Genomic DNA, 288,358 nt, shown 5'->3' on the forward strand with positions numbered 1-288,358 from the left:
AAAAACAGCATGGTAAGTATTTTAAAATAGGGCTTAACCCTTGGTCTATGGATCGGCATCAGGCTGTGGCATGCCAGAAACTGGGCTGCGCAAACAAGCAAAGCCCCATCTGCGGGATGCAAGCAGGACATGGAACCACACCCCCCATGGTTCACAGAAAAAACTCTCTATCAACAGGTCAACATATCAACATGCAAGCATGTATATAACTAATATTTACTATATTAGAGCTGTGGTGGCGTAGTGGTTAGAATGCAGTACTGCAGACTATTTGTGTTGTCTCCCAGCTGCCGGCAGGTTGGCAGTTCAATTCTCACCAGGCTCAAGGTTCCATCCTTCCAAGGTGGGTAAAATGACCCAGATTGTTGGGGGCAGCGGGGTGACTCTGTAAATCGCTTGGAGAGGGCTATAAAGCATTGTGAAGCGATATATAAGTCTAAGGGCTATTGCTATTTGCAATTAAATTAAATTTGTGATCTTGCATTTTGATCTTATATACAAGGGTGCAATATTGTATGAATGAATAAGTCCAGCTTTTAAATAAGGTTTGATTTTCTTGCAGTTTCTAAAGTTCTGAAATCTTGATATTTGCATATGCCTTTCTCCTTTATTATATGCCTTTCCGTTTTCAAAAGATTATATAGAGTTAATTGATTATGTGCCATCAAGTTGTATCCGACTGCTAATGACAGCATAGATTTTTTTCTCCATTATGATTATCAGATCTTCCAAATGTCTACTCATTGCTATTGTAATTGAGTCTCTTCACCTTGCTGCTAGTTCTTCTCTTCTTCTCTTTCTTTCTACCTTCCCCAGCATTAGAATTGTCTCTAAGGAACTAGGTCTTTGCATAATGTCTCCAAGGTAGGAATAATTTGAGCCTGGTCATTTATGTCTTGAATGAGAACTATGGGTTGATTTGATAATCCATTTATTTGTTTTCTTGGCTGTCCACTGTATTCTCTGGAGACACGCACACTTTCAGAGAATTGAAATGACTATCAGAAACATATCTGCTGCCTTAAAGATGGCATTGAAAAGAAAGGTCTACTGGCGGCTGCAATCGTCACACCGAGGCCGTGAGTGACTGGGGGAAGCTGGTTTGTACTGCTGGTCGGGTGAGCTGAGCCTCAGGAAGCCCTCAACCCTGAGTCATAGCAGATGGTGTGGAGAGGCCTGATTCCCCTCCATTGTCTCCTGGGGAGGGAACTTCCAGTGGGATCCGGGAAAGGCCCACAGCCTCTGCAAGGCTGCGAAAGACCATGGCTGCTGGGTAGCCTTCCAAGGCTTTACAGAGAGATGAAGAAAGGAGGCACAGGGCCCTGGAAAAGCAGGTGTCCAGGGCTGAACAGAGGGGTAGGCCTAATTCTCCCCTGAGGAGAAGTCGGAGCAAAAGTCTGCATCTTACTTTCAGAAGCAGTCTTATCGTCAGTCAGATCAGGAAGCTCAACAAAGCAGCAGGTATTTTTTGAGATCAGATAGGCAATCGGATAGGCACTACACCAGGGATAAGCCTAGGTTCCAACCCCAGGGGAAGAGGCCCTTTTTTGGGGGGGGGGAGATGGCTCTCCCGACCGCTGGAGCAGATATGTCAATAGCGACCCCATCCATAGGCAGCAGACTGGTCCTGTTTGCCGATGCCTGGGCTGAGCTTACCTCTGATGCCTGGGTTCTGAACATCATCAGATTTGCCCTGCGCCTGGAGTTCCTCTCCATTCCCCTGAATCATTTTCGGACATTTTCGGTCGCTGAAAGAGTAAGGATAAACGCTCTCTCATGAGGTTGGTGATCCGACACCTCTTAGACATTAGAGTGGTGGAACTGATTCCACTGGACCAAGTAGGCTCAGGATTCTATTCTAAACTCTTTGTCGTTCTGAAAAGTTCGTGGGGATGGAGGGCGATACTGGATCTAAAACTTCTAAATTTTCACTTGGTCTATAGGAGATTCAAAATGGCATCCCTTAAATCCATCTTGGTGGAGATCAGGTGCAATGACTTCATGGCCTCCATCGACCTGATGGAGGCTTACCTCCATGTCCCCATCTTCCCTGATCATCCTAAATATCTCAGGTTCTCCTATTTAGGTAGGCATTATCAGTATAGGGCCCTACCATTTGGCCTAGTGTCCGCACCTCAGACCCTCACTAAGGTCCTAGCTGCAGTGGCAGCTTCCCTCAGAGAGTGCGCTGTCAGGATCCAATGTTATCTCGATGACATCTTGATTCAGGCAGCATCGTTTGAGCGTGCGAGGGAGGACATTTTGTTAGTGTTGTCCATGCTCCAACAGTTAGGTTTTTCAGTTAACCTAGATAAGAGTTCCCTGGTCCCCATCACCAGTATTCTTCATCTGGGAGCTATCATAGATTCCAGGTTGGGGAAGGTGTTCTTCTCCCACGACCGTAAGGTTAGTTTGTTAGCTTTAGTTAGACAAGTTAGAAGTCAGTGTTTTATTCCTGTGGTGGTGCTTTCCAGCTTGCTGCACCTTCCGTTGTCACAGGGCATCACAGCACACTCCACCAGGAGTGCGGTTACCTCGGCGGCCTAGGCCACACAGGCACCTATTGCAGAGATTTGAAGGGCTGCTACTTGGGCGTCCCCGTCTCATTTTATCAGGCACTACAGGTTAGACCCTTTTGCATCGGCTGATGCAGCTTTTGGTCGTAGGGTGTTTAGGACTTAGGACTTAATCTTCGTAAATGTCAACGTCCATAAGGCAGTGACCGTTGCATTGTGAAGGCCAGGGGCAGGACGTCACGGATTACAGCACGCCATTGATCCCGATTTAAGGTGGCTTGTTGGGCATCGGTTATCGAAAAATGGAGTGGTTGAAGATCGTGTGCCACTTGGGATATCCATGTTTTCTTTGGGGCATTTCGTGCGATTTTCCATCCATCCGGTCGCAACGAGTTAATCGATCGGTAAGGTAATCGGCTATTGTCCATAAGGCAAACGTGTCCAAACCACCTAAGTCGTTGTCTTCTTAGGTAAAGTTCGATTGTAGTTTGGTTCTACGGTTGGTTTTTTTTTACGTGTTTCCAACCGTAGGGTGTTAACAACTGGTGGTAGCGCATGAGGAGCCCAGGACCAGTAGTGTCCTCCCCGAAGGACATTAACTTGAGTATGTCCCAATCCTGGCTAATCCTGCAAATTCCTCCAGAAAATGACAGTTGGTCTTACCTTATTGCTTACCTCTTATTGCTATTGCTATTGCTATTGCTACTGCTACTTTCTGGGAATCCCCTAGGTGTGCTCTGCTGAGGTGTTCCATTGAAATGTAGTATAAGGACGTGCTTTTAAGAGCCTGGATTTAGCTTTGCAGCTAGTGGTAATAATAACAGGATTTAAATTCCCCTCTGACTAGTATTACAAACATTAGCTACATCCACTCAACAAAGGAGTAGGGAAAAAAAATCATCCTCCTGTAAATAAGATGCTTACCAGCTTTCCCGCATAGAATTGTGTATAATGCCACTTAAGAATTGCCGCTGAACATTTCCTTCTGGCTTCTTCATTGGACGGAAAATCTTAAAACCTGGAAATCCTGGCGGAAGGTTTGATATTAAGTCAGTTCTCCACAAAGCAAGTTTTAAAGTCTGGCTTTGACACATTGTGGTCTATCTGGCCTTTAGGTGAGGATGAACTTTTCAGATAAGATAAAATAACTTGTCAAATAGAAACTGTCAGTTTGTTAAATGTTGGAGAAGCTTATTTTTAATTCTTTGCTGCCTGACTCCCAGCGACTCTGGGCAGCATCTGTCATAGTTGCCAGAGATCAGGTTGAAATACCAGTTGGGTAGAGGGCATTTGAATTTTCGGGGGAAACTCATTCCAGAAGTATAAGGTATGGGGTGGTATGAGTGTTGTGGCCCACCAGCGGCCAGTGGAGCTGGCAGCAGATTCGGACAGTGAGGAGGTTGGGGAGGAACATGGGCCAGTCCTGGAGTCTGGGGAAGGCTCTGATGAGGGCTCTGTGTCGGAGGCAGAGAGGGGGCCAGAGCCGTATGGGGAGAGTTAAAGAACAGGGGTCGACTTAAATGGCCTCTCCCAGAGGAAGTAAAAGAGGAGCGAAAGGGGAATGGAGTTTGCAGGAGACAATTAGTTCACTTAATTGGTTCGTGACTCTCCGAGACTCCTTGCCAAGTTTTGCAGATATCATCCTGGCAGCTCTCCGAGCCAGATAAGGTCTGTGACTGTAAATCCTCCCTTGAAAGACTTTTTTGAATGTGAATGAGCAGAATTCACAGTACATTAATAAAAGAGGTTTTTGTCGGGACAAGGAGTTTGCTTCATGCACTTGGGAAGCCCAGGTCAGAACATTCAAATAACTCTAACAATGAGAGCTGAAGAAGCTTCTTGGCTGAAAAGCGAAACATCTTCAAAGAAAAAATCAGAAAGTCCAGTTGCTTCTTGAAAAAAGCACCTTTGGGACAACCGTGACCTGGATGACTGAGAATCTCCATAGACATTTGGATGAAGGATTAGAAAAAAGAGTTATAACTGGCAAGGTTGAAAGGAGTAAAATAAAGGGAGAACAAGATAGGTGTCAAAAGAAATTAGTAGAACGTCCTTGGAAAAGAGTTGTTATATTATTGAAAATGAAGCTATTTGTTTAGTGACCATTCAAAGGTACAATGGTACCAAAAAAGTATCTTATGACCAGTCACTTACGACTGTTGCAGCATCTCCATAGTCATGTGTTCTAAATTTGGGTGCTTGGTGCCAACTGGCAAGTATTTAAGACAGTTGAAGATGTTGGCGATTTAAAAATCCAAGGTGAGCTGGAAAATGTAGGTGATGCTTGGTGAATGTTTGGGAGAGAAGATGAGCATGATTTAGAGCAGTATCGAGTTTCATATTTTGCAAAAATACAACTGTTTACATTTCCACTGAATTAATTATGCATCTGCCCGAACCTTTGATTTAAATATTTAAATCATAAATTTAACTTGTATGAAAAATTCATGAACTGACATTTTCTGAGTATATTCAACTTCCTTTTCAGTTTTGTAAATGTTAAAACACAGTATTGTTTAAGAGAATAGATCAGTGATCTATTCTATTTGTATTCTATTTTTTTTTAGCCATACAAATAGAATCATTTTTCATTTTACTGAGCTTTCTGTGGTTTTTGTCATTTGTTAATATCTTAGTTTTGCATAGGAAATCCAACAACACATTACTTGGTTCAGACTGTAAAGTGCATGCTAAATACATTAGGAGGATGAGTACCATAACCAGAAAGTGTAGATCTGTTGTAGGAGCCTAGAAATGTGTGTGTTTGTGTGTTAGAGGCGGAATTGCTTCAGGCTTTTCAGGGTTGAACCCAACAAACTGGAAATTTAGCAAATTTTCAGTATCTCTGCAAAGTTGTGTTCATTAGCATGGGCTGAAGGAACTTCTAACAATAAGCAGGGTTTTTTTAAAAAAATAAAAGGGTGAAACACGTCTCTATAACAGTTAAACTTGTACTGGTTTTGCCCTATTCCCTCTTATCATTAAAGATGCGTAAATTGTTTTTGAAGCAAGGGTGTGTTTTGATTTCTGCCTACTGTGAAATTTGAGAACTCCTGGGTATTTAGAGAGTTGACAGGAGGAGCCCAGAGCAGCAGACATAGCTACAACAAGGGAATTAAGGGCCACTTCTTTCACTTCAGGCTTTAATCCTCTGCAAGGGGAAATGCAGGTTCTTGGATTTCTAAATTGTGCAAGTAATGGTAAGTATGCATATTTATTGGATGACTGAGGAGCGATCAAGTAACTTGGGGGGAAAATGACCAGCCGATTGTGGGGAAATTTCTGATGAAAATGAAAGTTCCATTTGTCTTTCAAATGTCTGGTTTCTAAGTTGTAGTGAAAGCTCTTGAATAACGGGGAGATAGTAGCATAAAGAAAACTTCATCTGAAGTTTCTCACATTCCACGTTTTGTCCCAGAATTGTTTCTTTCCTCTACGTTTAATTGATTTTTGTAAAAATTCCAACTGTAAACTTGGAAAAATGTACACTAAATTGTTAGGATTATGGGGCATGAATAACAGATACATGGTATGGATGAACTCTTTATCTGTGTAGGTAGTGGCTGAACATTGCCATATAAAGAAAACTTTATTCCTCCCATTTTTAAAATACTATTTTGGACAAGGTGTGCTTTTCCTGTTCTGTTTAATACTTGTAGAACAGAACTGGGGAGGAAGTAAGGAGCTATTTTTTGTTTTCTTCTTCTTCTTCATAGCCTATATTTGTAACAGCAACTGATGTGTCTATTCCTGTCTACTAATTGTTGGAAGTATACTTTTCAAAATATTGTTTAGACTGTCAACAGCATTTGTCTAACCAGTTCAACTGCAATCCCACCCACCCCCATATCATTGCAGTGTCTTCTTTTCCCTACTTAGTTTTAGCTACTGCCATGCATGTTTTTTCCCCACCCACTCACTGCCCAAATATACTTGTTATAGTCTGGACTAAGCTAGCAACAAAACAGTTGTGAACAGGACAATTTGTAAACCTTTGTGTCTCCGTAAATGCATTTTCTTTGTTTGCAAAATATTTCTCACATCTTAGAATATTGTTTTAATTTTTTTTACAAATTTATCTATTTGGCTAGCGATAATCTATAATTAGGTCATTATGTCCAACCAATACGGTAGCTTAAGGCTGTTTTTTTATTGGGCAGAAGGGGAAGTTTTAATAGAAAATGGTGCCACATCCAGGTGATGCAAGTTGAGCTGAAACCTTTGAAGGACGGATTGTTTACCCTGTACCTGTGCTTAAGAGTGTATATATAATCTTGTTTTGCACTACTGCTACAGTCACTTCTTGGACCAAGACTGTAAAATACTGACATTCGGCGTGACTGATTAGCAGATGTTGAAATGTGTGCAAGCAAGCATGTTTGTGGTCTGATTGTCTCGTGAATGTTTCTGCAAAGAGCTTTTTCCCTTGCTAAAAAGCGATCGCTGGCAACTCAAGGTGATAATTGCTACCTTCTTAATTGTACTGCATTTGGACGGTTGATCTAAACAGAATAAAATTATTGGGATGTTATGAGAAGTTTATCTTCAACATAGCAGTTTCCTTCTAGTTGATGTCTGAATTTATGTCAAAAACACTGAAAAATGATGACTCCTTTGGGAATTAAAACTGCGAAGGAATTTCTACCTACATGTTCTGAATAATATTATTTCTCTAAATGTTTGATGCATTTCGTGTGTGTAGGTATCTTCTTTTGGTGGAAGAAATAGAAATTATATAATTAAGTTACTCATATGTTTGTTCTACCTGTAAGATGTTAACTTCAGTTTGAAGAATCATATCCAAGGCATTGATGCAATAGATGTCCCCAAATAATAAAACCAAAGGGAAAATAGACACATGTTTGGCCAAAACCTGTGGGATAGTTGTACCATTACCCAACTAGTTCAAAAAACATATAAAGAACTACTTAAAAGTTTTCATGAAGGAATGATTCGCTATATAATATTGTGTTATCAAACAAAATGGACTGACTCATTACTAATGCTTACCCATAGTCAGATGTTTTTCAAATCTATTTTAATTCTTTGTTTCCCTTTGCTATTTAATTATTTTCAATGTTTATTACCGAAGACCTTAAGTGTGCATTTAATATCCTAATTCAAAAGCATTATCTATGTTTTATTTATTTTAAAATAGGTACTTTCCCTCCCAATAGCAGAATCTTAAAAACTACAGTTTAATATATAACAGAGGAATATTAATTGTATAACTATTCAGGGAATAGTTAACTTTTGAGATATATTTTTTTAAATTGTAGAGCTATAACTTCCATGTAATACAGAACTATTTATGTAATAAAATGATCCTATTAAAACTGAAACCAAAAACTCAAACTGTATTGTTAACAGATTGAGAGAACTTGTTTGTTTTAGGGTTTAAAGATGTGAGCTCAGAAGATTTTGAGTTATGGTCCTATCTTAGGTTATGAAGTCAACTGATGACTTTGGACTAGCCCTCTCTCTCTCAGTTGTAGGAAGAAGCCTATGGTAAGCCACTTCCAAAAATGTTGCCAAGAAAATTGAAAGGGCATATCCATATAATTCTTAGGGGTGACTGGGGTGGGGGAGAGACAGTGAAAGTCTCGAACAACTATCTAACATTCCCAGTGATTGTCATAGTATGGCCAGGATGCCTACAAACCAGGCATAACAGTGGCCATGTTCGTAGTGGTTCATGAGTGTTGAAGTCCAGCACATCAGGAAATCAACAGGTTAAAAAGGGTAATCCTAAACATGTTTTCATGCTTTCTTTTAAATCAGATTTGAAATGGGACTTCCTTTAGCTTAAATAGGACTGATGATATAAAATCAATATTTATTAAGAAGACTAGATAGCATCAGTGCCTCTGATAGAAGGTCCATACAGAGAGTGGTAAGGATAGCTTAGAAGATTATAGGAAGCTTGCTTCCCATTATGCAGGATGCTGCTTATAAGTTCTATGTGCTTAGAGCTTGAAGCATTGTTAGTGACCCCACACACCCGCTTCATGGCCTGTTTCTGTTGCTTATCTCTGGGATGAAATTTTGAAGTACCTATAGCAGGACTACTATGGTAGATTCTGTAACAGCTTTGTTCCTTATGCCATCCATCTTGTAAAGTTGCACGATCTCCACCTCCCCCTGGGCTATATATATATATTCTAAACAGACTGTGATGTTTCATATAGTGTACATTTATAGTGACAATAAAATTATATTCCAATTCCATTCCATTCTCTTATAATTTAGGGCTACTGTAGGGTCACCAACACAAATACAGCCTCTGTGGGTTTTTGCTAGAACTTGAATGAATTATATTTTAATGTGCTTGTTGGCACCAGTCCAGTTATATGAATGTTAGCCATGTATTGCAAGTGTATGGGTAGATTTGAAAACGTGACTAGATGAAGTGAAGACATTTAAAGACAAATTCTTTATGAATTCCCCATTTTGCATTGTTGAGAAATTGCTGAAAATGATGTCAGATAAGTGCATATTTACTAAGAAATATCTCCAGAGGATGTATTTTACTATACATTAACGATAAAAAGTTCCTGAATCAAAATAGCTTAAGTAAATGGATCTGAATTCATACATGCTAAAATGGCCTTGGAGGGAACAATACATTCACTGTTAAAACTGCTTTCTGGAAAATGCCTCAGAGCTTTCAATTACAAACCTGAGTATATTTCACAAAAAATAAAACAAACACCCCTAAAATTTTGTAATTTTATAGTATCTGCCAAAGGAGTGGGGCAGAAAGACAGAAGTAGTGTCCTACATATTAGACAGTGCAAGCTCTTTTCCCCTTTTCTGTGCACTGTGGTTTTGCACGCAACATGAAAGGACCAAGCTTTTGTCATTTTGATGAAAGTGCCAAGATCCTGCAGACCCCAATGCTGTTACCTCCCACCACGGGAAGGTAGTTTTCTCCCTTTTACTGTTTCTCTGCTCAAAATTACATTCATGCTCACTATTGGGCAGCCAATGCATTTTATAAATAAATTTATACATAAATAAATCCACATTTTTTTTCTCTTTCTTTGGTTGAATGAAACTAGAAGTTTGAACATGTACACTAATATTGTCTTCAACTCTAGTGCTTGTTTCTTCCTTGAAGCCTGTTTTTCCTTTTTAAAATTGTGGGCAGTTGATTTCAATGCTTTTGTTGCAGTTATTGTGGAGTAAAAAAAACATTCTGAATAGTGGATGCATAGAAAAAAGGAATTTTTTACAAAATGGTAGTACCGTTAGGGCAACTTATTTCATTCTCGTTGTATTCAGGAATTTCAACCCAAAATCAATTTTGTTGATGCTAAATCATCTTGCTTTGCATCAATAATTTAAAACCCTAAAATAAACTTGCTTTGAGGGAAGATTTACAGATTCAGACAGATATGGAGAGAACTCTTTACTTGAAGGGGAATTTGTTCGTTATTTGTGTCAGCTGATCGCTCTCTCATCACAATTTGTTAGCCTCAAGTTCACAGCAGAATGGAATAGCAGTTGCTTTATCAAAATCTTCTTTATGAGGAATGTTGCTCTCATATTCAGAAAAAAAGGAGCTAGTTGGTTCTAAAAATGTAGTTGTTCCAGTCTTCTGTTTAAGTTCATTGCTGCATTGTGTCCTAACAGGCATTTGCAGCTTGATAGCATATTCACAGATTATGTCAGAACAAATTATCCAAATATACATAAAATCTGTATAATTGCCCGCTTTGCACCATTTGGGAAGCAATTAAAATGAGTTAAAGAAAATTTCAACCTATGAATAATTCATAATTAATCTAGCATTAATATAACTCATTCTCTTCTCCCAGCTTTCATCAGGAAAGTGGTTTTTTTTTTGTTTTTTTTTTTTGCAGCTTTTCTTCTGGAAATGGATTCATTTTGAGGTTTTGGCGTAAATCCATAGTTTTGGCAGGGTTAACCATTTGACTATATATTTACTTGCTGGTGGCAAGGCTACTCCACGTGATGCAATACAATCATATCAGCAACTGGATTGCACACTTATCTCTCTAGGAAAGAAGCAGGGAGTTTTTTAAGCTGCTTGTTTCCCACAACACCAGACAGATTCTGTGCAGGCGTGAACCTGCTGCCTCCGGGTTGCGTCATGTTATGACTAGATGAGATAGAAGAGTTTACATAACATATATATCTGTGTATGATGGTTCCAGAAAAGTCAGGGACATTGATTATTTTTATACTACAGACTTTCTTTGTTCCCTCCATTTCAGTTCTGTGTTTGTCTAATAGATGAAATTGTATGTGAGGGCTAAATGAAGAATAAAGACTATGCATGATTTTCTATATTTATCAACTCAGCCGAACAGGGTAATTTTTGAAAACTGGTTTATATTCTTTAGGAGTCAATCTCTTGTAGAAGAATTGCTCGATTTCTTCTTTGACTAGCACTATCTCAATATATTTAGATCAAAGAAGGATTTTATATCTTTGGTAGGGATGTATAGTCCCAAGCTGTGGTGGGATTCAGCCAGTTCACACCTATTCAGGAGAACCAGTTGTTAACTTTCTAAGCAGTTCGGAGAACTTTCTAAGCAGTTCGGTTGTTGGAAGAAATCCCCCCCCCCCCACTTTACAGGGCTAATCCTGTAAGGAAAGCAGGAAGGAAATATTCTGGTGTTTCTAGCCTAACCTTTATTGCCCTGCTTACAGAAACTGCCTCTCCAGTTAACCCTTATTACCATTGTAACAACTAAGGCGAAGCGTCCATCGACCTGAGTAACCTTGAGTTGGCCATGCCCATACAGTCACATGACTACTGAGCCACGCCTACCCAGCTGGTCATTAGGGCAGAGAACCGGTTGTTAAATTACTTGAATCCCACCACTGGTCCCAAGTATGCTAGGCCTTTAAATTTCTACTTGATCTGGGAAAACCAATTGGAAACAAGAGGTGATGGATTTTGATTTGGCTTTTATTTATTACTTTAGAGTATTTGCATGCCACTCAGTTTTATAACAGTCTAGAGTGCCTTGTAGAAATAGAATTAAAAAAGAAAATGACAATTTAAATAAAATTTAAAATGTTGCAGAAAAATAAAATATTATGAAATAATAAATATTATATGTTAAAAACTATTTCAAAAATGACTTTATAATACTAAAGGATCTGGGTAGACAAATATATTGAACCTCCTAAACTGTCAAAAAGGGGGAGCTTTCTTCAGTTTCAGGGCAATGTATTTCACAACATGGGCCCTTCTGCAGAAAAAAAATAGAATTAATTTGAATGACAAATGTATTCATGATGGATCATGAACTAAAACTGCAGAGTAAGCAATAGGAAGTAGGAGGTCTTGCAAGTAACTTGGTCCTAACCAAGTAAGATTACATATGGCATTCTGATAGTGTAGATATAAGGCTCAGAAGATAACTAGTGAAGCTGTTTGAACATGGCGGTTCTGAGGACCTTCAGAAGGGACCGCATCCAGCTATGTTGTTGCTTTGTCCTAGTTTCAATTTCTGAACTGTTTTGTGTACGGTGCATTACGATAACCAACCTTGAGTGCATAACTAGTGAGTCACTGAACCCTGTTGTCTGTCTTCTAAATAAGCATGTAATTGGCTTCTCAGTTGCAGCCATTAGAAGGTTTTCCCTGCCATTGAGGTTTGCTTGTTTGTCTATTAAATTTGTTTGCCGCCCATCTTACCACAATCATGTTACACTATTGTCCAGCATCAGTGCTGGATTCAGGAGGACTACAAAGATGCAACCCCGATTCTTCAGCAGGAGTATAATCTCGTTTCAGAGATGGCATTTCTCCATCCATTCTCCAGCTCTGGCATTCAATGACTAACATGCTCTAGAAAAACACAGGAGGAACAGAGATTGCAAAAGAGCTATACTAGCCCAAGGGGAGGGGGAAACATGAGAAGGAGGCCTAGATTAATGCTAATTTAATTACACCGGGGATATGTTGCGCTGAAGCATTCCTTTGGCAGAGACGGATTCAAGGCTACCTTGATGGCAAACCTATGCCATGCTTGCCACAGGGGGCACGCGGAGCCATATTCCCTGGCATGCCAGCAGTCAGCTCCAGCAAGCATGTGCGCACTGACCAGCTGATTTTTTCACTTCTGGAAGGCCGGGGGAGGGCGTTTTTGCCTTCCCCAGGATTCAGGAAAGCCTCCGGAGGCTGGGGAGAACGACCCCCCCCCCAACGAGCCAACAGAAAGTTTGGGAATGAATCTCCAGTTGGCCCATTGGGCCTGTTTTTCGCTCTCCCCAGCCTCTGGAGGAGTTCCTGAAGCCTGGGGGGAGGGAAAAATGGGCCAACAATCTGTTTCCAGCTTCTGGGGGGTGCAGGGGAGGCCATTTTTGCCCTCTCCAGGCCTGGGGAGGGGTCGTGTGCAAATGTGCGGGTGTGTGCACATGTATAGGTGGGCAGGGAGGATTGAATTGGTGTGGGCACATGTACATGCTCACAATTTTGGCAGAAAAAAGTTCACCATCACTGCCCTACTAGCAAAGAAATCAAATGATTTTTCTTTCTTTAATTCGTCAACTTCACAAGTGCGGCCATCAATCTCGAAAGTCTGTCACAACAGTCTTCATGCTCAATTCTTAACCAGTGCGGTGAAGGTAGAATTGCTTTGAGTCATGCTTCTCTCATTTCCTCTTCTACTTTCTCTATTAGACAATCTATCCCAGGTTCATAGGAAAAGGGAAGTATCACTAAATGTCGCTGATATACATAGTTTCAATCCTGAGAATCAGTGGAGGAAGCCAGATTCTTTTAATGACCGCATGAGTGATTTAACAACTGTGGTGAAAAAGGTCATAAAATGAGATAAAAATTCACTTAACAACTCCTAGCAACAAAAATTTAGGGCTTAATTGTGGTCGTAAGTACCTGTATTAAGCAAACACACCCCTGCTTCTGAATGCCCCCTCCAGTCTCCAGGTTAATAAACCCAATTGATACAAGTGGAAGGTATTTACTTACCTTCCCTACCAGTTTGCACATGGGACTGTGCATGCATCTGCACATGCGCTCGGCCTTTGTGCATGTTCTTTGGCTAAAAAAAGTGACTAAATGGGATGGCATAGCGCCGGGGCGGGTGGGCTGAGCCAGCCACAATTGCTGCTACCGGTTTGGGCAAACCAGTCCAAACCAGCAGAATACCACCTCTGAACACACCCACTAACTCTGCAGGGGTGCCTAACTATCAAGCGCCCCCTTTGGTCATCCAGTTAATTACAGTTTCCAATAACTCCCAGCGTTTCCAGAAGGAGCAAAGAAAACAGTATAAAGGTAAAAAACACGTGAGAATTGTAAACTTATAGAAGTTTAGTAGAACATTTAGTAGAATATTTTATAGTTATCTTGCTTTAAATATACTGGTACTTTTTTTTATTGTACCAACAATTCAATTTTTTTAAATCTTCAAATGCTAATCCAGAGGTAGATAACAATTTTGAGACTTATAAGCATCCTGATTGATTGGTGGCATTGATGTCTAAATGTTTAAAATGATGTAAAGTGAGGCAAAATACACATGGTAGAAGCCTGTCTTTTTTTTTAATTAAGTGTGGAGACTGAGTTTAGTTTTCTTCTTGTTTTTGAAATGGTGTCGCATCGAATGTAGAGCTTATACCTCAAAATGGCAGGAAAGCATACCACTGAATTCCAGCAGTTATGACCTGAGGTGATATGACTATGACATATTGGCACATATCTTTTTTTAAATGTAATTTTAACTCAAGCAACTCAAATTATCTCAGATACCCTGGAATGTAATGGTCGTTGACACTTTATAGGAACTTGAAAATATTATTAATAAATAACGCCCTTAGACATAGCCCGGGTGTCAAAACATCACATTAAGCAGTATTGCTTTAATGTAATACTGACACCCAAATTATTAGATCTGTCAGTTGTGGCTTATCATCTAGCAAAATACATAAACCCGACCAAAATGTTAAAACTGAAATGCAACAGCCTTGTCGAATAAATAAAAAGAACGAAGAAGAGTCTTCTGCCACCATTATAGTACCCTAATACAGTGTATGCCTAATATGTTGGTTCCAGATATGACAGCCCTGGAACCAAATTATTTAATCTACGCTTTTAACAGGGCACTCTTAAGTCAGATAAAAATTCCTCTCAACAAAATATTGGGAAATGGGGTAAAAAAATGGTCCCCTAATTAATCCTAGTGCTCTAGTGTTTTGTTGCTTTCTGCAGTGTCACCTTGATGAATATTACTCAAACTTAGTAATTATAGTCTACATTATATGTGGACAATTTTCAAAGAACAAGTGATATACTAATTGTTAACATTAAGCAATCTGATTCTACACTTCCAATAATGCATCAGAAAAGCTGCCGTGCCATCCTCTTATAAATAAGTAGACTTTCTACCATCACACAACAGATTACAGTGCTACCAAACTGCACTTTAATGTACTTTTAATGGTAGATTATAAGAATATGTGGGGATACCTGTAGTAGATGCAATCTCTGGTATCCTGAAATAAAAGTTTACCTGAATGGCTGTTACCTTTGGCCAGTTTCATCCTCTGTGTGTATATAAGGCATTTCCATATCCTGAGAGATTTCTTATGGGTTTGAATTGTGGCTATTTGCTAGTTTCCTAGAGCAGGTGGCTCAGTGGCTAAGACGCTGAGCTTGTCGAGCAAAAGGTCGACAGTTTGGCGGTTCGAATCCCTAGCGCCGCATAATGGAGTGAACTCCCATTACTTGTCCCAGCTTCAGCCAACCTAGCAGTTCGAAAGCACTTACAAATGCAAGTAGAAAAATAGGAACCACATTTGGCGGGAAGGTAACAATTTTCCGTGCGCTGGACAGCGCTGGCTCTTTGGCTTTGGAGATGAACACTGCCCCCTAGAGTCGGGAACGACTAGCACGTCTATGCTAGGGGAACCTTTACCTTTACCTAGAGCAGGGGTCCCGAATAATTGGTCCATGGACTGGCACTGGGCCACAGCATGTCCGAAACCGGACCACACAAAAAAGTGAAGCCCTATCTGTGGGATGCAAGCAGCACACACAACCACATCCCTTGCGGTCTGCGTAACCTGTCCCCGGTGCCTAAAAGGTTGGGGGCAGCTATCCTGGCATTTAGCCAGTTCAGCCCAAGTGTCAGTCAGAAAAGCAGAAGTGGTTCTTTGTTTTGTCATGAGTCATATACATGTTACTTTCTTTCCATGTATGTATCCTTTGAAGCATTCCTCAAAAGTTGTCCCATGTAGCATATGTTGTTGGAATATAAGAGTAAGTGGGCAAAAGAGAAACAACTGATGCATGTTGATGACAACTTGCTAATGGACTTTTGACCACAATGCTAAATCCAGAAGGCTTCCTGATGTCTGAATAGGACATCAGAAGGAATAATATCTTCCTACCTGTTTAATTACAATCCTGTTGTCTTGTCAGAATTGAGTTAAAAGCAAAATGGGAGACTGTCCTCTTCTTGTATTGTTTTTGAAATAAATAAAAAATCACATGGGAACAAGGAGAAAAGCACCCTTCTGATTGGCTCCTCGGTATTTGATTTTTGTTGGCTTTTCCTCTCCTTTTTACATCTACTTGAGACCACTGGGTGAGCTCATCCACCGCTGTAGACTAAAGTATCACCAATATATTGATTAAACAAATTATGCCCAGGGGAGCTGACATCCAGCTCTAGAAATATTACAACTACAAAAAATATTTACTGAAAATTGCAATGTATGTTTGTAATGCTTGATATAGTCATGGATTAAAAAGGCCACGTTGATGTCCTACTGGGAGAACAGGAAATTTGTGAAATTTAATAATTTTCACTTTAGCTCTAAAATGATAGTCTGCAGAAAATTGTATTTAAAATCGTATCATTTCTTGATTCTTGGCGTTATCACGCTTCAGTTTGCATTTTGAGACTTTGAAGCTCAGACTGATGGTCATTTTCTTCTCAGTTCTAGCTAAGTGGGTGAGTGCATGCAAGTTTGTGTATCAAGCTTTAGTGACTGTTTGTTAAGTAGTTTATCGAAGAAACATAAAAGAGTGCCCCTTTTTTGTCAAAGGAAAATTATAGCTTCATTACATCTTACTTGCTTCTCTCTGTGAGAATACATAGGGAAAGTTTCAGAGAGGCTTATTGATGTAGGAATAAAAATAAATGTTAGACCAGGAAGCTTTCAGGTGAACAGGAGGGGCACACAAAATTTTGAACAGGAAGAGATTCAAAAGGGCTGTTGCCCTGTTAGGATTTATTGTGGCTGTAGCCAGAGTTAGCAAAATACGTTTACCCATCTGGCAGGCTGGAATTGTCTCGTCAGCTGAAGCTAATGGACTTAGTGATGGATGCCTTTTGTTTGCTCTGCCGGACTTTGGAGTGAAAGGAGACAAAAGGAGTTTCACCAGCTTCGCTGCAGCTTGTGATAAGCTCAGAAGGAAAGGCTACTGTGTTGTGTGCTGTGTGTGAAATTGGAGGGCGGGAGAAATGATGAGCAACACTTTTAACTGCCTGGATTTAACAATACAATATAAAAGACTGAAGTGGGGTGGGGGAAAATCTTTATATGAGAAAAACCTGCATGGAAAGACTATATTGTGGTAAATTGCTAATAAGCTGGTGCTGCCTTTTGGTATAGTATAGTATAGTAGGATGTAGTTACTACCTTTCACCAATCATCTCCCTCTTCCTCTTCTTCCTCCTCCTCTTCTTTCTCTTCTTCTTCCTCCTCCTCTTTAAATATATTGGACTTTAATTGCGTTTAGAGTAGATACATTTAAATGCATTCTGGTGGATGTATTCTAAGTATGGGTTCAGGCTAGTTTGTGCAGTGCCTTTTCCAAATAGCAACTTGTGCACAAAGCCAATTATGAACTGCTAATTTCAGGAAAATATCCTAATAAATAGAAGTATTACTGTATATATAATAACTCAGTCTAGCTAGAAACATTGAAATACATTTCAACAGTTGCAAACCATATGAAATAATTTATTTAAGTACTTTGTGAAGATCCTTGGAGCATCTCTTCTATTTGTGTGCGTAATATATGATTAAATGGAGCCTATATTCGCTGCGACAGATGGCCACTGACAGACAAGGTGAACAAGCCGTTCTTCAGCCCCTGTGCTTGAGAGTTTGGGGAGAAACAGCTTGATTGAAGAAGAAATAAAAGATTGAGAGGCATTTCAATTCAAACTTTGAGTATGAGCTCTGAGATTAAACTGTCATGATCATTGTTATTTTTAATCTCATCCATACCTTGTCACTACTTTATTCTCCCAGATTACCATGTATTTGATCCCATGTGCCATCTTTGCATTTATAAAACTGCATTCTCATTTGGTTATTGGCTTTATTAAAAATGCTTGGCTTGGATCTTATTCCTTATCAAAATGGAAAGCTTCACGGTGGGGGGGGGAGCTCTGCCCCACAATATAGGGGAAATAGTATTATCAGCAGAGTAATAGTTTGGAGAAAAGACTGAAATGTAGCTGTGATTTCTTAAATGCAAAATTTAATACGATATTCCTAATTTGCTCGAAGAGTCCTTTAAGGCAAGGTACACCGATTAGGTTGGGAAACGTGCTTGCATCTTAACATGAAAATTGAAGCACTGAAGTTCCTGGTTTACCAGCTTTAACCTTCAAGTGTGATAACATTTATAAAATATATTAATTGCCTTTCCATTCACACAAGTGCCCCAAGCAAAATATTTGATGAAGATGTGCACAGCGCTTTAACTGTTGCCCTGCAAGGTATCTGACATGTGCTCTGTTCCTGTAGTACCTGGGAGCAGAAATAAATGCAAACCTTTTGATTAAAGTAGGAAAATTTAATTTGGGTTCTATATTCGTTGTAACAAGTAATATATATATTTTACAGATACACACATTCAAAAGCTACATTTCTTTTCTTGTCAAGAGGTACCCCGTCAAATAAAGAGACTATTAATACTAGTCCTTGAAGTTAAAAATTGTTATGCAATATTGAGAAAGCCCCCAGTGTCGTTATGTTAATGCATGTAAATTGATTAATCTGCCCAGGACATTTAGGAGAAGATACACTTCAACTGTTTAAACATGGACATGCATTAATAGTGCTATGCTGGATAGGTTCATTCATAAGCACACCGTTATATATTAGTTTTGAAAATGTAATTGTTGTCAGTGCTCTTTAGTTTTTGACCTTTGCAAATACTTCACAATTTTCTGAAGATCAGGAACTAAGATTTAGAAATTCCCGCAAGCAGTTAGATTATTGAGACAGTTGACAAATTCAGCCACACCAGGAATGAATTTGGTTTGACAGCAGTCTCTGGAATTTGTAATGAATTGAGAGCACTTCTTTTAAGATGGAAAGGGGAGCATTGCCGCCAGAGGGGTGTGTTTGTGCGTGTTTGTGACAACCACTGGAGAGACTATTTAAAGAAGCAAATTATCTACTGCATTATTTCTCCACGTTTTGAAAAGCAGTTTCTACACCATCTTTTCTTTTTAAAGTCCCATAATATTTTAAATGTACTGTTCCGGTATGGTGCTCCGGAGGGCCCACCCGCCTGCCCAAACTCCTTACCTGTCCTTTAAAACTTTTGGTGTTTCCGCGCATGGTGCATACAGCGCCTGCACGACGCTCCGCAAGCAGCTGGAGCATCACGGAGGCTTGCGGAGGCATCGCTGGAAGATACGATGCATGTGAGACATAAGCGTGCGCTGCGCGCATTCATGTGGAGGACGCCGGGTCCTGTTGTAACCATACCGGTTGCAATGAGATCCGGAACCCACCACTGCCTGTTACCCTTTACTAATTTCAACATTCCAACTATTGCTTTACATTTTTCTGCTTTTTGAACTTTGATATACAATGATGCCATGGATGGTTAGATCACAATGTGATTTTTCCTTTCTTCTTCCAAGAATAAAATTCACGAATTTAAGTTCAAAGATAGATATCTTTCTTTTTTGACTGACATCCCTCCCGTAAAAGAGAAGCGAACAAAATAATGTTGCCATTGGTGATACTGCCCTTCTCTATGTCCAATTAACCAGGACTGTAGGAAGAGCTTTCTGGGCAGTTTTTCTATCTTGAACTCAGATGTAGCATGATAGGCATTAAGAAACACTGAATAATCCCCGTCTCCCTTTTGAATGTTGCTGTTAACTGATTAACAACAGAAATATGAGTAATCTTGCCTAGAGCCCGTCTACCTTTTGGGCCCATTAGCGGTAGATAAGTTCAAAGCAAAGTCATTATTTTCCAGAACACAGTGAAACAGCTCCCAAGTTGTGTTATTTGTTTTATTGTTGCTGCAGAGGGGGAAAAAGATGTTTGAAAGAATGACAAAGCAGATTCATTCTGCACCAGAATGAAATTACTTGGCTGAAACTGTTTACTAAAGCATTAAATTATATTGAATCAGTATTATGCCAGCTTTGTAGGTGTCATAATTAGGACCAGTTTGATTTGAATCAAATTGGTCTTACATCAAAATTAAAACCACTGTACAGGAAGAACTCAGTATTGCTTACAAGTCAGGAAGAACATTTTACTAAGGTGGGTGAGAATTCCCCATCACTCAAAAGAATCAGATTTCCTTTTAAAAGGCTAAGTAGATGGGGTTGTTTTATAGACACAAACACCTCATCCACAGTTCAATATTCCAAAATGGAGTTACATAAAACATTGCTGCCCAATGGCTGAAATATTATTAAATTAATCAGAACTGACAGGGGTCAAAATATGTACGACATGTCAACTAAGACACAGTGGCTACTGTGAAATGTTTGCTTTTCTACAACTTGAAATTGATTATTTCTATTGAGAGGCATTTTTATAGGTCCTGGGTACTTGAAAACATTCCTGCCTTTTATCTCTGAGGCCTTTTCCTATTGGACAGTATATTCCCTTTGGGTTTTAGATTCTAGCCCGTAGCAGAGATATGTTTGGCAAGATCACTAATATATATAGTAGGAGCTCTTTCTTGCAGCCAGTATATGGTGTCCAGAGTCTTTAGCAGCAACTTAATTTACAGATGTTAATTGTTCTCATATTCATGATCTGTATATCGGTTTGCCTTCTTATTTACTCAAATGAGGTTTCTGCGAAGTCACAGGAGCTGTGTGGTTGTTTTATCTGGCTTTTTGGCAAGCCCATGTCTGCAGTAAATTGAGTTCTTTCATACTCAGATGTTCAAAGAAATGTTTGCTTTTGAAAGCAAGATTGTTTGAAAAAACATTGTAAGGTGAATTCAGTTCAGATCACCATCTTGTGTAAATTAGCCATGTGCTTTCCAGTGCCAGTCTTGAAGTTTGAGTAATTGGCATTCTTTCTTGCCAATGCATGGGTTGATGGAGGAATGATGGAAAGACCATAATTTGGATAATTTTCCATTTTTAAAAGATCTTCCGATACTATTGCAGTTTATTTCACAAATTGCTTCAGCGTTTCTTGAGCTCTGTGATACACTGAAACTCGGGGGAGCATTGTCAAAAATATACTTGCAGATTGCTCTGCCTCTCTGCAGTTCAGAGTCTGGGGCCTTTGTACTTTGTCATAAGCATTGTCTTTGATGTATCTGGATGTATGTTAAACCACTGATCCATTTCAAAGATAAACCGAGGATGTCATGTAGTACAAACAAGACTGTGTTCACGGATGATTGGATATTTCGTGTCATAGAAACAGGTCCTTTTATAGCTAGCTAGAAACAGTTGTAGGTCATTGAGGCCACTGTTTGTTCTTTGGCAGCACATTCAGAATCTCAGCAAGCCCTGGAAATATTGTGATACCTTTTCCTATTGGGTCGTAGAACTCATGAATACGCTTCAGTCGATACCTGAGGGGGTTTCTGTTGGCTGTGTAAATACGTTTCCTATTATTTCTTATTTTTAAGTTAGAGTTGATGCATTGCATCATATGCAAAACATGGGAAGTGTTAACTCATACTTCATGCAATGCCTTTCCTCCCCATCTTTAGTTATAATTGTATTTTATTAAAATTTTAATGTGATTCCCCTATCTGTCTGTCTGTGTATCTATCATCTAGTTATCTAGATATTTATCATTTCATTTGAAAGATGTAAGCTGCCCAGAGTCATCTTGCAAGCAAGATGAATTGCAAACAAATTTAATAAAAATGAATACATTCTGAACAAATATTTAGTAAATGTGAACCCCACCAAAATTCATGAAGATGCCTGTTTTTCAGTGAATAAGATATTGATTATAGTTGTATTTACATATGCCTTCTCATCCCCTTCAGATTTAAAGATGTTTTTAAACTAACATTTTAATCTGAATTATTTATTGAATTGTATTACTTGGAGTAATTCAGTTGCTTAATCTTCAAGTAATCAAGCAACAATTACTTCTTTTTTTGTAAATTTTTATTTTATTTTATAACATAAAAATTCAATTTTTAGTTAAACAGTGTTTTGTCTGGGTATAAATGTTTTTAGGAAATAATAAAGTGTTTACAACAATATTCTTTATATTGGTATTAGTTCAATAATAATAATAATAATAATAATCCACAAACTGCATGAAGGCAAAAATTCAACGTTACCACCAACAGCAAATGTCGTATCTGTAATGAGAAAGACGAGACAGTCAACCACTTGATCAGTGGGCAGCAAAATTTCACAAACTGACTACCTGCAGCGCCATGACCGCATTGCTAAGATCATTCACTGGAAATTGTGCCAAAAGTTTGGATTTGAGTACAGCAAAAACCACTGGGAACATTAGGTTCAGAAGGTTTTAGAGAATGAGAAAGTCAAGATCTTGTGGGACTTCAGAAAATGAACAAAAAACGGCTGTTTTTGCATCTTTCCCAGTCCCTAGGAGCACTCTACAAGCCTCCCAAAGCTCTGCATGCCTCCAACCCCCCCCCCTTTTTTTTTTTTTTGCAAAAAATGAGGCATGCAGAGAGTTTTGGAAGCCTGCAGAGTGCAAAAACTTTTTTAAAAAATTTATCTCTTCAAAATCATGGTGCATTTTATACTCCGGTGCATCTTATAGTCCGAAAAATGGTTCCACCACAAAAGCGCGTAGGACAAAATCACGCTCGACAAAAGCGCGCTGTGACGTCATTACAGCGCGACGAAAAAGATCGAAAAATGTAAAAATAAAGCGAAAACCTTACCCTAAGCCCCCCAAACCTAACCCTAAACCTAACCCTAAACCTAACTCTTAACCTAACCCTAAACCTAACCCTAAACCTAACCGTTAAAGTAACGAAAAACCTAACGCTAACCCTTATCCTAACCCTAACGCTAACGCTAACGCTCTAAAGCTAACCCTAACCCTTAACCTAACCCTAACCCTAACCCTAACCCTAACCCTTACCTTTATGTGAATCGGCTTGCTTTAATTTAATTTTTATTAATTTTTATTTGAATTTTTCGATCTTTTTCGTCGCGCTGTGATGACGTCAAAGGCGCGATTTTGTCGATCGCGCTTTTGCCGTCCGCGCTTTTGACGGGTCACGCGAAAAATACAGTATGTGACGATGGGGATGCTGCAATGGCTGTAAGATTGGAAAAATGATCATATCACTTTTTTCAGTGCCATTGTAACTTCGAATGGTCACTAAATGAACTGTTGTAAGTCAAGGACTACCTCTAATATCATTGGTGGTATGTTTTTACATATATTGAAAATCTTTGGGAACTTTCTTTTTTATGTCTATTTTATATCCCTAGTTACCAGTTTGATCTTTTTTGATCATTTTAAATTTCATAATTTTTACCACTTGGAAATGATAGTTAAAATAAAATTAAACACAATATTTGATGTAAAGATCTGAGCTAGTGTGTTGTATAAAAAATAATAATCTGAAATAATCTGGAGGCTATTTTCTTAATAAGCCTACATGCATGTTGTACTTGAAATCTGTTGCCAAAGGCGATTTTAGACCTTTCCTTTTTGAGTTCTGCCTGCCTGCCTGTTTCTTGTTCCCTTACTAGTATTTCTCTCAATCTGTTAGCTTGTCTAGTTAGTAAGCAGATGGCTTACTGAGCCTCTTTTTCCCTTTTTATTCTCAGACTTTCTATTTTGTCTCCAGGAACAAACTGTTGCCTTACCGCGTGGTCTTCTGACATCCTTATATCCAAATTCTTTCCTTTAAGAGTTCATAGAACATAGAGTAGGAAGATAAATTTGTGTGTTTCTGTCATGCTTCTCCTGAGTTACTGACAGTTACATGTTACGGGTGACTCAGAGAGAATTGAACACTGCCTCTTTGTTCATGCCAGGCCAGACCCAACTTTTTTGTTTGATTATTATCTACAGCCTGCAAGCTACATAAAATATGCATTCACACTACAGAGAATATGATTACTGTATTAAATTATAAGAATTGGGTTTATCAATGTATACTGATGACTGGAAGTGTGAGAGTCATGAAGATACTTAAGCAAATGATGAAAAAGAAAGACTGAAAAGATTACACCCGAATGACCATATATGGACAGGCAGGTTCTAAAAATTTAAGTTTTCAAAGGCTTATTTGTGGGCTTAAAATAGAGGTAATAGAAATATATAGATCACTGCCTGATACATTGAAGCAAGGAAACAATTTTATACCACCTCTATTGTATTATGATAATTTTTAGTGTTTATTGTAGACTTTCTACTGTACCAGCTGACTGTTATCGCCACAACCATTCCAACTGCGTGTTCTTCAGATATTTGGGCTCTGCAGCTTCCAGATTTCCCTGACGTGGTCAGAAATTCAGGAAGTTGTAATCTGAGTGCATAGTTTAACTAATCTTTGATATGCTGTAGGACACAGAATACAGTCAAAAGAATGACGATATTAATGAGAGCCCAATAAAACAATAGTGTTTTACTTTTCCAAATGTATTGCTGATTGCCAGAGTTTAACAATTGGCATGAGAATGAATTCAGTTTAAAAAAAAGTAGAAGAAAAATATTTTTAAGAGTGTTTGACTTCTGCCATGTCTCACCTTTCTCAGAAATTCATAACATTATTTTTAATAAATACACCACGATTACATTTTGATAATTAATGCAAAATGGCATTACTTAGCAGTTTTTAATCGTAAGTAAATTTTCATTACGCATATTTCAAATTGAGTTAGAAATATGCTGTAAATTGTTGAGAGTAATTTTTTCTCCATTGGTTAAAATTTTCTCAAGTTTTACTACATGACACATTGATTTATAAGCCTAACACTGAACACATATCTTATAATTTTTTGTTTATGTGAGCTATTTCTGCTGTTTGTTCTTTCTGTACTTTTTTTGGTATACTGAATGTATTTGGAAGTTAGCAATAGGAATCCATGCTGCTCTGGTAAAATCCATATGGTTGTTGGAACTTACAGAAAAGTAAGCTCATTTAAGAAAAAAATATTTTCCTGAAGCCCATCAATAAAGAACCAAAGTCCTGTCTAATTTGGCTACTATCCCTTTTTTATTTTATTTTATTTAGCAACCTAGTATCTTAAGTATGGTGACAACTAAGATAACCCAGTATCTCTGGACCATCAATTCAGATAATTATTAAACAGGGCCTTATAATCAGTTTGCAACCATGATTTATTATTATAACACATTTAACACTTACAAATATATATTGTTTAACTGAATAATAACAATTATGGCATCTGCCTATTCAAGCCTCTGTGAAGGATTTAGTAAATGGATAAAAATGCTAAATCCAGTCTAAATCTGGTTGGGTGTATGACTAACCGTAATAATAATAGCCCATATAGCTATAACTCAAGGCAGCCAATATACCTAATATTCCTCCCTCCTATTTTTCCCACTACAAAAATTCTGTCAGGTGGATTGGATTGATAAATAGTCAATGGCCAGTTTGATTTGGTAATGGAGTTGACAAGTTATTTTTATGCATTTTATACATTTAGACTGCTATGATTTTGATTTATTATCCAATTGTTATATAGATATCTATATGCTATTTTTTATAATAAGCAAAAAATGAAGATGAAAATATTTAAATATTTCAGAGATTAATGTTTATCTACTATATTTATTTTTTAGTATTTTTTCATAATATGTGAAATTAATATGACATATTGATCATGCATCTCATAAGCACAGTTAAATATGAGCATATGGAAGGGATAGAAATTAAGTTGGCATGTATCTTAATTCCTCAATACTGTTTTGAAATATATAATAATCACAACCTTAACTAAATTGATTGTTAACCCAACATCTAAAACTTGATAATTGGGATATGAGAGTGTTCAAGAAAAATTATACTATTTCCAATTTTCAAATTGCATCATAAGGTGAAAAGATACAGTACAATGAATACTGATTAAACTGATTTATTTTATTATTACTATTACAGATCTTTCCAGGCTTTCCTTTTCGGCAGGTAAGTTTTTAAAAAATAATTTGTACTTCCAGTAAACGGCTCTTTGTTATTTGATAGGTATCAAATATAATAGTATATTTATACATATAGAATATTGTAATCCAGGTAGAAAGCTTTTCCTTTTTTTTCTTTTGTTTTAGGCAGGAAGTAAGCAAAGTTGTGGTTGAATCAATATGATTAAAAAATAATTTGCTTTTTGGCAGTGTTAATAATTTCCTAGGAGATAATCTATTTAAGACAGTTTCATATTTTTTTGTCTTTTCTGTCTTTGAAATTATAATAGGAATTATCAAATTGAAATTATAATAGGAATTATCAAATAATCCTGTTTTCTTTTCTTCTGCTTTTTAAATGTCAAGTTACGATGCCAGGAGTGGAATTTATTATGTTTACATTGTGTTTTAGGATTTTGATTTTGCCATTTGTGATACATATCAAACTGAATATACAGTGTTTGTGTCTATATGTGTATCAACTAACATTGTGCAATAAATTATCTGACAAAAATAGTGTCATTTTGATAAATTAAAATTGAGTTCTGCACCTTAAAGCCATCAGGGTATTTTGGATAGCTACATTCTAGATTCGGACAACATAACTGCATTTGTATTATGTAGCCAGATTAAAAGTAGTTTCAACAAGCTCTTTTAGTGACTTTTTGCACTATCTAATCCAGTTTATACTTGATAAGTATCTCTTAATAGATTCATGAAAATTCAAAATATTCTCAGAAAGTAATTTCAAGGATAGTCTAAAATTCAGATTTTACTTAGATTATTTGTCCTAACTACACACCCTGAAGAGCCAGGCAGTAACTACTCGATGCTCTCTTTTAATTCTCCTGTGCATATTTATCTAGCTTTTACTGAACATTTCTTTTCTTTCTGTTCTATGTGGTTAAAAAGGATTTTATCTGTGCTCCTTGGTCATAGAAGGGAGTTGACAATTGGATTAAGTATAGATACCCTTTTCTTGCAGTTGCTGTCTGACAGTGGTAATCCTGAACTTCTCCTCTCGCCTTTGATTTCATAGTTGAACCTTTTTGTAGGAATGATGGAGTGTGTGCCATCAAACACATTATGTGATTAGGTAGTTTGTTAAAACCATCACATAAGGGAGCTGGCCTACATTTCTCTAATCTCTGTCACAGCTTTGATGTTTTTGCCGCTTACTTTGCTCTTACTTTTTAATTGAGGCCATGAATATGTGACTTGACGATTTGAGAGTGCAAATCATTGGGGCTTGTCAAGCCAAGTTGCTCAAATTCTATTCCTCTAGAGGTAAATTTGAAGTATCTCGTCATTGTATAAATGCCCCCCCCCCAATTAGGCCAGTTTAGCATGTAGTCCTCCAGCGAGGGAGTGGAGAGATTTTTTTTAATTGGATGTACAGCTCAGTTTCAGCGTATGAGCTGAATGCTCAAGAATGGATTAATCAGAGTAATGTCACAGGTGATTTTATTTCTGTCATCACTATAGAAGACAGATTTTTAAGGTGTTGCACCTTTTCATTTCTCAACTTGCTTTCCATAATTATGGAATGTATAGCAGAATGATTGAAAAATTATTTTTATACACCACTCTGATACACACACACACACACACACACACACACACACACACACACACACACGTATGTCTTCGAAAAACTCACCAAAAGTGATTTTCACCACTCTGTGAAATGAGTCAGAGCATGAGAAATGGTTTTTGCTGCTATTATAAAGGTTGCATGGTGTCATTAGATTTGATTCACTTTTGTGCCCTGTCACAGTTATGAATTTTGCATGGGGAAGTGTTACAGAAAGGGTGAATATATGTTAGGAGATCCCACTATTTCTGTCACAGTTGCTTTAGCCACAGGAGTGATAATACTCCAACTTTGAACCTGACCAGAAAAAAAAATATTTACAACAGAGCATTTAACTGTTGTCTTAATTAATGTGAGGAAAAGAAATTTAAGGGTGTAAATATTTAAACCTAGATGATATTTTTCTGTTCTCAGAAATAAAGATTACATAATAAGAGGTAGTGATGGGTGCTGTCCAAAACAGCTGTTTATCCATGGTAAAATGTCTACCATAGGAAAATGTAATTGTGCCCTAAGTATTGATTTAAAAAGCATTTTGAAAGCATGCAAACGCAAGTAGATAAATAGATACCACTTCAATGGGAAGGTAACAGCCTTTCATGCATCTTGGCAATCGTCATGCTGGCCACACGACCATGGAAAATCTTCAGATACCGCTGGCACCCTCGGCTAGGCAACAGTGATGAGCACTGACTTCTAGAGCCAGACATGACTGGACAGGGGAAACTGTACCTTTACCTTTATACAGATGTGGTGGAAGGAAACTGGTTTTATAAGGATAAAAAAATGTAGAGAGGCATAGCAAATGGAAGTGAAGTAACTACATTTTACTTTATTTCCTTTTTGTTCCCTAATCTCATGGATTTAATTCCCTTTCCTTTCTATTCCTTCCCTTGTTTCTGAATTCTACATAACAATATTTACCACAAAAGGGAATAAAGGTAGTCCTTGTTGAATGACGACTTGTTCAGGGTCCTTTTGAAATCATGAGACTGCTGAACGAGGGGTGCTTAGGATGGGTACTTGTACTTATGGCTCTAGTGGCATCCCTTTAGTCACATGTTTGCAGTTTGGGTGCTTGGCAATCATCTTTCAGTTACGATGTTGCAGTGCCCCATGGTCACATGATCACCAAAACTTCACTGCTGGCTTCCAACAAACAAGTCAGTGGGGAAATGTTGCCGATGGTAATCACGTGACCATGGAACATTGCAGCTCCATGGGATTCATCTAACAATGGCAATTGGGACTGCTGCTAATGCATGTAAGTCAATGTGATCATGTGATGTCAGTCTTTACGATGGCATTGCTTAGTGATGTAGGTTTTGGTCCCAGTTACCACCGTTAATGAGGACTGCCTACGGTATACCCACCACCCACTTTTGTATCTCTGTTAGTAGTAAATTTTTCTAACCGCCCACCGATTCCACAGTAATGGTGATTTATAAAGTAGAGAAGACAATTAGATTAAAAAAAGGAAAGCTGGAACGCCCACAAGTGGGCGGTAGGGACCAGGTTGACTACCACTGGCCCTACGGTATGATAGGTGTGCATGAATGTGTATGCATAAAGATAATGCTGTAAGTCAGTGGTTTTTCTAAGCTACATATCTGCAAGCATATTAAAAACACCAGGCTTCAGTATAGGAAGTTATTTTTATTACTTCCAAGAATGCTCTTTCTTTTGGTTTCTCAAGTTGTGGAGCGTTTGCGATGTTTCCACAAATTATTAAAAACTGAAAAACCTCGGGTGTTTGTATAAATGATCTCTAATACTAGATTCAAGGGACAGCCTTTTAGTTGTTTCCTTTTTATCGAAAGATTAATTAATGAATGAGAGGTAGGATTTTTGTATCTCTCCAAATGGTTGAGAGGAATTGAAGCATAGTATATCTACAGTAGATGCATGTTTGAGAAGGCTGCTATATTAAAACCAGGAAGCTCTTAAGTGCTCCTTTTGGTCCAGCCAATATTAATTATTCACACAAAACAGATTCTTTTTTCTTTATTACCACAAAACCAGAGTGTTGTTTTTGGAACAGTCAAATACACACATTGGCATTTTATCTGTTGCTTTTTTTCAATTTAAAGAGATATCCTTTATTTAAAGAAAAGCAGACTTCTCAATTCTTTGTGCTTCAGTTTTTGATTCATCACAAACATGTATGCAGGAGTTTTCATTGGAACATACAGTTTGGTCAAAACGATGCCACAAATGGATCTCAAAATTGTTTTGTGTGTGCCTGCAGACCTCTGCTTTATTCATAGATTGCGAAGATGATTTCATTCATTAATACATTTTAATGTTTTATATACTTTTCCAGCAAGTTCTGTATTAAAGCTTAATTTATGAAGGCTTAAATATAAACAGCCTTCCTTCCCTCTGGCTATTTTCTTGCATTCTTTGGTAAAGAAACACAAGATGAGAGACTATATGAGCTACTGTAAGGATGACGGTATGCTCTCTTCTCCTTTTCAAGGGCTTTGAAACTCCTCAAAAGGAGCTTGACACAAAATAATCTCATTCACTCCTCTTAATTCCGGGGGCCAGAGACTAATAAAGCAGAACAGATGTCATCCATCTGTGGCACATCTGTCTTCTGTTTTATGCCAATGTGTAAATTATAATTCCATGGTAGTCTGTGATTGACTAAAGTTAAATGCTATAATAATAAATATTACAATATAATGTTTCCAGTAGGAGGACATGGAAATTTAAGGTTCATCACACAGAAAACTGTGTCCTGGCTGCTTTATTCACAGATGGGTTAGGGGAAACTGTTGATTTTATTCATTTATTTTTTAAAGTCAAACATATTTGCCTTTACTGTGGCATGAAAGAATAGAATTTCACTGATACAAAATCCATTAAAAGTAATATACGACATCTAGGGTAGAGCAGTAAAAAAAAATATTGTAAGCAAACCAAAGTCTAACCCTTTGAATTAGTTGAAGTGATAGGAAACAATGAAAATAATATTGTCAAGTAATATGTAGATTAGTGAAATACCACAGAAGTTCAACACAATTGTGTTTGTTTTCTAAAAGGGATTTTTTTGAAATGTTGTAAAAATGTAGCTGAAAGAGAAATAAAGGTACAAATTACCTAAAACCTACCTACCTACCTACCTACCTACCTACCTTCCTTCCTTCCTTCCTTCCTTCCTTCCTTCCTTCCTTCCTTCCTTCCTTCCTTCCATCCATCCATCCATCCATCCATCCATCCATCCATCCACCTTTGCTACAAAGGTGCCAACTGTTTTTAAAGAATGCCATATGATTCAATTAGTACTTGATTGGTCCATTGGATTCAAGGTTGTCCAACTCTAAGAAGACTAGGTGGCTTAGAGGATTTAATTTAAAAAAAACTTTATAATTTTCTTTATAAAAATGAGATTAGATATTACCTTACTAATATCTAGAAATAAGAACTACAAAGGGAAACTCAATCTATGGGAAAAGAAGGGCAACCCAATTGTAAGGGATGTAATCAGTGGAAATATTGTTAAAATCAAAGAGCAGTAAGACAATTAAATTTTAAATAATCAGAAGAAAAAAGCTAGAAAGGTATTTGGAACAGGAGGACAGGAAAAATGTGAAAGAAAGCTTTTTTGATTATGCAGAATATTTTAATATTGGTTCTATTTTTATAGTATAAATCTTAGAAAGATTTTGAAATACTCTTAAGACTAGAAGATAGCAAATGGATGCAAATTCTTATGAATAGGTTTTAGCCTTCATACTGGTACCATATTGGACTTCATACTTCTGCTGTTTCATTTGAATTTAATATGGCCATAAAATGTATTAAGCTTCCCAGATATAAAATAAAAAACAGGACATCGGATTAAACTAAAACCATACATTCATAAACCTCTCTGTGTTACTATTAGCTATTACGCTAATGGTTATTTGAAGTACTTTGAACATGGAAATTGCAGGAAAAATTAGCATCTAATTTCTACAATAACATGAGTGACATTGTAGTATCTCTGTTTCTAATAATGTTTATCCTGCTGGCTTTTTAAATTACTCTAAGAAGTTTAAATGGAAGCTGGTTCATGAATAGGAATGAATGAAATAGTAAAATCACACTTTATTTTGCCAAAAAGCCTGCCACACAGAAAGTATTTCAGCAGAAAGCCTTTAACAGTTTTTTTTTTTAAACCACCAGAAAGAAACTCCCAGAGACAGTTGCATAAAGTATTATCCGGCTGATAGCTTTGCTACTCCTGTGTAAAAATTCTTTAGGCAACAGTAATCTTTTGAAAGCAGATAAGATGTTAAAGCACGTCGGTATTCTTAGGAGATGTGGTTGTTCCTATTTCTCCCTCTTTCTGATGCTGCTTGTGTTGGCTAGTGGATTCGGAGCAAACATGGCTGGAGAATAAGATAGTCCTTGACTTACAACAGTTCATTTAGGGACTGTTCAAGGTTACAAAGGCATTGAAAAAAGTGACTTATGACCATTTTTCACTCTTACGACTATTGTAGCATCCCCATGGCCATGTGATCAAAGTTCAGATGCTTGACAACTGACTCACATTTATGACAGCTGCAGGGTCCTAGGGTCAAGAGATCAACTTTTGCAACCTTCTGGCAAGCAAATCATATTCACTTAACAACCGTGTTACTAATTTAACAACTGCGGTGATTTACTTAACAAATTTCTCACTTAACATAAATTTTGGGCTCAATTGTGGTCGTAACTTGAGGATTACCTGTACATCACGTGACTTTGGTTCTGGCTGATCAGAGATAGCTGTCATTTTGTTGTGTATAACCTCTGTCACAATATTTTTAATCTCTGTATCTTACTGTTAGCTGTTTAGGCTCAGACAGTTGGTAAATAAATAGGTAAATAAATAAGATCTTGGTTGAGAAATAGCACCCTAGATGAACTGTATGGTTGAACCAGATAATGGTCTTTGTGGTGAATGAGCATTGAATTTGGATTAAAAGCAATCTTTTTTTTAATTGTTTAAAGTTTGCCAGTTACGATGGATTAAATTTGTTCTAAAATGACTGTTTAAACTGGTATGATATAACATGCCTGAACTGAATTTGTAACTTCCAATAATAAATTGTGATTTTTTTTCTTTCAGCTTTAGTAGTACTGATTTATTTAGCTTGGCATACTTAACCACAGACAGATCAAATTTAGCAATAAACATGCATTGGATTCATGGATTCAATAAACATCCATTGTTCCATAATGGAAAAAAATGGGGAAAAAAACCACCCAAATTGCTAAGCGTATTATAATAAATATTAAAGCTAAGCATACAAGGGTGTTTCCTGCAGGTTAACAAACTAATGTTGGTATGTTCATTTTTAATGAAACATATTAAGTAATAATACATCTTCTATATCTCAGAAATCAAATACTTTTCCAACATTTAATTTACAACTGACGTCTTTTTCCTCTTCATTGTTAGCCAGTTTCACACAGCAGCTGGGGAAGAAAATTCCACTGGGAGGCCATGATATTTATGTTTATTATACCATAAACACTGGGCTTCTGCCAAGATGCACCTGCTGTAGCTCTTAATTGTGTTGAATGTAAAACAAATAAAAATGTCTATGACCCATTTTTAAATATTCACTGCTGAATATATATATATATATTATATATATATAGTCATCTGAGTCCATTGCAGCCCTGAGTTTTTCAAGTTCTGATTTTTGTGTGTGTGCTATAAGTAGTTGGTTGCTGCCGCACCATCTGTTAATGATTCTGCTTGGTGAAGATACTTCACCTCAGGGGCTAGTTGCTGAGAAGAATTCGGAATCCAGAATGATTCGGAAAAGTAATTGGGCGTCTACCTCAATTCAGCCCGGTATAGTTGGTAATTCTGAGGTAGCAGCTGTTCCCCTGAGCATGTGAAACATTCACAAACATTCCTTTCAGAAGCTGATGAGATTTTTAAAAGCCCCCAAATAAGAGATTATAGGAATTTCATGATCTAACACTGCTAATAAATAGAAGTGGGATGATGTTTCAGTGCTTTGCTTCATTCAACTGTATATTGTATGCAGGGCATGATTAAATTTTGGAATTGTTCAGACGTTTCCTGATTGGATTATCAGGCGTTCTGTTACAGGTATAACCAGAGTTACATGTAAAATATTGGAATTGCAAGTATATTTTAAAATGAGATTATGGCCTAATTCAGACTGCTGTCAGGTCATCCCTAGTCCCATCTTTTCTCTAGACTAGCCATACCCAGTTCCTGCAACTATTGTTCTACTTACAGTTAATTTAGAATAATATTTCATGGAGATGGATGGAATTTAATATCATAAATTTACCAGTTCAAATTAAAATTAGCTCTTGTTTCTTTGGGCTTTTTTGTGCCCCGTGAACTAAGATATTTCGGACTTGAGGCAGACTAAGGTTTAAGGAATCGTCATGTGTTTTATACCTGGAGAGTACATTCTTAAATGTTTTAGATATTAGATTTTAGATATAGAAAAAAAATGATTTCCTCAGACTGTTGTGCAGTTTGGTTACCTTGAATATGTTCAGGGATCTCACTTGCCCCCAACCTTTTGGGCACCAGGGACCGGTTCCGTGGAGAAAGGCTTTTCTGTGGACCATAGGGAACATGGTTTTGTGTGCTGCCAGCATCCTGCGGATGGTGCTTCACTTGTTTGCGGTGGCTCGGTTTCTGGCATGCTGTGGCCTGGTGCCAGTTCATGAACGGGGGTTGGGGACCCCTGTTCTAGGGCTTCGTTTGTAAGTGTGCCAGCCAGTGCTGGAAACCTAACAAAAGTAAGCGAACAAGGGTATTGTGAGTCATGTCACCATCATTCTGGCAAATTGATGTTTTATAGCTGGCCTCCCATTGCTTGCTTCTTTCTTTCTTTCTTTCTTTCTTTCTTTCTTTCTTTCTTTCTTTCTTTCTTTCTTTCTTTCTTTCTTTCTTTCTTTCTTTCTTTCTTTTTTTCCCCTTCCTTCCCTCCCCTCCCTCAACTGTGATTCTGGGTGACTAACGCCTTCGGTGTTGTGTCATGCGTGCCATATGACCACGGAGACATCTTCAGACAGCACTGGCTCTTTGGCTTTGAAACGGAGATGATGAGCACCGCCCCATAGAATCGGGAACGACTAGCACATATGTGCAAGGGGAACCTTTACTTACCTTTAACAAGGCATAAAAATAGCATTAGCAAAAATACAGGGAACAGGCAGCTCCCCCCTCCCCTTGTATGGGAGTCATTTTGTGAGAGTGCCCACAATCTTCAATATTAAAAACTTTGGCATGCTATTTCTGGAAACTCCTTGCGAGTGTAATTATTTGTTAGAAATAAACACTGTTCCTAGAGAGAAGGGAAGAAGGCAAAGCTAGTCTAATTGAAACACAAACAAAATAAAAAGAGCTTTGCTTCTGAAAAACGTAGGGAACCTAGCCCTTTACGGTACTGGTAAATTAATAATACGGAAGTGTTATTGAGCGAGTCTTAGTTTGCAAACAGTAAGTGATCTCAAGATTTGACCTGCAGCTGATTTTTGTTTTTGTTACTTCTACCTTGCCTACATCTTTCTCGTCTAATTCAGTTGTCCTGCATATGGTTATTTATATTCTGACTTTCCCTCAACTGAAAGATAGCAGCAGCCATTGAATGCTTCCTGGAGAAATATTGAGGACAAACTGAATGTATACATAGATATTAAATAGAAGCTGTTATTGGCTGCTTCTGGTTTGAAACCACATGGTTGATTGAAGCTAAATAAATGATCGTTAATTAAATAAAACAATCTGTTGTGCATTACCAACAATTTTAACTTACCTGGAAAGCAGTGCTAACTTATTTTGAGCAAGAAACAGAATGGTTAACTGTTATATCTCTGTAATAAACATATTGTAGAGAAAATGCTTTGGGTGCCTAGAAAAGAAAGCTGTTTGAATCCCTCCATTATTAGAATACTTTTTAATAAGAATAAACTTGATTTTGTGAATCAAGTTCCGATTTGTGTATTCATAGATAATTTAGATAACCCTGAGGGAACGGGGTGGCTGAGGGGATGCGGTGGCTCAGTGGCTAAAACGCTGAGCTTATCAATCAGAAGGTTGGCAGTTTGGCGGTTCGAATACCTAACTCTGCGTAATGGAGTGAGCTCCCGTTACTTGTCCCAGCTTCTGCCAACCTAGAAGTTCGAAAGCACATAGAAATTGCAAGTAGAAAAATAGGAACCACCTTGGTGGGAAGGTAACAGTGTTCTGTGCACCTTAGCCATTTAGTCATGCCAGCCACATGACCACGGAGATGTCTTTGGACAGCGCTGGCTCTTCGGCTTTGAAACGGAGACGATCACCACCCCCTAGAGTCGGGAACGACTAGCACATAAGCGTGAGGGAAACCTTTACCTTACCTTTACCTAGATAATTTAGCCTTAGTATTCTGCAATCCTATGGTTATCCTAAAGAAAATGAAATAATCTTTATTCTACACGCAAATAACATGTATGTTTTGACTTCAATAGGTTTTAAACAAAGGTTGCACTTAAAGAAAAGAAAAGATGGGATATTTAAACAAAAATGTCATCCCATCTTCCATGCACTTACTTTCTTATTGCATATATTTTGTCAAATTAAAAAAACCACACCACCACTTTCTTATATTTCTGTAAATCTAAAAATATTTTGAAATAACTACATAGTCTAATACAACTCCCAGAACTCCTGGGAGAGGATGACTGTCTGGAGAATTCTGGGAGTTGAAGTCCGCAGGTCTTAAAGTTGCCCAGGTTGGACACACCTGGTCTAATGCTTAGAAAGGAATGCGGCTTGTAATTTAATCATTTTTAAACGAACTCCAGTTAGAGAGTCTTCCCGTGTTTATTGTAGACTTCTCTCCACATTCCTATCAGCAAATCGTTTTTTCTTTCTTTCTTGCCAGTCTTTTTCTTTCTTTCTTTCTCTTCTTTTTTGACTTACCGTCTGTCCTCCGGTAAGTTGGTCAGGAGCCAGAGGCACTGATTTAAAAGTGAGTGGTTCCGGGGGCAGCTCCGGCAGCTCCAGGAAACCCGGGTCAGTTTTAGAATCTGCTGTCAGTTTTGTAAACAGGAGGCTGCTGAGTGAATTGAACAGAAGGGTGAGATTAGCATATTAATAAGGCTGTTGCTAATCGCCTACCCTCCCCCTTTCCTCCTCCCTTCAGCCCCCCTCCCCTCCCTCCAATGAATCTAGGAATAGAGACACTGGCAGTCACATTGCGGCTGGTTGGTCGCCTTCTTTCTGCCTGCTTGTCTAGGGAAAAAGGTGGCCTCGCCTCGAAACAATCGAAGCAGGAGAAGACCCTTGAAACGGAAAGACTATAAGCGCCTTGCTGCCCGATCGCCAAGGGAGGGGCTCGCTGCTGGAGAGGGGGAGTGAGGGTCTTTTCAGCTTTGGCTTACACCTCTGCACCAAAGTGAAGAAAAGGGACTAACCGGGATTCCTCCTGCTGCCGCAGCCACCGCCACCGCCACCGCCACCGAGCCCTTTCAAGTGGCAGACTTCCCAGCCCTCCCCCAGGAGTCAATACTACTGGAGAGAGCTGAATTGGATCATTGTAACGCCGGAGCCTGGCACGACCCCTGCACAATTGTGTGTATGTGGCTCTTGGATTTGTCAGGGCAGCAGGCCCGGAAACAAGCAGGTGTTACGTATATGGAGAGGAGCGGCTGTAGCCCATTTCCAATATGCTGGGCTAAAGGTACCCGAACTTCAAGATTTTGTACATGTTTTCTGATTCTGCGTTCATTTCCCCATTGTTTTTGTGCATGTGTGATCCGAAGTTGGTGCTCTTGAGAGGAGAATGGGCATGAAATTGCAAACAAAGGGGCTATATACTCTGGCCATGTCATATATATATTTCCCCCCCACTCACCTTATGATTAGAAACAATTTTTCTGTCTTCAGCGTAGAGAGCCAATGAATGGGAATTATTGTTCACTTCATGACTTCATTAAGAAAACAACCCTGATTCACCTAATGGATTTTCCATATATTTCAATATCCTTTAATAAAGACTTTTTAAATTATATTTGGGGGCAGGCTATGCAAACTACTTGACTCGAAAGTTGGCGAGTAGGTTGTAGTTGGTGCAGAATGAACTGCATGGCTGCCTCTGAAGAGGAATAAACCTGAGACTTGCTTTTCACCGAGGAGAGGATGATTCAAAGCTGACTTGAAACTGAAGTGGTGCAAAAACTTGGCTGCATGCTGTTGCCCAGATATTTCTTACTGAACTTAAGATAACTAAACACTCCGTTCTATAAAAGTACATTCATGTCCTAGTTAATAGTGAAGTATCAATGTCTTGTTTCTTTTTGGGTAAAATCTAAGGCAAAGATGATGGTAGCGTTAATTTTAGGCTGAAAAATAGCCGGAAGACTTCTCTGGGATGACGATCAGGTGAAGTGGGAACAGTTTGTAGTCTCCCCTCCCCCCCCCCGGACAGTTGTCCAAGCATTATCTTTTCCCATGCCAACAGACAGCAAGAATATGGCAGTGCTTACTTTGCAACATAATTGGAGGTTAATGATGAGGAAGCCCACTGAAGACCTATTTAACTCCCCAGTGTGTAATTATTCATCAAGTGTGCCCCAATGTGGTGGCGTATAAATTTAACGTATTCCAATTTTAGGTCCTGGTAGGACGTTTTATAGTGGGCATCTCTCCTCCTCACTTTCTCCAAGAGCAGAGCTATAGGAAAGCGGTGATATCACTGCCCCTTTGCAAGAGAGAGACCCTTCTTGGTTCCAGCCCTGACTTCCTTCAGAGGCCAGTGAGTGCCCATCAAGGCTTCCCAAGGGTTCCCGCAACCTTTTCTCCTCTGAAAGTGGGAAACTTCCCCCCCGAAGGAAGCAATGTTAGAACTTTTCCTTGCCTTACCTTCGGGGCAAGTAGAAATAGACACAGTGGAGTATCCGGTCTCTGCTACAGGAATTAGGATTTGGACACTAAGTTCAACAGCATCATACTTGGGCAGGGATCTTGGATAGCAGTCCGAGGGACAGAACAGTCTGAGATCTGTCAGAGTTGTTTCATTTTTATCCTCTGCTTCCTCTAGGGAACTAGATCCTTGCTCCTCATCCTCTACTACTGTTTTCATAACTCTTTCTCAAAGTAGTTTAAGGTGAGAGATAATTATTTTTCCAAGGTGACTTGATGACCTAGTTCTCCCTGCTTCAAATCGCTATGCCACACTTTTTCCTCAGTATTATATCATGCATTTACTGAATACTATAAGCTCATTCTCTTTCTGTGCTGGAAGAATTAGCATTTTCAGATAATCTGTTAATGCATTTTTTTCCTGGATGTTTGCTGTACTTTAGAATTATCCCAATATGTACTGAGATCGTGCAGCAATCTAAAATGATGCCCAGCCTAAATATGTACTCTCAACCTCAGTAAAGTGAGACAGATTTGTTACAGGTTATGCTCAAGAAGAGCAAGCACTTAGGTGTGCTCCACGCTCAGTGCATGTCACATCTCTGTCCCATGAGCTGCACTGACTGCCAGTATGCTTCTGGGTTCAGTTCAAGGTGCTGATTCTGACCTATAAAGACCTTCATGACATGGGGTCAGGTAATTTGAGAGACTGTCTCTCCCCAATTATATCTACCTGTCCCCCAGGTAGTTCTGGCAGAAGAGGCATGCTCTCTTGGTCTCATCTTTGGAGAAAGGCCCAGCAAACTCATCTTTTCTCTCATGGTTTTTGCTATTCAGAATATCATTCCGCCCTCAAGGAAAAAATTATCCTCAACCCTGTCACCATTTTGTAAGGTCACTGGGCCTGGGGATGAGGAGATATGATGAGTTTGCTTTTACCTTGGTTGCAATTTATATGTTTGTTGTTGTTGCTTGTTTTTTTTAAAATGCTGTTCTTAATTATTGTCCCAAAGGTGCTTTTTCAAAAGGCAAATGGACTTTGTTTGTCCTTGAAGATGCTTCATTTCTCATCCAACAAGCTACTTCAGTTCTGGCTGAAATGTGGAGGATGGAGGGATTTATATTTCTTGTAGTCATCTGGTTGTTACAGAGGGGGAGGAATATGACACCGTCTATCTCCTATTTATGACAGTCCTTTCAGCAGTTCCAAGAAGGTTCCATACACATTTGCGCTGTTTGGGTGACTCTGAGGGCACAGATAAACCTCCAAGTCAGTGATGGCAAACCTATGGCATGCGTGCCACAGGTGGCACATGGAGCCCTCTCTGCCGGCACGTAAACCATCGCCCCAGCTCAGCTACACCACGCATGCCCGTGCACCACCCCGTGGACAGCTGATTTCCGGGTCTCTGCCGTGCATGTGTGGTGTGGGGGGGCGGGATGCATGTGGTGGTCGTGTGTGCATGCACAGGGGGGGGGTGCCCCTCCTGTGCCTCATTTTTGGTCCCAGAAGGCTGCAGGGAGACACAAAAGTTAGCCATCATTGCTCTAAGTGGCCTCATTGAGTCTCAGAGTGCTAATGACCAGATGGTTTCAAGGAATATAAATCCTTCCATCCTCTACCATTCAGGCAGAACGGAAGAAATTTCTTGGATAAGAAGTGAATCTTCAAGGAAAAAATAAAATCCAGTTGTCTTTTGAAAAAGCACCTTCAGAGCAACCATGACCTGGGTGACTGAGAATCTTGATGGATGTTCTTAATAATTGTTAGCTGCTCATGAATCTAAATGAAGAAAGAAAGAAAAAACAAAATTTTCGAGATTTCTGCAATCAGCAATGTCATTTCTCAGAAATGTGAAAGTTGAAGTTCACCTTTCTGCATCATGTTCCAGTTGGGAAACCCTGAACTATTATAATTAGAAATCAAACAGTTTTTTGAAAAGATCTTTATTTTAACATGAGTAATAAATCTTTATTTGGTTAAGGATATTTTGTTATTTTACACAGTAAAAAGTGCCCTTAAAAAGTAATTTACTAGCCTGTCCAGATAAAAATCTGGATATGCATTGCTTATTCCACTGTTGTGATTAGCTTTAGTCTTTTAAAAAACTATTACATTGATAACAGCTTGATTGATTGAATGGCTAAATGAACAAACTCCTCGTGATTTGTTTGTTCTCTGCCTGAATTGAACAAGAAACCATGGCAAAAAATTAATGATTGCATTTTGGTTTTCTCAAATGCTAGTTTAAAATACTACAAATTACTCTGTTATTTTTCAACTAGAAAGATGTAAAGTTGAATAAATGCAAAACTGGTAAGTCTGAGCACTCAGGTACTGTTTCTGTTTGCTCATCTGTAGGATGACAGTCTCCACCTGCATTTGTGGATTTAGAAACTCCTTCCTTCCTTCCTTCCTGCGCATTTTTAATTTAAGAAGCACATTAGTGTGCTGTACATATACCAGACATTCATTGGGAAGTTATGAGAGGTAACTGGAACTAACATATAAGTGAAGTCTTGCAAAATATTAGGGAGAAGTGCACTAGAGGGGACACATTTAGCAATAGCACTTAGGTTTATGCACCATTTCATAGTGCTTTACAGCCCTCTCTAAACAGTTTACAGAGTTAGGCTATTGCCACCAACAATCTGGGTCCTCATTTTACTGACCTCAGTAGGATGGAAGGCTGAGTCAACCTTGACCTGGTCAGGACTGAACTCCTGGCAGTGGGCAGAGTCAGTCTGCAATACTGCACTCTAACCACTGCATCACTACGGCTCCTAGGTATTACAGAGGCTTCAGTTTTAGCCAGAACGGCTTGTTTTCTCACTTCTATTTGTAAGAAGTGTATACTTTGGGTACCACTAGTATAGTAATGAGACCCAACTCCAAACTGGTGAATAAGCTCAGCAAATATGTGTTTCTCTTGAGAGAGAGTTGAGCCTTGTGCAATGGTGGGTTTCAAAAAAATTTTTTGAACCTACTCTGTGGGTGTGGCCTCCTTTGTGGGAGTGGGTTGCCGGCCATGTGACCTGGTGTGAGTGGGTTGCCGGCCATGTGTTTCTTTCTTTCTTTCTTTCTTTCTTTCTTTCTTTCTTTCTTTCTTCTTCTCTCTCTCTCTCTCTCTCTCTCTCTCTCTCTCTCTCTCTCTCTCTCTCTTTCCTTTTGTCTCTCTGCCCTTTTTCCTTTTTTTTCTTTCATCTCTCACTTTTTCTTTCTTTTTTCTTTTTTTCTTTATTTTTTCTTCCTTTCTTTCTCTTTCTCTCTCTGTGTGAGTCTGTGTGTGTATGTGTGTGTGTGTGTGTGTGTCAGTGATGGGTTTCAAAAAATTTTGGAACCTCTTCTGTAGGTATGGTCTGCTTTCTGGTGGAACCTCTTCTAACCGGTTCGGTAGATTTGACGAACCGGTTCTACCGAACTGGTGCGAACTGGTAGGAACCCACCTCTGGCCTTGTGGCACCCAACAAAGAAGCAAGCTAGGGAGTAACTCTCCTCTTCTGACCAATAGTATCTGAAACTGGCTTAAGAGGGAGAAAGTAAACCGCTGTAAAATTGCGTCCCTGATCCCCAATGCCAGCCCAGGAAAATTCCATGATTGACACCATTGAAAGCCACTGAGAGATCAAGCAGCACAAGACTGTATGTAACACTTCCACCCTGGCTCTACCACGGGCCAGCCACAGGTGTGTCCAAGGTGGTTTCTGTACTAAATCCTGGTTAGAAACCTAACTGAAATGGGTCTAGATAACCCAGAGTTCTCATCAACTGCAGACTGGCCAGCTTTTCTTTTTTTAAAAAAAATATATTTTTATTGTTTACATATAAATATATTGAATACAGTGTAATTGTCCTGGCATTCTACTTGCCATGAAAAAAAGGTAAAAATAACACACACACAAACACACACACACACACACACACACACACACACGTACACACATTATAGAGCCGAGGTGGCGCAGTGGTTAAATGCAGCACTGCAGGCTACCACAGCTGACTGCAGTTCTGCAGTTCGGCTGTTCAAATCTCACTGACTCAGGGTTGACTCAGCCTTCCATCCTTCCGAGGTGGATAAAATGAGGACCCGGATTGTTGTTGGGGGCAATATGCTGACTCTGTAAACCGCTTAGAGAGGGCTGAAAGCCCTATGAAGCGGTATATAAGTCTAATAGCTATTGCTATTGCTATTTTAAACAGTGCTAGTGTTGTACAGTTATTTTTGACTACCTTTTCAACAACCATCCCTAAAAAGGAAAGGTTGTAGACAGGACATTAGTTGCAGTGGTGGGCTGCTACCGGTTCGGACCGGTTCGCCCGAACTGGTAGCTCCGAGCACTGGTTGGCCCCCCACCCACCCGCAACCATTTATATACTTCTGTGGAGATTTCTTGACAACAATATGGTGGCCTGCCATTTCCTTTTTTCAGGATGTATTTTTTGACTTTTCCTAGAGGTCTTTTGCTCAAATACTAACCTCTCCATTAGCTAGTAATTATTAGGACTATATAACCATTCGGATTTGAAGGGAAAAATAGGATTTGGAGTTATGGTTACTACTGTCTTTTAATCCTGCCTTTTAAAATACCTTTTGGTCAAATCAAGGGGGCGAACATAGCCAGTGCTTCTGTCTCCTATTTAGTATGTTTGAGCACACATGTTGTAACTGTCAGCACCTCCTTGAATCAAACACTTCTGTAAGGAATTGCTGACAGGTGTGATGTATGTGTTGCCCACAAGTGTTCTGAATCACTTTCCCCCTTGGAATCTGAATTGTTGTGCAGCCCCTTTGAAAAGGTTTGTATAAAAACCAATTCTGTCGAATTGTTGACTTGGTTCTTATTAATTGTTCTTTAGCAGGGAGCTAACCAAGACAGGAAGCCTAGAATACAGCCATTAAATGAAAATTTTAGAAGTTTGGTTTCTAAAACTATATTCATCCATGATTTAACCCGTAGGTCTGTGTAAACTGTACATAAGGTCTGTTCACAACCTAGGCTTTTTATGTATCTTCCTACCCTACCGTGTGAATTGGGGTCAGTTTCATGTTGATGTGCAGAGCGATAGTGAGTAGTGTAAAATTGATGTGGTGTGTGGTCTTTTTGTGTTCTTCTCTCATGCTTCTTCATCTGGTTTGAATGTTTCGTATTCAGTAGAACTTGATAGGTTTGGTTTGGGGAAATGAAATCAAATGCTTCATGTTCCAAGGCTTTTGAAATAGCAACAGCACTTATACAGGTAATCCTCGACTTATGATCACAATTGAGCCCAAATTTTCTGTTGTTAAGCGCATCATTTGTTAAATGAGTTTTGTCCCATTTTATGACCCTTATTGCCACAGTTGTTAAGTCAGTCACTGCAGTTGATAAGTTAGTAACCAGTTGTTAAGTGAATCTGGCTTTTCCATTGACTGTGCTTGAAAGGAGGCTGTAAAAGGGGATCACATGACCCCAGGACACTGCAACGGTCATAAATATGAGTCAATGGTGAAGCGTCTGAATTTTGATAATGTGATTATGGGGGATGCTACAATGTCGTTAGTATGAAAAATGAACATAAGTCACTTTTTTCAGTGCCGTTGTAATTTTGGACAGTCACTAAACAAACTACCTGTATACTGCCCCATAGGGCTTTACAGCACTCTATGGGCAGTTTACCAAATGTCAGCATATGGTCCCCAACAATCTGGATCCTCATTTTATTGACCTCGGAAGTTCTAAGTTGCTTCTCTCCTTGATTAGTTTCTCTCCTTGATTAGTGTGGCCTTACCAAGGCCTTATAACAAATGGTAATAACATTTCACGTGATCTTGATTCTATCCCTCTGTTTATGTAGCCTAGAACTGTGTAGGATTTTTTGGCAGCTGCTGCACACTTCTGACTGATATTTAAATGGTTGTCCACTAGGACCAAGATCCCTCTCACAGTTACTACTGTTGAGCAAGCTACCAACTATACTGTACCTGTGCATTTCGTTTTTGTTGCCTAAATGTAGAACCTTACTCTTTTCACCATTGAATTTCATTTCATTAGATAGTGCCCAATGTTCAAGTTCATCAAGATCCTTCTGTATCTTTAGCCTGTCTTCTGGAGTGTTGGCTATTCCTGCCAGCTTGGTGTCAACTGCAAATTTGATGAGTTCCCCATTTATTCCCTCATCCAAATCATTGATGACGATGTTGAAGAGTACTGGGCCTAAAACAGAGCCTTGGGGTACTCCACTGCATATTCCTTCCATGTAGATGCAGTTCCATTGAGGACTACACGTTGAGTCCGTGAGTGCGTGAGTTGAGTGAGGACTACACGCTGAGTTCAGTGAGGATGGTACTGAGAAAAGTGACATGCGACTGTTTTGCATAGTTACGAGCTTTTCAGCACCCCCATAATCATGTGATCAAAATTCAGAGGCTTGGCAACTGGTTCATATTTATGACCGCTGCTGTGTCCCAAGGTCATTTGATTCACTTTTGTGACCTCCTCAGAAGGGGGAAGCCGGATTCACTAAATGACAGGTGAATGTTACTAATTTAACAATTGCAGCGATTCCCTTAACATCTGAGGCAAGGAAGGTTATAAAATGGGGCAAAAGATACTTAACAAATGTCTCACTTAACAGCCAAAATTTTGGCCTCCATTGTGGTCTTAAGTTGACTATTACCTGTAGTTGCCTGTAGGATTTTTTCTGGTGTAGACAAGCTGAGGCTAGAAACTGAGCAAAACAAAGGTCAATATAGGGAGGATCTTTGGCATGAAATAGTATCCCTAAAACTCTCTTGTCAGCCTTTTTGAAAGAGAAAGTTGTTTTAGAATTGTGAAGAACACAGCAACCTTTAAAAATAATATTATATTCAATTATATTAAAAGAGATGGAATTTATTTGTATTCCATGTAGAAACAATGCTTTCTCTGCAAATTTGTTGTCTCTATAATTTGTTTAACATATATTTATGATTACAAGCATTGCTACTTTTTGGGTCTCTCCTATTTGGGGGCATCAGCTTCTGTTTTTATGCGGTAAAACGTTATAACTTATCAAAGCAAGGTCACATTTGTTAATGTCCTCTTTTATCAATCAAGCCATCAAGCCGTCTGCAATGCATATAGCATGTATTGGTCGAATTAACGCAATCAAAATAAATACTATTTCCAGGGTTTTTTATCTCTTGCAGTTTGGTCTACCAGAACTCAATTTGTTTATCTTTAGCTTCATAGTATCATTTGGTTAAAAAGGAATGTTTCAAGGGTAATCAAAATGACACTTTCTTCTGGAGAATTGTAAATCAAGTTATATTTTGCCTATTCTGCATTTGCTGACTCTGTAAACCGCTTAGAGAGAGCTGTAAAGCACTATGAAGCGGTATATAAATCCAAGTGCTATTGCTATTCATGTAGGATGAAAGAGGTGGGAGGAAATGACAGGAGCTTTTAGAGATTTGTATAGGAATTGTACTGATATGTTGAGAGGTGTGCACAAATGTTCGTGCCAAGAAAAATGACTGAAAAAGGAAGTAATAAACTTGGAGAAGGTTGAAAAATGACAAGCCTGCTCTTGTACAGGACTTAAGTAGACAAATGCTAAAATATGGATTTGATTTGCTTATGTGGTGATTGTTACTGTGTGGATAGAGGTTTAGCGAGGTTTTTTTGATGATAAAAGTGTGTGATTGGAGATGTGAAGGCTTGTATAGCTTTCAATGCAGATGATGTTGTGGCGGAAAATTCAATTTGCAGCAAATGTTGGATAGATGGTGTGATTCAGGGACGAATATGGATTGAAATTTAATCTAGCACAGACCAAATTGGTGCCATGTCATGAAAAATGAAAGATGAAAGGAATGATTGGAAGGTTATGGATGCTATAAATGGTGGAAAAGTATTGTCTGGAATGAGTTTGTGCACCTTGGCAAAGTGTTTACTACGAATGAAAAAGGGAATGGAGAATTTTTACATGTTATTGTTCTAGTTGTGGTAGTGACCACTGCACACTCTATTTCAGAAAACGAATATTGAAAGAAGTACAGGTAGTCTTTGACTTGCGACCATAATTGAACTTAATATTTATGTTTCTAAGTGTGAGTTTGGTCCCACATTACTACTTTTCTGGCCATGTTGGTTAAGGGAATCACTGCAGTTGTTAAGTTAATAACATTGTCGTTAAGTGAATCTGGCTTCCCCATTGACTTTGCTTGTCAGAAGGTCCCAAAAGGGGATTGCATGACCGCAGGATACTGCAACCGTCATAAATATGAAACAGTTGTCAAGAATGTAAATCACATGACTGTGGAGATACTGCAATGGTCATAAGTGTGAAAATACTTTTTTTCCTGTGCCGTTGTAACGTCGAACGGTCATTAAATGAACTGTTATAAGTTGAGGACTAAGATACGTTGTTGCCCAATGTGTTCCATGAAAGTTGGGTAAAACATAACACTCAGCTGAATGGAAATGAAAGTTTATTTTATGTGTGTGATAAAAGAATATTAAGCAAGGTCAAGAATGGCTAAGTGCTGAACGAATGTGGGTTGTATGTAAATGTGGAGATCGCTACAATGTACAAATAAGTACATTGATCCTAGAGACAAGATGAGCATCTAATTGTAAAATAAATTATTAAAGAGGATTTAAACGAAAAGAATTGAGTTTCAGGAGGAAGGGTAAGACTGCATTTTTCACACTTAAAACTGTTGCAGCATCCCCATGGCCACCTGATCAAAATTCAGATGCTTCACAACTGACTCCTATTTATGACCGTTGCATGTCCCAGGGGTCATGCGATCCCCTTTTGCGACCTCCTTTCAACCAAAGTCAATGGGGAAGCCAGATTCACTAAACAACTGCGCTACTAACTTAACAACTGTTGTGAGTCACTTTACAACTATGGCAAGACAGGTCGTAAAATGGGGCAAAATTAACTTTACAACTGTTTTCACTTTGCAACAGAAATTTTGGATTCAGTTGTGGTCATAAGTTGAGGAAACCTATATTCGTTTAACGATGGTTCAAATTTATGATGTTCTTGGGAAAAAAGGATTTCTGACCTGTATTTCTGACCACATCCATGGTCATGTAATTGCAGTTCAGGTGCTGGGTATCTGGCTCGCATTTATGACGGGTGCATCTTCCTGCAGTCCGTGATTGTAATTGCCGATTACTGGCAAAAGATGCCGATGGGAGAAGCTGAATTAGCTTAATGAATGCTTGATATGCTTGATTTGCTTAACAGCTATGGTGATCCGCTTAACAACTGCCATAAAGATTGTCATAAAATCGGGTCTGACTTGATTTATGACTGCAGTGGCTTCTAACAGACATTCTGGCTCCAGTTGTGTCCTAAATCAAACCTAAACCTGTACTGAGAAATTGTTATTTTTCCCCCCATTCTTTGCTTGTGTGCTATCATCCTTCGAAGGCCTCTGTGCTGATACATAACTCTATTATGCTGTTTTTATTAGTAGCAGTAATTGCATTTCAATTATTTGATCTTTAAACCTGAAATGAAAGCTAACGATGATTAACGTGCTCCTGGCTTGGTTTTAGTTACAATGCCTTTGGCTTGCTTTTAGGAATACACAGTATTTAACTAGGCCGTTTGGCATATGCATGACATAGTAACAAAGTGACTAACAGATGTAAACAGAAACCTAGAAACCTAGAAAATTGACTGCAGAGAAAAATCTAGTGGTCCATCTAGTCTGCCTTTTGAATTTTTTTTTTTTAAATTGTGAGATGATGGACATGTGCTTATCCCATGTTTAAACTCAGTTTACTGATGACTGATCCACTACCTCCACTGGAAGTAGGGTCCAAGCTTCCACTCTTCTTTCTATTCTTGATTTTTGCTTAATAGTATAGTATTATAATCATGATGAAGTATTAGTTAAGAAGCCTAAACGAAGCCTAACCTTTTACAGCGCAGAGTAAAAGGAGAACCGAAGATTCATGGTTTTGGATTTGCATCATTCAAACTTTTCTGATTGTAATTATGGTTAATTTAAGGTTATAGCTGCATTTGATCGTGAATTCTCTAAAATAAATGGACTTCCTGGGTAGGTTTTAAAGTTTTTCTCTGGAGCTTGGGCACTTTTTCTTACTGCTTTAGTAATCGTTTTCTGGTAAAATTGTGTTCAATAGTGGCAATGTTAACCTTATACATAGCAAATTCATATCAGGAATATTTACTTTCTTGGTCCTAGAATACCGGACACCAAGTTATTACTTTGTTGGATTAATATTTACGAAATTTATTCTACTACCATCTAGAAACTCCAGTAACACTTAGAGAGTTTTTAATGTTTATTTCCAGTTGCAAAATTGCTTTGAAGTTATAATGCAAGTTAATTTGACCTGAGAACCTGGTCACTTCAATATGGTCGTACAGTAAGAAAACTTTAATAATAAAGGAAAAGGAGAAAGGTGACATATTTCTTCAAATTGCTGATTACATTATCAAGATTTATGGTGGCAATACTTAAATGTAATGATCTAGTTTATTGCTTATAAGAAACATGCTTTTAAATGCTGTCCTAATATCAATGAAATCAGCTAAACTAACTTAGAAGATGAGGAAGCAGAGTTTCTGGTTTTTTTTAAATTCTGACCCAGTTAGGACTGATAGATTGGAAAAGGCAGAACATTTTCAAATCCTGGCTTCATAGTCTGATTAGGTAAGGAAGCAATTTATCAGACGTTCAGCTCTGGCTATAATAAGAATTACTGTTTAGAATTTAGAATTTTTTATTGGCCAAGTGTGTTTTGCTAATGTTGTTAGTAGGAATAATTAGAGCAGTATTTAATTAGCTTATTTTCATTTTTATATCATTTGCTTATAAATAAAAAATCTGCATTAAGATGATATAGTAGTGGTTGTAAGATCTCATTAAGGTTAGATGATATTTAAATTGAATATACATTGACAAAAACAAGGGGCACACACATAAATATAGTGAAAGAAAAAAAAAATCCTGGGTTTAATAAAAAACATTCATGCAAGTGCTTCCCTAGAACAGGTTGGTTGATTATCTCTGAAGTCTCTGAAAAAGTTTCTGATCCTAATTAATAGTGAGCATTAGTAAACCCAAATGAACCTAAATTGATGTAGGAGATTCTGGTATCAACATGGTTATATCCCTTTTTAGTCCCACACACAGGAGCATGCCCTGTGCTGCTTCCAACTCTGTTATTATGTTCTAATTATGCCCTGGACTCAGAATTTTAAATCAAGGTACAGCATCATATAGAAGAAAACAAGGATAATCTACTATTTGTTTTATTTTGCTTAATGTTTATTTTATTTATCTGTGTTTTCCCAAAAATAAGATCGGGTCTTATTTTCTTTTGGGCTACGAAATAAGTACTAGGGCTTATTTTTGGGGATGTCTTATTCCCCCCCGCCATGTACGGGAGGCTCACTGTCTTCTGTTGCTCGCGGTGAGGCAGGAGGCCACGTGGCATGCCAGTGTTGAGGATGGAGTTGCCCCACACAGACTTAAAACCTAGGGCCCCCACAGCCAGGCTGCCCAGGCTCTGACACCTGTCTCACCTTGTGGCCACAGCACCTGCCTAGTTGCTATCACGAGCAAGTAGAAGTGGGCCAGTGTCCACATGGGTTCCTGCTGGACATGGTTACTGGTGCTGCCGCTGCAAGGCAGTCGTTGGGGCATGGATGGCCTGGTTGTGGGGGCCCTGAGATAAGCCGGTGCAGGGCGTGTGGGGCAGCTCCACCCCCTCGCCTTGTCTCACTTTGTGTCGATAACACCATGAGCAACCAGATGGAGTGGGCAGGCGCTGGCTGCACAGGTGCGTAAGTAGGGCTTATTTTGGGGGGTAAGGCTTATATTAGTTGTATGTGAAAAACACGCTAGGTCTTATTTTTGGGATAGGTCTTATTTTCAGGGAAACAGTATTTTATTAAATTTGTTTGCCACCCATCTCACCCTATTGTAATGCTGTAATTTGCTTTCATATTGGAGGAAATACGTATATTCGATACAAATCAAAATAATTAAAAATATTGATTTTTACATATTGATATGTAATATAAAAAACAATTGGATTGTTGGCATAACTCTTGAATGAATTCAGGAACATTCATCCTAGGGTTTTTGTTTTTTGTTTTGCAAGTGCCGGGTCTGCTTTTTTCAGATTAACTGAAAAAATTGGTCTATTGGTTGCGACAGGACTAATTGGTTTGCAGGCAAGACTAGAACTCACAGTCTCCTGGTTTTTAGCTTGGTGCCTTAACCACTAGACCAAACTTGTCTCTCGGTATTAATTTTGAGAAAAAAATTAAATAGAATTACCATGATTCTAAATTGCTCCTAGGAGGGAAGGATATTCTTATTCAGCCTGGCACTTGGAATACAGATTCAGTTTTTGCTGCTGGTGTACATATATATCTTATTACTTTTAATTTTACTGTATTGTTGTTTGGACTTCAGTTAATTGACAGAACAATGGAGTATATACTTTTTAAAAGGCTTTGCTCTTCCCATTCTCTAGTTGAGATAAGCTTTGTAGGATTCGTGCAATCTTCCAATATCAGGCAGAGTGGCAAAAACAGCCATCCTACCACTTCAGGTGTGATTTGGTCTTAGCATGCAATTGGTTACAGCCGCCAGTCAACATTTGATTTATTTTAATACAGTAAGCAATATGCATTCCAGCTTGTACAAAATGCTTAATTTGTTATGGAGGTTAAGTGTGAAATTGAGATTCTTGGTTGTGGAAAATACCAAATGTCAACTAATAGGTAACAGAATGTGTGTGCCAAACATAGAATAGTGTGCAATATCTGCTTAAAAATCAAGAGATACCAGCCCAGGGTATTTGTCACTCCCAAAACCTGGGTTAGACATCTGGCCTATTATGCCTTGGGCTAATCTGTGCTCAGCTTCTCTTACCAACTGCAGTTTCCTCTTTCAGTTTTTTGTACACACCGCTGCAATGAAACATGATCCAGTAAAAGACTGTCAAGATTCCATTATTGGCTAATTATTTAAGCAGGGGTGTGGAGAATGTAAACATGCCATGATTACTAACAGGAGATATATGAATGTAAGGCAAGCGTTTTTTGTGGCAGAGGAGAAAATGCTGGAAGAGAGAGTAGGGAGGCTGGGTGATTTAGGAGAAGACAGGAGTTCTAAATCACCGAGTTTTGCTGTGTTATCATCTTTGAATTACAGTGAAGATTTCATTTATAGCTGGGAAACTTTCACTTAGTACAGTGTTGGTGAACCTTTTCGGCACCGAGTGGCAAAATGGGAGTGTCGGCGTGCTGGTCAGCTGATCTTCACACACACGTGTGTGCCGGAAACCGGAAGAGCAGCTATCCTGTGTGCATGCGTGCAAGGGAAGATCTTCCGGTTTCTGGTGTATACATGCACATCGGGAATCTGGTCTTCTGGTTTCTGGAGCATATGTGCATGCAAAGACTAGCTGACTGGTGCTTTTGCGCATGCCAGAAAGCAGAAGATAATCTTCCCAGAGTGCACATCTGCACAAGGCGGCTGCTCTTCCGGTTCCCGGTGCTCCTGTGCGTGTAAAGACCAACTGGCCAGCATGCTGGAACCAGGAATAGCAATGGGCAATGGCTCGCATGCCTGGAGAGATGGCTCTGCGTGCCACTTCTGGCACGCGTGCCATAGGTTCGCCATCACAGACTTAGTACATGCTTGCCTTATGCGCACCTGTACATGTGTACACAGACGCGCACACACATGCACTGTGAACAGGAACATCTGCCCAGTCCATGGGCTAGACTTGCTCAAGTCCTGATCGGAGAGTCTATAGAACCTGGGTGTCAAACTCACGCTGTCACGTTGCCATCACGAGACGTATCGTGACAGTTTTTTGCCCTTCGTGGAGCTGGAATGGGCGTGGCCTGCATGTGATGCATCCAATCCATGGGCTGCCAGTTTGACACCCCTGCTATAGAAGAATGAGAGGGCAAAGATCTCATGGGACTTTCCGATCCAGATGATGCATAGGCAGGTACAGGTAGTCCTCGACTTACGACCACAATTCAGCTCAAAATTTATGTTGCTGTGAAATATTTGTAAAATGAGTTATGCCCCATTTTACGACCTTTCCTGCAACACTTGTTAAGGGAATCATTGCAGTTGATAAGTTCGTAACCCAGTTGTTAAGTGAATCTGGCCTCCCCATTGACTTCGCTTGTCAAGAGGTTGCAAAAGGGGATCGTGTGACCTCGAGACCCTGTAACTGTCATAAGTACGAATCAGTTGCCAAGCACCTGAATTTTGATCACAGGATCATGAAGATGCAGCTGTGAAAAATGTCCCTTTTGTTGTAACTGTTGAACAGTCACAAATGAACGGTTGTAAGTCGAGGACTACCTGTAACCCAGTTGTTAAGTGAATCTGGCTTCCCCATTGACTTTGCTTGTTTGAAGGTGGCAAAAGCTGATCATGTGACCCATGAGACACTGTAACCATCATAAATATGAGTCGGTTGCAAAACAGCCAAATTTTGATCCCATGACCAAGGGGATGCTGCAACATAAATTTGTCGCAAGAGTGAAAAATAGTTGTAATTTTTCAGTGCTGTTGGATTTTTGAACTGTCACTAAATGGATTGTTGTAAGTTGAGGACTACCTGCACTGGGCAGCCAACCAGACATTGTGTGAGCGGACAAAGACCAGAAGACAGTGGTGATAGATGCAGTGGTGCCAGATGATACAAACATCAGGAAGGACTATGAGGAGCTGGGGAAGTACCAGGGCCTGAAGGAAGACCTAGAATGAATACGGAAATTGAAAGCCAAAGCGGTAGTAGAACCGCTCAGTTGCTAGTAGAACCGCTTAGGGCTGCACCTCTTAAGTTGGTGCAGTGGCTCCAACAGATCCCAGGAGCAACTTCAGAGCTCTCTTGATAGTCCAGAAGAATGCAGGGCTAGGAATACACATACAGATTAACAGAGGTGGAAGGGACCTTGCAAGTCATCTAGTCCAACCCCCCGTCCAAGCAGGAGACCCTACACCATTTCTGGCAGTCCAGTTCTCTTCTTGAAAGCCTCCCGTGGTGAAGCTCCCACAACTTCCGAAGGCAACTTCTGTTCCATCGGCTGATTGCTCTCACTGTCAGGAAATTCCTCCTTATTTCCAGGTTGAATCCCTCCTTGTTCTGTTTCCATCCATTATTCCTTGTCTGGCCTTGAGGTGCTTTGGAAAATACCTTGACCCCTTCCACTCTGTGGCAGCCCCTCAAATATTGGTAAGACGCTGCGCAAAACCCTCAAACTCCCTGGCCTCTGAAGACTGAGGAAGGAGACAACCCATAGAGATGAGAGAAGGGAATTTGTGTACAACACAACGCGCATGCACACATACACAATGTTGCGAATTTAGAACTTTCAAGCCGGGCCAGGATATCATGGGCTTTTTTTTTGTCAGCAATGATTCCTTGGCACAATTGTTGCCTCAAACGGGTGTCTTCTTCTGTGACTTACTGTCCCGTCTTGCATTTGTATTTACAGTGAAGATCCAAGATTAGAAATAAGGTAAACTGAAGCACAAGCCTCTATTTAAAGCGTCTGATGCGTTTTGATTTTTAAAAAGGGGCATAGTTGCTATCCTGCATTAACAGTCTCTTTGGTATGGTGTGGAGCTTCTGATGCGATAGAGCTACTTATGTCCCTGCTTTTTTGTTTTTTCTCTTCTCCTCCCAGCAATCCAAGGTTTGCATCCTGCAAACCCACTCTGGAAAATGACAGTTGGTCTTACCTGAACTGTTATTTTAAGAGGTGTTTGCAGGATGGGCCAGTTCCCACTCTAGGTTAGATAGACAGTATTGGGGGGGTGGAGGTGTCTCCTTTGTGACTTGTTTTCGGGATCTCGGGGAGCGCATACTGCATTGAAACTGGAGTCAGAGGAGAGGAGCCCAGGGGCGTGGCTTCAGCTTCAACCCAGTCTCGAGGCCAATTGGCTGTGATAATACCACCTCTGGCCCATCCTGCAAACATCTCTTAAAATAACAGTTCAGGTAAGACCAACTGTCATTCTCAACCTTGGCAACTTGAAGATGTCCGGACTTCAACTCCCAGAATTGGGGAATTCTGGGAGTTGAAGTCCGGACATCTTCAAGTTGCCAAGGTTGAGAAACACTGCTTTAAATGGTGGAATCTGCCATAACAGTCTCTACTTATAGGACCCTTAAGGGCTATGATGCTTTCATTGAATATGCAAGGATGCCCTTTTTAATAGAGGCCTGAATATTTATTTCTGCAGCTCATTGAGTAACTCGGAAATAAATTGAATCAGTACAGTAGGCACCAGATGGCAATTTCCGCAGTTGTGGAATTATTCTATTATTTCCATCTGTATGCTGTCTAAATGCAGCCACTTACCGCCTTGCAAATTGTGAAAATTATGCTGTTATTAGCATTACCATGCCTACATGAGAAGATAGGAAAAGGTAGTAGATGTGTAGATGACCAGGATATGAAATAGGACAGAAAACATTGTTTCTGAAGAGGATGTACCAAGTGCTTTTTGTGTTTTGTGTGCGTGGGTGTGGAGGAGTGGGTTGGCCATTTCATAAATGTTTCAATTAATTTGGTGGGATTTGGATTTAAAATCTATCCATACCTGGAAGAAACTCACTGAAACAATTAAGCTGTACAGTAGTCATCCCTACATTTTTATCAGCTTGTTGATAGATTGATCTAAAAACAAATTTTCTTTGTAGCAGAGGGTGAGTGTAGATATATGATGATGTTATCTGTTCAGTCCAACTCTTGCTAATTCTATGGGCCAGGTCTCCACATTTGAATAAACCAACAATTGAAAGCTCAAGTGGGACGTACACAATGATTTTTCCTTGTGTTTAAGCTTCTTCAAGAGCTTGTCTAATGGATTGCCAAATTCTAGCTTTAAACATTTTCATTTTGGATGTTAGAAGAGAATTTTCTTTTTAAAAAAGATGCATTTACATTCACAGGACATTGCTCTTAATTGTAGTTGCTGGTTACAAATAGGATATGAGTGGTGTTTGTTTTGGGACCTTCCCTCCCTAAATTGAAATAGCCTTTTGGGTGTGGGAGGGGGGGGGGAAGTGGCATCTCCATAAAATTTTCCTTGATGTGAATTGCATGTTGAACTTCAAAGAATTCTAGACAAAATAAATTGTGAAGTAAATCTAATATAAAGGTATATAAAGGGATGGCAAAGAAACAGTTAATGATATTAGAAATAAATAAGGGGGTGTGAACAGCCTGAAAATAGAAATTGATGACAATTCCTCAGGGAACAATTTGAGTTGCCCTGAAGAAAATAAACGAAATTAGGTTAATGTAGTTGACTACTAGAGCTATCATTGTTCAACCTATATTAATTCTCTGTTTTTGGGAGTCCTGCTTAGTCCCTGCCTACTTTTTTCTCCTATTGGGGGTTGAGTTTAACTCAGTCCGTTTCACTCGAGATGAAAACTCTCTCAGTAGAAAGATAAAACAAATCCTGTCGAGGTTGTAGGTCAGTGGTCACCAAATGGTGGTCTGTGGACCACTGGTGGTCCATGAGGAAATTTTGGTGGTCCACAGAAAAATTATTTGCATTTTTTATATTGCACTAAATATTACTTATCTTTTAAAAAAAATCATATTAGTGGTCCGCAGGATTTAAAATTATGAATTTAGTGGTCCTAAGGTCCAAAACGTTGGTGACCCCTGGTGTAGGTAACTCTCCCAGTAGAGAAGTGATGGCAAACTTTGGGCTCATCCTATCAAAAATTAAGAAAATACCTAGCTTGACTCTGCTGGCATATCATATCACCACCACCCCGGAACTAAGGTGAAACAATTCTTTATCTCTCCTCCAACGATATAAAAAAGATCTTGAGATTCTGGAAAGAATGCAGAGAAGAGCAACTAGAATGATGAGGGGGTTGGAGACTATAGCAATAGTTAGACTTATATACCGCTTCATAGGGCTTTCAGCCCTCTCTAAGCGGTTTACAGAGTCAGCATATTGCCCCCAACAACAATCTGGGTGCTCATTTTACCCACCTTGGAAGGATGGAAGGCTGAGCCAACCTTGAGCCTGGTGGGATTTGAACAGCCGAACTGCTGAACCGCAGTCAGCTGAAGTAGCCTGCAGTGCTGCATTTAACCACTGCGCCACCTCGGCTCCTTCTAAGCATACTAAACATACAAAGACTAAACATACAAAGAACGGCTACAGGAATTGGATATGTTTGGTCTAATGAAAAAGAAGGACTAGGGGAGACATGATAGGATTGTTTCAATATTTGAGGGGCTCCTACAAAGATGAGGGGTTCAAAATATTTCCCAAAGTACCAAAAGACAAGGCAAGAAACAATGATTGGAAACTAATTAAGGACAGAAACAACCCAGAACTAAGAGATTTCTAACGGTGAGAGCAATCAACCAATGGAACAGCTTGCCTTCAGAGGTTTGGGGTGCTCCATTACTGGAGGCTTTCAAAAAGTGACTGGACAGCCATTTGCCTGAAATGGTATATGGCAAGGGTCTCCTTGGCAACTTTAAGACTTGTGGACTTCATCTCCCAGAGTTCCTCAACCAGCTTGCTGGCTGAGGAATTCTGGGAGTTGAACTCCACAAGTCTTACAGTTGCCAAGGTTGAAGACTCCCAGTTGGACACCCCCGGCATTCACGTGTGACCCCCCCCTCGCATGTGCACGTGATCCCCTTGTACGTCCCATGCCCCCATGCATTCATGTGTGATCTCACACATGCGACCCACCCTTGCGCATGCACGCACGACCCCCCCCCACATGCCTTGCGCATGCCCAACAGAGACCCAAAGGCCCGCTGGCCCGCTGGAGGCACGTGCACATACAGGTCAGAGCTGAATTAAGGCGACAGCTTGCATGCCATCAGAGAGGATGCTGGCACACCTGCCATAGGTTCACCATCTTGGCTATATACCATCTGGATAGGTTTATCTCTTGGAGCAGGGATGTCCAACCTCGGCAATTTTAACACTAATGAACTTCAAGTCTCAGAATTCTGGCTGGAGAATTCTGGGACTTGAAGTCTATTAGTATTAAAGTTGCCAATGTTGGACACACATCTTGATGTTTCTTAGTAAAGCAGTACTTCCATGCTCTTTCCCTCTCCCCCAGATTAGCCGTCAGTGCACTCCAGTCATGGGGCTTGGGTCCCCCAGATTTGGGCTTACAGTTTTCTGATTATCTATTATGACAGTAAACGAAACAAGGAAGCAAAGGCAGGCTTCAAATGTTGTTAAGTTTAAGACTGAAGCAAATAAAGGCAGTTCATTATATTTTGGCAAATGCATTTAACTCCAGATACGATTTATGGAAACCATTTATAAGAGTCAAAGCTACATTTCAGTAAGATCAGATTTTTTAATTATATCTTGTGTTAAGCATTTTGAAATTAGTGCAAATGAGAACAGTTAAGATTTGGTCAAATTATTCTTTTCATTCCTTTCATTCAGTCGCCTTTCATTCTTCAGGATATTCTTTTGTTTTGTTTTGTTTCTTATTATATCAAATTTCCTGAAAGCTGCAATATGTGATCTTGGACAATCCTATGTAGGCTGTTAAACTGCTAAATTACATTTTAGTTTTTTGGCAGGGTTATTACAACATAGCTAGCTAGCTTAACTGCAGTAGAGGTGACTGTGGGAACAGTGACAGAAATAATAAGGATCTTGAATCTTTACTATCTTGGAGGCATTTTTCCTTTGCTTGATCTTAATTTTAACAGAAATGCTCATGAGAAGTGGACCGGGGGGGGAGGGGAGGAGGACCTAGTACCAGTATAGCTTCCAACATAATTTTATTAGTCGCCAAGGAAAAAAAATGTGTTATTTCTAAGGTTTATTTCTATACTCGACTGCAGCCTCTCTTTATAAAATCATTTTTAAAAATCAAGATAATTTTTGCAGGACCACCTTCATTTTGTAGGAGAGAAGACTGGAGGTCTTGAGCTTCTTCAAAAATCTTCAAAGACCCCTGACCCACAAGTTACTTCCTGATGCTACCTATTCCTCCCTGAATTTTCACATTTTATAAAGTTTTTTTTTTAAAAAAATCCAGCAACTATCATCCAGCCTATCCATTTTCTTCTTAACCTTCAGTCAGATGAAGCTACTTTCCTGAAATTTCCTCAAGGAAAAAGAATTGCAATGCCTCTCTTGAACAGTGCTTAAGGCATTATGTAAAGTCGATGAAGGTTGCGTCAATATACTGACAGTTAAAGCAGTATTAATTAGGCTCCTGCAACCTTGCAGTTCTCCCACTCCTTGTGCCTTTTCTTCAAGGTTTTCATTTATATTCTGCACTGTTGCATTTGGAAATTACTTTGGAAACGACTAGCAGGGAACCTCAGCGGTCAATATGCTGTTATTATCTCATGAAACTCTTATCTCAACCCCTGCTAGCTTTAAGTTCCATGTAGAACCAGAGATGTACTATAGGGATGATCAGACTACATGGATCCTTTAAAGCAGTGTTTCTCAACCTTGGCAACTTGAAGATGTCCGGACTTCAAATCCCAGAATTCCCCAGCCAGTGAATGCTGGCTGGGGAATTCTGGGAGTTGAAGTCCGGACATCTTCAAGTTGCCAAGGTTGAGAAACACTGCTTTAAACTACTTTTGTGCCACTAAATTTTCTATAGAGTTAACTCCTTTCCTTCCTTCCTCCCTCCCTCTCCTTCATTTCCTTTTTTTTTTTTTTAAGTAAAGGATAATCTCATCTCCCCAATTGCAAGAATTAAAGTGGCATGCCATCTGCTAGCCATTATATCCTGGTCTCTGACCACTGGAGCTTTTAACTGCTGACTTTGATTTTAGAAGTGGGAACTGTGCAGTGGCTGCTGGCATTAGATGTATTTTTGGATTGTTTTGAATGGCTTTTAAAATTAAGAAAGTGTGTTTACTCATTTGGTTTGACTTAGTGTTAAAAACTAGATATACATCTTTGATGTGTGCTTGTTTTGAAGCAGACCCAGACTGTGTTCAATAAAACCGACATTTCATAAATATATAAGTAACCTAAGCAAGGTTAGATTAACCTAGCAAGATGCATTTGAGTAGTAATTTCTATTTTGATTTTTTCCCTCCCCTCAACATTCTTGTTAAGGCGAGATACCCTGATCACCGGAATGCTTTGTCTTTGACAACCGTGCCATTAAAATGTGTGCATCACAGTCCTAATAAAGTCTGACTTTGGAAATTGTAGCGCAATAACGAAGTATAAATTTCAGTGTGGAGCATGATGAGATTTACCGTTTAATTTTAAAAAGTCATTATTCATGAGGAATAGAAACTAATCTTTGCAGATATTGATTTATTATAGAATATAAACGGTATGTTTCAATTAAGATGGCTCTGGAGATTTGTGAGACTGAGGAGCGTGCTTTGTTTTCTTCCCATTTCAGAATATGACAGATACCTAGCATCTAGCAAAACGATGGCAGCAGCTTATCTAGACCCAAACTTGAATCACACGCCAAGCTCAAGCACAAAAACACACCTCAGTTCTGGGGTGGAACGTTCTCCAGGGACAATGGAACGGGTCCTGAAGGTTTTCCATTATTTTGAAAGCAACAGTGAGCCAACAACGTGGGCCAGTATTATCCGACATGGAGATGCCACAGATGTTTGGGTGAGTTGATTTCATGTTTTCAAACATTTTAGATATTCTGATGTGGAAGCCATTCTCATAAGGTAAGCCGAGTAACTTTTGTTGGCTGTGTAACACAAATGTTGAGTGCTCTAGTTGTTTCTCTTTCTTCATGGACTCTTAGACTTGAAGGATATGAGAGTTGAAGTCCTAAAGTTGCTCCTTGAAAAACATGGGATTACACTTAATTATGCTATGGTTTTCCCAGTTGCAATCCATGGCTGTAAAAGTTGAAAGGCTGAACGCCAAAGAATGGAGGCCTTTGAACTCTGGTGCTGGAGAAGATTCCTGCGAGTCCCTTGGACTGCAAGGCCATCCAACCGGTCAGTCCTAGAGGACATCAACCCTGGCTGCTCTTTAGAAGGCCAGATCCTAAAGAGGAAACTCCAATACTTTGACCACCTAATGAGAAGGAAGGACTCCCTGGAGAAGAGCCTAATACTGGGAAAGATTGAGGGCAAAAGAAGAAGGGGATGACAGAGAATGAGGTGGCTGGATGGAGTCACCGAAGCGAGTCTGCGTGAGCTTAAATGGACTCCGGGGGATGGTAGAGGACAGGAAGGCCTTGAGGAAAGTTGCCCATAGGGTCGTGATGGGTTGGACAGGACTTTGCAAGTAGCAACAACACTTGATTATATATAAAAATTCAAACTTAGAACACCATACCGATTTGCCTTAGGGTTGACAGTGAAGATGTGGAGATGATGAATAGCTTCTGCTTTTTAGGAATAGTGAAACAGTACCTGATAGTAGTATTTTATATATTTTTAAATTTAAAAGCAACATCTTTTTTTAAAAAAAACTCCCTCTGATTAATATTGGCATCTTCTAGGCTAGAAAACAAGCACCACATAGAAATGATATTGAAACACCATTTATTTCAACTCATTTCTTCTTTTCTCATAGTTCAACATTTTGAACAGAACTGCCCTGTCGGAGAGATAGGCAGCATATAAATTTAATAAGAAAAATATGTGAATAAACATTTTATTATCCTTCTTTTTTTGGCGACCACCAGTAGGAAAAGCATTGCAGAATATCAGTTACAGGACAATTCTTTCTAAGGAAAAGGTCAAGGTTGTGCTATTGTTTTATGGTATTGCAGAATTTTGAAAAATTGTATGTTCAGCTTCTCAGATCATTGGGAAAAAGCTACAATTTGCAAAGCTGCATTGTTTCCAAAAGAGCTATCACATTGTCCTGAAATCCAGCCTTATACAGTAGTAGTATGGTGTCCTTAACTTGATGATTCTTTCTGAACACCCATGGAATGGTTTGGGGTTTCCTGTCTGAGCAGTGGATTGGACTAGAACAGGAGTGTCAAACTCAAGGCGTGGGGACCGGATGCGGCCTATGGGGCTGACTCATATGTGGTCCTCCCAAGTTCCGTTTTCACTGGCAGAGGATTGCAGGAGGCCATTGCAGCCTCGGAAAGGCTGTTTTCGCTGATAGAGCGCTTGGGCTGCCACCAGCGCCCCCAACACGAATCATATCGAGCTGGACACACCCACCCTGGCCACGTCCACCCCAGCCCCCCGAGGTCAAACACAACCCTGATGCAGCCCTCAATCTCAAAGTGAATTGAATTTGACACCCCTGCATGTTCTGACAAAGGCTTCCCAAGAGCATGAAGCAAACTGACCAAAACCCATTTTATTAATTTCCTGTGAATTCTGCTCATTCACATCCAGCAAAGTCTTTCAAGGGAGGATTTACAGTCACAGACCTTATCTGGCTTGGAGAGCTGCCAGGCCGATATCTGCAAAACTTGGCAAGGAGACTTAGAGAGTCACGAACCAATTAAGTGAACTAATTGTCTCCTGCAAACTCCACTCCCCTGTCGCTTCTCTTTTATTTCCTCTGGGAGGGGCCATTCATCATCCACCTGTGGCCTTACTCCCACGCCAACCCCTGTTCTTTAGCTATTCCCTTCGTCTGTCCACTCTGCGCATGCGCACACTGGGAACAGGCTCCAGCTGTTCATGTGCCTCACTGATGTCTGACTCTGAATGCAGCTGATAACTAGCATAAGGCTCTGCCCCCCTCTCTGCCTCCGATGCAGAGCACTTGTCAGAGTCTTCCCTAGACTTCAGGACTGGCCCAGGTTCCTCTCCAACTTCCTCACTGTCCAAATCTGCTGCCAGATCCGTTGGCGGACCACAACACTGGACTAGAAGACCTCTAAGGTTCCTTCCAACTCTTTTATTATGAGCCATCATACTTGGCAAGCAAGTATTAATTTGAACATCTGTATATCACCCCAAACCACCCAGAATCGCTTGGTAGTGAGTGGCACATAAATTCAATAAATAAAAAAATTACTAAAACTACTGACTGCAAGCTGAGTAAAAGCTACCATTTTTCTGCATGAAGCTGCAGTAGAAATTCCTTACCTTTTCCTCTGTCTCATGGCTTCTAGTCATTCTAGTCATTGTGAAGAATACCTATACTTTCTTAATACTTTTTATTCACTTCACTTGCCAGAGGTAGAATATTTAATATTGGACAACGAACTAAAATTTCAGGCATCTTCCAGTGTAAACATGTGATATCGTTTGGTTTTTGCAAGATCATGTATGACTGTTTACGGCTAATGTTTCATTATTAAACCATCTTATTCAGACACAATTTATGCAAAGCATTTATTATGTTATATCATTCTCTTTTATATCAAAATATGCATTTGAGAGGTGCTCAGAAAAACTATAAAACATGTTTTCTGTCAAACTAAGTACTTTATTCTTTTCCCTCTCCCACCTTTAGGGCATAATTCAAAAGATAGTGGACTGTCACAAAGTAAAAAATGTAGCCTGCTTTGGTTTACGACTTAGTCACCTACAGTCCGAGGAAGTTCATTGGCTGCATCCGGATATGGGGGTCTCCAACGTGAGAGAGAAATTTGAACTAGGACATGCACCAGAGGAATGGAAGTAAGGTTCATTTCCATCTTATAAATGCAAAACATTGGATTTAATTGCCTGAGTGTATAAATTGCATCGTAGCCTGTTCATGGGTTGAAATAACCACGATGAAGTTTACGAGGAGATGGCTTTCTTCCTGCTGCTTCGGAATAGAGACGGTGTGATACTGGTTGTTTTGGCAAAACTACAGAAAGGGAGATCTGTTTTTAGGGTGATGTAGGAGTTGACCTGGCTGAGCCCGAGGATGGGGTCAAACACATCATCAGTTTGAAGTCACTGCGCCTCGTAAGAAACCTTAGTCCAGCCTCCCCACCACCTCCTTTCGAAGCCTGTTGACGTCAAGCGGCCAATTTGCCTTGACCATTAGTAGATCAGATTCTTGAGTAGTGCGGTGGCCCAGAGGTGGCGCTCTCACCTTACAATAGGAGACTGAGTTTGATCTTAGGTAGAGGTAGATATTTCTCTCTCTGGGGACAATGAGAATATATCTGCTGAACAAAGCTTTGCATTGGCGACAGGAAGGGCATTCGGCCAGTAAACACTCAACTCCATTCAGTTGCCCTGACTTCACCCCGCAAGAGATTATGGGGTCATTTTAAAAGAAGATAATGATTAGTAGACCAGATTCTTGTTTGTAAGTTGCATGGAATAAAGCCATAGTGCTTTTGAACTCTACCCTGATTCCTGGTTTCTTGCATCTTAACAGATTAGGGTAAAAAATAGAACAAAATAGGAAGGTGATAAATGCAAACCGCAAAAGGATAGGAGAGTGGCTGGCAGCCTCACCAAATACAAAGTTGTGTCCCAAATGGCTTATCTGCTGTTCCAGCGGTTGACAGCAGGAAAAATGGGCCTCCTTATCTGCTCTGCATTAATCCTGCCAACAAGGCAACGAGGAAAGACTCCTAATATGTGGAAGTCCATGAGTGGAATGAAGAGCAGTGGATGGAATAAGACAAAGGCAGAAACCAGGAAGTGTAAAGCAAGGAGGGGATGTAATTGTCTTCTCTAAGCCCATCCAAATACCCAGACACTCTGTCTATCTTAAGCTGTTGTAAGGTGTTTCTAACTACTACTTCTTTTAATGTGAACGTGTGTGCCATCTTGTGGATCGTCTTCTGGAATAGACAGAGCATGCACGTACTTTAAGATTAATATGGTGATTTATTTATTCGGAGATTATGTATTTTACAAGCGGTACATGACCACATGTTCTGGCTTTGCCTGCTTTGGGTGCAAGGGTCATCGATTGAGAATAAAACCCCTCTGAAATAATTCTCTCCACACTTATCTGGAGTGTTAAGTTCTGGAGGAAAAAATGCCACTAACTCCTTTGAATACTGAGCATCTTGAATGTATTAAATATATCAATATATCTTTTTTTGGGGGGGGGGTTGTGTTTTTTGGTAAAAAATATAGCTATGAAACCTAAAAATATACAGTTTCATCTAAGTATTCAGTGGGCCTTCCGGATCTTAATGCATTATGGAATGAAGGCATTTATTTAACAATCCTGTTACATCTGATGTTCAGGTGATCAGGTCCTACACAATCCCTTAGGAACGCACTGACAGCGGTGTTGGCGGAGTTAAATTATTCAAAATATTTCCAGTGTGTCACTTCATGCTTTATCAAAACTGTACAGCCTGCCTTGCTGTCTTAAAGTGGGGGGATAATGTAGAAGTTGCTGTCAGGTTTTTCTTAATACCATAAAGCAAGCGTTTGGGATCAGATGACAGCACATGCAAAAGTTTAAATTAGCATTTTTTTTTTAAAAAAAAAGGAATCCTGGAAGACTGTTTCAATTTAATGCTTTGCTGCATTCTAATCATATATTAACTGGAATTCTTGTCTAAACGGCTTTAACGTTCTTTAAAGGAAGAAATCTTACAAACATATAAAAAGAGGCTTAGTAATGCCAGCAAGAATCAGGAAATGTGATGGCTTATTTCTGGCATTTATGAATACTTTTTCAGTTTCTTTTCCTCAGTTAACTAGAAGACTCTGATTTGTAATATGTTGGAATGAACACCAGACTTAGGTACACACACAAGAAATGGGCTAATAATAGCTGCTTTCTGGCCATATCTCGTTAACATTTCCCTTTTTACATTATAGACTTTTCTTTGGAAAAATATATAGGTGCACCATCTTCACCTCTGTTATTTTTCACAATCATATTTAAGATCTCTAATGGTGTTAGCAGAATGTTAGTGTGCAAACTTTAGGAAGTACAGTATGCAAAAGAGCTTTACAGAGTGACATAGTGGTTACCGGTATGTTTCTGGAAACCAGGAGACTGAATTCTAGTCCAGCCCCAGGCATGAAAGCCGGCTGGGTGTCTTTGAGTCAATCACTAGGAGACTGTGAATTATAGTCCTGCCTTAGGCATGAAAGCCAGCTGGGAGTCTTTGAGTCAATCACTAGGAGACTGTGAGTTCTAGTCTAGTCCTGCCTTAGGCATGAAAGCTGGCTGGGTGGCTTTGGACAATCACCAGGAGACTGTGAATTATAGTCCTGCCTTAGGCTTGAAAGCCAGCTGGGTGTCTTTGAGTAAATCACAAGGAGGCTGTGAGTTCTAGTCCTGCCTCAGGCATGAAAGCTGGCTGAGTGGCTTTAGGCCAGTCACCAGGAGACTGAATTCTAATCCTGCCTTAGGCATTAAAAACTGGCTGGGTGGCTTTGGGCCAATCACCAGGAGACTGAGAGTTCTAGTTCCACCTGAAGTGCAAAGCCAGCTGAGTGATTTTGAGCCAGCCCTAGGAAGCAGGCAATTGCAGGCATCTTTTGAAACCTTGCCCCCCAAAAATTCAGGGGAGTTGCCAAGAATCAAGATGGACTCATAAGCTCACACAAGTATGCCACGTTTCTCATACGAACATCTTTGTGGCATTGTTAGCAGGTGTTCCACAAAGGCGTATTCTTTGTCCTAACTTGGTTTGAAGTAATAAATCGTCGTTCTGGCATTTAGGGTGTCCCAACAGTTATTTTAAAAGTGAAATTGGCAATTGATAGACATACCCATCCTGACTTAAGGGAAGGACAGTTCTGAAGGATAACAAATCATAAATAATGAATAACATGGATACAGAAAATTGCTACGATGGTGCAGAATACAAATATAGGAACATCAGAGTTGCCCGCTGAAGCTCCTGAGCCGCAGCTTAATAGAAAGAAAAGCTGTAAGTGTCTTGTGATCAAAGTTATTCCTCTCTGGAGGCTTCTGGAGGCCATTGACTAGGTTGCAAAGAAAAGCTTTCTCAGTGACTGATCATTGGAAAAACCGAATGCCTGAATTCCTTCCTTTTACAACTAAACCAGAAGGGAAAGCTACTTGCTTTCACTAGCTCCATTTTACTGCAATATTTTAATGCCTTGCTATTATTTCAAAAAACCCTTTAACTCATAGTAGTAAGATGTTTCCGATGTGTACAACAAGTGGTGTGATACTTTTTCCCTGGACCCAACATTCCTCTTCCTCCCTATTACACAACCATATGTGTCTTCCTTTGACTCCTACTTTGCCAGACCTATTCATATAATTAATTTATATACCATTTTTAGAAACACTCAAGGTGCTGAACATATCGAATACTCCTTCCTGCTCCTATTTTCCCCACAACTACAACCTTGTAGGGTGAGATGGATTGAAAGAGTGTGAGTGGCTCAAAGTCACCCAGCTTGCTTTCATAGTTAAGGTGGTGCTAGAACCCACTTTCTAGCTCGGTGTCTTAAGCACTAGACCAAGCTCTCACCACTAGACCCAATGCACAACTGCCTTGCAATAATGAGCACCTTAGAATGACAGCACCCTACATAGCCCAAGATACACAATACACACGCACATGCCTCTGTTGTTTGTACAGGTGTGCGACCTCCACAACCCCAGACGAGTGAGCTGGGAGGACAAATAAGGATCAGCAATCCATGATCATCAGAATTGCACGTGCAAAGCCAAACCTTGAAAAGATTTCTAACCTTCCAGGACCAGTCAGTTGTTGGTCCATCTAGGCTTACTACTAATTTTGGGGCTTCAGTGGCCAAGTCCTCTCGAATTTGCAATTCCTTTTAAATAAACTCCTGACGCTCAAAAGGGCTTAACGACTGGAGGACTTGTGGACTTCATTTCCCAGAATTCCTCAGTTGGCCGTACTGGCTGGGGAATTCTGAGAGTTGAAAGTCCACAAGACTTCAGGTTGCCAAGATTGGGCACCCTTGCTCTAGACCAGGAGTCGGCAACCTTGAACACTCAAAGAGCCACAAAGGTCCTAACGGGAAGCCCCTTGTTCAATTCTGGAGCTTACTGGAAGTCCGGTTCTCCCATCATAGAGTCTCCTCCTAGAGCAGCATCCTTTTTCCTCTATCTTTCCTAACTAAAATCCCTATCAATTATGAAGCTGACGGGCAACAGGGAGCCGCAGCAGAGGGATGAAAGAGCCACATGTGGCTCCAGAACAGCAGGTTACTGACCCTGGTTTAGACGGCTCCGGTAGGAGAGAACATAAGTAGCTGGAGGTTGCTGGTTTCTTCTGAATGTGATTGTCTCCCTCCAGCTGTTTCATTACCAGGCTAGGTAACCTCTGTGTGAAGGGGACTGAAGTCTGCTTATATGTGGTGGCTTGCCTTACCTGTCTTCGGTGGGATGGCTTTGTAGCTTTGATAATGCTTCTTCGTTGGTGTTGTTCTGGTGATGTTTCCCACTGATCTGGATGGTGGCTGCTCTTGAGAGTTGGAGAAACTCTGTTGTAAGGATCTGAAGTACAGTTGGTTCTCAATTTACAACCACAGTTAAGCTCCAAATTTCAGGTATTAAGTGAAACATTTCTTACGTGAGTTTTGCCCTATTTTACCACCTTTCCTGCCACAGTTGCCAAAGCGAATCACTGCATTTGATCAGTTAGTGACCCGGTGGTTAAGTGAATCTAGCAATAGCAGTTAGACTTATATACCGCTTCATAGGGCTTTCAGCCCTCTCTAAGCGGTTTACAGAGTCAGCATATTGCCCCCAACAACAATCCGGGTCCTCATTTCACCCACCTCGGAAGGATGGAAGGCTGAGTCAACCTTGAGCCGGTGAGATTTGAACCGCCGAACTGCAGGTAACAGTCAGCTGAAGTGGCCTGCAGTACTGCACTCTAACCACTGCGCCACCTCGGCTCTTCCTACTGACTTTGCTTGCCAAAAAGGTGATCCCATGACCTTGGGGCACAGCAATTGTCATAAGTATGAACCAATTGCCAAGCGTCTACATTTTGATCGCATTATCATGGGGATGCTACCAAAGCTTGTAACTGTGAAAAATGGTCGGCCGTTGCTTTTTTCAGTGCCGTTGTAACTTTGAACAGTCACTAAATGAATGGTTGTAAGTTGAGGACTCCCAGTAGTAGAAAGAACAGATGTGGATAGAAAGAAAAACCTTCTTTCTCCCCATGACTGGCATTTCGGAGATGCACCAATGGGAGTTTTTATCCTAATGCTATTAGTGGTGATGGGCTAATCATGGGAAATTTAATGGCTTCCGTCACTCCGTCCCACAGTCACATGCCCCAATTTACTGACTGTTCCTTGTGAGTCCTTTATACTAGCAGGACTGTCCTAATGATGCTCTGGTTTCATCAACATATTGCTCTCAAAATACCTGTATTGATTTTTTTAAAGCACTTTGGGGGGGGGAAATCCGGTCTTCTATTATTGAGTTACATAAGCAGCTTTGGCCACTGTACCAGATTGGTTGGCTTTTGCATAGAGGAAAAAAATAACAATAGAATACCTCCCGAGGCTCTCTCTCTCTCACAAGTATTAAATGTTGTTCCACAATCTCTTAATCTTCAGAAACGATTTAGTACTAAAGGAGCATTAAGCGATGAAGTAAAGGCTCAAAAAGCCTTCAAAATAATGGAAGCCTTTGAAAGCCACTCGTGATGGAACTGGAAGCAATTCGTGTAGTTATAGTCCATTTTAGGACTCTGCCATGATTTTCTCCTCCCTTGTTCATTATTGCATGTAGAAGTTGTCCTTAACTTACAAGCATTTGTATAATGACCGTCCAAAGCTACAGCAGCACCAAAAAAAGGGACTTATGACCACTGTTCACATTTACAACTGTTGCGGCATCCCCATGATCACCTTTTCAAGATTCGGACACTTGGCAACTGACTCATATTTATGACAGATGCAATGTCCCGGGGTCATGTGATCCCCTTTTGCGACTTTCTGGCAAGCAAAGTCAGTGGGAGCAGCCAGATTGGCTTAACCACCAAATAACTGTAGTGATTCACTTTAACAATTGTGTGCCAGAAAGGTCATAAAATGGAACAAAACTCATTTAACAACTTTGTCTTGCTTAGCAACAAATATTTGGGCTCAATTGTGGTTGCAAGTTGAGGACTATCTGTACTGTAAATACGGTGACAAATACCAGGTGTGAAAATCAGTTGAAATATTAATATCTTGTTTTTATTGACAAGGTATTTTTCTGTTTTTTTTAATATTGCATAATTGCTGTAATATTTAAAAGGCAGTGGTACTAAATTCTCTTTTCCTTTGCTCTAGATATGAATTGCGAATTCGATACTTACCGAAAGGATTTCTGAGCCAGTTTACTGAAGATAAGCCAACGTTAAATTTTTTATACCAGCAGGTAAAAGCCAACAGAAAAAAATGTAATAGATTTTGAAAATATTTTTCAAGAATGGAAAATATATTTTATTTATGTAAGGAATGGTACCAACAGATACCGGATTTTTTGGAGTATAAGACGCACTTTTTCCACCCTAAAAGAGCGTGGAAATGTTGGTGAGTCTTATACACCCAATATAGCCATTTTTAGCCTCCTGAAATCCCACCCCCACACCCCATTTTTGTGAAAAACAGGCCGTTTTTTGCAAAAACTGAGGCATTTTTTGCCTTCCCTCAGCTTCCAGCAGCCCCCTGCAGGTTTCAGCAGGGCTGGAGCAAGGCAAAAAAGGGGGGGGTGTTTTTGCCTTCCCCCAGCCCTGCTGAAGCCTGCAGAGTGCTTCTGGAGGCTGAGGGAAGGCAAAAACTTTTTTTCCTTACTTACCTCTTTGAAATCTTGGTGCGTCTTATACGCAGTGCGTCTTATAGTCCGAAGAATACAATAATACTTTTAGTAAAAACATTTTATTTGAAAGAATAATTTTTAGGAGAAAAGGGGTTTTATATTTCAGTGCATCAACTCATTGATTATTTTAGACTCTTCCAGAATTCAAGTTTGATACTTTGGGTGAATTCTTCAGATTTTCCAGACATTTATTGTGTAATGTTATTCATTTTTTTCAGATGTTGCAATGTTGTTAATTTTAAATCTGTGAGAACTTCAGTAATAATTCAAGGAAAAAAATAATTGTATTGCGGTCATTAACCAGCACAAGAGAATTGGTATTCAAATATTCAACACATCCCAAACTAAATTGACAATGCCAGGATAATTAAGAAAAGTACATACCGTACAAATAAAATATGGAGTAAATTCTGATTAAAAAAGATTTTTCTGCAATTTTGAGGGGGAAAAAAGATACCACTGCTTTCTGTGATCCAGTTCTTCAAGCATTAACACCTCTTTCTGAGTCTTGTGTGGAAACCTGGAAAAAATGCCTAATTTAATGGATAGCAAAGATAATACAGTATTACATTTGGGCAAAATCCAAAACTCTCATTTTCAAATCATGAACAGCTGTACAAAGTTCTAAAATATTTTTTGCGTGCCACTTTATTACTAGTTTGAGGAATACTTTATTTTTTTAATTTAATTTAATTTTTTGTATAGATGAATGATACATAGCCATTTTTTGATTATTCTAGCATTCTGTTTATTGTGATTTTTAGACACTTCTTTTACTTGTTCTAGTATTTAAACATAGATAATCTTGTGATCTTTAGACCATGGTCTCCAACCTTGGCAACTTTAAGACTTGTAGACTTCAACTCCCAGAATTCCTCAGCCAGCAAATCAAAGCTGGCTGAGGAATTCTGGAAGTTGAAGTCCACAAGTTTTAAGGTTGCCAATGTTGGAGACCTCTGCTTTAGACTGCTGCTCAGCTATGGATTTCAGCCCCTTTCTATCTGGGCCTCAGTTTGCTTCAATTAACCAGCACAACAGAGTAAAAGAAAACTGTCATGCAGCTCTCAGTTTAGGTCCTTTTTTGTCTAAGGCCGTATTCTTTCTCTTGTTTTTGGAGAGGAGAACAAGAAGAAAGAAGCAGGTTTAATCACACGTATCCTGTAAATTAGAAAAAACAATTCAAATGTTTTAAGATCGGCTTGGTAGGTATTTTTTATAAGGGGATGAGTTTTAAGAGCCGAGGTGGCACAGTGGTTAGGGTGCAGTACTGCAGGCCACTTTAGCTGACTGTGATCTGCAGTTCAGTGGTTCAAATCTCACCGGCTCAAGGTCGACTCAGCCTTCCATCCTTCCGAGGTGGGTGAAATGAGGACCCGGATTGTGAGGGCAAGTTGCTGACTCAATTTGCTAAAAAAAAATTGTAAACCGCTTAGAGAGGGCTGAAAGCCCTATGAAGCGGTATATAAGTCTAATAAATAAATAAATAAATAATCACTATCGGAAAAATATGTTGTCTTTAAGAAACATTAAGGGTAAGTCATGGTTGTTAAATAAGCTGGTTTACATGTTTATACAGTGGTGAGATAAACTTTATGAACTATCAATCCATACTTCTGCAGCATTATAACAAAATATGAATTCATTAAGCAGCTGAGAAGAATATTTGCGTTACAATCCTATATTGCGTTTATACAACTCTTACTGATTGTAAAATTCCTATGGAATCCTGTGAATTGTAGTTTGGGGTGAGCAGTGAAAGGCTGTGAGTCCCCTAATTGATTTATAGATAATCGGTTTTGAGGATTGCTTGAGAAATCAATTTTCAAGCACCTTTTTGTACAGTTGTAGATATTATGCTTACTTTTTAATGATTCATTTAGTGATGGTTGGAAGTTACAGTGACACTAACAATCAAGTGACTTACGGTGGGCCCTTGTATAGGGGGGTGTCAAACTCACAGCATCACATTTTCACATGATGTATTGTGACTGTTTTTCCCTTCGCTAAACCAGGGATGGGCGTGGCCAACACCTGACATGTCTGGCCTGCGGGGTGCGAGTTTGACACCCCTGTTGTACAGCATCCCCGCTGTTGCATGATCAAAATTTGGATGCTTGACAACTGGCTTGCATTTACCACGGTCACGAGATCACCATTGGTGACTTTCCCAGCCAGCTTCTGACGAGCAAAGTCAATGGAGCAGGTTGGATTGATTTAACATCTGCACAGTTCACTTAACAATTGCAGTGTTCGCTTAACAACTGTGGCAAGATAGGGGGTAAAATTGGGTGCAACTCACACTGCCTTGCTTAGCAATGGAAATTTTGGGCTCAAATGTAGGTGTAAGTTGAGGACTATCTGCATGGCCAAGGGCCCTCAGAAGATTGCTTTAAAGTGAGGCATACAAAACCGTAATATAAATAAAACATCATTTTATAAATGTATTAGCGTCATCTCTTAGATCCGCAAAACTTACACCAGTAGTCCTCGACATACAACCACAACTGAGCTCAAAATTTCTGTGGCTAAATTAGATGGCTGTTAAGTGAGTTTTGCCCCATTTTATGACTTTTCTTGCCACTGTTGTTAGGAGAAGCGATGCAGTTGTTAAGTTGTAACTTGGCTTCCTCATTGACGTTGCTGGTCAAAAGTTGATCACATGACCCCGGGACACTGCAACTGTCATAAATATGAGCCAATTGCCAAGTGTCTGAATTTTGATGACCCCAGGGAAGCTGCAGTCATCATAAGTGTGAAAAGTGGTCATAAGTCACTTTTTCAGTGCCGTTGTAATGTTGAACAATCACTAAATAAATTTAAATCAGGAATTAGCTATATGTGATTTTCTTTCTTGAGCTAAAAATACAGGAAAATGTGAGAAAATGGTAAGGATCATATTGGTGGCTCGTTCATGCTGGAGCCCATCCTCAGGGAACTGCTCTCTAGTGAAATAAGTGGGCTATTCTATGAATTGTATTTATATGGTGCCTTCCTATTGGATGATTGGTGTGTTGAGGCTGGTGATTGGCTGTCATTTCCTTGTGCTGCCAAGCCCTCGGCTCCTAAGTATTTAAATCAGCACAAGGTGCCCGTTTCCCAGCCTTCAATCATTTCCCTGGCTGTTTTTGTACCTGCACGGCCAACAATCTTAGTTGTTGCTGCATAATGAAAGATGGGTTTCAGCATGAGTCAGAAACCTCGGAAGAGTAAAACTCTGGTCCCAGCGACTGACTCAAATTCCCTTTATTCTCCTGGGACAACATGTATATTTGCCTTCATTCGTGTTTCTGGGAATGATACAGATCTGAAGATTCTGAACGTGTCTCTTATCTGCTCCTCCCACGTGGCACTCTGAGTTTGACAACAACTTGAGGAGTGGGAGAAGAGAGACAGCTGGGGTTTCTCTGAGCGGGGAAAGGATAATTTTAAAGTCATTTTGCATTGCACAGTGCCTGTCAGCAATCGATTCTGTCCCTAGTCATTAAAATCCTTACTATTGTGTGACGCCTGTAATTAGGGAAAAATGTCAAAGATCAGCTTGTCTTAATGTGAAAACTGTGACCTTGTTGATGAAGCAGCTGAAGGCAGATGGCTGATTGTTACCACTGTAAGACAAATAATATTTTGAAAGTACCATGAAGAAAAAACAGCATTGTTTGGTTTTATCGGAGGCACACAATATTTTGTTCAATTATTCATCTCATCACGAAGCGGGGAGGGGAAGGGGGGAAAGGCCGAGGGAGAAACGTGGTGAATAACTTTCTACATGTCCGTGTCTCAGAATTTATGGTGATTTCATAGAACAATAAATTCGCAGCCATTCAGGAGAAGGTATGAAATTGGATGAGCTTTCTTTTTGAATGATTGAACTCTACAAATTTTACTCAATCATCAATCCAATGCAAGGGGTGCGATATTTAAGGAAATGGCTACTTAAATTATTACGAGGACTCTTCGTTGATGAAAAAAGGTTAAAAGTATAAAAGCATCACAATTTGTAGATATTAGGTTTTGCAGCTACAGCCCTTTCAGAATTTTCAAGGGGCGCTTCTCATAACGAATATTTAGAGGTGGGTGCAGATTTGCATGACTTTTAGACATTAGATGTGGCTCAATAAGAATATTTCTGAATGTTATTTGTTTGGAATCGAATAATACCATCTATGTTTTTAAACATCCCATATCCAGTTCTTGAAACAGGGTTCGATATACCTGGTCAGTCTTGCATGAAGCTCAGCCAAAATGTAGAACATAGAACGTATAATAATAGAAGGGATGTTGGAGGAATACTAATCCAATGGTTTTTAACCTGTGGTCCATGGGCCCCTGCGGGGGCTGCAATGTTGTCAGAGGGAGCATCCGAAGGCTTGAAGAAATGTTGAGTTAATTCTTGGTGGTCTGTGGTCATGCTTCATGGCCACAAAAGCTCTTTGAAGGGCATCCAAGATGAAGAAAAGGTTGAGAACTAATGTTGTAGTCCAAGACTCTGCTCAAGCAGGAGATCCTATACCGTTCTGGACAAATGACTGCTTGACCTCTTCTTGAAAATTCGATTTTCAAAACCTAATTGTGGATGAGAACCCTGAGTCCTGGCATGTGTTGCTTAGACCTGGCTGGGCACATGATGGGTGGGTGCCCAGAAAGTTTCAGATTGGGTGCCAGCCACCACTCTAGTAGTGGAGTGCCATTGTTCTGGAGACTGAGGATTGTTAGGGAGCTGCCCCACAGGTATGACTGAATGTGAGATTTGGGTCTCAGAGATCAATTGGGATTCTTGCTACTGTACAAACCTCACTTTTGTGCAGTAGCTTCCTTAGTGTCCCTGTCACATCTGTTTAATGCCATATTTGGGTTGATAGGCTTACAGTTCTGGGGGCTTCACTCTGCTTTCGCTGGGTATGGATTTGAAGGCAAGGTAGAAAATCATGGCTGCCATGATGACTCAGCTTATTGTGGGCTGGATAGGAGGATTGCACATACCTAGGTTTCAGGGCAATGATAATATGATCCAGAACCGGAGGATATTATGGTAAACCATTGTCTAGTAGTACCCCCTAATACTTCCTGTTGACCTCTGGAGCTTACTACTGCATCCTCACATTCCACAGGGGGGGAGCTAGACCTACTCATGTTGTCTTCCATGGGTGTTTAATGGATCCGGTTGGGTTTCAAAGGAGCTTGTGGTTGTTCTTGTGGTTGCTGTGGCTTGCCAGTGGCCAGCAGAGCTGGAAGCAGATTCAGACAGTGATTGGGGAGGAACATGGGCCAGTCCTGGAGTCTGGGGAAGGCTCGGATGAGGGCTCTGTGTCAGAGGCAGAGACGGGGCCAGAGCCGTATGCCAGTTATCAACTGCCTTCAGAGTCAGACACCAGTGAGGCAGAGGAACAGCTGGAGCCTGTTCCCAGTGTGCGCATGCGCAGAGTGGACAGACGAAGGGAACAGCTAAAGAACAGGGGTGGACTTGGGAGTGAGGCCACAGGTGGACAATGAATGGCCCCTCCCAGAGGAAATAAAAGGGGAGCAAAAGGGGAGTGGAGTTTGCAGGAGACAATTAGTTCGCTTCATTGGTTCGTGACTCTCCGAGACCCTTTGCCAAGTTTTGCAGATATCGGCCTGGCAGCTCTCCAAGCCAGATAAGGTCTGTGACTGTAGATCCTCCCTTGAAAGATTTTTCTGGATGTGAATGAGCAGAATCCACAGTAAATTAATAGAAGTTTTTTTTCTTGGGATAAGGAGTTTGCTTCAGGCTCTTGGGAAGCCTCGGTCAGAACAGTGGTTTGGTTCACGGCTGTCCATGAGATCTTGGATGTTTGGAACCAAGCAGCAGCGACTTTAGATCTGAGATCTAAATTGGGATCCGATCTAAATCCTAATGTGGATTCTCACTGTCTGTAGACCCTGGAGTTCTCCCTGATTTACAGACGATGGAGGATGAAGCAACAGAAAAGTCAGCTACATTGCCGCTGGAGCAAACATAACTGGATAGAAGACGCTTTATTAGGGTTTACCTTATAGCAATCCCTGCCCCCCAGCAAATTCGGATTATTTCACGCCCTTATTTGCTCATTGTACTCTCTGAGTTCAGGGAAGCCTAATCTTTACGAGGCCAGGAAGGGCTAGGGGAGTATCTTTTAGGTGGCTGTGAAGATTGCTTTTGGCGTCCATTGGATAAAATTGCTCTGAGTTAGACTCCAGCTGAGTTGAATTTTAAGAATCTGGAGTTTTCACAGAAGGAGTTGCTTGAACACGATCTGAATCCTGCACACATTGTAATCTACTTGGAAACATGTTGGATGATTGCGTCTGACCTTTGAATGTATTTGAAATAATTCTTGTGGTTGACTTGTATTTATGACCCATCTCTGCTTGCTTTGCTCCAGGTGAAAAATGACTATATGCTAGAGATAGCAGATCAGGTGGACCAGGAAATTGCCTTGAAGCTAGGTTGCCTTGAAATCCGGTAAGATCATCTTTTAAATATTTATTACTAAATAGAACAACTTCACTTTAATCTTAATGTCCTCATCAGTATGTTCAAGCAGAAACTTCAAAATTTATTGTGGCATAAACAGTAGAATTTTAAAATTTGAATTTTCTTAATGTAACGTTATGCTATATCTGTTCCATTCAAACCTACAATTACAGTTAAATTAAAAATTTTTAAAAAAAGTATTTAGTCAGCCACCAATTGTGTAAGTTCTCCCACTTAAAAAGATGAGAGAGGCCTGTAATTGACATCATAGGTAGACCTCAACTATGAGAGACAAAATGGGAAAACAAATCCAGACAATCACATTGTCTGATTTGGAAAGAATTTTTTTGAAAATTATGGTGGAAAATAAGTATTTGGTCAATATCAAAAGTTCATTTCAATACTTTGTTATATATCCTTTGTTGGCAATGACAGAGGTCAAACGTTGTCTGTAAGTCTTCACAAGGTTGGCACACACTGTTGCTGGTATGTTGGCCCATTCCTCCATGCAGATCTCCTCTAGAGCAGTGATGTTTTGGGGCTGTCGCTGGGCAACACGGACTTTCAACTCCCTCCAAAAGTTTGACTTTCAGAAATCTGCATAAAGTTTTTAAAACTTTATAATGATTGATTTCCTGTCTGTTTAGTCCAGCAACAGGGGGCTCTTATTAGGCATGTTTCTGAATGTTCCCACTCATCTATGATTTAGTTTGGAATTTCCTAGGTAAGGTAAGTAAATAAATTTTACCCCACCTTTCTGATTATATAAGCATTCAAGGCAGGTTTCAGAAATAACAGATAAAAGCCGAAGTATAATTAACATGAGATTTGAAATCAAGCATTTGGCTTGATTTCGGCTTATCATTTAAGAGCACTGCCCTTTTTTTTATAATTTCAGGAGATCATACTGCGAAATGAGAGGCAACGCATTGGATAAGAAGTCAAACTATGAAGTCTTAGAGTAAGTATGTGGTTGCATTTTTGTCAGGAATTTTTTCCATTGGAAGGAACACAATTGTTGCTCTTGGAAGTAAAAATGCAAAGATTGCCATCATTATTCTAATTAAGGTGAGAATTTGTAAAAACCTAGTAAAATTTTGACCTTTGAGCTTATTGAGGAAATAAGAGCTCATTGATTCTGGCCTGACCAAGACAAATTGGGTGATTCATAGGCTGACTGGAAATACATAGGATCCTCCTTTTTGGGGGGAAGGGGGGGGGGTCATCTTCATTCTGTTAATACTTGTGGGATCAGCTGGTTAGAAGCCCTTTTTACAAAATGGTTTCTAGGTATGTGATTAATCAGTCATGGGACTAAATTATGCCGAGAGTTTAATTATTGATTAGCTCCTGGAAATTTACAGGCTCTGGCTTTGTCTCTCTAATCCTGCTCTCCCTGTCCTAACCTAGAATGCAGTTAGCAGAAAAAACTGCCCAGCGTGGGCTTAAGAAGCCATTGGCATGGGCTGCAGAATACAGTTCTAACCACTTTTCACCAAAGGGCTTGAGGGCTTTGCATCCAGTCCCACGAAAAGGACCTGCTTTGCTATGGCCATTAAAGAGTGGTTTTCTTTTCATTGGCTTTCATGAATTGGTACCATCACAAGGGTGCCTGGAATTTAAAAGGGTTCGTTGCTAAAGCTTTTCTGATGAGCAGGAAATCATTATACATCATGACGGCATTTTTAACTTCAAGGGGTCCTTTGTGGGTCTAGTACGGTGACGGTGAACCTATGGCACGCAGGTGGCACAGGTGGCATGCAGAGCTCTCTCTGCGGGTACTCTAGCCATTGCCCCAGCCCAGCTCCACCGTGCATGCGTGCGCACCTTCTGTTGGCCAGCGGGTCTTTGGGTCTCTGCCGTGCATGTGCGGGGTTCATGTGGGGGATGCATGCATGTGCTAGGGGATGGGGTGCATGCACAGGGGGGCACCCACGTTGCATTTTGGGGTCTCATGCAGCACCACGTGACACGTTTTGGCTTTCAGGTTGGTGCAGGAGGACTTCCAGGCCCAAAACGGGGCGTCATCTGCACCTGCATAATGTGGGGGGGGGGCAGGGTGCACATGGGGAGTGTGTGTAATGTACACATTGCAGTATGGGTGCAGGTGCACACGTGTGCCATTGCAAGCACGTGTGTGTGCTTTTGGCATGCAACAATACAAAGGTTAGCCATCTCTGCTCTAGTGCAACAAATCACCACTAACCAGAACATTAAATTGGGACAGGAGAGAATAAGGACATATATTTTATATCTTATATTACTTGTAAGAGATGTAAGGATGGAATGACTTGGTCCTGATTGACTGGTTTAGAGAAGGGCTGGTTGAAGGTTTGAGAGATGAGCTGGGAAGGTAGGGCACACTCAAAGTTTAGTGGGAATAACAATGTTTTTTTAAAAAAATGAATTTGATTGAATATTGGCATCTGCATTTATATCCTAACACAACAATTCTTCTAAAATATAGTGTATTATTATTTCACATAGTTAAAATCACAACGTTTTTCATGCATCACTTATTTTTGCTTTGCTTATTTCAGGAAAGATGTCGGTTTGAGAAGATTTTTTCCAAAGAGTTTACTGGATTCAGTAAAGGTAATATTGCATTCTGCTCATACATTAGAAATTATTAGACCTTGAGTTTTGATCATTCCATTTTTGGCTATCACCCAAGTATGTTATTGTGATTCATCCATGTATATGACATTTCTTAAAAATGAGATGTTCTTTTTCTAAGGACTTAAAATCACAAAAATGGAACTAAAGATACGTGGTATTGTATCCAGTGCTTTCTATTAGTTCCTAGGCTAGGTGGAACCATGTTGGTACTATGTGGCTTGGATGTGGTGCATACTAACATCTGACTATTTCATTATAAAGGCCAAAAATCTTCGAAAAATGATTCAGCAAACATTTCGACAATTTGCCAATCTCAATAGAGAAGAAAGTATTTTGAAATTCTTTGAGATTCTCTCACCAGTATACCGATTCGATAAGGAATGCTTCAAGTGTGCCCTTGGAGTGAGTATGTTGCTTTCAACTACTGGGACATGGTATAGAATAATTCTAATTGTTAATGTTAAGTTTAGCCCTTTATTCTTAGCTTATCTGGACAGAAGACAGATGGGCTGGATCTTGGGCTACGAAATTTTCTTTATTTGCATATGATGTTGTGTACTATATATTTTTAAATTGTTTAATTATTTTACATTTCTGATAGATCGGGAGTTTAGGAACTGCTAAGTAGGTTAAAGGGGTTATAGAGATGTGGAATTATTTTAGAATGGCCATAGTGAGTTTAAATGCAATTTAAAGGCTAGCTAGAGCAATAGTAGTGGAAAATAGGTAACTATGTCTCATCTGTTGTGTTTCTGCTCCCTATTAGAGGGATTGGGGAAATGATTTCATTTTGAAAAAAAATGTGCAATGGTCAAGCCCATGTGTGGCACATTGCAATGACCATTGAAGCATTTGTGCCTTCTGTTTTTAAAATGAGGCAGCCTCTCAAGATGTTGGGAGTTATTGCTCAGGGATATTTATTTTATTTAAATTATTTATATTGCTGCCCATCTTACAATAGTGGATCTGGATTAAAATCAAGATTAAAATACAAACCGCAACATACAACCCATTTTGCCCAAGATTGAAGCAAGAATCCTAGTGACTGAAAAACACATCATCATCAGAGCTTCTGGCCCTAATGTATGGGAGACCAGGTCTTCACTTGCTTGTGAAAGGCTAATATAAGTGTACTCTATTAAGGTTTATCCAGTGTTTGAAATGTAATGTATTAGTCTAGTATCAATTTGTTCCATTGAGTGATAATAAAGATCTTTATTCAGTGTTCAAACATTTTCTTTCCAAATATTTATTGCTTCTTTTCTATATTAACTATAAAAGTCTAGCTGGATTATTTCAGTGGAATTGGCCATCGGTCCAGAAGAAGGAATCAGCTATCTTACAGACAAAGGCTCTAATGTAAGTTTAATTATTGGGATATGATGACTTCATATCTAAGCAGACTTTTACATTTGCCATTACTTTGTGTGGGAACCGGTCCAGTGTTTTTAAGGAAGTTTTTTTTTTAAAATCAGGATACAAAAAATCATGTACCATGCAGTTTGAAAACATGAAAAAGCGGGTAAATAAATAGGTACCACGTAGCTCGAGAGCATAAAAATGCAAGTAGATAAATAGGTACCACGCAGCTGGAAAGCATTAAAATGCAAGTAGATAAATAGGTACCACGCAGCTCAAAAGCATAAAAATTCAAGTAGATAAATAGGTACCATGCAGTTCAAAGCATGAAAATGCAAGTAGATAAATAGGTCACACTTCAGTGGGAAGGTACAGCATTCTGTGTTATATTAGGAATATATATATATTCCTTTGGCATATAACCATGCTCACCGCATGACCATGAAAAATGTTTTTGGACAACGCTGACTCCCTCAGCCAAGAAACAGTGATGAGCACCGCCACTTAGAATTGACACGACTGGACAGGGGAAGCCTTTACCTTTACCATTAAGATACTTTATGTATTGGAAGCTGATCAAATCCCCAAAATGCATTATTTATATTCCTGTGTAGGTTTATGGTCAGTTTTCATGTGGACTCCTGGCCAATATTACTGTCACTAAACAGCATTCCGATCAAGCAAACTATTGCCAACTATTAATTGTCCCCCCCACCCCCACTTCAGTGGTACATAAGATGGACATAGGGTGCGGATAACAATGAGAAGTAATAAAGTACCGGAATGCCCAGAAAAATAGAAATGTATTTGCGCATCCTGTATTTTGTATCTGATAGAATTTGCATCAGGGGTGGGTTCCTGCCAGTTCTAACCTCTTCTATAGAAGAGGTTCCACAAATCTACAGTGCTGTTTAGAACCGGTTCCAGCTCCCTCCCCCCGCCCATCCACCCATCATCAAGATGAAGAGCGAGAGGAGGAATTCTGGGAGTTGAAGTCCACAAGTCTTAAAGCTGTCAAGTTTGAACACCCCTGGGGTTTTTTCCTAAAGGGTTAGGGGTGCAAGGGTGTTGTAACTTGTTGACAGCTTTAAGACTTGCACACTTCAATGCCAGAGTTCCTGAGCCAACATGACTGGAGTAGGAATTCTGGGAGTTGAAGTCCACAAATCTTAAAGCTGTCAAGTTTGAACGCCCCTGGGGTTTTTTTCCCCTAAAGGGTTAGGGGTGCAAGGGTGTTGTAACTTGACAGCTTTAAGACTTGCGTGCTTCAAATGCCAGAGTTTCTGAGGCAACATTTTGGTTGCTTAACAAGAGCGTTGTTAAGTGAGTTTCACCACATTTTACAAGTTGGCCATGCCCATCCAGTCACATGATTACCAAGCCACGCCCACCCAGTCACATGGCCGGCAAGCCACTCTCACAAAGCAGGCCACACCTACAGAAAAAGTTCTAAAAATTTTTTGAAACCCATCACTGATTTGCATCTACACCGATTCTTCTCTCCTTATATTTTCCTTCTATCTTTTTCTAGCCTACCCATTTGGCAGATTTCCATCAAGTACAGACCATTCAGTATTCAACTAATGAAGACAAGGACAGAAAAGGAATGCTGCAGATGAAAATTGCTGGAGCACCAGAGGTAAGTCGGTTGATCTTTCTTCCAAGCAGGTAGGAAGAGCAAGCAAATTCTTGCTGCATCTTTTATGAATAAAGGTAGGTGTAGCTATTCCCATTTCATATTATAAAAACATAGGATATAAATAAATTAACTTCTTGTATAAGAAAATAATCTCAGAGACTTTTTTTTTATCCAGAGACAAAAATGTTTCTGGTCTTTAACTATGAAAGATGCTATGTAGTAATTTCCTGATAAGGTTTTACATTTACTGGAGAATAAATAGGAGGAAGAACCATAGAAGTTACAACTTTCCTGTCAGGATTAACGGATTGCATATTTCTACTGACCATCGGTGCTATCAATATTTACAATCGTTCATGATGACGTATGGAATTTAAAACAGGACCGTCCCTTTTGGGTACTTGTCAGTACATTATTTTCCACAGACACCGCTTGGAAGTGTGTGGTTAACAAAGACCAATTTGGTAACTCTAATGAAAATGTCTTTGGAGATTCTCAGTCCTCTGGGTCATGGTTGTCCCAAAGGTGTTTTTTTTTTTCCAAGAGGCAATGTGACTTTTTTTGTGGGTTCTTTTGAAGATATTTTGCTTCTCATCCAAGGAGCTTCTTCAGCTCTGACTGGACGGTGGGGAATGGAAGGATTTATACTCCTTGCAGACAACTGGTCATTTGCATTCTTTTAGAGCAGGAGTGTCAAACTCAAGGCCCGCGGGGTGCTCAAATCTGGCCTGTGGGGCCGGCCTGGAAATAGCAAATGACCGGCCCCTGTTTTGGCTGGCAGGGTGCTGCAAGAAGCATCCGTCCTGTCCCCCCCCCTCCCCCCCGACCCGTGGAGAAGTACAATGCTGATCCGGCTCTCGAGGAAATCCAGTTTGACAACCCTGTTTTAGAGAGTTGTTGATGCCATCTGGAGGTTTATCTGTGTTCTCAGTGTCACCTGAGTGGTGCAAGAGGGTGTGTGGAGCTTTCTTGGAACTTTCTGTGTTGTAGACTGGAGATAGATGATGTCGTATCCCTCTCTCTCTGTTGAGAGAGGGCTGTTCAATTTTGACATAGATGGCCCCTTTGATCCCTCTTTCAAACCAGCGAGCCTCTCTGTCCAAAATGTGGACTTTGCTGTCTTCAAAAGAGTGGCCTACATCTTTTAAATCCAGATGGACTGCTGAATCTAGTCGTGATGGGCTTGCTCTCCTATGTTGTGCCATGCGTTTATGTAGCAGTATAATGAAACCAGTGGGATTTGGAGGTTCATTTGCCTAATGTAGCTTTATGCCTGATATAATCATTAAGTGAATAAAAATGGCAGGGAAAAGGTAGAAAAGAATGATATATGGGAACTAGGCTGTGACCTAGACTATATCTGGTTCTAGGCCTGTGAGATGTGCGGCTGGGCAGGCAGTGCGTTTGAGTTGCAACCTCCATATTGTTGGGCAGCCCTTTTCTGGATTAGATAAAACAGGATTTCTGGCCCTAGTAAGCTACTGAAAATTGAATGCCCCAGAAGGCAATGGAATTTGTTACTTTTCATTTGTTTGATTTTCTTATTTTTAGGCTGATTTTAAATTTTGAGGTCAACCACTTTGGGGTGATTGTTGAAATCTGGAAGAACAAAAAGTAGAATTGGTAACTTGTGGGATACATTAAGATCAATTTTGAAATGTGTAGGGTCTTATGGATGCATCCACGCATAGAAGCCCTCTCCTCACATATATCCGGAACGGTTGTTCTGTTCTCTGAACAAAATGATTATGCTTCTGATAGAATTGGCACCAATCTCGATGGCCACACTTTTCACACGTTATGTGCTCTTGGGGAGTTCCTCCAGATGGAGGATTTGAAGGCATAAGAACTGGTCATTTTTTTCAGCCATCCAAATCCTTTTTTTTTTCTCTCTTTACTGCTTCTCATTTGCATGCTCTTCTCTGATGTAATAGTTCAGCAGCTGTACTAAATGTTTGTGCCTGCAATAAGGCCTCTTTGTTCAGTGTGCTATTTTTTCCCTCTTGTAGCCTCTGACAGTGACGGCACCAACCTTAACCATTGCAGAGAACATGGCTGACTTGATAGATGGCTATTGCCGACTGGTCACGGGGGCGACACAGTCTTTTATCATCCGACCCCAGAAAGGTAAGAGGAAACGTTTTTTGTTAAGTGTCTCTGTCGTGGCTGTTTGCTGGGATGTCCTATAATTGTGAATAAATCAGTGGCAGCATCTCTGTACGTGATCAGACATATTAGAAGGAAGTCAGAAGGATTCTGGTAATGTGTTTTCAGATTGTCAAATGTTATTAAAAGGTATGCACTTTGCTGAAGTACAGCTTGCTTCCTCAGATGCTTATGGGTTTTTTAAAATAAAATTTGATAGTGAAAAAGTGTGACAGTCCTGATTGTTGACTAACACAGCTCTCCTCTTACAATATTACTAGATAAAAATACATACAATTTCCGCAAGAGACTATATAAAGACAAACTAAAACAGCTATTCTAGTAGTTACGGTAATACCGTAATTCTGTAAGTGTAAAACACTTACTTACGGGTCACTCATTAATTGAATAACAATTGGTGCCCTCAATTCTCTTTTTTTTTCTGCCTATAATATAACTTGCCTACCTCTGTTTAGTTCATAGTTTTGTATGGATATGTAATTCACTAGGAAATTCTCCTCTTGACATTGACATTAACTGCTCAGATATAATTTTGTTTATGTTTATATTTTAATCTCCTCCTCCAAAGAGTTAGTGAAGCATACCTGATTCTTCTGTCCCTCATCCCTTCACAGAAACCATGGGGAAGGAATTAGGATGATTCTTTCAAATTGCCCAGTAATTAAAAAAAGATTGGCATTTTAGTCCTGTCATTAGAAATCCAGTCTTAAAAATTATGGCTGTAAAAATAAAAACTAATACAAACCAATAAAATAAAGACATTAAAAGGAAAAAAAATAAAAAATGCAGGAAAAATAGGAAAGGAAAAGAATAAAGAAAAAAGATATAAAAAAATGACTCATCACAATAACTATAAACGATTTTAGTAATTTATCAGCTTCTCTTAAAATATAAGAAATTATCTCTTTTTCCCATATTCCATCTCTTATCTATAACGAAATCCTTAAAGCCTTGCCATTTTAGTCCTGATCAGCACAAGTCCATTAAAGGTAACCAGAGATAGTAACATATTTATTTTAACCTTGTTCAAATAAACCAGGTTTATATTCCTTTGATTTTTATCAATCTTCATTTAAGTCCCTTCAAATAATGTGCTAGAACTTGATTTCTTTTCACTTTTTTTCTTTGCGCCTTCCACAAAATTCTCCAAAGCTTTAAATAAATCTCTTTTGTAAATCTCTCTATATAAAAATGGCTGTGTCTGTGTGTGTGTGTGTGTTCCAGCATAACTAGAGTGCCTTGAGCAATTTCAACCAAACTTGATACACAGATGACTTACTCTCTGGAGAAAAATACTGTGGGCGTAAGAACCCCTAACATCCTTTGTGGTGTGTATTCTGTTAAGATACAGCCTGTTGTGCCATACTGTTGTACTGGCGTCTACTGCGCTCCTGTACAGTGCATTGGAGTTGCCATGGTAACTGCTTCACAGTACTCCACAAGGGGGCTCCCTCTGATAAGGGGGAAAATCCAACATTAGAAATTACATTTTTCCTATAAATAAATACCCGGACAACACCGGGTTATCATCTAGTCTAATATAAGAAGAAACACAAAGATGACTGTTCTCTTATCTCTCCCAGCCTGTGCCTTGCCGTCTTCTTGTGAAGAGTAGTTGGCTGGAGCACTTGTGGGTGATCTCAGGTCTTCTCCTTACCCAGAGAGGAATTATGAAGAACTTGTCTACTGACAGCTCTTCATTCTGCCACTGTCATTGGCCCTGCTTTTAACGGAGTCATCTTTAGTTCCCCATTTCTTCCCCAAAAGTGAGAAATCTTGCACTCTTTACTAACTATTATACCAGAGTGGATAGTGACTTCCACCAGGATACCATTTACCTCATATAAAACATACTTTGGCTAATAACTTTGATTTGATTTTAAATTTGACAAAATAATGTTAGATTGCTTATTGACAATTTTACATTGAATTTTTAAAAAAATAAGTATGCAGCAGAACAATAATCTCCCAAATATGCTCCTTTACATGGGGGGGCGGGGGAGGGATTAGTGCCATCATACATGTTTTGTCATTTCTGAAAATTTATTTTGGCTTCACTGAGACCAAAGAGGTGGCTGTAACTCAAGGAGCCACGATTTGTACTGAATGCTTGTTACTAGCTCCCCCCCTGCCCCCCAATATTTTATTTGCATTTCCCTGTCTTCCGATGTATTGGTTCTACATGTTTTGTGAGAAATAGCATGGCAATGAGAAAAAGAAATAGTCTGTTTCTACAGAACATAAATTTAGGTTCTTTAGAATGCCCAATACTTCCTCTATAGTTTTAATTTTCTGAAAATATTACACATTTTGCTCGTTTTCAGTTTTAAGCCATGGTGGTGTTTTAATAATATATCATTCTTCATAAGAGGTTTTGTATAAATGATCACAAAACCATTGTAAGGAGGTATCAAATACAATTAGCTTAAGTTAGTGGGTTCTACTTTTAAGCAAAATACGTGTGTATATATTTATTGATATGTTGCAATAAACTTGTTTTTTCTCTTCATTTAGAAGGCGAAAGAGCTTTACCATCCATACCAAAGTAAGTTTTGAATGTTTTTGTTGGAAGCTTAAAACATTAAAACTGACTACATTATAATTTTGATTTATACTCTCAAGTCTCCAAATGTAACCAATTGCAAATGTTGACCATAAGGGAAGACCCATACATAGTTCAGGGTGAGAATGAAGACTTTGTACACAGAGAACTTTGCATACAGACCTCAGTTTCTAATTGCTAAAAGGATTTTGGCAGCATGACTTGATAATTCCTTTTGCTTCAGAACCCAAGAGAACCAATTCTATAGAGGAGGTAATACTATATTTACTTTTTAAAATCCAAATGGCTCTGCAGAGTATATGAGAAGTCCATACAATGAATACGTTAAAATATGATCAATGCTCATACCTGTGATCTATCTTATAGATGTCCATCCATCCATCCATCCATCCATCCATCCATCCATCCATCCATCCATCCATCCATCCATCATCGTTTCAGCTAAATGTTGTGCTTTTCTGCAGTCTGATTACAGATGTATAGCGTGATTTTTGCATATTACATTTTTGTCAAATTAATAGTGGCCTACTTACAATACATATATTACCAATACATATATTACAATATATCCATAATCTATTAAAATATGAATATTTTTGCTTGTAACACCCAATGTCTACAAACAAGAATTTTTAAACAATGAAATTGCCTTAAAAGTTTGCTAAATTGTTCTTTCCAGTACTAAAACCATCTTTAAAATGGATAACTTCTCTTCATTTAGTTCAGAATATAAAGCTTCCAGATAACATGCTTAAATTAAAGACAGTTGTTTTATTCCTTTTTAACGTAAGTGATGGATGCAATTCAAATTGTTGTTGCTAGATAGTAGATAATTAGAAGAAATTGAAAACTACAAAGTTGTTTGTTCATTCAGCTTTTAACATTGTCATTTTGAACATCTGGTGGAGTTTAAAATGGAATTTTCAGATGAATACTTGTACTTTTGGTTCTGAGCTGAATTTAAGGAAGTAGAATCATTTTCTTCACTGCAAAATCTAGTTCTGTAGAAGAGACAATGAATCTGGTAACGGAACCCTACGAAGTTTTGAACTGTACAGAACAGTTTTTTTCCTCAATCTTGGCAACCTGAAGATATGAGGACTCCAGTTCCCAGAATTCCCCAATGAGCCATGCTGGGTGGGGAATCCTGGGAGGTGAAGTCCTCATGTCTTCAAGTTATCAAAGTTGAGAAACACTGGTATAAAACATAGAGCATTCATAGATTTGAACTATTGTGTTACAGGCTGGCCAACAACGAAAAGCAAGGAATACGATCACATACCGTCTCTGTATCAGGTAGGATATCTAATGATGATGGTGATTATTATTATTATTATTTTTAAAAAGGGTTTTACTGACTTCATGCCAGTGAACCCTCAAAGAGAGAAAAAAGACTGAGTGAGCTTTTGTGAGAAATGAATTGCAAGCAAGTATTATCAAGGAGAGAAGCAACTTAGAACTAAGGAGAGATTTCCTAACAGTTAGAACAATTAATCAATGGAGCACCTTGCCTCCAGAAGTTGTGTATGTTCCAACTGGAGGTTTTTAAGAAGATGTTGGATAATCATTTGTCTGAAGTGGTATAGGGTTTCCTGCCTGAGCAAGGGATTGGACTAGAAGACCTCCAAGGTCACTTCCAACTCTTATTCTATTCTATTATTGAAAATAGTTTAACTGAATTTTGGTATTAAAAGCCAGTACGGATATCACATGCTGATTGTTTTCATGTGGATTAATTTCACAATCGAGGTCTGGGAGCTATCATATAGGAGAAATAGCTGTAAGAAAAATCCAGCTTTAATGTTGTTATGGGGGAAAAAAACATTGTCTATCTAGTTATGTAGGTCTATTGATTGTTGACTGAAAACGATAGTGTGAAGTTAAGAGTTTAATGCTTCATTTTCTGCTGATCAATTTTCTTGTTGCTTTGAGTCACAGGATTTAGGATTGTTTCAGTATACTGTAAATAGTACATTAGATCTTCATGAAGTGGGAAGCTGCCTAACATCGATAAATTAATGGCCTGGAAATAAATTAATAGCTGTTCTTCTATATTGCAGTTCTGCAGAGAGTGTGTCAGGTGCAGGAAGTCAGGAAACAGAATAGACTTATTGCAAGTTTATTTCATGCTACCTGTCCACAAGAATCTGAACTACCCTGTTTCCCTGAAAGTAAGACCTCCCCGGATAATAAGCCCAGGGCTTTTGAGCGCATGCGCTAAAATAAGCTGTCCCCTGAAAATAAGCGCTCCCCGAAAATATTTAAACACAGCAGCAGCCATGAAGTGACCACGCTCGCTGCCTCCTGCACCTAAAAAATAATAAGACCTCCCCAAAAATAAGGCCAAGCGCTTATTTTGGGGTTCAAAAAAAATAAGACCCTGTCTTATTTTTGAGGAAACATGATACTAACAGTCAAGGCAAATTGGTGTCAGATAAGAGTCAAGAAACTTCGGGGGGGGGGGGAGGCTGGACTCTCTTAAGGGGTTGTAGGGACTCCAGACTGATGATGTATTTGACCCCTCCCTCAGGCTCGGCCTGATTGTCTCCTACATTACAAGATACTAGACCAGTGCTTAGAATCCTAAGTTAACCACTAACTAGTAATTATAGGTAGCCCTTGACTTATGACTAGAATCTCTGTTGCTAAGCAAGGCAGTTGTTAAGTGAGTCACAGCTGATTTTATGACTTTGTTTGCCACAGTTGTTATGCAGACCACTGAAATTAAGCAAATCCGGATACCCTCATTAATGTAGCTTAATCACGTGGGGATGCTGCCCTGGTTATAAGTGTGAGGGCCGGTCTTAAGTCCTCTTTTTTTCAGTACCATTGTAACTTCCAATCACTAAATGAATGATTATTAGTTGAGGGTGATCTGTACTTTTTTTGACATCCTGTGAGTGTGTGATAATGATCATACAAGACTTAACTCTACAGAATCCTTCTGAAATTAGGACTTCAGATGTTACACATGTCAGGAGACTCTTTTGAGCACTGTAATTAAATTTTAGGTTGCTGATCACAACTGAGTCACTATTCAACTTAAGGTGTTATCATATAAAAGCAAAGCGAAAAAGGAAGAAAGGAAGTGGCCATCTTAGGGCTTCTGTCTAACTCTGCAGTTAATTTTTCTGTCTTTTCTTTTTTCTTTTTGCCCATCTTCCTCTTTCATTAGTTTCTCTGGCTTAATTCAGGAAAAAGAGAAGAGAAAAATAGAATAGAGCTGGAAGGGACCTTGGGGGGTCTTCTAGTCCAGCCCCCCTGCTCAAGCAGAATAACTTCTAGTATTTCACATACAAAGTGGCTGTCTAGTTTTTTCTTAAAAACATCAAGTGTTGGAATGCCCATGATTTCTGGTGTCAAGCTGTTCCACTGGTTAATTGTCCTCACTCTTAGGAAGTTTCTTTTTAATTCCAGGTTGCTTCTCTCTGATTAATTTCAAGCCATCATTTTTTGTCCTGCCTTCAGGTGCTTTGGAGAATGAGTTGATCCCCTCCTCTTTGTGGCAACCTCTCAAATACTGGAATGGTGCTATCGTGTTGCCCGTAATTCTTCTTTTCTTTAGACTAGCCAGACCCAAAACCTGCAGCCATTCTTCATACGTCTAGTTTCCAGGCCTTTGATCATCTTAGTTGCTCTTCTCTGAACTTTTTCCAAAGTCTCCACATCTTTTTTGATTGCAGTATTCCAGGTGTGGCCTTACTAAGGTTTTATAGAGCGGCACTAATGCTGCCACATGATCTTGATTCTATGCTTCTGTTTATACAACCCAGGATTGTATTAGTTTAAACTGAGAACCGGGAATGTGAATAGCCAATCTGGAAAACTGATGATCCTGCTTCTCTTTACAGAGTTAAAAAATATACAGTTTGTATTTGTATTTGTATTTATTAATGCTTATAGGCCGCCCTTTTCCCTGAGGGGACTCAGGGCGGCTTACATAAAATGAGGGGGGGGGGGTATACAGACAATAGACACAAACAATACATAGAAGTAAAATAGTAAGCAACATTCATTCAACATTCGGGTGGGGACAGTTATCTTTGTCCCCAGGCCTGACGGGCTAGCCAGGTCTTAAGGGCTGTGCGGAAGATCTGGACGGTGGTGAGGGTACGAATCTCCACGGGGAGATTCAAAACCAAGAAGGTGTCAGAGTTTGTTGCATAAATTCAAATCCAGAAGCACAGACAGATAACTGATGTAGCAGAATTCATTAACTTCTTTATATAGATAAGAATAGATGAACAATGTACAAGACCAACAGGTGGTTCTTCCAAGTAAAGTACATGGCAGGAGAGTTACAGGCAAACACAAGCAGTTAGTTTCATATCAGCAGACAAGCCCAGGCAGACTGGTAGTTTACTTCTCAGAGCAGCAGACTGCTTAAGTTTCTGTTTCGATTCTCTGCACAGACTGTTTAAGCTCCCATTGGCTGACTTAGTTGCTATGCCTATTCATTGTCTGACCTTGTACCCATGTCTCTCCCAGTCATGAATATTTTAACAGAAGGGAGCATAACGAGTTAACATTTTGGGGTGTTTTGGGATGTAGCAAACATTTGGGGGTGTTTTTCGATGTAGCAAAAACATTTATAGGTTTCCATATGCTAGCCATGCAGAAATGTCAGTTGGAGCCTCTTGTTTTCCCCATCATAACAACCCACCCTATGAGGTAGCTTGAAAAGAGAGAATGACTGGCTCAAAGTGACCAGTGAGGTTGGACTGTCAAATGAATGCAGCAATGTAGTGATGGAGGATGCACTAGGATGGAGTTGTCCTCTTCCTACTGCAACATCATTACTTATTGAACCACCCCAGTTTTCTCCCTTTCTATCTAATGACACCCCCCCCCCCCGCCGAAGACCAATGAAAAGGAAGGGAAAAATGATTTTCCATCCTCTTATATTAAAGTTTATCTCTGTTATGGATAAAGCTGTAGTGCAAACAGCAGCTCATCCTCCGATGGTTAGAAACCTTTGAGAGGCTGATAAAAAAAATGGAAATGTCCTGCTGTGTTCATTGCTTCTCTATGAACAGTTATTGTTTGAAGCTGCTAAAAAAAAGTTATTGTTTTAAGATAGATTAATTGCACTACATCTGAGCGATTTTAGCTGTGACTTACAGTTGACAAGCAATATTCTGTTTTCTTTCATAAATGATTTATATTTCATTTATGGCTGGCTGCCTCTTGATCTGCCTATCTTTTTCCATAATTAGAATCAAAGAATCAGAAGGGACCTTAGAGATCATTAGCCCCAATGCCATGCTAATGCAATGATCTTTTAAACCATCCTTGGTAGGTAGCCAACAGCTTCTTGCCCTCTAATTCATTGGGTGAATATTATAGACCAAGAAATGTCTGATTTCAAATATTTAATTGTGGACGTGATGAATTTAAAACAAATAGAAGGGCTTGATTCTAAACCACAGTTTCTCGGACTTTGGCAACCTTAAGATATATGGACTTCAGCTCCCAGAATCCCGCAGTCAGTTTTATGTCCTGTTATAAGTGAAGGTTGCAAGCATATAAGTTTGGGCATCAGTTATTGTTTTTTTTGACAGAACCTGATTGAAATATCATGGGACAATGTCCTAGTAGTTTGCTAATTAATAAATTGAACCAAGCTCCAATGAAAGATGTTGATAAAACTTTACCATGATGTTATTTTGATCAGTCCAGATAATGAACATTTATCAATCAGATAGAGAGAAGTTGAACTCTGATGCTATCTTGCCCCTCATCAACAGAGTTTATAGCTTTTTTACTGACTCTTTTGTTCAAATGATATTGGTCATTTAGTAGAACGGTTGGCATAGTTTCCCAGTGTACTTTCTGTGTTCCTGCCCTTCCTTTTCATGCTTCTTGCCTTATTTCTCTAGATAAAATAATGTATTTATTATCCTGTTCTATTAGTATGATCTAGCATCAGTTTGGTCAGGTTTGTGCAAGAGAAGGATGGGATAATTTGGAAGTGAATGAGCCAAGTAATGTCAGTTGTCCAGTCTTTGAATTGAGACAGCCTTACTATACTAAGGAGCCTTCTGAGATACCATTTCCCTAAAATACTATTAAAGTAGTTTAGAGTGAACAACCTTCCTTCCTTCCTTCCTTCCTTCCTTCCTTCCTTCCTTCCTTCCTTCCTTCCTTCCTTCCTCCCTCCCTCCCTCCCTCCCTCCCTCCCTCCCTTCCCTTATTCTTTCCTTACTTCCCCCCTCCCTCCTTCCTATTCCATCCCCTCCCTCCCTTTTTTTAATCAAATCTGGGCAGTTCCCAATCAATTAAATATCCTTTATTAAGATTATTGAGCCTAACTGGACATATCAAGGCTGGTTTCCAGCGAGGCTTAAAAACCACAGCTGTGTTCATCAATCTTACTGTAGCATACAATATCGCGTGGAAGAAGGGCCTGCCAGGTTTTGATCTTCTGAACAGGATCCGTACCCAACATGATGTCTGCCAGGACTTGTTGTTTAAGTGGGGTCTTATCTCTACCCTCCAGTGTGATTGTGGTTCTCCTCGACAAAATATCCACCACATTGTGTCTGAATGTCCATCAAGAGCTCATACCGACCCAAGGTCTGATTTTTTTCAACATAGACCACCTTGTCCTTGAATGGCTGGGTGGACGGGGCATTAACATTTGAACTACTATAAGTCCATGTATGTGCCATATGCTAAATAAACAAATAAACAAAATCCTTTATTAAAACTCAAGATACTGTATTTCCTCGAAAATAAGACCAGGTCTTTTATTATTTTTTGCTCCAAAAGATGCATTAGGGCTGATTTTCCAGTTAAGTCTTATTTTCGGGGAAATACGGTACTAATTGCGTCTGTCTGATGATCTTAACTGGGGCTTATTTTTGGGGTAGGGCTTATATCACGAGCAACCTGAAAAATCATGCTAGGGGTTATTTTCTGGTTGGGTCTTATTTTTGGAGAAATGGTAAACAATCTTGTTTAATGCATACACCTATAATGAAATTCCAGAGTTGGATGAGCTGTTATAGTTTATATCTGAAAATGTCTTAATCTGGTTGCACTTCAGAAAGGGATGACAGACTTTTACATTTTTAACACCTCTTCTTGGCTCCACTCTTTTCAGAAGACCAAGCCTTAGTCAAAGCTACACTCCTGTAACAACTGATAAATACAGATATTATTTAGATAAATGTTCATTACAACTAACGACTGCCCTATTAATCTTGTTCTTGCTTGTGTTCCCTGCTTGCAGGTGTTCTGACAACTTTTGTTCTTTCTTTCCTTTTTGTTTTCTGCTTCTTGATAAAGGAGTCAGTCACTGTCAACATAAAGTAAAGCGAGCCAGACACTTTCTCCCTTTTGTCTTGTGTTCACATGAATCACCAGCTAAGGGTATTTAGCCTTGCGCTTCCTTTAGGTTGCCTGATTCGTTCAACAGCTATGCTTTGCTAACCATGTCAAAATTTGGTTCCCTTCAGGCTACAGTAAAATTGTAAAGTTCCAAGAAGCTAAAACGTAACATTGCTAAAATTTTTGAATCTGTGTGCCACCTTGCTCAGTTTGCTCCCCCCCCCTCCCATATTGTTTGGTGAGTCCTAGGAAATATTTCTAATTGTGCAAAGCTGGAACTTTGGTGGTGCTGAAAACCTGTGGAATAATTACTGTGAAAGAAACACACTCCACATTTTTTTTTACTTAGTAGCCTGCTTGGGCCAATGCATGAACCCCTGGCATGACAGGCAATTGTGCTTCTTAGAGCAGCAGCTATACGATATTATCAAACTCCTGATTGTTGTATATTGGTCTGAAGAATGTATAGACGTTAAGTTGAATAAGGGGTATCCAACGTGGACAAACTTAAGATCTGTGGACTTCAGCATGGCTGGCTGGGGAATTCTGGGAATTGAAGTCCACAAGTCTTAACAGTTGCTCTGATCTAGTCCATTGGAAAACTCAGTCCCATCTGTTTGTACCAATGAAATAAATTCAAGGAAGAAAGCCACGTACAGCACAGGGAGTCCTCAACTTACAACGACAGTTGAGCCCAACATTTGCGTTGCTAAGCGAGACATTGGTTAAGTGACTTTTGCCCCCAATTAATGAGCTTTCTTGCCACAGTTGTGAAGTGAAGAATCACTGCAGTTGATAAGTTCGTAACACAGTTGTTAAGTGAATTTGGCTTCCACGTTGACTTCGCTTGTCAGAAGGACGCAAAAGAGGGAATCACATGACACCCCCCCCCCCGGGGATACTCCAACTGTCATAAATATGAGTTAGTTGCCAAACGTCTGACTTTTGGTTATGTGACTGGGGTGCGGCAGTGAAAACGGTGATAACTCACTTTTTCAGTGCTGTAGTAACTTTGAACGTTCTCTAAATGAACTGTTGTAAATCGAGGACTGCCTATATTTGATTGTGCCCCACTTGGACACTCTTTCGAAAGGCTCTGAAGTTGTGCTTCGGTTAATGCTCCCCGTGGACTCCAGTGTGAGACAGAGCCCATCAAGTGGTCAGACTGATGGTTGTTACGAAATGGGTGGAAGTTTCTTGATTTCTGTCTTTTGGTTTTATCTTTGTAAGCTGCCCGGAGTCATCACGGATGAGTTGGGTGGCCGTATAAAAGTTCTTAACGAACTTAAGATAAAATAAATAATCATTTGTTGAAGTGCAACCTTGGGCTGATCCAGAAAAGCCTCAGAAATAAAACGGACAAGTCACATGTCCCCAAATACTCATGATTTTTACGTATACTGCAATATCGATTTTCAATTCAATTGCATAGAATGTGAAGGATGTGTGTTTGTGTTTCATTTTTATAATTACAATGTACACTGAAGATGGCATTTAATTTCATTGTACGAGGTGCAATGACAATAAAGTAAAGTAAACTAAACTTTACCAGAAACTGAGTTAGGGAGGAATATTTTTTTCTTGTGTGTGTGTAATGGGGGTGGTGGTGGTGGTGGTTAATTTTCAGTAAAGTGTCTCGTTTAACAACCTTCAAAATTAATTTAATGCTTTCTACCTTTAATGACAACTTTTATTTCATTGACGTTTAAAATAATATCTAAATCGTAGAATAGGACGCCCCAGTCAAGGTTTATCCAACAAAGTCATACTGTTGGATGGGAGGGAAGGGGCTATAATGGAGAGAGAAAAAACAATGGCCTAGTTTCCCCCCACAGATTGTATTAAAATGAGTGTGTTGTTGTCTGCCTGCACGTTGTGATGGCTGTATAGAAATAAACTATTGGATCCCAATAAACACCTTAATTACCACAGCTTTGACACATTTCCTTGGAACTGGGCATGTATATGACTGTAACAATATGTTTTTTATTCTCTTTGGCTTACTTGTGATTTTAATACTGTATTTTCTGATTTCTCCCCCCCTTTTTCCCCTCTGTCCCTTCCCGTCCCGCTCTTTTCCTTCTGCTTTCTTTCTCTCTTTTTTGCATGCTACCCGGATCGACAGATGAAATTAGTGGGGACGGTAATATGTGGTTACATTTTTTTAAATAAACAATTGGTGTGTGATGAAAGTACTGCTTGCAACCTCAATAACTCATTTGCCACTTTTGTTGTTTGTAATGAAGGCACGCGGCTCAGCCTGATGTTTATTCATATTAGACATACTCAGCTATGCCACAGTCATACAATTCGACAAACATGGTGCCTGCTTTCTTGGAAAAAAAAAAGGGACACGAAGGAAGAGAGGTGAAAGGAAGGCAGTTGAAAATGTATAACTGTATATCCTAGAGCAGTGATGGTTAACCTTTTTGGCACTGAGTGCCGAAACTGGAGTGCATGCACAAGAGCGCTGGAACCTGGAAGAGAACAGCTGGCCAGTGCGTATGCATGCGGCGGCCATCTCTTCTGGATTCCATCATGCGCATTTGGTGCATATGCGCACCGGAACCCACGCCCACCAAGCCATGCCCACAGAACCGGTAGTAAAAAAATTTAAATCCCACCACTGGTTCTGACCCTGATTGGCCTTCACTCTGCAATTTATAGGTTTTTAAAGCTTTGCCAATAAAGGTCAAACATGACCTTTTGTCTCAAATTTAACAGCATCTTTAGGGCACTTCCTTGATATAAAGCAGATGGGAAACATTAAAGAGAGGAAATCAAGAGGGGGGGGGGGTATATAAATCAGTAGTGCCTCTTTCTCTCCCACTTGAAGCATTTGGATTTTCTTTAGAGGCTGTGAGCCTCTTTTTCATCCCTCAAGTGCTCAACATTGGAACATTTGCAACTTTTGAAGCGTTGATGCCTTAAGCAAAAAACAAAAAGATCTTATGAGCTCTCTCCCCCCCCCCTTCTCCAAAAGGGCTCAGGATGTCTGGCTTTAAGAACATCTCTTAATCTGTTGAAAATGCCTGCAATAATGAGTTACACAATTTTTTTTGTGGTTAAAATTGATTCTGCTTTTCCCATGTGTGCTTGTTTTCTCAAAAGTGAAAGAGGAAAAAGTGAATAATAAACTCAATTAGACCGAGGGGGAGGCTATAAAAAAATAAAATGAGCCAAATAAATAATCATGCAACTAAGTAACGTTAATTGTAAACTGCCTAGAAAGTTCTTCTTTATAGCAAGTACTGTATAGAGATGTTTAATTAAATTAAGTAAAATTTAAATAATTCAAAACTATTATAGAGATGGAGACAGAAAGAGATCAAATTTATTTTTCCAGGAAAAGAATCTATCATTTAATGATATGATGTTCTTACCTGGGAAACCTACTGTATTTTTCGGAGTATAAGAAGCACCGGAGAATAAGATGCATGAAGATTTTAAAAAGGGAAAAAAATTTTAAAAAGTTTTTGCACTCTACAGACGTCCCAAACCCTCTGCATGCCTCATTTTTTTGTGAAAAATGGGACATGCAGAGAGTTTGAGAGGCCTGCAAAATTCTCCTGGGGGCTGGAGCAGGGGGCAAAAACGAGCAAAAGACGGTCTGTTTTTGTGAAAATGGGCCTGTTTTTTTGCAAAAAAAAACGGGGACATGCATAGCTTTTAGGAGGCTTGTAGAGTGCTCCTGGGGGGGGGGGGGGCAAAAATGAGCAAAAGCCAGCCCATTTTCCGCTTATTTTTGCCCTCTCCAGCTGCCAGGAGCACTTTGCAGGTCTCCCAAACCCTCTGCACATCCATTTTTGCGAAGGGGGCAGGGTTTTGGGAGGCCAAAAATGCTGTATTCAGTGCATAAGATGCACCCAGATTTTCACCCTCTTTTTTTGAGGGAAAAAGGTACGCCTTATAGTCCAAAAAATACGGTATGTGCTTTGTATTGTGAAGCATTTATTGTGCAAACCATTTGAGGATTCTCTTGTCAAATACTAAATACAGATAGTCCACAACTTATGACCACAGTTGAACCCAAAATTGCTGTTGCTAAGTGAGCCATTTGTTAAGTGAGTTATGCCCCATTTTACAACTTTTCTGGCCCCATTTTTTAAGTTCATCAGTGGAGTTCTTATGTTAGAAATAGGGGGTTCCTAATTGACTTAACTTGTCAGAAGGTACCAAATCACATGACCATTATAAACATTCAGTTGCTAAGCGACTGAATTTTGATCATGTGACTTCAGAAATGCTGCAGTGAGAGTGGAAAAACGGCCGTAAGTCCCCTTTTTTTCAGTGCGAATAGTCACTAAACAAGCTGTTGTAAGTTGAGAACTAGCAGTTTAGCCTTGAGTGCCTGGGCCATTACATTCTTTATCCAGTCCTGAATCCTCTTAAAGGACAATGACACATGGATCACATTACAACAGTCTGTATGGGAGGTGACTAGGGCATGAGTAACAGGTTGCAACTATAAGGTGGAATTGCAGGAGTCGTCCTCTAAATCAGAAGTCTCCAAACTTGGCAACTTTTAAGATTAGTGGACTTCAACTCCAAGAATTCTGGGGGGTCCGCACGTTTTAAAGTTACCAAGTTTGGAATCTCCTGCTCTAAATCCAACTTTATTATAAAAACAAACAAACCCTCAAAGATATCCAGACTCACTCCTGCCCCCCTCCCCTCTGCCCCATTGGACTTCCAAAGAATTGTGAAGACTTTTTAAAATATGGTTTGGGGAAATAAGGGATTAGTTTATGTTCATCTGATGTCACAACCCATCAAATGTCTGTTATGGGCTTTGGATGTAGGTTTTTAACTTAATATACAGAATGCAGAATAACAGAGTTGGAAGAGACCTTGGAGGTCTTCTAGTCCAACCCCCTGCTCAGGCAAGAATCCCCATACCATTTCAGACAAATGATTGCCCAATCTCTTCTTCAAAACATCCAGTGTTGGAGGAGCCACAACTTTTGGAAACAAGTTGTTCCACTAGTTAATTTTTCTCGCTGTCAGGAAATTTCTCCTTCGCTCCAGGTTGCTTCTCTCCTTGATTAGTTTCCATCCATTGTTCCATGTCCTGCCTTCAGTTGCTTTGGACAATAGGTTGACTCCCTGTTCTTTGTGGCAGCCCCTGAGATATTGAATGGAGTGGCATCAAAGGCAAAAGAATGTATGAAACCCAATTGATAAAGCTTGTATGAGAAGCCAAACGTCTTCAAAGAAAAACAAAGAAAGTCCAGTTGCCTCTTGAAAAAAAGCATCTTTGAGACAACCATGACCTGGGTGACTGAGAATCCCCAAAGACGCTGATCTGAAAACTGCATACCAGGTTCATTGCAGAGCACTCTAATTCGTGAGCCTCAGCAGAACTTCTGTTTCGAAATAAGATTTTCACTCGCAAGAAGCGAATGAAGAAAATGCAATCTTTTGGGAAATAGCATGAAGTTATACAAAGGCCCTCTTTATGCAGAATAATAGAAACGAGAGACAATAGAGTTTAACCATCACACAAACTGAAGAAGTTAACAAATGAATGTTAGAAAAGATGTGGAGACTCTAGAAAAAGTGCAGAGAAGAGCAACAAAGATGATTAGGGGACTGGAAACTAAAACATATGAAGAACAGTTGCAGGAACTGGGATGTCTAGTTTAATGAAAAGAAGGACCAGGGGAGACATGATAGCAGTCTTCCAATATCTCAGGGGTTGCCACAAAGAAGAGGGAGTCAAACTATTCTCCAAGGCACCTGAGGGTAGAACAAGAAGCAATGAGTGGAAACTAATCAAGGAGAGAAGCAACTTAGAACTGAGGAGAAATTTCCTGACAGTGAAAACAATTAATCAGTGGAACAGAAGTTGCCTCCAGAAGTTGTAAATGCTCCAACACTGGAAGTCTTTAGGAAGATGTTGGATAGCCATTTATCTGAAACGGCATAGGGTTTCCTGCCTAGGCAAGGGGTTAGACTAGAAGACCTCTAAGATCCCTTCTAACTCTGCTATTGCATTGTATTAATGAATGCAAATTTTTTTGAGGAAGGAGGGAAATTACCTAAATTCTAAAGTCAGCCTTCTGCCTTTTTTCTTTTTCTTTTCTGGACTCTTCTATACACTTCTTGAGTTAATGCCAATAATTTAGCAAGGCTTTTGAAAAAAGTACTTTCCGCTATAGTTTTTAGAATAGAATTCTTTATTGGCCAAGTGTGATTGGGCACACTTGGAATTTGTCTGTGGTGCGTAAGCTCTCAGTGTACATAAGGAAAAATAAAACAGAATACATTCATCAAGAATCATAAGATACAACACCTAGTGATCGTCATAGGTTATAGTACTTGAAGTAGGTTTCCCAGTTCAAGTATAGCAGTTTCTTGGAATTCTGCCCTTTATTTTTTTAAGCTTTTTAAACTATCTAGGTGGGGATGGCTTGAGGAAATCTTACAAGTGTACAAAATTCTGTTCCTGAGAGGAAGGGATTATTTAAACTCGAGTGCTATCAGGGCTTAAATGTCAGTGAAGATAGAGATTTTGGGTTTGAGCTAGCAATTCAGAGCAAAAGCGAAACTGCAGTTTTGGGTGTTTATGAATTTTTAGCATATACTTCAAAGATTTCTAGCCGGAATGACAGTTATACTCATAAAGCTAATCTCTGCATAATAAAAGCTAAATCTTATATTGGGGATGGAGTGAGGATAAAATGGACAATACTTTTGAAATAATTAGAATTCGTTAAGAACAGACTTGTAATACATAGATTTACAGATTAACAGAGCTGGAAGGGACCTTGTAGGTCATCTACTCCAACCCCCAGCCCAAGCAGGAAACCCTACACCATTTCTGACAGATGGCAGGCCAGTCTCTTCTTGAAAGCATCCAGTGATGAAGCCCCCACAACCTCTGAATGCAACTTCTGTTCCATGGGTTGATTGTTCTCACTGTCAGGAAATTTCTCCTTATTTCTAGATTGAATATCTCCTTGATCAGTTTCCATCCATTATTCCTTGTCTGGTCTTCAAAGATGATTCTTTAAATAACTTGATTAATTAAATTTACATAGCTGCTCATGACTCTCAGTGGCCAACAGTACTTAAGAAAGGAATGAAGCAATGTAACACTATTTTAAATAGCATAAAAAGCAGCCGAGAAACACAACCAACAGCAGCCATTAATAATGCTTCACAACAGTTAATGGAATCAAGAAATGCACTCGCCTGCACCATCAGGATCCCATACTTCCAACACAAACCTAAGTCTCTAAGACCTTAAGAAATATCACCAGTGTCTCATCTCTTTTGTATAAAGAAGTCATAGAGGGACCAAAAAAAGAATATCATAGACATTGCTATTTTGGGCGCAAATGTTCACATTGCAGCTGTGTATTGAGTTCTGTCTTGTTTGGCTACGCTCTGCCGCTCTGCCCCTGTAAACTCTCTCATCCATTGGCTTTATTGTGAATTTTCTTAACGGGGAATTTGCGTTGATGATTCAGACAGGATTACTCATGTTTTGACTGCTGGGTCTAAATAGAGGGACTGTCTGTCTGATGATAAAGATGCGTTCAGTTTCTCTCTCTAGTCCCTGAAAAACAAACTTGGTTATGTAATGTAGGTGGTAATGAGGTCATCTTTGTGTCCCTGAATTAACCTTGTCTGGAGAGAAGATTTTAATCATGGTGGCAGATGGAGATTTACATGGGTGAAAAGGTTGCAGGTTTTTGGATTTGGACACAAAAACAGTCTAGTGTGTATGTACAGACACACACACACACATACACACACAGAGTCTTTTTGCTTTGCTATGTAATGCAGTCATTTCCTTCAGGTCCTCCAATTCTTTTCATTTCAGAAACTGATGACTATGCAGAGATCATAGATGAAGAAGATACGTACACCATGCCTTCAAGTAAGTCATCCTTTTCACTCTGGACACCTGATAGAGTCAATAAACGTAGTTGCAGATCTATTTAATCAAGGATATTTGAGATGCATCCTTTTTGACCTAGAAATTGAAAATAAAAGGTTTAAGTGACGTTGAAGAATCGACATACCTCCACTAGAATTATTATTATTTTTGACATAGTAGGCACAGACTCATATAAGCAACTGAGAGAAAGCAATTGATTGATGGCCAGATGACAAACTTCTAGTACGTTCAGGCACTCTGCTGGGTCTTACTCAGAAGAATAAATCCCTTATAGTTTTAGGATTATATATGCTTCCCTTCGGGTTCTTATATTTTGGTGCAATAAGGAAAGGAAGGAGGCAGGAAACTCCTGCCTACATCTAAACTAGTTCACAAACCTGTGGTTAGTGTTGATGATTGAAAATGAGAACCATTTTGGTCTAGTAGTTAAGTCACCAGCCTAGAAAGCGGGAGACCGTGAGTTCAAGTCCCGCTTTAGCCATGAAAGTCATCTGAGTGACTTTGGTGCCGACCCACCTCGCGAAAAAGATTGTGGGGAAAATAGGAGGAGGAAGATGTGTTGGATATGTTTGCTGCCTTGGGTTGTTGGTCAAAATAATAAAGGTGGGATACGTATAAATAAATAAATGGCAATGAGAACAAAATCCAATTTCCAAAATGCAGGTATAATGGAAAATCTCAGCTTGCTCTAAAGCAGATGTGTCAAACACAAGGCCCGTGGGCCGGATGCGGCCCGCAATGTGGTCGGATCCAGCTTGCAGGGCTGTCCTGGAAAATGTAGGGGCTGGCCTGCGTGGCTTTGGCCCGGTGTACCCAGTGTGGAGAGGAAACATGCCAGTAGTTTGGGGAGTGGCGTCAGGCTGGCCACGCCCAGCCAATTGGCCACACCCAGCCAGTTGGCCATGCCCACCCGGCCCCCTGAGGTCAACCAAAGCCCTGATGTGGGCCTCAGTGAAATTGAGTTTGACGCCCCTGCTCTAAAGGATGGAAGCACACATTGGAAAAAGCCAAGATGGTGCAGTGGTTAGAGTGCAGTACTGCAGGCTACTTCTGCTGATTGCTAGCTGCAGTTCAGCAGTTCAAGTCTCACCGGCTCAAGATTGACTCAGCCTTCCATCCTTCCGAGGTGGGCAAAATGAGGACCCAGATTGTTTGGGGTGGGGGGAGGTATGCTGACTCTGTAAACCGCTTAGAGAGAGTTGTAAAAGCACTATGAAGCAGTATATAAGTCTAAGTGCTAGTGCTATTAAGAGGAGAGATTTTGCTTTGCACCAGCATTCTCTCTGCCACCTTAGCCAAACCTTTTAAAACGTAATTATGAGAATTAAAACTATCCTGGAACCAAGCACAGCTCCTAGTGGTTATGCAGACACATCCGTTTGGTTTTCTTGGCAACAATATGGATGTGTTTTGTTATGGCCCTTTTCTTGGATATGTTTGGACAGCCTGGTCTTGCCCACAGCCTCAGTGTCAGTTCCTACCGGTTCGAACCGGTTCAGCCAAACTGGTAATAGTTTGGCGGCCTGGGTCGCTGGAACCGGCAGCGACCCAGGCCTGCCACGCCCCCGTGCTGGTTTTCCTGGCAGCACCTACGGCACCACCATCTTGTTTTTGGCTTCTGTGCATGTGCAGAGCAATTTTAGTTGTACTGTGCATAAGCACATCATGAGCAAACCAGGAATAGTCTCTGCCGGAACCTACTCCTATTCAGTGTCCCTTTGAGGTCTCCTTCCAAGGACTAATCAGACTGGCCTGTGCTTAGCCCTTGAGATTAACCAGAAATAATATATTTTTTAAAAATGAGTATTCTTTCAGGGTAAGAGTGAATGAATGCCTTTTTTTGTTTAATTGTTAGTCACAGTTAATGAAAAACGTAGCTCATAATAGTCGGTATGTAATGGATTAAATGTAACCACCTCATACTAAAATGTTTTATAATATGCAAAGTAAAGTTGGATGGCATCTGTGCCTCTACAGTGTTATGAAGGTGATGTCATAAACGTAGATCATGTATTTTGGGGTATTTGCAGAAATTTCAAATACAATGTCTGTGTGTGGGATTTTGAATACTGGAATTTTTTTCCCCCAAATGTAATTTGCATTTTTAAGAAGCATTTTCTAAGCCGGTGTTTGATTTTTCTCTTAATTGCACTGCAGAAAGCTATGGAATAGATGAAGGTAACAGGAGATCCTTTAATTATCTATCTATTTACAATTTTGGAGATACCTTAAAAAAAAAGGAATTGTTGACTTTCTATTAATAAAGTGCTGGCTCAATTGTGTATTTTTAAGCCAACACATTTGATAGTTATGGGATTATAAAGAAAAAACTGCTTTGTTCAAATAAAAATGGATATATAGACTACAGAAGATTTTATTCCTATTTCTACCTTTTAAAAAAAAACCTCATCATAATAAATCATTTCCACTTGTCTCTTTGGAAACAAGAAAACATGTTTCCCACTATTTTATTTGAAATACGGAAATAAAAATAGACAATTCAGTTGGCAATGAATAATGCCTAATGATTTTAGGAATAAGCAATTTACTAAATAAAAAAAACCCATATAATAAAATATGTATGAAGTGCCAGCAGAATACATTGCATAGGTATTTAGGGTAGGTCTTTTTCAGGCTTATTAAAAGTATTCTTGGCCGATTTCCTGATTAACAATTCAATATTTTGTATTTTTACTTGGCAGTAAATTTCACTCTTCAGTGGGATTTATTTCCAGGAATGTATGCATAGGATTAAAACCACAAGCCCCTAAAATACCATGTAATGGAGACCTCTTAAAGATGCCATTAGCAGGAGCTAATCAAAATAACCTACCCTTTTTGCATTTCTTTCCATGTGAACCATTGGTCATAATTCAGTTAAGATGCTTTAATTACATTGCTTGCATTAATGTAACTAAACACACTGGAACTAATTCAGAACTAGACGCCTCATGTCCTTTCCAGGATTTCCAGTTGAATGGGTGTTTAAGAGGATTCCACTATAGAAATGGTACTTATGTGGATTGCTTGTGGGCAAATATTGGTATATTTTTTCAAACCGGTAATCATTTTAAGCGACCTTGGATGGTGCTTTGTCATTTGTGGGGGTATTTTATGGGGAAGCTATTTCATCATTGGATTTAAATTTAAATGGATTGTATTTTAATAGCCAGGGATTATGAGATTCAAAGAGAGCGGATTGAACTGGGACGCTGCATCGGTGAAGGGCAGTTTGGCGATGTCCACCAAGGAGTTTATGTCACTCCAGTAGGTATTCGTAACATTTTCATGCTTTTTTTCAGAAGTAGAATTCACTTCCTTCCAATTGTGTGTTATTATCCACTGTACATTCTTACGTTCTAGTGAAAATGCAAATACGCTGAGTTTTGAACTTCATTATCTTACGTGGTAATGGAAAATCTCTGAACCCAATGCATAGTGTTTCCACTAATCATTTATCTTTATTGATTAAAATTCCTTAAACTACACACATCATCACACATTCATGTTTACCAAACTCTAATACTGGCTAGGTGATGTAAGTATTGTTTGAGAAGACAAGAGTTTTTTATACCACAGTTGTGTGCCTGAATGGTGTCCTTTGTCTAGCCCAGGGGTAGTCAATCTTTTTATACCTACCGCTCACTTTTGTATCTCTGTTAGTAGTAACATTTTCTAACCGCCCACCGGTTCCACAGTAATGAGGATTTATAAAGTAGGGAAATAACTTTGCTTTATAAAATTTATAAAGCAGAGTTACAGCAAACCCCCTACCGCCCGCCATGAAAGCTGGAGCACCCACCTGTGGGCGGTAGGGACCAGGTTGACTACCACTGGTCTAGCCCTTCATTTTGTTTCGTTCTAGCAAACCATACATACGTTGACTTATTTTCTTCATGTGGGGCCTTTGATGCTCTCTGAGATTGGTTGCCAGCGTTTCATTACCAAACCCCATTCCCTTCCAGCACTGATGACATTACCCATTTGGGTCATGAAACGTCTGCAAGAACACCACCTAGCTCAGAGAGCATCAAGGATCCCACAGTTCAGCCCTGAACTACTAATATTCTCTTTTGATGTTTTGATGTTTTTTCACGTTCACTGGCTGTTTACTGTGACTGAGTTATGTAAGACTGGTTGCTTCATGTCTATGGAAAAAAATGTATTTTTTGAAAAAGCACCTTTTGGACGATTGGTTGCTTAAAACGGGGATTGGCAACCTTAAACACTCAAAGAACAACAAAAGTCCTAACCAGAAGCCCCCAGTTCAATTCTGGAGCTGACTGGAAGTCTGATTCCCCCACCATAGAGTCTCCTCCTAGTGCGGTATCCTTTCTCCTCTACCTGTCCTAACTGAAAGCCCTATCAATTGTGGAGCTGACTGCGACAGGGAGCTGCAGCAGAGGGATAAAAGAGCCACATGCGGCTCCAGAGCCACAGGTTGCTGATCCCTGGCTTAGAAACTATTTTCATTCCTTGCTGACTGCCATCTCATCTTGCTTGGTGTCAACTAATTTCAGCTGGATGCTCGCGTGCAAATACGGCTCTTCTTCTGTCGTTCCCCCCTTCTTAACACTGTCATGCTGCTTTGTGTAGCAAATGCTGCTAACCGTGACTACGATCACGATGACTAAAATGTCAGATTAAGGCTAAACCCTTTCCTCACTTGACCCTAAAGCTCATTGTGCCATCCTAAGCTTTTCACGGAAGAAAAAAACAGGACTATGCAAAGAAGGAGCGGCGTGTAAGCGAACTCCACTTCCTGGACGTTAGATACACATTGGTGTTAAAGATATTTGGGAGGTGGGGAAAATCTTTTTGGTTTTAGTTTTGCCAAAAAAAATGTACGTATTAGAAGAAACATGTACCAAGTCTTTGGTGGAGACTTGGTAAGGCAACGTCACAAACCATTGGCTCAAGTGGAATAATAAGAACTTAAGCTGAGAGATTAACTCATCATCTCGCTGATAATATCAAAGCCTAAATGCTCCGATAAACATGCCCAGCTGTTACATGCAGTTGTTAAATCGTGGGGGTGTGTGTAGCGGAGATGGTGTCCAAAGAGTAGGGAAGTCTCATTTGGCCTGAGGGTCTAATTAGCTATTGGTAATGGGTGAACGTTTTTAATGCAGAGAAGGCTGTCTACCAGCAGCTTCTGATTTGAGCCTGCTGTGGGAGACATTTGAACTTTTCAGCAGGAGCTGCAGCTTCCAGTCCCTTTGCAGAGACACATGAATGCGCTGAGAGAAATGTGTTTGTCTTCCCATATATAGCAATTAGGTTTTAATTAGCTTCCTTGGATAGACATTGAAACCTTGGAGGTTTCAATCAAAAAAAGTAATTTATGAAACTCTTGACGCTCGAAACTGGGGTCTTCAAAGAAACATGAATACTGTACATTTTAGTGTAGCACTCTCAAAATATTTGGCTTAGAGGACAAACAGTAAGATTTGACTCAGAATAACTTTATTGTCACTTTGAACATACACTCATTGTTGCATACAGCTCTCAAAAGAAGCTCATTTAACTTTAAATTTGCTAATGGTTTCTGCAATTTTAGAAGCGACAACAGCTATTTGTGTTTCATTAAATCCTGCAAATACCTTAGTGTCACAGGCAATCTACTTTTCTCTTTTAAAAGAATGGTATGATATGATGCTGGGTATGCAGCTCAACTAAACAAGTTGCCCGTGGGCAGATTGAAATGACCAGAAAAAATAGTTGGGTGTGGAATGCACAATTGATCACTTTTTGGTATGTTTTCTGTGTAGCCTGAGACAAATCTGGCTAATTTAAGCTGAGGTTGAACACAGTGTTTGTGGAATAATAATGAGAACTCTATTCCTTCTTATATAACAAAAAGACAAAGTTAAATTCTAATGAAACTCGAGCTTACGCTTAGAAACTTGAAATTGGCCAATACCATTTTAGTATTAAATGTCTTTTTATACTTTTGAAGAAATTAGTGTTAGCATTATGCGAATAGTCTTTGAAAAACATTTAGATATATCGAATATAAAACAGAAAATAAATGTTCTTAAAAACTCCTTCCACAATTATTAAATTAAAGTTAAACATTAATAGTTTGGTCAGTTTGTAGGGATGCTGTGGCTCAGGGGCTAAGACACTGAGCTTGCCGATCACAAAAGTCGGCAGTTTGGTGGTTTGAATCCCTAGCGCCGCGTAACGGAGTGAGCTCCTGTTACTTGTCCCAGCTTCTGCCAACCTAGCAGTTCGAAAGCACGTAAAAGTGCATGTGCCACATGACCACAGAGACGTCTTCGGACAGCTCTTCAGCTTTGAAACGGAGATCCCCCTAGAGTTGGGAACGACTAGCACATATGTGCGAGGGGAACCTTTACCTTTAATATACAGCAGAAAAGAAATTTTCTTAAAACTCTTTCACAATATTAAACTAAAGTTAAACATTAATAGTTTGCTCAGGTTTCTTTATTTTAGTATTTACAGGATTTCAGATTACTTTGTTGTAAGCATTAATTAAGGGAAGAAACCTTTCCCAACCCCACTCCTACCGTTCATATATAAACTGGCCGCCCTTTTTCATATTCAGTTGCATAGTTCATGAGGAAATGCTAATTTTAGAAAACTGCCACCTTTTCTCTGCAAAGTCTATGAAACAGTCTTTTTTTAATCCTTCATAATCAATGTCTTTATCTGAATGATTCCTTTCATTTGTACAACGTGGGCGTTTCTGTCTTGTAGGAAAACCCGGCCATGGCAGTTGCAATCAAAACGTGCAAAAACTGTACCTCGGACAGCATAAGAGAGAAATTCTTGCAAGAAGCCTGTAAGTTATTAAAACTTGTTCTTTTTCTTTGTCAGCTTTGGTAGGTTTAGGGCCGTGATGGCGAAGCTATGGCACACGTGCCACAGGTGGCACACAGAGCCCTCTTTGTGGGCACGAGAGCCATAGCCCCAGCTCAGCTCCACCGCACATGTGCATGCGCCTCCCATCAACCAGCTGATTTTCGGGTCTCTGCCTTGAATGCGGGAGACGTGTGCGCATGCGCAGTGGATGGGGGAGTCAAGGGGACGGAGGCCTGTTTTTGGTTTTGGGAGGCTCAGGGAAGCCTGCTAGGCCCAAAACAGGGTGTGGAGGGGGAGGGCTATACGTCCCATTTTTGGTCCCAGGAGGCTTCAGGGAAGCCTACTAGGCCCACAACGGGATGGGGTACGGGGTTGCATGCATGCGCAGGGCGAGCGCTAGGGATCATACACATGCACAGGGGCGGGAGGAGCACGGGTATGTGTGTGCATGCGTGCACAGGGGGTGGGGCACATTGCATTATGGGTGTGGGCACGCGCGTGCGGGCTGTCATGCGTGCACACGATTTTGGCACACGAGGACAAAAAGGTTAGCCATCATTGGTTTAGGGTGAGCGCGTGAGGGGTTCTTTGTGCAAAGACCCGAAACAAACACCACGACTTGGCTGAAAACTGTACACTGCATCGCAGCACCCACCATCCCCAACCATTGGCTCTTGCCCCGTTAAGCAAAGTTCTCAGAGTGGCATCTTGTCCTCGTTCCCCCTCCAGAAGTGCTTGTACTTAGCGGGGATTATGTGCTGCCTCAGTGGGGTTTCTCCTTTTATAAACACAGCTGCAAAATAAAGCTGCTGCAAAGCCCCTAGCTCTTTTTCACAAGCACTGTGACTACTCAGTTGCAAAGCCAAGCTGGCAAGGGACGGGACCCAGGTGGGCTCTTGCCTGGGGCTTATGGTCTTGGCAGTTGACCGTTGGCTCGCTTGCCTGCTGTTTGTCCTGGCTCGGACCTTGCTCCCTACTTCCACGGCTGCTTGTATCACTTCCTCTTCTCCAACTCACCCACACGCACTCTGGCTTGACCTTCCTTTTTCCAGGCATGGGTGGAGCAAGGTATGCAAACCTGGCTGCCTATGGATGTTTGGCAGGATGTGGCTCACCTGGCCACTGGGGGCGCTGTTACACCAGTCCAATAGCTGGGAAATTCTGGGAGTTGAAGTCCAATCATCATAGAGTTACAGAGTTTGGGAAACAGTGCACTAGAGCAGGGGTCTCCAACCTTGGCAACTTTAAGCCTGGCGGACTCCAACTTCAACTTTGCTGGCTGGGGGATTCTGGGACTTAAAGTTGCCAATGTTGGAGACCCCTGCACTAGAGATTATTCTGTTTCATCGAGCTTTGGGAAATTGTGTGGATGTGCAGGTCTGCCCTCATTAGATTTTATAGATTTTCATTATAAATAAGAGTTTATAATAAAATATACCATATTTTTCAGAGTATAAGACACACCTTTTTCCCTCAAAAAAGAGGGTGACAATTTGGGTGTGTCTTATACACTGAATACAGCATTTTTTGCCTCCGCAAACCCCGCCACCTTCACCAAAATGACCATGCATAGCCTTTAGGAGGCTTCCAGAGTGCTTCTGGGGGCTGGGGAGGGCAAAAATGAGTGAAGAACGGGCTGTTTTTTGCTCGTTTTTGCCCCCCAGACCCCAGAAGCGCACTATAAGCCTCCTAAAGGCTATGCATGCCCCCCCTTTTTTTTAACCAAAAACGGGCCTGTTTTCGCGAAAAATGGGCCGTTTTGGGGAGGTCTGCAGAGTGCAAAAACTTTTTTTTTAATTTGCTACTTAAAAATCTTGGTGCATTTTATACTCCGAAAAATATGGTACATATTTTTTGTGGATTTATTCGGATGGCTTTTGCTGAGATACTTTTGTTAGGGTTTCGCATTTATTCTTCTTTTCTTTTTGCTAGTGTAATCTCCCCAGAGAATGGGAAGATAAACACATGACTGCCTCAAAGTAAGGAAACAGTCAGATGGGTTGCATTCCTGTCCTTGGATAGAAAGTCTCGCAGTTGAAAAATACAGGCTGAGATTTGATTCATAAATCCAGATTTGCAATCCTCCCGTTCAAACTGAAGAACGACACATGCGTCGTTTAGAAGGGCAATCCCATCAGGAGCAGCCAAGATAAATCTGCTACTCTAATAATGTATGTTTTTTTAGACTTTTCCTGTATATGTCATGAGATAAAAGGTGAACAGCGTTCCAGGTTTGGCTACGGAGTGCTATCTCTCCCACAGCACAAACAAACCAATTTCCATTTCATTCCACGGGAGCTTTAACTTTTGAGACAGATAACAAAGCAATTATACTCCTCGTCAATAGTCCTCAGCCAACGGAGTAAATGAGATTTTCTTGTGGACATCATATTCATGTCGGGGTTGTCCTCCATCACAACTCAGTGCATCTGTCTGAAGAGTGTTCCATTTGTCTTCTTTCTGCTCTTAATGAAGAAATGCCCAAATGAAGCGTAGACATTGTGAATCAATAAGATTTTTTTTTATAAGGCAGGCTGGAAGCTTTGAAGCATGGATAGTGATAATTGTCGCCAATTTATATTTTGCAAGCCATCTGTTCTTGAACTGAATCCATTTAGGCTGATCGAAAGATATTAAATTGTTGTCACACCTTAGTGGCTCACTCAGAAAGAAAATTCCCGGCCTTTTCAGCATGGTTCAATCTCAAATTGTCTACCGTGGACCTCATCTCATTCTTAAGAGGTCTGTAAAGGGGGCGTGCATAAACGCACCAGCCTGCCTACCATCCCCATTTATCTGTATTTACTTCCTTTGTTTATGTTCATACCTCTACTTGACAATCAAATAAATAAATGGTTGTGAAATCCAAGATGCATGCAATGCTTCTGCACCTCTCTTCCAGTGTCCAGCTCGAACCCATTTGGGGGTTTCAGCTGTGCTTTGGATACGGAAATCGGGGCTAAATATGCTTTCGTTTCAAGAGCTGGTTTAAAAGTAATCAAGATTAGCATGAATATATCTGCAAATATAGCACTCATCACAGTAGATATTAAAAATGGAAGAGAAATTAAAATAGAGAGCTGAGCTTCAAAATAGTGAGCCCATGGAACGGTGAGAAGGTGCAACCACGTAGCCCTTTTCTCAGAAAGAATGGTAGTTTACTCTGAAAACAAAATGATTTCCTGGGTGAACTGTTTACAGAGAGTCCTCAGTTTATGTCCAGTCACTTTGAAACTATTTGAAGTTATGACAAATATATACAATCCAAAATTAAGTGTTGACAGTTTCCCTAGACACATTTGCAGCTGCTTGTACCTTCCTGTGCTCCTTTGATCGAATTTTGCATTAGTTTTACTGAAAATTGACATTTCTGCCCATAGTAAGCCGTTGGTTCACTTTATGACCACCACAAAAAAAAATCAGGTTCTTCATGTGACCGACCCACTTCACGCCAGTCACAAAACCATAGAGCTGGAAGGGATCTCAGAGGTCTTCTAGTCCAAACCCCTGCTCAAGCAGGGGACCCTATACTATCCCGGTTAAATGGTTTTCCAGTCACGACTTAACAGTGGGATGGGAGACTCCATTATGCTCGTAAATCGAGGACTGTCTGTAAGTGGGAAATGTGTTTGATGAAGCGTTTCTAGCTAACCTAAGTTGGAGCCCTGGGGGCACAGTGTTTAGAATACAATATTGCCGGTTGATTCAACCCACAGCAAGGAGTTTGGTCATGACTGATTCAGCCTTCCATCCTTGCGAGGTTGATAAAATTGGGATCCAGATTGTTGGGGGAGATTTACTAACTCTAAACTGCTCTGAGAGGGCTGTAAAGCACGGTGAAGCGGTATATACTCTTAAGTCTAAGCCGGGGTGGGTTCTGGCGGTCACTATTAACGGTTCGCTCATGGGTGCACCCAGAGAACCAGTTCAGGGGCGTGGCAGGCCTGAGTCGCTGCTGATTCCAGCAGCTCAGGCCACCAAACCACTACTGGTTCAGCTGGACCAGTCCAAACCAGTAGGAACCCACCACTGGTCTAAGTGCTAGGGCCGGTGCTATAGATGATGAGAGCTCGACTCCCTCAGCCCTGGACAGTCTCTCTATGATCTAAGAAAAAGTGTGTCATTTGATCAAGCCATCACTGCTTTCTGTGAAGTGGTATGTACAGTAGTGGCCAAAATTGTGGAAACCTTTTGGGAAAAGTGTATTTTTTAAGGTTTGATGGCTAATAACATCACTTTTTTGGAGTAGTACCATAACATTATATATCGACGAAAAGATAATTTAATCAAGAAAGATATGCAACAAAGTTTGTTCAATTATCTGTACTCTATGAAGAGTTATAGCCAAACATAGCCAGCAATAAAACCCAGTTAATAGAAGCAATCATTCAATCTTGGTTTCACATTATAACAGCTGCAGAACTAAAAGACTTGGTTCACTCCATGGGAAGACGTTGTAAGGCCGTAATTCTCCTGTGCGCTGCTTGGAGACTCCATGCATGGGTTTATAACTTCTGCCTATTAGCCCAGAGACTGAGTTTGAATTGTTTGGACGCGCCTTCTTGGCTTGACTGGAGTCAGTTTCTTAACTCAGTCTAGCCCAAAGAGATGCATCCTTACTTCTCTCTAGGTTACTAGGCAGAGTATTTTTTAAAAAATCCATGCTTGACGTCTTCAACAGGCAAGGAGAACACTTGGAATTAGGGCCTTCTCAGTAGTAGCCCCGACCCTTTGGAACGAGCTCCCCGTGGAGATTCGTACCCTCACCACCGTCCAGGCCTTCCGCACAGCCCTTAAGAACTGGCTAGCCCGTCAGGCCTGGGGACAAAGATAGCTGCCCCTCCCGAATGATGAATGAATGTTGCTTATTATTTTTTACTATATGTGTCTACGTCATTGTTTGTATTTCCCCTTCCTGATTTTTATGTGAGCCGCCCTGAGTCCCCTCAGGGAAAAGGGCGGCCTATAAATGTTAATAAACATCTAAACATCTAAACAAACCAACACTCAATTCAACGAGAATCAAGCAGTAATACAAGCAGAGCTTCGTATAGTAACAATAAAACCCAGTTAATAGTTAATAGAAGCAATCATTCAATCTTGATTTCACATTATAACAGCTGCAGAACTAAAAGACTTCGTTTACTCCATGGGAAGATGTTGTAAGGCTGTAATTCATGCTAAACGTTACCCATTAACTGACATGGTGATAATTTTTGTATATCTCGATTTTTCTATGGTGATAATTTTTGTATATCTCATTTTTTCTATGGTGATAATTTTTGTATATCTCATTTTTTCTACATGTTTCACTTTTCTTCTTTATAACTGCTATTCTAATAGCAAATCCTTCATAAAAGTTATTGCATTACATTCTTGATTACATTATCTTTCCATTGATATATAATTTTATGGTACTACTCCTCCCCCCAAAAAAGTGGAGTTATTAGCCATCAAACCTCAAAAATACTGTACACTTTCCCCAAAAGGTTTTCACAATTTTGGCCACTACTGGAAGCCTTAAGTGCTAGTGCTAGTAAGCCCAGAATATATTTCAAACCCTTGCTACAAAAAGAACCCCTTTCCCCTCCTGTTTTCGGATCGCCCGTCACACAGCATGCCTCTGTTTAACGAGAACTTTTCCTTTCTCTGTTGCAGTAACGATGCGTCAGTTTGATCACCCTCACATTGTGAAGTTGATTGGCGTCATTACGGAAAACCCCGTCTGGATCATTATGGAGCTCTGTACCCAGGGAGAGGTGAGAAGAATCCATCAAGACACATCTGTCCTGGGGGTGGGGGGAGTGTTGAGGGGTTGATAAAGCCTTGGGGGGATGTGAAAGTATTGTGTGGACGTCTTTCTCGATAGGAAGAAAGAATCATCAGGATTTATTTCGCAATGGCAGAATTGTAGTTTTGAATTGAGTCCAGGGGGAATTGTGGAATTGGAGGAGGAGACCTAAACCTGTTCTTCTCAGTGTGGAGTTGAGCGACAGCTCTCTGCTTTTCCCCTGGGAAGAAGAGAGCGGAAAAGGATTGTAAATAAAAAACTTGGGACAATGTACATGTAGTACATGAATATAGGTGAATTTAAAATATGCGATTTGATATGAAAAGCAGGTGGTAACTAAGGAAGAGATGCATGGAAATACTGTAACCCAGTGGTCCCCAACCCCCGGTCCGCGGACCGGTGCCGGGCCGTGGAGTACCTGGCACCGGGCCGCACAGCGGCCGGGGGCCATGATCGCTGCACAAAGGCTCCTGGGCCGTGCGCAAAAGCTCCTGGGCCGTGCGCAAAGGCTCCAGGGAAGAGAGCCCCGCGCTGGTACGCACGTGATATATAAACAATCAATGTGTTGTCGCAAACAACGCCCCCCCACCCCTGCGCGCACTCAGCGGGCCACGGTAAAATTATCAAAGGCTGACTGGTCCGCGGCGATAAAAAGGTTGGGGACCACTGCTGTAACCAACTGACACACTTTCTACAATTTGTAATGGAAGATGGGTTTTTTTATTTTTATGTTTGTTTGTCCTTGTTTAAAAACAAATAAAAATTGTTTTTAAAAAAAGAACTGGCTGCTGAACGTGTTGAATCGAGATCCTTTGCGCTGCAACAGTCTGCTGCTGGATTTATTTTCGCTTAGTCTGAATTTCCCCCCCCCCCCCTCTCTCTCCTTCATCCTGTAGCTGAGATCGTTTCTGCAAGTCAGAAAATACAGCTTGGATCTGGCATCCTTGATACTTTATGCTTACCAACTTAGCACAGCACTGGCCTACTTAGAGAGCAAACGGTTTGTACATAGGTAAGACCATCACCTCCCTGCAAAATATTATCCCCTTAGAAATTGTATACATCGCTGCCTGGTTTAACAGCCAGGTTGGGTTCAGTGGTAATGGGTTTTCTGATCCAGAACTCCATTTTCCATTATTCCATCCGTTGATAAAATTTGCGTAGCTGCCCATCTCACCCAAAGCGATTCCCTTTATGTTGATTTAATGAACAACGGTGAGTAGTATTTTAACATGTTAGAATCCACTTATTTTCGTCCTTGATTTGTTGGTCTCTTTGTGAGTATTAACTGTTCCGAATCCAGCAGCATGCAAGAGACTCGGCAAAGGGTGACATCTGCTGGGCAGCCTCTTCCAGTGTTGGCTAAAATAGTAGCAGCAATTTCCAATTTCCATTTTGAAATAGCCTGCAACCTCCAAAGCATGAGATAGGAATAAGGGTTTTCCTGAAAACCGTTTAACCAGTGAATGGACTGCTTCCATTTTCGTGGTCGTTAAAACTTTATTAATTGACTTTTACTTAAAAGATACTATAAAGGTGTAATGTTATTGGAGGATTTTTTGAAATACCCAATGAATGCCATTATGCGGTTGTGTCTTTAAGTATGAATGATTTGAGGTAAAAGCATGTTCAAATAATTGTAGTCAAATGAGAATTGTGGTAGATTGATAGTAAGATATACAAAGATTTTTGACTTAAAGTGTATAATCTAATGTGAACTATAAATAATGACTGTGGAGGAAAGCCACGAAGGTTATCTGTAACCAATCGACACGCTTTCTACAAGATATAATGAAGGATGATTCTTTTTTTGTGTTTTTGTTTAATTAAAATAAAATAAAAAATCCCCCCCCCCCCAAAATGTAAAGCAATCGGAGGAATACTTGATATCTTTAAGAGGAAGGAAAATGCTCTGTTAAACATGGAGATCAGACACACACTTTAAAACTTTGAGTTCGCACATTCTCGTAAAAGTTTCAAGGTGGTTTTGGATGTAGTATCTTCTAATCCTTGCCCCACTTTTGCACAGTAGATTATTTTTTAATAAGAACCTCATGTAATCCTAAGGCAAAGATTCAAGCAAGATTCAGACTAGGTTCTGCCTGATTTTTAACTAAGGGGTCAAGGAACCATAAATTGTTGTTGTTAGTCACGAAGTCGTATCCGACCCATTGCGACCCCATGGACAATGTTCCTCCAGGCCTTCCTCTCCTCTACCATCCTCTGGAGTCCATTTAAGTTTACGCCGACTGCTTCAGTGACTCCATCCAGCCACCTCATTCTCTGTCGTCCCTTTCTTCTTTTGTCCTCCATCGTTCCCAGCATTAGGCTCTTCTCCAGGGAGTCCTTCTTCCTTCTCATTAGGTAGCCAAAGTATTTGAGTTTCCTCTTCAGGATTTAGGACCTTCTAAAGAGCAGTCAGGGTTGATCTCCTCTAGGACTGGATTTTTATAATTTTTCTGCTTTGATGTGCATATGCTTGTGCATTTCATTGTAAGGAGACTGGAAAGGCTTAAGCAGTATTAATGGGAATTAATGGGAATCCAGCCCCCAGCAGGAGCAGTGTACAACTTTCTTACTACAGGAAGCTGTCATTTCAGGAAAGGAAAAATAAAGTTAGCTTCCAAAGACCTGGAGTGACTGATGACATTCTGACATTACTGGAGAGGATAGAGATTTGTTTTAGGCTGTTTTTTGCACTTGGGGACTTAAATAGTTTCCCTTAAAAACTTAGCTCCAGTGCAAAAATTTACAATGCGTGTGAAATTCTTTTGAAAGTCAGAATTTGGAAACATTAGCATGGAGCGTTGCATGCCTGTGTTTTACGACAATTCAAAAAGATTCTACTACTTGAAGCATTCTGTTAAAAAATTAGTAGAAAGTTGAGTTGGAGATGTCTTAGTAAGCACCATACTAAGCTGTGCAAACATTGCTTGACCTTATATTCAGGTATAATTGTCTTAATCTAGCTAGAATTTTCATGCAGTATGTAATGTGATATATTGTGCCTTTGATTTTGGAAGAGAGCAGGAGTGTGATAGATTTTTGATATGGAAATAATCCGATTGAACGTGCTCCAGATGCTCTCGGGTGCTGATGCCTTAAACGGAAGGATTAACGTTTATGTCTTCCACCAGGGATATTGCTGCTAGAAACGTGCTAGTGTCCTCTACAGATTGTGTGAAACTAGGTGATTTTGGTTTGTCTCGGTATATGGAAGATAGCACATATTATAAAGGTAAGTAAGGGGTGTGTTCACACAATCACTGTCTATACAGTCTCTGTTGAATAAAAAGAGTGTCTTGTCTTAGACTTATCATAGGACATAGGGGTCATTCCATGTCAAGTGGTCTGCTCAACCATCACGGATTTTCCCATGAACATTGGGAAAGTGTTACATGTGCCGATGCAATACTTGCGGAGATATAGTCCTTTGTTTGACCCCCATACTGCAACCTTCTACAGAATGACTCTGAGGTTCCAGCAATTTTGAGACATAATATCTCCGGCAATATTTTGTTGAGAGAAACAAAACTTGGCCATCTTGTACAACTTTCTGTGCTCTATTAAACAAAATAATAAAAACATTCTCATGAACGATCTCCATGTAGATAATTTGGAGCAAAGTTGGCTAAAAAAATTGTGGCTCAAAAAATGGTTAAAGTTTGGCTTTTTATATCTCTGGAAGGAAAGGTACGTTAAACGTGAAATTTTGTGTGGATTAACTTAGCAACACAAGGTTTTCAAATATAAAATTTCATTCTTCTAGTGCTTTTCAATAGTTCGCAATTTGAGTGTAAAGTTGACATTTTTTGTAAAAATGCCCCAAATAGGGTATTTTCAGTCCACTTGGGAAGTGGGAAGGGAGGCGGGGTGCATCCGCACACACATACACTGTGGCAGGGTACATGGATGGGGTGCATGCACAGGGGGCATTTGCACTGCATTTTGGGGTTGCGTGCACATTTTGAGCACTCAGCACCAAAAAGGCTAGCCCCTCACGGCTCTATGATATATGCAACAATAGTAACCCAATGGCCCAAGTTGGCGAAAAATTCAGCCAGCCCATTCAGACTGGGATACATGCATGCATATATACTCAAAGGTTTAGCCTGCAGCCCAGTATAAAATATAAAGATTGGAGCAGATTAATGATGTTTAAGATGTCCTGAGTAGGTTTCATTTGTGCACTTTAGCTTCAAAAGGAAAATTGCCCATCAAGTGGATGGCCCCAGAATCCATCAACTTCCGACGTTTTACCTCAGCCAGTGATGTCTGGATGTTTGGTAAGAGGAGATCAGCAAGTTTCCTATATCTCTGCCTCCCTTATAAACTGTTTCTTGAATGTGTGCAGGTAGTCCTCGACTTACGACCACCATTGAGCCCAAAATTTATGTTGCTAAGTGAAATTATAGTAATAGAGATTATGCTTGTTAATCGAGTTTCGCCCCATTTTATGAATTCCTTGCCGCCGTTGTTAAGTGAATCATTGCAGCTGTTGAGTTAGTAGCACATTTGTTCAGTGAATCTGGTTTCCCCCTTGACTCTGCTTGTCAGAAGGTCACAAAAGGGGATCACGTGACCCTAGGACCCTGCAACGGTCATAAACATGAACCAATCACCAAGCATCTGAATTTGGATCACGGGACCATGGGGATTCCACAACGGGGGTAATTGTGAGAAATGGCACTCACTTATTGTTTTCATTGCCGATGTAATTTTGAATGGTCACTAAACGAATTTTTGTTGGTTCAAAAGTTTTATTTTTTTTAAAACAAACATTTCATCATTGCTCAATCAGTAAAACATCAGAGTACAATTTTTTGTGTGTCAAAATAGTTCTAGTTTACCACCAAATTCTTGTCTAGCCTAATGTATACTCATCCCTCCCTCCACCCTTCCCCCCAATCCCCCTCCTCCTCCCCCCCCCCGACCTCCCAGAACCCGTACACAGTATGGATTTTTAACAAACACAGTCTAAAATCTATTGAGAAAAAAGAAATAAAGAAATTAATGACATGTCTACATTGATCTTAGCTTCTTCTTGCTGAATTAACTTTAAACAATTTAAATCATTTCTGATCTTAAGCATAGGCTAACTGGAATTTCTTGGTCCCGTATTTATTTTGTATATAGTCAATCCATTTTTTCCAGTCTCGTTTATATCTCTCATTTGAGTGATCTTTAAGATATGCACTAAACGAATTTTTGTAAGTCAAGAACTACCTGTATCACCCTTGCCTGGTATTACATGGCACTCAACCCAGTGTACAACATGTAGATTTGCCCAGGTGTAATATTGAATTTGAGCTACTCCACCTTTCATTTTCCATTGACATCGTAGTTGTCCCCTCTTGCTATAGATTGCATTTAGAAGGTTTTATTCATGAAATAGATTGTTCTAGTGTGATGCAGTCTTGGATTTTTTTTCCCATCCAGCAATGGTAGTCCTATTTGTGTATCTCCAGAATTGCAAGGGCATTTAGTGCGTTGACATTCACCAGGGAAAATGAGGCGGTTTCTCAGTCTACTTATATAGGTAATCCTCGACTTATGACCACAATTGAGGCCAAAATTTATGTTGCTAAGAAAGACAGTTATTGAGCTTTGGCCCACTTTACGACCTTTCTTGCCACAGTTGTTAAGCGAATCATTGCAGTTGTTAAATCAGTAACATCTTTTCCCTGTTAGTTGATACCGTAGTAAATTGTATAATTTATATTTAAAAAGGGAGGCATGTTCAGGGTTCGTTTCTGAGAAGCTTGTAGCTAATGTTTGCTTGCCAGCTCGTGTCATTTCTAATAAATCATTGCTTACCCATTCTCAGACAGATAGTCATCGGCTACCTGCAGACGTGAGTAAGAATTCCAGTTTTATGATCTCAGGACATAAGCTGGGCGATGCCTTTTCTGAAGGCAGTGTTCGGTTTCACTTCCACTGGTGGCTTTCGGAAGAGTTTGCTGTTCTTTTGTTCTGTTTCCCAGGTGTATGCATGTGGGAAATCTTAATGCACGGCATCAAGCCTTTTCAAGGAGTGAAGAACAATGACGTGATTGGCCGGATCGAAAACGGCGAGCGGTTGCCGATGCCGCCCAACTGCCCGCCTACTCTCTACAGCCTCATGACCAAATGTTGGGCTTACGATCCCAGCAGGCGACCACGATTTACAGAACTGAAGGCTCAGCTGAAGTAAGAATTCCTTTTCTGCTCGCTCCTATGTAATGTGCTCATTTTTCTGTGTGAAAATAATAGTCTTTATAGAGGTGGGAAGCGCACAGTGATGGAGATTTGTTTGGAGCAAGGCGTTTCCTTGCCAACCAGGTTTTCATTAGTCTTGATTGCAATTTGGAACGCCCTTGTTTTAAATGAACGCAATGTATGTACCCCAAGAATAACAGAATAATTGTAATTGAATCATGTCGTGGTCACATAATTGTTCTGTTTTATATTTTTCCGACAACATGTGAATGGCGCCTATTAAATGACTGCCAAACACTTTTCTCTGGCACAAGCATCCATCGTGAAATCCTGGTTTCCTTTTCATAGTTTCTTGTTCTCATATCGACCATGTTGTACTATTGCGTTTTTTTATTGGTTGCAAGCAGAGATGGTCCCATGGTAGCATTTGGGCTATGGAGACGCTGCTTTTCTTATTGCTTCAATAAAATTTTGTTTACAACTTTTAACTTCCTTTGTAGAAGCTTAGATCGAGGTACCTTCTAAATCAGCTCTGAAGCCAAATCTTCAGATTTTGTTGATTCTGTTTTTCTGTGACTTAGATGTCCGATCATATGGTACAATTATTAATAATAGGGGTTAAGCAGGATAAGAATATGAGAAAAGTAATAAAAGCCAAAGCAAGCCCCAAATTCCACCCTCCAAATACCAAAGCAGAATTGTACTATAATTTATATTCAGCTTGTCCTTGACTTTACGTTCACAATTGGGACCAGAATTTCCATCGCTAAGCAAGGCGGTTGTTAAGTGAATCGCACATGATTTTAAGGATATTTTTTGCCACGGTTGTTTAAGGATATTGCTGCAGTTCTTAAGTGAATCACGCAGTTGTTAAGCAAATCCAGCTCCCCCCCCCATTGACTGCTTGTTGAAAGCCAGCTGTGAACATTGTTGCCAGCTGTGGTGGTCACATGACCCTGGGATGGGATACAGTGAATACATGCTTGCTGTGAAGCGCTCAGATTTGGATGACTGCAGATGCTGTCTCCACTGTTTTGTAGGTGGAAGAACCAGGAGTAAGTCACTTTTTTTCAGTACCGTTACAACTTTAAACACTGGTTAAATGAATAGTTGTAAATCAAGGCCAGTGGCCAACAAAGCTGGCAGCAGATTTGGACAGAGAGGAGGTTGGGGAGGAACATGGGCCAGTCCTGGAGTCTGGGGAAGGCTCTGAGGCAGAGAGGGGCCAGGGCCGTCCGACAGTTATCGTCTGCCTTCAGAGTCGGAGATCAGTGGGGCAGAAGAACAGCTGGACCCTGTTCCCAGTGTGCGCATGCGCAGAGCTGCCAGACGAAGGGAACAGCTAAAGGACAGGGGTCGACTTGGGAATAAGGCCACAGGGCCTTCCCAGAGGAAATAAAAGAGGAGCGACAGGGGAGTGGAGTTTGCAGGAGACAATTAGTTCGCTTAATTGGTTTCTTGACTCTCTGAGACTCCTTGCCAAGTTTTGCAGAGATCGGCCTGGCAGCTCTCCAAGCCAGATAAGGTCTGTGACTATAAATCCTCCCTTGAAAGACTTTGCTGGATTTGAATGAGCAGAATTCACAGTCAATTAACAAAAGAGTTTTTTGGTCGGGACAAGGAGTTTGCTTCACGCTCTTGGGAAGCCTCGGTCAGAACAGGATGATCTAGATATACCTAAATGTATTGGTGTCTTCTCAAAGGTACCTTAGAATAATTTGTTTTCCATAACTTGCCAGAAAGGGAGAAGCGATAGGGATTGGCAATTTCCTTCCCCCTGTCCCAACACACACACACACACACACACACACACACACACACACACACACTCTTTACACATAGTCATTGATTTACAACTATTCCTTCAGTGAGCTTTTGCAGCTGCAATGGCACTGATAAAAGTGACTTAGGGCCATTTTTCACACTGATGACCATTGCAGCATCTCCATGGTCACGTGATCAAAACCTAGGCGCTTTGCATCTGGGTCATATGTTTGACAGTTGCTGTGTCCCGGGGTCACATGATCCCCTTTTGCGACCTTCTGACAAGCAAAGTACATGGGGAAGCTAGATTCACTTAACAATCGCGTGACTGACTTAACAACTGCAGCCATTCGCTTAACAACTGTGGAGAGAAAAATCTCAAAATGGGGCAAAACTCTCTTAACGGCCATCTTACTTACCACTGGAAATTTTGGCCTCATATATGTGGTCGTAAGCTGAGGACTACCTGCATTCCATAGCTGTGAAGCTGAAACTAAAACGTTTCTGTGCCTGAGGTCACCACACTCGGGACGGCAACAGAGTTGTCATCCTTGAGGGGATACTTGGGAAGAAATTGTCTGCAAGAGGAGGTGGAATACTGTTCGTTTCCAGTTGAGCAGAATAAAATAAAATACTGTTGGTTTTGAGATTTTTTTTTTTTCACGAGAGGCCCAGAAATGAGTCACATCTCCAATTTCAGCCAGTCTGACTTTAAATAACTTCTATTAACTTTTATTTTTTCCTTCTTCTTTTCTGTGAACAAAGAGAAATGCCTTTGGCTTCACCATCCCTCCATAAAGGCTAAGTCATCCCTTTTTGCCTGAAGCGTTGGGAATTCCCTTCCAGTGAGGCAACTGTTGAAACACACTTCAGATTTTTACGTTATGATGTGCCCGGAAAAGCAACACTGCGTCCCACTTCAGAGTTCACATTATTTTGTGTTTTTTTCTATTGTCGTCACTTTTTGGGTGTGATCTCTATGAGAAAGAAGTCCTCTTTTGTGTTGGGTCCAAAGCCGATGAGTTCAAGATAGGGAACGAAAAAAGGAGGAGGGAGCCGTGATGATCTCAGGCAAGGAGCTACTTCTCTGGGTTTGTTTGACAAGCTGGAATTCTTGATCCTAGAAGGCCAGTGTGATGAACCACCATTTTATACATTTCAGTTCTTTTCCTGGGTTGTGGTCACACTTTAGTGGGAGGAAGCTTCATGCTTCAACCAGTATTTCCTTCAACAGCGCAATACTAGGCCTTTTTTTTTTTTAATATACTGTGTTCCATTTCTGTCAAAATAAAATTGTGCAGAAATGTCTATGGGGATTCTCAATTGTCCAGGTCCTTTTTGTCCCAAAGGTGCTTGTTCAAAAGGCAACTGGACTTTGGTTTTCCTTGAAGAGGTTTCGCTTCTCATCCAAGAAGCTGCTTCAGTTCTGACTTCAGTTCTTAAGTCAGAACTGAAGAAGCTTCTTGGAAGAGAAGCGAAACCTCTTCAAGGAAAACCAAAGTCCAGTTGCCTTTTGAACAAGCACCTTTGGGATGTTGTGCAGAAATTTGGATTTTAAAGGTCTATAAAATCTAACTAAGTTTTCAAAGTGTGTTTCTAGTTGCTGTACTACAGCCCAACTTACTGTAAATTGGCTTAAGTACAATTTCCACTGGAAAGGATTTCCTTTAGCTTTTATTTATTGATCATCATCTATGTTCCACTTTGAAATCTACAAGGCCATTTATAAAAATATAGAGGCAGGGGCAGGGGTGGGTTTCAAAAATTGTATCAATGGGTTCTCTGCCCGATTGCTGGCCGGGTGTGGCCATGGTGGGCGTGGTCTAGTTGGCCTCCTGCACCACGGGGGGGGGGGGGATTTTTGCGTTCTCCGGGCTCTGGAGGCTTTTGTCGAGGCAAAAATGGGTTCCGGAGGTCCTCCAGAGGCTGGAAACAGGCCCATTTCTGGCCTTCCGTAACTTCTGGGAGGCTCGTTTTTCGCTCTCCCTGAGTCTTCGCACGGGCCCTGTGCTTACCTGGCATCCCAAAAGGGTCGCGGGGAGACTCCTGGGAGGGGTGGGGCCAGCCAGGGGTGTGATTTCTGCGTCTGCCGAACTGGGCAGATCCTTAGCTAGAGGATCACCCGAACCTGTGCAAACCCGCAGAAACCCAGCCCTGGGCAGGGGGCAGGCACAAAAGATTTCTGAAGCTTTTTAACTCTTTCTAGTGGTGAATTAGTAGTTTTATGTCCTTTAGTGATGAAATATGGGTAGCAGCTTTCCACTGTCCTTTCTACTTAGTAAGTTGGAAATTATTTAGTTATGGCGATGGTGGAGCCGTCTGCCATCTCTGGAGGTCTTTAAAGAAGGGACCGAAGAGCTACTTCTCATAGCTGGTTTAATTCATTTTCATGCACATTGTTGGGGGTTAGATTCTATTTTTCTTCCAGAGATGAGTAAACTTCATGTAAGAGTAGCTTTGGAGCTTTCTTCCATCCATTCTGAACTCCATAATCGCTATAATTCCATCTTCATCGCAAGGGTGAAAATGATTGAAAAGTTTTTGTTGAAACAGAAGGATTTGCTTAAGGTAACAGTGAAAAAGAACGGAGGTTGCCCAGCATAGGGACATTTCTGTACAAAAATATGATTTTCGTATTTTCCAATCTCTAAACTTCAAGGGAATATTTTGAAGTTGCTTTAAAATCCCTGGCAGGCTTGCAAGCTGCATGACACGACATGCCCTTCAGCTTGCCTGCTTTATTGTCCTACAAATAACATTCCGTTTGGGAAAATATGATTCAGTTTGACTTTCTTAACCTCCTGCGAGTTCTCATTAAAAAACAACAACAACGCTAAGTGCTTTTTTAAAAAAAAGAATCCTAGAGCAGGGGTCTCCAATTTGTGGACTTCAACTCCCAGAGTTCCTCAGCCAGCAAAGCAAAGCTGGCTGAGGAATTCTGGGAGTTGAAGTCCACAAGTCTTAAAGTTGCCATCGTTGGAGACTCCTGCTCTGGATGATGAGGTGTTCCCAGCTGATGCTTCAAGCGCTCAGACAAAGACCCAGCTTTGATTATTTTTCGTCCTTGGTTTGGAACAATCCACAGTGTCTCACAGTTGCTTCCATTCCATGCTTTCTTCTTTGTCGGAGCAGACACAAAACGCATCTGAGGGTTGGCTCCATTTCAGCTGGTTTGGATTTGGAAGTGGGCTTGCCTTAACACAGTAACTGAACAACAGAGTTGGAAAGGACCTTGGAAGTCTTCTACTCCAACCTCCTACTGAAGCAGGAAACCCTATACCCGGGATAGCGAACCTATGGCACAGGTGGCACACGGGGCCCTCTCTACTGGCATGCAAGCCGTCACCCAGCTCAGTTTTACCGTGCATGCGTGCGCGCCTTCCACCAGCCAGCTGGTTTTCGGGTCATGTGGGAGACGTGTGTGCATGTGTGTGGGGGAGTCACATGCCCAGGGACCATGGGGGTCCCCCCACACCCCGTTTTTTGTTTTGATTTCAGGAGGCTTCAAAATGGGCCATGGGGAGGTCATGTTCATGAACGGGGGGAGCGGGGGGTCACGCGCATGCACAGGGGGGGCACATTTCACCAAAATGGGGGACATTTTTCCCTTTCTCCAGCCATGCTGAAGCCTGCAGAGTGCTTCTGTGGGGTGGGGGGAAGGCAAAAACACCCCCGTTTTGGTGAAAAACGGCCCTTTTTCCACCCTTTTTTCACAAAAATGGGATGTGGGGCTTTTGGAGGCCAAAAATGGCTGTATTCGGTGCATAAGACGCACCAACATTTCCATGCTCTTTGGGGGGGGAAGGTGCGTCTTATACTCCCAAAAAATGCGGTACATTTTGAGGACTATCTGTGGTAAAGACTTAGTATTTGAACAAGCAGTGGAGCAAAAGATGGCGTCCAGGCCTGACAGACAGTTTATCTTGTTCCTTTTGTGCCTTAGAGACGAAAATGATGTAAATCCTAAATAGCTTGTAGAAAGTCTTGACCGGCATCCAAAGCGTAGTAGTTGTTCTTGTGCCAGGCTGATTAGCTTGCAGCTCTGGAGAGAGACTAGTGTGCAAATGATCGGAGCAGCTTCAAACTCCTGTGATTACGCAGAGCAGGGTTCTGTAATGCTTGGTAAATGTTGAAAGCTGCAACTCAAGGTTTTCACGATGGATAAGCCAGTTGGCTAATTTGCACGGCAGGAAGAGAGTTGGTAAGTCTTTGAGAACTGAAGTTTTAAAATATGGTATTTAAGTAGGATTCCCCATCCCTCCCGTCCCGCCCGCCCCCGGCAAAGAAATTATTGCATTTCTGCTTCTTTAAGGAGAATGTTTCAAAAATGAGGTTATTTGCTGGCAGATTTGTGAGAGTCTTCTTAAACTGTAAGAGAGTCAGAAGATATTTTTTTTTCAGTAATACAGTAGCCTTATTTTCTGTGTTCATTTTTTTCCCCAAGCAAATATCTTTTTCCCTTGCTCTTTTGGAGCTTTCTTTAAAAAATCTTTTTATTCATAGATACTTTTTTGAAAAAAACAGTGCATTGTCAGGGTATACCATTTACAAATAAGAAAGACCCCCCCCCCCAAAAAAGAAGAATGGTGTTAAACATCGACATACAAGCCAATAATAACAATGATAGAAATCAAAAGGAATGAGATATACATTCATTCATCCCTACAGATTTTCTTTCTTTCTTTCTTTCTTTCTTTCTTTCTTTCTTTCTTTCTTTCTTTCTTTCTTTCTTTCTTTCTTTCTTTCTTTCTTTCTTTCGGAATCGCTCATAGCTTTCTAAAAATACCTTTCGTTGGTATGTGTGTTAGTGTTTAAAAGTCTTACGTTTCAATGCCGAGTTGCTAATTTTGCAAAGGCATGCAATTCCCTCCCTCCCACCCCCCCCCCACTCCTCCAGAATAGCCTTATAAAAGTCGAACCATTTCTGTTGCTGTCTGAAAAAAAAGAAGACATATTTGTCTACTGCATTCCTTCCTTGTCTGCAGTCTGGAACCCCCGATTTGGGGGAATGCCCTTGGAGGAGACCACATTTATTATATTCCGAGACATAATGCCATTTATCTTCAGCTCCCTGCTTATTTCCCCTTTAGTACGATCCTGGAGGAGGAGAAGCTGCAGCAGGAAGAACGAATAAGGATGGAATCCAGGCGACAAGTCACCGTGTCCTGGGATTCTGGAGGGTCGGATGAAGCTCCTCCCAAGGTAGTATGGAGTGAAGATCCGTTCTTATCTCATGTCCTTTCTCCTCCCAAGAAGTGTTAAGCGCGCTCTTCTGCTGGGTTGTAAATCCACGGGCTCAGCAGTGCTGGGTCCACATACAGACCGAGGTTTTCTTTTGTTAAAATTCAAGCCAACGGTCTTGTTTCTTCTTTTTTGTAAACTCAGTAACTACTAACAGAAGAGAATATTTGTAACTCAGGGTTGATCTTAGCGCTCTCTTAAGCGTGGCTGTTTTTATGAAATGAAAACTGCAAGAAAACCACCAAGCTCAGCTCGAGCACCAAGGACCCCCTCAATAATTATTGCCCAGCTAACTTTAATAAATTAGAAACAAATAACAAATGATGGTCAGTATCTATAATGGTTTATTAACTTGGGGGGGGGGGAGTCTTTCTGGCATGGTTTTTATTTCTTGTTGCAAGGAGATATAGTTGAAAAAAATAACAATACTGTGATTATTTCTGACAGCAGTGTAGTTTTTGTGATGTTGAGCCAGGTTGCGAATTATTCTTCTCTACATTCACAATTTCTTCTTCGGACTCTCTCCTACCAATCTCTAGATTATTTTGCCTCAGGTAAAACATTTGCTTTTGGGTCTTATTTGTCATCTCACAAATGACCGATTAGAGAGAATTCTTGACATCCACAAACTTATATTGATGGCACCCCAGAGAAACATTTCAAAATTAGTTCCATCCATTCTACTCTATGCTGGGAGAAATCCTTACTCTGTGAAGAATGAGATTGTTTGCTGAAGTTTTGTTTGCATCTGTTTTTGTTAGCTTGTCTTTTGACAAGCCTTCGGCGTCGTTACTCATGGCTAATTTGGATTGAGTTTCTTATCGTGACGTGTGTTTGTGTAGCCACTTTTAACTTGGGTCTTAAGAAATGGTGTGTCATAAGTTTGCCAGGCAAATAGAAGTCCGAGTGGAATCACAGAAATTCATTTCTCGATCTATACATAATAGAGAATGCGAGATAAAATGCAGAGGTGGAACAGGATAGAATAAGATGGGGTAAGAACTGGGAGGAGAGAATGCAAGACTGATAGCATGGGAATGGGTGTAGAAGCAAGTAAAAAATAGCCTGCATTCTGACAGAAAAATTTTCAGTTGGAATGTCAGATTTCCCTGAGTCTGCTTGACACTTGGAGAAGATTTTTCCTTCTTGGAATACCATGAAATTTGTATTCCTTTCTGTACCTAAGAAATTTGAAATACTTATACCCCCCCCCCCCATTCAACATATGTATGTTAATTATATTTTTTACAGTTTTTACAATATATTTACAGTGATAGTTTTACTTCATATAACTTGTCAGATGCATGACGAGGAGGGTCTCGTATCTGCAAGGCCCAGTAAAAATAATCAGACAAAAACCATGGATGGGATACTGAGTTCCACCATCTTTCCATTCTTAACTAGGTCCCTGATTTCCACAAGGGTTAACTTGAGAAATCAAGGGTTGTTTTGGATGAAGAAGTGGCTTTGGTTGAGAGTCATTGAAAAATTGCTAAGTTTAGGAGATGTGTGATAAGTATTGTACTGACCACCTTCTGTAAAGGCTATTTTTCAATGCTTCTGTTTGATCTCCGCAGAAGTATTCCACATTATCATCATCATCCTGAATGTTTCATGTACAATCGTGCTTGGACCAGAATACAGAATAATGGAATGGGATGGGACTTTGTCCATAGGCTTCCCAAACAGGAGACCCTATACCAGTGATGGCAAACTTTTTGAGCACTGAGTGCCCAAACCGGAACATGTGTTTGCATGCGCATGCCAGAGCCCTGGCAGTGTGCGAATGTGCACCAGCCAGCTGGTCTCCTAGGGCTTCGGCTGGCGCAAAGATCAGTCCGCTGGTGTGCATGTGTGCACCAAAAACGAGAAGAGCAACTGGTGACGGCGCACATGCCCACAGAGAGGGCTCTGTACGCCATCTCTGACACGTGTGCTATAGGTCCGCCATCACAGCCCTTTACCATTCTGGACAAATGTATCTTTTGAAAAACCTCCAGTGATAGAAGCATCCACAAATTCTGGAGATAAACCGTTCCACTGATTGACTATTCTCATAGTCAAGAAATTTCTCCTTAATTCTTATCTCTTTGATAAGCTTCCATCCATTACTTCTTGCCCTGCTCTCAGGTGCTTCGGAAGATAAATTGAACCCATCTTCTCTGTGGCAAATATTGTAACTCTGTTTACATGTCTCCCCTAGTCCTTCTTTTCATTAAATTTGACATATGCAATTCCTGCTACCGATCTTCATATGTTTTAGCCTCCGGTCCCCTAATCCTCTTTGTTGCTCTTCTCTGCACTCTTTCCAAAGTCTCCACATCTTTTTTTGTATTGTGGTGACCAAAACAGGATGCAGTATTCCAAGTGTGGGTCTTACCAGTGCAGTATAAAATGATAGCCTTCATGTGATCTTGATCCCTGTGTTGATGCAACCCAGGCCTGCCTTGGCTTTTTTGACAGCTTCAGCACAATTCTGACTCACACTTACATGGTTGTCCACTAGGACTCCTGGATCCCTCTCACAGTTAGTGCTGTTGAACCAGGTGCCCGCCTATTCCATACCTGTGCATTTGGAGGTGAGCAAAAGGCAATCATGTGAAAACAGGGACATTGGCTAGGACCATAAATATGAGATTTGGTTGTAAAATTGGTTTTTCAGCACTGCCATAACTTCAGATGGTTGCTAAGCAGGGCAGTTGTTGAGCAAATATTCGGCATGCTTACATGGTCTTCGGTTCAGCCATTGCCAACTTTCCTCAGAAGGGTTTAAAAACGTCTGAGAAAAATGTTGTGTGAACTCCTGTGTAGCTGATGGTCAGAATAGACTGCCTTTATACTGTAGTTAAGATAGGATAATTTGACTTCCCTAAAGATAAAGGTAAAGGTTCCCCTCGCACATATGTGCTAGTCATTCCCGATTCTAGGGAGCTGTGCTCATCTCTGTTTCAAAGCCAAAGAGCCAGCCCTGTCCGAAGACATCTCCGTGGTCATGTGGCCAGCATGACTCATTGCCGAAGGCACACGGAATGCTGTTAACTTCCCACTAAAAGTGGTTCCTATTTTTCTACTTGCATTTTTTACGTGCTTTCAAACTGCTAGGTTGGCAGAGGCTGGGACAAGTAACAGGAGCTCACTCCGTTATGCGGTGCTAGGGATTCGAACCACTGAACTGCTGGCCTTCTGATCGACAAGCTCAGTGTCTTAGCCTCTGAGCCACTGCCACTGCATCTCTTTATAATTTCCATATGAATTAAAATTGGAGCTTTGTCCTGGAGGGCAGGGATTTGGGACAACCCCTCTCCCTCCTCAAAGGGTTCTTGAATTATTTCAAAAGAATTGGATCAACATTGAGGAAGCTGTGACTAAGTTCTTTTTTTTTTTTAGTCTAATCTGATTTTAATAAAATGCCATCTTCTAGGATGAAAGTAAGCTATGCGTTGAAAGGAATGAAATCTTATTACTGGCTATCTTTGCTATCAATATCAATTTTCTCTGGGTGCTTTGAAAGAAAAAGAAGTGGCTTGCATTCTTAATTTACAAAAGCAAATAAATGGTGCAAATTATCACAGCAGGTTGCCGTGTCTATCAGCCGGCATTGTTACTTGTTACGTGCTAAATTCTTAGAAATAATCAGAGAGCAGATTTAGTAGTTTTCTTTAGCATAATTACAGCTTCTCAGAAAAGAACATTACCAAATCCTTTGAAAGCTCTGATTAACGAGCAGTGAGACCTAATTAGCACATAGCAGCTTGCGGGTCTTTTTTTGTTTTTGTTTTTTTGTTTCTCCTTGAGATTAAGATGAAAAGGAAAGTCTTCCAAAAGATAATTCCTCCCTTCTGCTTTGGATTCTTGGATGACAATTTCAGCTGCCCTGAAACTTCCCAGTAAAGTTTAGGACGAGACAATGGAAAAGTAGACGCTGAATTCAAAGAAGAAATGTTCCTTATCCATTGCTTCCGTGATTATTCCCGGCCCATTTGCCAAGGGGAATGGTTGTGTAAGACACGTGCAGAACCCCCAGTAGGGAGGGAGAAGGCTGCGCTGGAATCTCTGGAGCCCATCCAGTCGTCTCCATCTGTGACGGCGTTCCAGCTGTGCCAAAAGCCACATCGTGTTTTGACAACCTGAGCTTAACAAAAGACAGGTGTTCCTCGGCCTTCAGTGTTCAATCCTGGTGGGGCTCCAAAAATCTGGAGTAAGGCAGCCCTCATTTAATGACCTTTCTCTTAGTGGCTGTTCAAAGTTACCATACAACACCCCCCCACCCCCCCGCAACACCCAAAAGATTATGAAGTTCCGATGGCTGCGCACCTTCCCATCCACATCCACCCTGTATTCACATGACCACATTTTGGGTGTTTGACAAACTGGCTTACCTTTAATGGCAGTTTGTTACACAGTCTTGTGACCGTGATGTGTGACTTTTTTTTTGCTGGTTTCCAGCCTTTGCTTCCAGTTTCCAGCAAAACCACCCATTAAGTACAGTGGATTTGCCTAACGACCACAGTGTTCACTTAACGGCTGTTGTTTTCATTTAACGGCTGCCTCAAAAATATCATAGAAATATGGTCCCATGGCTTACCTTTATGGCAGTTTGTTGTGTTGCCTAGTCTTGTGACTGTGATTTGTGATTTTGTTCTTTGCTGGTTTCCAGCTTTTGCTCCCAGTTTCCATCAGAACCACCATTAAGTACAATGGGTTTGCTTAACGATCACAGTGTTCACTTAACGGCCATTGCGTTCACTTAACTACTTAACTTAGCCTCAAAAATATCATTAAAAATATATATAAAAAAATAGTAACCTACTCAATGATTTCAATGACTTACAACTATAATTCCAGGTTCAAATTATAATTCCGTGTCATAAATCAAGAAATACTTGTGAATAAAGGCCAGTTCCGCTATAATACTGTTATTGATGAACATTCATCCATAGATTTTTGGTGGTTGCAGAATCATTTGGATTTAATGACCACATTTATCCAGATTAATCACCAAATTATCTTTTTTGAACAGGTCTTTATTTATTTCAGTGGTAGGCAGCATAGCAAGGTGTGGATTCTTTTCACCCCAAAATTTTATTCCAGTGGACCGAATGTCAGATTCTTACGTAGCTCTTCTTTGTTACATAGAACTGTCCTTTTTAAAAAATAAAATAAAAAAAATGGTATTTGTAGCATGTGGTTTTTCCAAAGTATAGTCAAGCCTTCTACGTGTAGTGAAACTTCATACATATCAGTTTGGTTAGATGTTCTATCTACCAAATTATAGGGAGTGAATTGGCCCACAAATCCATAATAGGTTTAAAATATCAGTATGAGACAGCCACTCCAAACCCAAGTTTTGACTCTATTTGGGTAGCATCACTCATCATAAATGAAGACCTGCTGTTCTCCCACTTCTCTTAATTTTGGTATACAGAATTGCTTAACAACAATTTGCTGAACCAATGGGACTTACTCCTAGACCCCAAACGTATGGATGGCCACGTGATCAAAATTGGAACACTTGGTAGCCCTCCCACATTTATGAACATGGCATATGAGCCGAGGTGGCGCAATGGTTAGGGTGCAGTACTGCAGGCCACTTCAGCTGACTGTTATCTGCAGTTCAGCGGTTCTAATCTCACCGGCTCAAGGTTGACTCAGCCTTCCATCCTTCCGAGGTGGGTGAAATGAGGACAAGGATTGTTGTTGGGGGCAATATGCTGACTCTGTAAAACCGCTTAGAGAGGGCTGAAAGCCCTATGAAGCAGTATATAAGTCGAACTGCTATGGCTTCTTCTCCCCTTATCGGTTCTGACCGAGGCTTCCCAAGAGCATGAAGCAAACTCCTTGTCCCCACAAAAAACCCTTTCATTTATTTATTATGAATTCTGCTCATTCAAATCCAGCAAAGTCTTTCAAGGGAGGATTTACAGTCACAGACCTTATGTGGCCTGGAGAGCTGACAGGCCGATATCTGCAAAATGTAGCAAGGAGCCTCTGAGAGTCACAAACCAATTAAGCGAACTAATTGTCTCCTGCAAACTCCCCTCCCCTTTCGCTCCTCTTTTATTTTCCCTGGGAGAGGCCATTCATCGTCCACCTGTGGCCTCACTCCCAAGTTGACCCATGTCCTTAGCTGTTCCCTTTGTCTGGCAACTCTGTGCATGCGCACACTGGGAACAGGCTCCAGCTGTTCGTCTGCCTCACTGATGTCTGATTCTGAAGGCAGCTGATAACTGGCATATGGCTCTGTCCCCCTCTCTGCCTCCGACGCAGAGCCCTCATCAGACCCTTCCCCAGACTCCAGGACTGGCCCACATTCCTCCCCAATCTCCTCACTGTCCAAATCTGCTGCCAGCTCCACTGACCACAGTGGGCCACAACAGGGCCAGGCTGGGTGGACTTGGTCACTAGGAGGAGGAAGACAGTAAAGATCAGCTGAGTGCAGCAGAGCCTGCACTGCGGTGTTGAGATGGCTAGCCTGAAGGTGCACTTCTTGGCAATGATGCTGGGGCTTAAGTAGAGACCGGGAAAAGGGGGGGGGGCAATGGCAGCTGATTGCTGAAGGTCCCAGGCCTCTACTTCAGCTGCCACTGTTACCGAGGAATGCCATTGTGCAGGGTAGCCACTGGATGTAGATGGGGGAGGAACTCCAGTGGAAGTAGTCCCTTACCTTACCAAGACTTGGAGCTGAGAAGAACCAAGTCAGGAGTGGTTTGGATTGAGGTAGTCCTCACTTAATGACCAGTGGGATTCTCTTAACAACAGCATTGGGGAACTTCTAAGGTTGCCATTGTTAAGTGATGTAGTCCTGGGCTTGTCCAGAGAGAAACTTCCTAACAGAACAATTAATCAACGGAAGAGCTTGTAGGTGCTCTATCACTGGAAGTTTAGAAGAAGAACCTGGACAGCCACTCATCTGAAATGGTATATAGGGTCTCCTGCTTGAGCAGGAGGTTGGGCTAGAAGACCTCGAAGGTCCCTTCCAACTCTGTCTGTCAGGCCTGCAGCCATGTTTTCTTTTGGATCTTTGGCCTGCCACACTTTTCTATTATTCTACTATGCATTTTCTATTGTGGGGAAATGGGAGGAGGGATTGTACATTTTCTATTGTGGGGAAATGGGAGGAGGGATTGTTATGCAGCCATAACAAAATTCTTTCCAGAAAGCCAACGTCATCCTTTGTATTTGCACCTCTGCACATGACCGGAACTGGATGGGTGGAAGCTGCCAGCATAGCAGTGGGAGATTGGACCGTGGGATGGACTTGTGGGTGTGGGGGCAGGATCTTGAACTTTCAACTAGGTGGGGAAAACCGGGAAGCTTTCAGATTCGGGTTTTCCCAGATGTGCCAACATGGCTCTCTTAATAAATTGGAACTTTGAGCAATACTTTGACTTGGACTCTAATTTACTTTTGGATGCTATTTGGAACCCTGACATTGTCATTCTATGTTCTATTTTCTAGTTCCAGCTTCTGTAAAAAAAGAGGATTTGTGCCTTCTGTAAGTTGTAACATCCAGAAGATTCTTGCCTTGTACAAATTAAGATGAGAAACGTAAACTAAACATGCTAATGTCATTCTTCTTTTTTTAAACGTCCTGCTTGTGTGTTGTGTATTACTAATTTGTTCATTTCGTTCTTTTTCTAGCCCAGCAGACCCGGTTATCCTAGTCCAAGATCAAGTGAAGGATTTTATCCCAGTCCACAGCACATGATACAGCCCAATCACTACCAGGTAAAAGAATATAACCCCTCTTCCATGGCTTTAATACTTCACAATCCTAATTGTTTGTAGGAAGAAAGAGTCATTTTATGTATATTGGTTTTTTTTTGGGTTTATTAATTAGGTTTATAGATATATGATTCATATGACTAAGGGAGAAGTCAACACGAGTGTGAACTATGAGTAATTGTGAAGTATTTTGAAGAGAATTAAAAAAATCACATTTAATTAATATTAAATTCAATTAATAGGATTTTTTTCCATTACGTGTTTTAAAATTTTGCTATTCTTTCACACTAAAAGTCATAATTTTGGCCAAAGCTCGTAGAGATCTCTGAGAGCTGAGCCAAGGCTACTGAGGGCAATTTATAATCCTAGGTCCTTTAAGAATCATTTGAGAATAATCAGAGAATTAAAAATGAAGCACTGAGAAGGGACGTGGAAGGAGCATGCATAGCCTTGTAAAAGGCAATCAAGAGGAATAGGATAGTTGTTACATGCAATCCTCAACTTATGACCACAAGTGGGACCAGAATTTCTCTTGCAAAGCAAGGCGATTATTAAAGGAGTCACGCATGATTTTTCAACCTTTTTTTTTGCCATGGCCGTTAAGCAAATTGCATCAGTTATTAAGTGAAACAGGGCAGTCGTTAAGGGAATCCACCTTCCCCCAAACACCTTGCTTGTCAGAAGCCAGCTGGGAAAGTCGCAAATGGTGATCACAGGACCCTGGGATTCCATTTAATGGCTAGAACACGCTAGTTGCCAAATGCTCAAATGATTGTGGGGATGCTGCGACAGTTATAAGTGTGAGAACCAGCCCTAAGTCCCTTTTCCTAGTTCTGTTGCAACTTTGAACAGTCGCTAAATGAATGGTGGTAAGTTGAGAACTCCCTGGACATCAGTAGAGGTCCAGACCTTTCCCCTTAAATCCAGGTGGAGGGACATGAAATAAGGGATTTAAATCCCCCTGTTTTATCCAGAGAATCTGCCATTCCACCTCTTTGATCAGACGCTAAGTTGCAAATGTCACACAGACTTGAAAGTGATAAAGATTGTGTCTCCTTGTGCACCTTTCAGAGACTTTTAGGGGAAAAAATCATTTTCCTTTTTTTAGGGGGCATTATCTGAGGATTTCTTACTATTGTTGCACACCAGCACGCAAGTCTTGTAACACGTTGAAAACGTGCCTGTACTTTTTAAAGCCAGCCTTTTGTTTAAAAACACTCTTGATTCCTATTAGAAGAACGTTCCCCAGCTAGTTGGAATTGGCTATTTAGTAGCTTCCTGTTCTACATTTGGAAAGTTTTCAGATTATATTCTGGGAGTTGGAAGTCCACAGGTCTTAAAGTTGCCAAGGTTGGACACTACCGACTTAGATCAATTAACATTAATCGATCTAAGTCAGTGGGTGTCCAACCTTGGCAACTTCAACTCGCAGAATTCCCCAGCAGGGCTGGCTGGTTGGCTGAGGAATTCTGGAAGTTGAAGTCCACAAGTCTTAAAGTTGCCAAAATTGGACACCCCTGATCTATGTGAACACCATGTGTGTTTTTGCACTCTGCAAATCTCCCAAAAACGGCCCGTTTTTTGCAAAAATGGCCCTGTCTCCCCCCCCCTCCCAAAGGATATGAATAGCCCTTAGGAGGCTTGTAGAGTGTTCCTGGGGGGTGGGGGCCAAAAACAAACAAAAAACGGACCATTTTCTCTTCATTTCTTCTCTCCCCAGCCCCCATGAGCTCTCTGAAAGCCTCCTAAAGGCTATGCATGGCCATTTTGGTGAAGGGGGCGGGGTTTGGGGAGGCAAAAAATGCTGTATTCAGTGTATAAGACGCACCCAGATTTTCAGCCTCTCTTTTGAGGGAAAAAGGTGCGTCTTATACTCTGAAAAAATATGGTATGTGGAAAGTTGCAGATGGGGTCTCAGTTGAAGTTGACTTGTGCCAACTTTACAAGTTGGTTGTGCCAACCTCTGTAGGGAGAATGCACCTATTTAGTCAACCTAAGGCACTTGATGGTTCTGAGGGGGCCTGGGGAAGTCCCCAAGATTTTGGTGAGCAGTTGTATTGAGACTTTGCCTCTTACAACATAGCGGCTGCCTTAGATACGACAGGGTGAAGTGACAGAGAAGACACCCCAAACTTCACTAAGACAAAGAACTAATCCAACTGAAGTTGAGTAAAAGTTCATGTTCAAGGCAGTGGTGGGTTCCGAATCCCGTCACAATCGGTAGGCTGTGCACGGGGCCAGGCGTCCTAGTTGGGCACGGGCGCTGGGCACACATGCGCAAGCCACCACCCTGCGATACCCAGCTGCTCGGCGGAGGTTGTGCAGGCGCTGTGTGCGCGTGCGCAGTTGGCCAGTCGCATTATAAACAGCTATGGAACGCAGGCGGGCCAAACGAGCCCCCGTATCGGTCCGGTGGCCGCTGCTCCTGGCTACTACCGGTACGGCAGTACTGGGCCATACCGCCCAGAACCCACCACTAGTTCAAGACTATCTCATAGGAACCCAGGTAGTTTTCACTAAGTAATTGCCCTGTTATTAACCATTTGAAGTTATGATATGCTGAAAAAATAGCCTTTACGACTTCAGGAGCTTCTTGTATGAAAAGGGAAACGTTTTTGAAGCAAAAAACAAGAAAGCCCAGTTGCCTTTTGGAAAAGGCACTTTTGGTACAACCATGGCCTGGATGACGGAGAAACTCCATAGACATCTTTACGACTGGCTCTCAAATTTGCTACTATTGTAGTATCTCCTCAGTAATTTGATTTCCATTCACAACTGGCTTTCAACAAGCAAACTCAATGAAAATGTCTCATTTAACAACTATAGTGATTCTCATAATGGCTGCTGGTCATTAAGTGATGTCATAAGTCTGGCACAATCACATTTCACTTAACGACCACATCTCTTGGCAACAGGAGTTGCCTTTCTCGGTTGTGGTTGTTGGGGGAGGACTACCTATAAGAAGAAGCAACCTATGAATATTTCACCACTCTTATTGCAACTACTTTTTTTTAAAAAAAAAAGTGACTCAAACCCTTTTAGGCTAGGATGGGCTAAAATAGCATTTGTTGATGATCTATGAATAATATTTGGGGTATCCGGTGGAAAAAGTCCCTAAGATCTTATCCGAGTTGGAAGCCAGCTGGTCTGTTTCTATGGAATTGACTGAGATTACTTCATGTGGGGTTATTTAGGATGAGTTTCAGCTTGTTCACATGAAGAGGGCTGGGTTTTCGATGACGCTAGGTTTGTGGAAGCTTCTAAGGCAGAGGAAGATGGATCACGCAATGGAAAATAGCTTTCTTTTATATTAAATGTTTTTTATATTTAGTTATTAAGTACCATGTTTCCCTGAAAATAAGACAGGTCTTCTTTTGACCCCCGAAATAAGCACTTGGCCTTATTTCCGGGGAGGTCTTATTATTTTTGAGGTGCAGGAGGCAGCGAGCGGGGTCACCTCATGGCTGCTGCTGTGTTGCAATATTTTGGGGGAGGGCTTATTTGCAGGGGAGGGATTATTTTAGTGCATGTGCGCAAAAGTCCAATTGGGCATATTATCCAGGTAGGTCTTATTTTCAGAGATTATTTACAAAAGTAAATAAAAGAACAAGGAAAGGGGAAAGAGACGTGAGGGAAGGTAGGGAAAAGAAAAGAAACAAGTCCCTTCCAATTCTGTTATTATTTTATATTATAAGTCTTAAACTTGCCAAGAATTATGGGAATTGACATCCACAAGTCTTAAACTTGCCAGGGTTGGGGAACCCTAGTCTACACTGGCTCATACTTTGGAGGGACTCACAAGTCCTGCTGTGGCCAGGAGGATCTTCTCAGAACTTCATCTATTGTTCTAATTACGATCTTTTGGGGAGCAAGAGGCTCTTTTTACTCATCTCCCATTTGGACTGTTGCAATATACCACATCCGGGAATATTCTTGAAAACCCCTGTGAAAACCATAGTAACCGTCTGAGAGGGACCTTGGAGTCCTTGGGTACGGTCAGTTAAACATTAGCCAGCAATGTGTGACAGCAGCCAAAAAAGCTAATACAATCCTTGTATAAACAATCCTTAGTAAAGCCACACCTGGAATACTGCATTCAGCTTTGGTCACCAAAAAAAGATGTGGTGACTTTGGAAAAAGTACAGAGAACAACTAAGGTGATTTAAGGCCTGGAGACTAAAACATATGAAGAACGGTTGAGTATGGCTAGTTTAGAGAAAAGGAGGACTAGGGGTAACATGATAGCAGTATTCCAGTATTTGAGGGGCTGCCACACCCCTGAACCAGGTTTATCAGTGGCGTTGTAGGCGCTGCCTTCTTGTTTTTTGCTTCTGTGCAAGCGCAGAAGCAATTTTTTTACTATTGCACATATGCACGGAGTGTGAAGTGCGTCCCTGAGTGAACAGGCAGTAACTGAAACTGGGACCCACTCCCTGGGTCAAATTATTTTCCAAAGAACTGGAAGGCAGGAGAGGAAACAATGGGTGGAAACTAATCAAGGACAGAAGCAACCTGGAATTAAGAAGAAACTTCCTAAAAGTGAGGACAATTAACTAGTGGAAGAGCTTGCCTCCAGAAGTTGTGGGTGCTTCATCACTGGAGGCTTTTAAGAAGAGACTGGACAGCCACGAATGGTATAGGTTCTCCTGCTTCAGCCGCGGCTTGGACTAAAAGACTTCCAAGGTTCCTTCCTGCTCTTCTGATTCTATTCTTAGAAGCTATAGCTAGTGTATGATACTACAGTTAGGGATTAGCACACCTCAAGATGTTGATTGTCCCCTTTAAAACCCTTTATTTCTCAGGACTTAGATAACTACAGAATTCTGGCTCCCAAGAGTTTCTGCCTTCCAATTAAATCAGGGAAGAAATGGGCTGCCTCCGGATTCCCTCTCTTGAGAATGCCATGGAAGATAAGCCTTCCTGATCTTTGTCCCCTTTCTCTGGAACAATATCCTCAGGGAAAATGGATACATCCCAACACATTTGGGGTTCAGGAAGCCAGGCTATTTTTTTTTGCTTTTTTAATCTTTGTCTATGTATGGTAGGATTGTAAGCCATTAGAGATGGTTGGAATTTGGAGTAGCAGCTAAGCTTAACCAAATAAATTAAAAATAAATCCAGTCATTTATTTCTTTCAGGAAATTAATGATGGGTTAACACCAGGCTAAATATTGGATGCATGATTAAATACCCAGGTAAAGGTGAAGGTTCCCCTTACACATATGTGCTGGTCGTTCCCGACTCTGGGCTGGTGGTGCTCATCTCGGTTTCAAAGCCAAAATTGTCTCCATGGTCATTTGGTTGGCAGGACTCAACACCAAAGGCACATGGAATGCTGTTCCCTTCTCACCAAAGGTGGTTCCTATTTTTCTAATTGCATTTTTTACATGCTTTCGATCTGCTAGGTTGGCAGAAGCTGAGACAAGTAACGGGAGCTCACTCCGTTACATGGCTCTAGGGATTCAAACCGCCAAACTGCCAACCTTTCTGATCGACAAGCTCGGTGTCTTATCCACTGAACCACCATGTCCATATGTCACATTTTGATTGCAAGCAACAATGCCCATTATGGCCCCACCATTATTCTTCCATATCTCTCCTGCCACTGCCTTTATTTATAAATTGCTACAGCATGGGAAGTTCTGATGTAAGACTTCATGGCGTCTTGAAGCATTTGTCTGTATCTTTTGGTAGGTTTCAGGCTATCCCGGTTCCCATGGAATTCCAACCCTGGCAGGTAGCATTTATCCAGGACAAGCCTCTCTTTTGGATCAGACAGATTCCTGGAACCATCGGTCTCAAGAAATATCCATGTGGCAACCCAACATGGAGGTAATTTTTCCACCCAGTTATTTCACAGACCATTTCCCCCCTCCCTCTTTTTGATGTGTCTCTGTGTTGATGCATATATTATATTCCTTGAATTATTACGGGGGAATTGAAGGGCCCCCTAGACTTCTCAGTTAATCTTTCTGATAAAGTTTAGAGTGGTCTGCTCATGGGTATTTCCTGTGAACTCACATGGACTGTCAAGTTAGCCCGTACCAAAGAGCTATTTGGGAATAATTTAACAGCCAAGGGACCAGCGTGCCCTCAGACATTGTGGGTGCATCATCACTGGTGGCTTTCAAGAAGAGACTGGATGGCCACTTGTCAGAAATGGTATGGGGTCTCCTGCTTGAGCAGGAGGGTGGACGAGAAGATCTCCAAGGTCCCTTCCAACTCTGTTATTCTATTAGACATCTACTCAGAATTTTGAGACAGTGTTGAGATTTCATGACTTCCAGGGCAAATGTGAATAAGTCATTACTGATATTTGTGGCCTCGTTTGGCAGGATATAGTTTTAGTTTATTGCTGTTTGGTAGATTATTCTAATCTAGATAGGAGGATTTTTTTACAGTTCTGCTAGAATTGGCATGGCTTACATCTTATGCAAAGATTCAAGACCAGTGAAGTTGCCCAACTCCTAAACATTTGATTGTCTGAATGCCTTTCTATTGGCACTCGTGATTGACACGTGTAGTTGACATTCAAAGACTGGATCACTCCACTGCGCTGAACCCAAAACATTTTGAAGTTAAAATGAGGTTGGCGGCAGTGAAATGGGTAGAATCATGTTGATGGCGAATACGGAATTAGTGTGATTGAACAGAAGCTAGAATTCACTAGAAACTTTACTGTAACAGTGATGTAAGTATACAAGTTGGCTGAGGGGGTCAACCACAGAGACAACACTTGGACAGGTGAGATTCATCACAAGTGTATCAGGCCTTTGTGTGGATTATGGAAGCAGGTGATGGATGGCTGATGGGGTAACCAGCAGCTTTGATTCCACCATGTAAGAGGCGATGATGAGACCTTTGTTTCACTATCCTGCCTCTTGAATTGTTTCTACATACTTTCTAATGTAGTTTGAAGCTTCAGTTGTTCTGGATATGTATTATTGACTTGGGGATCAGTGTATGACACTTTTGTCATAATGATTTCTTCAGTTAATGGACCATTCCTGGATGCTGTTGGTTATGCTTTGTATAAAGCATTGCAGAAATTGGGGTGAGGCTGTCAAGATTCCAAGTAATAGAACTACAGCAAGCAAAACTCGGGGGCAGGTAGATCCCTCAAGGAACAGCTTTATTGGAGATATTATATTGGCACAGATCGGGTAAAAACCGACTCTGAAGGTTCCCGCAGTTTCCACCTAATTAAAAGTAAAAGTTTTCCCTCAAACCCCAAACAATTAGTCACATGGTCCAATCAAAGCACTGTGTGGTTGCCTGGTGACATCACTCCTCCTTCCTCGGGCCAGGTGTGAGTACGTCCTTGGTTCCCAAGAGGAAGTATTTTATTTTGGCTCCAAAACTCCAGCTATCTCTAGTCCTCCCCTCCCTATCCCTCAACTCCAGTGCGGCAAAACTGAAGCTCCAAGATGGCTCCGGTCAGGTCAGCTTTAGGGTAGACCACTTCAAACAACATTGTCTCAAGCAGTTTGGTGTGGTTCAAGGGTGAAATCTACCAGTTCGGACCGGTTCACCCGAACCGTTAGTAAAAAATGCTACCTAATCTAAATCGCGTGGCACAGCAGATCTTGCCTCCCTCGCTGTTCTACTTACCTTTGCTAACTTGGAAGGTTTCAAAATGTTCCTTTTTTAGCGCTGCGCAGGCGCATCTCAGCTGCACATGCTTGCAAAGCGCACTTGGTAGCAGACTCACCGAGCCGGTAGCAGACTTCAGGGGATGACACCACTGATGTGGTTGTTCAGATCCTTCCTATTTGTCTGTCACTGTTGCTGCCGCCAAAGAAAATAAGTATCTCCATTTGTATTGTGTTTCCAGTAGGGTAGAACCCGATTCAGGCACCGATTAGCTTTTAAACATACTTCTTGGGGATGGAAAGTTTTAATCAGGTGGCTGTTGTTATTTCTTTTCTTGTGCTTTTTGCAAGTGTCAAAGTAGAAAGAAAAAAAGAAAACATAACCCTGCATTTCAGTTGGCTGACCCATTCACAGGTCTTAAAATATAATTAAAACCAGATAGAAAACTGCATTTTATTGTTTGCTTCCTCGAATGCCATTTTTAGCCGAGAGATACAATAAGGAAAATATTTGAAAGAAAACTATTACAGATGTTTCTCAAAGTGTGAGTAAAATAGACATCCATCTTAGCATCCAGTTTGTGTGCCTTTCTGGCGGGGGGGGGGGGTGTCTTCTTTTTTGCAGGGTAAAGACTCATGTGGAGCTTTGCGTGTGCAAACATACACACACACTCACACTCACAGAGGCAAGTGAGAGAGAAAGAGAAAAATTACTTCTTATATCTCTAAATTCAGACTCGCTCCTTGTTTTTCATAATTTGTCATAGCACATAAGAAACACGTATCACCACGAAGAGGCATTCCGGGATACTTACATGCATGCATGCTTCATACATGAATGATGATCAGGAGAAAGCATGGGAAACATTTGCTGATCATCCACGATTGCTGAGAGAGAAGAGTTGTTCATTAAAGTAGATAAATGTGTGTGTTGGTAGGAATTGTGTAGAGCAAACTTCACAACTTCGTGACCTTGAGATATATCAGTGTTGGAGCTCTCAATAATCAGTCATGCCGTCTGGCAATTTTGGAAACTTGTCAAAATATCAAGGGGTGCCAGCCCTGAGAATACCGGATCATAATGCCAGGCATTGACTTAATTGCTACTTGAGTCATCTGTGGTTTTCCTAATACAAAGACGTCCACTGTTAGGAGAAATCTCCAACCATTCTTCACCTTAAAAGCCTCTGTTTTTAACTTGTGCCTCTTTGTAAAGCATATTTTCTGTGTGATAAACCTTTCTCTGTTACCCAAACCTGCTTTTCAATCCTTGCATTAACTACTGAAGTGAGTACTGAATTAGGTTAGATAGGTTTTGGTTTTGTGGTGGAGTTTGGTTGTAATCTGTATGTCTAGTCTAACGAAGAGATTGAGGAGGGGGTTTCATGATTGTAGTTTCCCAATATTTGAAAGACTTACAGAGAAAGAGGGCAGGTCAACCAGTGGTGGGTTCCTACCGGTTTGGACTGGTTTGGCCAAACCGGTACTAGTTTGGTGGCCTGGGTCACTGGAACTGGCAGCGACCCAGGCCTGCCACGCCCCCGAATTGGTTTTCATACGGCAGCACCATCTTGTTTTTCGATTCTGCGCATGTGCAGAACAACTTGAGCCGAGGTAGCGCAGTGGTTAAATGCAGCACTGCAGGCCACTTCAGCTGACTGTAGTTCTGCAGTTCGGCTGTTCAAATCTCACCGGCTCAGGGTTGACTCAGCCTTCCATCCTTCCGAGGTGGGTAAAATGAGGACCCGGATTGTTGTTGGGGGCGATATGCTGACTCTGTAAACCGCTTAGAGAGGGCTGAAAGCCCTCTGAAGCGGTATATAAGTCTAACTGCTATTGCTAACTGCTAACTTTCATTGCACAAATTTATTTTTTCCTCATTTTTTAATGTTTTCCGCGTGCGAAAGCCTATTTATGTGTAAATGCACATGCATGTGTAGCGCACGTCTGGCATGGGCGTGCACAATTTTTGCGCGTGCACGAAACGGTAGCAACGCCGGCAGCAACCCACCCTGGGGTCAACCTATTCTCCAAAGCACCAGAGGGCAGGACAGGAAACATTGGATGGAAACTAATCAAAGAGAGAAGCAACCTGGAATTAAGGAGAAACTTCCTAACAGTGGGGACCAGCAGAAGAGTTTGCCACCAGAAGTTGTGGGTGATCCATCACTGGAGGTTTTTATGAAGAGACTGGACAGCCACTGATTTGGAATAGCATAGAGCAGGGGTGTCAAACTCGCGACGACATGTTGTCACATGATGTATCGCAACTTCTCCCCCCTTTGTTAAAACGGGGGTGGGCATAACCAGTGCATAACACATATGGCCGGTGGGTTGCAAGTTTGACCCCCCTGGTATCAAGTTTCTTCCTTGAGCAAAGAGTTGGACTAGAAGACCTCCAAGGTCTCCTCCAACTCTTATTCTAGATTCTCTTATAGTCAAAGCTAAAATGTATTAGACCATTAGTACTCAGTGGTGGGTTCCAGATTCCATTGCAACCGGTATGGTGCAATGGGTCCCAGCGTCCTCCACATGAACGTGTGCAGTGCGCGCATGCGTCCTTACCTCCTGCAATGCTCCAGCTTCTCGGCGGAGCATTGTGCAGGCGTTGTACGCTACATGCATGTAAGCCCCGAAGAGCTCAAATACAGGTAAAGACAGCAGGCGGGTGGGCCCTCCAGAGCACCGTATCAGAATGGTATCTGGTGTTCCCAGCAGGCACCAGTAGACCCGTACCGGCACGTACCGGTCGTAACCCACCACTATTAGTACTGTATTGCTTTCTGTCGTTTTTCCTTTACCCCAGAAAACCAGGATACAGCAAATTCTCACTTGAAAAAGAAAAGCAGGGTCTCTATTGATGACAGTCACATTAAAATAAAAATGATTGACAGTTAACATTTCAGCTTGTCTCTTTTCTGCTCACCCGCCCTGCTTTGTAGGATACTGGCAGTTTGGATATGCGCGGGATGGGACAGGTCCTACCAGCACATCTAATGGAAGAGAGATTGATACGACAGCAACAAGAAATGGAGGAAGACCAAAGATGGTTGGAAAAGGAGGAGAGATTTCTGGTAATGGAATTATTATTTTTTTGGTTTCCTTGTTGCAATTATGACAAGCTCTTTGCCTCTCAATGCAGATTTATGCTCTTTTCCAAAGTATAAGTGAGTCACGTTTCTCTTTCTTTATATCTGATAATAATCATAAGAAAACAGGGTTCCCGTTTCCATTAATCGCTGGCTAACTTTCCCACAAGCACACCCTTTTAAGTATTCCCTTCAGATATTTGTTTTTCTTCCATGTATTTTTCCCATTTCTGAACTGTCCATTTCCCTCCAAGAGGGGTGGTTACTATTAGAAATCCCACCTCTATCTTTGTTGATCATGTGGCTGATGGTGAGACGGCTATAACTTTAAGGATGGGTCGTAAGGCACTTTGAGCAGTGCTGTCACAACTTCAGATCGTCGTTTAAAATGGTTGTAAGTTGAGGAGTAGTAATAGCATTTTATGTACTGCTTCACAATGCTTTACAGCACACTCTGAGCGGTTACAACATCGGCATATTGCCCCAGAAAATCTGGGTCCTCATTTTACCCATTTCGGAAGGATGTGTGTGTGTGTGTGTGTGTGTATCTTTGTGTGTATAAATGGCTCTCTGTGTGTGTATGTGTTTGTGTGTGTGTAAATGGCCTTCCCTCCCTCCCTCCTGTGGTGATAAGACACCCCTCATTGTGTGTGTTTTGTTACGATACAGCCTGTTGTGCCTTCAAATGGTTTCTACTGTACTGCCGTAAAATGGCTTCTACTGTACAGCACAGTGGAATTGCCATGGTAACGGCTTCACCGTACTCCACAAGGGGCCTCCCTCTGGTAAAGGGCAAGAAGATGCCATCTTTAAGTCAAGAGGCTTATTTTGTGGCTTCCTCCAAACATGGTCGCGCTTAGAGCTTGGGTGTCTCAAATGTCTTGTTGGGTTGAGTGTCAGGCTGGGATTAGCATTATCCAAACCAACAAATTCTCCATAGATTGAATAATAAATACATCTGCAACATTATGATTTTCTTTCTTTTTTTTAAATTAAATTGTAAGTTATACTGTAAAATTTCAGCTGTGATCTCTTTATCTCCCCCTGTAGCTAATGCCTCAGAATAATTAATCTTTTCCCAAGTAAAGCTTTGCTATCTAGTCTATGAAACAGCTGGACATGCAGATTTTGTTTTTCATGAAGTCTCTGCTTGCCCACTTCCTTAAAGGCTACCAAATAAGGAAAAAACAACGTTGTTCCCAAGGGGGAAAATAAGCAGCTGCAACTATTCTGGATGAAATTATTCAGAGCTATCTATTGACTGTCTCTTCCCTTTTTGATGAAAATGGAACAGGCTTCCCACTCTCAACTGGTCTGTGAGCTTTTGACATAACTGCTCTATTTTAAAAAAATTGCTCTAAAAGGGAAATAAAGAGAATTGTTTGTTCAGTACTTAATGTACATGTACGTACACACACACACACACACACACAATTTTTATAGCCAGAAAGTTCATTCCAGATGTTCCAATCTGCTTTTGTGCCATTGGGGTACAAACTGTGCAAAAATAGACCCAGATTGTTGGGGGCAAGAGGCTGACTCTGTAAACTGCTTAGAGAGGGCTCTGAAGTACTGTGAAATAGTATATAAGTCTTAAGTGCTATTGCTATTGTGCAGCCAGGGCTCTCAGCACACTGGGCTATGCTGTTTGGAAGATATTTTTTCCCCCCAAGGGGAGAAAAAAACCCGTTAATATCAGTGGCGCTTCAAGCAAAGTCATTTGGGGCTCGTGCTACCTCATCGGGTTGGTTTCTGGCCAATGCTGGGGTTGACTTCCCTCTTAAAACTGTAGAAGCAAGAAATGTTTCCCAGCAGCAGCCAAAACCAGAAAGGAACATTTTCAAAGCCTAAAGATGCTTCACGTATTTCCTTAAACCTTAATTTCCATTCTCTCCTTATGGAGAGGAGGGGGAGGCATTGACTTCAGTCAGCACATCAATAAAAATATTGCGTTTGGTTCAGGCCTCAAAGGAAGTTAGAGACAATTTGGGGCAGGGTGTATTTTCTCCTATGGGTTGCCTGCTTTTTTAAAAACCTGCCACAGATCAATCTTCATTGGAATATATCTTATTGCCAAAATATTTATTTTTTATTTTTTATTATATAAAATACAAAGAAGAGAAGAAAAAGATAGGAAATTAAGGGAAGGGAAGGGAGAGAGGAAAAGGGGGCGTGAGATACAAGGGGAAAGAGAAAAAAGAAAGAAAAAGTGGGCATGGACTTCCAACTCTCTTTAGCACAGTACAAGATAAATACACTCCAACCTCCTTGCTTTTACACATTAGTATATTAGTAGCCATTCCTATGGGACGCAATGGCTCAGTGGTTAAGACGCTGAGCTTGTCGATCAGAAAGGTCGGCAGTTCGAACCCCTAGCACTGCGTAACAGAGTAAGCTCCCGTTACTTGTCCCAGCTTCTGCCAACCTAGCAGTTCAAAAGCACATTAAAAAATGCAAGTCGAAAAATAGGAACTACTTTGGTGGGAAGGTAACAGTGCTCCATGCTCCTTTGGCGTTTAGTCATGCTGGCCACATGACCACGGAGACGTCTTTGGACAGCGCTGGCTCTTCGGCTTTGAAATGGAGATGAGCACCACCCCCTAGAGTGGGAACAACTAGCACATATGTTTCCTTTACTTTAGCCATTCCTATAACATCAAATCTTTCTAATCAACAAAACATTGGTACTAATCACCATTGCAAAGATCATAGTTATATCAGGGTCTGAAAAGCTTCCTTTGATTCTCTCTATTAGTGTTTCTCAACTTTAAGCACGGATAGTCCTCAACTTACGATGACAATTGAGTCCAGAGTTTTTGTTGTAAACCGCAATATTTCTTAAGTGAGTTTTGCCCCAATTTACTACCTTTCTTGCCTTGGTTGTTAAGTGAATCATTGCAGTTGATAAGTTAGTAAGCCAGTTCTTCAGCGAATCTGGCCTCCCCCGTGAATTTGCTTGTCAAAAAGTCGCAAAAGGTGATCACGTGACTCCGGAGACATTGCAACCGTCATAAATATGAATCGGTTGTCAAGCATCTGAATTTGGATCACGTGATCATGGGGGATGCTACAAAGGTCGTAACTGTAAAAAACGGTCATAAGTCACTTTTTTCAGTGCCGTTGTGACTTTGAACCAGGGGTGAGTTCCTGCCAGTTCTAACCTCTTCTCTAGAAGAGGTTCCACAAATGTACAGTGCCGTTTAGAACCGGTTCCAGCTCCCTCCCCCCGCCCGCCGGCACACCATCAAGATGAAGAGCGAGAGGAGGAATTCTGGGAGTTGAAGTCCACAAGTCTTAAAGTTGTTAAGTTTGAACACCCCTGGGGTTTCTTTTTCTAAAGGGTGAGGGGTGCAAAAGGGTCTTGTAACTTGACAGCTTTAAGACTTGCATGCTTCAAATGCCAGAGTTTCTGAGCCAACATTTTGGTTGCTAAGCAGGAGCGTTGTTAAGTGAGTTTCACCACATTTTACGAGTTGGCCATGACCACCCAGTCACATGACTGCCAAGCCACTTCCACTTGTCACATGGCCGGCAAGCCACTCCCACAAAGGCCACACCTACGGAAGAGGTTCTAAAAATTTTTGAAACCCACCACTGCTTTGAACAGTCCCTAAACAAACTTCTGTAAATCGAGAACCACCTATATGTGGATTTCAACTCCCAGGGAATTGAAGTTCAGGCACCTTAAGAGTTGCCAAGGTTGAGAAACATTGCTTTGTATTAGGTAAAGGTAAAGGTTCCTCTCACACATATGTGCTAGTCGTTCCTGACTCTAGGGGGCGGTGCTCATCTCCATTGCAAAGCCGAAGTGCCAGTGCTGTCCAAAGTCATCTCCATGGTCATGTGGCCGGCATGACTCAATGCCGAAGGCGCCCGGAACGCTGTTACCTTCCCACCAAAGTGGTCCCTATTTTTCTACTTTTTACATGCTTAAGCTGGCAGAAGCTGGGACAAGTAACGGGAGCTCACTCCGTTATGCGGCGCTAGGGATTCGAACCGCCGAACTGCCGGCCTTTTTGATCGACAAGCTCAGCGTCTTAGCATTGAGCCACCACGTCCCTTGCACCAGTACACCATGATTTGTGGGTTGTTGATAGTGGAGCATCACAGTGCATTGCTAGGGATAGAAAAAGGTTTGTAAAATTGACCACGAGCAAGGAACATGTATTTTTGGCAAATGGATGGAAGGTGGGGGCGTCTGGTGAAGGTAATGCATGTTGTTCATTTCTAACTGAGCAGTTACCAAAAGTAAAAAGTAGAAAGTAAAAGCCTATTTAAACTGCAGTGTCTCTGTATGCTGGTTTGTGTGTTCTCCAACACAACTTTCACAACGCTTCTCTGAACACACTCGCTCTCCCAGCGGGGAGCTTCCCTAACACTTTCTATTAAAGAAATGAATTGCTTGTCATCTTATCAGTGTGTGTGTGTGTGTGGGAGGGGGGACTGTTTGTTTGTAAATCTCACCATTTCTTTTCAGGGTTTTCTTTTCAAACATTTCCACCCACATACGCTTCAGTGCCCATCCCAGATTTACTAAGGAAGCATCATCAACAACAACAACATGGATGGAATTTTTTTGATGCTAAAGCTGGGTTTTATGATTATTTTTTTTTGCTTTTGAATAAAAGAAGAAGAAGCAGGGCTTGGTTTTCCCTCCGTTGTGCATTTTTTCCCACTATGTGAAGGGAAAGCGGCATGGAATGCAGTAGAACTGTCCAGTTTTTCTTTGCGGAAAGGGGCGGTTACTGCTAATTATATCTTGGGCATCCCAAGAGAATTCAGCTAAATGAGGGCCTGTGAATAGTTTGGTTTTGCACCGTTTGCATGGAAGTCACTGCTGTTGGAGGCTGTGCTAGTGTGCAGTTGCAGTTTGTGTAACAGAGCCTTCTTACCCAGCTGGATGTATCTGGGTTTGTTGCACCTGGAGGCTGTTCAATTGATATGCTGTGCCTTCAAGTTGTGCACTGGTTCTATAGTGTCACGTAAAGCAAAAAACGATGACACAACTCCAAAACTTTTGAGGAAATGGTGTGGTTGTTCATTTTAGTGGGGGGGACACTAACTTCTAGTGCTTCTGTCCATGGTCAGTGTCCTGCTTGGAAAACACACACAAACACACCTATAATGACACAGTGGCTCAGACACTGGGCTTGTTGGCTAGAAAGCCAGCAGTCTTTTAAGTTCAAGACCCGAGTGCCATCCAATGGGGTGAGCTCCCGTGGTCGCCTCAGCTCATGCCAGTCTAGCAGTTTGAAAACATACAAATGTGAGTAGATAAATAGGTATCACTTTGGTGCAAAAGCAATAGCGCTCTGTGACATTAGTGCTGGTTACTTGACCATGGAAATGTCTTTGGACAGCGTTGAAGCGTTCAGTGGCCTTGAAACGGAAATGGACACCATCCCCCAGAGTCAGCAAGGACTAGCAGAGTAAAATCCACAGGGACTCCTTATACTGTGCATATGCATATACTGTATATGTTTGTGTGTGTGTATTTATATAATTAGTGTTGTATATCAGTGATTGTAAATGCAATACATACTTAAGCTTTATCATGGGACGCTAACACGTTAATGTACATTATTTCCAGAGGGAATGACTCCTCACACACCTACGGACTTCCCAAATCTTCCTTTGCTGGGAACTTTGTATGGGACCGTACTTTATAAAAGAATCATTTATTTTATTCCAATATTTTCTTCTGTAAACCTTTGCATTCTTTTTTTTTTCTTATGTACTTTGCAACTTTGTTGCTCACAGAGCCCTAAGATTTTCTGTGATTTCACTAAAAATAGAGGCACATGCCGTTCCTTGTGCTAAAAGCTTCACATTTACAAGAGCGCAGAAACAATCCTGCAAGATAACACACACAAATAACAAGGGGAGCCGGCAGCCGAGGAAGCCTACGCTAAAAGATTATATTTTAAAAGTTAACCGATCGATGGTAGTGCCAGGGCTGCCATGCAGAGAAATTAGTTCATTTCATTGGAAAGCTAAATACAGTGTCACCTTGGGGTAGCAGCAGTACTTTGACTTACATCCCGCTTTCTTAGTGCTTTTTCAGCCCTCTCTAAGCGGTTTACAGAGTCATCCTCTTGCCCCCCAACAATCTGGGTCCTCATTTTACCCATCTCGGAAGGATGGAAGGATGAGTCAACCTTGAACCGGTGAGATTTGAACTGCCGAACCGCAGCTAGCAGTCAGCTGAAGTACCCTGCAGTACTGCACTCTAACCACTGCACCACCATGGCTCTGCAAATGGCGGTCCCTTTCATCTAATTTCTGTAGCGATTCTCAGTCATCCAGGTCATGGTTGTTGCAAAGGTGCTTTTCCAGGAGGCAACTGGACTGTCTTGTTTTTTTCTTTTCCATGAGAAGCAAAACATCTTCAAAAGAAAGAAAACAAGAAAGTCCAGTTGCCTCCTGAAAAAGCACCTTTGGGACTTCGTCTAATTTGTTTAGGACATCTTGTACAGGGCTGTCAAACTCGCGGGCCGTGGGCTGGATGCGTCGTGCATGCCCAGTTCAGCGAAGGGAAAATAAGTTGCGACCCGTCACACGACGACGCCTTGATGACGCGAATATAAACCCTTGATCTTGTAGAAGTCTGCCCATATGGTCCAATCTTCAACAAGTTGCCATCACACTCAAATTTATGGACAAGGTTCAGCAAACATCTGTACATCCAATTATCCGTTCTATCTTTTCTGCTAAATGATGCGAGTGGTCTACTTTGGCTCAAACTCATGATGCCCCATCAATTCACGATCCTGCACTTCAGATATCTGCAATGTGTAATATATCTTTCTGAATTCTGAGTTATCCCTTCCACATCGGATATATGGAAGAGGAAAAAGAAGTGGAGTAATTCGTTGGCATTCTCAGATCGAAAGGCTGTTTCCTGTCCTTAATAACGTGGTTTCTGGATCTCGTTCTATTGAGCCATTTGAATGTTGCCAGATGTCTCCATCTTGGTCTTGACAGCAACAGAATGAAGAGTTTTGTGATGACTTAACAAATCAATTTTATTATCCCAGAAGTCTTTTTTAAAGCTATCTGCATTCATCTGATGAACTGGGTGCAATCCTATAGTTGTAGAGAGGTAAGAAAAGGGCTGGTGAACATGTGAAAGATTGCTTTGTTAACTAGGAGATATGGAAACATTTTTTTAAAAAATTGCAGTAAATGCTTAAAAAAAGAACCAGGAAGGATATGCAAAAGAAGAAGAAGTGCACGCTGTAAAAAATTGAAATGCCAAAGTAGCATTAAGATTGGAACTGCATTTTAAAGTATTTTGAATAATTTATGACTTCAGAACCCTTGTCACAATCAAGTTAGTATCAGGGAGTAAATTAGTACAATATGAATTGTAAATCAGAATGAGAGCTAATCAAGGTTCCTATGTCACCTAAAAATTACATCTGTATTTAAGAATCAAACAAAAAGCTAACCTTGTGAAGAAAAACCCAAACTTTGAATGTATTACAAGTCTATATGTAGAATTATAGTCCATAGATGGCTTCCCAGTTGAATTAAATTCCGTTTCAGGGTTTTTCTTTTTCAAATTTTATTTTTGACAGTGACACATAATCCTACAACTTCTTTTGGCATTCTATTAAAGAGGGAATTATGTGTGATTTCCAGTAAAAGACTTAAAGCATCCTAGCAACTGTCACCATCAACAAAGCCAATTTGGTATACTTTGTAGTGATATATGGTTTTGGTGCAGTTTAACTGAAAGACATCTGCTAAGAAAGCAAATTCAGCCTTAAAATTTATTTCATTCTAAAATAGACTGTCTTCCAGAATGGTTGAGCTTTACATCATTGTCCCCAGATATTTAAAAAAAAAAAAAAGACTTTTGCGACCTACTTGGGTCATTGAGGATTAGATGGCGTAAATGTTTTTTTGCTGTTATATTACATTTCCAAAAGGTTCTAGAAATGGATTTTAATTTTGTTAATCATCAGGGTAATGGTCCAGTGTAAAATATCTTGGTAAATTTAATATTTATTTTCCAGTGATATTGTTACATTAATTATTCTGTTTCACTGGTGCACCCATTTAAAAACCACATTAGCAGCAGATCATAACTCTTCCATCACTATTTCTTGAAGTTGAAAAACTTGGGAAGATTTAAACCTGCCTCTAAATCTATTCTGAGCCATGCAAGCTGAGAGTGGGTGACTTTGGGCCCATCACTCTCAACCCACTGAGTAGATGTTGGAAATGATCCCAACAATATGAAGGGAAATGCCACGGAAACCATGTTCAGCTCCTGGAGCAAAGACCCCAACAAATAAGGTTGAGCCACGGGCTGCATACATTGAGTGCCACGTGGCAAGCCCAACAATTACGGCTGGTCCCGCTCCTAAAGGAGGAGGCTTGCTGATGGGCTTTCAAACTTCTTTGTAAAGAAGGGATTCCCAATTTTACGACTTGTGGACTTCGACTCCCAGAACTCCTCAGACAACACGTCGCAAAATTGTCATGGTTGGAGGCTCCTGCTGCAAAGGGCTGGGTATCCATTTGAATGTCTTACAAATCAGTCATTTATGAACGGAGGAACAAGAGACAAAGTTATCCCAAAGGTGCTTTTTCAGGAGGCAACTGGACTTTCTTGTGTTTTCTTTTGAAGACTTTTCGCTTCTCATCCCAGAAGCTTCTTCAGCTCTGGCAGGATAGTGGGGAAATGGAAAGATTTATATTCCTGGCAGGTAGCTGCAATTTGCATCCTTTTAGAGTAGGGCTGTCAAACTCCCAGCCCACGGGCCGGATGCCTCAAGTGCTGGCCATACCCATGCCCCATGTCACGAAGGGAAAAGTCCCAATACGCCACGTGGCACTGCTGTGAGTTTGACACCCTGTTTTATTGGAGGTTTCTCTCTGTCCTCAGGGTCACCTAAGTAGTGCAAATGCTTTCTGTAGTCTGCAGTTTTTTTTCCTCCGGAAATCCATTCCTACTCCCACACTATTGAAAAGTTGTTCATCCCAAATTGTATAACTAAAAGTCTGTAGAGATTCTCAGGCATCCAAAGAAAAAGCACCTTTGGGACAACCATGGCTTGGATGACTGAGAATCTCTACAGACTTTAAGAAATAGAGTCAATTCTCTGCATGGGTGCTGAACAGGGGATAGTTCCTGTTTCCCCCTCCCTGCATAAGCAGGAAAAAAACGGTAAGCAGAGTATTTGATTAAACACCAAATGGAGCTGTGTGGTTGAATGAGGAATTAGGTTGGGCCCTTGTGGTTCCAAATCCAGAAAAATACAATTTAATACCAAGAAATAATGTAGACATGCTCAACCTGTTCTTCTTGATACTTTTAATTTTCACTTAAATTAGGCTAATCTTCTTCAACAAAGACTTCTTACAATATGAAACCTATTTCTATTGCCACATACGTTTTGATGCACTTTGGCTAAGTGTTGCCTCAAAGTAAGCACCCATCCACCTCTGATCATTTGAGACTCAAGTCTGCAAACAGAATAGCCAGCAGGGAAAGGAAATACAAGTGGTGACAGCGGCTGGGATAACTGTCTATGGTAATTTGTAACACAGGTAGTTAGGTGTGGTACAGATATTCTTCGGATGGTAAGGTGATTTTTAAAGTGATGACCCAGATGTTTAAAGATTTGCAAATTAGGTAGGTAGGTAGATAGATAGGTAAATTTGTATATATAGATGGATAGATTTGGATAGATAGATTGATAAATAGATAATACAATACAATAGCAGAGTTGGAAGGGACCTTGGAGATCTTCTAGTCCAACCTCCTGCCTAGGCAGGAAACCTTATACCATTCCAGACAAATGGCTATCCAGCATCTTCTTAAAGACTTCCAGTGTTGGGGCATTCACAACTTCTGGAGGCAAAGCTGTTCCACTGATTAATTGTTGTAACTGTCAGGAAATTTCTCCTCAGTTCTCAGTTGCTTCTCTGCTTGATTAGTTTCCACCCATTGCTTGTTGTTCTACCCTCAGGTGCCTTGGAGAATAGTTTGACTCCCTCTTCTTTGTGGCAACCACTGAGATATTGGAAGACTGCTATCATGTCACCTCTAGTCCTTCTTATCATTAAACTAGACATAGCCTGTTCCTGCAACCGTTCTTCATAGGTTTTAGCCTCCAGTCCCCTCATCCTCTTTGTTGCTCTTCTCTGCACTCTTTCCAGAGTCTCCACATCTTTTCTACATCGTGGCGACCAAAACTGAATGCAGTATTCCAAGTGTGGCCTTACGAAGGCATTATAAAGTGTATTAACACCTCACGTGATCTTGATTCTATCCCTCTGATATAGATTGATAGATTTGTATAGATGGATGGATAAATTTATGTAGACAGATTTAGATTTGTGTAGATAGATTTGTATAAGGTGGGTGGATAGATAGAAAGAGAAAGAAAGAAGGAAAGAATAAATCAACTATCACAACTCTTATTTTTCTTGGTTTGGAAAGGGTTTTTTTTTTAGTTTTGCATATTACCCTATTCAGTATCAGATGATGGGTATGATCCCTAGGACTTTAGGGTGTACTCATGAACACAGCCCTTCTTTTTTAATTTTGAAATTCCAAGAAGACCGTCCCTTTCTGGCTTCTCCAAAGAGTTAATAACAGCCAGATTCCCTCCCTCCCTTCCTTCCTCCTCTCCTAAGCCAGGGCAGTGCTGGGCGCAGACGGTCTTCCTCCTAACCTTCTCGGTCTCGGTGCTTTTAGAGAGCCTGAGCAATTGGCCCCGTTCGGGAAGCTTGGCGAGGGAGCCAAGTACATTTAAGCCTTCCTCAAGCAGGAAACGGGAATTAATGCGCAGCATTTCTCATCCTGTGGTTGAAACTTTTTGCAGCTAGGAAGAAGCGGCAGCTGTGCGGAGCTGCTCCTTGCTGCTGCCTGCTGCTCTTCCTCCTCCTCCTCCCGAGAGAATTAAAATGCAGGTTTTCCAATGTTGTCTTGGGGAAATGGTACTCTCAATATTTATCTCAAAGCCTTTATTATGTGCAAGCAAACAGTGGGTAGATGGAAAGGGTTGTTGTTGTTGTTTTTGCTGGGGTGGAAGTCTTGAGAAGGTTCGGTGTCTTAAGTTTTGCAAAAGCCAGTTGTGGCGGGGGGGGGAGCAACATTGGGATAGAAAGAAGAGGAATGTAATAACATCTCCCTTACTCGAAGCCTACTTCTTCCCCGCCCTTCCTCCCCCCCCCTTAGCAACATTTCCTTTGCTTCTGCTAATCATTCTAATTCCTCGGCTCTCTGACCCGCTGCGCTCTTGAAACCTCCGATCCAAACCCACGTGTGTTTTCTCTTCCTAGAAACCCGATGTGAGGCTGTCGAGAGGGAGCATTGATCGAGAGGACGGAGGTCTCCAGGGTCCGGTAAGCACACCTTCTCACCCGTCAAGCAAAATCTGCTGCTTTTGATTCCCCCCCCCTCACTTTTATCGTTTTATTAATTTATAATATGGCATACCAAAAGGATACGAAAGCAAAAATATTAGGGAAATTAGGAAAGGGAAAAAGGGGAAGTGGATATTGGGGGGGGGGGGAAAGGAAAAAGACGGGAAAAAAAGGCACTGACCTCTGATTCCTTTGGGGCAGTAAAAGCTCTACCCTCAACTTTTTACTTTTTCACAATAATAGAAACCAGCCATTTTCATAACAAAAAATCCATCTGATCAGTGAAACCCAAAATCAAAGTTTCCTTTCCCCCCCCACCTGAAGCACAAAGTCCAGAAGTGATTTCCAAGTAGAAATGAAAGTATTTGCATTTTTTTTCTTTGATCAAAGCAATTAATTTGGCCATCTCTGCTAATTTCATCAGTTTTTGTAGCCCTTCATCCCTTGTGAGGTTTGAGGTGACCTTCCATTTCTTGCTGCTTTTGATTTTTCTCTGTGGGGAATGAGGTTCCCCTCCCCATCTGCTTTCAGGAGATGAATTCCGATTCGCTTCAGGTTGCACCCAAGGATTATATTTCCGTGAAACACTTCAGGATGCTCGGCTGTTCCCCACAACTCTCTGGGAGTAACTTGTTCCCCTGCTGACTCTGGAACAGATGCATTCTTTCCTTGCGCAGGATTTTTTCGTTATTTTTCATAAAATAAAATTACTTTTTGGTTTCATCGATGGATTAGGAAGATCGTGGATTGCTGATGTACTACTCCCAAGTGGGCTATTGGAAAAACCAAAATAGAATCGCTTTCCGATGTTGGGAATCCAATTCACACATTTTGTGGCTTGCTCAATTTTCAGGGATTGGAAGGGAAGGTAAAGAAAACGTCCTCGCTTTGGCTCTACGCAGGTAGCTTGTTTTATCAGACAAGCCATGGTTTGTTAGTAGATAATTATGCTGGTAATGTGATGGTAATGAACATTTGTTTTGTTAGGACAGTTCGTCCTCATCTTAGGACCACAATTGAATCTGAAATTTTTGTTGAAATGTTTAGGTGAAACATTAGTTAAGTTATTTTTGCCCCATTTTATGACCTTTTGTGCCACAGTTGTTAAGCGAATCACAGCAGTTGTTACCGTGTTTCCCCGAAAATAAGACAGAGTCTTATTTTCTTTTGACCCCCGAAATTGTGCTTGGCCTTATTTTTGGGGAGGTCTTTCTATTTTCGAGGTGCAGAAGGAGGCGAGCGTGGTCACCTCATGGCTGCTGCTGTGTTGCAATATTTTCAGGGAGGGCTTATTTTCGGGGAGGGCTTATTTTCAGGGAGGGCTTATTTTCAGGGGAGGGCTTATTTTCATGGAAACAGGATAGTAACATGGTTGTTAAGTGAATCTGGCTTCCACATTGACTTCGTTTGTTAGAAGGTCTCAAAAGGGGATCCCATGATCCTCGGGGACACGGCAACCGTCATAAACACGAGTCGGTTGCCAAGCATCTGAATTTTGATCATGTGACTATGGGGATGCTGCAATGGTCACAAGTGTGAAAAACGATCATAAGCCACTTTTGTCAGTGCTGTTGTAACTTTGGTCCCTAAATGAACTGTTGCAAGTCGAGGACTGCCTGTAGATAATGCTAAGTAGATCTCTGGCATTTGCTAGGAAAGCTCTTGAGAAGAAACGTTTCTAGGTAGCAGGATCTTAATGTTTACTGTGTGTTCTAGTGCAGCAGGGGTGGGTTTCTGCCAGCATTAATTGCCAATTCGGTGTGTACGCAATTTTGCAGTGAGTGCGCATGCCTGACGCGCGCTCTGTGCACTTATCAAAATGCCTATAAATAGGTCTGCGCATGCGCAGAACATTTTAAAAAGTTAAAAAAAGATGTTGCGGCGACTGGGACACCAGTTCAGGGGCGTGGTGAGCATGCTGTCCCTATTGGTTCGGAGACCCAGTTGCCATTTCTACTACCAGTTCTACTGAACTGGTGCGAACCATTGGAACCCACCTCTATAGTGCAGGGGTCTCTAACCTTGGCAACTTTAAGCCTGGCAGGCTTCAACTCTGGGAGTTGAAGCCTGCCAGGCTTAAAGTTGCCAATATAGGGGGGTACCTGGCTCTATAGTAGTAACTGTGAGAGGGATCTTGGAGTCCTAGTGGACAACCATTTAAATAGGAGCCAGCCGTGTGCAGCAGCTGCCAAAAAAGCCAACACAGTTCTAGGCTGCATCAACAGAGGGATAGAATCAAGATCACGTGAAGTAATGCCACTTTATAAGGCCTTGGTAAGGCCACGCTTGGAATACGGCATTCAGTTTTGGTTACCACGATGTAGAAAAGATGTGGAGACTCTAGAAAGTGTGTAGAGAAGAGCAACAAAGATGATTAGGGGACTGGAGACTAAAACATATGAAGAACGGTTGCAGGAACTGGGTATGTCTAGTTTGATGAAAAGAAGGACTAGGGGAGACATGATAGCAGTCTTCCAATATCTATGGGGTTGCCACAAAGAAGAGGGAGTCAAACTATTCTCCAAGGCACCTGAGTGTAGAATAAGAAGCAGTGGGTGGAAACTAATCACTAATCAGGAAAGCATTTCTGTGAACCTGTATGGAAAATGCACCTGCAAGTTTATTTTTCCCCTACCTTTCTCGGTTCAAAATGCTGAGAGAGCTGACCCAGGATGTGTGACTTGAAATCCGCCGTGATTCAATAGTGAAATACAGGTGAAACTCGAAAAACTAGAATATCGTGAAAAAGTTCATTTATTTCAGTAATGCAACTTAAAAGGTGAAACTAATATATGAGACAGATTCATTACATGCAAAGCAAGATAGTTCAAGCCGTGATTTGTCATAATTGTGATGATTATTGCTTACAGCTCATGAAAATCCCAATTCCACAATCTCAGAAAATTAGAATATTGTGAAAAGGTGCCATATTCTAGGCTCAAAGTGTCCCACTCTAAGCAGCTAATTAAGCCATAACACCTGCAAAGGGTTCCTGAGCCTTTAAATGGTCTCTCAGTCTGGTTCAGTAGGAATCACAATCATGGGAAAGACTGCTGACCTGACAGTTGGGCAGAAAACCATCATTGACACCCTCCATAAGGAGGGAAAGTCTCAAAAGGTAATTGCAAAAGATGTTGGATGTTCCCAAAGTGCTGTATCAAAGCACATTAATAGAAAGTTATGTGGATGGGAAAAGTGTGGAAGAAAAAGGTGCACAAGCAGCAGGGATGACCGCAGCCTGGAGAGGATTGTCAGGAAAAGGCCATTCAAAAGTGTTGGGGGCTTTCACAAGGAGTGGACTGAGGCTGGAGTCAGTGCATCAAGAGCCACCACCCACAGACGGATCCTGGACATGGGCTTCAAATGTCATATTCCTCTTGTCAAGCAGCTCCTGAATATCAAACAACGCCAGAAGCGTCTTACCTGGGCTAAAGAAAAACAGACCTGGTCTGTTGCTCAGTGGTCCAAAGTCCTCTTTTCTGATGAGAGCAACTTTTGCATCTCATTTGGAAACCAAGGACCCAGAGTATGGAGGAAGAATGGAGAGGCACACACTGCAAGATGCTTAAAGTCCAGGGTGAAGTTTCCACAGTCTGTGTTGATTTGGGGAGCCATGTCATCTGCTGGTGTTGGTTCCCTGTGGTCCATTGTCCTTCATTAAGTCCAGGGTCAACGCAGCCATCTACCAGGAGATTTTGGAGCCCTTCATGCTTCCTTCCGCAGACGAGCTTTTTGGGGATGCTGACTTCATTTTCCAGCAGGACTTGGCACCTGCCCACACTGCCAAAAGCACCAAAACCTGGTTCAATGACCGTGGGATTACTGTGCTTGATTGGCCAGCAAACTCGCCTGACCTGAACCCCATAGGGAATCTATGGGGCATTGCCAAGAGAAAGATGAGAGACATGAGACCGAACAATGCAGAAGAGCTAAAGGCCGCTATTGAAGCATCCTGGTCTTCTATAACACCTCAGCAGTGCCATAGGCTGATAGTTTCCATGCCACACCCCATTGAGGCAGTAATTGCTGCAAAAGGGGCCCAAACCAAGTACTGAGTACATATGTATGCTTATACTTTTCAGAGGTCCAATATTGTTCTACGTACAATCCTTGTTTTATTGATTGCATGTAATATTCTAATTTTCTGAGATGGTGGATTTGGGGTTTTCATGAGCTGTAAGCCATAATCATCACAATTATGACAAATCATGGCTTGAACTATCTTGCTTTGCATGTAATGAGTCTATCTCCTATATTAGTTTCACCTTTTAAGTTGCATTACTGAAAATAAATGAACTTTTGCACAATATTCTAATTTTTCAAGTTTATACTTATAATTTAAGTATAAAAACTTGTTTTTCTCTGAAACTGAAGAGCAATGGGAGGAGCAAATATGTGGAAAAAGCTGGATATTTGTTGTGGGGGATGAGCTGGAAGGGGCTCTGGTTGTTCATAAAACTTTTGCATGGTTAATTCGATTCATTTTAATTTGTTGCAGGCTTCCAACCAGCACATTTATCAGCCTGTGGGCAAACCAGGTATGTAAGTCACAATGTACATTTTTAGTCTCCCCTTCCTACATTTCCTGTCCTTTTAGGGAAAAAAGAGTTTGAAGTTGTGGTTAAGAGGTAGGCACCATTTTAAGAAGCAGAACAGTTAAATGGCGCAAGTTCAATTAATGCCGGTCAAGAGTAACAGATGAGTTTTCGAGTCCTCCATCTCCAGTCAATGCTGATTAGAGGATTCTTCTTTCTTTTTTCTTTCTTTCCTCTCTTCCCTTACTTCCCTTCTTTTCTTTTCTCTTTTCTTCTTCCTTCCTTCCTTCCTTCCTTCCCTCCCCCCTCCCCTCCTCTCGCTGTCCATTTCACTAACCACAATTCTTCAAAGGGGCATATTAATAAAATATTAAGTCTCTACATGGCTTTAGCTTTGGAGGTGTTAAAAAATCTGAAAGAAAGGCTTAGGGGCAAGATACCTATGCTTGGTTGCAGTAGGAGAGATTCCTTCCTTCCTTGATGATTCCATGGGCCTTGATGGTTCCATGTGGAAATGGACATCAATGAAGGTTGACTCTCTTCTTCCACTCTTGCTTGAGGATTCAGGGAATCTGATGCCCAAAGTCTCTGTGAATCAAAGGAAATCAGGAAATCCAGGTAGCATATATGTTTATTGTATACTAAAGCTCTCTACAAGAATCTGAACCACTAACAGTAAAAGCAAATTGGTGGTAGATAAGAGTCAAAGGAATTCAAGGTGGGATGGACTTAGATCTCTTGTGGGTGCGAAGGAGACTCAAGATTGATAACACGTTTGACCCCACCCTCAACCTAGTCATCTCCTGCAGACTCAACCTTATCAGGCCCAATGTCTTTTCTTCCTAGATCATGCTGCCCCACCCAAAAAGCCACCACGCCCCGGAGCTCCCAGCCACTTGGGCAGCCTTGCCAGCCTCAACAGCCCCGTGGACAGCTACAACGAAGGGGTTAAGGTACAACACTGCTCGGAAGACTTGTTCGTTAGTCCCCCAGGCACCCGTCAAGTTGGATGGATCTGTTACTCGTGTCAGAGAGGGTTTCTCCACCTCAACTTTAAGATGTGTGGCCTCTCAACTCCCAAATCCCCCCAAAACTAAAATCTATTACGTTAGGGACAATCAGATACTTAAAAACATTTGGAGCCATAAAATGGGGGTGAGGTTGGCATCACCCTTAGGAAAACCCAAGCCCCCTATGTGTGCTGCATTGTCTCATCCCATCACCCCAGGAAGCTTTCCTGCTCATCCAGCAGTAGCAACCTTTTAGTCGTGTCTTCCCCAAGCTTACCTTGGAGGGTTGAAGGACGTCTTCTACAGGCTGCCCCAGTCCCAAGCTGAGAGGCCTGAAAGCCAGGGTTTCTTGCTTTTCCAGTCATAGTTTGGAAATGGTTGGGACTCAAACTCCCCCAAACTTCTTCCTCACCCAGGCCCAACTAGGAACTCTCTGCCAGTGGCCCCATGATGTTTGCCTGGCTCTTGGCACTGGCCACAAACGTCCCCCCCAAGTCTGATATCCTGCTTCTTACCTCTGCCTGGTTATGACTAAAATGACCACTGCAGATTACATCTTCTAACTTACCATATTTTTCGGAGTATAAGATGCTCCGAAGTAGAAGACGCACCTAGCTTTTGGGAAGGAAACAAGGGGAAAAAAAGGCTGCCTCTGCCTCCCAGCAATTTGCCTCCTTGCAGCAAACAGTCTGTTTCAGTTTTAGCACAGCCTGATTAGCACAAGCAGCTGATTGTCCGGCCTCCCAACAGCAGCTGTTTCAGGCTGCAGGGATTGCCATCCCGTTTTCTGCCTCCCCACGCCCTGTTTTTGGCCTCTGCACGCCACATTCTCCTGTGTGCTGCTCCGGGAATCCAATCATGGGTTAACTTAGCCTTCTAGCCTTGAGACTGAGTATGCAAATATCAAAGTTACGCCTCCTCTGACTGGACTTCCGTTTCCTCTTCAGTTCTTATTACTCAGTCAAGCCTACGAGACTTATTTTCAACGCTCTCTTGATTAATTGCTAATATTTCAAGATTAAGGATGAATTTGCTTGGTTTTCACTGTGGATTTCTTGCTGGATTGGAGGTAAAGCGGCAGATTGCTGCCAGCCGATTCCTCCCTCGCTGTTTCCCTTAAAGGGATATCGGATCGCTACAGCTGGAGTGGGGCGTTCTCCGCCTGCCCTCCCTTAACATCAGCGCGCAAGGAAGCTGAGTCTCCCAGCGCTGCTCTCCACGCCGGATAGCACCCGCCCGCGAGCGCGGTCAGATCCGAGGCTTTGGCTTGTCGGAGCGGGTCTCCCCCCCTCCCCGCCTCCCTCCTTTGTGCCCTCGCTGGAGCGGCTGCCGGAGGATTACATGAATCGGCTGTTTGGGAATTTCCCCTGCGGTTCCTTTGAATTTCGCGCCTTTGATGCCGGTGACCTTATTTGGAAGCGCTTTTCACACATGCGCAGTAATGCCTGGGATGAGAAGGCAGATTTTGCCCGCGCGCTTGAGTTTGCGCACTCCTTCCGCCCCTCCCCTTTCCCTCACTCGAGTTTGCTGACTCAGGGAGGAGGTCGCTTCTCTTGGTCTCTGCTTCCACGTGGCGTTCTTGGCGAGTGCTTTCAATTGCATTCCTTTGTTTCGCTGATTGAGCTCTTTCAAATTCATATCATGGCTGATCAATCGGTATTGCAAGGTACTGTCCGGCCAGTTTCTGAGCCCCGCTCCCCTGGCGAGGGAGGGGCCAGCCCTGGGCCTAGTAGGGCCGCGACCAGGGCCTCTACTAGCAGGCCTCGAGCCTCATCTACTGTTCGGGATAAGTCGCACAAGCGCAAAGACAAGGCCAAGGTTCCCCCCAAGGCATCTGGGGCTCCTATTTCTTCCCCTCCGGTTCTGATTCAGCAACCTGGGTCTCCGGTGAGGGTCGTTGAGCAGGGTTGGTCTCCTGATATTCAGCTTCCCCGGGGCCCTATTCCTGAGGTAGGGGCTTTCGGGCCTCGTTCCCCCCCAATTATTTCGGAGGCTAGTGGGGCTTCTCTTCGTTCACCTCCACGCGCTGGGCCCTCTGCCACGTTCACCCCCACAGCTGCAGGCCTCAGGCCTCTGGAGGGCCAGGATTTGGGCCTTTCTGCTGAATTCTACAGCATGATCTCAGAGGCTATTTCCAGAGGGGTGGATGCGGAATTAGCGCGTAGATCCCAGGTCTCCAGGCCTACTCTGGCCTACTCAGGCCTGGCTCCCCAAGCAGTACAAGGGGATTCTTCCATTCTGCAAACTGATCCTCCTTCCCCTTTACACTCTGTGTTTAGCGCACAATCTCCCTTAGTGGAGGAAGGTGAAATCCAGGATAGGGAACTCTCTGGTGACGAGGGCCTTCCTGTGGACCAGCCTCCGCCCCCTGGGCTTTTCAGGCACACTCTTTTTAAATCCCTGCTATATAAGGCCAAGACTACCACCCACATGGGGGAGGCAATTTCTGCAGAAAGTGCTGCTGTGGGCCTGGATGCCACCGAGCGGCTCTTTGCTGAGCAGGTGGCTCTGCAAGATTTTATTCCATCTCCCAAGCTTTTTCTTGATTTAATCCAAAAGCAGTGGGATGAGCCGACCGCAGTTAAGCCCCCTGGGTCTGGTGATAGGAAGCTTTTCACATCTTCTCCAGAGTTGGAGGCCCTCCTGCAGTTTCCCACAGTGGATGCTCCCATCGCTGCTCTTGCTTCACCGGCGTTAATTCCTTCTGAAATTTCGGAAGGATTGAAGGCCGAGGACCGCAAGGCCGAATCGGTCCTTCGCAAGACTCATCAGGCAGCAGCATGGGCCTTGCGATCAGCCACTGCAGCTTCCTTCTTTAATAGGACTTCTTTAGTTTGGCTGAGACAACTACAGGAAAGGCTGGATCCGGAGGAACTGCGCCTCCATCAGGATGTCACCAAACTGATAGCGGCCCTAGAGTTTTCTGCCGATGCCACCCTTAGCGCGGCAAAGTTTGCATCCCGAGCCGTGGTTTCCAATGTGGCTTCTCGCCGTTTGCTCTGGCTCCGCCACTGGCAAGCTGATATCAAATCCAAGTGGCGTCTAGCATCCACGCCCTTTAAGGGCGGGGCCTTGTTTGGTTCAGTGCTGGATCCCATTCTCATTGAGACTCGGGACAGACGTAGGGTGCTTCCCTCCACAAGTGCCCGTGTGGCCAGAAGGCCACAGCCTTATGGTAGACGGCAGCCCTTTCGGTCTGGGGACTCAGGGTTTACCTCTGCCCCCTATGTCCCCAACTATACCAGGGGGTTCTCCCAGGCACAGGACCGTGGCCAGGACCGAGCCGGGGCCAGAGATAGGGGGCGCCAGCAGAGTCAGGCGCAGAGTAGACGGTCATTCCGAGGAGCGGGCAACCGTTCCTTTCGCAGATACCGCTGACTCGCAGGAGGCAGGGCCCATAGGAGGACGTCTCTTGGCCTTCGCCCACCGGTGGGCGGAGCTCACGTCAGACGCCTGGGCCCTTCAAGTAGTGAGTTTGGGTCTCACGCTAGAATTTCTATCCATCCCCCCGAGAAGGTTCATCAGGTGCCCTGTGCCCAGGTGCCCGTCGAAGCGGCGCCTTATGGACACCGAGATATCTCATCTTCTCACCATCAGGGCCATAGAGCAAGTTCCCAAAGGGCAGGGAGGCCTAGGGTTTTATTCCATCTTGTTCCTAGTACCAAAGAACTCCGGGGGATGGAGGGCAATCCTAGATTTGAAACAGCTCAATCAGTATATCAAATACCAAAAATTCAAAATGCACTCTCTAAAGAGCATATTGGCTTCCATCCGCCAAGGCGACATGATGACTTCCATAGACATCAAAGAAGCGTACCTCCATGTGCCCATTCATCCGGCACATCGGAAGTTCCTGCGGTTTCACTTCAACGGCCGTCATTATCAATACCGGGCCTTGCCATTCGGCCTCTCTTCGGCCCCGCGCACGTTCACCAAACTTCTGGCAGTATTGGCAGCCTCCCTTCGTTCAATTCCAATACGCATCAATTGTTATTTGGACGACGTGTTGGTGCTGTCGTCCTCTCGAGATCAGGCCCTCCGAGACCTACGGGTCACGATGGACGCATTGCGGGACCATGGATTTGTCCTCAATCTGCCCAAGAGCCACCTGCGCCCAACCACGTCCCTCCTTCATCTGGGAACCACCATCAACTCGATGTCGTGCGAGGTTTTCCTGTCCCCGGAAAGAAGGCAGAGCATATACCACCTGGCGTATCATGCGCTATCCCATCGGCGTGTACCGCTGCTGTCGCTGTCCAAACTGCTAGGGAAGATGATCTCCTGCATCAGCGTGGTGCCCTGGGCCAGGTTCCATGCGCGTCCTCTCCAGTGGTTCCTGCTGCCCTTCCAAAGAGCGCATACCAGTCATTCCCACATCAAGGTGCAGCTCCCGGGCAAGGCCAGGCGGTCCCTGCATTGGTGGATGTCGTCCAGGCTCCTCAGGGGATGTCCATTCAAGGAGCCGGACCGCGTTCAAGTTACAACGGACGCCAGCTTATTCGGATGGGGGGCCCATGCCCTGGACAAGGTGGCCCAAGGTCGATGGTCGGATCAGGAGCTGGCGAACAGCATAAACTGGCTGGAGTTGCGGGCCATCCGTCTGGCTCTCCTGGAGTTTCGGGACATTGTATCTCATCACCATGTGTTAATCTTGACCGACAATGTGGCCTCCAAGGCTCACATCAACCGCCAAGGGGGAACGCAGTCCAGAGCTCTGATGCTGGAAGCGGAAAGGTTGTTCCATTGGGCGGAGCCCAGACTCTCATCGATTCGGGCGGAGCACATCTCGGGCGAAGCCAACACTCAGGCGGACTGGCTGAGCAGAGCGACTGTGGATCAGGGGGAGTGGCAGCTCCACCCCATTCTCTTCCAGGAGCTCTCTCGCCGCTTCGGCCTGCCCGAGGTGGATCTGTTCGCTCACCCGCACAACGCACAACTTCCCCGGTTTTACTCCCGATACCAGACTCCGGGGGCGGAGGGAGTAGACGCTCTACGCAGCCGTTGGCCGGCCGGCCTTCTCTATGCCTTTCCTCCTCTCCCGATCCTTCCGTCGGTCATTCAGAAGATCTTGACAGAACAGGCGGAAGTGCTGCTGGTCGCTCCAATGTGGCCCAGACGTCCCTGGTACGCAGACCTCGTCCATCTGTCCGTTTCGCGTCCTTGGAGGATCCCGGACGACAAGATTCAGCTCCACCAAGGGGCTCTCCGGCACCCGGGCCCTCAGCTGTTGCAGTTAGCCGTGTGGCACGTGAGCGGGAGATGCTAGCGGCCCTCCACTATTCGGACGAAGTCATTTCTACAATTCAAGCGGCCCGTCGCCCGTCGACTACCCGTATTTACGAGGCTACCTGGCAGGCCTTCTGCCGCTGGTGCCGACGCACCGGGGTCGATCCCATCAAAGCCTCGGTGCCCCAGGTTCTGGATTTCTTGCAGTCCGGCCTCAACAAGGGGTTGGCACCAAACACGCTTCGCCGTCAGGTCACAGCCTTGTCGACGGTGGTCGGGGGTGGCCAAGGCCGCTCCTTATCCCAGCACTCGCGAGTTCGAACCTTCCTTAAGGGTGCTTCCAACTTACGACCGCCGACGGTACATCGTTATCCCACGTGGGATTTGACCTTGGTTCTCAGGGCCCTTACAGCTGCCCCCTTTGAGCCTCTACATTCCATCAGCCTCCGCTTGCTGACACTCAAGACGGCCTTCCTGGTGGCCATAACATCGGCCAGGAGGGTGTCGGAGCTAGCAGCCCTTTCGGTTCGTGCGGATCTTTGCATCTTCCACCCGAACAAGGTAGTGCTTCGTTTGGATCCGACCTTTCTTCCTAAGATAAACTCGTTGTTTCACAGAACTCAAGAACTTGTCCTGCCGGACTTTTGTCCTCACCCGTCTCATCCGCGGGAGCGTCAGTGGCACCATCTGGATGTTCGCAGGGCTCTTCGTCGCTATGTGAAGCGCACGGCGTCGTTCCGAAGATCGGAGGCCCTGTTCGTCTCCTTCCAGCCATCTTCAATGGGACAGAAGGTGTCCTCCCACACCATCGGCCGATGGTTGAAAGCTTGCATTGCGTTGGCGTATGACTCCCACTCCAGACCGGTTCCAAGGCGAATCACTCCTCATTCCACCAGGAGTGCGGCCACCACAGCGGCCTGGGCGACGCAAGCGTCTGTAGAAGAGATTTGCAGGGCGGCCACTTGGGCATCCCCCTCGCCTTTTATTCGCCACTACAAGGTTGATGTCTTCGCCTCGGCCGAGGCGTCCTTTGGGCGGAGAGTGTTGCAAAGGGTCCTTCCGTCTGCGGAGGAGCCTGACCAGCCTAGCTCCCGCCCTGGGAGTTCATTGCTTTGATATATCCCATGATTGGATTCCCGGAGCAGCACACAGGAGAATGACCGTTGTCTTACCTGAACGGTCCTTCTATGGGTGCTGCGAAGGGAATCCAAACCCGCCCGCAGCTTCGGCTGGTCAGGGCTCCGTTTTGATGTGACTCTCTGACTTGTTACTGACTGGACTTGACTCTGTAGTGCCGGATGACTTGCGGCTTGTTTGAGGATTGACATAATGATCCTTCGGTGGACTTCGTAAAAGAACTGAAGAGGAAACGGAAGTCCAGTCAGAGGAGGCGTAACTTTGATATTTGCATACTCAGTCTCAAGGCTAGAAGGCTAAGTTAACCCATGATTGGATTCCCTTCGCAGCACCCATAGAAGGACCGTTCAGGTAAGACAACGGTCATTTTCCGCCCGTTCTGGGCAGCGGGGATGAGAATGGGCAGAAAATGGGCGTGTGCGGAGGCCAAAAATGACGCGCGTGGAGGCGGCAATGGCAATCCTTGCAGCCTGAAACAGCTGATCGTAGGGAGGCCCCAACAATCAGCTGCTTGTGCTAATCAGGCTTTGCCGAAACTGAAACTGGCTGTTTGCTGCAAGGAGGTAAATTGCTAGGAGGCAGAGGCCATAGGGTGGGGGTGGGCGGGGCTACATTTGATGTCTAAGATGCACCCAAATTTTCACCCTCTTTTCGGGGCGAAAAAGTGTGTCTTATAGTCTGAAAAATACAATAGCTACAATTAACCGTTTTTTTTTTAATAGCCAGCCTTTGAAACTGTTCTGGAAATGATTCCTTAGAGCAGGGGTCCCCAACTTCTTTGACACCAGGGACTGTTTTTTGTGGAAGACCATTTTTCCATGGACCAGGGAAGGCGGAAGAGCATGAATTTCGGGAACTTCTTTCTATAGAGATAAACATAGTACAGCATTTAGGCTGGGGCCCTGCCGCAGGATGGCTTCCTAAGACTTCAGGGTCAAATGGAATTTTTTTAAAAAGTTTATTTTCTCAACGAAAAGAAGCTTCTGACTCCAGCACCCTAGCCTTTCCCAAGAGTTCTGTTCTCATTGAGGGCTGAAAATAGACATTCTCATTAAGTGAAATCTTATTTTAGAGTTTCCAGGGGTGGGAAGGAGGGGGGGCCTTTCAGGGATGGCCCAGTTTACTCCCATCTGTGGAATTCAGTGAAGCCATTGATAAGAACACATTGGTAAAGGAAAACAGGGCTGTGCCATTTTCTCTCTCTCTGAATCAGGGATGTCCAACCTTGGCAACTGTTAAGATCTGTGGACCTCAACTCCCAGAATCCCCTAGCCGGCATGGCTGGCTGGGGAATTCTGGGAGTTGAAGTCCACAAGTATGGACATCCTTAACTCTGAATGTTCTGAAGCTTTCTTGGTGCTCAGAAACTGCTGAGGGAAATGAACCCTGCTGGCTTCTCTGCGGAAAGACCGATACTACAAAGTTTGAGCTGAAATCTAAAGTTCCTCTAGGAGGGGCTTTAAAATAAGGGAGGAAAGAGGATAAAAGTCACTGCTGTAGAATACCAGCCCTCCAGGGTTGGGATTCAAAAATTTTAGTAACCGGTTCTCTGCTGGGTGGGCGTGGCCTACTCGGCCTCCTGCACCACGGCGGTGTGTTTTTGCCCTTCCCAGGCTCCAGAGGTGTTCCTTGAGCCTCTGGGAGGGCGAAAACGGCCTCTCCCAGGCTCCGGATGCAGGAAATGGGCCCATTTCTGGACTTCCGGGAGGCCCGTTTTTCACCCTCCCCGAGCCTCCATGTGGGCCCTGCACTTACTTGGCATCCAAAATGGGCTGCGTGGAGACTCTTGGGAGGGGTGGAATGGGGTGGGCGGGGCCAGCCAGTCCTCCTTTCGACTACTTGTTGGGCGAACCAGATGTAAAATTAGCATCCGATTCGTCTGAACTGGTCCGAACCGCCTGAATCCCACCCCTGAATCCCTCCCTAGGGCTCCAGACCATCTCTTCTGATTTGTGATTGTGATGCTTTAAAAATGACTCCTTTTAAGAGAAGCCGTGAAATCGTGTGGCTTTTTCCTTCTAGTTTTTTTTTTTTAATTCCGGATTTTTCCAAGTCCTCCTCCTTGGGAATGCCTAAAACCATCTGTTTTAACAAAAAAAAAATTCAAAATCTGCCAAGCTAAACGGAAACATTTTTTTCCCCTTCTGGAATGTTTAGTTCATCGAAAACTGTGGCTGCTAAACCGAAGGCCCAACCCCCCCCCCCTGCTTTGCATTCTTCCACAGCAAGCAAAGAGCTTCAAATCTTGTCAATGTTATACAGCTTTTTGAGTTGAATGAATGTGGAGCTGGGTGCACACGCAAACATGGAGAATGAAGCAGCTGCAGGCATCTTAACACCACAGTTTTAAGCCAATAGTCGGAAGGAATCTGGGCCTGCCTTTTCAGGCAGGTTTTACAGATCGTCCTCGACTTACGACCGTAATTGAGCCCAACATTTCTGTGGTTGTGAGACATTTGTTAAGTGAGTTTGGCCTCGTTTTTCTTGCCACAGTTGTTAAGTGAATCACCGCAGTGGATAAGTTAGTACCCGGTTGTTAAGTTAGTCTGGCTTCCCCATTGACTTGGCTTGTCAAAAGATTGCAAAAGAGGATCACATGACTTGGGACAGGGCAAAGGTCATCCGTATGAGTTGGTTGTCAAGCCTCTGAGTTTTGATCATATGGTCATGGGGATGCTGGAAAAGCCGTAAGTGTGAAAAACAGTCATAAGTCGTCAGTTCCGTTGTAACTTTGAACGGTCACTAAATGAATGATCGTAAGTCGAGGGCGACCTGTATTCAAAATCATCACCTCATTTGTCAGTTTCAAAAAAAGCTCCTGATGTTTTGGCTGGTCAAAGGGTCTTTCCCCCTGTTGGCAACCCGTGGCTCTGGAGCCACATGTGGCTCTTTCATCCCTCTGCTGCGGCTCCCAGTTGCCATTCGGCTCCACAGTTGATTGGACTTTCGGTTAGGACAGGTAAATGAAAAAGGGATACTGTGCTAGGAGGAGACTCTATGGTGGGGGAACTGGACTTCCGGTCAGCAGAGGAAAAAGGACGCCGAGCTAGGAGGAGACTCTATGTAGGGGAACCGGAATTGAACAGGAGGCTTCCGGTTAGGACCTTTGTGGTTCTTTGGGTGTTTAAGGTTGTCGACCCCTGCCCTGCAACCTTTGCCAAGAGAACAACCATCCCACCACAACCCAAATAACACTGGGTTTGTGGTGCAATTGTGTTGAGAGCTGAGGTGGCGCAGTGGTTAGGGTGCAGTACTGCAGGCCACTTCAGCTGACTGTTATCTGCAGTTCAGCGGTTCTAATCTCACCGGCTCAGGGTTAACTCAGCCTTCCATCCTTCCGAGGTGGGTAAAATGAGGACCCGGATTGTTGTTGGGGGCAATATGCTGACTCTGTAAACCGCTTAGAGAGGGCTGAAAGCCCTATGAAGCGGTATATAAGTCTAACTGCTATTGCTTTTTCAGAAACGGAGTTGTTTTTTAAAAGAAAAAAAAAGTGCATTGAGCTGAGCAGATGAAGTCTGGTGCCAACACTGGGAAACCCGAGCATTTGGACGGTCAGCGGCCTCCAAACCATCCCTCACGCTCGAATTTAGACCAAAGATCTAAAGAAACAGAAGCATAGTAATTAGATGACTAAAAGTTTCCTTCCATTGAGCAATCTCTCCCCCCCTCCCACCAAAAAATAAACAAAGCCATTTTCTGCACAGATTTTTGGGGTCCGGCAGATGCCCAGAACTTCCCTGTTTTCAAAAAAGGCTGCTTGTCCCTCTGCTTCTTTGCGGGATGTGCTTGCCATGACTGCTCTCTGCATGTGTCTGAGCTGTGCGGACGGGTGGGTGCATGGCACAGAACCTCTTCTTTAAAAGGGGGGCAGGGGGTGGGTGGGGGCTAAATGCACAGGGCCTGGCTGGATGCATTTGGGGTGGGGCCGGGGAGGGGTGGGGTTTAACAACAGACCTCTTTTGCTGTCGCTTGTATTTTTGTTTTTTTCCCTGTTGTTTTGTTTTGCTGCAGTTCATTAACATTGTCTTTTGTCTTTTCCTCCCTTTTTCCTGGTAAATGTCTTTAATTCCTCCTCAATCTCTGCTCAACCACTAGCCATGGCGGGTAAGAAATCTTTCTCTCTCCTTCCCTCTCTGCGGTGGGGGCGAGGGACACAGTGCATGAATGCCGACGGAGTTTGGGGGGGGGATATTTGTGGCGTGGCACAAAAATCTTGGCAGGTGCCCTTCAGCCTTTTTGGCTGAGACCATCCAGACCCGGAGCAGTCGGCAGCCGTCAGGGTCTCTGCGGGAGACTTGGGAGTTCAAGTGTTTCCCTTTAGAGCAGTGTTTTTCAACCTTGGCAACTTGAAGATGTCCGGACTTCAACTCCCAGAATTCCCCAGCCAGCGAATGCTGGCTGGGGAATTCTGGGAGTTGAAGTCCGGACATCTTCAAGTTGCCAAGGTTGAAAAACACTGCTTTAGAGGATTCCAAAGACTGACACGTCTCAAGCCCCAAAGGTGATTCTTCGGGAGGCAACTGGGCTTTCTTGTTTTTCCTCTGAAGACGTTTCGCTTCTCACCCAAGAAGCTTCTTCAGCTCTGATTGGACGGTGGGGAATGGAAGGATTGATGCTCCTTGCAGACAAAGCTGGTCATTTGCATCCTTTTAGAGGGTCGTTGAGGCCACTTGGAGGTTTATCTGCGTCCTCAGGGTCACCTGAGTGGTGCAAATGGTTCCTGCAGTCTGCAGTGTTTCCTCTGGAAATCCGTTCATACTCCCACACCTTAGCTAAAAGTCTACAGAGAGTCTCGGTCATCTTTCAAAGAAAAACAAGAAAATCCAGTTGCCTCATTAAAAAGCACTCTTGGGACAACCATGGGCTGATGACTGAGAATCTCCACAGACTTTGAGCTATGTAATTTGGGATGAGCACCCTTTCAAAGGTCTGGGAACGGATTTCCAGAAAAATTGCAGCCTGCAGGAACCATTTGCACCACTCAGGTGACCCTGAGGACGCAGAGAAACCTCCAAGTGGCCTCAACGACCCTCTAAAAGGATGCAAATGACCAGCTTTGTCTGCAAGGAGTATCAAATCCTTCCATCCCCCACCATCCAGTCAGAGCTGAAGAAGCCTCTTGGGTGAGAAGTGAAACGTCTTCAAAGAAAAAAAAGAAGAAATTCCTGAAAAAAAGCACCTTTGAGACAACCCTGACCTGGATGACTGAAAATCTCCATAGACAAATCTCTTGGTATATTCTACCGTTAACGTCCCTGCTCTCGCTGGCAGGGAATTGCAGGTAGTCCTCGACTTGCGACTGTTCCAAAGTTATGACAAATGCTAAAAAGGCTACTTATACCCTGAATTAGAAGTTGTTACATCTGCTTCCCTCCCCCTTTGCAATCATGTGACTGCAGGTGGCCCAATAGGTACCAAGTACCATTTGCACCACCCTGCAGTCATATGGCCATGATTTACGAGACCTTCAGAACTCCATGGTGTGACACCTGTCTATCTTGCCTTGTCCTGTGTATTAAAGTGAGGACCATCCTTCAGCATTCACTTTAAATCTGGCCAGTCTTTCTCCAAATCCTTCCAAATGGGATGAACCCCATTTCCGTCCCATCATTGGTCTGGCACAGGCTGTTACTCTGAAGGTGAGACAAGGAATGGAGTGCCTGGATTTGGGGTGGGAACATTCTCTCTGCGCACAACGAACGCTGCCACCAAAGTGTGGCTGTCCACACTTGCTCCAGCTTCTCTCCTCAAGGTGACACTGATTCATAAAACCCCAGGCCTGGGAGGGGGTCCACCCTTGGTCCCTTTAAGACTTGTGGACTTCAACTCCCAGAATTCCCCGGCCAACTATGCTGGTCATCTATGGCAGGACAGGGGTTGCAGTCTGTTATTGGGGGCGGCCAAATCTTTTACTCTAAAGGAGGAAGCACAGAGCGTGTGAGAAAGATGTCTGTGTTTTGACCTAGGCTTTCCCAAACCATGAAGCAGACTCCTAGTCCTGATTAAAAAAAACCCTTTTTATTAAGTTACTGTGAATTCCGCTCATTCACATCCAGCAAAGTCTTTCAAGGGAGGATTTACAGTCACAGACCTTATCTGGCTTGGAGAGCTGCCAGGCCGAGATCTGCAAAACGTGGCAAGGAGTCTCAGAGAATCACGAACCAATTAAGAGAAGTAATTGTCTCCTGCAAACTCCACTCCCCTTTTGCTCCTCTTTTATTTCCTCTGGGAGGGGCCATTCATCATCTGGCCTTACTCCCAAGTCGACCCATGTTCTTTAGCTGTTCCTTTCATCTGGCAACTCTGTGCAGGCGCACACTGGGAACAGGCTCCAGCTGTTCTTCTGCCCCAGTGATGTCTGACTCCGAAGGCAGCTGATAACTGTCAGACGGCTCTGGCCCCCTCTCTGCCTCCGACACAGAGCCCTCATCAGAGCCTTCCCCAGACTCCAGGACTGGCCTGTGTTTCTCCCCAACCTCCTCACTGTCCGACTCTGCTGCCAGCCTCCACTGGCCACTGGCGGGCCACCAGTCTGTCCTTTAGGCATGTGTATGAATGAACGCATGCACGCACACACACACACACACACACACACACACACACACCATTTATTCACAGTACCATCACTTCCTCTCGTCTCTCATAACCATGTCCAACTTTTGGGTAGCTCTGGCTTTGTATGAAGGAGAAAACAAATTTCATACTATTTAAGTAGTAGTAGTTTTGCGATAGTGGCAAATATCTGTATTTTGGGGTTAACTTGAGGGTGGAGATTTGTTCTCTGGGCTTGTGGGTAGGTTTCCCAATGTTTTGTTAGTCAGGCTAGGTGACATCTTCAGTAGGGTTTAGGGGATTGTCCATGTTCTTTGGTTTATAAGGGTTTATAAGGGTTTATAAGGGGATGGCTTCCCCATCACAAGACCTATCGATCACACAAAGTCCTTATAAACAGAAGAACACAGGCATAGACATCCCTCTAAGCTCCACTGAAGACGTTACCTAGCCTGGTAACGAAATGTTCGGAAACCAACTCGCAAGCTTGGAGAACGAACCCTCCCCCCCCCTCATTATCAGGTTTTACCCAGATTCCAAATTTGACACCTAAAAGTTCTGGTGGAAATCTAGTGGAACAAAATTTAACCGCGATGAAATAGTTCTAAAAGGAGTGGATTTATTGCTCTTACCCAAGAAGGCTCCCCTAGTTCCAAAACAGGCGAAGTTGGAGCAATTCTAACTCCATCCCCTTAGGTGCCCATCGCAGCAACGACAGATCCAAAAATACGAAAGTCCAATCAAATCTTATTTCCAGTGGTTTGGAAACCATAAATAACCGAGGCTAAATCATCATCCTGCCCGTGTTGAAGTCCCAGCGTGTGATAAAACCACTGGACGTGGGCTCTCTTTTTGTCCTGGCTCCCCATGTGGAGTCTCGGTGATGATGGTGGACCTGGGGCTTCATGGATGGTGAACTCTAGAAGGAAAAAGATCTTCAGAAGTAGTCTAGCGCCATCTGGTGGGGAATCCATGCTCTTCTTTTCTTCCAGATTCAGCCTCAGGAGATCAGCCCTCCTCCAACTGCCAACTTGGACCGCTCAAACGATAAAGTGTACGAGAACGTCACCGGCCTGGTAAAGGCGGTTATAGAAATGTCTAGCAAAATCCAGCCAGCGCCACCTGAGGAGTATGTCCCCATGGTGAAGGTAAGATGCACACCGCCAAGATTAGGGGACTGGAGGCTAAAAGATACGAAGAACAGTTGCTGGAATTGGGTATGTCTAGTCTAATGAAAAGGAGGATTAAGGGTGACATGATAGCAGCGTTCCAATATCTCAGGATATTGGAACACAAAGAAAAGGGAGTCAAACTATTCTCCAAAGCACCTGAGAGTAGAACAAGAAGCAATGGGTGGAAACTAATCAAGGAGAGAAGCAACCTAGAAATGAGGAGAAATTTCCTGACAGTTAGAACAATTAATCAGTGGAACAACTTGCCTCCGGAAGTTGTGAAGGCTCCATCACTGGAAGTTTTAAAGAAGATGTTGGATAACCATTTGTCTGAAGTGGTTTAGGGCTTCCTGCCTAAGCAGGGGGTTGGACTAGAAGACCTCCAAGGTCCCTTCCAACTCTGTTATTCTATTCTATTCTATTCTATTCTAACAGATACTAATGGGTTTGAAGAAGCATTTCAGATGCGCATCCTGCTGTGAGCCTTTCAATAACCCACCCTTGATTTAAGATTGATTGCTATTCATAGCAATGGTATATTAAGATGGGTTGGGTCACATTGTGGATGGAGAAGGGAGCAGGCAGCATCCCTCATTGCTGGCTGAGGCGCCTTCCCCAAATATAGAGAGCCCTAGTTTCTCCCACCAGGACTTGAAAAGTCCAGCCATTTCCTGCTGGGGGCTTCAAATCTCTTTTCACCAATGTCTTCAGAATTATACTTATATTTATTTGCAGCAAAACAAGCTGCTCGATTCCATCTACCCAAATATAGTTATCCCACTACTAAAGCCGAGTCGGACTTCTTCTAGGAGTGGGTGGGGAAAACCTGGAAGCTTTCAGATTCGGGTTAATGTCAGGGTTCCAAATAGCATCCTCAATTAAATAAGAATCCGAGGCTAAAGTTTCCTCAAAGTTCCAATTTGTTAAAGAAGCCATGTTGGCACGTCTGGGAAAACCTGAAACTGAGCATTTCCAGGTTTTCCCCACCTAGTGCTGACCCGTCAAAACCGCGGTCGACAAAAGCGCGCTCGACGAAAGCGCGTACCTGACGTCATCAGCAGCGCGACGAAAAAAATTAAAAATAAATTAAATTGAAATTAAAATAAAATTAAAGCAAGCCGATTCACATAAAGGTAACGGTTAGGTTTAGGGTTAGGGTTAGGTTAAGGGTTAGGGTTAGGGTTACGTTAAGCGTTAGGGTTAGGTTTAGCGTTAGGTTAAGGTTTAGCGTTAGGGTTACGTTAAGCGTTAGGGTTAGGTTTAGCGTTAGGTTAAGGTTTAGCGTTAGGTTTAGCGTTAGGTTAAGGGTTAGGGTTAGGTTAAGGGTTAGGTTTAGGGTTAGGTTTGGGGGGGTTAGGGTAAGGTTTTCGCTTTAATTTTAAATTTACCGCTCACAGCGCGATGTTTTCGTTGCGCTGTGATGACGTCACGTACGCGCTTTCGTTGAGCGCGCTTTTGTCTACCGCGGTTTTGTGGTGGAACCGAATAAAAAGGATTTGTTTAGTTGCTTCAGATGAACTGAGAGGATGACACATGTTTTCAGCTTTAAAAGAAATAGATCTGGGGTTTTGATGATGTTTATGATACAGTGATGTTATTTCCGTGTAGGACTTAAGCAAGTTCCTCTTTGCTCTAATCTCCAGGAACATGGGGGTTTTCAAGGTTTAGAGCTTTGTATGCTGATACTTTTACCTGGAAAAAGCTGTATATATCCTCCCAGTTGCCCCAGGTGAAAATGGTGGGATTGTAGTCCATAATATCTCAGGGTCGCTGTGTTGGGGGAATCTGCCGTAGGTTAGAGGTAGCGGAGCATTTGAAATATACCGATTTATATTTGCTTTATGCCCTTTGCCTATTTGTGTCTTGTGTTTTTTGTCAGAATACTGCTGCTCAATCTCATTTAATTCTGTTTCCTTGTCTTGCGGTAGGAAGTGGGTTTGGCCTTGCGAACTTTATTGGCAACAGTTGATGAAACCATTCTGGTCCTCCCAGCAAGCACTCACAGAGAGGTAGAAGCACTTTTTCCTTTTTTTTTTTTTTTTCACCTTGCTTCTTGGATTGTGGCCTGCCATGGTTTTATCTGAATGCCAGAAGCCTGACTTTGGCTTTATTTTCTACTAACATGTCAGCCAGTTCTCTAGATTTTAGGTTGGAATAAAGGCGTAAAGAACTTAGGACAAAAGAAAATGGTGCCAGGTTTGTGGTTGTGTAAATCGGTAAAAACAAGTGGCTTCATTTGATGGCAGTTCAAATATTCTGCAGCTACAAAGATAAGAGGATTTGCAAGTGGACCCTGAAGGAGAGAGGGTGACTGATGCGAGAGAAAGCCCAATTTATTCACTGTATGTGTGCAAAAAAATTATACTCTCACACACAACACAACCGTCTACTCTGCTCACTTCAAAGGCAAACAGTGAATCATTAAATCATATCAACTAAGTTGAATCTGCCACTTGAATTCTTATCAAAAGCCAAAGGATTTTTTTTTTTAAAAAAAAAGCAAATTCCAGAGACATTCAACAGGAAAAAAAAAAATTCAGTACTGGTGTTAATTAATATTTTAAAGAACTAGCAGAGTGTTTCTCAATCTCAGCAATTTTAAGATGCAGGTACTGCCGGGGGAATTCTGGGAGTTGAAGTCCACGCATTCTAAAGTTGCTGAGTTTGACAACCATTGCAGAGGCGCTACATACAAGATTTAGGTTCATGAGGCTGCTTGGTTTGGCAAGCTTTGACTATCTCAGCCCGCTGAGCCTCCAGGTGCCAGTACCTGGCCTTGCACTCCCACAGGTCTTCCCTCTGCTTGGAAAACCTATGCTCCTAGTCCTCAGTGAGGTGCTTCTGCTGAGCCTTCTCCTCGGTCAGATCCAATTTGAACTGAGCTGTTTTGCCAACTCTTTCTCCTGGTGGCTGCTTAGCTCCAGCAACAGCTTCCTAATGGGGCCCTAAAGAGCCCGGGCGGGCAAGCGAGGAGTGACAAAGAGGCTGGCAAGGCGCCCCTCAACATGACATCGAGTTGGCCATGCCCACTTAGCCACGCCCGTCCAGCTGGTCATTAGGCTTATATTAGTGATCCACAGGATTTAAAATTTCGTGGTCTCTGAGGTTCGAATGGTTGTTGTCCCCCGTTTTCGATGTCTTTTGATCCCAATTTTTACTCTGCTTCCCTCTTTCAGATCGAGATGGCTCAGAAACTCTTGAATTCTGACCTGGCGGAGTTGATTAACAAGATGAAGCTGGCTCAGCAGTACGTGATGACTAGTTTGCAGCAAGAATACAAGAAGCAGATGCTGACCGCAGCTCACGCCCTCGCAGTAGATGCCAAAAACTTATTGGATGTTATCGACCAAGCCAGGCTAAAATCTCTCGGCCAGTCTAGGCCTCACTAGAAGCCAAGATCAAGGGATTTTGCATTTGCAGAAGTTTTGAGAAAGGATCCTTGCCGAATAAGCAAAGGGGCAGCAACTCCTTCGGCAGGAATGAGAGTGGACGGCTCAGCTCAGGAGTAACAACTCGTCGGTTCTCTCAAGTATTTTTTTTTTTTTACATCAACGCCAAGAAAAATCCAAAAACTGAAACGAGGCAACAAAATCTTAGCAACCCTTTCAGGTTTTTTTTTGTTTTTCCTTCACGTCATTCAGAATGTGAAATGTTTTTGAGACAAATTGCTTTTTCTTTCTTCCAAACAACAAAAAAACTGACAAAAGGAACTCCTTTTTTTTTTTAAACTGCAAATCCGAAATCGTGTGAAGAATTCTGGGACACCCGAGGGCTGAGAATTCTTTCCAATGTTATGAACTGCTGTTGACTGGAACCCTTTTTCTATTGGAACACTTAATAATGCCACACATACACACACACACACAAAATGCTAATCACAATTTACAGAGATTAAAAAAAAGCTATATTTTCAAAGTATGTCATTTCAAGGCAAATTTAAAAAAGAAAATCATGTTTTCCTACTTCCATGTGGATGTAGGCGAACCATTATTGGGACAGAACGTAGCTGTAGAGAACACAAGAACTTTCGTCTTTTGTCACCAGAATAACATGCCCTGCCCCTTTTTTTGTAGGTGTTTTTCCTTCCAAGTAAGAAATGGAGCTGCATTTAGAAGTTCTGTAACCATACATGTCCCCCTCCCACCCCCCCATTTTTATATAATTTATAAAGAAAGATTAAAGCCATGATAAATATTTTAAAACTGCTTGAATTCAACTCATCAAGTGCCTGACTGTGGAACTGTTTTTAAGAATGCATGTATATCCTTTTGCGGGAGAGAACGAGGCATTGTTGAAGTCTGCAAAATTGCAAATCTTCAATAAAAGGAGAAAGGAGGTGCCAAACAGCCCGGCTTCTCTTAAAAGAGAGTAAAAAATGTCTACGTAAATATAATTTCTACTTTTTAAGTTTGTATAGAACTAACAATAGAAACACAAGTCCCTTCAAGGGTAAAAGGGAGGTCCAGTACTTTTGAGTGGTCCTAATGAATTAATGTCTCCTTGCTATGACTGGAAACTTTTCTATAAGAAAATTCTAGACCAGTGTTTCTCAACCTTGACTTTAAGTCCTGTGAACTTAAACTCCCAGAATCCCCCAGCCAGCTATGCTGGCTGGGGGATTCTGCGAGTTGAAGTCCACAGGACTTAAAGTTGCCAAGGTTGAGGAACACTGGTCTAGACCTACAGGTAGTCCCCATATCTTACAACCCACATCATATTTGTTGCCAAATGGGACAGCTGAGCTTTGCCCCTTTTTTATGACCTCCCTTGCCACAGCTCAGTGAATCACTGCCATTGCTAAGTTAGCTAATATGGTTGTTAAATGAATCAGGCTTTCCCACGTCAGAAGGTTGCAAAAGATGGACCACATGACCTCAGGACACTGCAATATTTGTAAATATGAGCCAGTTGCAGTGCCGTTGTAGCTTTGCATGGTCATTGAGTGGTTGTAAGTCGAGGACCTGTAGTAGCTTTAAAAATTGCAGCTTGCAGCTGGCAAGCATTTGGTCAGCCACCTCCCCAGAATGCAGAACAGCATTGCAGGTAAGTAAATTTATACGTAAGAACTGATGCACTAATCTGTGGCAGAGGAAAACCACGAACATGGCGTTCACCTGCAGCATTCATCAACAAAGACCAAATTTAATTGAAGTGTTTTTCTCTTTATTATAAAGAGTAGAAAAAAAAAATCACAGGTTAGTCAAAAAGACCGAAGCCCATGTCGTCGTCGGATTCTTCCGACTCTTCTTTCTTTTCTTCCTCTTTCTTCTCTTCAGCTACAAAACAAGGAAGGAGTGTAGATTAAGCCAAGTGGTGAAATTTTTACCCCACCCCTGGATCATTGAAAAGAAGGGACAAAGCCAAGGGGGACTCAAAGACATTTGGAAGAAGCCATTCCACTCACCAGGAGCAGCACCGCTGGCAGGGGCCCCTCCTCCTGCAGGGGCCGATGCAGCCGGAGCACCACCACCGACTCCCACGTTGCAGATGAGGCTTCCGATGTCAATGTTGATTAGCGCCTGGGAACAAGTTAGAAAGTGCCAACACTTTAGCATCAGTCTCAAAGAGGGGCCGATGTTCACAGCAGCATCTTTACGGAACACCATTTTTCAAGTCTTGGCTACTTTTAAGACTTGTGGACTTCAAGTCCCAGGTTTCCCCAGCTAGCTAGGGGAATTCTGGGACTTTTAAGTCCACGTCTTAAAAGTTATGGTTGACAAGCACTACAGGAAGTGTAACAAGCTCTAGAACACGGGTGTCAAACTCACAGCCCAGATGCATCACCTGCTGGCCAAGCTCATGCCTGGTTTAGTCAAAGGGGGGAGGGGAGTGACGACAACATAGGTTTGATACTCCCCTCCTGCTCTAGACGCCCATATGAAGCACTTGTATCACAAAACTTATTTTATCAAATTGTTATGCCACCCATCTTCTTTACAAGGTGGCTCAGGGCGGCTTATAAAGTTCTAAAATAAAAAATTGAAAAACCTAAGATTATTCAAAATTGCTATCACAAGTCATCTTGAACAGGTTTTGGGCACATGACTCTCTAGCCTTTTTGTTGACCCCTGGTAAGGGCAGCCCATGGGCGGGTTTTTCTTCACCACAGCTTTACACCAGGAAATTCCTAATGTGTATAGTTCCCTCCCTTTTCTGATTTTAGTCCGAAGCAAGGATGATGCTTCAACTATGACTCACCCTATGAATTCTGCCAATTCCCAGGATTTGCACTGGCAAAAAGCAGCTAAGAAGTGCTGGTAGTCCTCGACTTACAACTCTTTGTTTAGTGACCATTCGAAGTTACAACCGTCCTGAATAAAGTGACTTATGATCATTTTTCACTGTGACTCTTGCATCCCCCGCCATGGACATGTGATAAAAATTCAGATGCTTGGCAACTGGCATGTACTGATTACTGTTTCGGTGTCACGTGACAACCGTGGCAAGGAAGGTCATAAAAAATGGATAAAACTTGCTTTGCAAGCTGTCTTGCTTAGCAAGGGAAACTTTAGGCTCAACTATGGTCATAAGTTGAGGACTACTGGAATCTTCCAGCTGCCTTGTTTTACCTTCGCAAAGAGACCTGGCCAGAAAGGCTCCACGTTCACTCCCGCCGCTTTGATGAGGGCGTTGATTTTATCCTCCTGGAAACAAGACAAAACATTGTTTAGAATATACTTTAAAATACTAAAATACTAGCTGGATAACCGTGCTTTGTGATGAAATAATGTGATCGGGCAACCCAGGAGAAATCCAGTTCACTCTGTTGTCTCAGTGGTGGTTGGTGATTGAAACACGTAAGGAAGAATCGCTCCCATTCCCATTGAGCCTGGAAGCAGTTCTATAGGTGGAAGGCGTGAACATTTTGATGAGGCACTGAAGTTTAGTACCATAAGGAACCCCAGACTGCTCCTGAGTGGAGTGGAACCTGCCAGTTTGAACTGAGGTAATAGAATGTGAGGTAACAGGCAGTTGGAACAGAGTTCTTTTCAGGTGGGGAGGGGGAGTAGAACTCCTTAGATCAGAGCGTGTATAAGAAATGCTAATGATCTGATGGCCATTTCGAAAAATCCTTTCTTAGCGAGCAGCTAGAAGCCAAGAGGAACATACGTGCCGAATTTCAATTTGTAGGGTTTACGGTTCTGGAGATTCCGTAATGAGTGAGTGGTATTTGGCATATTGAACCTCAAGGCTTCGCTGCGGGAAAGGCGGCCTACACTCGAAGCCGGGCGGCCGAAGCCACGAGGATCGCTGGTGATCTCCCCGCTCCCACCAGGCCCGGAATGGAGGGAAACAAGCTCTCATCCTGGGCAAGATCGCTGCCAGGAGATCCGAGCTCGACTCGCGAGAAGCGGCAAGCCAGGCGGGCCCGATCCACCGACCACGAGGCCTTCCCGCCGCGCCCCTCTCCTCACCGTGACGGTGACTTCGTCGTCGTGCAGGATGAGGGCGGAGTAGATGCAGGCGAGCTCGGAGACGGAGGCCATGGCTGGGAATCGGGGACGTGCGGTGCCAGTCGCCGGGGAAAACGCGGCCTTAGCTTCAGCTGAAGAACGCAGCACCTTTCACGCCACGAGAGCAGGACTGAGAAGGGGGTGCCGGCCTGGCCCGGCGCTTATAAGTAACTACGCAGCCAATCGTGAGCCGTTTGGGCCTGAACGCAGCCAATAGTAGAGGAGGCGGAAGGCACTGGCCAATCCGGCTCGGTCGCGGGGCGGGACTCCGTTTTGGGCTAGCCTCCCGCGACAACTTGGAAAGCGAATCACAGCTACTTGTGCTCCCTAGTGAAATTCCGACCAATCGGTGAGAGTGATATTGATCTCGGCCGCTGAGGCCTTCTGAAGCTTGTCCCATAGTGCTTTGTCTATTTTTATACACACATATATATATATAATATAATTAATAATTAATATTATATAATTATAATTATATAATATAATACATAACGCTCGCTTCCCATATCCCAAATCAAACTAACAAGGGATTATAGAAAACGAAGAAGCCGATGGAACCGTATTTCTCAATCGGAGTCCTCCAAGAGGAAGGGCTGGACTTGAACTCGGTAGCACTCCTCTGTTCCAGAAGAAACGGCTTCTTGGCCGGAAATCAGAGAGAACGCATGAAGAGGCCTCATGGTGAAGAAAAACTTCCGCCACTCCCGCTTCCTCTTTCCGGCTGATGCCATCGAGGCGCCGGAAATAAACTGATGGGCGGGAGGAAGGCGGCTCGGGCGTCCCTCTGCGTCACGGCTAGGGACGACGGGAGTTGCAGTCCGAAGAGCTCCCGCCGCTCAGGATAGGCCCTCTAGAGTCGTTCGTAGACTGCGAATATCCGGACTAAACTGAAGTGGATCTGGGCTAGGAAAACCGGAGTGGCCGCTAGAGGGCGGCACGTGAAATTAGTCCAGCAAAGCTGGCTGGGGAATTCTGGAAGTTGACGTCCACCAGGCTTATAGTTGCCACTGTTGGAGACCCCCTAGATTAGTCCATGGGCTGCTGCTGCCACCTGTTGGGCATCCGCATCTATGCAGCCAGACCCTGCTTTATTAACACTGAGGTTGTGTTTGCTGGTCTTCAGCAGAATGATTGCCAGTCCTGTCGCTGAAAAACAGCACTTCTGGGCTTTGGCTCCTTTGCCCTCTCAAAAGTTTGGGATCACCAGTTGCTAGCCCACCCGCAAGATATTCAAGGAGCTACCAGATGGATCTATATGGTGTCTGGGGTGGACCATCTGAATGGGGCTGTGCCTGAAGAGGAGATATGTGGCACTCAATAGCCTAGTGGCAACTTCTTAAATAGTATGAGCCAGCAGGGTGTTGCAGCTGCCAAAAACAGGGACAGAATCAAGATCACACTAAGTGTTGTACAGCTTTATAAAACTTGACTACAAGACCACACTTGGAATAGTGCATCCACGATATAAAAAAATGTTAAGACTCTAGAAAGTGTGCAAAGAAGAGCAACAGAGAGAATTAGGCAACTAGAGGCTAAAACATATGAAGAACAATTGCAGGACTTGGATATCTTTAGTCTAATGAAAATCAGGTCTACGGGGTGACATGATAGTCTTCCAAAAATAAGGTGCTGTCACAAAGAAGAGGAAGTCAATCTATTCTCCCAACATACCTAAGGCAGGACAAGGAGCAACAGAATGAGAGATCCAACCTAGACCTAAGGAGAAATTTCCTGACAGAACAATCAGTGAAAGGGTTTGCTTCCAGAAGTTGTGGACGCTCCATCACTGGGTGTTTTTAAAATGAGATTGGAGAACCAATTGCCTGAAATTCTATAGGGTCTCCTGCTTAAGCAGAGGTTGGACTAGAAGACATCCAATTCTGTTACTCTGTTATGTTATCTGGATCAGGAAGTGATCTGTTCACCTTGAATGGCAGATTTCACACCCAGATCATCAAGCAACTATTTGGAGGCAAAGGTTAGATCTAACCCTATGTGAGTCAGAATCAAGATAACCTGGGACCAGGTGATAGTCATTATGTAAACCATGAATTTCTGATTTGTACTAGACCTAGCTCTGTAGCTGTGTCTACCTGAAAGTTGAACTCCCCATACCACTTTTTTATTATATATATATTTATTTTTAGACAGACATAGACAAATAAAACATAAAACCATCTTCAATTACATAGTGTCAATTGGTTACAAGGTTTTTGTGCATCCTTTCCGTAGTCCTCACAATTTATGTGAAATCACATATTATCAAATCAAATATATATATGTATACATTATTATCATTGTACATCATTTATTTGACTTTTACTATTGTTCCTTCATTTTAAAAGAGATATTTTAAGGTATCAAATTCTAGGTATTGGATTCCTCACAATTTATGTGAAATCACATATTATCAAATCAAATATATATATGTATACATTATTATCATTGTACATCATTTATTTGACTTTTACTATTGTTCCTTCATTTTAAAAGAGATATTTTAAGGTATCAAATTCTAGGTATTGGATTCCTCACAATTTATGTGAAATCACATATTATCAAATCAAATATATATATGTATACATTATTATCATTGTACATCATTTAGTTGACCATTACTATTGTTCCTTCATTTTAAAAGAGGTATTTTAAGGTATCAAATTCTAGGTATTGGGTTCATTTATATTATAACAATTCATTACATCATCTTAAATCTATTCAATAATAATATATCTTTATGTTGTATTCTGTATCATTCTATTATTCTTATATTATAAAATTCTCTAGTGACTTTCATTTCCATGTTTTTTCATCTAACCATTGATAAAATAAATCCCATATCTTATAAAATTATTTATGTTCTTGTTCTCTAATTTCAAATGTCAATTTACTCATTTCGGCACATTCCAGTGGTGGGATTTGAATAATTTAACAACCGGTTCTTTGACCTAATGGTTTCTTCCAACAACCAGTTCACCAAACTGCTCTGAAAGTTAACAACTGGTTCTCCCGAAGTGGTGCGAACCGGCTGAATCCCACCAGTGGCACATTCCATTATTTTGTGAATAACTTCCTCCTGTGTTGGTGTTTTCTCATTTTTCCAATTTTTAGCAAATACAATTCTAGCCGCTGTTCATTTACAATAATTTTATTTAATTCAGTCATTTTATCATAGAAACCTTCCATTTATCATATCTAGAATGTATTTGCAGATATGAAAACCAGTTCATCTTTATACCTTGTTCTTCCAGTTCTTGCATAATTTAAGTTCATCATTTGCATTCAATATTTCACCATATCTGTTTGTTCCTTTTTGTATGTTATTGGATACCCATACCACTTTTGAATGCTCAACTTCAACAAGTTGCCATTCAGGTCTACATATTATTATTTTGATTATGTTGTTCGCTTGGAAGTTTAATTGGCTACCTCTATTGTTACATTGCTGCCTTTTTGATTGAGTGTTATATAAAGACAGGTTGGGGGGGGTGGTTTGATGGGATTGAAAGATCCCCACTGCCATGTAGCCCATTCTCTTGGTTTTTAGCTTTCTGTTTAATCTTATTTTTATAGTTTTTTTATTTTTTTCCTTTTCATTATATTGCAAGTGGCCCAGTCGCTTTTTCAATGAGATGGGCAGCTTAAAAATTGAATTAATAAATGAATAGGATTAATGAATTTATGTACAAAAGAAGTGGTGCAAGGATTTGAGCAAATTACGGAGTCACTAAAGAAACTACTCAGAAGGGAAGTTTTGCCCAAGAACCTAGAGCTTAGACTAGAGGTATATTTGGCAAGGGAAACACCAAACAAAGGAACTTGAGTTCAGATGATTGAAATAAGATGAATTGGGAGGAAGAGCAATAGAATGAACAAAGGGGATTTTACTTAGCGTTGTGGACTATGGGAAGAGTTTTGAGGTTATAGTACATGCCAACATGTGGGACAATAAAAGGCTAATGAATGTGCCAGAATAAATTGGTTACTTTCTTTTGAGAAAACTGTACAATGGACACTAGCTGAAGAAACTTCTTGGATGAGAAGTGAAAGGTCTTCAAAGAAAAACCAGAAAGCCTAGTTGCCTCTTGCAAAAGCACCTTTGAGACAACCATGGTCTCGATGCCTGAGAATCTCCATAGACAATGTACACTATTGAAGAACCAAATCTGGAGAAACTGAATGGTTCAGAATAGGGAAATAAAGACCAGAGTGCATAATATCACCGTATTTAACTTTTATGGCAGATATATTGTAAAAACTATAGAATTGTAACAAATGGCACCTAGAATTAAATTTAGATGCTGAAACTGTCCAGATGAAATGATTTTGTTAGCTAAAAATAATGATGAAAGTCATTAGGAAAGTGAAAATGAGAAGTGAAAAATGTGGTTTAGTATTAACACTTAAAAATTTTCATGTTTGGAGAATTCCCAATTGACGGTAAATAAGTGAAGATAGTCCCCAAGGCGCTTTTTTTTCCAAGAGGCAACTGGACTTTCTGGTTTTTCTTTGAAGACATTTTGCTTCTCATCCCAGAAGCTTCTTCAGAGCTGAAAAAGTTTAAATTTACTTTATTGTCATTGCACCTCATACAACGAAATCAAATGCCATCTTCAGTGTATATCATACATATGAAAACTATAAAAAACCACACACGCATCCTTCACATTCTATACAATTGAATTCAAGCTTCTTGGATGAAATGTCTTCAAAGAAAAATCAGAACGTCCAGTTGCCTGTTGGGGAAAAAAAGCACTTTTGGGACAACCATGACCTGGATGACTGAGAATCTCCACAGACAAGTGAAGATAGGTAGTAATTTTGTTTTTGGGACTGAAAGTGAGCATGACGTTAGAGATGTGAAGATTAATTCTAGGAAGCAAATGACAAACTGAGGCAGGATCATTCCTGTTAAGAGTATTTCAATAATTATTAAGAACTGAGCAGTAAAAAGCTCCCTTTCCCCAATAATAATATACTCTGAAAGATGGACATTGAGAAAGGGGGAGAAGACCCTTTCAGATGATGGATTTGGAGATAACCCATGGATTGCAAAAATTGGTTGATCAATCATCCCTGGACTTAAAAGCTCAATTGTGGCTCTAATTATCAAACAGAATCAGACTTATTCTTTGGGCATATAATGCAACTGGAGTAGGAAAAAAAAGTTTGCTTAGCATGATTAAAGTAGAAGGGAAATTTGTTCTTCAGTCCCTATGCCCAACTTTTCATGACTCCACAGATCATCACATGCCAGTGCCCCCTATCCTCCAATGTCACCCCATGTTTGCCCAAAGTCGTGTTCATAGGGTCAGCGACACCATCTGACCATCTCATCCTCTGCCGTCCCCTTCTCCTCTTGCTTTATATTTTCCCCATCATCAGGGCCTTTTCCAAGGAGTCCTCTCTTCTCATTTGGTGGTCAAAGTGTTTGAGCTTCAGCTTCAAAATAACAAGAGTTGGAAGGGACCTTGGAGGTCTTCTAGTCCAACCCCCTGCTCAAGCAGGAGACCCTGTACCATTTCAGACAAGTGGCTGCCCAGTTTCTTCTTTAAAAGCCTCCAGTCAGGGTTGATTTCCTTTACGATGGAAAGGGATGGAGGAACTCAAAAAGGCTGTTTGGAAGAGGTACAAGGGAGTACTGCAGGCTATTTTTGCTGGCTGTCAGAAGTTTGGCAGTTCAATCCTGACTGGCTCAAGGTTGACTCAGCCCTCCATCCTTTTGAGGTTGGTAAAATGTGGAGCCAGATTATTGGCCGTAAGAGGCTGATTCTAAACCACTCAGAGAGGGCTGTAAAGCACTTTGAAGCGGTATGTAATTCTAAAGTTGTATTACTATTACTATTAATCAAAATATGCTGGGATAACAATCCGATAACAATATGGGATGCAATGGCTCAGTGGCTAAGACCCTGAGCTTGTCGATCAGAAAGGTCGGCAGTTTGAATCCCAAGTGTCGCGTAATGGAGTGAGCTCCTGTTACTTGTCCCAGCTTCTGCCAACCAAGCAATTTGAAAGCATGTGAAAAATGCAAGTAGAAAAATAGGAACCACCTTTGGTGGGAAGGGAACAGCATTCCGTGCGCCTTTAGCGTGAGCCTTCGGCAGCCACATGACCATGGATACGTCTTTGGACTGCGCTGGCTCTTCAGCTTAGAAACGGAGATGAGCACCGCCCCCTAGAGTCAGGAACGACTAGCACACATGGGCAAAGAGAACCTTTAGCTTTACCTAACAATCAGTTGTTTGAGTTTTTGTCTCCGAGAGTCTTTCTGGGCTACACATTTTCTCTCTCTGTATATATTTAAAAGAACATCAATAGATGAAAACGTTTAAGGACCAAAACCAGAAGGGTAAATTAGGACGTGGATGGGACAACTTGTGACTCATTTTCCTTCTCATCAGACATCAACAGCCAGCAGGAAACCACCAGGCAGTCTTAAAAACAGTATTTCTCAACTTTCGCAACCTTGAAGATCCAAGGACCTAAAGGGGTGCCTTCATCCCCTGCTTTCCCATGAAGCTCAGGGTTCAATCAGCAGAAGCATTGTGTGTTTGTTTGTGTGTGTGTGTGAGAGAGAGAGAGGGAGGGAGGGAGGGAGGGAGGGAGGGAGAGAGAGAGAGAGAAAGAGAGAGAGAGAGAGAGAGAGAGTGAGAATGAGAATGAGAATGAATGGCTATTTGGGCATTAGGCAGAACAGCCATGGAAGCCGCTGTTATGTATAATACGTTAAGCCATGGTATGCAATGAATATTAACTAGTTGCATGATGCCTTCTCCAGGATGGATTTAAAAATTAACCTACCCAAGACAAGAATGGCACATGCTCTGAATAATAACAGTCCGAAGGGACCTTAGAGGTCTTCTAGTCCAACCCCCTGGTCAAGGCAGGAAGCTCTATACCGTTTCAGACCAACGGAACGATGGCTAGCTCCTTTATAAAAGGCACACATTACATTCTTTCAATTGCTAAACCAGTGTTTCCCAACCTTGGCCACTTGAAGATGTCCGGACTTCAACTCCCAGAATTCCCCAGCCAGCATTCGCTGGCCCAACCTTGGCAACTTGAAGATGTCCGGACTTCAACTCCCAGAATTCCCCAGCCAGCATTCGCTGGCCCAACCTTGGCAACTTGAAGATGTCCGGACTTCAACTCCCAGAATTCCCCAGCCAGCATTCGCTGGCCCAACCTTGGCAACTTGAAGATGTCCGGACTTCAACTCCCAGAATTCCCCAGCCAGCATTCGCTGGCCCAACCTTGGCAACTTGAAGATGTCCGGACTTCAACTCCCAGAATTCCCCAGCCAGCATTCGCTGGCTGGGGAATTCTGGGAGTTGAAGTCCGGACATCTTCAAGTTGCCAAGGTTGGGAAACACTGTGCTAAACAACGTGAAGGTTTAAAATAAGCGAGACGGGTTAAAAAACTCTGCTTTGCAGGAGACTCTTCCAACCTCTCCCTCGTCGGCCTCCATTCCTTTGGTTTCAAAGTTACAACCCCGCTTCGCAACCGGCTCTCGTGGCTGGCAAGCCGTTCACCGGGCATCCCCCCAACTCCTTTAACCCGGAGAAAAGGCTCCCGCGAAAGCTTCGAGGCGGCGGGGCGGGCGACACGCGAGCGCCGCGTTCACACGAGATGCGGATCTCGGGTCAGCCCAAACGCCGAGGCCCAATCCTGCAACGGCCACCTCAGAAAACCGGCATCTGCCCGGCTCGGTCCCGGCGCCACCGGGGCAGAACCGACGCCGGCCGGCACGTGGGAACCGGGCGCTCCGGCGCCAGCCTGGTTCCCGGAAGGCCGGCTGAGAGATGTCCGGTCGGGGCTCTCCCCGCCGGGCCGGGGAAGCTGAAACGGGGCCGGCCGGCGACAGCGGCGAGAAGCGCGGGGCGGCCGCAGGGAGGGCGGCCCCATTGCCAGCCTCTCGGGGCGGAGGCGCGGGCGGAGGCGGGTTTCCTTTCTTTCGGCCGCCCTTGCCGCCGCCGTTGCTCCTGCCCTCGCCGCCGCCGCCGCCTGGACTCCCGCGCCGCTCGCCTCCCACGCAGCCCGGCGCTCGGCCGCCATGTACCCGGCCGGGGGAGCCGCCCCCGGGGCCGCCACGGGGCCCGGTGAGTCCCGGAGGGGGTGAGGAGAAGGGAGGGAAGGAAGGAAGGAAGGAAGGGAAGGCGGCGCGTCCAGGGCCAGAAGTGCCGGCGGGCCTGAGGGGAGCCGGCGCTGGGGCGCTGGGCCTCGGCCACTGCTCGGGGCTCCTCCGGCTCTCGAGTCTGAGTGGGCTCCGGGCGCTGGTGGCGCGCGGGAAGGAGGCCCCCAAGGCCCCCCTCAGATGCTGGGCCTGAGGCGGGGGAGGGAAGCCATCTCTGAGGAGACTTTTGTGGCCGGGCGGGAAGGGGGGGGGGATAAGTTACCTCACGGGGAGAGTGGGGGGAAAGAAACCCGCGTGTAACACGCTGAACGTGAGGAGCCTCCTTTGAGTACGCGTGTACGTGAGAAGAGGCGGCCGTGGGAAAGGCGCCTTTCCCTGAGGGGGAGCCGGCCCCCAACTCTCCCTCACGACGAGCCTGAGGCGGCCGTTGCGGGGAGCGTTTGTCTCTTCCTGAGGAATCCCGCCAAGAAGGAGGGGAAATAAAAAAAAAGGGGCTGCAGTTCATCTGGGGCAGCAGCCTCCCTCCTTTGTGGGGAGGATGGTGGTGGTGGTGGTGGTGATGGGGGGCAAAAATACCTCAGGTCGATCCGGGCAGACATTTATTTGGGTGATCTTCCCAATCCCCCCCCCCCAACCGACATTTTGCCTAAAACCGGGGTGCTTCATGTATTAACAGCCCCCTCTCCCAAACCACACGCCATTTGATATTTGTTTGCAACCGTGTCTCGTTTTATTTGATGAGATGAAATAACAACAAAACAACAACAACAACAATAATAGGTTCATACCTAGGACTCCGGCAGCAACCCTTATCAACCATTAGCACCAGTCAATGGTATTTGTGACACATTTCTAAATGTTCAGTTGACTCAGTTTCATGTTTAAAAAATAACAACAACCACCTACAAAAATCTACAAAAAACCACCCTACTTGGAACAGCTTATATCCTCCGACGTTACCTTAACAGTTCCTAGGTCCTTGGTTAGGACTCCAGCTGTTGAGTTATCAACCAGCCCCAAAGGCTGTGAATCTCATCAAAAATTATCCACATAATAATAATAATAATAGGAACAGCATATATTTTAAGAAGATACCTGGTTGATACCTAGGATGCTGGCAGCAACCCGTATCAACCGTTAGCACCAGTCAATGAAATTTGTGACACATCTTTAAACATTCACTTGACTGAGCTTCGTGCTTAATGAATAAAAGAAATTAATAATAATAACAACAACTTGACAATAATAATTTGATCATAATTATAATAACTTGATCATAATAATAACTAGCACCAGTCAATGGTATTTGTGACAAAACTTTAATGTTCACGACTGAGTTTCATGTTTAATGAATAATAATAATAATAATAATAATAATAATAATAATAATTATTACTTGGTTGATACCTAGGATGCTGGCAGCAACCCGTATCAACCATTAGCACCAGTCAATGGTATTTGTGGTGCATTTTTGAATGTTCAGTTGACTTGAGTTTCATGTTTAATGAATAATAATAACTTGATATTGATTGATCTAAGCAATCCCAGTTTAGAAGTTCCCGCTTTGGGGTCTTCTTACCCCCCCCCCCCCCTCCACTCATGTTCCCAGGCCAGCCCAGTTCTCCGCTTTACATGACATGGATGCCAAAAGTCTCATCCTGGGAAGAAAGACCCTCGGACTTTGGCCTCTTGGAAAGCCAGCTTGTTGCTTAAGACAGCCTGGGTGGGTTTTTTTTATTTTCCCCCACCCCCATTTGCAAAAAAACAGCCCTGGTTAGGAAGCTAAGGGCTGGCTTATGGGTTTCCAAGGGAGCGGAGGGGTTGTGGCTTATGGAAGGATGGGTGCTGGGAAGTGTAGTTCTCCCCGAGCATCAGTGTCTCTTGAGAGCTTTCGCCTTGATTTGTCCATCCTCTTGCAAGGATTTGAGTGTCAGTCCTGGCCGCCCTTCATCATTCAGGGATGAAAAGTATTTATTTGGTTTTTTTCCAGAAAATGAAAGAAAAACTGCTCTCGGAAAGTTGGGGGTTGGAATGATTAGTGGAGTTGTTTCAACAGTGAGATGGGCAGGATGTAAGTTTAATAAATATTAGTTTTTGTTGTTGTGGGAGTTTAATTCGGTAATGAAACGTCTGCAAGAAAACCACCAAGCTCAAAAGAGCCGCAGTCCAACCCTGAGCTGCAAATATTCTATCAACACATCGTTTTATCTATTTTTTATTTTAGTCTTGCTTATTTTTAGGTGTTTTATTTCGGCTACATTGTGCTTTCAGTTTATTCTCTTCAGTTAGTTTCAGTTATTTTCTGTCTCCTACCCCCCCTCCCTCTCTATAGACCTACTGCTTTTAAAAAGTGCTGATAATGGTGGTCTTCCAATTACCGCTGCATAATGATTGTGCGATGACAAATATTCTCTCTTAGGAATTATATTGGGATTGTTGTAATTATGTTAAAGAGGAATATTATTTCCTGTAGAGGTTGCTTATGGCAACCTTATGGCAACCTCTACAAGAAGGTGGTTGATCTAACCTTAAATGCCCAATTGGTTTTATTCAACAGCTGGCTGATGTTGCCCAAGACAAATGCCTGAAATTAAAACTGAGGTGGGAGCAGGGAAGAACAATCAAAGGAGATCAAGGGATACGAGATCAAGGGATCTGATTTCCTAGGGCTGGGTTGTCCCAACAACGATGGCTAACTTTGGACATGTTAACTAGTCGAACATGCTAGTGAAGTCAAAACAGGTCCAAAAGGGTCAAGTACAAGGCCAAGTCAACGGAGGAAGGTTATAGGAAGAAAGTTTGCCAATGGAAATCGCAGACCATGGATGGGAAAGAAGCAGCAGCAATGGAGCTGATGGGCAGAATATGGGTCATCCCTATGGTGAAAGAAGAGGATGGGGTTGAAATCCAGAATGGTGACCGGGAGGTTTTTAGGAAATAATTATTTGCAGAATTAACTTGTGTTAGATTCAAAGAAGTGAGAGAGTATTACAAAGGAATTCTGCGCAGCTCCTTCCTACTTCTCTGACTCCTAGGGTATAAGAGGGAGGGAAGAGAAGACATGGGCAAACTTGCAAGATTGTCTCGTAATAAAGGATACTTCTAGTCCTTCAAATCAGGTTAGTGTCCTAATCTGCTCTACCTTGAAAGATGAATACTTGGGTTTCAACTTAAGGATGCATGGTGGAAAAGTTCTTTCTTAATAAAAGTATGAGGAGCCATGACTTCCCAGATGTCTCACACTCCAACTCTCATCTTTCCTTACCATTGCCCATGCTAACTGAGACAAGTGGGAATCGTGGTTGAGCAGCATCTTGAGTTGATGGGCTTCCATTTAAAGTTAACAAAGTGGTTTTTAAGATAGAATTTCACAGATCATGGGAGTGGTGCTTCCTTGGACCAGATACTGCCTAGAGAAATTGATTGGCAGAAGACTTAGAAAAAAGTATTTCTTGCAATATGATCCATGAAATTGATTATCTTAAAATGTAGTGACGCTGCTGGATAGATGCCGAACCGTTGGTTACATGATGGCTACATGAATGCTGTTGGCTCGAACACCATAAGTATTAGCTAAATTAGGTTGTTCAAAAGAGGTTGCTGGACCAGAGAATCTTATACGTAGGGAATTCTTACATCAAGCAAGTTGTTAAACTCACCTTTTGTTGTTGCAACCTTCTCCCATTACAATAACTTTAATTCTCGCTGTGATCAGGAGCCCTAAATTTCCTTCTGTTGGTGGTTGTAATGAAAATCACTGCCTGAGTTAGGACAGGGCTGCTTCTTGATTACAAAAACAAGATTTGACTGCTATATATGGTATCTTCTCTTTTACATTGTGTCTGAAATTCTCCCTTTAGTATGGCCTCCCAAAAATAGTTTCTTTAAATTTTCCATGCTGCAAAAATATAGGTTGTAAGCTGCACTTAATTGTCACCGTTTTGGAATTTGAAACTATTGATTACTGATACTCTCCTGTATAGTCTTATTTTATACTTGAGATTTCATATGTATTATTATAAGCTTGGATTAATCTGCCACAGGATAAAGTCCTCTTCCTGAAGGGCCTATGGACGTAATCTGCCATGCTGCCCCAATATGTGTTGGTAGATTAATGTTTTTTGACTTCCCAGCATAAGGTTGACAGGGAGAGACTGGCCCGAAGTTCTCCCATGGCTGAGAAGGTACTAGAAGATGGGAGACCACTAAGTGGAGCAACAGGCTAGCCTTCACCAACGGACCACTTGGTACCTTGGGGTGTGACAGTAACTGACCCAAAGTCATGCCAGTCAAACTTCTATGGGAAACTTCCATCTCCCTTCTCCTAGTCCAGCAGCTTCACAACCAAAGGTAGTCCTTGTTTAACGACCACTTGTTGTGACTGAACTTTGTACTTATGGCTGTTGCAGTGTCCCCACATTCACCTGAACACAATTTGCAACCTTTCCTACCAGCTTCTCATAGGCAAAGTCAATGGGGAAGCCAGCAGGAACTCTTCGGTTACAGTCACATAAGCAATGGGGGATTGCTAGAAGTGCTGTCAGGAGTGTGGTCATATGAGCACACTGCTTAAAGATAGAATTTCTAGTCCTAGTTGTGTAATTAAACAAGGACTACTGGTATGCCACTCTGGCTGTTGGGCTGAGAGGGAAGGAGAGAGACACTAGAGGTGTCTAATATGCGTCTGCCCACCCAGAAAGATAGTTGTGCCAATGCATGTGATCTTGTAGGACATAACAAAACAACACTGCTAAAAAAATCTAGTCTTATTCTGAGCTGGGTCTGCGTGATCATCTAGGCTGCATTTTTCTTTTCGTGGACTTTTGCCATGAGTTAAAAAAGCTTTCAGCCCAACCATAAATTTGACACAGGGTTTGCTTTCTTAGCAGCTGCTTTTCAGATCCCAGTGTGGTTGTGGCTTGTTTGATTCTCTGCTGTGGCATTTTTGTGTGAGGAAACGCTCCAGTAAAGCTTAACAAAAACCTCAAATAGGATTTGTAGTTGAAGAATTCCAGAAGTCAGCACTTTTAGCCTGCAACTGGACGTCTCAAAAGTTGGAGCCATCCGGTTTCCCCAAAACATATGTGATAAATGTTTTTGAAATGCATTGGCTTGGAGCAGAAGATTTTGAGTTGCACAGCATTGCGATCTGAAGTGCTTAGTGTTAGCCTACTTAGGGTTGGAGGTGAAAGATGACATTTCTAGAGGACTTCATCCATTGAGGGTGGAGGAACTGTCCATCCCTTCCCAAGTCAGAGAGGCGAAATCTTTAGAAATTTTGAAAACGGAAAAAATCCCCACCTTTTCCTGCTTTTTTGAAGAAAAAAAAAACCTGAGGGAAGAAATGGGTGTATATGTGGCACTTGTGCCTCGTACCATTATAAGTATTATATCCAGTAGCATAAAAAATATACATTATAAAATATAGGATCATTTTTAATAATGTGTTCGGTGCATGGGTGAGTGGTGTACTTATTCAGGAAATAATTATACATTGATTGAATTCTCTTTAAAGTGTGTGTATCTGTATAAAAATGGAACTGTAATCTATTGAAAGGATCAAGAAGTCTAACCATTATCATTAAAACACTGCTTCATAGTTTTTCTCTGTTGAGGCCAAGGTAGCTACTGACCTGTGAGAACTCAGGCAGAGAGGCTGATGAATGAAGACTTTGGGAACGGAACTCCTTAGGTACCTCTCTGCCATTTATGTCAATCCAGAAACCTCAAATAGAGGTTGTTTCCATGGTCTCCTCCACTTAATTGTTGTGGATGATAATACAGACCCTCAGAAATAATTTAGAATCCATCTCATGCTTTGTTCATCAGAACAAAATGTTCCATGCGCTTTTGAAGTGGAAACTGAAGTCACAGAATCATTTATAATAATGGGTAGTTTGCTCTGGAGAAACATAGAATCATTGGGCTGGAAGGGACCTTGGAGGTCTTCTAGTTCAACTCCCTGCCCAAGGCAGAAGACCTTACGCCATCATTCATCCAGGACGGGGCAAAATCCCAGAGGTGCTTCCCAAAAGGAGACTGGATTTTCCCCCCTGCCCCGTTGAAAACGTTTTGCTTCTAATCCAAGAAGCTTCTTCAGTTCAAAATATTTCCCCACCATTCAGTCAGAACTGAAGAAGCTTAAATGTAACAGAATAACAGAGTTGGAAGAGACCTTGGAGGTCTCCTAGTCTGACCCCCTGCTCAAGCAGGAATCCTATACAATTTGAGATGAGTGGCTGTCTTTTCTTAAAAGCCTCCAGTGATGGTGCACCCACAACCTCTGAAGGCAAGTTGTTCTACCCCTGCCCAAAAAAGACTACAATTTTGTATCCTGACTGTACTTTAAACTTCTAGTTGACAGGTTGTGAACAATAGTATATTGGCCTTCAAAATAGTTATAGAATACAATAGGTATTATGTGAATATCTTAGGTGAGATCAATCGTGTGTCATACTATTCCTGAACTAACCATACTGTCCTTAACTTTTAGCAGGAAATGTATGACAGGGAACAATCAAAATTGGTGTGCTAGAGTACATATCTATCTTACTAAAAATGTGACATTAAAGCCAAAGGTACGATTCACAACAAAAATCAATATCTAAGATCCTATTTAGTGATTGCCATTCCATGCATTATAAAGTGGCATTAACATTTCACGTTATCTTAATTCTAGTGGGCTAATTTTGTGCCACCAAATTGAGACAACAAAACACTCTAAAAAAAATCTTCCAAATTAGAATGGGAAATACACAATTTAATGGCAAATGAGATCAAATAAAAGTTGATGGATTCAGTGTTTACCTTTGAAAGATGACTTTTTAAGAATGAGGGCATTTGAGTTGCTGAAGTTGATGTTGTTGGTGGATTAATGAAAATGTTGACTTAATATGCAGCCTCTGAAGAAATTCCTGCTCTCTGTTGACACACACATTAGAAGTAACACTTGTGGTTTTGTTCACTGCAGCTCAGAATATTTTAGAGGTTAAGGGCTGAGAATTAAACTAAATCCAGGAACATGATTTAATTGTCTAAAATTGAGCATGGGCTAAAAAAGTGAATACTGGAAAATTGTCTCTTCTTCCACAATTAATAAAAATACTAGTAGGCCATTTTGTGAAAAATGGTTTAAAGAAACGAGATGAAATAATATAAAATATCAACTTGGATAGTTTTGGAAAAGCATTAGATGGAGGATAAATGGAGAAGTGGTTGGTAGTAACTGTAGTTCATGTTAATTGATATTACATAATAAGCATGTATGAGAACTCATTGAAGTGACAATTTCTTTCTGTGATACAGTAATCCTTATCAAAACTCAACCCCACATCAATAACGGCAGAAGCAACAGCAACATTTCATTATCAGAACAGAATTTGAGTTAAATTATAATTGCCAGCAGTTTAATAAATATTCTGAATTCATTAGGTACATCTAATTTTTGTTCATGTATATTTATATGTATATATACAATCTAGTGCCAAATGTAGGAGGTAAACCCCATACGGGTCTTAGGCCATTTTATGTCAATTGCAATTTGGGTGTTCTTTACCTGGCCTTGTCTGTCAGTGATGTCTCTTCCATGTTTACATAAAGCCTCTGGCTTGCCTGAGAACTGGTGGTTGCATCTATTACAGCTTGTAAGCTTCTCGTTGGCATCTGCTTGGCAGTAGGAAATCAAATATGTTTCGGAATTGTGAGCCGCCTAGAGTCATTTGTTGAGACAAGCAGCTAGAGAAACCAGGTAGGTAGGTAGCATATGGCGTAAAGTGTCAGGGAAATCTGCACATGCTAAACACACAATGCAGTCCTGATAGCCTAGAATGCTAGTTCATTCTGTTCCGCCCTTACACACCTGTCCTTGGTGCACTGCAGTGGGAGAACTAATTTTACCCCAGCTAGCGGTCTTTCCTCTCCTTGCTTCATGTCCCAATGCTTCGTGTCCAGCTACGTCCAGTAGTGGCTTTCACTCTCTGAACACAGAGTGCAGCTAGCTTTTTTCCCACTGAAGTGGTACCCATTGATCTAACTCAAAATATTGCATGCTTTGAAATTGATGGGTGGACAGGAGCTAGGGATCGAGCGACGGGAGTCCACTCCGTCTCATGAGCTGGACTCGAACCGCCAAAGTGCAGATCACTTCTGACTGGTACTTCCAGCATTTGCGCTACCACATCCCGCAACCAAAAGTGAAGCAACCTTTTTCCGCGTCCACCATTGCTTTTATGTTGTAATTAAAAAAAAAAAGTATTTGGAAAAGATGGGAAGAAAAAAGTCTACTTTACTCACCCGCTTTGAAGCGATTTGCCAAAAGGCAAGCTGTTTCATGATGATAATTACTCTGAAGATATTCTTTCTCTTAAATGTAGTCTTATAATTTTATGACCATTCAGGCACCAATTTTTTTTTTAGCAGCCTGTTCTTGTCTTTGGAGTAGGTTGGATTACTACTTCCAAGGCAATCAACGGCTATTGTGGTCAAATGTTCATAATTGCCAACCGATTGGCAAAAAAGAAAGATTGTCTTGCTGACAATCAGATATTGTTGGACTGCGGTGGTCCTTTATAGAGTGAAATAAATCTCACCTATTTATTTGGTTTCTTCTTTACGGTAATTGTGAGGCTTGTTGAAGTGCCATGTCAGGCAAGAAAGTTCAGGTGAAGAACCAGTGAAGCTGATTTATTACAATTCATGCTTATGCACAGGAATCTTCTCAACTAGCAGCATCAGCTAGGAGTTGCATGACAGTCAATGGAATTTGAAGGGGGCTGGACTTAGTTTGCTTGTGGCTATGTAGAGATTCTAGACTGATGCCTCTTTTAACTCTACCCCAGGTTCTGCCACTCCTTCCCCTACATTTCAGTAATTTCTGATATTTAGCCCTGCTTACTACAAACAAGAAATGAGGTGCTAACATTTTCTCCACACATAAATATTTTCTCCACACATACTAAATATTTTAGGTTGCAGCAGTATGTTGTGGAAGGAATACTGTGCAATTTCTCTTGGGAAGGAAATCTGTCATTGAGTTGGAAATTCATGTGAGGGGGATATGGCCCAGGCCTTTCTCCCTGATACGTTAAGAGTTTCTTGGGTAAATGGTTTCTTCAATTTGGTTTTCACTAAAGCTTTTGAGTATTGTATATAATATTGATAGAGTTTACGTTTATTTCACTGAAAATATTATTCAATTCAGGACAGGTGGACAGGAGGGACAAGGAGAGCTTTCCCAACAAGAGACACCAACACTTTTTCTGAATAGGCTCACCTGTTGGTCCCCTTTCTTCTCTGATGCCTTCTCTCTATATGTATAACCTGGAGAAATTGCCGAAGCAAAAATAGAAAAGGCTGGTTCAGGATGAGGGAAATTGGAGTTCCCGCTACCTGATGATCATTGGGTTGGTGGCCAAACAGCGGAGCGTTGGGTGTTGGTTAGCCATCTGTTGAGCAGGCATTCATTGAATACTCAAATACTAATAGCCGTTGGTAGCCCTAATGTGCTAAGGACAGAGAATGTACTAAAAGATAGTCGCTTTTGATAAGTTCCTTCAATGCCACATCAAAATCCCTGGGATTGGAGATTAATCTGAATAGAGCCAGAAGAAAACTTGGAGGTCTTCTAGTCCAACCCCCTGCTCAAGCAGGAGACCCTATACCAGGGGTGTCAAACTCAATTTCATTGAGGGCTGCATCAGGGTTGTGTTTGACTTCAGGGGGATGCGGTGGACATGGCCAGGTGGGCATGGCCAGCATGACATCACTCATGTCTATGGTCACCCAAGCGCTCTGCCAGCGAAAATGGACTCCCAAGCTCTGTTTTTGCTGGCAGAGGCGCCGCGGGCCGGACCTTAGCTGTTTCCATGGTGGCTCCGTGGGCCAGATCTAAGCACTCCGCGGGCTGGATCTGGCCCCTGGGCCTTGAGTTTGACACCCTATGCCATTCCAGACAAGTGGCTCTCCAGTCTCTTTTCAAAAACCTCCAGCTGATGAAGCACCCACAACTTCTAGAGACAAGCTTTTTTCCACTGGTTAATTGTCCTTACTGTTAGGAAGTTTCTAACGGGACAATGAACCCGTGTTAATTAACGACTACGGTAACAATTAACTCAGAGATGACGGGCAAAGGCCTTGTGCCATTGTCAATCCGAAAACAACCTTCTCTTGGGAGCTGAAAAAAGTATATTGACTTCTTGAAAAATGAGGACATTTTGGGGTGGCTTCAAACAGTCTTGGGGCCAGCCTGTTTCACCTCTGGCCAGTTTAGCTCTGAATTGCTTTTTTTTCCAAAGAAGGCAGTCTGCATTTTTCTGAAGTGGAGATATTGACCATGGATTAGGGTTTTGTCTGATCAATACCAGCCAACCTCACTGGCACTCTTAAGTGGTGGTCGGATTTTTGTTTGGGGGGTGGGGGTGGGTGGGAGACCACAGGCAAATGTTAGCTGTCTATTTGCTAGCGACTAGTCTTTATTTAAGGGAAACGAAAACCCAGTGTTTTTAAGAATAAACTGGAAGTAATTTGTACTTCCCACTCAAGTTAATTATCTTTGGCTGAAGAGCTCCCCTCAGATCTTACCAGTAGACTAATTATAATGTTTAGATGCATAAAAACCTGGGGAGGTAGCTGTATCTGTAACCAATTTTTTTTCCTTCCAAATTTAAGTCTTAATTTTCTAAGTTGCTCTGCTCAGCGTGTGTGGCTTCTGCTGGTTTGGTATGGCACATTAAAGGAAGACCTTATTAAAAAGGGATTCGTTGAAGGGAAGCGTCTGATACACACAATCTCCTAAATACTCTAACGCAATATTCATAAGATTTCTTAGATAGTATAAAAATTATTGAAAAGAGCAGGTATTTTTTTTCAAAAGTTCCACCAGTCTGAGAATGCTTCAGAATAGCCTTATGCCTTCTTTTAAACCCGTTTCTGCTGGCAGCTGATAGACAAATATGGAGAAAGAGCATCTAATGTTCCCTTTGAGATAAGGAATCCTGCTGGTGCATTGGGAATGGCAAACTCCTCTTAAAGACACACAATGTGCATTAAAATTGGATAGTCTGCGTAGCCTGGCAAAATACGGGCAGTTGGGAAGTTATTCAGGAACGGGATATGCCTAGGATTGCCCCCCCCCCCCCGCCTCAAATGTTGTGCAGAAAGTTGAACAAATTGTGATTCTATCTAGTCTCTTTCTCATCACTTGAGAAATTATGCTGAAGAAGAGACGGCAAGGTGGGGAGAAAACATTTGGGTTGGGTCGGCAAAAGATCGGAGTTGCCCTTCCTCCATTTCAGCACACACACAAAAGAGAACTAGACCCAACAGGAGATCTTAAATATTCCCCACCTGAGTAGTATCTTAAGAATATATTATTTTCCTCTTTAAAAATCTCCTTCCAGCTTGTCTCTTGGGGTCTACATCGGGAGTTTTCAACCTTGGCAACTTTAAGGCCGGGGGGCTTCAACTTCCAGAATTCCCCAGCCAGGGAGTTGAAGCCCCCAGGCCTTAAAGCTGCCAAGGTTGGAGAATTCTGGTGTACATGGACACATACATTCATGTAGTTTTCTTGGCATGTATTCGGAAGTGGTTCGCCATTGATATCTTCCATGAATTCCCTAGACCAGTGATGGTCACGTGGAGACGTTGCATTCATACACGCACACGCTCATTGGGGCTATGCTCCGGAAAAGCCAAACTTCCAGGTTCTAGCACGCATACGTTCCCCGACGATCAGCTGGCCTGGTGCACAAGTGCAGGCTGATTTTTGGCACTGTTGTGTGTGTGAAAGGATCACGCTCCAGAAAAGCTGAGCTCCCAGGTTGTAGCACGTATGTGCGCATGACAATCAGCTGGCCAGCATGTATGTGCACACTGGTTTTCAGCACTGCTGCGTGTGTGGACAGTTGATCGTCACGTGTGCATACGTGCCAGAAACCCAGAAGACAAACAGGCAAGGCTGCGTGTGCCGGGAGACATGGGTTCGTGTGCCACTTTGGGCAAATGGGCCATAGGTTCACCATCACGCCCGTAGACTTTCTACTCTTAACACCCAGCTTTGGGATTTCTTACAGATTGCTAGTTCAAGTCCTAAAACGACTTGCATTAAATCTACGGGTGATCCTTAACTTCTGGCCACAGTTTGCATCAGAATTCCCATTGCTAAGCTAAGCAAGGGGGTTATGAGAGTCACCCCAGTTCGATGACCCCCCTTTTTGGCCACTGTTAAGTGAATCGCTGCTGTTCTTAAGTAAATCGTGAAGTTATTCTGAGAATTTGCTCTACTTATTGGTTAGCCAGCTGGAAAAGTGGCAAATTGCAATCCCATTTGCGAGCTGGGATGGATGCATGCAGCAACCATCATAAATATATGCCGGTTGCTCAGTGCCCAAATTTTGATCCCATAACTTTGGAGGTGCTGTTAAAATCGTAAGTGCGAGGACTGGTCACAAGTCACTTTTTTTCAGTTGTAACTCCGAATGGTTGTTAAACGAATGATTATAAGTCGAGTATTTTTGTTGTTGGTTGCAAAGTCCTGTCCAACCCATCATGACCCCATGGATAACGTTCCTCCACGCCTTCCTGTCCTCTACCATCCTCTGGAGTTAACTAACCGTAATCCATCTTTTAAAGTAATATCATTTTTTTATTAGTGCTTGCTCTAAAACTTGAAAAAAAACTGTTCTAGCAGGAAGGAAATGTATTTGCATGAGGCTCTTCTTCCTAGTCTTTTTTTTTCACAATTCTGGCTTGACTGCTGAACTTTGCAGCCAGTCAAAGGCCATGCAGATGGCTAAGGATTTTGGATGCATGCTCGGGGGCGGGCCGGATACAGCCCCCCCCAACCCCCCCCCCCGATTCATATATGGCACATTATGATTCTGCAGTATGTCAACCATGCAAAACTTCCAGTTATGTTTCTTTGATTCTGTTGATTCTCAGTCCCTTGACTGAGTTGAACCAAAACACTGTGACGAGGACAGAATAGAAAGTGAGCACGTTAGAACTTTAGGTGTGATTGTTCTAAGACGGAACTTTTCAAATGTACTGAATTTATTTCTAAGTTCCAAATATAGCTGGTTGATGCAACTATTAGTAATTCTCTCTGAATGAGTCATTAATAAAGGCATCGTTTGGCTGTCTGAGAATGGGAAATAAGACTCATCATGTAAAGGCGGTATCACTTGAGTTTTCTGGAATTTCTGAATGCAAAAATTTCCCAGGGCCTAACCCAAAGTCTGATTTGACATGCTTGCTTAACTTATTCCTCTAGTAAACAAAAAACTAATATATTCAACAATACAGCAGCATCCCCTTGGTCACTTGATCAAAATTTGGACTCTTGGCAACTGGCTCATATTTATGACTGGGTCATGTGATCACCTTTTGCGACCTTCTGACAAGCAAAGTGAATGGAGAAGCCAGATTCACTTAACAACCGTGTTACTAACTTAACAACTGCAGCGATTCACTTAAGAACTGTGGCAAGGAAGGTCATAACATGGAGCAAAACTCACTTAACAACCGTCTTGCTTAGCAATGGAAGTTTTTGGGCTCAATTGTGGTCGTACGTTGAGGATTGCCTGTAACTATATTCTCTTTTGACCCCTAGTTTAGTTTATTGGCATTGTTCGATCATTAGTCTGACAAAAGATGATGGATGACAATTTTAAGGACACAAGCGATACTTTCTTTAAAGATGGAGGAAGATTTGGAGAGAAAGATACAACTTGCATCACTTATTGTGGTTTTCTTTTCTTTCAGTTCTTACAACACCTCCATCACTGCCACCTCCAATGCAGGCATATGCATTTAAACCTCCCCCTCGACCTGATTTTGGTACTTCGGGAAGAACAATCAAACTGCAAGCCAATTTCTTTGAAATGGACATCCCCAAAATGGACATCTATCATTATGAATTGGATATAAAGCCTGAGAAATGTCCTAGAAGAGTTAACAGGTACGTCCCATCCTTTTTATTTCCCATTCCCCATAGTTTCGTACATCTCTTTTTTTTTTCATTTAAAATAAGTGCATTTCAAAGCACATAGTTTGGTGCTGAGCTATTTCTCCTGGGAATATTGATGGCTGTGGTGTTTTAATTTGAAACCCGAAACAATAATTTGCATGTAAAAGTATCTTCTATAAATAAGATCAGTTTCTCCAAATCTTACACCATGTTAAATGTTTTCTCCCCCCCACTTTCCCTCCCCTATGGTTAGAGATATTGTATTTTATATACAACTTTCAGACTTAATCAGTTTTGCAGATATGGCAATTCACATCTCACAAATTTCATCTCCTTCGGTCACTCCCAGTCTTGCTAGTGAGTTGGTACCGTAGTTTGCTAGCAAGCGTCTTAAACAGGCAGGTGGTGATACCGACTGCTTATTTTCCTGTCTTCACCTGCTGGCAGGAGGAAGCAGACATATTTGGTTGTATAAAAGGACTTTGGAGAAACTATATATAAGAACAGGTAAGGTTTATCTGCCTTCCCCCAGGTAGTTCTTAGGAATGAAAAATTGATAGATGAAGATAGGGGTAGGTTGTTAGGTTTCATTCTAAGAGATCTTTGCGATGAAAAAGACGGTGATGGAATTGATAACGAACTGCTGTGAATTCTATTTAAATGAGCCCAACGTTGGTATGCATCTGATTATAATGGGCTGTGAGAATAACCTTGAGAGTCAGGAGGAAGAGCTGCAGCTTAGATTACGGTCTGATAAGAGAAATCCAAGTCCTGGGCAGAAATGTAATTTGATTAAGCTGTTGTGGCCTGCCAGCGGCAGCAGATTCGGACAGTGAGAAGGTTGGGGAGGAACTTGGGCCAGTCCTGGAGTCTGGGGAAGACTCTAGGAGGGCTCTGCGTCGGAGGCAGAGAGGGGGCCAGAGCCATATGCCAGTTATCAGCTGCCTTCAGGGTCAGACATCAGTGAGGCAGAAGAACAGCTGGAGACTGTTCCCAGTGTGCACATGCGCAGAGTTGCTGCCAGACGAAGGAAACAGCTGTTCTTTAGCTGTTTAGGAGTAAGGTGGATGATGAATGGCCCTCCCAGAGGAAATAAAAGGCGAGTGGGTGCAGGAGACAATTAGTTTGCTTAATTGGTTCGTGACTCTCAGAGGCTCCTAGCCAAGTTCTGCAGATATCGGCCTGTCAGCTCTCCAAGCCAGATAAGGTCTGTGACTATAAATCCTCCCTTGAAAGACTTTGCTGGATGTAAATGAGCAGAATTCACTGTAAATTAATAAAAGGGTTTTTTGTCGGGACCAGGCATTTGTTTCATCCTCTTGGGAAGCCTGCTGTTCTAAGCCTCTCAGGAGGGACCCTCCCTAGTTTTCTGGAAAGTAAAGGCAGGAGGGGGAGAAGTGCTTTAGACATTCAAGCTTTTGTTACAGGCAGTCTTTGATTTCCAACAAATCTGTTAGAGACTGTTCGAGGTTACAACGGCGCTAGAAAAAAATGACTTATGACCGTTTTGAGTACTTACAACTGCTGCAGGATCCCTGTGGTCATGTGATCAGAATTCAGATGTTCAGATGTTTCCAGAGAAAGAGAGTAGTTTATAATATTGATCCCTTTATGTGCTGCTTTCTCAGCTGTGATCTTGCTAGCAATGATCCCGCACCCTAAATGGGGAATGGTTGAACCATTTAAAAGGATGAAGCTGGAAATGTTTGCAGGAGAATAATTTTTGGTTCTTTTTATTGTTCCTTCAGGAGAATATATTAACCTGTATCCGTACGGCCTTTTTGAATCAAGGTTTCTAGAATTAATATGGGGTAAATTCTATAGGTGTGATGGCGAACCTATGACACGCGTGCCACCTCCGTGCCACAGGTGGCATGCAGAGCCCTCTCTGCGGGCAAGTGAGCCATTGTCCCAACTCAACTCCACCGCACATGCATGCATGCCTCCCGCTGGCTAGCTGATTTTGGGGTCTCTGCCACCCATGCACGGTGGGTGGGGTGCATGCGGGAGACGTGTGCGCATGTGTGGGGGGTGGGCATGGGGGGGGCGAGCGTGCATGCATGGGGGGAGTGCAGGAGGAGTCATGTGTGCATGTGCTGAGGGCGAGGGAGCATGGATGGATCGTGCATGCATGCACAGGGCGCACAGGGTGGTGGTGTTGCACACACATTGTATTTGGCGCATGATGACAAAAAGGTTAGCCATCAGTGCTCTATTGTCTTTGGGCCATTGATTAAAAAAGGAGATGAGACATTCTGGGTCAGGGGTCTCTGACCTTGGCAACTTTAAGCAAAGGTGGCTGGGGAATTCTGGGAGTTGAAGTCCATGAGATTTAAAGTTGCCAAGGTTGGAGACCCCCCACTCTGGGTGATCTCTTCACTGGATGTGAAAGGAACAGGGCAATGAGACAGAATCCTTAGGGAGTCCTTAAGCTACTTTCCCCCCCCTCACCGTTTATATATCCAATGCTTTGTAATTATTACAATCAGTGTTGTCAAGGGCTGTTGTGAGTTCAACAATCAGCAGGGATGGTCAGTCATATCACATTCCCGCAAAGGTCGGCAAGACGAATCTTGAGCTGAGGAATAGATTCAAATAAATAACCTTTATCCAAGAAAGCCCGAAATTTAATTGCCACTCCTTTCAGGGGCTTCGCTTTCCAAAAGAAGGTAGGAGACAGGACAGGCCTGCGAGGTTTGCTTTAGCAAAAGTCGCACAACGTTGTCTTTTAGAGGTGATGGAGCGCAACCCTCTGTTAAAAGAAGCATTTACAACTCAAATTGGCCCGGGTGTTTGTGATTGCTCATTTTAGCAGAAATCTCCAGATGCCCCTGGGTGTAACAAGCTAGCATTTGGCTTTTCAGCTTGAAGCAAGTGTTCAGTGCCTGGAATGCTCTACCTGACTCCGTTGTTACATCCTCTAACTTCTGGATGAGCATAACAAAGCTCGTCCTTCACAGCTGGATAAGGGATTTGTCCCCATAACATAAAATCCAATCTGGAGGAATATGAGCCATTTTTATTTATTTGTTTGTTTCTTCGTTTATCAAACATGTACAAAATAGCAGATAGAAGTATGAACATGGACATGAACAAAGGAAATGAATACAAATAAATGGGGACAGTAGGACAGGGACAATAGGCATGCTGATGCGCTTATGCACGCCCCCTTTACGGACCTCTTAGGAATGGGGTGAGGTCCACGCTAGACAGTTTGAGGTTAGAGGATGTAACAACGGAGTCAGGTAGAGCATTCCAGGCATTGAACACTCTGTTGCTGAAGTCGTATTTTCTGCAATCAAGTTTGAAGCAGTTTACCTTCATTTTATCATGTGAATGTTAGTGTCAGACAATTTTCTTAATCTTCTCTTGGCTTCTTTGTTTTTTTAAAATTTTATGCAATAATCAAATCGCTAAGAGAACACGCAGTTACTCACCATACTTTTACTCTGTAGAGGTGACTTCTATCACTCAGAATTGTTCTGGCCTTTTGTAAAGCAAAGGGACAGGGATTCTCTTCATTGTGGCGAATCATCTGAGGATACAGGTTCATATTGCATACCTGTTCCTTAAGTTGATCCAGGGGTCTTCACCTGTGTTTTTAAGTGACTCCCAGCTTCCAGTCCTTTCTGCCGTATTCTGTTTTCCAATATAACAACAAGAGCCGTTCAGAGTCACCTTAACGGGGAGATAGATGGATGAGGATGGATGGATGAGGATGGATGGATGGGAGAGTGGATGGATGGATGGATGGATGTGGATGGATGGATGTGGATGGATGGGTGGATAGATCGATGGGATGTTGGGGGGATGGATGGATGGGACGGTAGGTGAATGGATGGATGGATGGATGGATGGATGGATGGATGGATGGATGGGACAGTGGGTGGATGGATGGGATGGTGGGTGGGTGGATGGATGTGGATGGATGGATGGATGAATGGGAGGATAGATGGGTGGGTGGGTGGATGGGATGGTGAGTGGCTGGCTGGCTGACTGGCTGGCTGGGACAGTGGGTGGGTGGATGGATCTAGATGGATGGATGAATGGGGGGATGAATGGATGGGAAGATGGGTGGGTGGGTGGATGGATAGATGGATGGGACAGTGAGTGGATGGATGAATGGATGGAAGGGTGGATGGATGAGAGTGTGGGTGGATGGATGGATGGATGGATGGATGTTTCTTTCTCAACCTCAGCAACTTTTAGATGCCTGAACTTCAACTAGAATTCTCTAGATACCATGCTAGCTGGTGAAGTCTGGGAGTTGTAGTTCACACTTCTTAAAATTGCTGAGGTTGAGAAACACAGAGTTAGATAATAAATAAATCTTATGTACAGAACGCCGAGGGAATCCATGGAAAGTGCTCTAAATTGAGGAGATTTCAACCAGCCCTTTAAACGCTGTTTTGGTTTATAACGTTGATCACCTATTATTATATTTCAATACTTTGTCTGAATAGCAGAAGATCCTTTGTTCATACGGTTCTCTGTTTCCAGAGAAATAGTTGAGCACATGGTGCAGCACTTTAAAGCCCAGATCTTTGGAGATCGCAAGCCAGTATTTGATGGGAGAAAAAATCTCTACACCGCGATGCCGCTTCCAATAGGGAGAGATAAAGTAAGTATATAATGCTAAGTTTGGCTCTTAATTTCTGTTTGTGCAAATACAATTTTATGGTTGGGCGAAACGTATATTTGTCCCATATTATTTACTTGTTAAGCTGAATATTAGTGTGTATATGTGTGGAGGAATTAGTATGTGTGGCAAATTCCCGAGGAAGGATCTATGGCAAATCTCTGTGGCCAACTGGCCGCAGTCAACTTGCTGCGGGACAACTCTCTGCAGGAGAAGAGTTACACTGATATCAAAGAAATGGTGGAATCGAATAGCACTTAGACTTATATTACAGTGCTTCACAGCTCTCGCTAAGCGGTTTACAGAGTCAGCCTCTTGCCCCCAACAATCTGGGTCCTCATTTTACCCACCTCAGAAGGATGGAAGGCTGAGTCAACCTTGAGCCTGGTGAGATTCGAACTGCCGAATTGCAGGCAGCCGGCAGTCAGCAGATGTAGCCTGCAGTACTGCACTCTAACCTCTACGCCACCTTGCCTCGTCAAATCATTAAAGAAAGGATGAAAAAGCAGGAACAAAATGAAATGTCAATGACAAAAATTAATTGTTTTTAAAATTTATTTTAAATAATTGAATTGAATTATTAATTTGTCCTGCGGTGAGTTGGCTGTGGCAAGTTGTCCCATTCCGCCTGAGGAGTAACGTACAATGAATTCGCCAGGAGACGATGAGAGTGCAAATCAGAGGTGGGTTTCTGCCTGGATCGGGTGAACCAGTAGTGGCGCAAGCGGGAGGCTCCGCCCACCCGTCCGGACCCTTCTGCACATGTGCAGAAGCATCACTCGAGCAAGTGCGCATGGATGAGCAAACCGGTAGTAAAATTAATTGAAACCCACCACTGGTGCAAATGGTATACTCTGGTGAGGGAGAGTTGGTGAGTCCTTTAGAACAACCAGTAATTTTGCACAGCCGAGTAACCTACCATGTAATCAAAGCTTGATCTAAGCCCTATTAATAGATAAAGAGGGCTTGGTTAAACCACCCCCTTGCCAACCAGTATGCTGAATCGTATCTTTCTTGTATGCACTGAGCGAAAATTCGCTGCCTGTCGGGGAAAAAAATATGCGAAGCCTTCGGACAATCCCCCTTCTCAAGCAGGATAAATCACGTGATCTAATGAACAAAATGGCAATCTGCTTTGAATCGGATGGTCCTCCGTTATTAAAAATAATAACGCATATATTAGATGCCACTTTTGGAGTTCGCTCTTTGTGATGGGGTTTATGGAAATGAATCTTGCCCCTAGCAAACATGTTCTTCTGCTTAGAAGAAACCCCGTGTATCTTTCTTGGTGTTTGGGTCTCACATCAGTTTGGTCACCGATGGAACAAATATCATATTTTTCAGAGTATAAGACGCACCAAGATTTTGAAGAGGCAAATTACAAAAAAAGTTCTGCAGATCTCCTGGGGGCTGGGGTTTTGTCAAAAAAATGGCATGCGTAGCCTTTAGGAAGCTTATAGAGTGCTCCTGGGGGCTGGCGGGAGCAAAAACAAGCAAAAAACAGCCAATTTTTCACTCATTTCTGCCCTCCCCAGCCCCAGGAGCACTCTGGAAGCCTCCTAAAAGCTATGCACAGCCATTTTTGCAAAGGGGGTGGGGTTTCAGGAGGTCAAAAATGCTGCATTCAATGCATAAGATGCACCCAGATTGTCACCCTCTTTTTTGAGGGAAAAAGGTGTGTCTTATACTCTGAAAAATACAGTAACTTTGGATTCTACCAGCAAATTCTACAAGAGAAAATCAAGGCTTTCTGTCCATTAGCTGATGCTTAAAGGAATGCAGTCAGGTAGCACAACAACGTTAAACAGACAAGTAAATCTATAACAGATGGTTAAACAGGAGGGAGTCTGTATTTTGAAATGGCGGAATAAAAGCCTTCACCATAATCCAATTGAAATGTTGGGGCATGACCTGATATGAAGTGTTTAGGCAGCACACCCCCAACAAATCAAGCACAATAATTCCATAAAGAGAAATGGACCCATATTCCAGTTCACTTGATCAATAGGTTCAGGAAGTCTTCGGCTGAAGACTTCTTTAGCCACTGCGAAAGAAGCTGCCACCTGTTTCTAAATCTAAAGTTTCATATAACTTTTTCCAACAGAGAAAGTCAGGTCAGAGCTCAGGGTGCTCCTTAAAGACATGACTAAAAAGCAGGGACATCACCCTGCCAACAAAAGTGTATAGTCAAGGCTATGGTCTCCCCAGTCGCAATGGATGGCTTTTTCCTTTTCAAAACCTTGCTGTGTCTTATACTCCAGTGCGTCTTATCCTCCGAAAAATATGGTAGCTTTTTCATACTTTCTAAAAAAAAACAAACGTTTCCAGTTCTTTGCAGGAGAATTCACTTCTCTTCTTCCCTCCTCCCTCATTCTTTGGGCGTGGATATTTTAAGCGGAAAGAATCATCTTGTACTGCTTTCCAAATGTTGCAGGTGGAATTGGAGGTCACGTTGCCAGGAGAGGGGAAGGACCGAATATTCAAGGTAGCCATCAAGTGGATGTCGGTTGTGAGCCTTCAGGCATTGCACGATGCTCTCTCCGGTCGTCTTCCAAGTGTTCCTTTCGAAACCATTCAAGCTCTGGATGTGGTGATGAGGCACCTGCCCTCAATGAGGTGAGAACTGGGCTCCCACACGGAGGTTCAGAGACAATCACGAACTGAGAAGGGGCTCCTTGTTGGCCGCTGGGCTCCCTGCCTTCCTCCTTCCCTGTTTTTCTTCTTTGGCAGCCTTTGAATTATTAAAAGAAGAGAATACAGGTAATCCTCGGCTTACAACAGTTCATTTAGTGACCGTTTAGTGTTACTACAGCACTGAAAATAGTGACTTACGAATGTTTTTCACACTTACGACCAGGGGTGGGGTTAATTTTTTTTAGCAAGGGGTTCTCTGCCCGGTTGCTGGGTGGGCGTGGCCATGATGGACGTGGCCTAGTTGGCCTCCTGCACCACAGTGGAGGGGGAGTGGTTTTGCCCTTCCCAGGCTCCGGAGGCTTTTACCAAACAGCCTCCCCAGGCTCCTTCCCCGAGCCTCCATGTACGCCCTGCACTTACCTGCATCCAAAACGGGCCACGTGGGGATTCCTGGGAGGGGTGGGGTGGAAGGTGCCATCCAGGAGTGGAGTTTGGGGGTTCTCCAAACTGCACAGAATCTTAGCTAGAGGTTCTCCTGAACCCCTGCGAACCCCCTGAAGCCCACCCCTGCTTACGACCGTTGCAGTAGCCCCATGGTCACATGATTTACATTCGGATGCTTGGCAACTGTATTTCATTTATCAACACACATTTGGGGCTCAAATTTGTGGTCCTAACTCAAGGACAACTTGTATTTGTAGCTCAGGGTTGAAAGGAGGGTTCCTTGATGCTCTCTGCGCTTGGTTTCCTTGCAGACGTTTCATTACCAGACTAGGTAATATCATCAGTGCTAGAAGGATGCTGGGTTTGGTCTTTATATGAAGTAAGGAAAAAGAGATATTCATATTCTAATTTGGGAAATACTAATTGTGTCACACAAACTGGTATTGGAAATTGTGCGTGGGCGACACCCACCCACCCGGCTCTTTGCTGTCCTATTTAGCCACATCATGGCCTTTTTTTTTGCAACGGTTGCTAAGCAAATCACTACATAGTTAATGAATCACGAATTTAAGCAAATTCGGTTCCCCCCATTGGCTCTGCCAGTCGGAAGCCAGCTGGGAAGTTTGCCAATTGCAGTCAAGTGACCCTGGGAGGCCGCCCCCCCTCATAAAAACATGCCGGTTGTGAAGAACCCAACGTTTGATCACGTAACCATGAGGCTGCTGTATCAGTCTAAAGTGTGAGAACTGATCCTAAGTTACTTTTTCTGTGCTGTTGTACCTTTGTCATTAAAACAAACGGTTGTAAGCCAAGGACTATATGCACTGGCCAATATGGCTGTTCTGACCTAGGCTTCTTAAGAGCCTGAAGCAAACTCCTTATCCCAACAAAAAACCCTTTTATTAATTGACTGTGAATTCTGCTCATTCACATCCAGCAAAGTCTTTCAAGGGAGGATTTACAGTCACAGACCTTATCTGGCTTAGAGAGCTGACAGGCCGATCTCTGCAAAACTTGGTGAGGAGCCTCGGAGAGTCACAAACCAATTAAGTGGACTAATTGTCTCCTGCAAACTCCACTCCCCTGTCGCTCCTCTTTTATTTCCTCTGGGAGGGGCCATTCATCATCCACCCATGGCCTTACTCCCAAGTCAACCCCTGTTATTTAGCTGTTCCCTTTGTCTGGCAACTCTGCGCATGCGCACACTGGGAACAGGCTCCAGCTGTTCGTCTGCCTCACTGATGTCTGAGTCCGAAGGCAGCTGATAACTATCAGATGGCCCTGGCCCCTTCTCTGCCTCCGACACAGAGCCCTCATCAAAGTCTTCCCCAGACTCCAGGACTGGCCCATGTTCCTCCCCAACTTCCTCACTGTCCGAATCTGCTGCCAGTTCTGCTGGCCACTGGCGGGCCACAACGATGGCTCTGAACTGTGTTATAATATTGTTAAGAATCAAGACAGAAAAAGTGTTTCCTAATTTTTTTTTCCCAACGGCAGATATACTCCAGTGGGCCGATCTTTTTTTACTGCATCCGAAGGATGTTCGAATCCTCTGGGAGGTGGCAGAGAAGTCTGGTTTGGATTCCATCAGTCAGTCAGGCCTTCCCTGTGGAAAATGATGCTGAACATCGATGGTAGGTTATTTCTTTTATCTGCCTTTGGCTGATCTTGTTTTAGTCACCTGGAAGGGCTGCAGCGGAATAAGACCTGAAGGGTATCCGAGAGTCGAACAAAAAAGCCACTTTGGTATTATTGATTTTTTTGTGTTTCCCCTTTTATTTTTAGTCTCTGCGACAGCATTTTATAAGGCCCAGCCAGTGATTGAATTTGTATGTGAAGTTCTTGATTTCAAAAGTATTGAAGAACAACAGAAACCTCTGACAGATTCCCAAAGGGTTAAGTTTACCAAAGAAATTAAAGGTAAGACAGGAGAAAAAGAGTTTGAAATACAACTTACACAACCTTTTCTTCTCTTGGGTGATGACTGCACAATTTGTCAAACGTGGTGCTGCCCCATTTTTTAAAAAAAGATCTTCTAATAAGCATTTTACCAATGACACCCCTTAACTCTGCAGAAAGGAGTTTTTGAGATGCTTTATTTCAGTGCATGGATTTCCAGGTTTTCTTAAAAACTGTACACAACAGATTGACTTCAAAGTTCAATGTGACCTTAGGGGTTAAATGTTGAAAGGACTGACTGTGGAGTTGTGATGTTGTACAAAATGGCTGTCCAGAGGTGGTCCTTGACTTACAACTACAATCAATGCCAGAATTTCTGTTGGTTAGAGAGATGCTAGTTAAGTGAATTGCACCCAATTTTACGGCCTGTTTTGTCAGGGTTATTTAGAACATTACAGTGGAGTTGTTAAGTGGATCACATTGTCATTAAGAGGAAATAGCTCCCCCCCCCCCGAGTTTGCTTGTTGGAAACTGGCGAGGTCGCAAATGGCAATCCCACCACCTGAATACGTTAACAACTGTTGCAAAAGTTTGATCATGTGACTGTGTGGATGCTGCAATGGGTAGGATTCAGTCGGTTTGCAATGATTTTGCATCTTGTTTGCCGAACCAGTTGTTGCAAGGACAGGCTGGCCCCGCCCACCCCTCCCCTCCCAGGAGTCTCCACTTCATTTGTAAATGTGAATGCCTGGTTATAAGTTCCTTCCTCCCCTCCCCCTTCCCATAAAAAGGCCATTGTAACCTTGAACAGTTGTTAAACGAATGGTTGTAAGTTGGGGACTACCTGTACTGTTCTCCCAAAGGTATTTTTTTTTCAGGAGAAAACTGGAGCTTCTTGAAAAAGCCCAGCTGCCTCCTGAAAAAGCACCTTTGGCATAACCCTGAGCCTTGGATGACTGAGAATCGCTACAGACTTTTTTCACTGCCCTGTTGTGACTTCTCACAATCTACCGGAGGGAGAATAATGGTTCAATTGCTGTGTTACCAGGTCTTAAGGTGGAAATCACTCACTGCGGACAAATGAAGAGAAAATACCGAGTATGCAACGTTACGAGAAGACCAGCAAGTCACCAAACGTAATATTGACGTTTCGTTTTGCCTTTTGCGGTTATCTAAAAATAACCATTACACGTATTGTGTTTCATATTCACTGCCTGGGATCTTACATCTCCTCAGTAGACAAATGATCAGGCAAATAATAATGATGATGATGATGATGATAATAGTAATAATAATATAATAGGAACCACCTTTGGTGGGAGGTAACAGCGTTCCGTGTGCCTTTAGTGTCTAGTCATGCCAGCCACATGACCACGGAGACGTCATCGGACAGCGCTGGCTCTTCGGCTTTGAAATGGAGATGAGCACCGCCCCCTGGAGTCAGGAATGACTAGCACATATGTGCGAGGGAAACCTTTACCTTCTGCGAACTATTATGCCATCATTAATAGTCAGTAAGCATTGAATTGGCTTTTTCAAGGCAGAGAAGGGCAACCTGTAAACCAGGGCTCCCCAGTTCTTTGGGCTGTAGACCGGTACTGGTCCGTGCCCTGTTAGGAACCGGGCTGCACCGCTGGAGGTGAGCAGCTGGTGAGTGAAACTGATGTGTGAGATTTAGATTGCACACTTCCCCCCCCCCTCACCCCCAGTCTGTGTAACCATTGTCTTCCATGAAACTGTTTATTCTCTGGTGCTCTAAACCAGTGTTTCTCAACCTTGGCAACTTGAAGATGTCTGGACTTCAACTCCCAGAATTCCCCAGCCAGCGAATGCTGGCTGGGGAATTCTGGGAGTTGAAGTCCAGACATCTTCAAGTTGCCAAGGTTGAGAAACACTGCTCTAAACTATACTATGAGGTGACTTCCAGAAATACTAAATTGTGCTTTTTCCCCCTCTCCTTCAACTTGTTATTCTGCAGATTTCCTCTTCAGCAGGAGAGTGGCCAGACTGTTGAATGCACTGTAGCTCAATATTTTAAGGACAGGCACAAATTGGTATTACGCTATCCTCACCTTCCATGTTTACAAGTTGGACAGGAGCAGAAACATACGTACCTTCCCTTAGAGGTAACCTTGTTCCTATTGAAGCATTTTCTCTCCCACCCACCCACCCCCTGTCTATTTTTCCTTATTCTGATTGTAAGACATGTTATTTCACTATCAGGCTGCCATATTTCTTCATCTTAAAGGGGAATAACAGAGACGTAAACGTGTTTATAAAACATGGACTTTCCAATATGTATTCAAGGTGTATGTTATGTATATATATATGTATGTATGTGTGTGTGTGTGCGCTCTCTCTCTCTCTCTCTCTCTCTCTCTCTCTCTCTCTCTCTCTCTCTCTCTCTCTCTCTCTCTCTCTCGAGCAGGCAACAGAAGTTCATTTTTAATGTGTGCCAATGTGCCCGTAGTAAAAAATGACAATAAAGGTGTCTGTCAGTCAAAAGAAACCTTTTGTTTCTGACCTTGCTTCAAAAATGAAGCAAGATCAGAAGATGTGATTGTCCATCACTGCTCTTTTGTGTGTGTGTGTGTGTGTGTGTGTGTTACTTGAAAAGTGCATAGTTTGGATAGTATGAGAAAAAAATGTTTTTGTGAGGCCTCAGAGAATGACAGTTGGTCTTACCTGAACTATATAACTATTTTAAGAGGTGTTTGCAGGATGGTCCAGAGATGGTATTATCACAGCCAATTGGCCTCGAGACTGGGTTGAAGCTGAAGCCACGCCCCTGGGCTCCTCTCCTCTGACTCCAGTTTCAATGCAGTATGCGCTCCCCGAGATCCCGAAAACAAGTCACAAAGGAGACACCTCCACCCACCCAACCCCAATACTGTCTATCTAACCTAGGGTGGGAACTGGCCCATCCTGCAAACACCTCTTAAAATAACAGTTCAGGTAAGACCAACTGTCATTTTCCAGAGTGGACCATCCTGCAAACCCACTCTGGAAAAATACTCAATTGACATATGGCTAGCCTTGTTGAAGCTTCGTAGTATTTGATCAACCCTTTCGATGAGATTGCAGGTCGTCCTTGACTGATGACTTGTCACTTAGCAACCATTCGAAGTTACGACAGTTTTCAAAAAAACACAGTTCTTATGACCAGGAGTCAATGTTTTGATGTCAACCCCCCCCCCACACCTCCTGTGGTCATGTGATCACATTTTAGATATTCAGCAACCAACCCGCATCCTGTGGTCATGTGACCACAATTTATAACCTTTTTTTTTTTTGCTTGAAACTGGCATTGTTTCCAGTTCCCAGCTAAAAATACATGTCGGGGAGAATGGATTTGAAGTCTACCTGTATAGCCAAAGAAGCAGCATGCTATATATGATTTTTTCCCCACATACTTTGACAGTAACCTTTTGGCTGTGTTGTTTTAGGTATGCAATATAGTTGCAGGACAGAGATGTATTAAGAAGCTGACAGACAATCAAACTTCTACTATGATTAGAGCCACGGCAAGATCAGCCCCAGATCGTCAGGAAGAGATCAGCAAATTGGTGAGCATCAACCCTATAAGGTAGACCGGACTTGGAAACAGATACCAGGCTTAATAGCAGTAACTATGAGAGGGGTCTTGGAGTCGTAGTGGTCATTTGGCTAAATATGAGGCAGCAGTGTGCGGCAGCAGCTAAAAAAAGCCAATGCAATCCTAAGTTGCATTAACCGAGGGATACAATCAAGATCAAGGGAAGTACTAAAACTACTTGATAAAGCCCTAGTAAGACCACACCTAGAGTACTGCATCCAGTTTTGGTCAACACACTATAAAAAAGATGTTCAGACTCTAGAAAGGGTGCAGAGAAGAGCAAGCAAGAGGATTAGGGAACTGGAGGCTAAAACATACGATGAACATTTGCAGGAACTGGGCCTGGCTAGTCTAGTGAAGAGAAGGACCAAGGGAAACATGATAGCAGTCTTCTGGTATTTGAAGGACTGTCACAGAGAGGAGGGGGTCAAGTTATTTTCCAAAGCACCTGAAGGCCAGACAAGGAATAACAGGTGAAACTGACCAAGGAGAGATTCAACCTGGAAATAAGGAGAAATTTCCCGACAGTGAGGACAATCAACCAATGGAACAGAAGTTGCCTTCGGAAAATGTGGGAGCTTCATCACTGGAGGCTGGAGATTGGACTGCCATTTGTCAGAAATGGTGTAGGGTCTCCTACCTGGGTGGGGGGTTTGGATATATGACCTACAAGGTCCCTTCCAACTCTGTTAATCTGTAATTAACCCATTTTCTTCTGGGTTTATGGATTATTACGATGAACTATGTAGAGCTGAAGCTACTTTTATCAGAAGAGCCACAGGGACAGAGCTGGTCCGAATGTTCTTCCCTTCTTCCTTCTTTTCTCCTCAGGAGGATTAAGGGGTGGGGATTGTCTGAGATGTTTTTGTAAACTACTTTCTTGGCCTGGGTTCAAATGTTGTTTATCTGCTCGTTGCCTTGGTACTGGAGCTTTCCTCTGTCCCTCAAGGCCATCCTCTGTGCTCCCTGCAGTGGCTCCTTTCTGTCCCTTATTGGAACAGTAGGAAGGAGACCGATTGGCACAGGTGTATGTTCCATGTCTGAAGGAACACCACAAATGTCTTCCCATAGTTCCATTCCCAGTGGTCAGTTTTTTAAAGACAACATTTCAGCCAGGAGCAGGAGAGAAAATTATGGTATTGGGAGGCTGAAGATTAGAGAGAAAGAATAGAGAAAAACCAAGACTGTTGTTGCAGACATAGAACAGAGAATAACAAAATTGGAAGGACCTTCTTGGAGGTCTTCTAGTCCAACCTCCTGGTCGAGCAGGAGACCCTATACCTTTTCAGACAAATAGTTGTCTAATCTCTTCTGAAAAATTTCCAGTGCTGAACCTCCTACAACTTTTGAAGTCAAGCTGTTCCACTGGTTAATCGTTTCTCCTTAGTTCTAGATTTCTTCTCCTTGATTACCATATTATTCGGAGCATAAGACACACCATTTTTCCCCCATAAAAGAGAGTGAAAATTTGGGTGCGTCTTATACAATGAATGTAGACCCACCCACCGGCCCCCACCTTTTGGCCTCTGCCTCCCAGCAATTTACCATATTTTTCAGAGTATAAGATGTACCAGAGTATAAGACGCACCAAGATTTTGAAGAGGCAATTAAAAAAAAAAGTTTTTGCAATCTGTAGACGTCCCATAAATGGCCCATTTTTCATGAAAACGGTCCCGTTTTTTGCCCCCAAAAGGGCATGCATAGCCTTTAGGCGGTTTATAGTGCTGCTGGGGGCTGGGGGGGGGGGCAAAAGCGAGCAAAAAATGGCCCGTTTTTCGTTAAAAAAAAGGCATGTGTAGCCTTTAGGAGGCTTATAGAGTGCTCCTGGGGGCTGGGGAGGGCAAAGGCTATGCACGGCCATTTTGGTGAACAGGGCGGGGTTTTGGAAGGGCCAAAATGCTGTATTCAGCTTTTGTATAAGATGCACCCAGATTTTCACCCTCTTTTGAGGGGAAAATACGGTACCTCTTGCAGCAAATGGGAAAATGGGGCTTGCAAAGCTGCAATAGGCTACAGCAATCCCTGCAGCCTGTAACAGCTGATGATTTGGAGGCTCAAGCTGAAATTGAAAGTGAAACTCGCTGTTTGCTCCTTGAGGCAAATTGCTGGGAGGCAGGGACAGATTTTGTTTTTTCTTGTGCTAATCAGGCGGTTTGCTACAAGGAGATAAATCAATAACTATAAATGCCTATAGAATGTTCAAATTATTAGTTGTATTTTTTAAAGACTGCTTTATTATTGTTCTAAACAACAACAAAATGAAGAAGCTTTTTAAAATAAATGCTGAAGAGCCCCAGTGCTATTGTACCTTTTTTTAAATAGCAAAGAATAACTATACTTCCAGAAAGCACATCAATTTTAACAGCATCTGTACAAGTGTAATCTGAAATGTAACACTACAAACAATGTATATTGTCTGTACTGTTTGCTGTTTGTTGCAAAGAGGCAAATTGCTGGGAGGCAGATTTCCCCCCCTTGTTTTCCTCCCCAAAAGCTAGGTGTGTCTTATACTTCGGAGCGTCTTATACTCCAAAAAATACGGTACTTTCCATCCATTGCTTCTTGTCTTGCCTTCAGTTGCTTTGGAAAATAGGATGACCCCCCCCCCCTATATCTAGGAGCCCCTCAAATATTGGAAGACTGCTATCATGTCTCCCCCAGTCCTTGTTTTCATTAGACTTAGATGTACCCAATTCCTGCAACCGTTCTTTGTATGTTTCATCCTCCATCCACCCTAATCATCCTTGTTGCTCTTCTCTGCACTCTTTCCAGAATCTCAACATCTTTTTTTTTATTGTGATGAGCAGAACTGGATGAAGACTTAAGTTTAAAAACTTAAAAAGAGTTCAGAATTGATTTTCCATTGCAACTAAAGCAACCCTAAATCAATTTACTTTAGATGTGTGTTTGTATGAAATATTTTTTTCCCCTCCTCCTAGATGCGAAGTGCAAGTTTTAATACCGACCCTTTCGTTCGGGAGTTTGGAATCATGGTGAAAGATGAAATGACGGATGTCACGGGGAGAGTGTTACAGCCACCTTCGATTCTCTACGGAGGCCGGGTACGTCTGTCATCAGGGCTTCCAGTTCCCATTTTGCCTGTTGGTTGTGGCCCAGAGTAAGAGTTGGCATGACGGTTTCCCATGATTTCAGATGGGCTATGTAGTGTGACTCAGTAGGGGACGCGGTGGCTCAGTGGCTAAGGCGCTTGTCGATCAGAAAGTTCGGCAGTTCGATTCCCTAATAGAGTGAGCTCCCGAGACTTGTCCCAGCTTCTGCCATCCGAGCAATTCGAAAGCATGTAAAAAATGCAAGTAGAAAAATAGGAACCACTTTGTGGGGAAGGTAACAGCGTTCCATGCGCCTTTGGCGTTTAGTCATGCCAGCCACATGACCACGGAGACGTCTTCAGACAGCCCTGGATCTTCGGCTTTGAAACAGAGATGAGCACCGCCCCCTAGAGTCGGGACCGACTAGCACATCTGTGCGAGGGGAACCTTTACCTTTAGGTAGTGTCAAGGTCGGTGGCTTGCAGATGTTCTGGGGTTTAATGCTCTGTATAAAATGCGCAGTTTCCACAGCCAGGAATTACTTCCCAGTGGCAAAGCCCTTAATAAGGGGAACCTGTCTGTCCACTGGGAATGTCCTGAGGGGACCAGAACAACTGAAATGAAGGTGCCCTTGAGACGCCTGTTCTACCTTTCCACTGTGCACTTTTTGCACCAAGGTGTTCTTTGGTCTGCAATCCATTCCACAGGTAGTCCTTGACTTACGGCCGCAATTGAGCCCCAAAGTTCCGTTACTAAATGAAATAGTTGCTAAGTGAGTTCTGCCCCATTTTATGACCTTTCTTGCCATAGTTGTTAAGTTAATAGCAGGGTTGTTAAGTAAATCCGGCTTCCTTATTGACTTTGCTTGCCAGAAGGTTGCAAAAGGGGATCACAGGCTCCGGGGGATGCTGCAACCGTCATAAATATAAACCAGTCGCCAAGCGTCCGAATTTTGATGATCACATGACCATGAGGATGCTGCGATGGTCATAAGTGTGAAAAACAACCCTAAGTGCTGTTGTAACTTTCAATGGTCACTAAGTGAACAGTTGTAAGTCGAAGACCACCAGAGGGTCTGACCAAGGAGAGCTTTGACACCATGAGCCGTGATGTGAGCTGGTCTATGAACACTCCGGTGTGTTTTCCACCTTAGCATCCAGGGGATTTGACATCAAAAGACAGACGTGTTTTGAAATTGCTGCACTGTAGAGTTTTGTCTTGGGGGTTTTTTTTGTTTTTTTTTTGGCTCTGGGAAATCATTCAACTTATTTTTTTCCCCCATCTCTCTCTAGAACAAAGCAATTGCGACCCCAGTGCAGGGGGTCTGGGATATGAGGAACAAACAGTTTCATACTGGAATTGAAATCAAGGTCTGGGCCATTGCGTGTTTCGCTCCCCAACGCCAGTGCACTGAAGTCCATCTTAAGTGAGTCTGTAGTTGAGTGGCTTCTTGTTCACGTCTTTTTCCCTTGTCCTGCTGTGGTCACCCGGTGTTTTCTCTGCATCCCTTTGCAATAAATACAATATTTAGAGTAGAATTGGACCTTGGAGGTCTTCTTGTTCAACCCCCAGCTTAGGTAGAAAACCCTACACTACTTCAGACAAAGGGTTATCCAACCTCTTCTTAAAAACTTCCAGTGTTGGAGCATTCACAACTTCTGGAGGCAAGTCATTCCACTGATTAATTGATCTAACTGTCAGGAAATTTCTCCTTAGTTCTAAATTGCTTCTCTCCTTGGTTAGATTCCACCCATTGCTTCTTGTCCTGCCCTCAGGTGCTTTTGGAGAATTTGCCCCAAAAGTGCTGCTTTTTTCAAGAGGCAACTGGACCTTCTGCTTTTCTTGAAGATGTTTTTCGCTTCTCATCCAAGAAGCTTCTTCAGCTCTGAATCCCAAAGTACACAGCTAAATATCTATGGAGATACTCAATCCACCAGGTCATGGTTGTCCCCAAAGTGCTTTTTTCCCCCAAGAGGCAACTGGACTTTGTGGTTTTTCTTTGAAGATGTTTTGCTTTTCATTCAAGAAGCTTCTTCAGCTCTTTGTGTTAAGTACCTTTGGGACAACCATGACCTGCATGACTGAGAATCTCCATAGACCAGTGTTTCTCAACCTTGGCAACTTGAAGATGTCCGGACTTCAACTCCCAGAATTCCCCAGCCAGCGAATGCTGGCTGGGGAATTCTGGGAGTTGAAGTCCGGACATCTTCAAGTTGCCAAGGTTGAGAAACACTGCCATAGACAACCACAGCATTTCTTTTCAAATTACAGGTAATCCTTGATTTATGGTTGTAATTGTATTGGCCATTAAGCGGGTCATCACAGACTTGACTCTACGACCTGTTTTGTAGCAATAGTTAAATGAATGTAGCAGTCGTAAAATGAATGGAGTTGTTGTTAAGTGAACACATTATGTGCAATGGGTGTTTTTTCTCCTGGGAACAGGAAGTGATCACTAGTTTCTGGAAGAAACATAAAATCGCAATCATATGACCACAGGACATTTGAAACAGCTATAAATTCTGGCTGATTGCCAAGCATCCCAATCGGGTGACCACATGACAGGGCTCCAGTTATTAGAACTTCAAATCCGGGTCATAAGGACCTTTTGGAGAGAATCTCTCAAATTTATTAATAATCTTTAACAAGTACTTACAAATTATGGCAGGATTAGTTTTGGGATAGTGATTATACTCTGGGAGAATTACGTCATGAGTGTGACATTAGAATTTTAGACATGGTTTTATGCATTTAAAGGGATGCGGTGGCTCAGTAGCTAAGATGCTGAGCTTATCGATCAGAAAGGTCAGCAGTTTGGCGGTTGGAATCCCTAGTGCTGCGTAACGGAGTGAGCTCCCATCACTTGTCCCAGCTTCTGCCAGCCTAGCATTTTGAAAGCATGTAAAAGTGCAAGTAGAAAAATAGGAACCACCTTTGGTGGGAAGGTAACAGCATTCTGTGTGCCTTTGGTGTTTAGTCACATGACCACAGAGACGTCTTCACACAGCGCTGGCTCTTCAGCTTTGAAACGGAGATGAGCACTGCCCCCTAGAGTCAGGGACGACTACCATATATATGCAACTTTTACCTTTACCTTATGCATTCAGTTTAATGCGCTACATTTTTGTTCTGTGATGTTGAATTTTCCATGTTGTTCTGATCATTATTGAAGAAATCATTTTTCCTTTTAAAGTCTTAAGTAGGCAAGTAGACTTGCAAAGTTTGAAGGGGCTGTTTCAAGTTTCCTGGCCTAATATAATTTTGGAAGGAAAGGATTAAAGGGAGAATCTTATAGTTATGGATGCAACGGGTTCTACTCTCGCTTAGAAGGATCGGCATAAATGGGTTCTGGAATCGGGCATCCACAATGGTAGAGCGTAGAATGTGATGTCTTGTTACATGGCTACGTAAAACTTTGGTTCCTGCCCTTAAAATGTGTTGTTGCTTCTTTCTAATGTACCAGAACCTTCACTGAACAATTGAGGAAAATTTCCAGAGATGCAGGAATGCCCATCCAAGGTCAACCTTGCTTCTGTAAATACGCCCAGGGAGCAGACAGCGTGGAGCCAATGTTCCGTCACCTGAAGAACACCTATTCTGGATTGCAGCTTGTGGTTGTCATTCTACCTGGGAAAACTCCTGTTTATGGTCAGTTTAAGAGACCTACATGCCTCTGTCACCTTTTGCCTTACTATAAATCAACCTTGACCACTGGGAGATGTGTGGACTTCAACTCCCAGAATTCCACAGCTGGCTATGCCAGCTGTGGAATTCTGGGAGTTGAAGTCCACACATCTTCCAGTAGTCAAGGTTGAAAAACACTGCTGTGAATATGTGATTTTTCACTGTGATCCTCAAGGCACTTTCTTGAGATGGTTCTCTTTGTTTGCTGCCTCTGTATTTCAGTTATGAATTACTTTTCTACATTAACCTTGGAAACGTCTGATCTACAACGCTCATCAACTATAACTCAATGCAGGTTTGATAGCTTAGTGTGATAGTTTCTTCTAAAATATCACAAGAAGAAAAATTTATACATGGAGTATCGAAACGTATCTTCCTGTACAGTCTTTTCCTCAAAAACAGAAGGCTGCATGTGAGAATGCCAGAATTCTGTCTGTTTTAGAAGATAGTTGGATTGTAAAGAAGTGATTGAAGGGTGTCATTATGATATATATCTTGATCGGCAGCTGTTATATCATAAATTCTTAGTGGTGGAAGATTAAATTTTACCCTTAATTTAGAACGTATCTGCCTCCCATCGACAACAGACAGCGAGATATTTTTTTTAAAGTTATATAGAAAAGCATTTATTGTATTGCAGATATACTGTGCTTCAGTTAATTTTCAAAGTAATTCATACAAAAGAGGATATAGATCAAGATGTACAAACAAAATACTAATTACAAGATTTATAAAATGGCAAGAACCCAAAGTCTTAAAACTGCCTTAGAAATGTCAATCACATGACAATAATAATTATTTTTTACACTGATTGTATTTGTTTTATATGGCTTTCCATTTCAAACAAATAACTCTGAGTGAGTGGCTAATTAAGAACATGTCTTGTTAAAAAAGAAGTTTTTTTTGGGGGGGGTGGGACTTGGCAAAAAAATACCCCAATCAAGGAACTACCAACTCAGACAGACAAACTAACAGTAAGCAACAGGCCAATAAAGCGACCACCAAGTCCACTTCTACCCACCCTGACACTGCAAGCCACTAGTAAATAAAAAGAGCCCTAAATGCTGATGATGTAACCTAGATTGGTAATAAAATATCTGCAAGAAAACAGTCACACTCAGTGACTACCAATGACCCTTCATTTCAACCCCGAGCCACAAATATTCTCTTCTATAGAAAGATACGTAGGTGTCATATGGCCCATGGCCTTCTCCTTGATCGTCCCCTGCTTTATCTCAGAGGGGCATTATGAGAAGATGCTCTGACAAAGAGATTATAGTTGGGGTTGAGCAGTCTTAAGTCGTTATCAGAGCCATCACCTTGATCTGTTTAACAGCATCTCTTTTCATTTCTCTGACTCGGCAGCCGAAGTGAAGCGGGTCGGTGATACGGTGTTGGGAATGGCCACGCAGTGTGTACAGATGAAAAATGTGCAAAGGACTACCCCACAGACACTTTCTAACTTGTGCTTAAAGATCAATGTCAAACTAGGAGGAGTTAATAACATTTTATTGCCACAAGGAAGGTAAGGATTTTCAGGGTATGAGTAAGTACCCCACTGGTCTTGTGCTGGTGACGTTGGTTGAACAATTGGTCTAGGTACCCCATTTGCAGTTAATGTGAGATATTTTTTTTATTAAAAAAATCCAAACAAATCATTCTTTTCAACATGGGGTAATTTTATCTTGCAGCATTTCTTTTTAAAAAAAAATAGCTTGGTTTTTGTGGTTAGATCTTAATTAATGCCTTATTACAAGGCAGAATCCCAAACTTTTGAATTGTGTTTTGAAGGATCAAGCTGGAAGTTGTGAAGGCCTCTTGTTTATGTTGCAACCTTCCAGTTGTGACTAGTTTTGTGGCTGAAGGAGGGGGAAGGCAAAATAATGGCTTCCAGGCCGGACAACCAGCTGTTGAGAACCACAGGAAGGCTACCCATTTCTGCTCCTGTTTATAAGCTCTTTCAGTCCATGCGGTTGGCCATTTGAATTCTGGAATTTCTGAGTCCAGTCTGATCCTGCTGGGCACATCTGGCCTTCTTCTATTGAGAAGATACATTATCTGATCACTTTGCACAGAAGGGCCGAGCAGGAAGTGCCACAGCTGCCTCTAAGCCTTTGAAACTCAAGTCCAAGGTAGAGAGATGGTGCCCAAGGCCCTTTGACTGTCATCAGATGGAAACATGTGCTGGCAAACACAAGTTGTATTACGGGTGTTGCGTAGTTTGCTAGAGAACATGCAAAGGTAAGCTTGCCTCCTTGATTGCGTTGCGTAAATATTTGCTATGTTCTCTCTTCTATTAGGCCTCCGGTATTTCAGCAGCCTGTCATTTTCCTTGGTGCAGACGTCACTCACCCACCAGCTGGAGATGGGAAGAAGCCATCTATTGCTGCTGTGAGTAAACCAGGCATCCTTCACATTCTATATAATTAAAATTGAAAATCCGATATGGCATTAATATTGCACTATACAGTAGAATTCAATATTGTTACTGCCCTGGGATAGAAGCTGTTTTTCAGCCTATTTGTCCATGTTTTTATTGTCCTGTACCGTCTGCCAGATGGTAATAGTTCAAAAAAAGGATGCCCAGGATGAGATTCAGTTTCAGTTTTGGTTTATTTGTATGCCGCCCTTCTCCAGGAGGGACTCAGGGCGGCGAACAACTCAAAGGGGAAAGGGAACATAAACAACAGTACACATAATTAAAATACACGAAAATCACACAGCCATACCAGTCGAGAGGGGAGGGGAACTCATCAACCCCAGGCATGCCGGCACAGCCAGGTTTTGACGGCTTTCCGGAAGGCCTGGAGAGAGGTGAGGGTCCGGATCTCAGCGGGGAGTTCATTCCAAAGGGCCGGAGCTGCTACAGAGAAGGCCCTCCCCCGGGTAGTAGCCAGATGGCATTGGCTGGTGGACGGAACCCGGAGGAGGCCGACCCCGTGAGATCTAACGGGTCTATGGGAGGTAATTGGCAGCAGGCGGTCTCTCAAGTACCCAGGTCCAATACCATGAAGGGCTTTATAAGTTACGACTAGCACTTTGAAGCGTATCCGGAGACCGATCGGTAGCCATGCAGCTCGCGGAGGATAGGTGTAACGTGGGTGTACCGAGGTGCACCCACAATCGCTCGCGCGGCTGCATTCTGGACGAGTTGAAGTCTCCGAATACTCTTCAAAGGCTGCCCCATGTAGAGCGCATTGCAGTAGTGAGATGGATCTTTAAGAATGTTTTGAACTTTCTTAACGTATCAGGAGCTATAAAGCTCTTCCAAAGAGGGGAGAGGGCAACCCATGATCCTCTGGGCAATGACGTTGACCCTCTGGAGTGCTGTCCTATCTGCCACTGTGCATTTGGCAAATCATACACAGGGGCAGTGAGTTAAAATACTCTCTATGGTGCAGCGGTAGAAGGTCACCAGCAGTTTCTCATTCGATTTCCTGAGAAGTCTCAGGTACTATAATCTCACCTGCTTTCTCTTTTTTCTTTGTTAACTTTTATTTAAAACATTAACATACAAACTCCAGAAAGGAAAAGAAAAAACAAAACAAAAATTCAAACATTAAAAAAAATGGATGTTATAAACACCCAAAGGACAAAAACATGTATATTATCCTCCCCTAGTCGAATACTGCTGGATATATTGCAACGTTAGTTTTGCCTGCATTTTCATTAAGATATTTGTGTTTTATCTGACATTATTTTTCCTACTTATCCATCATTTGTTCCCCCATCCCTTGTCCAAAATATTTCTGAAGAAGTCTTCTCTTGAAATTGCCTTAAAAGCACTTCTTAATTCTTTAGAATTGCCACTTCCCAAGCAATAGGCTGTTGTGGCCTGCCAACAGCCAGCAGAGCTGGCAGCAGATTCGGAGAGTGAGGAGGTTGGGGAGGAACATGGGCCAGTCCTGGAGTCTGGGGAAGGCTCTGATGAGGGCTCTGCATCGGAGGCAGAGATGAGCTGTCTGACAGTTATCAGCTGCCTTTGGAGTCAAACATCTGTGGGGCAGAAGAACAGCTGGAGCCTGTTCCCAGTGTGTGCAGGCACAGAGTTGCCAGACAAAAGGACAGCTGAGCAAGGGCCGACTTGGGAGTAAGGCCACAGGTGGATGATGAATGGCCCCTCCCAGAGGAAATAAAAGAGGAGCGAAAGGGGAGTTTGCAGAAGTTTGCACAATTAGTTCGCTTCATTGGTTCTTGACTTTCTGAGACTCCTTGTCAAGTTTTCAAGATATCAGCCTGGCAGCTCTCCAAGCCAGATAAGGTCTGTGACTGTAAATTGAAAGACTTTGCTAGATGTGAATGAGTAGAATTCACATTAAATTAATAAAAGGGGTATTTGTCGGGACCAGGAGTTTGCTTCATGCTCTTGGGAAGCCTAGGCCAGACACAGGCTGGCTGGGAATTCTGAACTTATAAGCCACTTCACCTGTTGAACTACTACAGGCTTTATTTCGGTTGCAAAAAAGGAGGAACATTACTTAAAGTTGCTGAATGCTAAATTCCATGGTCCGCTTCTTTTTTTAACGAAAAAACATCCTTGCTTTCTTCCCCAGGTTGTAGGCAGCATGGATGCCCATCCGAACCGCTACTGTGCCACTGTGAGGGTCCAGCAGCACCGCCAAGAAATAATTCAAGACTTGGCTGCCATGGTTAGGGAGCTGCTGATCCAGTTTTACAAATCAACTCGATTCAAGCCAACGCGGATAATTTTCTATAGAGACGGTGTTTCCGAGGGGCAGTTTCAACAGGTTCTGTTCTTGCTTTCCTTTTCTTGGACTTAGACTAACTTTATTGTCCCTTTGAATGTACACTAATCAGCATACATTAAAATGAAATTTTGTTGCATACAGCACCACCTCCAATCAGTGATGGGATTAAGCCCGTTCGCACCTCTTCGGGAGAACCGGTCGTTAAGTTTATGAGCGGTTTGGTGAACTGGTTGTTGGAAGAAATCATTAGGGCAGAGAACCGGTTGTTAAATTATTTGAATCCCACTACATAAACATGACAAAATACTGTAAATAAATAAATGCAGAATTATGTATATACCCATATATATTATATGACACAGAGAAACAACACAGTCTAGTTCGGATGTATACATGTACATGGCGAGAAAAATGAATCTTGCGAGTTTATCAGATGGATGGCATAGGGAACAAAGCTGTTACAGAATCTGGTAGCAATAGCAATAGCAGTTAGACTTATCTACCGCTTCATAGGGTTTTCAGCCCTCTCTAAGCAGTTTACAGAGTCAGCATATCGCCCCCACAGTCTGGGTCCTCATTTCACCCACCTCGGAAGGATGGAAGGCTGAATCAACCTTGAGCCGGTGAGATTTGAACCGCCGAACTGCAGATTGCAGTCAGCTGAAGTGGCCTGCAGTACTGCACTCTAAACACTGTGCCACCTCGGCTCCTTTAGGACTGTTAGGACTACCATAAAGTGGGTGTGTGGGGTCTCTAACAGTGCTTTGAGCTCTAAGCACACAGTGCTTATAAGCAGCATCCTGAATAACGGGAAGGGAGCTTCCTATAATCTCTGCTGTCCTCACTGCTCTCTGTATGGGCTTTCTATCTGAGGCACTGCTGCCACCAAACCAAACAGGGATGCAGTTTGTGCCTCGTGCCTCTGTAAAAAGTGGCCAGGATATCAGGAGAAAGATGTGCTCTCCTCATCTGACGCAGGAAATGCAGACGCTGGTTTGCCCACTTCACTCATAACGGGCCAAGACTCACTTAACAAATGTTTCACTTAGCCACAGACATTTTGGGCTCCAATGTTGTCGTAAGTCGAGTACTACCTGTGCCTTAAAAAAAAGTTGGCTCCTTGTAAATGCAGGAGCATTTCTGGTTTGAGTTTGACCTAGAGCCTCCCTCCTCTAAACTATCTGAATTCAGTGCTGTCTAAACCAGATCTTCACAATGAATGACTGCAGGGTTGTGATAATAAGATTGTGTTTTGCTCAGCAGAGTAGCATGTCTGGACGCATATACACTTTTATTATTGCAGTGTCTTTTTAATCCCAGATCTTGCCAGTTTAATCTCATTAAGTCAAGAATGTGGCTCTGGCTCTGGTATTTTTGCGTTGCTTGAGATCACCTGTTTTGCTGCAGGTGATGAAGAATACCTGAAGGAAAATCCAAATAAATAAACAAGGTGGGAGGAGTTTTCTGATTGGTAAGGTTTCAAACGATCTTTTCCCTCTCCCTCCTGTTTTTCTTGGCGCAGGTTCTTCATCATGAATTGCTGGCTATCCGAGAAGCCTGCATTAAGCTAGAAAAAGATTACCAGCCAGGGATTACCTTCATTGTGGTGCAGAAGAGGCATCACACCAGACTGTTTTGCACCGACAAAAATGAAAGAGTAAGTATTGCATATTTTGGGGGGAGGGAAGAGAAATTGACAAGTGATGAAATTAGAAATCTCTAAGTTGCCAACATGCCCTATACAAGGGGTCCTCAACCTTTTGGACCTGAGGGACCACTAGATTCATAATTTTACATCCCGCGGACCACTAATATGATCTGCCTAATGACTGTCTGAGTGGGCGTAGCTAGGTGATCATGTGACTGGGTGTGTGTGGCCAACTTGATGTCACTCACGTCAAGGGCCTCGCCAGCCTCTACTCACCCCTCCCTTCCCAGCCACTACTCGCCTGCCCACCCATACTCCTTAGGGCCCCAACAGGAAGCAGTTGTTGGAACCAAGCAGTCACCACGAGAAAGAGTTGGCAAAACAGCTCAGTGCAAATTGGATCTGACTGAGGAGGAGGTTCAGCAGAAGCACCTCACTGAGGACTAGGAGCATAGGCTTTCCAAGCAGAGGGAAGACCTGCGGGAATGCAATGCCAGGTACCGGCACCTGGGGGCTCAGTGGGCTGAGATGGTCAGCCAGTTCCAGGCCATATTGCAGTCCCACTGAAACAAGGCCCTCCGGCTCTTCGCCATCAGCGGCATTTCCCTGTAGCCTTTGCCCAAAGCCTCTCACCAGGAGGCTGAAGCAGACCCCAAGTTGGAATTTCTACCTCCTCCTGACCCACATAAAAAGACCCCGAAGGGGGAGACTCTCTGCAGCAACACAAGCATTCATTGCACGTATCCGTCCTAGGGGTCGTAGTTTGAGGACCCCTGATTTAGTGCAATATAAAAAATGCAAATAATTTTTCTCCAGACCACCAACATTTTGTTGCGGACCCCCAGTGGTGACCATGGACCCCCAGTTGGTGACCGCTGCTCTATACTACTGTGACCTCAAAATTTGGCAAATGAAACAACTTTTTGACTTCATTCTTTTTTTTAGTGTCAGAATGTCAATTCTTGCATCCTTTGGTTATATTTCCACAGGTTGGGAAAAGTGGAAACATTCCGGCAGGCACCACTGTGGACACAAAAATCACCCACCCTTCGGAGTTTGACTTCTACCTGTGTAGTCATGCTGGTATTCAGGTATCTTCTGGATGCACACAACATGCATACACACACACAGGGGTGTCATCAGATCTCTGGGTCAGGTCCTTTTCAGCTGCATGTGCGTGTAGTTGAACGTGTTCCACTTCTCTAGCTTTTAGTGTAAATGACACTTATTTTCAGTCCCTTCTGTGTAGCATGAAAGGAGAGAAAGGGTTCCCTTAGACAAGAGAACAGGAAATAATTTCCTCCCCACTCAACAAGTTTTCAGGAATTTGAGATAACAATAAATAAAGAGACAGAGAAGTAGAAAGTTTTATATTGCAAATACTTTGATCATACTATATATACATTCCGAAAGAGTACATGCCCTTTGCTCTGTTTGCAGCTCTGTCTTTCTTTCTTTCTTTCTTTCTTTCTTTCTTTCTTTCTTTCTTTCTTTCTTTCTTTCTTTCTTTCCTTCTCTTTCTTTCCCTTCCTTTCCCTTCCCTTCCCTCCTTTCCTTTCCTTTCCTTTCCTGCTACCTACCTACCTACCCACCCACCCACCCACCCACCCACCCACCCACCTACCTACCTACCTACCTACCTACCTACCTATGATCTTGCCATAAACAACTCAAAGCAGTGAACCTATCTTAATGCTCCTTCCTCCTCCTATTTCTCCCACAACAACCCTGTGAGGTTGGCTGGATTGAAAGAGAATGTTTGGCTCAAAGTCACCCATTCGGCTTTCATGCCTAAGGCGGGACTAGAACTCACCTTCTCCTGCTTTCTAACTTGGTGGCTTAACCATTAGACCAAAGTAGAATGCATTTCATTGATAAATGTATACCAAAGTATCAACTTCAGTCTGAGCAAACAAGTTATTATTGTCTTTGCAGTCGCTACTTTTCAGATCCTATGAATTTACCCTCCACCTTCCATGTTGATGCTATCCCATGCTTACCTCTGACGTCAATAATAAATGAGGCAGAAAGTTATATTGTGATTCTCATGTACAGCTGCTCCACACGGGGTGATTTCAAATATAGCCATAGCACTTAGACTTATATGCTGCTCCATGGTGCTTTCCAGCCCTCTCTAAGCTGTTTAGAGTCAGCGCCTTGCCCCAAACAATCTGGGTCCTCATTTTACCCACCTATTTATAGACTGGATCTATAGAGAGTCTCGGTCCTCCAGGTCATGGTTGTCCGAAAGGTGCTTTTTCAGGGGGCAACTGGACTTTCTTGTTTTTTGCTTTTGAAGACGTTTTGCTTCTCATCCAAGAAGCTTCTTCCGCTCTGGGAGGATGGTGGGGAATGGAAGGATTGATGTTCCTTGCAGACAGCTGGTCATTTGCATCCTTTTAGACGGTCGTTGAGACACTTGGAGGTTCATCTACCTTTAAAGCCCTACATGGTATCAGACCTGGGTACTTGAGAGACCGCCTCCTGCCAATTACCTCCCAAAGACCTATCAGATTCCACAGACTAGGCCTCCTCTGAATTCCATTTGCTGGCCAGTGTCGACTGGCAACTCCCCGGGGGAGGACCTTCTCTGTGGCTGCTTCGGCCCTCTGGAACGATCTCCCCATTGATATCCGGACCCTCACCACCGTTCCGGCTTTCCGCAAAGCACTTAAGACCTGGCTGTTCCGGCAGGCCTGGGGCTGTTGAATTTTCCACCCCATCCGAGGTTATGACTGTTGTGGTTTTTTAAATGTGTTTGTCTTTTTATTTTTATTCTGTACCCCCCTCCCTTTTTGATTGTTAGCCGCCCTGAGTCTCTCGGGAATAGGGTGGCATACAAACTGAATCAATCAATCAATCAATCAATCAATCAATCAATCAATCAATCTATGTTTCTAGGGTCACCTGAATAGTGCTCCTGGTTCCTGTAGTCTGAAATCCCCCCCACCCCCTACCCCCAGTATCTTGCCAGAGCTGAAGAAGCTTCTTGGATGAGAAGCAAAATGTCTTCAAAGAAAAAACAGGAAAGCCCAGTTGCACCTTTGGGTATAGACTGGATCCTTTGATTTTCCAGGACGTCACAGCACTTGTTGGTTACTTTGTCATTTCTTCAAAATAGAAATGCTTCTTCTGGGCAATTTTGGGAAGTCCGGAGTGCCAAAAGGCAGGTGACCGATGGAGAGATGGAGACCTTTCCTTAACCTTGTTTGTGCTCCATTTCCCAGGGCACAAGCAGACCGTCTCATTACCATGTTCTCTGGGATGACAATCGCTTCTCTTCAGACGAACTCCAGATCCTCACTTACCAACTGTGTCATACTTACGTCCGGTGTACTCGATCTGTTTCCATCCCTGCGCCAGCCTACTATGCACACCTGGTGGCCTTCAGAGCCAGGTATCATTTGGTGGATAAAGAGCATGACAGGTGAATAATACAGCTGGGATTGAGGGGTACGGAGGGATAATTACAGTCATTTTTTCCAGGGAACGCTTAAAAAGTGACTTATGACCAGTTTTTCACTCTTATGACCGTTGCAGCGTCCCCGTAGTCACATGGTCAAAATTCAGTCACTTGGCAACCGGCTCATATTTATGACAGTTGCAGTGTCCCGGGGTCACGTGATCCCATCTTGTGACCCTCTTGTAAGCCAAGTCAATGGGAAGCCAGAATCACTTAATAACCGTGTTACTAACTTACCGGCGGCAGTGATTCATTTAACGACTGTGGCAGGAAAAATCGCAAAATGGGGCAAAATGCACCTAAGAACTGTCTTGCTTAGCAATGGAAATTTTGACCTCCATTGTGGTCATATGTTGAGGACTCTGTAGCCATCTAAAAGGAAGTCTAACTATGAGGCTGAACGACTCATTCTGGGAAGAAGCAACTCAAATTCAGAGCTCCTTTTCTGTCCAGGCAGAGTGCAAAAATAAAGAAAACAGAACTGGTTGCCTCCAGAGTTTTTCTTTTTAATGTTTTAATGGGGTTTTATAGCTCTAAAATGTTTATTAATTTCTAGTTGGGAGCCGCCCAGAGTTAGTTGAAAGATAGATGGCTATATAAATGCTTTAAATAAACTAACATAAGATAAAATACAGGTAGTCCACAACTTGACAACAGTTCACTTAATGTCCGTCCCAAGTTACATCGGCACAGAAAAAAGTGACTGATGACCATTTTTCACACTTACGACCATTGCAGTATCTCCGTGGTCACATGATCAAAATTGTGGTCGTAAGCCAAGGACTAGCTGCAAAATAATGAAATAAAAATACAACGGTCTTTGCTGAAAAAAAGGGAGACCAATTTTTTGGTTCTCCCCAAATAAATCTGCATCAAATTGTATAATATTAACGACAGCCTAAAATGTTTAACATGTAACCGTGCTCCAATCCCATATTTTTGAATACATGGATTTCAGTCTTGGTATCCCAAAGGTTCTTTTTTTTTCAGGAAGCAATTGAACTTTCTGGTTTTTCTTTGAAGATGTTTTGCTTCTCTTCCGAGAAGCTTCTTCAGCTCTCACTGGATGTTGGAGAATGGAAGGATTTATACTCCTTGCAGACAGATGGTCATTTGCATCCTTTTTTAGAGTCGTTGAGGCCATCTGGAGCTTTATCTGTGTTGTCAACTGTCCCCTGAGTTGTGCAAATGAGCGTGGGGCCTCCTTGGAACTGTTTCACACTCATTTGCACTATTCAGGTGACCCTGAGGACACAGACAAATCTCCAAGCGGTCTCAACGGCGCTCAAAAAGGTTTGCAAATGGCCAATATAAATCCTTCCATTTTCCATCATCCAGTCAGAGCTGAAGAAGCTTCTTGGATGAGAAGTGAAACATCTTTGAAGAAAAACCAGAAAGTCCAGTTGCCTCTTGAAAAAGCACCTTTGGGACAACCGTGATCTGGATGGTGGAGAATTTCCACAGACATTTCAGTCTTGGGTTTAAACCTACGTTGTTGTTGTTGTTTTTTCTCCCCCCGCCCCTCGCCCACCAGCGCCGAAGGGAGCCACACTTCCGGGCAGAGCAACGGCCGCGATCACCAAGCTCTCGCGAAAGCTGTCCAGGTCCACCAAGATACTTTGCGCACCATGTACTTTGCTTGACATCTGGCCGTGTTGAGGAACTCAGTTCTTCTGAGTTGGATTCACAAGAGACCAGCTGCACTTAGACCAACAGTTGCCCGAGCTACCGCGAACAGCCAGCAAAGGAGTGATGCATCTTTATTTTTAAATATTCGGGGGTGGGGGAGGGAGGAGGGGGATGGTGATGATGATGATGATTGTGATTCTATTTGCAAGAAAGCTTTTCATCCAGAATTTCAGACTTGAGTGTACAAAATATATATATATATATTGCACAGCTTTTAAGACATGTGGATATGCCAAAATCAAAAAAAAAAAAGCTGCTTGTCGGGAGAAATGAAACAAACAAACAAGCAAAATTGAAAACCCACGTTTTCTAATTAACTAGAGCTGTGATCTCAGGGCTAAAAACAACACTTCTCATTTTAGTTAACGGCTTTTTCAGATGCTCTTATTTGTAATAATCTGAAGAAATACCCAATTAAGATCCGATTGAACGGGCCTGGGAGGGAGATGAATTTGCTTTTATTCCTTAAAAACAAACAAAGACAAAAACAAAAAGCACTCGTTAGGATGCCAGTGAAGTCTTTGATCATTCTGGATGCATTTGTAAAGTGATTTTGTACCGAGATGCAGAAAGAGTGAGCGAAACCTTTGCTGTCTTATTGATATAAGTCTGTGAAGGTCTATGGGCAAAAAATATATATGTATTTTTGACGTTAATTCTTGAATGTCTTTCATTGTGCTGTTTAAAATTTTTTGTAGGATGAGTTACGGAATTATTTCAGTTACAAAAAAAAAAGAAGAAGTTTTATCTATACTTTTTATTAGGTCCACTGAAAGATTAATGAAGTGTGCCACTTTTTTTAAAAAAAAAGTTTATTTTTTCTTAAAAAAATAATAATAATCCATTTTGATTACTAATCATGGAGTTTGTCCTCTAGGACTGTGACACTTAATTTTCCAAAGCTTTTCTAAAGAATACGGGTCTGTGGTGATACAGTACAATCTCTTTCACTGTTATGTTTGAATTAATGTAAAATTTATATGTGTTTCACAGTATTAACATGATAGTATAGATGCTATTTATATTTATTTACTAAAGAGTGCTCAACGTAGTTAAAAAGAACATATCACAAACTGAAGAATGCTTTGGAGTTTTAAAGTGGAGAGCTTTTATGTGGACGAGAGGGATTTGGGTTCGAATTCGCCGTAACTTTTTTGCCGGTTCCCTTGTTCATTTTAACGAGGTTTGTTTATTATATCTCCTTGAAGTGAACAAAGGGGAACTGGAGCTGATGTGTTTAAAAAAAAAAACCCAACAGGATTATGCAACTACCTTGTGTGGAAGAGGAAAGATATACTTGGTGTTTATATCATTTCCCACCCCTTGTATCTTGGAAGGATTTAGGGGAATTCAGGCTGTAGTTTAGACATCAAAAGGAAGTTTTGTGGTTCTTTCAAGCACATAAATTATTGTTGTTGTTTTTCTGTTGGATCACCTGAGTCACAGAAATGGAAGGAAGGAGATCTGTGTTTGGCTGTTCGCTCTGAAGAAGACAACTTCTCCAGAGGCCTGTGCTAGAAGTACAAGTTTCTCTTAACTGCACAAGATTGATCAGACCAAATATTCAAAGCTACCGTTGCACTGATGACCATGACAATAGGAACACTACTAAAACACTGGGGGTTAGGAAGCTTTCCCCACCCCACCCCTTCCAATCTGATGGGACTTTAAAAAAAAAATCTTAATTTTCCCAGGCATGATTTTAAAAAAATTAGTTTCCCCCCCCTTGAAACCTTTCCAAGATTCAGTTTTCATTTCCTTCTGACGAGCAGTGCAGCCTCCTCAGGTTTCCAAGTGAGGAAACCCACTCAAAGAAACCCATTCTGTCACTTAGAAAGATAAAGAGGGCCCCTACCTCCACTGAGTGGAACGTCGAAACTACGATTAAGCTAAGGTTGGGATCTTAGGCTTTGCTCGGAAACGATGGATGTGGGCTGAGCGAGATAAAAGCCACGGAAATACTTTTTAAGGCCCTAGTGCACATTTTATGCCAGTTCACGATGGCAGCTCTGGACAGCTGGGCCCCTCCCATCGCCAACAGAGGCACCTGAAAAACGGGTTTTTGGGTGGCCTGCAGGATGTCTTAAAAAGTTTGTAAGCTGCAACTTCCAGCTGTTTAATAGGTTTAAGAGAAGAAAAAGGCATTTAAGGCACTATTTTTTTCGGGGGGGGGGGGAGGGGGTCACTCTTTTCTGCTAAGCAAGATTGTAGCATCTCCTCTTTTTTGATGATTTTTTCCGATTTTATTTTCGAAGTTAAAATGTCGACTCCGAGGGGGGAAAAAAAGGAAACAACAAACAAAGCGAAAATCTCTTTCACCTTTCCTCTTCCTCCTCCTCTTCCTCCTCTTTTTCATGGGAGGGGCATTTTTCTCTGCAGCTTTTTCAGACGCCATAAAACCTGCTGTGCGGAATTTAGGATTGAAGTATAAAACAAATGTCAAATTAGGAGATGAGAAAGGGAGAGAAACCATTTTCAAGTCCATCGTACCCCGTTTTCAAATTTAAACAAAACATCACTCAAAACTGTAAGTGTTTTCATACACATTTCTCCTTTTTGTTGTGCATTTTTTGTTACGTGCACACTTCCACAATGATAGTAGATTCCCTACTATCAGATATATTTGACGTTATCTCATTGATTTCCAACGCTGTTTTCTTTTTTTGGGAAACTGCCTATAAAATTGGGAAAGAGCATCTATTAAAGGATAATAACAAATATAGTTCATGGGTAATTACGGGGAGTACGAATTAGGAGCGTTTGAACCAAAATGTTTACTGTAAAACTTCTCTCCCTTTTTAATTCAAACAGCTACAGCAGCTGCAGAGAGTCCCCGCTACATAGGAAGAAGGCAGTATACATAAACTAGGATTTCATTCCTGCTACTAAAGTTCTGTTTTCCATCGCTTTCTTTTCCAGGCAGCACTTAAATTAATAGTTATGTTTATACTTTTTACTATTTTTTGTTTCCCCATAATCTTCAAAATGCATCAGCCAGATGGGCTAAAATGGAATCCTTTTTTTTTTGGGGGGGGGGTGTCTTTCTAACTACAGCCACCTAATCTGACAGTTGTCCTGTAGTGGCTGCTAGTTAGCAACAGGCTAAAATAATAATTGGATTTAGGTGCTTCTGGACAGTGCTTTTCTTGTCTTGGTGGCTTTACCGCCAAGTTCTGATATAGATTCTTCAGTGTGCAGATAGTCCTAGCCACAGCTGTTGTTTATATATGCATCATTCAGGGCCAGAAGGAATAGGATGAGTTTTTGAAAGCGTTGGATTAGTTTTTGCTCCGATAGAGAGGAGAAATGCATATCTCTTTCTCTTTTTAAACTTTCCATAACCATAATACTTTTTTTTTTTAAAAGGCTTTTAATTGTTCCGTATGGCAAGTGGGGAATGGAGGACGGGGTGTTACTATTATTATTTTTTGTTGTTGAAAAACTGACAATGCACTTTGAAAACACAGGGCGCTCTGAATATGCACAGGAACTGGGTTTTGTTTTTTAAAATAATAATAATAATTATAATATATGCAGAAACCAAAACTCCAAATGGAAACAAAAAGGATTCGACTTTCTCAGTAGTTCTTTCTTGCAGTGTTTCTTGGAACCCCCACACTGCTATCTCAGGTGAACGATTTCATTTTTTGCAGAGATCCCAGATACTTTCCATGAGAACCAAGGCCAATAGCTTTGGGAAATGGGGTTGGTGGGTGGGTGGGTGGGGTAGGAGTGGGACTATAAGGAACGGAAGTGCTTTCAAGTCTTTATCACAGGAATCATTTTAGAAGAAAACCAGCTCTAGTACCGATTCGGCTTTGTTTTACAAACCCGTCTTGTAGAGGAAGAATGTTTTGAAAAATACCTTTGATGCATTTTTTTAAACCAATTAATGGCGTGTTCATTTGTCGCCAAACAGCTCAGACTGAATGATGGGTCTGGTAGTTTGTGACCGTCTGCTTTAAGGATGCGTCTCTGCCGTGAGATTTTTGGGACGGTGCGCCACTTAGAAAGCCACCTACGCCCAACCCAGGAACTGTGACTTCTGCCTGGGGGCAAAGAGATTGCGCTGTTCACCTGGGTTTCAAGCCTGCCCAACCGTCACTTGTGAATTTTCTACTTGCCCTAATATTAAATGCTTTCGTAGATTTGAGATGCCAAAAAAAAAAAAAAAAAAAAGGAGGAGGAGGGAAGCTTGTTCTGCTGGAATGAAAAATGAGGCGTAAAGTGGAGCCATTTTATTTGAAAAGCAAAATGTACCCTTGTTGGTCTCTTGTGCCTTTTTTAAACGCCCGCTCGTCAGGCAGAAAGCATTGAAATCGTCTGGCATCTGGGGTGTGGAGAAGGGTCAGGGGGAGGCCATCCTCTTTTGCTCAGAGCTGGATGGATGAGATAGTTTTTGTGGTGGACTTGCTGGTCAGGTTCTTTAGATGTGGGCGAAGGTATAAATCATATATAGCGGCTTTTATTTCTGTTTTGGTGCTGTCTTGGTTGGGGTACGCCATACTTTCCCTTCCAAACTCTGTAGCTAAACGAGGCAAATGTCAACGTTTGCCACCCGTATTTTGTGGTGCTTCACACACGACAAGAAGCCGACTTGAGGTGCGGATGGATTTTGAAGGATGCTGTCCCATTTTTCTCCCACTGTTGCGTTTTCAAATGCTTAAATTGGATCCTTTTTCTGTAACCGGTTGAGCCTGCCCTCATGCCTGAAATCCAGTGAAGAAATATAGCAATGAGGTCCAGGTAGGGGTTAGAGACGGTGGGTGGTCAAAGTGTGGAAGATAGATACTGTTCTGACAGAGGTTTCTCCAGCAGCACGAAGTGAGTCCTTTTCCCGATAAACCTCTTTTATTTAATGTACAGTGAATTCCCCTCCAGCAAAGTCTTTCCTCTCCCACAGTCTTTCAAGGTAGTTCACAATTACCAACCTTTATCAGGCTTGGAGAGTGGCCAGGCCGATATCTTTCAGATGCCGCAATACTTGGCAAGAATGCAGGAATGAACTCATTGTCTCCTGCAAACTCCACTCCCCCTTCGCTCCTCTTTTATTTCCTCTGGGAGGGGCCATTCACCATCCACCTGTGGCCTTACTCCCAAGTCGACCCCTGTTCCTTAGCTGTTCCCTTTGACTGGCAACTCTGCACATGGGCACACTGGGAACAGGCCCCAGCTGTTCCTCTCCCTCACTGATGTCTGACTCCGAAAGCAGCTGATAACTGTCAGACGGCTCTGGCCACCTTTCTGCCTCCGACACAGAGCCCTCATCAGAGCCTTCCCCAGACTCCAGGACTGGCCCAGGTTCCTCCCCAACCTACTGCCAGCTTGGTGGGCCACAACAGATACCTCTGTTGTAACTCATCTTTCTAGGCTTAGGATTGGCGCCTGAATGGAAATAGAACCATGTTCCCCATTGCTAAAACACAGCTCTAAAACATAGCTAATGGGACTTTGGAAGCTCAGAACAAGGGTTGGATGACCAATTCACTTAGCGTTTTTCCAGGACCTGGAGCAAGGAAGGCAAATGTAATTAGAAGTAGACAAGAGTAGTAAGACAACCCAACCTTGTCTCCTGAGAGAGAAGAGAAAATTCCCACCCCGTGAAGATGGAATTAGGACTTCTGACAAAATAGAAGCAACAGGGGAAGTTGCCTTAACTTAATTCCTTTGTTTTGGAAGGTCTGGTAAGACCTTCAGCCTGTGGTAGGTTTTGTGTTATAAGCTAAGATACTTGAGAGGCGGAATCTGGGAATCCTTTTTTTATTTGAAGGAAACACATTGAACCTTCCTCTCACTTTATATTCATGTTTTTTCCCCCCGGAAAGTTCCCAGGAAGAAGCGAGATTGGAATTTGTCTGTGTGATTTTAGAAACAACTGCTTCTAGCGTTCATATTTTAGACAATAAACCCAAGCCATAACTAAAGAAACAAGTGTAAATAGGTTGTTGGTAGCCATGAGAAGTTATAGGGTTGGGTGACATTTTATTTTATTTGTTTTAATTTGAGTGTGTTTTCCGAATGCCCTCCCTCCCCCCTTGCTTAAATGACAGCTTTGCAAAGTTCTTTGCAGCCAAGACTGATCCTTCTCTAGCTCTTCCTTTGCCTTGCTGTTAGTTGAAAACTCTTTTTAAAAAGCATCCGAGCCTTCATGGCTTAGGAAAATAAAGACTCAAGTGGGGTATAATTGCACTGTTTCTTTTTTTCTTTTTAAATAACTGTAGACAACTTTCTGTTTGCATCTGCTGTAGTTGTTGGCATATACTGTATAGTGTTTGAGTTCCCAAGAAGATCAGTGTCCGCCTTCGTTGTCATGTCTGTCTATCAAATGGCATGTTTTACAGTGTTAAGAGAAGGTCTGAATGTACGTAACGGCCTTTGCAGTTTTTCCATTTGAGCGTCACTGGCTTTATTTTGCGTGGTGAATTTTTGGCTCCTTGTATCTGTCCCTTCTTGTCTCCCAAAATGCACTTTGGTTGTCAAACATACATCTCTTCCCCATCTTGGCTCCCCAAACAGAATTGGATACACCGAGCTCCCAGATCAGGGATGGCTTTCACTTACTCTCCCTACCAGTTTGCAAATGTGCGTGTGACTTCCACGCATGCGGCTGGCCTTCCGTGCATGTGCAGCATCCGAAACGAGGCTTCATAGACTGTCTTGGGTGGTTTGGCGAGCTCACCCGCAGGTCACCGCTACCGGTTTGCCAGAACCGGTCCGAACCTGTAGAATACCACCTCTGCAGGGGTGAGTTCTGGCAGTCTCTACTGTCGGTTTGTTCGTGGATGCGCCCTGTGCGTGTGCTTGATGTGTGCTGCGTGCGCATGCGCAGAGCAATAATTCGGGGGCATGGCAGGCCTGGGTTGCTGCCGGTTCTAGGGACCCAGGCCGCCAAACCACTACCAGTTCAGCCGAACCAGTACGAACCGGGAGGAATCCGCCACTGCACCTCTGTCCTCTGTGCAAAGTTAAACCGCCTTCTTGATTGTCGTCTAGGTCAGAGTCTCCAACCTTGGCAACTTTAAGACTTGTGGACTTCAACCCTCAGAGTTCCTCAGCCAGCTGGTTGCCAAGGTTGGAGACCCCTGGTCTCGGTGTCTCAAAAGCTACCCAAAATCCAGCTGGCAGGGAACCGTGCTCCATCTCAGATGATTTCACAAGAACTGCAGGCTCAAAACCGAACAATCACAATGGGGTCTGTTGCCACCAGTAGCTAGGGAGCAAAATAGAAACCTTGGTTCTCTTTTTGGCTTTATTCTTGCTTCCGTGCTCTTTGGCATCGTCATGATGATCAAGTGGGCACCCCTATGGACAGCTGTCACTTGGGAGTGACTTCGACGTTCCTTCATCCGGTGACCTGCAAGGAGTAAGCCATGTCTTAACAATAACTCATCCCCAAGTAAGACTATTGAAATCGGTTTTGTCCTGGCACCAGGGCGAGGTGGTCCCGTCTGTTTCTTTAGGTGCCCGTTGGTGAAACCCTGCCGGCTGTTTCTTGAGGTGCCAGTTGTGCTGTCCTTGCTCTGCTTCTTCAGAGTGGCATCATTGCATCCCACCGAAATTTCCGCATTCTTTCTCTTTGCTTTTCTTCCTGAAAGTTCACCGTAGGAAAGAGGGACGCAATCAGGCTGCAGTACTCTAGACCATTCCTCATGTAGCAAGCAGATTCAACACTACCTCCTCTTTTCTCTCAACGAGATCCATCTTGTTATTTTTTTCCTTTCTAAAATGCAAACATCACGTTACTTGAAAATAGCCAAATTTCACGAAAAATCCTGAACTGCCTGAACCGGTTTACATCTGAGGTGCCATATTCTTTGCAAAATACGAGGCAACTTGTAAAAAAGAGAGTTTGATCCTGTTCCCTCCTTCCCCTCCCCTTACTGGACAATATTGAGCCTTGGCAACTGGTGTTAATGTACAGTGAAAAGTTAAGTTTTGTTCCTTTGGGGTGCTGTGCCCCAAGATCCAGGAATTTATGTTAGGATACATGAAAGAATGTTTCAGGCCATTCCTGTGTTTTCCTTCTAAGGAAAATCCATTGTAATGTTCACTGCAGCTCAGCTTATTTTATTTTATTTTCTATTTTCCCATGTGAAATCATCAAATGCAGAATCAGTGGCTGAATAAATAAGGTGCTTTGATTTTATTCCAAGTCTAAATTATGTGTTAAATGTCTAAAGATATTATTTAAGTAATTTTTCTTAAAACGTTATCTTTGACAGTGCTGTTTTTTGTTTTTGTTTTTTGTACTTAACTCAAGTAATTATATAAACAGTCACAGGTGCAGAAAATGTTTCTTGGATGTCTATCATGTTAGTATGTTCTGTTTTGTTAACACCTCAGATTTTAAAACGAAAGGTGCTTTTACCTCAAACTGTAGAAAACCGATATTGGAAAATGGGATAGGAAGCATGGCTGTCGTCATCAAAACAGCCCCTGTTGGAACTGTTATCTGTAAATAGCTTATAGTTAATACAAATGAACCCGAGTTCTGGAATTAGGACGTTATTCACAGAGTGGTTAAAACGGGTCGGCAATTTTAAACACTTAAAAGAACCACAAAGGTCCTAACTGGAGGCCCCCCATTCAATTCTGGAGCTGACTAGAAGTCCGGTTCCCCATAGAGTCTCTTCCTAGTGCGGCGTCCTTTTTCCTCTACCTGTCCTTACCAAAAGTCCTATCAATTGTGGAGCTGATCGGCGACAGGGAGCTGCAGCAGAGGGATGAAAAAGCCACAGGTTGCTGACCCCTGATCTAGAACACTGGTGAAATTTCTATACTGAAGTAGTCCTGTCTTTTCATGGTCTGCAAATGACTTGTTCATCACGTCCACCACCTCTTGCCAAGCAGGTAGAGGAGAAAGAACAGCAGTTGTTCTCTAGAAAGCCACCTGAGGTCTTCTCCGATACTTGGATTGAATTTTTTTTTCTTGGTCTTTCAACTTTATCTTCTGCGATGCCACAGCTCCATCTGACATTCTCTTGAATTTCAACGGTGGGTTGTCGTGACGCACAGAGGCCATTGCATTTCAAAGAATAGAGGTCTGTCAGGCAGATTTTCATTTTGTAGTATAAGATGTTCTCTTCTATTAAGTCAAATAGTTGATCCACCTTGGCTCAGAATGTCTCTTTAGTGCCTGGCAGTGATTTCCAGGGAAAAGGAGAGACCTGGGGATGCCACAGAATGAACTAGATAATTTCACAGGTTTGAACATGTGCTCTGTACCTCGGCTCCTCTCCTCTCCTTCCCCTTCTTCTTCCCCTTCCCACTTCTTCTCTTTTTGTCCCTTCCCTTTTCCTTCCTTCTCTTCTCTTCTTCACTAACCTTGGCTTTTATCCGTATACTGAAACTGGCATAATGACTCCTGCTGGCTGTGTGCTGTAAATAGCCAACCAAGTAAACTTACTGTTGACTTAATGTTGCCAACATTTGTACCTTAGAACACAAGGTGGAATGTCCCATCCCATCGATCCCTTTCCGTTCCTGAGAACGTAACTCAAGAGGGGTTTTTTATAATCTCCTCCCCAGACTAGTTTCTGATGGTCCTAAGGAAGCCGGCATTGCAGTTTTTGCTGTTGGGGAAGGAAGAACTGGGATGCTTGAATTTTTCATTTTTGGGGGCGGGGGGATTCAACTTTTTTATTTTGTTTTATATATATGTATCAGTGCATGAACTGAGTGTGGCACCCGGGTGTCATACATTCTAATACAAATAAAACTAGTAGAATTAATCATAGTTATTACATGCAACCAACATATATTTCTAATAATAGTACATGATCTCATTTTGATGGCATTTCATGATGAGGATCCTCACGCTATTCAAGGCTGGAGCCACCTGACGAATAGCGGGAAGAACCGCCAAACCATCAAAGAGAACCAGCCTATCAGAAACAGTCCTTTTAAAAATAGGGATGTGCCCCTGCGCAGAATCCATTCCACCCACCCAAGGAAGAGCTTGAGGGCAATTTCTGAGACAGAAGACAGAATCTCTCCATTTATGGATTCTTACAGGAGTTGTTGGAAGGGAGGACATCAGCTAGGCTTCAGAGGAGAGCGGTGCAGCTAAGCAAGGTTGGGGGAGTCCCCATATTTTGAGGAAAGTAATTTTGAGAACACGACATGAATCTTCTCACAAAATAGCTGCCAGACTCAGGGTTGTCTTGGTGCTCTGTGAACTTGCGTTTTTCCTTGAAGACCTTTCATTACCCAATCCAGGCAATATCATCAGTGCTAGTAAGGAGTGGGGTTTGCTCTCAGTTTGTACCTTAGTGGCTTGCCCTGTCAGTATTAGTGAGAATAGTCTTGGAGGTTCTTTGGTTCGGCTGTTTGCTATGGGCTTCCTTGTCAGGTCCTTGATTGGGGTGTTGTTTACTTCGTGATTGATGGTCTGGTGTTAGTCTTGGAGTTAATCTATGCTCATCTGGGTGATTTTGGTATTTTTGTTCCCTTTTTGGTTTGTTAATTACCTTTTTTTTTGCATAATATGTAGATTTTGTTTATGCCCTTGTGACTATTGATAGCTAATTTGTCAGAACGCCAGGCTTTTAGAAATTCCCTAGTAGTTTTTTGGGGGAGGAGACTTGGCTTGGTTTAGGATCCTCACTCCTTACTAGCACTGATGATGTTACCTAGTTTGGGTAATGGAACTGTGGTGGTATTCAGCCTGTTCGGACTGGTTCAGACAAACCAGTAGTGGTGTCCTACGTGTGGGTCTGCTCACCCGTCCCAGCGCTATGCCATTCTATTTAGCCACGTTCTAACGTTCACATGCATGCGTGCAAGCCATGTGTGTGAGCAAAGCACATGCCCGGAAGGCGCATGAGCGAAGCGAGCATTTTGGTGCGCGGCAAAACCCACCTCTGTAGTGGAACGACTGCAAGAAAACCAAGCTCAGAGAGCACCAAGGATCCCACAATTCAACCCTGAGCTACAAATATTGTCCTCTAGTGAGTTTCCCACCCATTTATGAGACGGGGAACTGGAACTCCTCCTCCTCCTCCTCCCTTCTGCCTCCTAAGATGCTTTCTGTCCCTTTAACTTGTCTTTGTGGTTCCTTCTGAATAGACCTCCAAAGTTCTGGAAACACCCCCCCCCCCTTTCCCAGTAGCATTTTTATTATTTTTAAAGTCCTTGTGATGTCTACATAGGATTCAGGGGATTTTGATGGTGGGGAGAAGGGCAATGTCTTCAATTTCCTGAGGCTATAAAAGACCTTTGAGCAGAATAAAACTGAGCGAGACAGAGCTTGGTGGGAGAAGTGCTTTCTTAGTCTCAACCGCTGCCCCTTTAATGGGAAAGCTTTGGATAGAGGCAGATGTTCTCAGAGCAGAATATTGGGTCAATACTCCAAAGACTACATCCAGAACTTAATAGCGCCTTGAAGAGAAAGAAGTTGCTCCCTTTAGTTGTTGCCTCTCCTTTGTAATCAAACAAACAAGACCTACCTCTGATCATAATAAGCTGGCCGTGATGTGCACACCTTTTAAACTGAAAGGATGAAAGAAAATGGACCACAAATTCCTTAGCCGTCGTTTTCCCGTTGGTCGAAATGTCTGATGAGAGAAATTCTGTATGTTTCCAGATGTGTTCACCGTTTCACCACCCTTCATTTTGTGTCTTGTAAAAAGCCTTTTGTGTTTTCTGTTTCTCCCCCAGGGCGAATTCACCCCTTGTAGATAGATATTTGTGTATTCAAGGTGTAAATGTTAGGTGTGTATCAGAACATCTGGACAGGAACTAAAATGCGGTGCACCTTTCTTGCTGAATGTGTCTTCTATGTGGATAGGCATAGATTTTATTGTTTGTGAGATAGTCTTGAAACTCCGAGATTTCCTAAACCTTACAGATAAACATGATGATTTCCTTTAATACCTAATAATCTATAGTAGTAAAACATAAGAGAAGGATTCGGTAGAACAACTGAGGAAGGATGTGTGATGAAATTTGATTTTTAAAGCTTTTGGCATGCATAACCTTTCGCGGATATCTCCTGGGAGTATTTTAAGCTGATCATAATAAACTGTTTCAGGGTCTTGTTTTCTTTTTAATAGAGTGGGATCCAGACTTAGCCCCCACTGAAACCGTGGGACGTGTTGTTGACAGCTTGTCCTCTTGATTTCCTTGGGATCCAGGTTTCACTCTTATTTGAATCGCAATTTGTTGAGAGGAGGATAAAGTACCTCCGAGAACTTCAATTCACCCATTCACAGGAATTGAATCACACCCCTTCCGCCCTCCTACCTCGCCAAAAGAGAGAAAGGTGGTGGCTGGCCTTATTTCAAATGGTACTTAAGCATATTTAGAGCACAATCCTACATTGTCTCGTCAACAGTAAGTCTCGTTTGGGGTGGGTGGGGTGGGGAGTGGGGGGGGGGGCTTACCCCTAGGAATAGAGACATTGGATTGCAGCCTTAACAAGTTTATACCTTTTCAGAGTTCAACAGACTCTGCAGAACTGTAAAATTAGCACTTGAGAAATTGCTTTTTTCCCCTCCTCCCCGTCCTTTGTCAATGATGTAGATTATACCTTTCATTCTGTACATTTTTTTTTTAAAAAAAAGCTCCGTGTGGGAGAATTTGTATTAACGATGTATATATGTTAAGCAATGTTAATGATGTGCTTGCTAGATGCTATGTGGGGTAATGTGTCTTTTATCTTATGCCTTAACAAATATATTAAATTAGTCCAGAATCAGAATATGCAAAAACCTGTATTTAAAAAGAAAATACTATTTTCCTGCAAAGGCACAAGATTTTTCCCCCTTCCTTTTTTTCTTTTTTAATTAAACATTTCTAGGCTTAAAACCAATCTGTTTTCCGAGGATGCGGTGTCAGCTCCTCATTCCTAAATTTTTACGATTATTATCTTGGGTTTGACTCCAGGTTATGGCTGCACAGTTGTTCCAAATGCAAAGTTGTGATATGCCGGGGGGGCGGGGAGGGGAGATACGAAGTAATTTGATTAAATTGTTGTTTAAAGGGCTAGCTTAGGGATTCATATACAAGTGATTCAGTTTCCCTGGCTGCAAGGCGATGTGAAAGAGAAGCCTGCTTCTTTTTGAACACACACAAATTTGTCGAAACCTGTGTAATAGCGCTTTTCCACATCTCACAGCTGACTTTCACGATTAATTTGACGGCAAATCAGGTGGTGAGAGGACCCAGCTCCCTTTCCGGTTTGAATCTACCTCAGATTAAGCAGTTGGGTGCTAATTTATTCAAAATTATCATGGCGATTGTCTGAAGCGACCAAACAATACGCGATGACTTGTGGTTGGAAGACAAAAGGACAATTTGGACCTTTCTTAGAAAAGCAACCTACGGATTAATTTTTTTGTCTTTTGTGCCTTTTACGTTGTGAGTCCCAATGCGAAGCAAAATCAAGCCAAGACTCCTATCTGAGAAGGAAATCCTTCGTCAGAGTAAAACCGCAAACTGTCAGATTTCTGAACAAAGAAAGCATGGGTTTTTTATTTTATTTTTTGTTTTGGCGTATTAGAACTATAAAAACGTGTAACGTCGTAGAATGCTGGTAACGTGTTTCTTGAAATTTCAAAAGAAAACCGATTTTGACCAGATATTCTTGGCGAGGTTTAAACTATGGTTAACAGTCCCTTCCGTATGCCTGCTTATTTAGCGCTCCTTTGACCCCCAACCCTGGCTTGGATGCTGTAGAAAGCTTTAGAAAATGTATTTTTTCTTGCTTGGTCCCTTACCCGAAGGGATGGCTGAACCACCTTAGTTTATTGAGACTGGCTAATTTTGGTAAGCCGTGTGCGTGAAAACGTGTGTGCGTGTATGTTATATATGTGACTACTCATATATATACTCTACACAGGCCTGTATATAATAAGTAGAGTATGAATTTATGTCAGGAAAGGGAATAAAACATCCAAGTAACATCCTGAACGACTGAATGCCCTTTTATATAATAAAAGTTCTCTTTATTGTTACTTTGGCGGGAGATTGAGTTGTAATAGACTTATTTTTTTTGAAATGGAAATTTGACTTTATAAACAGAAACCAATACAGCATGGAAATCTTCTCCTTTTAAGAGGGTTAATCTTCATTGTGGTGAAAACAAAAACTGCTACATCCCAAGGAGTTTATTTGGTTTGCTGCAGAAAGACTCAAAACAACGAGAAAAAAATAAATAATGTGCTATAGAACTGCCCCCAACGGGTCTATTAGAAAAGCTATATTTTATAAAAGACTAACCATCCTATTTCATATGCTGCAGATACACGATCAGTCTCATTGCACTTTTTCAGTAAAGTCCTGTAAATTGGCTTACGGTAAAGAATTTTAAAATGTTTTTTAATATACCATAGTCCTTTGGGCAGAAGGTAAGAAGACTTACAGGTACCTCAAGATTGAAACACGAGCCTGAAAATGCTGCATTTTGTTCCTTTTTATTTCATAGAGCTTTTGGGCGGGATGGGGAGGGGGTGTCCTTTTGTTAGTTGTTCTTGTTGTTGGCTACCTAGCTTGTCAATTTTTTTTTTAATTGTTGGCTCGGCTGAAGACTTTAGAATCGGTCTCTCTTTGCTAGATACTCTGATCCTTTCTTGGTGTTAGTCCAACGTTGATATCAAGTCTGTCTTGCATTCTAGGCTGTTGTAACAACTTTTTTTTTAACACAATAAAATGCCAGAAAAAGGATCCCAAGACGGTAAAACAGGCAATATATGGTCTCTTCTGATATATATACTTGCACGACTGTGGTTTTTGCCATGATTGAAATTAAGGAGGACAGTGGGTTGTTTACCCATTGGTGAAAAGCAAAGTTTGATTTCGAAGAACGATTTCTTGACCAAGAATTGATCTAACCAACCAGCTGGGAATCAGCCTAGCTGGGAAGCTGAGCCACACTCAAAACCAAAAGCTGCGCCATATTTTGGAATTCGTATGCAAGCCAATATTGAGTAACACTTTGTTTGGTTGCTCAAGATATACTGTGGATCCAATTGTCTTAACGTGGACTTTTGCATTCCCCAAATGGGTTTGTCACGTGGAGGAAAGAATTTCGGGAAGGCGAGTGGGAGAAAACTGAAAAGGAAGCTTAAACAAAACAAAAACAAAACCAGACTGTGAAATGCCACATCTATTGTCCTGTTTTTAAGCTTGGGTGATTCCTTTTTCCATGTTTGTTTTACAGCTTGCTAGTAAAAATACTTTGCACTACTTCTGCAATAAGATGACAAACTAACCTTATACTTTGGTTTTTTTCCCTTGTGTATGTGTGTGTGTGTGTGTGTATATACTATAAAGTGCTACTAAAGATTTAGCATAGTGTTCTTTTTTTTACCTCCATACCATAAGACACGTAACAAGCTCAAAATGCTGTAAATCATGATGAAACATGTGAATGATATTTTATAAAGTTATTTTGTATGGTGTCAATTTTGTTTCTGCCTCATAGTATGTCAATAAATTACTCATACTTACACATTCAAAAGTATTATTTTCTGTGCCTCTAACACTAATAATTCAAAGAGCTCAGGGTTTGCACACTCTTCCCCCCACTTCCCATCTACAATCTGATGAAACCATGGTAATGTTGCCTCAGTTCAATTGCCCATCATTGGAAAGCAAATTTCTTGCGTGTCTCATAACTGTATTCAATAACTTTACCCTACAGGCAGTCCTTGACTTACGGCCGTTCAAAATATAGTGGCACTGAAAGAAGTGACTTACAACTAGTCGTCACGCAACCACAGCAGCATCAATATTTGGGTGCTTGGCAAACCACATGTATTTACAATTGAAGCATTCTGGAATCATGAGATCACAATTTTTGACCTTCACAGTTGGCTTCTGGCAAATGAGGCAAGCCGGATTTGCTTAATAACCACGATTCATCGAACAACTTCAGTGATCGTAACATTGGGCGCAATTCATGTAGCAGCCACCATGCTTAGCAACAGAAATTCTGGTCCCAATTGTGGTCGTAAGTCGAGGACTACCTGTATGATCCAATTGATAAGATGCTGCCATGGAAATTTCTCTTTGGCAATGTTTTGTTTACAATAGTTTATGATCTCAAGAACTTAATTCAGAATAACTCTGTTCACACCACTTGTGGTATGCTTAATCCACGTTTTATTGAACGTTTACGTATTATGTCAGTTCAACCATGAAACCCATTTTATCATGTGGAAGCGTAGTCAAAGCATGTCCCATTTTCTGATGGCTGCCTACCTTATTGACTGTAGTTCCTGAACCGACTTGAAGTATGTTGTGAGCCACATAATTTTAGGTGGAAAAAATACCCACTGATTTTAAGTTACATGGGGTTTTTTGGGGGGGTGTTGTAGTGGTTAAGAATTTTCCCCTCTAAAAACTGCTGTAGGTTACACAAGTAGGGGTAAACAAATCTATCCAGCCCCTTTTCATAAAGAAGTAGGTACTGGTAGCACATCTTTTAACTTGAATTTATGATGTTTTCCATCATTTTTTTTCCTTGCTAAAGAAAGGGGTTAATTTTACCTTTTCACTGCTGAATGCCTACCCCAGAAATGGCACTGATTTTGTTGCAATGCTCAGTCTTTTCTCTATCAATCCACATACATACACAAAGTGACCAAAGCCTCGTTTGATGTGTTTGATAGGTGAAAGAAATGTTAAAAGTGTTTTTGATACCCCAAAAAATTAATTTGTGTTCTTTTACTCAGTATTGTACTACATAAATGTCATCTCAAATCATACAAGGATCCACACTATTTTTTTTTCAATTTCCCAATGTGTATCCATACAAAACTGCTGTTGTTTTCTTTATTTACATCAGTGTAACAGTACTGTACCTAGGAATTGATGACATTGAAAGTATTTTCTTTTCAACATGGATAATTTGAATGCCAACCGTGTAGCTTATATACAACTAGTCATACAAACAATTTTCTTTTAAGAAATTTGAAGCCTTTTTACCAACTTACATTGAAAGGAAAGAAAACTTTAATATTGGCATGTAAAAATATTTTACCCGCTTTTAGATTTGCCCAATGTGAGCAATGAAGATGATTCTGTACTGAAAATACAGCATTTGGCTAACACGGACAATTGGTATATTATAAACAATCATCCATATTATGTTTATAAGCTGAAGATGAAAAACGAAGATCTGCAAATATGTTCAGTCCCACTTAGAAGTCTTTGCCATAAAGTCTTTGCAGGTAATTGTACACAAGTTGGCAATTCTAACTCTGAAAGCTGACACTGGTTCAAGGATGTAAGAATTCAATTGATCATAGGACATTCAAGAGTGCACACATACAAGGCTATAAATCAACAAGCTATATTGTCAAGATGCATCTTCAGCCTCACTTTCTTCCGTTTCCTCTTCCTCTTCCTCCTCCCTTATCTCTTTTCCTTCTTTTTCTTTTTCAAGCATTTTCAGGTATTTGCTTGCCAAGATTTTCTTGGGCACAATATCTGGAAAAGAAAATATTCTTTGAATTAATTTATTAAATGTTTCCACTGCAAAAGTAATTCGCACTCTGTCCCATCTACTGAGTTTCCACTGAATTATGAAAATAATTCATAGTTTGCTGGGTGAGATGGGTGGCATATACACTTGATAAATAAAAGCAAATTACAAATTGATTTTTCGAGAATATTGTCATAGCGACACAATTTAGACAGCCCAATTTTTAGCACATCCATCTAGGATAGACTAGGGTTTTTTAAGATATATTTTTCATTTGTTTTAGTTTTTTGTTACAGCTAAATTAAAAAAAATAATTGTACACAATTATGACATAGGAGAGATGAAATTGCTAATGGATCCTAACATACCATTTATTTATTTTCAGGATCTACGAGGCATTTTTAACTATTTCCAATTCTCAGTAGTTTTAACAATAAGGAAACAAAATATTTTATCCCCTAAAATAGGTGGTTCTTTTAAAAAAAAAAAAAGATTGGAATTCTTTCTGCTCAATTTCCATTAATAAATAAAAATATAACTCAAAAGCCTTAACAGTTTTCAAAGACTGCCATGGAAAAATTCCACACTCCCCTTTCCCTATGTTAGGGATTATTTCACATCAGTTATGATATTAGCAAAGACTGACCTGCAAGGAACTGGAAAGTGTCAGAATTCTGTACTGTTTGTGACAGGTCTGTATATGTCAGGGCCTTTTGCTCGTTGTCTTGGCCGTGCTTGTAAGCGTAAGTAGCTAAATACTGAACAAACAGCTCCTAAAAGGAAAAGATCATGGTTACTGCTCAAACGCATCAGAGGTCACCACTATCGTTTGTTAATGGATGCTAACTGACTGGGGAATTCTGGGAATTGCAATCAGGTCTACAACTCACCATGGCCAACTTATCACAAGACAACTTGCCACAACGCTTGTAACAAGAGTTACACTAATACGAGGAAATGGTGGAATAGAGTCAGATTGTTGGGGGCAAGAGGTTGACTCTGTAAACTGCTTAGAGAAGGCTGTAAAGCACTGTGAAGCATATATAAGTCTAAGTGCTATTGCTATTAAAGAAAAGATGTAAAAGGAGGGACAGAATGAAATATGAATAGCAAAAATTAAGGTAATTTTTAAATTATTTTAAATAATTGAATTGTCCCATGGAGAGTTGTCCTGTGGCAAATTGGCTGTGGAGAGTTGGCCACAGCAAGATTTCTCATTCTGATTGCTGTCCACGCAAGAGTAAGACTTGGAAGGTACCTTGGAGGTCACCTAGTCTAACCCTCTACTCAAAACAGGAAACCCTAGAACTGTGTTGGCTTTTTTGGCAGCTGCTACACATTGCTGGCTCATATTTAAATGGTTGTCCATGAGGACTCCAAGATCCCTCTCACAATTCCTGTTATTGAACAAGGTACCACACACACCGTACCTGTGCATTTTGTTTTCCTAGAAAACCACTGAATTCCATTTTATTAGATAGTGCCCAATGTTCAAGTCTGCCAAGATCCTTCTTTATCTTGAGCCTATCTTCTGGAGTGTTGGCTATTCCTGCCAGCTTGGTGTCACCTGCAAATTTGATGAGTTCCCCATTTATTCCCTCATCCAAATCATTGATGAAGATGTTGGCCTAAAACAGAGCCTTGGGGTACTCCACTGCATACTTTCCTCTATGTAGATGCAGTTCCATTGAGGGCTACACGATGAGGTCAGCCAGTTACGAATCCATCTGGTGGTGGTGCTGTCTAACCCACATTTTTCTACTTTATCTAGTAGTAGGTTATCAAATGCCTTCCCTATATCATTAAGATCTTAGAATTACTTTATTGTCCCTTTGAATGTACACTAAATCGGCATACATTAAAACGACATTTCCTTGCATTTCACACAAGTGACTCTCCAGTCTCTTCTTAAAAACTTCCAGGGATGGATGGCCCGCAACTTTTGGTGGCAAGGCGTACCACTGGTTAATTGTCCTCAGTCAGGAAATTTCTCCTTAGTTTTAGGTTGGATTCCCCCCTTGATAAGTTTCCATCCATTGCTTCCTGTCTTAAGTTTGAGCGTCTCAAAGTTTGAGCAACGCTGCTTCAGAGCACCAGCTTTCTCCAGTTAGGAGCGTTTCTTAGTGAACCGCTTCGCTGTCAGTCTGCAAACGCTGCCCTCCAGATGTGCAGCCGCCCGGAAATAGCAATAGCAGTAGACTTATATACCGCTTCATAGGGCTTTCAGCCCTCTCTAAGCGGTTTACAGAGTCAGCATATCGCCCCCAACAACAATCTGGGTCCTCATTTTACCCACCTCGGAAGGATGGAAGGCTGAGTCAACCCTGAGCCGGTGAGATTTGAACCGCTGACCTGCTGATCTAGCAGTAGCCTGCAGTGCTGCATTTAACCACTGCGCCACCTTGGCTCTTGGCCACCCCCCCTCCCCCCCAAAGCCGGCACATCTGGACCGTCCTGGCTTCTCTAAGGCAGTGTTTCTCAACCTTGGCGACTTTAAGTCCTATGGACTTCAACTCCCAGAATCCCCCAGCCAGCGGGGGATTCTGGGAGTTGAAGTCCATAGGACTTAAAGTCGCCAAGGTTGAGAAACACTGCTCTAAGGCTCCCCGCAGGGCCTCACCGTGGCCTTGGCGGTGAGGAAAATCGCATCCGGGTTGATGCTCGAGACTTCGGGCGAACTCTTCATGATCACCCGGATCCGCGACAAAGGCAGCGACACCAACCGATTCTCGCCTCCGCCAGAAGCTCCGCTCCACCGCGACGCCATCTTTGCTGCTTTACCTCAGATGAGGGAAATACTCCTCCCCCACTTTGAGTTCTTTGAGGGCCGGAAGAACCCGCCTGGCCTTTCGGGATTTGTAGTTTCCACCTGCCACTAATCCGTTCTGGCAGGGATGGAAAGAACTACGCGTCCCGGAGGCGCATTGCGCGAGTGCAGAGGGACTCGAACGTTGGTTGGCTTTCACGGGAACCAATCGTCGCGCTCCGAGAGGGAACACTACGCGTCCCAGAAGGCAGTTCGCTCCAAGAGCGGCGGAGGCGGAGAGACCGCTTTGCCTTGGCGCGCCACAATTAATAACCCACTTTCGTGGCTTAATCCAGGCCCGTCAAGATAAAGAAAAGCCTAACTAAGATTAAAACGAATGTCTGTGGAGATTCTCCGTCATTTAGGTCCTGGTTGTTTCAAACATACTTTTTCGAAGAATCAACTGGACTTTCGTGTTTTTCTTTGAAGACGTTTCGCTTCTCATCCAAGGAGCTTCATGGATGAGAAGCGAAACGCCTTCAAAGAAAAAAAACCGAAACTCTAGTTGCCTTTTGAAAAAAAAGCACCTTTCGGTTAAAACGAATGCAATTGTCAGGCGGTTTGAGGAAAAATTGCCAGCCGTCTTCCCGCCTCAGCTTTACGATAGCTCCGTGGGGGGGGGGCAGCTGTTGTGGCCGATGAGTTGTGCAACTCGCATTTCTGAAGAGAAAGTGCGGTCGAAACAGTCGTGCAAACAACCATCTCCGAGCTTTTCTACTACTAAACTAAAGCATTACACTGAGGGGGAAAAAGTCGCTCCCTGAAAGAAGAGCGACCGTTGGCAATCTTTACGGGTCGGCTCCAGCCGCCCGCCGTCGCCATAGCGACCGTTCAAAAGCCACGCGTAGGAGCCGGAAGCGCATGCGCGTCCCGCCCCGCGGGAACTCGAAAGTTGGCGGCTGCGCAGTGAGCCGCCGCCCTCTCGCTCCGCCCTCCGTCTGAGGAGCTCGGCAGAGGCGGAGCTATTACGTCGCCCCGGCCGTGGTGGGTGAGCCGCTGGAGCCCCTCAGCGGGGCGGACGGGCGGGCGGACGGTCGCGGGCTGGGGAAGCTGGAGAGGGAGGCGGTGCCGGGCTGGGTGTGAGGAGCCGAGCCGCCTCTTTCCTTGGCTGGGGGAGGGGGGCGGGGGCAGAAGAGAGGCGGGGAAGCTCCAAAATTCCTCCCCCTTCCGGCACCTTCCTGTGCAAAATTCCTCTGGGGACGATGGGATTTGTGGTAGCCGAAACACAGTCCAAGGGAGTCAGATCGGGGAAGCCTGGCCTATGTACGGGATTGCCCAGTCTGGGCTAAGGCAGACTTGGGAGCGCGGGGTGGGTGGGGGGTTCTTCCAGATGTTTAGGGCCAGGCCAAGACAGATGATGTATGCTGAAGTCCAAAATGTATACATTTACTGATGGATTTTGCAAATGTAACCTCTTCTCTTTCATGCTTTGGAGTGGTGGTTGTTATTGTTAGTTGTAAAGTCGTGTCCGACCCATCAAGACCCCATGGACAACATTCCTCCAGGCCTTCCTGTCCTCTACCATCCTCATTTAAGCTCACGCCGACTGTTTCGGTGTGAGCCACCTCCTCTTCTGTTTTCCCATTCTTCTTTTGCCCTCCATCTTTCCCACCATTAGGCTCTTCTCCAGTGAGTCCTTCCTTCTCATTAGGTGGCCAAAGGATTTGAGTTTCCTCTTCAGGATCTGGCCTTCCAAAGAGCAGTCAGGGTTGACCTACTCTAGGACTGACCGGTTGGATCACCTTGCAGTCCAAGGGACTCGCAGGAATCTTCTCCAGCACCAGAGTTCAAAGGCCTCCATTCTTTGGCGCTCAGCCTTCCTTATGGTCCAACCTTCACAGCCATGCATTGCAACTGGAAAAACCACAGCCTTGACTAGATGCACTTGTGTTGTCAGAGGGATGTCTCTGCTTTTTAGGATGCCGTCTAGATTTGCCATAGCTTTCCTCCCCAGGAGTGAAACTCTTCGCTTATTGCTGAGTCTTGGTGTGTCTCGATGCCTGACTTGTGCTTTTTTTGTTTTTTTGCCTTATGCCTGGCATCTCTTTTAAATACAGGTAGTCCTCGACTTACAACAATTCATTTTGCGACTGTGCAAAGTTACTATGGCTCTGGAAAAAAAGTGACTTATGACAAGTTTTTTTCCCATAGTTACAGCCGTGGCAGTATCCCTAGGGTCACATGATCGAAATTCAGATGCCTGCCAAACTGGTTCATGTTTACGACGGTTGCAGTGTCCTGTGGGGTCACGTGATCCGCTTTTGCATCCTTCTGACTACCAAAGTCAACGGGGAAACCGGATTCACTTAACAACCGCATTACTAACTTAACAAATGCAACGATTCACTTAGTAACAATGGCAAGCAAAGTCATAAAATGGGGCAAACAAGTGTTTAGCAAGTGTTTCACTTAGCAACATAAAGTTTGGGTTCAATTGTGGTCGTAACTCGTGGACTACCTGGACTACATCTGTGGGTGGGCAGAGGCTGGTTGCGGGCATTCAATTTAGGGACCTAAAATTAGGATTTGAAGCAGGACAGTGTTTCTGGTTTTGAGTGGGAAGGAAAAGCATCCACCTACTCTTTAATTAAGTTCATGCTACACCTTCCCAGAAGCAGTCTCGTGTTTACCATTCTGGCTTTCATAAGCCTGCCCTGTGCCACTTTTCCTCCTTCCTGTTTCTTGAAGAATAGAATAGAATAATAATAGTAATACAGTCTTTGTAGGAAATATTACAGTGTTGTGGGAATTAGTTGTTTAGCATTTAGAGTGATAGCATTTGGGAAAAAACGTTCTTGTGTCTGTTTCTAATTTTGCATTGTCATTAATGACCAATAATTTATTCAAATTATCATTGAGATTGTCCAAAGTGATCAAACAGTATGTGATGACTTGTTTAAAAATAAGAACAATTTGGAAATGTCCTCTTTCTTGGAAAGCAATCTATGGATTATTTTTGTCTTTGTGCCTTTTATGTTGCAAGTCCCAATGTAAAGCAAAATCAAATCAGACCCCTATCTGATGACCGTGGTAATGATCTACCACTGTTGTTGAATTACACTGAGAGCTTATGCATCAGAGACAAATTCCTTGTGTGTCTAATCACGCACACTTGGCCAATTAAGAATTCCCATTCCCCATTCCATTCCATTCTATTCTAGATAAATTCTTCATCAGAGTAAAACCGCAAACTTGGAATTCTTGAAAAAATAAAATAAAATTGTTTTTTTCCTCCTGTACCTGTTTCTGTAAGGTACTTATTTCTAATTCTCTGTTGTCATTCATGACCAAGAAGATAAAATTTAATATTTAATATAGCCTACTCTTGTGGGCTGGAACAAGGCAGTGGCAAACACTTCTCTATTGCCAAGAAAACTACAGTCATGTCGGTAAATATGTCAAGAGTTAAGATGAACTCAAGGATATTTTTAATTTTTTTAACAGTTCAAAAGAACATGGTCACAAATGAAATTGATATGTGTGTGATTACATGTGGCTTTACAGTCAGGGAGTAAAATTTGTGGCAGTCCGGTATATACACATAAATTTAATCCATCTACACTCATTGAATTTAATAAGGAGTATTAGCCTGCAAATTGCTTTCATTAGCTTGCTGGGAAGGATATGGGAGGAACAGGGAATGACATTTTTCTGTTGAGCACAAAAGGGAAAATATATGTTTAGATCAGTGTTTCTCAACCTTGTCAACTTGAAGATGTCTGGACTTCAACTCCCAGAATTCCCCAGCCAGCGAATGCTGGCTGGGGGATTCTGGGAGTTGAAGTCCAGACATCTTCAACTTGACAAGGTTGAGAAACACTGGTTTAGATACATTGCTTGGCACATTAAGAAGAGAAAGCTTCATTTTTTTCTCTCCTAATTTGATCATTCCTGCACATGAAAACCCACATGCTGTTTCTGCGTAGCTCCTGGTTGCTACAGATTGCATGTAAAAAAAGTACATGAAAAAAAAAATCACAAGTTTACTACTGTGTTTCCCCCAAAACAAGACAGGGTCTTATTTTCTTTTGACCACCAAGATTAGCGCTTTGCCTTATTTTCGGGGAGGTCTTATTATTTTCGAGGTGCAGGAGGCAGCAAGTGTGGTCACCTCATGGCTGCTGCTGTATTGCAATATTTTCGGGGAGGGCTTATTTTAGCACATGTGCTCAAAAACCTGGTTGGGCTTATTACCGGGGAAGTCTCATTTTCAGAGAAACAGCATAGATGCTTCATTTTTAGTCATGTTTCAATTTTTTATTTAAAAAATAATAATTTATAGGTAGGGTAGGGCTGTATTCATGCAGTAACATGCATTGACTCATCTTCCCTGCTAACTAAAATACGATTGGCTAATTTGTTGGTCTGTTATGTGAATCCAGTCAATGAACTTGTTTGGTATTTGTTTCAAAACCAGGCAATTCATTTAATTCACCAGTGATGATTTAGTGCTGTGTGGATCAGCCGTTAGAGATTGCCATTCCAGTCTGCTGTTTCATCCGCTAGTCATTTTTTTTTGAATAGTCCATATTTTGCAGCTTAAAGAGTGTATTATATTTCATCCATTTTAACAGGTATTAGTGTAAATTCATATGGAAGCTTGGATTTACCATCACATGGCATGTTACTAACGTAAATATTTACGATATATTCCAGACTCATAAAACCGTATCTCATGAGAGAGACACTTTCAAAGCTTGGATTTCTCCACATTTATTTATTATATTTGTTTGCCACCCATCTCACCATGTAGTGAGATATTAAATTAATATCTGAATGAGAAAGAATTCCTAGTACTTCCAGTAAACCAAAGCTCAATTTGCTTGTTGCAAGCTTTGGTGTACAATATTCTTTTTAATTGCCTACATACAACATAATGGAGTGATGTCCATCCAATGTATTTCACCTTATCAGTTTTAAGAGGTATGAGATAAAAAGTGGCAGTACAGATCTCTGTCTTCTATGGATGATCCAGAAATGTCTTTTGGTCCCATTTACACAGCGTTCTTGTTATGGAGCCTTTGGTTCTGCGATGGGGTGAAATTGCTGAAAATAAGAGAATATCATTGGATTGGTGTTTACAAATGGTCAAGCTGTTATAGCAATGGCACTTAGACATATGTACCACTTTATAGTTCTTTACAGCCCTCTCTGAGTAGTTTACAGAGTCAGCATATTGCCCCCAACAATCTGGATCCTCATTTTACCGACCTTGGAAAGATGGAAGGCTGAGTCAACCTCCTTCAGGATTGAACTCCAGGCTGTGGGCAGAGTTAGTCTGCAATACTGCCTTCTAACCACTGCACCACCATGGTTGTTATGAGATTAGCCATTTTTGGATTTAGGATACTGAGTTCAGTTCATCCTTATAAGATATTTTGTTGTGTTTTTCTTTCCTATCCACTATTCTTGTGTTGGCTTTCAGATTGGCTTCGTTTAGAGAAACTTCATGGATCTTTCTTTGAAGTAACTCAACTTTATGCTCAACTCGGAGGAATCTTTTACCAAGTTTGCAGTCTTTCTGCTGAAGAGCAAAAGCATTTCAGTAAATAATGCCAATATAACGCAATAAAGTAAGAGCTTAGTTAACCATGATGCATCCTCTCCTTTTCTAATCCAATGGGACTAAGACTCAGATGCTGCCTACTGCTTAAGAAGATTTGAGGTTTTTATGATTTTATGTATTAGGTCTAATATTTCAGAAAGGCATCACTCGTAAAATGAATACTACTTAAGTAGAGAAATGCTGTACATTTTCCCTTCTATGTTTTATTAAGTTTCGTTCCCTCTGTGGTTTTTTTATGTTTGCATTAGCGTTCCTAAATTGCAAAATGAGCGTCCCGGATTACATGCAGTGTGCAGAAGACCATCAAACTTTACTAGTTGTGGTCCAGCCAGATGGGATTGTTCCCGAAGAGAGCTTCTTTAAGATCTACAAACGAATTTCAACAGTGAGTCAGATCAATGTCCGTGACTCTCAGCGAGTTCTTTATATCCGCTACAGACATCATTACCCACCAGAAAACAACGAATGGGGAGATTTCCAGACGCATCGCAAAGTTGTGGGATTAATAACCATCACGGATTGTTCCTCTGGCAAAGACTGGCCTCAAACTTTTGAAAAATTCCACCTTCAAAAAGAAATTTATGGCTCAACCCTTTATGATTCCCGGCTGTTTGTCTTTGGACTTCAGGGAGAAATCGCAGAGCAAACACGTACGGATGTGGCATTTTATCCTAGTTATGATGAATGTGAAAATGTGGAAAAGAGAATAGAAGACTTCATTGAGTCTCTCTTCATTGTACTGGAGTCCAAACGCCTTGACAGAGCTATCGATAAATCTGGAGATAAGATCCCACTGCTGTGTGTTCCTTTTGAAAAGAAAGATTTTGTTGGCCTGGATACAGATAGTAGGTAAGTAGATTCACTTTATATACAGATCTTCTAAAAATATTTGCCCCCAGGTATGGAGATGAAAAAAGACTATTCCTGAAAGAAATGGTGTAATTAAAAAAAAAGACAATTTGTAACATTCATATGCTACCAGTAATTAATTAAATTTTTCCAACATTTTGGGTGTTTTCATTATCAGATTACATTTATTTACATTTATATCCCGCTGCATTCATCCACCCTTGGCAATCTACATGATATAGCTTAAAGTGAAAACATGAATCATAAAACCCCAAACTGAAAGCACATTGTAGCCAAAATAAAATACCCAATAATAAACAAGACAAAAAAAATGGATAAATGATGATGTACTGATTGGGACATGGTAGCTCAGTAGCTAAGATGCTGAGCTTGTCAGTCAGAAGGTTGGCAATTCAGTGGTTCGAATCCTTAGCACCACGTAACAGGGTGAGCTCCCATTACTTGTCCCAGCTTCTGCCAACCTAGCAGTTCGAAAGCACGTAAAAATGCCAGCAGAAAAATAGGAACCTCCTTTGGTGGGAAGGGAACAGCGTTCCATGTTCCTTTGGCTTTTAGTCATGCCAGCCACGTGACCACGGAGACGTCTTCGGACAGCGCTGGCTCTTCGGCTTTGAAACGGAGATGAGCACTACCCTCTAGAGTCGGGAACGACTAGCACACATGTGCGAGGAGAACCTTCACTGATGGAATATTTGTAGCTTAGGGTCAAACTATGGGGTCCTTGGGTCTCTTTGAGGTTGTTTTTTTTTATTCTTGCAGACATTTCATTACCCATCTAGGTAACATTATCAGTGCTGCTGGCTTCTAATGGAAAGAATATATGTAGTTAATGTTGAACTGTGGAGTCCTTGATGCCCTCTGAGCTTGGTGATTTATTTATTTATTTATTAAGTTTATATGCCATCCATCTCAGTATCATGTGACACTCGGCAAGCCCTTGTTTGCCTGCCGGCTTCATCACCCCACAGGCACTGATGACGTTACCTTACTAGGTAATGAAATGTCAGCAAGCAATGTCGGTAAGCAAAACCACAAAGTTCAGATAAGGTCGAAGGCTATTTTAAACATCTTTCTGAAAAGAAAAGGAGGAGGCTACTGTGGGAGACTATTCCAGCGCTCTGGGACAGCACCTCTGTCTTCAGCTCCGTCTTTTGGGAAATGTGAGAAAATACAAATAATGCCCAACTCTAATTGAAATAGGGAGTCTTGCAGGGACCCAGGTGCCAAGCCAAAAAATAAAATAACTTTCTGGATGAAAACCTGCATTTTAAAAATCAATGCAGGGGCATGCAGGCCACTGTATTCTGGATCCCCGTTATAGTTTGTGAAGCAATCTTGTGCAGAATCATTGCAGTATTCTGATCAGGTGATACGAGTTACCTTTACCGCTCCACTTTTGCTGTAGGTAGGCAAAGTTCGGCACAGGACTTTCTGGCCACACCTTCCTCCCACTGCTGGAGCAGGAGTCACAAGTCCAGAAGGACTCCCAGTTAAATATGAATGGATTATAAAGCTTTTCAGACAATTTGGCTGCTTTGATAATGATTCTACAAATTCTTGGTAAAGCAATTTGTCTTTTTATGAAACATATTACGTGGGAAGCACATTTGAACTTGGTGGATGCTTTCTTTTCACCATTTGTTTTTACTCTCAGGTTTCTAAGCAATACATCCATAGTAAGCAATACTATACGGAAGCGGTCAAAATGGCCTCAGTCAGGCCAGCTTCAGGGATGACATTTACATTGGTTTTTAAATTGTTTTAATTTTGACCTGTTGTGACCTGCCCAGAGTTGCTTAGATGAGATTGTTCGCCATACAAATTAAAATCATTATTATCTTATGAAAGAATTGAGAGACCCAACCAAATAGCTTGTTGTGTGATACAAGAATTGGAGGACAAGAGAAGGAACACTCAATTTGAACACAGATTTCAGGGTCATGATTCTTAATTCTGCTTGTGAGGAACTTTGTTAAAGTCTTTTGAAAGTTCAGCTAAATGATGTCTTAGTACAGTGTTTTTCAACCTTGGCAACTTGAAGATGTCTGGACTTCAACTCCCAGAATTCCCCAGCCAGCGAATGCTGGCTGGGGAATTCTGGGAGTTGAAGTCCAGACATCTTCAAGTTGCCAAGGTTGAAAAACACTGTCTTAGTAGACCACACTATACATCTGTTTTATGATTTATTTTAAAGTAAATCCAAACATTATGAGAGAAAAAGGACTTGCTTGAAGAAAACTCTAGCGGCATAAACACATTCTTTTTGCTAGGCAACCTGTTCTCCCAATAAGTACTTTCATTTGTGGCTAGATTAACATTTCAGAAACTCATCTCTTTTCATTTACAGTACAATTTAATTCGTGCTTGTTTGCCTAGAAGTGACTCTTATTATCATCAACATGGAATGATTTAAGTAAAGCAATTTAAATTATTTCAGTGAGCAAAAAAAGGGGATTATTTAAGTAATTTAAGTAATTTATAGCTTTTGAATGAGGATATAAATTTTTAGTTGGAGAATCACGTAAAATTAACATGCTTAAACCAGATTATTTAATGCTCTTACTCAGCTCGTTCAAAATTTTTTTATGTGTAGTGGCTGATTCATATATATTGGAAATACATTTCCCTGTTAGTAGGAGAAAGTGGCTATAATTATTTTCTATCAGAGTATTGATACTGAATTATGCATATTATTGTGATACATGCAGAAAATAAAGCTCCCCAACTCCAAAAGTAATGAAATTTTTTGATTAGAATCTGTGAAATATATGGAAATTATTCCCATATTACCAAGGATTTGCAGTCTGTATAATTGAATCCTTTATATAAGTAGGATGAGAAGTATCCTTTGGTAAATTTATATCATTAAATGTGATTAAAATGCTATGCCTACAAGTGAGTATTAAATCTACAGTTTGCAATGACCTAGGTCAGTCGTAATGTTATGCCATAATATAATTTGGCATTTTCTAATGTGCTTTCCCATCCTCTCTATTTTGATTACCTTGGTTGGTTTTTTCTTCTTTGATCCGTTACCCATTACACTAAGGTAAAAATAAATTACATTATTTTGAGCATTAAATATCATTCATATCATGAATATATTCTTCCCTGCACAAAAGGATATTATGGAAATGTTCTGTGTTTGCCTAAATTTAGTAGTCTTGGATAGATTCAGTTTGTTTCTATTTACTACATTGCTATACAACAAAGAGCAAGCGGCTTTTAAGAGCTTATTCTAAAGACTGAATGAATGCTTGCTTACCTATGTAGAGTGGATCTAACCACTGAGAAAAGTTGGATCTGAGACTTGTGATAGAAATAAATAATAGTATTTATGTGCACAACTATAGTAGCTATAGCTATGCGCAACAATGCATTCTTTTACCTCGGGGTGTAACACTGGATAAATTGTCTGTTTTGATCCAAGAAGTTAATAGGCTTTAAGACACTGTATTTCTATGCAGAGTTTCCTTTTAAAATATTTACAATTTTAACAGTTCTCTTCAGCAAGTGTGAACATTGTGCATGTGCCAGTCTATTTATCTATTAGGTCTGAATTTTAAATTTGAGATCAACACAGTATGGTAGTAAATGTAGTAAATAAATGTACACATGGGAGTAAAGCAGTAGTTCTCTAAAGCAGCTTTGTCTTCTCTCAGCATCGTGCAGTTTCCCTCTGTGTTTGGCTTAAAATGTTGCTGATAGTTGCGTGCTCCCTATATGATTCTAAGTAGTTTTATCCTTTTGAATCCAGAGCCCTAGTGTTTATGCTTGCATTTCTTGCTCGAAAACTCAGGATTTGAAGCTGAGTCCAACTTTAGAGAAATTCTGAAATATATGCTTTCTGATCAATACGCTTTTCTTTCTCACTTCAAAGGTACGTTCCTATTGATGATACTGCCCTGAACACAAACAACAATAAAATTAGTTCTGTGAGGATTTCACATTAAGTCTCACCTCTCCGACAGTATTATTCCATAAACTTTTTGAAATCAGTGGGGATTTTGAGAGCAGTGTTGCGATGTGTGATTGATATTGGTGCGTGCTTCATTTTTAAAGCATTTCTTGGCCTCCCGCTGTCCATGGTGCTGAAGTAGAAAAACCTTCAACATGCCGCTTTTTCATTTTTGTTGAGAGGGCTTGCACGTTTTTTGAGTGAATGTACTCTGTTTTCATTCATAGATAAATCATCCTAGACAATTGTACAAGGTTGCTTCCAGAATAGATTAAATGACCTAGCCATAGAATATGGACTAAGATCTAAGTCTAGATAGGAGACCCCACAAAGCATTGTGGGGAATATCTAAGGAGATTCTCCAGTCATCCAGGTCATGGTTGTCCCAAAGATACTTTTTCAAAAGGCAACTGGACTTTCTGTTTTTTCCTTGAAGACGTTCTGAACTGAACTGAAGAAGATAGAACAGAATAGAACAACAGAACAGAGTTGGAAGAGACTTTGGCGGTCTTCTAGTCTAACCCCCTGCTCAGGCAGGAAACTCTATACCATTTCAGACTAATAGGCATCCAACCTCTTCTTAAAAACTTCTAGTGTTGGAGAATTCACAACTTCTGGAGGCAAGTTATTCCACTGGTTAATTGTTCTAACCGTCAGGAAATTTCTCCTCCGTTCTAGGTTGCTTCTCTCCTTGATTAGTTTCCACCCATTGCTTCTTGTCCTGTCCTCAGGTGCTTTGGAGAATAGCTTGACTCCCTCTTCTCTGTGCCAACCCCTGAGATATCGGAACACTGCTATCATGTCACCCAGTCCTTCTTTTCTTGGATGAGAAGCTAAATGTCTTCAGGGAAAAACAAAGTCTAGTTGGCTTTTGAAAAAACACCTTTGAGATTGTGCTAAGATCCTTTGGGGTTTCCAGATACGGGCAGACAGGCAGGCACTGGCCAATCACCAGGCGTCGTGGTAGTAGATAAGGGCCAGAAGACAGTGGCAGTGATAGAGGTAGCAGTGTTAAGTGACAGGAGAATCAGGAAGAAGGAGTATGAGAAGCTGGAGGAATACCAGGGCCTGAAGAAGAACGAGAGCGGATGTGGAAAGTCAAGGCCAAAGTGGTTCCAATGATGGTAGGAGCATTCTGGGCATTGCCTCCCAGGGAGGGAGAAAGAGTGACTCCAACAGATCCCAGAAATGATACCAGAGCTATCTGTCCAGAAGAGGCCAACTAGGAGCAGCTAAGATATTATGCAAACCCCTCAAACTCTCAGGTCTGAGGATCTGAATTGGAGGAAGACTCATAGCACCTGTAAGAGTGAGAAGGGCATTATTTTTTATCTATCTATTATAAGATCATACTAATCACTAATATTGTTGGAAACATAATGTGACACAGCGCCAATCATTGCTTTCAACTCTCTACGTCATGATCAAAAATAATCAAACAACACACCTGGGACATGATTTAATACAATACGTTACCAAATAAACGTTGTTAGATCTGTCTATATGTGGCTATTCAATTTTTTTCTATTCCTGTATGTCTCTAATTTTGTTTTGTTCCTTCCTTCCTTGTTTCTTGTTTTTTTTTCCTCTCATACTGCCCTGTGAGTGTGTTTTTGGGTCTCAAAAGGTAGGCCTTCGATCACTTCGTATTGTTTAAAACTAGCTAGTTTTTTGTATGCTGCCTTCTTATTTTGCCATCGCTGAGTAATGTAATGTTGCATTTGTGTGTCTTTCTACAATATGGCAATTTTGTTTACATGACAACTGATCGCTGCTGCCTGAATTTCCATTGTGGTTTTCATTCTTTTGGCGTTTGGCAACTGTTTTTTTGACAGTACTTTTCTTCACTTATTTGCCTTGTTGAGTTGGAGATTAGAATGTAGTAAAGCAATGTATATTTTGATACTTGCTGGTTTTTCATTTATTTTGTTTCCCGTTTTCAAATTATACAACAAATTTAAGTTTCCGCTTGTTCACTTTCAAACTGAAAAGTTTACTTTGGCTTTAGAGTAAATGTTGCTGGCTTTCAGAAGCCTGAGCAACGTTACAGCTGTCAGTCATTTAGCTAAGCATGTTAACCTTACCTTGAATTTAGTGGGCATTTGTTTTGTAATTTTTGACATACAGATCTTCACTAATTCATTTTTGCATGCATTTTTTTCTTCGTGAATCTTTGAAGATGTGATGACGTTTAATGACTTCCTAATTATTGAATTTAATACTTATCGCTCATTCCAGTTGAGGAATGATTGATACATATTTAAAAAAATCTTGTAAAAGATCACTTCAGTACATTAAGGAAATGGCTGCATTTGACTTTGTGTTTATACTTCTATGTATGGAGAACAATTTCATATCCCTTGCAGGGTACAAAATGCATCATCATACTTGGCTTGCTTAAGATTGCCAAACAACGAGAGTTAATCTCAGGCTTGTATTTGCCTTCATCTTCAATTCTACTGTTTTTTTTCCCCACGCTAAGCTTGTGTATAGCAAGCCACTAACTGTGTCAGTAATGCAGAAAGTCAATAACTCACAGCCGATTCAGAAGCTTGGCTTTTCATACATAGAAGATGAAGCACCAGATAAAATCACGCCCCTGAATATTGGTTTGTCTAGAGGTTCAAACCCTGAACTTCTAGACAAGGAAGAAAGAGCTGTTCACAGGATTGGCTTTGCATGTATTCAGGATGTATACTTTCATGAATAGTGGTAGATAATTTCTGAGTAAATCCCTGTTACTGATTGGATATTTTCTTTTGATCTGCATTTCTTAGAATTTGGTGGGATTTTTGGCTTCTCTTTTCACATCTGGGTAAAAGGCAAATTGTTCAAAATAATTCAAGTCTGTGCTTTCCGGATCTTTGTCTTCAATTTATTGGGTTTCTGTGCTAGGGGTGAGCAGGCATCCGTATCCCTTTTTTGTTTAGAGCAAGTATAGCACAACTCATAATTTTCTTGAAAAACACTGGAAATTGTGACCAAAATGTGGTTTCTAATTCTGGCTTGACGTGGAAGGAGAGCTATGTTGGTGTAGTGGTTAAGATGCTGGCCCAGAAACTATTGAGTTCTATCCCTGATGATTTAAGCATGAAAATTGGATGGGTGATTTTGAGTTAATCCTTCTCTTTCAGTCCTACTCACATCAAAGAGTTGTTGTGGGGAAAATAGAAAGAGAAAAGAGTATTATATACATTTGCTGCCTTGAATTACTTATAAAATAATAAACGCAGGAGAAAAAAAATCTAATAAATAAATCAAAGAAAAAATGTGTAAGTTCAGACTCATATAATTGCCAACTTCTGTTTTCTCATCTGGACCCAGCTGATTTCTTCCCATGGCATGTTTTCCTAGTTCTGTGTTTATTCTGCCTTGAGCAAGAATTGGTTCACCCTATGTGCTTTTTATGTATCTTTGAGTCTCCGACTGGCGACAAGGAGCCACAGCAGAGGGATGAAAGAGCCACATGCAGCTCCAGAGCCACGGGTTGCCGACCCCTGATTTAGTGCTTATTCAGATAAAATCCTTTTTTTTTTGTTTTTTTTTGCAATTCACACTTTTTGGAGCCAAGGTGGCGCAGTGGTTAAATGCAGCACTGCAGGCTGACTGCTAGATCAGCAGTTCAGCGGTTCAAATCTCACCGGCTCAGGGTTGACTCAGCCTTCCATCCTTCCGAGGTGGGTAAAATGAGGACCCGGATTGTTGTTGGGGGCAATATGCTGACTTTGTAAACCGCTTAGAGAGGGCTGAAAGCCCTATGAAGCGGTATATAAGTCTACTGTTATTGCTATTATTATTGCTATTATTTGGCATTGGTTTTTATTATATTATTATAACTATATAATATAATATTTTTAAACCATCCTTTAGCTGGGGTTGTCCATATCAAAATTGTATATGTGTTTGTGTGTAGATTTATTTGTTCACCTTAAATTTTACATTTAAGGGGAGTTGCTTGATCAATGTGCCATCATGTCATTTTCGATTCCTAGAGACCATGTCAATAGATCTATCCCTAACTTTTCTAGTTTCATGGTGCACTCATCACGACTGTAACTCAGTCCCTCCACCTTGCTGCTGGTTGGAATAACAAAACCACCAGGTTGATAAGGAAAGAGGGAAAATAGGATATTAAATTCCAGTTCTCATTCCTCTGGCTGGAAAGGCACGGTAAAAATGAGATAACAACAACAGCAAAGTTGAAAAGAAACATTACTGGGAAAGATTCTGTTACCCGTAGCGCGTCTTTTAGCTGAGCAGATGGAATCTCAACTCAGCATTTACACTCAGCTATAAATAAAGAGTTTTAAGAAAGTCTCTAGTGTAATTTGATTCATTCAGGCTTACCTCTGCTTTTTTAATTAAGATTTACTTTATATATTATCTGGGGGTAACCAGATCTCTCTACTTAATTTCTGTCTGAATGGCTTGGAGTTGTAAAATAATCAGATTTGCCAAGGACACTGTTAATGGAGCTTTATAACTACAGGACTGAAAAGGATACCATTTTCTTTCTTTGAGCAGCACAAATTAATAATAATACACCACTGACAGAAAGAATTTGCTGACCCGACTTAATTCATGAAGGTTTTTAGTGGAAGCATTCTGTACCTTAGTTACCTCCTTAACCGATTATAATGCATGCACATTCATTTTTTTTCCTTTTAGTTCAAAATTCAATTAAGAGACGACTAAGAATGATAGTGAGGACAGAGCTATTAAAACAAGAAATGAAAGGAAGCTTCTGAAGCAATATATATTTAATCAAATCGAGCATTGAATAAGAGTTTGTCTGTTTTGACTAGTGAAAGATCGGCAAGGATTCAAGAGTTCTTTCCCAGATCTTTTCATCTGCTTTCACCTGAAGATATTGGGAATTTGAACTTAAGATAATAAAGATGAAAATGAAGAAACCATCTTTCTTTTGCTAGTAAAAAATAATCTACCCAAAACCTATTTAGCATTTTAAAACATACAGCATTTCTTACTGCTGAACACGGTAGGCAAGCCGATGAATTATGAGTATAGGCTAATTTAAAAAATGAAACTCTGTGTTGTGTCTTGTACTATTGTATATTGGTTTTTGTAAAAGGCAAGTGTGTCCAGCATGATTGCCTTTGTAAACTAAAAGGAGATAGAAATATTTGCTTTATATTTATTTTGTATTTATATTTATTTTATACTTTATGTTTATTTTATATTTATATGTAAGAAGCCATACCAAATCTAGATGATAAAGATTATGTTACATTATGTTATGTTAAGTTATTGTTCCTTTGTGTCATAATTGTCTATATATTTATCTATATCGATAAATAGTTATATCTATAGAGTACTAAAAAAACCTCTGGTTCCTATAAACTTTAGCTAAGCAACATAGTATATCATAGGACAAAATTTGCAGAATGCATCTAAAATTCAGGACTCATGATTCTGTGGAATTGAAATTTGGCAAATTGTATACAAATATATGACATAAGCCTTATCATAAAGCAGTTTATGACATGAAAAGTGTCATAAACATTTCCTGTGCTAATGTCACACTGTGCTATACACTTCAACGTGGGCACAGTTTATGGCATAATACAGAATGTCATAAACATTTCCTGTGCTGATGTTTGTTTGTGCTATACACTTCAACGTGGGTTAAACACGTTACGACATAATACAAAATGTCATAAACATTTCCTGTGCCGATATTTCATTGTGCTAGTTCAACATGGGCTATTTTCAAGACAGATACATCTCTGAACGTATCACAACTTTTCCAGGGAACATAGTACAAACCGTAGAAGTTCTGTCATTGTTAAACACCTTGAGGAATCTGGTAAGGAAATATTTCTGAAAGGAAGACCCAGTGGCTCACATACGTCTCAAAGCTGCCTGTGATAAATATAATTGATCCGTTTGGTATACAGTATTTATTTTATTCTATTCATATACTTGCTCTGGCTTCCCAAGAGCCTGAAGCAAACTCCTTGTCCCCACCAAAAAAAAAAACAAAACCTTTTATTAATTGACTGTGAATTCTGCTCATTCACATCCAGCAAAGTCTTTCAAGGGAAGATTTACAGTCACAGACCTTATCTGGCTTGGAGAGCTGGCTTGCCATAAAATGTGTAATGAACCTATTCATAAAGATAATTAGCTTTTTAGAAAATAATTTTTCTCATTTATAGGCAAATAACACCGTCAAGTTCATAGAAATTATCTTGCCATTTTAAAATGCTATTTTCTCTTACATAATCTGAAGATGTGGAATTAAGTTTTAGTTCATAATCGAATGATACTACTTCATATAAATCATTTAAATCAGTGCATGAAAGAGGCTGCCTTAAGTACGACATGTCCTTGGCCACTCTCAAAAGGTTGCAACCGTTAAACTATTTTGCCCTTACAAGGTGTAATAAAAAAAAAATCAGTATGGAACATCTACCTGCTACTAAGCTTGGAATTCATATGGAGTCCATCCTAAATTATTTTAAGCGTTGATCTTCCGAGTTTTCACATGATACTTCTGCTTCCCAAACTTACTGTGTTGCTTGATGAGCTAATAAAAAGAAGTTCACCCCATTCCATGGCTAAAGATAAGATAAGATAAGATACTTTATTTGTATGCCGCCCTTTTCCCTGGGGGGACTCAGGGCGGCTCACAGTTCAGGGGGAGGGGAGGACAAACCAAATTACATATAAGACAATACATCATTAAAAGCACAACATTCATACTATTCGGGCAGGGTTAAGGTCTTTAGCCCCAGGCCTGTCGGGACAGCCAGGTTTTAAGGGCTATGCGGAAGGTCTGGAGGGTGGTGAGGGTACGAATCTCCACGGGGAGTTCGTTCCATAGGGTCGGAGCTGCCACAGAGAAGGCTCTCCTCCGCGTGGTTGCCAGTCGACATTGACTGGCTGATGGAACTCGGAGGAGGCCTAATCTGTGGGATCTAATTGGTCGAGTGGAGGTGATTGGCAGTAGGCGGTCTCTCAAGATGCATGTTGACTTTTAGACAAATGTGCTGAGAAAACCCTTGATAGTACTCCGTGTATATGTCGCAGGTTTATTTCCAAGAATACAACGTCTTATTTTCAGGATTTGAATATCTTGTTTATATAGCATCCTCTACAATAGGGGTTCCCAATGCCCAGGCCACGGGCCATACCGGAACCAGGGCGCACAGCTGGAAGTCAGCAGCAGGCTAGTGAAAATGCACATATGTGGGATCTAGGTTGTGTCTCTTCCTGGTCCGTGGAAAAATGGTCTTCTACAAAACCAGTCCCTAGATCCAAAAAGGTTGGGACTACTGCCCTATAGTGAGTATTCTGATAGCTGGGAATAGACTTCTTAGCTCTTGGTGAGGACCATCGATTGCTTGTCAATAAGATGCAAACTTAAGGAGAAGACTAAAACAAGGAACCAAAAAAGACACTGTCTTTTGGAACAACACAATTGAACTAATTCTGCACTTTTTGTTTTTTGTATCCCAGACATTATAAAAAGCGATGTCAAGGTCGAATGCGGAAACACGTTGGGGACCTTTGTCTACAAGCTGGGATGTTGCAAGATTCCCTTGTTCACTATCATATGGCAGTGGAACTTCTCCGTTCGGTAAATGACTTTTTGTGGCTTGGAGGTAAGGACAATGGCGTTAGAAAGAAATCAGAATCGTATTTAAAAGGCTTTGGGGCATGACCTCTGAGCTATTATCACGTTATTTGAGTCCTATATTTTATTGGAAGATGGTTTTGGATTAAAAGTGTACATTATTAGCCACCCAGAGTTGCTGCATTAGTGATATGGGTGGCATAGACATTTAATAAACAATTAAAATTAATTATTAATAAACAACAAAACAACAATAACAATAGGTCATAATAAAATAAATATGGCTCTAAAATTCACAGTAATTTGTGACTCTCTTTACAATCCTCAAGGCATGTCACAACTTTTGAGCGCCCCTCATGTTTGGAAATGGAAAGTTGAAAAGTTTGACATGCCTCACCTCAGGGAATGCGAACCGTTCCAGAAAATAGTAGAGAACACCCTCCTTGTTTGTGTTTCCTTGAACAGACTTTAGCTCAGTGGCTAAGATGCTGAGCTAGTCAATCAGCTCTTCGAATGTATTCCTATATATTCCTTCCATTCCCCACTCTTCTGTCAGAGCTGAAGAAGCTTCTTGGATGAGAAGCGAAACATCTTCAAAAAGAAAAAAAAAGTCAAGCTGCCTTCTGAAGAAGCACCTTGCATGACTGAGAATCTCTACAGACGTTAATGTGAAAGCAAAACTTTGTCCACATTATTTTATATATTCACTGTAAAAAAAAAGTGATTTCCTCTGTTTTTGGCCAGATGATTAGCTCTTTTCCGAGCATAGATAATTGCCATGCCCACCTTCCTGTTGTGGCCCAGCAGGAGCCGTTGGAGCTGCCACCAGACTCCGACAGCGAGGGACCCTTTGAGTCGGCTCTGGAGGATGTGGAGGACCCTGGACAGGGTTCTGACTCCGAGCAGGGCGCAGAGAGGCTGGTTGGCCACCAGGAGGCACCTGAGCCTTGGACCAGTGGGGAGGAGACAAGGGAGAGTGAGCCAGACGCCAGCAGTGAGTTGTTCCTGGATACACGGCACCGAAGAGCTAATAGGTGTCAGAAACAGTTGTGCAGTTACAGGAGGTAATTGCACTCAGCTGGTGGTCATTAGGCTCCTCTCCAGACTATAAAGAGACTGCTTGTGCACACGCCTCTCTTGCAGAAGTCAACGCAGGAATCAATGTCGGAGAACATTATGGTGAGCTTGGCAGGCTGGATTGCTGGCAAGGATCTGTCTGTCTGTTAATTAAATGCCGTAACTTATCTTTGGGTCGGAGTGTGTGTTGGTGTGGGACGAGGGGGGTCAGAACATCTTCCTATAGAAGAAAAGCCGAATATTAGGATTCTTTGTAAATGTTTTAACCATTCTTTGTACCTGAACCACTTCCGTGCTTTTTTATATACCTTGTATTTAACGTACCGTATTAGATGTATTATTGTTTTAAAGGAAATGTATTTATTACGTGTATAGGCTGTGATAAAACTGCCATTAAAAGAGCTGTTTTCATCTACAGCTGCTCTTGAAGGATTATGTTCAGCCTCTGTCATCTATCACTATCCTGGAGGCACTGGAGGTAAAATTGGCTCTCGCAGGGCACAAGGAGGTTCATTTTCTGCAGAGGGAGGTAACAGGCATCGACCTGGTAAGCTTTTTTTATGTCTACCACCCGAAAATAAGATGGAGTTTGGCGTTATTTTTGGGGAGGTCTTATTATTTTTGAGGTGCAGGAGGCGGTGAGTGTGGTCACCTCATGGCTGCTGCTGCTGGGTTGCAATATTTTTGGGGAGGGCTTATTTTCGGGGAAGGGCTTATTTTAGCGCATGCACTCAAAAGCCCGATTGGACTTATTAGGCGGGGAGGTCTTATTTTGAGGGAAACAGGTTAGTATATTTGCAGGTTAAATATCTTGCACAAGTTTGCGAGGGTTTATTTTGCTTTGAATCTCTTTTCCAAGGATGCCCATGCTTCATGTAAGATTTTTTTTTTAGCCTTACGTAATCCTACGGCTTCTCAATTCTCCGCAGCACAAAGTTTTGTCCGCATATAAAAGTTAAGAGTTTTAGTGTTATTTTTTTAATGTGGAAAAATATACCATCCGCAGGAGAAAAATAGCACTAGCCTTGCAGAACGATAGCTTTACTGCACATGTCACTGACTGACTGCGAAGCTTACAAATTTGCTAGTTTTATTTGGGAGCAGAATTGAAGTAAAAATTAGAAGGTGAAGAGAGGTGCGATGCTGGAGGAGAAAAGATGCTGGATTTTAGACTTGAGACTAAAGAGGTTTTGCTGAATCGGAAGCGTTCGTATCAGTAGCAGTGTCAGGAATCCTGTACTGGTGGTGCCGAGGTGGCGCAGTGGTTGAATGCAGCACTGCAGGCTACTTCAGCTGACTGCAGTTCTGCAGTTCGGCTGTTCAAATCTCACCGGCTTCCATCCAGGGTTCCAGGGTTGACTCAGCCTTCCATCCTTCCGAGGTGGGTAAAATGAGGACCCAGATTGTTGGGGGCAGTATGCTGACTCTGTAAACCGCTTAGAGAGGGCTGAAAGGCCTATGAAGCGGTATATAAGTCTAACTGCTATTGCTATTGCTATTGTACGATAACGCTTCTAAATTTTTTTAAAAAGTGTTTAAGAAAGAATGCACAGGTAGTTCTTGGCTTGAGACTGCAATTTGGACTAGGATTTAAATTATACTTCAAGGAACCCATGTGACTGGACCTGATTTTATGATAGTTTTTGTGGCAGTTGTTAACTGAACCACATGGTCATACATCCAAATCCGTTCTCCTAAAGGGGTGTTTTTCGCTGGAAAACACGTTACAAATCATTGCCACGTGATTCCTGGACTTTGCAACCAGTCCTAAATGTGGGTTGGTTGCCAAACACCCAAAACGTGGTCATGTGACCGTAAGCGGGCAGGGTGACCTTTTATGATGGCAATGTTTTATGGGTCATAAGACACCCTTTTCGAGGCTGTTGTAACTCCCAATGATAATTAAATGACTGGTTGTAAGTCAAAGATTTGGGGACAGTGGTGGTTCAGTGGCTAAGACACTAAGCTTGTTGATCAGAAAGGCCAGCAGTTCGGTGGTTGGAATCCCTAGTACTGCATAACAGAGTGAGCTCCCGTTACGTGTCCCAGCTTCTGCCAACCTAGCAGTTCAAAAGCACATAAAAATGCAAGTAGAAAAATAGGGACCACCTTTGGTGGGAAGGTAAGCGCCTTCGCCGTTTAGTCATAGCGGCCACATGACCACAGAGATGTCTTTGGACAGCGCTGGCTCTTCGGCTTTGAAACAGAGATGAGTACCGCCCCCTAGAGTCGGGAATGACTAGCACATATGTGCAAGGAGAACCTTTACCTAAGTCAAAGATTACCTATATTAAGAATAATACTGTAGTGATTAAGATGCTGGGCTGGCATTGAGGAAATTCGGGTTCAACTTTACCCTGAGTTTTGGAAATAGATTCTCTCAATCGAATCAAATTCAAAGGGCTGTTGTGGGGAAAAACTGGAAGAGAGAGCATTATGTATATCAACTTAAACTTCAAAAATGTAACTAAAATAAAATGATAAAATAAAATATTTGGCAATGTTTTGTTTAGGCAGTGCAGAAAGGTTAATGCTGTTATTTTGATTTTTCCACCTAGGTGCACAAGAAGTTCTTATTGATCCAGGTATATTGACTTTTTAATTATGTTTTATCAGCCAAATGTTTTATTAATAGTTTTCCACTGTTTTAGAAGTTTCCCTTCTGTGTTTTAAAACAAAAAAATACACCACACTGATGACTAGAATCTGCGGATTTAAAAATTTTCCAACTGTTCCTTCACCTTGTTTTTTTATAACCTATGTTGATTTCTGGTCATTCCCATCCGGTTACAATTTAATCATTTTATGATCTACTCTAGAACTTTCCCATATATTGAGGTCTGGCTGATCTCTAGTTTTCCCCCTTCAATTCTTTTCTTTCCCTGATTTCACACAAATGATTTGTTTTCCTCCATCGTCTGGAACTTCACCAGTTCCGTAGGATTTCTCATAAATCATACGTAAAGATTCTATCAGAAAAATCAGCAGATTCCTGTACATTATCAAAAATCTGCCTATTGGAATATTCCCATCAACATTAAGAAGTTGGAATTTTGACTGTTTGGTAGAGCCGAGGTGGCGCAGTGGTTAAATGCAGCACTGCAGGCTACTTCATCTGACTGCAGTTCTGCAGTTCGGCTGTTCAAATCTCACCGGCTCAAGGTTGACTCAGCCTTCCATCCTTCCGAAGTGGGTAAAATGAGGACCCAGATTGTTGTTGGGGGCGATATGCTGACTCTGAAAACCGCTTAGAGAGGGCTGAAAGACCTATGAAGCGGTATATAAGTCTAACTGCTATTGCTATTGCTATTGAATATATTGTACAAGACTATTTTTGTTGTTTTGAATAACTCATTCTCAGCTTTAGCTTTCTTAATAATCTCTCTATAGATCTGAGTTGGTGAGCTCTTTCTACCTCCTGTATGTGCCTTGTTTTGTCTCTCCTCTATTTTTCAGTCTTTGGAATAAGTTGCAATCTTTACTCAGATGTTTTTTTAAGAACTTCTCAAATGGACTTTCATTTGCTTCCTTCCTTCGCTATAGAATCCTACTTACTATTGCTTGGAGTTTATTAAATTCTTCTATTTTAGGCAGGAGCATTAATGTCCTAGAAGTATTTTATGACAGATTAGGAATTTTACCCACTTTTATTTCTTAAAGTTTTCGTTCCTTTTTCAGGCTCTCAGCCAAATGCTCAGACTGGTTGTTGTCTTTGATGGAAATTTTTTTAGGGAGCCTCTCTAAAAGTCTCTGCCAAATGTTTTTTTTTTTTGGCAAGCTCCTGTTGGTTCTTCCTGTTCACTTGCTCAGATAGATCTGACCAGCACATTTTCCCCAAGTTTGGAATCCAACTTTTTTAATTGTAATTTTTATGATAGCAAATTCATCCAAAATGCTGTGAGTCATTTCCTTCAGTAAATTGCTGCAGCTAAGAGAATCATTAGTTAAGTGATAGTATAATTACATTAAGTTTGTAGAATATAATGGTTAAGTATTAGTTTAATAATTTTTGCCAGAGCTTTTTCTCTGTGCTTTTTAATCAGTTTATAAGGCCTTAGTAAGGCCACACTTTGAATCTTGCATTCAGTTTTGGTCGCCACAATGTAGAAAAGATGTGGAGACTCTAGAAAGAGTGCAGAGAAGAGCAACCAGGATGGTTAGGGGACTGGAGACTAAAACATATGAAGAACAGTTGCAGGAACTGGGTATGTCTAGTTTAATAGAAAGAAGGACCAGGGGAGACATGATAGCAGTCTTCTAATATCTCAGGGGTTGCCACAAAGACACACAGACATACACATACTGTATGTATATATGCATGTATAAAGTCAAAATCTCTGCCCTCAGTTTGGATCCTACGTGAATATTTTTAACTCAGGTTTGAAATTAGAAGTCTTTGCTAGTCACTGGGGTTGATAATATTACCTAGAGCCTTGGTGATGCAGTGGTTACTGTGCAGTACTGCAGTCTATTTCTGCTGCCTACTGTCTACCTGTAATTTGGCAGTTCAAATCTCACCTGGCTCAAGGTTGACTCAGCCCTCCATCCTTCCGAGGCTGGTAAAATGGGGACCCAAATTGTTGGAAGCAATATGCTGACTCTCTAAACCACTTAGAGAGGGCTGTAAAGTACTGTAAAGCGGTATATAAGTCTAAGTGCTATTGCTAGGGTTTGCTTCCTAAGCAGGGGGTTGAACTAGAAGACCTTCAAGGTCCCTTCCAACTCTTGTTATTCTATTCTATGCTGTTGATAGTTTGGGTAATGTTATGTCTGCAAAAAAAAACCCAACCAAGCTCAGAGAGCACTAAAGAACCCTCCTTAGTTTGTTCCTTCTTCAAACTTTTTTTTTTTGGAATTAGCAAGGATTTCCAAAGCATGTTTGTTTTAATTCTGACCTGAGTGTGGTGCTCGAGCTGAAATTTCCTGCTTTAATGTTATGCAGGGGCCCTCACATCAAATGGCATCAGTGCAGATACAAGTTCTGAAATAGGACGAGCTAAGAATTGCCTGAGCCCCGAAGACATCATTGAAAAGTACAAAGAAGCCATTTCCTATTACAGCAAGGTAACGTTGCTCATAATGTAAGTGAGCTTATAGACGTGAATCATAAGTGAGCTTATAGATGTGAATAAATATGCATCAATGATAATAGACTGTGGCCGGCTCAGGAATTCTGGGAGTTGAATCCCATAAGTCATGAAGTTAGCACAGTTGCCCAGCTCTGGATTACACACAGCAACCTACATAGCTGATAATAGACTTAAAGAACAGGTGGAGATTTGTGGAAGTGCTAATTGGCTGAATCAGCACCTTTTCACATAGCTGCTCATTTTTGTACAATAATAGCTGTTAAAGAATGTCAGTGTAAATTGGTTTTTTTTTTCTTAAGGGAAATTCCAGATTCGTACTCAAATGCAAAAAAAGGTTTATTTGTATATTTAGAGTGAGAAGTAACATAAGTTATTAAATCTTGGGCTTCTTGTTATCGTAGTCCTTTTTGTTTCTCATTCTGGCTCAAGTTACCCGAGGAAATTTGGAGTCTTCATTTAAAAATAGAAATGAATAATTATCTCTGCCTACATGTGGCCAGGCTTTGATTAACAATAAGTGGATTGAAGAAACAAATCAACTTCCAAACAAGGTTTAGGTTACTAGGACTTTATTCTCTAAAGCGAAGGCATTTGGGATTTTGCCATGATCAAGATTTATTTGCTTTATGTTAGCCGTACAAGTCCATTATATTTTTTATAAACTCTGAAAGTCCTTCAGGATTGCAGCAAGGTATAAATATAATAAATATATTTCCAAAAGAACACAGCAACTATAGTAGAAAAGATAGATATAGTTCTAAACATCGTTAATGAAAGAAAAAGCTAAAGTTGCTTGTTTTTCTTCTTCTTGTGACTTTCAGAAGATAGGTTTAAAAGGATCTTGGATCTGCACATTCATATATTCATATATTTTGTCAATCTTTTGAGAAATATGACTGCTTTTTTATAGAATAGAATTCTTTATTGGCCAAGTGTGATTGGACACACAAGGAATTTGTCTTTGGTGCATATGCTCTCAATGTTCATAAAAAGACAAGATACATTCATCAAGAATCATAAGGTACAGCACTTAATGATAGTCATAGGGTACAAATAAGCAGTCAGGAAGCAATCAATATCAATATCAATCGTAAGGATACAAGCAACAAAGTTACAGTCCTGCAGTGATAAGTCGGAGGAGATGGGTGATAGGAACGATGAGAAGGGTTCCACCACAAAACCGCGGTAGACTAAAGCGCGCTCGACGAAAGCGCGTACGTGACGTCATCACAGCGCGACGAAAACAGCACGCTGTGAGCGGTAAACTTAAAATTAACGCGAAAACCTTACCCTAACCCCCCCAAACCTAACCCTAAGCCTAAGCCTAACCCTTAACCTAACCCTAAACCTAACCCTATACCTAACCCTTAACCTAACGCTAAACCTAACGCTAACCCTTAACCTAACCCTAAACCTAACCCTAACGCTTAATGTAACCCTAAACCTAACCCTAACCCTTAACCTAACCCTAACCCTAACCCTAACCCTTACCTTTATGTGAATTGGCTTGCTTTAAAAGCGCCCTTTTTTCTCCGCGGTCGTATTTGTTGCGCTGATGATGACGTCACGTACGCGCTTTAATCGGGCGCGCTTTAGTGGACCGCGGTTTTGACAGGTCACGGATGAGAAGACTAATAGTAATAATAATGCAGCCTTAGTGAATGGTTTGACAGTGTTGAGGGAATTATTTGTTTAGCAGAGTAATGGCATTTGGGGAAAAACTGTTCTTGTGTCTAGCTGTCTTGGTGTGCATTATTTATAAGAGCATTTGCTTTGCAGTGGAGGTATGGTTTTTAAACATTGCCCTCCATTTTTGACTTGTGGGCTGAAAGGAGAAAAGATAAAAGTGATGGTTTGGGAAGATAAGAATCAAGAAAGAAATTGTTGGTGGAATAGCTGCGATTTGTCTGTAAACAGGCATAATTATTAAGAAGGCATAACTATAGATTAGCTATGTGCATTTTCTGAACATAATTTACCCCCTTTTTAAGCACTTTGATTCTCTAGTAGAAGTCCTCAACTTTCAACAGTTCATGTAGTGACAGTTCAAAGTTACAAAGGCACCAAAAATAAAGAGAGGACAATTTTTCACACTTACAACTGTTGTGCCATCTCCCAGTCACATGTTTAAAATTCAGACGCTTGGCAACTGAATGGTCATGCGATCCCCTTTTTCTGACAAAGCAAAGTCCAGATTCACTTTACAACCATGTTACTAACTTGACAGTTGCAGTGATTCACTTAACAACTGTGGCAAGAAAGGTCATAAAATGAGGAAACACTCACTTAGCAAATGTCTCACTTAGCAACATAAATTTTGGGTTGAATTGTGGTTGTAAGTCGAGGACTACCTGTACTCTGGAGCTGGACGTTATAGCAAAGCTATTAAATATGCTGCTGTGATGAATCTTTTATCTTGTAGCTGTGTGACATTTGGAATATAATGATATCTAGATTAAATGGAATGTTAGTGGAAAACAAAAACAAAAGATATTGGATCCTGAGTATAGAGACGTGAAGGCAGAACAAAATGCAGGCGTTTCAGAAAGAAATGCATAATTTAATTTTTTTTCTAATACCCTTTTTAAATGCCTTTTGAAAAGGAGAATTGCAAAGTAATATTTCTTGATATTGTTTTAGGGGAATACAAAAACAGCATATGAAAGAATGTGCTTATGTTTTGAAATACATTAAATAAAAAATATGATAAGATATAAAAGTGTAAATAAGCTTTCCCCCCCCCCCCAATACGGGCTTTCTTGTCTATTTTCCAAGTACATGAAAATTATGAAATGATAAAAGCTAAGATTGATTAGCATTTATGTACAGTATTTCTGAGTTAGGAAATAAGATCGATTAAAGACATTATATGGCATAATATGCATCTTGATCCTTGGATCTCACCCAGCCTTTTTAAAAAAAATCTGTGTACTATACATGTTAAGAATAGTAGAACAAAAGATCTAAAATGTTCAACTTTATTTTATTGAATTGTTGATGGCTTATTCTGCCTCCTTATCATTTTGGGGAGAGTTTTTCTGATACCAGATTTCTAATACCAGATTTCTGATACAGTCAACTCTATATTGGTGAGACTTGCTCTGTATTATCACCACTTTTTCTTAGAGGGCTGACTAAACAAGCTTTGAAACTGGGTTGTGATGTTCTCACGAAACAGCTGATGTGACCTGATGGGTTAAACCTAACCTTCTGCCTCCCTGCTTGAGTTGTGCACTCCAACGAAGTATTTTCTATGTGTGAACAAGGCCAATGAAGTACACGCTGATCAGAGGGACGCTTTGCCTTTGCAATGGAAGCCTCCTGATGATCTTAGTAGTTTTAAACAGTGAAAACAGCCTGTCTTTGGTTGGAAAAATGGGAGGCTGTGGGCATTAATTCTTCTGGTTATCTTCTCATTCAGCCCTCCATAGGGCACAGCACCAGATCAAAAAGACAGGGTTATAGTCAGTTATAGCAGTGTTTTTCAACCTTTTTGTGCAAAGGCACACTTTTTTCATGAAAAAAATCACGAGGCACACCACCATTAGAAAATGTTAAAAAAAATTAACTCTGTGCCTATATTGACTATATATAAAGTAATTTTCCCACGGCACACCTTACACTATGTCACGGCACACTAGTGTGCCGCGGCACAGTGGTTGAAAAACACTGAGTTATAGTACTCAGCACTATATTAATTTTACTCGACAGAGGAAGGGGAAGGAAGGAAGGGAGGGAAGGAGGAGAAAGATGGGGAGGAAGGGACGCAGCAGGGAAAGGGAAAGAAGGAAGAAAGGAAGGAAAGAAGGAGGAAGATGAGGGAGGGAGGAGAGGGAAGAAGAAGGAAGGATAAAGATGGGGAGGAAGGGAAGAAAAGGGAAGGAAGGAAAGAAGGAGAAAGATGGGGAGGAAGGGAAGGAAGGAGAAAGATGGGGAGAAAGGGAAGGAAGGAAGGAAGGAAAGAAGGAGAAAGATGGGGAGGAAAGGAAGGAAGGAAGGAGAAAGATGGGGGGAAAGGGAAGGAAGGAAGGAAAGAAGGAGAAAGATGGGGAGGAAGGGAAGGAGAAGGAAGGAGAAAGATGGGGAGAAAGGGAGGGAAAGGGAAGGAAGGAAGGAAGGAAAGAAGGAGAAAGATGAGGGAGGGAGGAGAGGAAGGGAAGAAGAAGGAAGGATAAAGATGGAGAGGAAGGGAAGAAAAGGGAAGGAAGGAAAGAAGAGAAAGATGGGGAGGAAGGGAAGGAGAAGGAAGGAGAAAGATGGGGAGAAAGGGAGGGAAAGGGAAGGAAGAAAGGAAGAAAGGAGAAAGATGGGGAGGAAAGGAAGGAGAAGGAAGGAAGGAGAAAGATGGGGAGGAAGGGAGGAATTTATTAATTGAATTTTGACTGTCCTCTCCTGCATCATTTCACAGTGGAATTTCTAGGTATTTCTCAAATGCTATAAAAAAATAAGAGGATGGTTTCATAATTTGTGGCTCTTTATGTATCCATAGATGCAACCATAGGGTTTGGTTAACGTTAATAACCATGTTTTAGTCCTGGCTACATTTCAGCAAAATAGATTCCTCTGAGTTGTAGAACAGCATAGCTTGATCTGGTATACCAAAGAGGCCCTAGGATTCTTGTAGAGAAATACCTTGTGGAATGTGACCAGGAAGTATACAATAGACCAATATTTTAATCCCTTATTTATGTTTTATAGTATAAGAACGCTGGTGTCATTGAGCTGGAAGCTTGTGTGAAGGCGGTGAGAGTGCTTGCAATACAGAAAAGGAGCATGGAAGCTTCTGAATTCCTCCAAAATGCTGTTTATATTAACCTTCGTCAGGTGAGAACACACTTTCCTTTTAACTGGGAATTAATTTCTCCATCGGTCTTTGGATTATTTTTAAGAACAGAAGAACTTTAATAATTTTCACCAAACACCTGTCTAGTTCTTGTTTTCCCACAATGAGGAACTTGATGCCATTCTGTAAAAATAATATCTGAGTTTTCAGAAATAGTCCTAAATCACATTCTCTTTTTATATGTCTATTCTCTTTTGTTATTTTGTATGTATATTAAGTTATTCCTCAAACATAAATGCTTAGCTTTAGAAAGCAGCTATTTCTTACAGATTGAAAGTGTTAACATTTTAGATATACATTATTTCTTATCAAGCTTTCAGATTGAGACTCTAGAAAAAGTGCAGAGAAGTACAACCAGGATGATTAGAGGACTGGAGGCTAAAACATATGAAGAACGGTTGCAGGAACTGGGCATGGCTAATTTAATGAAAAGAAGGATTAGGGGAGACATGATAGCAGTTTTCCAATATCTCAGGGGCTGCCACAGAGAGGAGGAGGGTCAAGCTATTTTTCAAGCACCCAAAGGCCAGACAAGGCATAATGGATGGAAACTGAACTAGGAGAGATTCAGCCTAGAAATAAGGAAGAATTTTCTGACAATGAGAACAATCAACCAATGGAAGTTGCCTTCGGAAGTTGTGGGAGCTTCATCACTGGAGGCTTTCAAGAAGAGATTGGACTGCCATTTGTCTGAAACGGTGTAGGGTCTCCGGCTTGAGCGGGGGGTGGGTGGGGTTGGACGAGGTGATCTATAAGCTCCCTTCCAACACTGTTAATCTGAATTTACATTATTTCTTATAAAGCTTTC

General features: G+C 41.9%; 5 protein-coding genes and 1 long non-coding RNA gene across 16 annotated transcripts in view; 3 read left to right on the forward strand and 3 right to left on the reverse strand.

The window, feature by feature from the left end:
• The first annotated feature begins 5,629 nt into the window (after positions 1 to 5,629).
• Positions 5,630 to 181,519, forward strand: PTK2 (protein tyrosine kinase 2). 10 transcript variants are annotated; one of them, XM_087706643.1, is made up of 36 exons: positions 5,630 to 5,716; positions 25,849 to 25,875; positions 59,750 to 59,976; positions 62,758 to 62,924; positions 69,468 to 69,555; positions 76,377 to 76,456; positions 77,367 to 77,429; positions 79,009 to 79,063; positions 79,349 to 79,489; positions 80,369 to 80,446; positions 81,978 to 82,085; positions 84,095 to 84,212; positions 86,766 to 86,796; positions 88,058 to 88,110; positions 94,105 to 94,188; positions 96,272 to 96,289; positions 101,978 to 102,034; positions 104,213 to 104,233; positions 105,225 to 105,322; positions 108,779 to 108,863; positions 114,542 to 114,642; positions 115,571 to 115,686; positions 117,812 to 117,912; positions 118,871 to 118,960; positions 120,659 to 120,863; positions 127,727 to 127,838; positions 135,519 to 135,605; positions 141,297 to 141,434; positions 146,137 to 146,268; positions 157,585 to 157,647; positions 162,167 to 162,206; positions 163,050 to 163,156; positions 173,675 to 173,683; positions 177,124 to 177,279; positions 179,232 to 179,312; positions 180,480 to 181,519. In XM_087706643.1, exons 1-36 carry the CDS (start codon positions 5,680 to 5,682, stop codon positions 180,690 to 180,692), a joined length of 3,387 nt encoding a protein of 1,128 aa, XP_087562769.1. In that variant the 5' UTR covers positions 5,630 to 5,679; the 3' UTR covers positions 180,693 to 181,519. The 10 variants fall into 10 exon arrangements, with proteins under 10 accessions (XP_087562769.1, XP_087562776.1, XP_087562767.1 ...); XM_087706641.1 differs by lacking the exons at positions 5,630 to 5,716; positions 25,849 to 25,875; positions 173,675 to 173,683 and adding an exon at positions 36,664 to 37,163; XM_087706644.1 differs by lacking the exons at positions 5,630 to 5,716; positions 25,849 to 25,875; positions 94,105 to 94,188 and adding an exon at positions 36,664 to 37,163.
• On the reverse strand, positions 30,932 to 36,938 carry LOC106548341 (uncharacterized). The gene is made up of 3 exons (XR_015695587.1): positions 36,898 to 36,938; positions 35,839 to 36,539; positions 30,932 to 34,227 (listed from the first exon to the last, which is right to left on the reverse strand). It is a non-coding gene; the product is annotated as an uncharacterized LOC106548341 (long non-coding RNA).
• Positions 181,520 to 182,444: 925 nt separating the features above from the next.
• On the reverse strand, positions 182,445 to 184,913 carry RPLP1 (ribosomal protein lateral stalk subunit P1). Its single transcript, XM_014074561.2, has 4 exons — positions 184,719 to 184,913; positions 183,873 to 183,947; positions 182,708 to 182,822; positions 182,445 to 182,579 (listed from the first exon to the last, which is right to left on the reverse strand). Exons 1-4 carry the CDS (start codon positions 184,788 to 184,790, stop codon positions 182,500 to 182,502), a joined length of 342 nt encoding a protein of 113 aa, XP_013930036.1. The 5' UTR covers positions 184,791 to 184,913; the 3' UTR covers positions 182,445 to 182,499.
• Positions 184,914 to 192,746: 7,833 nt separating this feature from the next.
• AGO2 (argonaute RISC catalytic component 2) lies at positions 192,747 to 238,399 on the forward strand. The gene is made up of 19 exons (XM_087706652.1): positions 192,747 to 192,860; positions 206,654 to 206,849; positions 211,359 to 211,479; positions 213,932 to 214,113; positions 216,073 to 216,209; positions 216,361 to 216,495; positions 217,523 to 217,610; positions 218,453 to 218,600; positions 219,921 to 220,040; positions 223,009 to 223,131; positions 224,412 to 224,545; positions 226,583 to 226,767; positions 228,169 to 228,328; positions 229,104 to 229,194; positions 231,357 to 231,551; positions 233,035 to 233,169; positions 234,150 to 234,251; positions 236,388 to 236,587; positions 238,158 to 238,399. The coding sequence occupies exons 1-19, from the start codon at positions 192,815 to 192,817 to the stop codon at positions 238,264 to 238,266; spliced, it is 2,607 nt and encodes an 868-aa protein (XP_087562778.1). The 5' UTR covers positions 192,747 to 192,814; the 3' UTR covers positions 238,267 to 238,399.
• A 16,002-nt stretch (positions 238,400 to 254,401) lies between these two features.
• Positions 254,402 to 258,530, reverse strand: CHRAC1 (chromatin accessibility complex subunit 1). Its single transcript, XM_087706653.1, has 3 exons — positions 258,361 to 258,530; positions 256,387 to 256,513; positions 254,402 to 255,745 (listed from the first exon to the last, which is right to left on the reverse strand). Exons 1-3 carry the CDS (start codon positions 258,505 to 258,507, stop codon positions 255,615 to 255,617), a joined length of 405 nt encoding a protein of 134 aa, XP_087562779.1. The 5' UTR covers positions 258,508 to 258,530; the 3' UTR covers positions 254,402 to 255,614.
• Positions 258,531 to 259,494: 964 nt separating this feature from the next.
• TRAPPC9 (trafficking protein particle complex subunit 9) overlaps positions 259,495 to 288,358 on the forward strand; it is a 273,866-nt gene continuing 245,002 nt past the window's right edge. Inside the window, exons 1-7 of one of the 2 annotated variants that reach the window (XM_087706655.1) lie at positions 259,495 to 259,530; positions 264,361 to 264,961; positions 276,423 to 276,568; positions 278,036 to 278,164; positions 280,176 to 280,202; positions 282,560 to 282,681; positions 287,406 to 287,531. In XM_087706655.1, coding sequence (XP_087562781.1) covers positions 264,378 to 264,961; positions 276,423 to 276,568; positions 278,036 to 278,164; positions 280,176 to 280,202; positions 282,560 to 282,681; positions 287,406 to 287,531 — 1,134 coding nt within the window. In that variant the 5' untranslated portion in view covers positions 259,495 to 259,530; positions 264,361 to 264,377. Of the gene's footprint in view, positions 259,531 to 264,235; positions 264,962 to 276,422; positions 276,569 to 278,035; positions 278,165 to 280,175; positions 280,203 to 282,559; positions 282,682 to 287,405; positions 287,532 to 288,358 lie in introns of those variants that run through there. The other variant, XM_087706654.1, reaches the window with a different exon arrangement.

Source organism: Thamnophis sirtalis, unplaced genomic scaffold (genome assembly GCF_051295495.1).
Source record: "Thamnophis sirtalis isolate CommonGarterSnake01/CBP01778 unplaced genomic scaffold, rThaSir2_p1.2 scaffold_2, whole genome shotgun sequence".
NCBI lineage: Eukaryota > Metazoa > Chordata > Lepidosauria > Squamata > Natricidae > Thamnophis > Thamnophis sirtalis.

Bases quoted from the DNA above. Each gene is read 5' to 3' on its own strand.
- RPLP1 (XM_014074561.2), bottom strand. From the start codon at position 184,790: ATGGCCTCCGTCTCCGAGCTCGCCTGCATCTACTCCGCCCTCATCCTG. The intron at 183,948-184,718 runs GTGAGGAGAGGG...TCTTGTTTCCAG, and splicing joins ACGACGAAGTCACCGTCACG to GAGGATAAAATCAACGCCCT. The intron at 182,580-182,707 runs GTGAGTGGAATG...CTTGTTTTGTAG, and splicing joins TGCCAGCGGTGCTGCTCCTG to CTGAAGAGAAGAAAGAGGAA.
- CHRAC1 (XM_087706653.1), bottom strand. From the start codon at position 258,507: ATGGCGTCGCGGTGGAGCGGAGCTTCTGGCGGAGGCGAGAATCGGTTG. The intron at 256,514-258,360 runs GTGAGGCCCTGC...TTTTCCTTTTAG, and splicing joins TCCTCACCGCCAAGGCCACG to GAGCTGTTTGTTCAGTATTT. The intron at 255,746-256,386 runs GTCAGTCTTTGC...TTTCTTTTCCAG, and splicing joins CACTTTCCAGTTCCTTGCAG to ATATTGTGCCCAAGAAAATC.
- AGO2 (XM_087706652.1), top strand. From the start codon at position 192,815: ATGTACCCGGCCGGGGGAGCCGCCCCCGGGGCCGCCACGGGGCCCG. The intron at 217,611-218,452 runs GTAATATTGACG...GTTATTCTGCAG, and splicing joins AGACCAGCAAGTCACCAAAC to ATTTCCTCTTCAGCAGGAGA. The intron at 226,768-228,168 runs GTCAGTTTAAGA...CTGACTCGGCAG, and splicing joins TGGGAAAACTCCTGTTTATG to CCGAAGTGAAGCGGGTCGGT.
- PTK2 (XM_087706641.1), top strand. From the start codon at position 37,061: ATGTGGCTCTTGGATTTGTCAGGGCAGCAGGCCCGGAAACAAGCAGGT. The intron at 84,213-86,765 runs GTAAGAGGAAAC...CTCTTCATTTAG, and splicing joins TATCATCCGACCCCAGAAAG to AAGGCGAAAGAGCTTTACCA. The intron at 141,435-146,136 runs GTAATTTTTCCA...CCTGCTTTGTAG, and splicing joins TGTGGCAACCCAACATGGAG to GATACTGGCAGTTTGGATAT.